At 41.6% G+C, this 283,736-nt stretch overlaps 17 protein-coding genes and 6 long non-coding RNA genes across 31 annotated transcripts; 1 reads left to right on the plus strand and 22 right to left on the minus strand.

Moving 5' to 3' along the window:
* Positions 1-2,453: 2,453 nt before the first annotated feature.
* On the minus strand, positions 2,454-47,276 carry dclk1a (doublecortin-like kinase 1a). 2 transcript variants are annotated; one of them, XM_084942527.1, is made up of 17 exons: positions 46,965-47,275; positions 45,996-46,391; positions 44,636-44,985; positions 31,620-31,719; positions 26,272-26,379; positions 16,195-16,289; positions 8,894-8,975; positions 8,073-8,245; positions 7,318-7,437; positions 5,785-5,931; positions 4,889-5,022; positions 4,633-4,710; positions 4,359-4,455; positions 4,177-4,257; positions 3,974-4,087; positions 3,772-3,845; positions 2,454-2,634 (listed from the first exon to the last, which is right to left on the minus strand). In XM_084942527.1, the coding sequence occupies exons 2-17, from the start codon at positions 46,354-46,356 to the stop codon at positions 2,577-2,579; spliced, it is 2,172 nt and encodes a 723-aa protein (XP_084798653.1). In that variant the 5' UTR covers positions 46,357-46,391; positions 46,965-47,275; the 3' UTR covers positions 2,454-2,576. The 2 variants fall into 2 exon arrangements, 1 of the variants encoding a protein (XP_084798653.1); XR_014801558.1 differs by lacking the exon at positions 2,454-2,634 and adding an exon at positions 2,641-2,958 and having other exon boundaries at positions 3,175-3,845; positions 46,965-47,276.
* A 3,366-nt stretch (positions 47,277-50,642) lies between these two features.
* On the minus strand, positions 50,643-58,701 carry ccdc169 (coiled-coil domain containing 169). Of its 3 annotated transcripts, none has more exons than XM_084942535.1 (8): positions 57,788-58,701; positions 57,607-57,689; positions 56,729-56,839; positions 56,283-56,323; positions 55,094-55,192; positions 54,618-54,671; positions 53,329-53,405; positions 50,643-52,945 (listed from the first exon to the last, which is right to left on the minus strand). In XM_084942535.1, the coding sequence occupies exons 1-8, from the start codon at positions 57,862-57,864 to the stop codon at positions 52,747-52,749; spliced, it is 741 nt and encodes a 246-aa protein (XP_084798661.1). In that variant the 5' UTR covers positions 57,865-58,701; the 3' UTR covers positions 50,643-52,746. The 3 variants fall into 3 exon arrangements, with proteins under 3 accessions (XP_084798661.1, XP_084798662.1, XP_084798663.1); XM_084942536.1 differs by having other exon boundaries at positions 57,607-57,702; positions 57,788-57,877; XM_084942537.1 differs by lacking the exon at positions 55,094-55,192.
* Positions 58,702-59,037: 336 nt separating this feature from the next.
* On the minus strand, positions 59,038-65,929 carry sparta (spartin a). Of its 4 annotated transcripts, none has more exons than XM_084942534.1 (8): positions 65,733-65,929; positions 64,692-65,523; positions 62,850-63,044; positions 61,989-62,145; positions 61,526-61,720; positions 61,262-61,423; positions 60,412-60,502; positions 59,038-59,404 (listed from the first exon to the last, which is right to left on the minus strand). In XM_084942534.1, the coding sequence occupies exons 2-8, from the start codon at positions 65,490-65,492 to the stop codon at positions 59,161-59,163; spliced, it is 1,845 nt and encodes a 614-aa protein (XP_084798660.1). In that variant the 5' UTR covers positions 65,493-65,523; positions 65,733-65,929; the 3' UTR covers positions 59,038-59,160. The 4 variants fall into 4 exon arrangements, with proteins under 4 accessions (XP_084798660.1, XP_084798656.1, XP_084798658.1 ...); XM_084942530.1 differs by lacking the exon at positions 59,038-59,404 and adding an exon at positions 59,560-60,201 and having other exon boundaries at positions 65,733-65,923; XM_084942532.1 differs by lacking the exon at positions 59,038-59,404 and adding an exon at positions 59,560-60,201 and having other exon boundaries at positions 65,877-65,894.
* Positions 65,930-68,276: 2,347 nt separating this feature from the next.
* On the plus strand, positions 68,277-72,388 carry LOC146379174 (uncharacterized). 3 transcript variants are annotated; one of them, XM_084942538.1, is made up of 11 exons: positions 68,277-68,519; positions 68,738-68,970; positions 69,068-69,246; positions 69,342-69,435; positions 69,821-70,177; positions 70,273-70,390; positions 70,465-70,556; positions 70,667-70,781; positions 71,452-71,619; positions 71,745-71,894; positions 72,127-72,388. In XM_084942538.1, the coding sequence occupies exons 1-8, from the start codon at positions 68,324-68,326 to the stop codon at positions 70,766-70,768; spliced, it is 1,371 nt and encodes a 456-aa protein (XP_084798664.1). In that variant the 5' UTR covers positions 68,277-68,323; the 3' UTR covers positions 70,769-70,781; positions 71,452-71,619; positions 71,745-71,894; positions 72,127-72,388. The 3 variants fall into 3 exon arrangements, with proteins under 3 accessions (XP_084798664.1, XP_084798665.1, XP_084798666.1); XM_084942539.1 differs by having other exon boundaries at positions 71,452-71,613; XM_084942540.1 differs by having other exon boundaries at positions 68,472-68,970.
* Positions 72,389-75,077: 2,689 nt separating this feature from the next.
* LOC146379175 (uncharacterized) lies at positions 75,078-79,856 on the minus strand. The gene is made up of 8 exons (XM_084942545.1): positions 79,674-79,856; positions 79,061-79,266; positions 78,445-78,610; positions 76,959-77,462; positions 76,701-76,808; positions 76,497-76,564; positions 75,943-75,986; positions 75,078-75,219 (listed from the first exon to the last, which is right to left on the minus strand). The coding sequence occupies exons 2-8, from the start codon at positions 79,262-79,264 to the stop codon at positions 75,168-75,170; spliced, it is 1,146 nt and encodes a 381-aa protein (XP_084798671.1). The 5' UTR covers positions 79,265-79,266; positions 79,674-79,856; the 3' UTR covers positions 75,078-75,167.
* Positions 79,857-87,654: 7,798 nt separating this feature from the next.
* LOC146379176 (lipocalin-like) lies at positions 87,655-89,132 on the minus strand. The gene is made up of 5 exons (XM_084941274.1): positions 88,922-89,132; positions 88,459-88,598; positions 88,294-88,370; positions 88,080-88,193; positions 87,655-87,995 (listed from the first exon to the last, which is right to left on the minus strand). The coding sequence occupies exons 1-5, from the start codon at positions 89,015-89,017 to the stop codon at positions 87,775-87,777; spliced, it is 648 nt and encodes a 215-aa protein (XP_084797400.1). The 5' UTR covers positions 89,018-89,132; the 3' UTR covers positions 87,655-87,774.
* A 10,685-nt stretch (positions 89,133-99,817) lies between these two features.
* LOC146379177 (lipocalin-like) lies at positions 99,818-101,326 on the minus strand. Its single transcript, XM_084942541.1, has 6 exons — positions 101,231-101,326; positions 100,622-100,761; positions 100,457-100,533; positions 100,243-100,356; positions 100,057-100,158; positions 99,818-99,957 (listed from the first exon to the last, which is right to left on the minus strand). The coding sequence occupies exons 1-6, from the start codon at positions 101,324-101,326 to the stop codon at positions 99,938-99,940; spliced, it is 549 nt and encodes a 182-aa protein (XP_084798667.1). The 3' UTR covers positions 99,818-99,937.
* A 10,675-nt stretch (positions 101,327-112,001) lies between these two features.
* On the minus strand, positions 112,002-113,495 carry LOC146379178 (lipocalin-like). The gene is made up of 5 exons (XM_084942542.1): positions 113,265-113,495; positions 112,806-112,945; positions 112,641-112,717; positions 112,241-112,540; positions 112,002-112,141 (listed from the first exon to the last, which is right to left on the minus strand). The coding sequence occupies exons 1-4, from the start codon at positions 113,358-113,360 to the stop codon at positions 112,398-112,400; spliced, it is 456 nt and encodes a 151-aa protein (XP_084798668.1). The 5' UTR covers positions 113,361-113,495; the 3' UTR covers positions 112,002-112,141; positions 112,241-112,397.
* A 10,564-nt stretch (positions 113,496-124,059) lies between these two features.
* On the minus strand, positions 124,060-125,529 carry LOC146379179 (lipocalin-like). The gene is made up of 5 exons (XM_084940440.1): positions 125,319-125,529; positions 124,864-125,003; positions 124,699-124,775; positions 124,299-124,598; positions 124,060-124,199 (listed from the first exon to the last, which is right to left on the minus strand). The coding sequence occupies exons 1-4, from the start codon at positions 125,412-125,414 to the stop codon at positions 124,456-124,458; spliced, it is 456 nt and encodes a 151-aa protein (XP_084796566.1). The 5' UTR covers positions 125,415-125,529; the 3' UTR covers positions 124,060-124,199; positions 124,299-124,455.
* A 10,565-nt stretch (positions 125,530-136,094) lies between these two features.
* LOC146379180 (lipocalin-like) lies at positions 136,095-137,475 on the minus strand. Its single transcript, XM_084941265.1, has 5 exons — positions 137,362-137,475; positions 136,899-137,038; positions 136,734-136,810; positions 136,334-136,633; positions 136,095-136,234 (listed from the first exon to the last, which is right to left on the minus strand). Exons 1-4 carry the CDS (start codon positions 137,455-137,457, stop codon positions 136,491-136,493), a joined length of 456 nt encoding a protein of 151 aa, XP_084797391.1. The 5' UTR covers positions 137,458-137,475; the 3' UTR covers positions 136,095-136,234; positions 136,334-136,490.
* Positions 137,476-148,055: 10,580 nt separating this feature from the next.
* LOC146379181 (uncharacterized) lies at positions 148,056-149,161 on the minus strand. Its single transcript, XR_014801424.1, has 4 exons — positions 148,860-149,161; positions 148,695-148,771; positions 148,295-148,594; positions 148,056-148,195 (listed from the first exon to the last, which is right to left on the minus strand). It is a non-coding gene; the product is annotated as an uncharacterized LOC146379181 (long non-coding RNA).
* Positions 149,162-160,106: 10,945 nt separating this feature from the next.
* Positions 160,107-161,493, minus strand: LOC146379182 (lipocalin-like). The gene is made up of 5 exons (XM_084942543.1): positions 161,380-161,493; positions 160,911-161,050; positions 160,746-160,822; positions 160,346-160,645; positions 160,107-160,246 (listed from the first exon to the last, which is right to left on the minus strand). The coding sequence occupies exons 1-4, from the start codon at positions 161,473-161,475 to the stop codon at positions 160,503-160,505; spliced, it is 456 nt and encodes a 151-aa protein (XP_084798669.1). The 5' UTR covers positions 161,476-161,493; the 3' UTR covers positions 160,107-160,246; positions 160,346-160,502.
* A 10,675-nt stretch (positions 161,494-172,168) lies between these two features.
* On the minus strand, positions 172,169-173,541 carry LOC146379183 (lipocalin-like). Its single transcript, XM_084941264.1, has 5 exons — positions 173,428-173,541; positions 172,973-173,112; positions 172,808-172,884; positions 172,408-172,707; positions 172,169-172,308 (listed from the first exon to the last, which is right to left on the minus strand). Exons 1-4 carry the CDS (start codon positions 173,521-173,523, stop codon positions 172,565-172,567), a joined length of 456 nt encoding a protein of 151 aa, XP_084797390.1. The 5' UTR covers positions 173,524-173,541; the 3' UTR covers positions 172,169-172,308; positions 172,408-172,564.
* Positions 173,542-175,880: 2,339 nt separating this feature from the next.
* LOC146379184 (uncharacterized) lies at positions 175,881-176,553 on the minus strand. Its single transcript, XR_014801466.1, has 3 exons — positions 176,495-176,553; positions 176,095-176,394; positions 175,881-175,995 (listed from the first exon to the last, which is right to left on the minus strand). It is a non-coding gene; the product is annotated as an uncharacterized LOC146379184 (long non-coding RNA).
* An 11,480-nt stretch (positions 176,554-188,033) lies between these two features.
* Positions 188,034-189,530, minus strand: LOC146379185 (lipocalin-like). Its single transcript, XM_084942544.1, has 5 exons — positions 189,300-189,530; positions 188,838-188,977; positions 188,673-188,749; positions 188,273-188,572; positions 188,034-188,173 (listed from the first exon to the last, which is right to left on the minus strand). Exons 1-4 carry the CDS (start codon positions 189,393-189,395, stop codon positions 188,430-188,432), a joined length of 456 nt encoding a protein of 151 aa, XP_084798670.1. The 5' UTR covers positions 189,396-189,530; the 3' UTR covers positions 188,034-188,173; positions 188,273-188,429.
* Positions 189,531-200,080: 10,550 nt separating this feature from the next.
* LOC146379186 (uncharacterized) lies at positions 200,081-201,186 on the minus strand. Its single transcript, XR_014801411.1, has 4 exons — positions 200,885-201,186; positions 200,720-200,796; positions 200,320-200,619; positions 200,081-200,220 (listed from the first exon to the last, which is right to left on the minus strand). It is a non-coding gene; the product is annotated as an uncharacterized LOC146379186 (long non-coding RNA).
* A 10,823-nt stretch (positions 201,187-212,009) lies between these two features.
* LOC146379187 (lipocalin-like) lies at positions 212,010-213,363 on the minus strand. The gene is made up of 5 exons (XM_084941280.1): positions 213,268-213,363; positions 212,814-212,953; positions 212,649-212,725; positions 212,435-212,548; positions 212,010-212,350 (listed from the first exon to the last, which is right to left on the minus strand). Exons 1-5 carry the CDS (start codon positions 213,361-213,363, stop codon positions 212,130-212,132), a joined length of 648 nt encoding a protein of 215 aa, XP_084797406.1. The 3' UTR covers positions 212,010-212,129.
* Positions 213,364-223,909: 10,546 nt separating this feature from the next.
* LOC146379188 (lipocalin-like) lies at positions 223,910-225,406 on the minus strand. The gene is made up of 5 exons (XM_084941269.1): positions 225,176-225,406; positions 224,714-224,853; positions 224,549-224,625; positions 224,149-224,448; positions 223,910-224,049 (listed from the first exon to the last, which is right to left on the minus strand). Exons 1-4 carry the CDS (start codon positions 225,269-225,271, stop codon positions 224,306-224,308), a joined length of 456 nt encoding a protein of 151 aa, XP_084797395.1. The 5' UTR covers positions 225,272-225,406; the 3' UTR covers positions 223,910-224,049; positions 224,149-224,305.
* Positions 225,407-235,978: 10,572 nt separating this feature from the next.
* On the minus strand, positions 235,979-237,449 carry LOC146379189 (lipocalin-like). Its single transcript, XM_084942547.1, has 5 exons — positions 237,239-237,449; positions 236,783-236,922; positions 236,618-236,694; positions 236,218-236,517; positions 235,979-236,118 (listed from the first exon to the last, which is right to left on the minus strand). Exons 1-4 carry the CDS (start codon positions 237,332-237,334, stop codon positions 236,375-236,377), a joined length of 456 nt encoding a protein of 151 aa, XP_084798673.1. The 5' UTR covers positions 237,335-237,449; the 3' UTR covers positions 235,979-236,118; positions 236,218-236,374.
* A 20,595-nt stretch (positions 237,450-258,044) lies between these two features.
* On the minus strand, positions 258,045-259,513 carry LOC146379190 (lipocalin-like). The gene is made up of 5 exons (XM_084941270.1): positions 259,303-259,513; positions 258,849-258,988; positions 258,684-258,760; positions 258,284-258,583; positions 258,045-258,184 (listed from the first exon to the last, which is right to left on the minus strand). Exons 1-4 carry the CDS (start codon positions 259,396-259,398, stop codon positions 258,441-258,443), a joined length of 456 nt encoding a protein of 151 aa, XP_084797396.1. The 5' UTR covers positions 259,399-259,513; the 3' UTR covers positions 258,045-258,184; positions 258,284-258,440.
* A 10,600-nt stretch (positions 259,514-270,113) lies between these two features.
* On the minus strand, positions 270,114-270,446 carry LOC146379191 (uncharacterized). Its single transcript, XR_014801464.1, has 2 exons — positions 270,353-270,446; positions 270,114-270,253 (listed from the first exon to the last, which is right to left on the minus strand). It is a non-coding gene; the product is annotated as an uncharacterized LOC146379191 (long non-coding RNA).
* Positions 270,447-270,476: 30 nt separating this feature from the next.
* On the minus strand, positions 270,477-271,219 carry LOC146379192 (uncharacterized). Its single transcript, XR_014801463.1, has 3 exons — positions 270,918-271,219; positions 270,753-270,829; positions 270,477-270,652 (listed from the first exon to the last, which is right to left on the minus strand). It is a non-coding gene; the product is annotated as an uncharacterized LOC146379192 (long non-coding RNA).
* Positions 271,220-282,010: 10,791 nt separating this feature from the next.
* LOC146379193 (uncharacterized) lies at positions 282,011-282,681 on the minus strand. The gene is made up of 3 exons (XR_014801462.1): positions 282,650-282,681; positions 282,250-282,549; positions 282,011-282,150 (listed from the first exon to the last, which is right to left on the minus strand). It is a non-coding gene; the product is annotated as an uncharacterized LOC146379193 (long non-coding RNA).
* Positions 282,682-283,736: the final 1,055 nt, after the last annotated feature.

A 283,736-nucleotide genomic window follows, 5' to 3' on the forward strand; every position in this document is an offset into this window, starting at 1 on the left:
CGCAGAAGGTTTTCAAATAACCTCTCTGCACACTTTCTACTCAAATCCAGACAGGATCCATAACAGAGCCAAGTACCACCAAGCATTCAAAAGTTAATAATAAGCAGAGGGCCTGTGTGGAATAAGTGTAATTATTTCACAGAAAACAAAACTGACATCTGTATGGATAAAAAGTTAAGCCAAGGACTGAATTGTGTATTTGGTACAGACCGGTAATGAAACAAAAGTCCTATAAACAGGAGCTAAACACAAAACAAAAGACTCAAACAGTTTGATTTTAAACATATTTTAATTATTACTATAGTCATAGACCATTGTTGAACAGAGGTACAGGTATTGGTATTGCAATGGACTGTAATACAGTGGGTCAGCTGTGAGAGCACTTTGGTAAACCACGTGTCCGTGCGCTGGAGAGCACAAGTTCATACTGATCTGGTCAATATGGCAGCACATTACCGCATATGTGCAATGATGAGAATAAATACAGAGAGTCTGACTGGTGTGACGACTGCAAGGAGATCATCTGCAAAAAACAAACAAAAAAAACTAACACTTCTCTGTATTTCTCTCACTCATCTGTCTTCTCATCTCTTATCTCACATCACTTTAAGGGAAACCATATTACTGGCTGCTTTTCTGAAGAAAAGAAGTGACATCATTCCCAGGAGGAGGCAAAGTTGATGATCTCTTCTTCATATCCACTACCGATCCATCCAACTCACCCATGCTTAATGCTTCACGTCAACCTGATGATCTCCTCTAGTTTATTATTTTTTTCTTCGCTGACTGACTGATACGCATGTATGACTGATTTTGTTGTATTTTTTTGTATTATTATTGTACAATTCTCATAGACTGACTACTAGTAAAGAAATATACTGTATTGTGAACTATCAAAATAAATAAAATTGTTATTTACACAACATATAAACAATACTTCATCACTAAACTGTTTCTTTTATAAGAATAGGCTACTGTATGTCTGTCATGCTTTCATCTGAAGAAATGAAGCCATGAATGAGGTTGTACAGAGCTGAAATAAATTCTCCTCCACCCTTTTTCGCTGTACTGCTGGTTCTCTGGCATCCATACTGTCATTCTCTCGATCATGTTTCACTGCATCTAGACTGCAGTGCAAATGTGCAAATAGGCACCTCTTGTGAACTGTTAACTGTGCGCCTTCTCCATCTGAAAACGTCTCTGATTAACCATATACTTGAGCTGCACCAACCATAGCTTGAACATGTTGATGAAACATGTGTCTAGTGTTCATAAAATATAAAAAGAATTAGCGTGATGATCACTGTGAAAATGTGTGGCTTGAGGACAAATGGGTTCAGATGTCGAGTTTGCTACACAAGCACCAGAATGCTGCTGAGTTTTGTGTATCAAGATGTCGTGAACCGAGCAGGTAACAAAACCAGAAGGAGCAGTCAAATGCACCATTGTCGTCTTAGAATAGCAGTCTGTGTAAAATGTAAACTGTATGACTGCGATCCAACGTTATGGGGGAAGGCAGCGCCGAAACTGTGTTGAGCACAGCGTCACAGCACAATTTCATCTTTTTTTTTTCATCAAAGCCATTTTTAAAACACATTTTGCAACTGAAAAAAAACCATAAAATCCTTCCCCAACGTGTTTTAGCTCGCTTTCCAACGTTGTGTTTTCATCACGTCTGCTGTCACCTACTTAAACGTTTCTGCACTCTACTTCTAAGTACTTTGCCATTATTTTAAATCCACCAAGCTCTAAGGAGAAGTCAATAAAAACATTGTTTTTTTTTCTATGAAAAAGAGAGATACATATCAAAAAATGCTGTGAATTAAAGTATGAATAAATAAGGTTCAATAAAACATGAACATTGGTCCATATTCTCATATTGCCTTGTAGAGCTGTTCCGCCTTGAGGAAGTTTCCATGTCGAGCCCGGATCATCACTGAAGGGTAAAGCCCTTTCTTGCTCCTTGAGCTCTACAACATGTGCTCAGATGAGAAAATGTTAAAAAGAAATCAACAAAAGTCTTTCACCTCACTCTGGCTTTTCCCTCTTCCTCTCGATCCCTGTTTCTTGTTGCCTCTTGAATCTTTCTCCCAACCTCTCTAACGTCTTCTTATCCACCCCTTGGTCCATCTTTCCTCCAGGTTTGGAAAGTTGGATTCAGGGAAGTGTGAAGTTCTCTGTTGATATTTTTATTTCTTTTTTTCAGAGATACTGGGAGAAAGGGGTTGACACCTCTTCCTCCTCCTCCTCCACATGCAGAGGGAGGAGCTGGATGAGGATTTTCCCTCGCCGCCTCCTCCTTTGCACACCTTCCTCCTCTTCCTCCCCCTACTCCCCTTCGCCTGCTCTCTAGAAGGGCGAGCTGGGGGAGCAGGCGGTGCTGGCTGAGCTGATGGAGATGTCATCAGAGTCGGATGGGAGTCTGGGGTCTGGGGAGGGGTCAGAGCAAGTGTCAGGGGTCAGAGAGGGAGGGGCCATGGGCAGGCCAGGGAGGCAACTGGGGGGCTCCGCCCGTAGTGTTTTTGTTGTTGCTGTTACTGAATTCACAGTTGGCATCATCTGCAGCGGCAGGGGTTTCACATCCGGGTGGCATCCTCGTCCGAGAACCTGCCTCTCCTTATCAAGAGGGGTGGCCTGAAAAAGAGAGGAGAAGGAGGAAAAGATGAGGATCAGATCTGTCTGCTGCACAGTGGATTATCCAGGAAGGAGGAGCAGAAGAACTTTGCACATGTTCATTAAGTTACTAATGAATATTTAATTGGACAGTAACAAGGAAGTGAAAAACCATGGACACTGACAATTGTTTCTTCTTTTCTGAAATGTTATGTTTAGCTGTGCATCTGAGGAACAGTCTATCTAAAAGTCCACTAATTTTCCACAATAAATCTCTCGGATGAAGGCAGGTTCAACATTCTTGTTTAATTTTTCAGGCACAGTAAATGTTATAAAGAGGAGATTCTGGATATCACTTTTTAATCACAACACAAATCAGAAACATCTGCACAAGTTCAGGTCCATCATGTTCAGAATTTCTAATCAGTCAAACTAAACTCTGTTGTGCTGGAAAACTGGGAATCTCAACCCAAATAATTCATAAATTAAGTCACTGTTAATTTTTTCCAGCCTATTTTTAATTCCTCTAGTCAGTGTCCATGTTACTTTAAGTTCTGTGACCTTTATAACAATGAACTTTGTGGTCCTCCATAAATCAGGGGACACAGTCACACAAGCGGAGTCAGGTAATGTGAGCTCAGTAACAAGCCCTGGTGTTTGAGGAGGTAACCAGGTGAGGGAGCATCACATCAGACAAAAACATCACAGCAAATCACTCAGACAAGCAACACCGCAGGGTTATTTCTTTAGAAAGGGTTCATTCACAAATGAACTGTGCAAACGAGATGTGCAGGAGAATCATCAGCAAGGGTGATTCTAATCGGGCACGTCGTTACTCACACACACTAAAGAAAAGCAGGGGACACCGATAAAAAGGTGACACAACACAGAGGACAAGGCTTTAACCGGTGACGCACAATAACGATGCAGGTAATGCAGGAATGAAATCTGTGTTTACAGCGAGGGATGAAAGGAGAGAAGCAAAAAGCCGAGCACAGAAAGTACAACATGAGGCTGTCAAAGCAGCACAGCAGCAGCCAGTCAGCGGGGCAGCACGCAAAGGAGGGGGAGACATCAATTTTAGAGACACTGTTTTGGTCTGTTTTGATTTCTCGCTGATTTGTGACCCAGTCGTGTCTCTACGGAAACCTGGCGTACCTTATCCAGTACATGGCCGGGTGCTGGTAGAAATCCAACGACCCAGATCTCTGCATAGAAAAGCTGTCATCCAACTGAACAACAAAAGAGAAATCGGCACAATCAATCTAAACGCCACGTGAAAAACTTGCTGATTTCTCTACAAACTGATGCAACTCAGTGTAACAGCTACATCTTTAGATGGTTGCTAATGGTTACTTACAGAAATGACTGACACTCCTGCAGTGGTGTCAGTGCCTTTTGGGCTGGTGTTGAAGTGCTTCTTTATCTTTCCTGCTACCGACAGCTGGTGTTCATTCTCACACAGACCCTCGTCCTGGATTAGACAAATGAGGAGAAAGGAAGTAAATTCAGTGTTTTGGTGAAAACAAAGCAAATGAACAGATTTACTGACACTGTACTTACAGTGACCCAGGGGTGCTCCAGCACCTGGAGGGCAGTGTATCTCTTATCGACCTCCACCTCCAGCATGGATCGAATCAGCTCCTACACCCCCCAAAAAAGCAAAAAGCGGTTAGTTTTTTACTCTGGATTTTCTATAACATGTGGATCCATCCACACCAATCAGACATACAGCAGATATTTACCATAGCGGTCTCTGACACATTGTCCCAGTAGGGCAGAGGAAATTCTAGCTGTCCCATTAGTATCTGATCAAAAAGCACTTCTTGATCGTCACTACTCCTGCAAAAAAAAAAAAAAGTTCAGATGAATGGGTGCATCAGCCAAATATTAATTAGCGAGTCAACGAATAAAGGTGCAATACTACTACTGACCAGTAGAGGGTCCTGCATAACACACTTTCAAGAAAGGCGCTAAAGCAGAGGGAGAAATGTAGGGTAGGGCTTGCCGTTAACTTACCCCCGAAAGGGTGGGAAACCACACAGGAGGATATAGGTGATGACTCCAGCTGCCCAGATGTCAACCTTAAGACCATACCTGAAAAAAAAAAAAGAGAGGTTAAATCAAAGCAAACATAGAGAAAACATGCAGAGCATGACCTTTAAGGCAAATATCTACTACTGTAAATGGATTAAGACACGACAGATATGTTGGCCGTCATAGTGATCATACTTTGATCTTAAAGGTGCCTGCTAAATGCAGCTGCAGCTCTCACCCTGTTTCTGCAATGATTTCAGGTGCTACATATGTTGGGGTCCCACAGACAGTGTAGAGGGGTCCGTCCACCACGGTCGCCAAACCAAAGTCTCCCAGTTTGAGGCTCTTGCTGCCATCTGCATGTTCGTACACCTAAACACACAGGAATGCAAAAATGTTTTTAAAAAAAGAAGCAGGATCATAATGTACAGCATTATTATGAGGGCAACAAACAACAAACAAACTTAAAACACATTATGTGATGGGGGTTGCTATTAATAATTTCACCACTCAGTGTGTTGTTTAACAGCTCACAGCTGTAGCTACTCTATCTGCCCTACGCCTACAGACACAGACGAAGCGAGCGACCAGCTTTTTAACGCAGCAAAGCATTTATGTGGCCAAAAATAAAACTAATGTTAGTGTTGCTGGGTGTCTGCTACATGGATGGGGTAATCTGCATGTCATTACCTTCAAAAAGTTACATGAATAGAAGGCCACTGATTTTTTTTTAACCATTCAAGGCGTTCTTATTTCGTTGGAGAGAAAAAGCAAAACAGGAAATCGGCTGACTAGGTTTAAATGTGGCCACTAAAAAGCTGAATTCTGAAGTCTGACTCCTGCCCAGACAATCTCTAGTAGGGGGGCAAAGAGCAGTATTTGAAGTTAAGCAAGGACGATGGGGAGTTTGACAGAAGGGAGAAGGAGGGAAGGAAAGAACAAACGAGGGAGGCTGGAGAAGGAGCGTGCAGAAGGTGTGAGGGCAGCAGGGATGAGTCATCTCTCTGCTCTGGGAGGGCCCCGTAGTGAGTGATATTACTTCACTGATCATTCAGAAAGGCGGCGGGAAAGGAGAGGAGGTGCACCAGTGCCGCACCAAGTTACATGTATGCAATCTGCATGACGTCCACTCACCAGCAGGTTTTCTGGTTTGATGTCTCTGTGGACAATGTTGAGGCTGTGGAGGTATTTGATGGCGCTGGCCAGATTGTGGAGCATGCCGCTGGCGTCTCTCTCTGTGTATCTATTGGCAGAGGTGATGGCATCGAACAGATCTCCCCCCTGTGGACAAGACATGATGGACAGGTCAGTATTAGGAGATGTCACAAGAGTTTGGTTGGTGTTTTTTGCACCAGCAGAACAGATTCACTTGCAAATTTTCACAGCTGCTTGTCTTTTTTTTTCTGAAAAGAAGCTAAAAACTTCATTTAACCACAAGACTTTTTTGTCTGCTCAGCAGCAGCAAGGAGGTGGGGGTAAATCCTAATTCTTCACCTTGCTTGAAAGACGACCCCCCCCCCGCATTAATATTTCTTTTCAGTTTTGTCATTTTTTTAGGCTTTTCTCAGTCTCTTTTCTCTGATTTTTCATTCTGTCTGAATCTCTCTGCGTTTCTCTCATTGAGTGGACTAAGTGGAACAGAGGCTTAAAATAGTGCTGAATCTCCCTCTATCCTCGAACAGCACAGCACACTGTAAGGCTTTGACCTGCTCGTTGGCAGCTGTTTAAATATGAGAGTTGTCAAATGCCAGCTCAGGCTTTAGCTAATACATTTCACTTATTTTTCTCTGCCTCCGCTATCGGAGGCCCAAAAGTACATGAACATGAATATACTGCTGTAAATTTGGGGGCATTCTGCAAAGTTTTGGGACGTGGCTGCTGAAGTTAGTCAATGAGAAATTAAGCCAAAATATGGGATTTAAATCAGTCCTTTGTAAATCCTCTCTCACTGTTTTTTATGGGTATCATTTCCGCTTGTAAAAACAATTTTGTCTGATCACATTATTGCCTCTTAGGCTTTTCCACAGTTTAAACTAAAGGACTTGAACTGAGCAGGACCAGGCAAAAGAACACTCATTTCTCTCTCTTTCGTTCTCTGCGCCTATCCTCTACTTTCAATTCATCTATCTCTCTCTTTCTCTCAGCCCCTGTCATTTTAGCAGCGACTCTTTTCACCCCATTCATCCACAGCCTCCTCTTGATCCTCCTACTTTGGACATGCTCACAAGTACACACACTTCTTCCACAGATTGCCTCTCATCTATATTCTGTAGTACTCCACATCACAGCACGAACAGATGGATCACATTCCTGGCTCCTGAATTATGCACAAACATTTCTTGACTCAGAGAGCAAGAGAGAATGAAGAACGCGAGCGCACGAGCACTCGGGGCCACTGGCGGATTCACTCTAGTCCCGAATTGTGTGACTGGTTGGAAAAATTCATCATTTGCTTCACAGGCTGAATGCCGCTCCTCTGTCTCTGTCACTATTACTGCCTCCCTGCTCCTCTAAGTCGTAGATTTGAGATAATGATGATCACCCTTGTATTGTAAGAGAATACACCCATCCGTTATCTCAGCTTGGCAAAATGTCCCTGCACGTTCCTAACTGGAGCAGATGGTGCACAAACTCATAAAGTAACAGTGTACAAACATGGCCACACACCTTGACCAACTCCATGACCAGGTAGAGCTCGTTGTAAGTATCAAACTCCTCGATGAGTAAGACGATATTTGGATGTTTGACCCGGCGAAGTATGGCCACCTCGTTCTGGATCATGTGCTCCTGGTAAAAAGAAGTTCAGGTGTTCAGCCAAGTGGAAGACATTCAGTAAAGGAACCAAGAGTAGCCTGACATTTAGAAGATTTTCATTTTATGTATGTCACACCTTTGTTGGTGCCTCTCTACAGCAACTCAGTAGCACCCTGGAGTACATTTCTACATCCTTCCCATAAAGGTTGCACATTAACCCGAAGATATCAGCGGGTCTTTAAGCGAAACAGGGATATTACTCTAAAAATGCAAAATATTCTTTTATGGGTGGAAAAAAAAAGAGCTATCAAAACTGAATTTCAATTCAATTCAGTTTTTTCAAATGATGCCAAATCACAACAATAGTTAAAGGCCCTTTTAACTGTAAGGTAAAGACTCCACAATAGTCCAAAGAAAATAGAGAAAACGCCAACAATCACATGACCTCCTTTGAGCAAACGTGTTGGTGACAGTGGGAAGGAAAAACTCCCTTTTAACAGGAAGAAAGTTCCAGGCTCAAGAAGGGGCGGCCATCTGCCTCACCCGGATGGGGTGAAGGGAGGAAGAATTTATCCTCTGAAGTTAGGATTATGTGGAGCTTTAGTCTTCTTGACGTGTCAGTACAATTTTTGCCTTTTTTGGGTCGTATTCGGTGGATGTTTGTTTACCTTGCCTCTGCATTTGCCCTTGTTGATGATCTTCAGAGCGTACTCTCGTCCTGTGGAGTGCTCCGTGCATTCCCGGACGACTGCAAAATTCCCGTCTCCTAACATTCGCCCCACCTTGTAACGGTCTGATATGTAGGACGGCACAGCTGGAACCTCACTGACTAGAACTTCAGCTGCGGGGAAGAAGCACTGGTTTTTAGAGGGAACATAAACTGGTTTACACAGTTTAGCACCCTAGAATATACACAGATATATGCTGAGGAAGCTATGATGTCTGATTATCAACTGTTGTCTAACCAGTCTCTTCAAGACATAAAGGTAGATTTAAAAACCTTCACAATTAAACAAACTGTAATATGATTGCAGACTTGAAACGTACAAACAAGCAAATAGCAGAAACCTTTTAAATCTAAAAGATTCATATTTTTACAGCCAGTGAGGTCTGCAATTACATCACACAGAAGACTTTTTTGTTTATAAATCAAGATGCAAATAGGCATGATTTGTCGATGCTCAGCTAAGTGTTAATGAGTCTCATGAATCTGTTTAAAAGATCTATAAGGGGGAAAAAAAGGTCCTCTGGATACTTTTTTAAAAAAATAAATAAAATCAAAGATGAAAATGTCACATATGAGACCAAAAATCCTCCAGCCTTTCAAAGCAGTGTCACAGAGAGGTGAGTAAGACAGCATAGGAGCAGAAAGTTGCCGAAAGCATCGTGTACTAATCATGCTATGCAGGCAAGGGACGCGTCAAAGGTCACGCGCATGATTCAGACATGCATGGTATTTGCAAGCACAAAGCAAGCTTTTTTTCCTCACCTTCAGGAACGAGTCCATCACCGTCTTCCACTGGGCTCGAACCTTTAGTGGAAGACAGAGAGGTGGAAGAACCCTGGGACCCCTGCAGAGAAAGGAACAGGGTAGAGAGCAGGATGGAAAGGGGTTTATTACTAATCTGCGGCATTACCCAAAATAGTTTGCAATCCATAATCACGATAAAAAAAAACCCAGACAAACACAATCACAGTCCCTTCTGCTACAGTCCTAGCCAAAACAAATATGTATGTTCAAAAATAGACAAAGGAACACTGTGTAACCCGCCTTATCCTCACAACATCCTTACTGCTGTGGCTGTGTTTGCGCATCTTTCTGATGTAATGCCCTGTGCTGTGTCTATACTGTGTCTAAAAAAAATCTGAAAACGAGTCCGAACAGATTTACTGCATATAAGCCAGCAACCCCCCTATGTGTGTCTATATCATAGAGATGATTGCATCCAAATAAGCTCCTTTCCATTCACCTCACAACTGGAAGTAATTCTTCCCTGTTTTCTCACTCCTTACGGTTACCTTTAATAAATCATAAAAACATGGGCTCCGGTGACACTAAATAAAGGCAGATGCCTTTCATCTGGATAGTAAGTGGGGGGTCATTAAAGTGAAAGAGAGAGGATGAGAAGAGGCGTCTCCATCTATCTATCTAAAGACAAAAACTCATTATGCCCTCCACCTTGTAACCTTCTGTCTGGTTGTCATGGAAGCAACAAGGATGGAGAGTATCTAGTCGGGACTGTAAATGAGAATCTACCCCTCTTGGATTTCTGTGTCTGTTCCACTCCTGTGCACCTTTCTCTTCTCCTCGCTGCCAAACTCTGTTGTTTTGCTTCAGTCTTTTACTGCACTAGAAGACTTTCATCCTGTTTTGTTTGGAAGGTGGCGTTTTTCACGTGTTCGGTGGATTTTACCACCTTCCTTACTCTTTACTAATCTCTCCTCTGCTCAAATCCGTTCTCATGGCTTACAGTCAGTCTTCGGGGTTGGGGCGTTTCCAGTGCTTCAATAAATCCACTAGCTGCAGCTGGAAGACACAGGCTGGCCAGTGATGGCAACACGCACCATTGCAGTTCCTCTAAAATATAAGTGGAGCAACGTTGCCACTGTGCATTATTAACAAGTGCAGTTTGCTCTGTATATGGTCTGTGTCTGTGAGCGTCATGCATGACTCAACTACATAATTATGGACGACCTCTCCAGGACATGACACATTTTTCCCATTACATGTGCAGCCAGATGTATTTTGATGCTTTCCGTTGTATAACAATCGCTCATCAATAATCCCTTTCACCGTAATAGACTGCTGCCTGCTAAGCTTCACATTTGCTCTTTCAAGTCACTGAGCTGGATCTGCTGTCTGTGATTTTGTTTGATAATTAATATTGGACTTGGACCCTATTGTTCAAACACAGTGACTTCTGGCTCCAAAAACTGACAACATGACGATATCCTTAAAATCAAAACTGAGTCTTAAAGATATGTTTAAACTCTGTGGGTGATGTCACGTGTTTAATTCCATCTTTTACATACAGTCTGTGATTAAAAGCTCAGAAAAGAACATTTGTGTGTGATCTTGAATGTCTTTTTTTTTTAAGTGAAAGAGAAATGTCCTAAACATTTGTAAAACCCGGGGAGCTTGCTGTCCTGGCAGACTGGGATAAAAGCCATGCCTGTAATGACTTGGATCTGAAAACTATTTGCAGAGCTGATCTGCCCTGTATCTCTGCCACAGTAGCTGTCTGCTCTTTTACTCATCTCAGCTGCTGTGACCTGAAAACCACGTAGGTAAATGTAGCTGTGAGTCAGGCTCAGTTTGGTTTATGTAATGTTGTTGTTGGCTGGGCACTCATCCCGGAACAAGAAAACCCACTTAATACCCATAAAGCCAATGACCCTCCTGTGCTTTATCTCAAAAAACATCCTTATTCTGTTCTTTTATTTTCTCATCCCAACTCGGATATTTACCTCTCTTGTGCTCTTATCGCACATCCAGTGCTGTCCTCAGCTCGCTTTCTCATTTTGAACTCCTTTCTCTCGCTCTCTCTCTCTCTCTTTCTCTCTCTCTCTCGCTTCCTGCCACTGAGGGAAACAAAATACTGTTGCTATGGAAACTGCTCACAGACAGGAGAACAGCAGCTTCCAGTGTAGAGACGGTAGCCTATATATGGGCACTTCCTGTCTGCGGGCTGAGCGATAGGTTCAGCCTTCTATGAAATTTGAGTCTCTCGTTTCTGTGTGGAAAACGATGAGACAGATGGGGTGACAGACAGAGTGGGAAACACAGAGAAAGACAGAGAGAGGGAGAGAGGTGGAGTGATGAAGCAGCAGAGAAATGTATGGAGTCTGGTCTGGCTGATATTGATCATGAGATTTGGCAGGAACTGTCTTGTTATTGTTAGACACTCCAGCTTTCTCCCTGTTGCACAATACACTATTCCTAGCTCTACATCTCTACACCTTTTCTGTAACTATGACTCACAACGACACTGACAAACCTTTTACATCATGACTGGAGCCACTGCTCTTCAGACCTGCGAGGGCAACACTCAGCAACTGCATACTGATCAGCTCATAAATAGGAATTAAACAGGATGTCCACAGTTGACCTTAAATGTGGAGCATCATCTCAGAAGTAGGTTTGCAGCAGAAAGAAAGAATCATTCATTCCGCGGCTGGAAAGGAAATCTGTCAACTGTAGAGCCGAGCATTAAAAATGCACCACACATTTACATAACCAACTTAAGCGTAATGCCAGCTTTGTCCTTCATGCCTCTGTTTGAATCTGATTACAGCACACATAGCGAGGCTTTCTTGGTCTCTGTCCCTCAGGCTGCCAGAGCCAGACCTCTTATTTTTGCTTGCCCTGTCAGGCAATATCCAGCAGAAGCAAGATTTATTAGTGTTTACTTTGGTGGTAAAAATCTAATAAGATTTGATGCTAATGGGACTTTTTTTTCTTCTTGTTGTTCCTCAAGAACACAGGGTACGGGAGACGGACAGAAAACATAATCTACTTGACTTTCATGAAAAGATCAAAACCATTTGGGGGATTCTGTCTTTCTGCTCTGCCAGTTGGACACAGTGAAGGTTCCTAATCACAATCCGTATGGACTCCAATCCCAGGAAATCACAGAAACGTGATTAAATACTTCAGGGAAAATTAAAGAAGGGAAGAAGGGGAGATTTAGGCTGCCCCGCCCATATATATATGAAATTGAGAGTAAAAGCAGTGAGCAATGAAAGATAACTGCTCCTCTGAGACTGTTTGTGTTGTAATAGCTGTTCTGCTCTGCTGAATGCCCACAGCAGGCAGGTTTAACAAAGGAGAAGCACTGATAAATGTGCTACAGAAGAAAATCGCCATCCCCACGGCTGTACTGATGGAACATGAGGAACATGAGTGACGGTGTCGAGTTAAGAGAATAAAGACCACGAAATGAAAATGAAATGACAATGAATTTAATGAGGATGTCAACAAATGAAAATGAACACATTTAGCAAACAAAAACAAAAATGAGCCAAAAAGAGAGAGCAGCATCGCACGATGGAACAACGACGACAACATGTCGATAATTGACATGTTTACAAAAATCCGCGTTAATGGAAAGAGCCAAAATTATCATCAAGCCTTTTTAGATGCGAGTGCTATTTGAATCATTAGTGAGTAATTTGGATAACTGATGTTTTTCTGTGGTTGTTGTTTTTGTGTGTGTGACAAACAAACAGAAAAGACAAAAAATTATTCTAAAAAAAAAAAAGGCAAAAAAACACTCTTCCGGGTCAGTCCACCGTGTGATGCGGCCGGTCTCTTTGACAGTCACAGAAACAAGCCAACTAATGACATCAAACACAACATATAATAAGAAATATATTACAACCAAAAATAACAAATACAATCTTCAGCAACAATACACTCGTGGGAATGAGATGAGACATTTATAAGAAGTTCACGATGCGCACTTTCTGCTTCAGTCGGCACTCTTCCTTTCACACATACTCGCACACAAATAATTTAAAAATGAATCACCTGACACATAACATGAACGCTGAGAATGAGAGACGGAGCATGCAATTCAACAGATTACGGATGTGAATGGATGAACGGTGAGAGGAGGATGAAGGTGATACTACAGATAACAATTAGCACTCTGTTTCTCTTAGACTCTCCTAAATGCATCACAGCTGCTGTGACACAGACCTTCTGTTAGTGTCGCCTTCGATCTGTCACTCTCTCCTCTTAATGCATTGTCTTTTTTTGTTTGTTTATTTGTTTTCACACCAAATGGAGCGGACAGACTGCGAAGAGCGCTGACCTCGGTGGCACATTGAATTATGCCTCAGAGCTGATATTGACCGAAAACACTGTTGTGGGTGCGTGCCTGTGTGGAATAATGTGTCTATAGATCTTATATGAAAATAAAACTAATATGGAAATTTAGGATGCTCTCAGTGCTTTCATTGAGGCAAGCGGCCTTGAAAAGCTCATAAGAAGTGCAAAGTGGAAGGGTGGGGGGACGGCGGGCAGGGGGACGATTTTGTGAATGTAGACCAGACTTTCATGAGTCACTTGACAATTAGTAAAAATGGGTCACAGAGAGCATCAAATTTGCAAAAAAAAAAAAAAAAACACCACACAAAATGTGTAAGTGTGCATGAAGCTGCTGTGCACAAATTTTCTGTACAAAAGTGTTCCACTGAAGTGCGCACGAACATGAAAGTTACTGTGCATGCACCTTCTTCTGAAGACGTGTGCATGCAATGGTGCAATGCTATGTTTGTAGTCTCTGCTTGGGGAAATAGGTTGTGATGGTCCTAGATGTGCTAGCAACCTACTTCAATCAGCAAAGTGCCTCTAAGTGTTTAAATGCATGGTCAAGCGAGGTGAACTGTTAAATACAGCACTCGCAGTAGGTCACTGAGCCTCTGTGGCTGCTTAGGAAATAGATTTTTCATTCTTTTATTTGTTATATTTAACTTGCATTTTACCACCTAAACCTCATATCTGTGTTATTTTAGCCACTCTAAGCCTCAGATTGCTCTTCAGGGTTGGTAATGTTACTTGCTAGTTTTAAAGGGGTGGAGAGTTGTAATTATTCGTGTGGGTTTACACGCAAATCACAAAGAAGGAGAGGAGAAAATGTGCAAATTAGGGTCTTGGACTTATTGCCTCCTTCTCAAAGAAGCTTAAATAACATCTATAAGAGAGATGATGGAATATAATTTCTCCCCATGAGGTTAATACCCTTTGATATGGGGAGGCGAGAGGGAGGGGGTGAGTGTGAGAATGACTGGGAGACGACTGTAAAAGAGAAATTAGAAGGTGTCGGGGAGGGAAGGGACAGGGACAGGGAGGAAATCTGTAACAGGGAAAATAGAAGAAGTAAGAAGTGGAGAGGAGAATTACATCGTAATATGGCTGAAGAGCGTGGAGCTGCAGAGTGGAAGGAAGAGATAATGGCCTGTGAGGCTTCTTCCCCTCCTTACAGCAGTCAAGCCATCGCGGGCTTGCTGTAGAGGCTGGAATAATCCCTCTTTGAGAAACAGACACTCAACTAGAATGTAACTGCTGCAACAGTGAGGTCTGAAATGGGCTAGAAAAGAAGGTTTAAGGAGGTTACGAAAACCAAAGGATAGGTGGTGTGTTTGCGTTTATAGCACTGGATTTTCATATTGTGGAAGAGGCAGAAAGTGAGCGGGGTCATTTTCTACAATGACTGCCCCACATTTATTTAACCAGAGCACAGAACATAGAAAGGGAGGTAGAGCTTATAAATGTGCGCACGAGCTAGAACATTTCCTCTCAACACTGTAAACTATAATGACCCAGTTCCATAATTCAGATGAATGTGGAAGCCCTGTTATAGCTACAGCTCATAGCTGATCTGTTATCCTGGGTTACCTTCAGATTGCGTCAATATAACTTCTCACTGATGGATTCAGACTCTCTGCCATTCATCTATGTTTCCGGATTCACGGAAAATAGCACAGGAAAACCCAAGGAATGGATTCTTTAACCTACGCTGACTGAGGATACGGTCATGCATGCACACACACGCACACACACACACACACACACATACTTATACCCCCTCTGCTTTCCTCCCATAAAATCCGCCTGTGTAAATAAATAGTTGCAACATACATCATAGCTGCATCCCTGCAGTCAGGCAGAACGTGCAGTGAGTTTCAATCAGTGCGCATTAGAAACACATGAAACCTGCGAGTAGAAGCCTATGTGGATACACATGTATCTGTATTTTGGTATTCTAGAGGCTGAGGTGAACTGAGCTAGCGAGTGTTTGTTTAGGAGGGAGAAGACACTAAAACAGCAGTCGGCTTAAGCGCAAATTTAAGAGATGCTGTCAGAAAGCTGAGTGATTGGGATTGGAGCTGTTCTTAAAAGCTCACCCACATCACTGTCAAGGACTGGATTAACAAATACTTTGATATAAGCATCTACACACACACGCGTGCGCACAGTGTACACGAAGTCGAGATATTTAATTCGAAGTTTTCCCTTTGAGTTGCATGCTCCTGCTTTGTACAGCAGTAATTTTATTTGTTAGCTACAGAAAACAGACTGCTATTAAGGTACTTTAACAGGCATACATGACAAAAAAGGGGAGGGGGGTGGCTTAAATAATCAAATAGACTAGTATAAAATGTATTTCTACATCATTTACACAACTCGACATATACAAAATAATGTGACTTGATTAAAAAAACAAAATAAATTCTATATCAGAAGTGTGTACTGATTGCATCTTTTTGCTGAAAGATGGTCAAATGCAATGCAATGCCCAGCAGGTGAAGAAGGATGCAATCCAATTTCTGGAAATTAAAAACACACTGCAGACTGGGGCAGACTGCCAATCAGCCAGTCTCATCTTTATATCAGATACTGCACAATTTACCGACTGACAGATCAGGTGATCTCAACAAGTCGGTGTTAACGTTATTCAGTGCTGAGCCACCAAAGGCAGACAGAGTTCTTTATGAGGGACAGAATATGTGCTATAATATCCAAATGAAATGAACATTTGCCTTGCTGGAAGCCCAGAGCAGCACTGGGTGAGGTCTGAAATACTAAAGATGCTGGGAAGTTGTGCTTTCTTCATAATCTAGTGATTCTAAGATGTAGTCGGCCTATGCTCAGTCCCGGCTTTGTCCTTTTCCTGAGAAAATAGAATAATTGTGTTATAAGTTTTGTGATTTGGAGTCACTAAATGCTACGGGCTGACTCTTAGTGCGTGCTTTGTGAACGTGCTCGTGTATTCCCATTCTTACCCTGCGTCGGCTGAGGCTGCCTGGACTGGTTGGGGATGGGCTGGGAGATTTTCCCGAATGAGGAGTTGACAGCTGACTGGCCGGCGTCCCGTTCACTGGAGGGAGAAAAGAAAGGAGAGAAAAAAACGGAGCAGGATGGATGAGAGTGGAGCGACCACTTTAAAAAAACAAACAAACAAAAAAAACCCACATAAATATTGTAATAGATGACTCCTTAAATGCAAATGCCTATTTTTTTTAGAACAGCTATATTAGTGTCTAGCAACAGCCTACACTTCCGCCCTCAGCATCTCTCCATTAACATGAATGAGGCAGAGGAAGAGGAGAGCAAGGGAGAGAGTGAGGGAGAAAGATAAAGAAGAGCACCGAAGTCCACACTAGTTTTTTTTCTTTTTCAGTCTAACAAAACAAACCCAGCAACAGCATCTCATTAAACAAGAACATACATTAATCAACCTCGCACACCAATCCTGTGTGCAGTTTGGCAGGGGGAGAAAAAGAAAAATCCAGGAGCATCATTAACTGGCAAAAAACCCCACCAGCCTGTATTTCATCTTACTGAAAACATGACTTATTGTTTCTTGGCAACAAGAGGCTGCTTGGAGAATACAAAAATGGTCAGAGAAGCAACTGAGTTCAGCTGAAGGCATATGTCAAATCTTCCTGAAGAGATTCAGAGCAGAATTCAGAAAACACTACAAGACTTAATACAAACACCCCTTTTTTAAAAATGCGGTTTAATTTCCTTTCTATGGCTTCCAGCACTGAGCTCTGTTTGTATTGGCATTGAGATATAAAGAATTCCAGCATGTAAAGAGTTCCTATTATTTGTAACGTTCACCTAAATACAATTTCAGCCCAGCTCACAAGTCTGTGTATTTCCTGCTGAGATCAAAGAACTTTCTGAATTATTCAAGACAAAGGAGGAAAGCACAAAAGAGACTAAGATATAACATCTGCCGCTGTATCACACGTATCATCGCCATCATCATCATCATCATTATCATCATTAAAACATAAAAAAATAAAGAAACCCTTCTCCTAAAGCTCTTCATTGATGAAATTCAACATCATGGCGTTACGCACACAGGCAGACACTCCTCCTGGTTACACAACAAAAGCATTAACATTTTACCGGCAGCTCTCACTGACCTCTTACCAGAAAAATCCCTACACGACACTTTACAAAGTCAGCAGCTTGGCGTGCGTTGCGGTGACACGGCGGACACAATCAGAGGTGTCCAAAAATGATCCGATCCAGGGACAATTAAAGTTTTACGTTACCCGGGGAAATGGTATTATAAAAGCTGCATGCATTACAGGGGTTTATTTCCTGGATGGGGCGGTTTCCTACCTTCCACTTCCAGCATGATGAAAAGCACAGTGATAATCCAAAATGGGATAAAGAGAGGAGGAGGAAGAACAGCACCTTTGTACTCGCTCCGTCCGAGTGTGATAATAAACTGTGGTGAATGGGAGAGACGGAGCAGGGCTGTAGTGTACTACACAGAGAGGCGGAGAGGCTGCTTGCGCAAACTCTGACGCGCACCAGTGAGCAGAGACAGAGAGAGAGAGCGAGAGAGAGGAGGAGGGGGGTGTAGTACAAAAAAATTACATCTATATTTTAAATATCTAGCCACTGGCCTCCTTGTTTATATGAGACAAGCTGAGAAAGGGGCGGATTAGAACTGATAATATAACTAATGCAGTAGATATAGATCCATCCAAGGAGGCTGTAATGCTCAGGAGCAACCTGTCCTACTTTAAGAGCTTTACACTTCCTCATGGAAACATCCTCAGGAAAGATCAAGAACAATAATTCTTCTATTTATTAGAAGTCTCACCCAAAGCAGCAGCCATTGCACCAGCGTCCTCTGCATGTCTTTAGGTTTTATCATTCCTCAAGTTACATGGCCAAACTAGAGGATACTGCAAACAAGATTCACCCAGACCTACTGGAGCTATTTTCTAATTTTGGCTGTAAATGAAAAAAATAAAATCTCATCCTTCAGGAACCATTTGAATTTTCTCTCTAGCCGAGACTGGTTGAGGAGTTACAGCAAGGTGACACACAGATGATGAAATCTCTTTCTATCAGTGTTCAGCTAGCAGTGCCTTATGAATGCCTTGTGCTACTATGATACATTAAATATCTCCGTAAAGCTCGTCTTATCTACTTTCAGTTTAAGTTTTGTCTCTGGCACAAACAATAACAGGATTATGGTCATTTAAAAAGTGCTTGTAAAATGGGCCCACCTTAGGCTTAATGCTGAAACAACTCCACCACAAAAGCTTTGGAAGACTTTCTGGTAAGACCAGTTAATGGAGAAGTTTGTGGTTGTGATACACAGGCAGGTTTTTTCTCCCAGTATGTGTCGCCAGGTTGTAAAGCAAACGGTTCCAAATGAATTCAGTGTAACTTGTTTTCTTTCTAGGTTCATTTTTCCAGCGTGACTCAACATTCACACATGAGGAGATCCACTGTTGGAGTAAGGATACCAATTTGGCCACAATGCAGCCACAAAAAGACGCTGTTTTTCAGCTTCTTTCACACCTACTGTGTTAAATGCAGCAAGTGTTATGCTTAGAAAAAAACAAAAAAAACAACAACAATAATAATCATATTAATGACAAGTGAGCTGGGCTAGTATCGAAGATTGAAAAGCACCTCGTGTGCTCCTGTCTCCTGCTGAGTGATGCCGTGATTGATGCACTGGCTGCATATTATGTAAGACTCTTGAAAAAAGAAATAAAAACACAGCTTCAGAGTGAATGTGAAGTATATCCAGGAGATCTGTCACTGCTATTGACGAGCAGTGTGACAGTACAATGTTCGTTGTTTAAATAACCCATTACACGGAGCCGACGTAAAGCCTGCCAGTTAATTAAAGTGTTTTCGGTTCCTAAGTAGAAAACAAGACAGCACCGTTCTTCATCTGGGAACTGTAAATTTCTGTGACAGAGCGGACCAAGTATAGACCAACACTGCCTTTCCTCAAGTCGAGACATTAATGTGTCTAAAAATTCAATTTAATCCACACATGCTTAAAATAATGCCTGCTCAATTATGGTACCCAGCAGCAACACATTCAGCTATTACAAGCTGTATGGGTAAACAAGCACAGTGGTTTAAAACTGTTATTTAATAATATCAGTATAAGAGAAAAATGTGTGATCTTGATTTTCTACAATGTCATCGGCTCACATCCTCCTCCATATGAGGAATTTGGAAGTTTGTGTGTATCCAGCCTTTATTCTTAGATCCAAATATGCACACTCTGTTCTAAAAATTGAACATTTTCAGCATATTTGAGCAAATTCTATAGATAAAATCATGCATGAAGGCAGGTTTTGGGACAACACAGTGAAACATTACAAATTCTCATATGACTCAATTCTCAATTCTCAAATGACATAACGAAGTCAATAAAAGCACCAGAGCAGCTCTGTTTCATAACACCAAAGCTGCCTGAAATGATGTGTCCTTATGCATTTAGTGCTGTTGTTTTGTATTTGTTACATCCCCTCTGCTCAAAGTACATTCGGGCCTTTCATGATTGGATTTTTCCGAGCAAGAGATGCGTTGAAGGCTGCAGACATCATGTGTTCACAGTTCAGAAGCTGCCACTGCCAGCAGGGAATCCTCTCGAGACACCCTGCATTTATTTTTGGGTCAGCTGCCCCAAACACTTCAGCGTGAAGTCTCTCCATTCACGAGGAGCCGCTTATGACGGAAAGCACGAGGTGAGACACCGAGGCAGCGAGAGAGCGATTCTTCCTGACTACATCTGCACTTCTCAGTTAATTTTAGCTGACATGAGGCATCCGAGGAGAGCCGGGGGACAGATGGTGAAATGGAGGGGAGGGGAAGGAGAAACTATGTATGAGTGCAAAATGCTTTCTCACTTTATTTTGGGTTTGTGTGTTTGTGACATCATCTCAGAGCGACGCTCGAGTGATGACAATGTCAGCCTGAGAAGCAACAACCTGCCCACACGCCGACACACAACCAAAAGACTAATGCTAAATACGACCACCGTCAATACGAAAGGGGAATGAGGCAGCATCCAAGCGATGCATTAAAATTGCAAGGTTGAATAATTTTAAATGGAATTTGTAACATAACATTTAATTTTCCTTCACTTTGATGCCTTCTCGTTAATTTCAAATTATTCTATTTCTGTGCAATTATGATTCATCGGCGAGACAGAGCATGATTCACCTAACAAACATTCAGCACACAAGTCTCTAAGCTTTGATGTTCTTCGGTACGTACAAGGACGGAGAGTTAAACTTCATCTGTGCTGGGAAGCGGGACGAGAAGTTGTTTGTTCTGCATTGATTCAGCATATTTCTCAGAAGGCTTTCTGTTCATGAAAGAGACCAAAGACAACGTGTTTTTCTAGTCTGATAAAGGAACGCAAAGGCTGCACCATCCTTTTTTTGCTCCATCACATATCCAACATAAATCCGATACTCGACAGAGATGCTTTTACATATATTCCATTCACTTTTGTGTGTTGCAGTTTATATGGAGTATAAGCTCACTGCGAGCAATACACAACTGTGACCGCTTTGTTGATCACTATACAACCGCTGTTTATCACAAATCCTTAGTGTGAACTTTTTAGATCTAATGCTTATTAAAAATAGAATGATTTTTTTTGAATAGCTGCTTTCTTCTGAAAACACAGTAAAATTGTTAAAAAGTTAGGGATTAGTTAAGAAAGCGTTTCTTCAGAGTGAACCAGACTCGTGGTAAATGGACCGATTCTTATATAGAGCTTCTCTACTCTACCGGAGCACTTAAAGTATTTTATACAACATGCCTCATTCACATAAACACTTTCTTCTATGCTTAAGTTCTTTCTATCTAACATTCACACACATTCATACTCATAGCAACTTGGGGTTAGTATCTTGCATATTTGGCATGCAGATTGGAGCAGCCAGGGATTCTTATCAGTAGATGACCTGCTCCACATACTGCACAGCAGGTCTGTAGAGTAGCTCTACCTAATCGTTTGCTGCCTATTCCCACCACACAAGTCACATAACTTCTCCATCCATCCATTACCTTCTGATTATCTAAAGTTGATAAGATGACAAGACAAACCAGATGAGGTACATAATCTCTCCAGTGAGTTTTGGGTGTCCTCCCAGTGAGGGGTGCCTGGAAAACCTCTAATGGGAATTGCCCAGGAGGCATCCTAACCACGTCCTTTCAGCGTGGAAGAGCTTTACTCTGTAGGGTGGCTACATAGTAAACTCATCTTGGCCTCTGAGAACCATGGCCTTAGACTTGGAGGTGCTTACTCTGAATTGGCTACATAAGTTATGAATAAAGGCATTTTCACACATATAGCTTGTTTACTGTGGTCCGAATAATTTGATGATTTGTAAACTTGGAGCTTTTCCCCGTGTTTTTTTTTGTTTGTTTGGTTCGGGGTTTTTTTTACACAGTCTCCTTAATGCCCAGATGTGTCTGGGATGCAAGGAACAAAAGTAAATACAGGAAAAAGGTGCTGTGTCCTGGACTATTGGAGTGCACTGAACATTTACATTTGTTTCACAGTTAGCTGTTAGCTGGTGTAGACTTTTGCACATCTATAGTATCTTGCCACGTCTCAGAATGCAAAGCACACGGGGTTATAGTTTTTTTTTAGCTATAACTTACAACATACACCTGGTAGCTGGTTGGGATCCTGATTGGATGAGGTTCACACCAAAAACTAACCACTCTGGAGTTCATTTAGAAACGCAACGAAACCAACTCCTCCAAAGGTCTTGCGATCACTGCGTCAACACACCTGCACAAGCGAACCGCACAAAGTCAGAAAACAAACCAGAGTTTGATTTAAACAGACTAAACACCACACCTGTGCCTTATGAAGGTGGTGGATACATTTTAAAAGCTCTGATTTCAGTTAGATTCTCCCGATCGCATTCTTTGTCTCCGTATGAGTGTGCGGTTGTCTATAGCTCGCTTGTTTTGCTTTTCTGTGCCTCTTTAGTGGTGTCCAGGTCTACACTGCAAACGTGCACAATGAGGAGCAGCCAGACACACACAAAGAACACCAGGTGGTGCTTAGCAGCACACGTGTTGTGTTACGTGCACTCACTATCTGGCTTTCACTACCTTGCAGATAATTCTCACCTCACATCTGCTCTGTGCAGCTCCTCAGGTCCAGCTTATTATATGTGATCAAGAATTTTATGTCTGTGTTGGCTGAAGGGAAAATTAATGTGGGAATTCAAGGCTGCTTTTTCAGCACACCCAAAGACCCGGAGCAAGGTTAAAAACTATAGGAGATCGTCATCATGCACTGACATCATGGATGAAAAATAACACTTCTACTGTCTGCCAAGAGTCTTTCTGATGTCGAAGTCTTATTTCCACTGAGAAGATGTCCATCCATAACTAACAGCAATATGATCACACAGTGATTTTTGAGTAATTTGTTGCATTTTAAATCTGAGGATTTATTCAACTTTAACTAATACGTTGGTGCACACAGGACTACAATGGAGAAAATTAGCTTTGGCTTTCAAGTGAATGTAACTGCCCAAAATGTGATGTATTTTGTGATGTTTATTTGAAAGACCTAACTCTAATTTGTGTCCTGATATCAGGAGGCTGTGAACTCAAAGCTCAGGAATAGCAGGTTACCGCTCAAAATGTCTCTATTTTGAGAAAATGCGTTGATGATGTAAGATCACATGCTCCCCAGATCTCAGTTTTTGTTATATTTATTCTGATTTAGGACTAAGAATAAGTTTCACGGCTAATTAATCTGTTAATTTCTCTCTTGATTTACTGATTAAATGCTTGTAGTCTATAATTACCCAAAATACTCAAAATTTCCAAAAATCCCAAGTTGACATCTGTAAATAGCAGTCCAATAACCATAACGTGTCCGATCAGAATGATATAAAACAGAGTAAAGAAACACTTGTGATCAAATATTTCAGCAGTAGTAATACTTAAACCTGCAAATTGCACATAGCAAGAGGAGACGGCACACACTGGGAAACTGCACCACTGAACTTGCCTTTAACGCAACACTTCTTTAGATGTAAATAAAGTTTGTAAATAAATACATTGTCTTTATTTTCATTACCAGTGATGAGACCTGATCACAGTAACGCCTATCAAATGTCATTGGACATTGACACAGTCCCCCATTTTCAGACGCTCAAAAGTAATTGAACAAAATAACATGATTTTAAATATAAAGACTGTTTTCAGTGCTTAGATGAAAATCTTGAGTGCCTGAAGTTTAGAAACCACAGATATCACCAAATGCTGTGTTTTCTTTAGACCTTTACGTCATCTTCAGATGTGTGTTTGTGGGTCTCTCTGTCTTCAGTTTTTCTTCAGTAACTGAAAAGCATGCTCTCAAGTCTGAGCAGAGTACAGCCCTGTACGCCTTATCACAGTCCATTCTGCTATCATTTCTACCAGCAGTCACATCATTGACACACACTAGTAAACTGGTTTCACTGGCAGACATCCATGCTCATGCCATAACACTGACTCCACCATGTTTGGCAGATACTGTGGATCAGATCACGAGCTATTGTTCTCCTTCTCTTACTTTTCTCCTCCCCACATTCTGGTAAAAGTTCATTTTGGTTTCATCTGTCCAAAGAATTTGCTTCAGAAGTGTGCAGGCTGTTTTGGATGTTTTCTGGCAAAGCCTAACGTGGATGGATGTCTTGCTCTTGAGCCAAACCAGTAGTTTGCACAAGTGTCTGTTTATATTTTTGAAGGTGTCTTTTGATTGTTGACCTTGACAATGATACTCCTATCTCCCCAAGAGTGTTGGTCTTGACTTGGCTTGATGTTATGAAGTTGTTTTTCTTTGGGAACATATTCTCTGATCATCCACTTTAGTTCTCCTCTGTGATCTTTCTGGTCTTTCGGTGTTGCTGAGCTGGCCAGTTCATTCCTTCTTTTTAAGAATGGATCTTTAGACCTCATATTGAGAGGTCCAGTGAACAGCTTCCAAATTCAAATTTTAACACTTGGAATGAGCTCAAGGAATAACAGCAGAACAGGCCTCACATGGCCATTAAACTGCTTGTTAGACGAATGTCCAATTACTTTAGAGCCTCTAAAAATTGGGGACTGTGTATAAAAAAAGTGATTCCTAAAGAGTTAATGGAATACATTTGCTGAGCCCCTTGAATTAAAGCTGGAAGTCTATGGTTCAGTCACACAGTGATTGTTTGATTTAAAATCCACAGAAAACTACAATAATTGTGTCTTTGTCCAAAGAAAATATGAGCCTAACTGTACATACACATTGATAAGTGAATGTGCTCCTGGTTCAGCAGTATCAGCTGTTGTTCACTACTATAACAGAACATGTCCTCAAGGGGAGGGAACACGATGTGCTTTTAACATTTGAATAAAAGAGCAGCAGAAGGTTAGTCAGGGTCAGACAGATTTCCACTGCTGTTTTGTTCCTGACCAACAATGTCTGAGGGAGTAAATACAAACAGAAAACAGTCAACACCAGTCAGGGAATATTTGATGATGTTAAGCAGCGGAAGCAACACCAGAAGGTGAACATTTTGGCGACGTGAAAAAAACGCAGGGACGTTCTGAGTCAGGGCGAGGGCCGAACGTCAGTCAGCTCCTCTCCCCTCTGCAGGCCATTTCACAGGAAGTCCCTGCCATATATGGTTGTCACAGGCCATTGTGTCTGTAGCTACATGCTCCTACTGTGCTATGTTCCCATGGCAACCAAGACGAATCAGTCCCTCCCTCCGCCAGTCTCTTGTTTTCTCTTTCTCTCTCTCTCTCTCACACACAGACACACACACACACCAGGATACACCTTTATTCCAGACTTTGCTGCAGCCAGCGAGATCAGATGGTGGTGTATGACTCACTCTCATAACCTTTCCCCAATTTTTTCAAGCCTTCAGCATCCAGAAGTTTCTCTCCTTACCCCAGCTGTTTACATCCTTCTTCCTATTCAGGTCAACAAAAAAATCCAGCAGCAAATGTTCACGTTCGTTCTGCGTGGTCACGTTACGGTTACGATTTAAGGTTAAAATAATAATAATAATAATAATAATAATAATAATAATAATAAAGAAATAAATGGTGCCTCTGGACTTCAGCAGCAGGTGGAACAAATTCTTCTTTAGTAGTTTCTGTGTGTTGCATCACCCACTCAATAACCCCCCTACCAAAAAAAAACTCCAATAGGTCTTTATACGCATACAAATCATAAAATGATTACAGTGTGGAGGAAAAGTTAAGTGCACTGTTGCATAACCAGGCATATTACACACAACCAAAGCTCAAGCTGTGCAATCAGACAAAGAATGGCCTGATTTTGTTCAAAGCTCTAAACTAATCATCAAGTTCTCGCCAGCTCTGAGACAGACTGAATGAATGTTTGGCCTCTTAAACACACTCAAACAGTTGTGGTGCATTAATGAAAGCTGCATTCATCTATCAGAATGATTGTTTTCACACACGTTTTGTCTGCTGTTATCTCAAAAGGACTTCTAGACAGACTCTCAGGCACAAACAATAAGAGCAGGCACCAGTGCAAGCTTATTACATTTCATTAGTATGTCAGGTGAAGCACGGCTTGTTGGGAGCTGCAGGATTGAGTCACCAGCCCCGTTCATCTTTCCCTCTCATCTTCACTCCTTCCACCCTCCCTCTCTCTCTCTCTTTTTTTTGTTGCTTTTTACCTCTCTCATCCCTGTTTGCCTTTTTCTCTCCTCCCTTGTGAAAACATTCTCATTTGAATTCACATTCAAGCAACAAGGCGCAGCTCACATATTTACGCCGCGAGACACTCCACAGAGCTCAGATTTCATCGTGTTCATTCATACTGCGCTGAGATGCCGATTAAGTGACGATCTAGAAAACACCAAGCAATCAGACGATGAGCTATTATTACACAAACAACTCCCGACCACGGCGAACGCATCTGAGGTGCTGCAGACATGCACAAGCTCAAAAAAAAAGGCAGGGGATGAGTTACAGGGTGTGTTAAACTACTTAAAGAGAGGACTAGAAGAAGACAGAAACTTTTGCTGTCTTACCAGATGCAGGCGACTTGCTGCGCAGCGATTGGACAACAGTTCTGGGGGAGCCTCGGTTCAAAGAGCCTGACATCCTCCCATAGATCAATGATTTCATCATACGACACTCTGCAAGCACAAAGAGAGGACAGATAGAGGTGTTCAGGGACTGTTTAGCAAATATTAATTCACTCACCTTTATGTATTCATCCAGTGCGCTGAAATCCAAAATGTGTAAGCTGTAGAAATTCAAATCCTAAGGAGGTAGCAGCTTTTTTACCTTCTTGCAGCACTCGGGATTTCATGCTCAAATAAACTGACATTAGGTGTGCGACACTGTAACATGACACTGTGGTTTGTGGCACAGAAACAGCCTTAATATCACACCATCAGAGCACTCGAACAACACGACAGCTCTGTTAGACTGAAATGAAAAGTTTATGGATTTTAAGCCAGCTACTGTTTTAATATTGTTTTTGAGTGAGTCTAACCTTTAGCCATGCAAGAGAACAGCAAACCACTAATGTATCGGCACACTTGTAATTGGTTTTACCTTCAGGTCCCCCTGCAAAAACGAGCCCTGACCTTCAGTGGGCTCATTTTCCAAACGCAATTATTGTGGTGCTTCAGAAGTGACAGCTATGACTCACGGAGGTCTTACAGACACACACACACACACACACACACACAGCGCTAGTAAATGAGCCATGTGATGGTATTAAAACACACGCTCCGTGTCGGCTCCATCCCCAAAACTTTACTCCTCCACTGTTCATTAACCCAGCCCCATTATAGCTCATTGCCATTATAGACCAGTGGGACAGAGAAATTGTACAGCTTGCCCTGCACATGTCTGTGTGCGTGTGTGTGTGTGTATGTGCTTTTGCCTGCGAGTGCATGCGTGCGTGCATATGAGAGCCTGGCTGTGTGTCTGTCTGTATCTGCATTTGCTTGTGTGGCAGACGTTTGTGGCCCAGTGATTAATGTACAATACCGAGTGTTAACATGATGACAGTGTGCCAGAGCTGAGGCAGAGGCGATAATTATAGCGATGCTGAGAGGAGGCGAAGTTGTCTGCAGCTCTGACTCCAGATGTCTCTCTGTTACGCTGTCTGTTTCGTTTGTCGCTCTCCGTTCCTGTCTGTCTATTTCTGCCTCTTGCTCTCTGTCTGCCAGCGCATGATGAGGTGTCAAATCATGCTCTGTGTCTATAAAACGTTAGATATGGCTGTGTTTTAATGACTGTTTTTGGGGGGGAAATGTGGTTCAGACGAATTCTCTGGATAAAAATCGACCTATGTAGAAGAATCTGTGTAACGTTTTTAACGGTGTTGATTGTGCCCAAACTTTCATAAAGGACATTTGGGATGTTTAGAGAACATTACCATACTGCCCCTCAATGGTCACATGAGAGCATTTAATTGAGAAACTAAACAAAGGATCCTACGTGGGTAAAAGCTGAATGTATACTCTCCATTCTCAGTAAGATTTTTAAAAAGATCATTTTCATTCCTTTATGGTCATGTTGCAGCATTTCATAGCAGACATTTGGTATCTTTGGGGTACATTTTCTTATGGTAATCTGTTATTCACAATATTTACATGAGGACCTTTCATACGAGACTAGTGGAAACATTTTGGATATGAAGAAGATGTTCCCTATAAATGTAAGAGATTGCACCCTTTTTCGTTTTAATAAAAGTTAAATGAAACTGAAGTTTAATAAATATTGGATATGGTTGGGGATGGAGCAAGGAGTAGTCTGATTACAACAATTATCACAACAATCAGATAATGTTACATCTGGCTATTTGCAACTAGAAGTGTTGCCTTTAAATGCATTTGGCACACATTCTTGGGAAATACTGGGAGTTATCAGGGGACAGTTGATATATGGTACCATGTATTGAGCCATTACTAATTTGGTTTAGTTTTCCAGGCTTTCTGAAGGTCTTTCAAAGTTTTTCTTTGGACATTGGCTGCTTTATCACTGCTCATTTTTGTACCGGACCATTCTCACAGGAATGTTTATTCATTAATTATTAAGCCACTTAACACTGACCCATGAATCATTCAGGCTTAAAAAATGCACATAACACAAGGAATGACCAGTGTTGTGTCCACACGTAACGGATAACACAGAATCTATTTTAAATAGTATCTTTAACCACTTTGTTACTAGGAGCCTGAACAAAACACATTATTTGTTCCAATTTCTTTAGATGAGTCTATGAAAAATAATACAGATAACACAGTTTGACAGACTTAAAATAGTATTTTTGTACCAACAACATCTGTCCCTTCAGTTAATAAATCTAATGTTCACTGAAGTCTCATCAGAAATGGTCTTAATGGAAGTGCACCTGTTAAGAAGCCATTCTCAAGGAAGATAAATAGAGAACAAAGACTTATGGATGCCAAATTACACAAGAACTGTACGGAAAATTAGTGACAACAGGTCTTATGCGAAAGATCCCAAACACACTCCCGCTGCCGTAAAGCACACCTGAATAGAAAAACACACAAACTCTATATCAGTCATGGATTGGCCTCTCCAGAGCCTGAACCTTAATATTACTGAAGCAGCGTGAGATCATCATTGAGACAAACTGGGAATACATGAAAAGAAACCGAAAACAGGCAGCTGAACTCCACAGATTTACAGTGTTTCGAAGAGGACTGGAGCTCTTTTCACAACAGCAGCTCAAAAACGAATTTGGAGGAAGCTTTGAGGTGGAAATGACCCTATTGTATTCTTCCAGCAAGAAAATACAGCAAATCCTGATGTAGTAGAAAATGTACTAATGTACTCTACGAACTCTAAGAGCAAGGACGACAGTGGGCATGCTTGCTGTGCTGTTAGTGTGTTTTTTGTTCACACACAGTTGTAGGAAGCGTGGGCAGATAATTAAATTTTCATCACACGGATAAGAGGTGCTTCTTAGCTATAAGTGATTGGTTTAAAATGCTTATGGAGACAATCGTCAGTAATTAATTAAACATAGTCGAATCACAGGCTTATAAACCTTGCCGCATGAAGGAGAAAGTTTTGTTGTTATCATTCTCAAGACAGAGGAAGGTTACCAAAGGAAGACATAGCTAATGAAAGCAGGAAGGCACAATGTGCTCCAAATGAAAGAACAGTGAGGAGGAGGAGTGAGGGGAAAAGGGAGACAAAAGAGGGTAGGGGGTGGAGGTTTGCAACCATGGTGGGATGCATACCTGGGAAACAAATAAATTGAATAAACCTTTCAACAAAACCCAGTGCACACTCATTCATGTAGGAGACAGGAAGAGAGATGAGAGGGTAAGAATACAGATGAGCACTAAATGGCAGGAGTGAAGGGAAGGGGGAGAGAGACAGGCAGCAGCACACACAGATGGGTAAAGTGAGGACAGAACACATCCTCAGTGGATAGCGGTGGGGAGACAGGCAGAAAAGAGGGAGAGGAACAATGGTAAAATAGGTTAGACGGTGGTTTAAGTGCAGTGGACCGAGAGGAGAGGATGAAGTAGACAGCCTACAGCTGGGGTGTCGAACATGAGGCCCGGTGGCCAGAATGGGCCTTTCAAAAACTCCAATTTGGCCCATGCAATGGCTTTGGAAAAAATGTATGAGGACATAAATTTTGGTTATTGAACTGCTTTTTAGTTTTACAGCCTTTGCTACATTTGTACAACACCAGTAAAAAAGTAATAGAAAAAACAATTAAATGACAGAAAAGATCTTGTTTTATTTTAGTGAGACAAATCGTGCTGTGAATTAGCAAAACTCTTCTGTGTTACAATTACAACACAGTCAGGGCAACAAGCTACCAAACCTTTTTTTTTATTGCAATTTTATACATTTATTTCTTGCAACTTTAGCCCAAAGTGTCAGCAGCATTTCTTCATCATGAAGAGAAACAGACAGTTTTTATATGAAGATATCTCCAGGGTGAAATGTGTACTTAAATTTCTTTTACACTGACAGAAATGGGACTTTCACTGGTCAAAGTGGGCTGTTTGTGGCCCAAAATGTAAAATGTGTTGGACATCAAGCAGAGGGTTGAACCAGGAAGATTACCGGTAATGTTTTTTTTTATTTTATTCACTGAAATGTTTTATGATGACGTGCATGTACTTAGCCCTTTATCACCCAAGTATCATACAGGACCCTGGACTTATTTTGTAATTTTGGCTGTAAAATGTCAAAATAATTGTTATCGTTCAGGAATCCTTTGAATTTTCTCTCTAGCCTAAAGTGGTTGAGGAGTTATGCTAATGAAGGAAGAGCTGTGTTCAGAAAGCAGTACCTTATGACAGCTCTGTGCTGCCATGATACACCAAATATCTTCTATTCTTTCCAAAAGTATTTTCCTTTTGTCTCTAGCACAAATAGTAACTGTCACACCCAGCAGGATCAGTGTCCAGCTGATCTGAGGTTTTTTCTATCTTTCTCTCCAACTTCCACTCTCTCTCTCTCCTCTTCCCATTGTGGGTTCACGCCCTCGGTGGGAGGAAACACCTGAGCCTAATCAGGGCGGTCAGCATTTAAGCCAGGAGGTGACTGCTGTTCTTCGCTGGATCGTTGTCTGCCACGCTGTGGCGGAGGTGTGGTCCCGGGCGCGGCTGCAGGGGAGGAGTGGTGCGGTGAGCTCAACGGGGCGGTGCTGGAGACGCAGGTGAAAACAGCTGATGGCGTTTTGGACTGATGATGGTTTCCTTCCCTTTTATAGTGAGATGGGAGAGGAGCGGAGGAGAGCGGGAAACCAGCTGAGACCGACAGCTGTCAGACTGTGGTCGGTCATAACACAGGAAACTATAAATAAATGTGGCATCTGGAGACAAAGACCTGTGCGTGTGTGTACCTGTGTGTAGTGCATTTCACACATGCGTTAGTGAAAGTCAAGTCTACAGCAAAGCTAAGTCAAATGTTTAAAAGTGAACTGTGTAACTATTCCTCGTCTCCCCGTCTCTCCTCCTGAATTCCCTCCCCGTGTGATTCTTTGTGTCGAGTGTGGATGAGTGAACCTGTGGCCGTGAGTGTGGAGAGTTGGAGAACGCGTGACTACCCCCTTGGATTTCCCCAGAGCCCCGTCCCTCACTTAATTGTATATAGCACTGTCCTGCACGTCCTGTAAATACACAAGGTGGATTCTATAAATAAATTATTGTGTACAGCTGATTCTGGAGTCCTGCGCTTGAGTTCTCCCCGTCAAACCGTAACAATAACAAAGTTGGGGTCATTTAAAGAGTGCTTATAAAATGACTAATGGTTTAAAAAAAAAAAGATTTGGTTAATTTGATAGAAAATAGAAAGTAAGGAAGGGAGGGAAGAATAAAATAGGAAACGTGAGGATAGAAATGTAAGAGAAGGTATTTCTCACCACTTTCATCCAGCATCAAGTCATCTTGATAGCGGAACTTCTCTGGTCCACAAGCCACAAAGATGTCCTCGTCACCAAAGAAGTCCTGCAGGCATGACACCTGAAAAGATGGAAGAGCTCAGTTTTTGTAAGGTTGGATAAATGCTCAGCGTTTTATTCAGGAAAATGAGATTTTCTGACAACAGCAATTTGCTAACATGTTGGCAAATTTAGTCACATAGTCTACTTTAGTTACTTCTAAGCTGCTGATAGTGTTTGTATGTATACATTGCAAACTGCGAGAGCCACTCACATACTCTGCATTGTGCATGCTCACAACACTGGCTTCCTCTGCCTGTGCTCGGGTGAAGGGGCACATTCACTGAGCCCCAAGACTGTGAAGAACACCAGAGGTGTGTGCGTGCTGGTTTTGTTTGGTTCATTTTGTGTGCTCGCCAAACCTCTTTATAGACAGTCCATGTTCCTGACAAGTCCCCAAGCAGCAGCGCTGTGCTGCTTCTGCACCTAATCAGTCTATCAGTAACTATAATGGGACCTTGCTGACTCACTAATTTGTTGATGCACCGTAGCTCATGCACCGGACATCCAGAGAAGCAAGTGGGGTTAAATGAAGGCCAGTATCTTATAAATGGTGGTGAATAACAAAGAGAAGGATGGATGAGGTAGACGGACCTACAGATAAAGGGACTCTGAAGGCGTCGCTGTCATTATTTGATGAGCTCCCTAATGTGCAGTTGAAACCAAAGCCACAGATTTGGTTAACACCACAGTTAGTGTTGGATTCTTTTTTAAGGCTGTCTACAGAATGGATACCATTTCATTAAGACATGCCTAATAAACACATTGTTCACAAATCTTCAGCTGCAGCACAAGACAAATGTTATGTGCCTTTTTAATTTGTAAGATCACTGGTTCTCTACCAGGAAGAAGCCTCAGCAATGGGCTGTTTATGATGACAAACAGGATGAAAAGCACACCACCGTTCATTTTTTTCCTATTTGATTTAGTCAACAGCTAATTCCATATCTGATCTAAACGCTGCGTGACTTGCTCAAATAACTTTAATTACACCCCACAGGTCAACCATCACATTTCAATTCCAAGACATCAATATTCCAAATGATATTTCTCCACTGGAAACGGTACAGTCAGAAAGGGATTTACTGGAAGACAATAGTTCATTCATCTAGTATGACAAATCTCCTACCAAAAACCTATTAGGAGCTATTATAGTTTAGGCTGCATGCAAGTGTAACACCGCCTGAAGTTAGCACACAAACACAAAGCTTCAGTTATTGCATTTTCATGGCAATTAGCATCCAAGAATCCATTTAGATTCCCATTAGCCACCAATCAGTGCCCCAAAAGAAAGTCACAAATGATGTAACAGCATTATCAGCAAAATGCCAAATAAACAGCAAAGAGGCCACTCTGTGTGTGCGTCTGTGTGTGTCAAGAAGGGAGTTGTCCTGCTTTACCCCCCGTAGACCCACAGATGAGCCAGCGGGGAGATAGAAAACAAGTTTAATCTCAGACACAGGCTCTCTGTGGAGTATGGATCACTTTCATTTAACTTTTTAAATTAAGGCTTGTGTGTGTCTGCGTATGTGTGCGTGTGTCTGCGTGTGTGTGTGTGTGTGTGTGTCTGCGTGTGGAAATGATATTACTCCAGTTTCATAACAGAGTGCATATTGCTTTGTTCCCTGATGTCCCCTGATAGTGCTGGTGATTATTTCAGGGGCGAGCGGCTCAACTTCCTAACAAGATGGCGTGATACAGATGCCGGAAACATTTCCCAAGTGCGTCAGTGCTGACGACTTGGCCACTTCTCTAAAGGTAAAGATTTTTAATTCGAGTATTTTTCACATTTTTTTCAAAGTGATATCAGATTTTGTGCTTACAGTACACTGAACACAACTTCTACTTTGAAAGCACAGCGATTACTGAAGGCAAACTTTGGTCTCACATACACTCGTGTTTAGTTGCAGCAAGCTGAATCTGTCACCTGTGATGCTCCAATGAACACATCTCTCTTTGTCTTTACACAGCCTACGTTACATCAGTCACTCTCTAATGACGCATGCTGCTTGGTCAATTAATTAATGAGCTGACTGAAAGAAAATGAATTGCCAATTGTTTAGATAATCAAACACAATTGTGACCTTGTTTTTGAGAGAGAGATGAGAGATGTTGAGCTCCTGAGTCCTGATGATATCTTTGCATTTTGAACTACTGATCTGACAGGGTGAAACAAATGTCAAAGATGCTTTGCTATAAGCTGAAGCAACTGGATGTAATGGCTTTCGTGTCATAATCAAGGACAGGTGGTGAGAGTGCTCACTTTCCTGGGAACCTTTCAGTAGGTGTGTCAAGGTTACCTGAGTGGTGAAGACAAGGTTAGGGTTTACCTGCAAGCTCTCATTAGTCATAGCCTTCTTGAGCCGCTCTCAGCTGCTGTGGCAGTGTCCCCTATCAGTTGTATGGGCTCAGTGGTTAACTTCTTGCAGCATGTGTGGTAGCAGCAAGCACTCTGACCACTGATGTCTGCAGGAGACCACAGGAGCCAGTTTCCCAAGTCAGCTGAGAGAAATAACTTCTCCAGAGTATCCTGGGTCTGCTCTGCATCCCCCTCCCAGCAGGACATGCCTGAAACATCTCATCTTGGAGGTGAAAAGGAGGTCTCCTAGCCAGATGCCCAAAGCACCTCATCTAACTCCAAGAGGCCCGCCAGGCACAGCCCAAAAGCACGACATGGACTTGCCATCCTATGGGCTCACCATATGTTATATTGTGTATTTCTCATTTACGTCCCTAAAAACAGGAAAAAAGTGCAACCACACAGATTTTGTCTCCAGGTGTATAACAGACAGCATAACATAAACCAGCACATGTTTATGTTTATGTTTTATATGTTTATGTTGTATACACTATATAAAAGAAAATGAGCCAACGATGCTCTCTGATTTGAGGAGCTACAACTGCAAAATGTTGAGTGCAAATATTGATCCACTAGTTGTTTCATCTCTAATGGAAAGATTTTTCTTTTGACATCTAAGACTCTTCGTTTGAGCCTCATCGATTTAAAGCTTGGGCTCTTTTGAAATCTGTGATCTTTATTGGCATGACGCACATCCTGTTGTTCCAATCAATTTGTGCAGGACTGGAGCAGAGGGCTCTATATATCTGTATACATCTGCTGCTCTGAAGCAGTTAGATTGAGTCCTTAAGCCAGGACTGCTGCTATTTAACAAAGACCCTTGTTTGAAATTAAGATATTTGAAGCATATCAACCTGAGAACAACAAAAATACTGGGCAAACACGGAGGGAAAAAAGCACGCAGAGTGTAATAAGATAAATAAGCGAAAGAATGAGGATTCAGGGAAGATAAGGACGGGAAGACAAGGACGAGTTTCATCTGGGGCAGCTAATGAGCAACACACAAACACAAACTGTCTACTGAGACTGGTGAGTAAAAGTATAGCTGCCATGGTGATGATGCCCTTAAGGCACTGTTGCGTGGTTGATGCATGCCACTGACTGCAACGATGCGTACATGGTGATAAGAGAGCTCCATTATTAATATTTTATCTACTATGAGTATGATTTGCTCATAGTATGATATGATCTGCTTCATTCACACAAATGCAGAAACACGCCCTTGTGGCACATGACCTGGTTAATGGTGAAAAAAAGACGTTGAGAGAGGAAGAAGTGCTTTTCTGAAACACTCAGGAAGATGGATCAACTGATGATGAAGAGATGAGTGAGCTGGTGAAGGTGAAGAGAACAAAAGGAAAAGAAAACAATCAAAAAGAAAATCAGAGAGAGATTAAACCAAATCATCAAATCCCCTGAGTTAGAGAGGAAGCAAACAGAGGGGGGGGGGGGGCTGCAGAGAAGATCTATTCCTGACTGCTGCTCCGAGCCCTTATCCGAGCCCAATGACAAAACAAGCCACTTTGATGTTTCTGATGCTCCCTTCTCCCAGAGAACCAGCACAGTTACACAACATCTACTGCTGCTAAAACAAGGCCAGGGTGAGAGAAACGGAGCACCGGAGGAAAAGACTCATCTAAATCTAATCTAATCTAAAACAGTGAGAGGAGAGCAGAGGAGTCTGGAGATTTCATAATCTTCCCATCAGCTCAGCACCAGTAAGGAAAAAAATGTCAGCTCATTCTTTGCTGGGCCTTATGGCCCTGACCCCGAACTTCTTCCTTTACTGTCCACTGCTATCACACTTAACAGGCCAGTTTAATAGGTATCACTGTGTTTTATATAACAATGGGGGGAAAGTTTTGTTTATTTTCCACAATGGAAAAAAAAAACAGTTAGAGAAATCCTTGCAGAATAAGCCTCCAGCTCCCGGTCAACGTGCATAAAACAACCAACAGTCCATTATGAAGCTGTTTTATGTCGCCACTACGCCATCTAGTGTAGAATTACCTAACTCCATGACGTGTCTGTTCCTCGCTCTTTCTTCTATTTGCTTTTCATTTTGTCTTTCAGCACAAATACAAATCATACTTGGGGAAACCTGCAGGTTTTGGTCTTACACGGCGTCGCAGCTAATGCAATGTCCAGAACATCACAGCAAAGGTGGATGAGAAACTGACGCAGGGAAAAAACTGCCACCACACGGTGGCGCTGTTTAATAATCACAGGAAGAGGACGCAGCCAATACAAAATCCCACAAATGAAAAAAGAAATTGACTCAATTTACCTTGAATCAAGAGAACTGAAGCACATAAATGTAATGACAAAAGAACAACCTACAATTGAAATTAAACATATGCAAATGTGTTCACCTAAATTCGCCTACCTAAAGCTTAAGTAGGAACATCTGGGACTCAAAAGAACTTTAAAAAACACATGAAAACAGTTTAAGTATGCAGATTAATCTACTGTGAGTCATAGCATTTATCCTGCTTTTTATAAGATCGCACATAACATATGGCATATACAGTGTTAATGCTTATTTGGCAAGGAAAAATGCACACACACACATTTAAATCATAGCATCTGTCTGGCTCTCACTTTCCATCCGCTCTCGTGAATCATATGCTGGTAGCAAATGATCAGTGACAACACTTCTCGCTCTGCTCATTTGGATCGCCTATTTATGTCCCTCTGTCTGATTTCAGGAGCTGACAGGTGGAAGACACACCTGTCAGCTCCTGTCACATTTTAGTGGGAATTTCTGACAGCCAATCATAGATAGAGACGATAATGTGTAACTACGTGAGGCTGCATGCAATTGTATTTACAACTAGGTAACAGGAGGTTGAATTCTGCTTAAATTTCACTTAGTTCGTACTCTTGATTTCACATCACTAGTCACTCAGTTTATATTGTTGGCTTTTGAACACATCAGCATAGGTGGGAGTTTGTGATTTTGATCATTCAATGACTTTTATGAACCAGAAATAATCCCAATTAATTAAAAAAGAAAACAAAAATACAAATGAGCCTGTACCCTTCCTGCACCTCATTTTTGGGTACTTTTTAAAATGTTTTTTCTTTCTCTGTTAACAAACTTAGTCAAACATATGGCTACAAATCCAGAATTTAAAAAAAGAAACAAGAGCAGAAGGAGAAGAAAAGAAGATTCAACCACTAATCTTTTGCACCACAATAGATGGTGAGGTCAACATAATCCAGCCCACGGAAATGCCACGTCTCAGACTGAGGAGGAGCTGTCTGTGGTGCTGAATCGACCGTAGCGAGCCAACAGGGCCTTTCACGCTGCTCTGAAAAAAAACTTTCCTTGTAAGGATACTGAAGATGGGAGGATAGACAGATGGAACTGACAGACACACAGACTGATGGATTAACAGACAGATGCTCTGACACAAATATGGATATACAGAAACAACAAAGGGTAAAGTGTTTGTTTCTATCATTCAGAGCCTCTGATGTGAAGAAAAAAACCATGACACTGACTGACAAAGCTTTAATATTTAAGCAGCAATACAGCATCACCAAAAACATTCTCACATGAAACAACTAAAGCTAATTTCCTTATTCTTCTAATCACCTCCTAATGTCCTCGTAGACCCAGAGGAGACACAGAGAAGTGCAGAGCCACCTGACTAAAGGACAGAGAGACAGTGATCTAACAGAGATCAGGACACTGTCCGTACCCTGACGGTGAATTTACACGTGACCTCCCGCTGATTTAATCAGCACAACGCAAAGAGCCCAGTTTCACCAGAAACTGAATGTGAACTGACAGAGAGGAGCGGGGAACAAGGGATGGCAGGAAGAACCGGGGGGGGAAGCAAACAGAAGAAACAAAAAGCAGCATTGATGTGGGGCCAATTAACTGTGCAGCAGGCTGAGTTGGCGCTGGTGTTACTGCGTTCACCTCAAACCAGAGCAGCAGACTGCTTGCCTGCCTGGCTGGATGCTTTGTTGCATAACAGCTTATGTAACTGCTTCTGGCCTCCACAGGGGGAAAGCAAACTTTGTGAAGCTGTTTGATGCACATCTTTCTAAATTTGACAGCATCTTCCTGTCATTCATTTGTGTAAAGATGTTTTTCCTCCTTCTTTCTCTTTCAAGCTACTGGTTTCAGCCAATAGTCGGAAACCGGTACGCATGCAGGAGCACGTGTGCATAAAATATGAGTGTATGCTGAATTAATGAGCTAAAACGGGTTTTTAGAGCCTAAGTAAGCGGGTGCCACGGGATCAATTAAGTGAGCAGCGAGGAAGCAGTCTAACTAACTGCTAAGCAGAACAAACTTGAGGGCTGAGATGGAATACTCTTTTCATGGTTGATTCACCTGCTGATCACGCTCTCAATTAATCCATAAAATGTAAATTCCATCATAATTTTTTCTGACAAATGCTTTGAAATGTCTTATTTTGCTCAACTAACAGAAGAAAATAAAACCTGTGGCAAGGATTCAAAATCAGGTTAATTATTATACAACACGAGGCTGGATAAGGATGCGGTCCCAATATGCTACTTGCAATAAACATAAACAAACATTTACCAATAAATCAAGAACAAATAAGTCGTCAGTCCAAGTCTGACTGACTCAACCACGGCTAAACAAATCTTCCAATATGGCTTCCAATTAAAATGTAACTTCAGCCTTTTTTAACTGCAATAATAGAGGAAAGACAAACATGCACTACTCTATAATGCATAACATGCAGATTAAACTCTGACCTTTTGAAGTTGATGCTGATAGACAGAAATAAAGAACAATGAGCAATAGTGCAGGCTCTGATGATGGTTTAAAAAACATTCATGACACCATTAAAAAAAATGCATAATAATAAGTGTAGTGAGTTGTGCTGACTACCCACTACTGCATTAAATACAACTCTTGGTCATAAAGGATGCAAAGATTTTGCTTCTGAAGGTTTGGTTCTGTTAGCCACACATTAACATTTATCTTTTGCGATTTTAAAACTTCTGAGGTGTTTATTAACAAAGCACGGCATTTTTGCCTTCCAGCTGGCCTGGATAAGCTTTGTTCAAATAAGATATATCTTCTGTCACATTAGACAAAATCTAATCTGACAGATGATATGTGTCAGTCCGACTCTTTAAGCAGCCAAAAGCATGAAGCTGGAATCCAATCTTTCAAATGCAGATTCATTTGAGGCAGATTAGAGAACGAGTGACTCAGGAAGTGAATGAGTCAGACTGTATATGTATATGCATGTGCGTGTGCGTGTGTGCGTGTGATAAAGTTGTGGTGTGACTAAGTCCTGAACAGTCTGCCAGGGCTGGAAACGTCTGCCATCGATCCTAATTTGGCAGCAGATCCTCTGACTACAATAGGCTCTCCAATCTGCTACAGTCACTCTTCACTGGTGGACCAAGACACACACACACACACACACACACACACACACACACACACACACACACACACACACACACACACACACACACACACACACAGACTGGTTTACCAAACCAGAAGGAAACAGACAGACAGACAGACAGCCTGACAAAACAGCCTTTTATATTGCCTGTTTACACACAAAAACAGCAGTATAGTCTTAGCATTTCTGCTTGGGAATGCAAAACTACACTCCACAGTAACAAATTGACTATGTACTAGCAACAAATACACATATCCACACTGTGCTGAGTAACTGTGACTCAGCAGAACAGCAGGAGCAGATGGGGGCTCTGCTTCCCACGATCCTCATATACAGAAAAGGTGACATCATCAACATTAAATACATCCCGCAGCGAATAACAAGATCTAATGCTTTGCATATGAGCATAACATAATCGCTGTCCTTGCGTTCTGTAAGTATCACTAATGTAGCAGCTTGTCTATAGTCACTGGAGAGCTGGATTCAGACTCAGAGGGAGAAAGGAGACAGGCACAATTAAAACAATGAAAAACAAAGCAAATATGGAGTAATGTGCAAAAAAAAAAAAGGAGGGTGGGTAAGGAGGGTGGGGGGGCAGAAAGAGCAATGCCATATGTTGCAGCCTCTTGGATTTGGGGATGCATGTCGAGTGTGCTAATTAAATGAAGACTAGACAGCCATGAAAAAAAGAAAACAGTGGAAGGCTGCCAGCAAAGTGACAGACATACTGAGAAAAGTTAGGAGAGAGGACATATAAGACCAGAGGACGTAAAGATGTGGGATTTGAAAACTGGGTGATGAGGATGAATAATATATGAAGATGCAAATAGAACAGATGCAGTCATGGGTGGAGAGAAAATTTTAAAAGGGGGCGTGGTGGAGAAAAAGGAGGTTGCAGAGGAAACAGAAGATGACGATAAAGGGATATAAGAGATTCTTTTGCCTTGCCAACAAGCAGAAGGACAAGCCAACAATGCAGTTAAAGAAGCGAGAGCTGCACTGCAGATAGTGAACAAGTAGTTCGTCACTCCTACAAATAACCTCTACCTCACCTTAAGAGACGTTATTATGTTGTTTTTTAATACCAAATGTAAAAGAGGGTTGACATAAAAATATAATGGAAAAGGAGATGAACAGTGCATAACCTCTTTAAATTAAATCAAATTTAATGGCAGCAAACAGCAACTTACATGTAACAGTGTTGTGTTTTTTTTTTCTTCTATAATTTAGCATAATTTCATCATTGAAGGGATGAACAAGTAGACATGCTGATGCCATTAATCCTACAGCAACATGGCCACCATGGCATTAAACTTAATGATATGATATGATGCTTTAGGAGAAGTGTGGACTCAAGTAATTTTCCACCTTGTTCAGTTTAGAGAACAAAAATAGCATATCAGCCTATGCTGCTTAATTTACCAATGATTTCAAATATTTCATGTTTTTTTTCTGTCTTCTAACTTTATGGAAGTTAATTGACTGTTTGCCAGCTCCTCTTCTTTAGCATTTTCTTCTCTTTGTTTTGCATATTTTTTCCATTTTAAAACCGTTTCTGTAAACATTTATACCACTTTGGGTAAGTGTCCCCTTTTTTATGCGTGTTTTAGCATTAGCATTAGCATTAGCGCTTAATGTGAGAATGTTACTATTTGCCTGTGCTCAACCCCCTGAGGTACAAACTACAGGGTCTGAGTAATGAGACTCTGAATAATAGAATGCAACCGACCTTAGAAATGAGTAATGAGCATCAAGTGCCTGCAGTTAATGGCCAGTGATGCATGAGCAGAAATCTAGATGAATCCATTCAAAAAAGGGTGTGTGTCACTATCCATGCTAAGTGGCCTCAGCAGGCTCAAGGCTGGCAGCTGGGGTCCTACATAATGTGTGTGTGTGTGTGTGTGTGTGTGTGTGTGTGTGTGTGTGTGTGTGTGTGTGTGTGTGTGTGTAAACACAGCTCAAAAGTATTAATAGGCCAGCCGTGTCTGTGTCCTAAGCCACTTATGGCTTGTCTCTGTTCTCCTAAGACCAACCAAGCTACACAATCCCACCGTGCTATGACATCACATCAGGTTTGCTGGTTCCTAAGCAACTAGATCAAATCTTCATAGAAACTGGCAGGGTTAAGAGTTTGCCGAGAAATAGGAGATTTGTGGTAACCCCAAAGGCGAAAGGATGGAGCTAAAAATAACAGCTATCAGATACTAAGAGACCAGCATGTTAGCATCAATGTAGCAGTATAGTGGGAAACTTGATCTAGATTCTTGCATTACAGTCGGAAATATGATATCCAAATGGACACGGTGGAATGAGCTCACGGAGAGAGTTCACAACTTGTCCACTCTCCATCGCATGCATTATTGCATACATGCATTACCATAGATAAACACGTAGGTATGCAGGATTTAGAACATCCTAATGCTTTATTATTACTGACTAAAATGTACTGGCGGCACTAAGTGCAGAAATGTGTTACTTAATGCCTGTTCAAACTAAGAATCAGATCTAATTTATAGCTGTCAATGTGTATTATATGTAGTATGTATTTCTTAATTGGGGTATGTTATTATAAGACTGTTTGAGATTACATAACATACTAACATAACAAGCACTGCAGAAATATCCCAGCGTTTCCCAAAGACCATTGCTTTCATTTCAACCAAAAGACCTGAAACACTGCACACAGTCAGGTACAGATTCATACATGCACCTGAACCTGCATATAGAAATGAACAGGTGTAACCAAATGACTGACAGCTAAACACATTCCCTCAGCAGCATCTAAATGCATGTTTTTCCTTGAACTGAACTTCTGAAGATCGTTTTTCGTGTACACGTAAACCCTTCTGCCCTGACTCTGTCCTCATTACAGGGGTTAATGAAGGAAAGAAGCCCAAGCTCTGGTTTTCACAAGCTCTCTCTCTCTCTCTCTCTCTAGGCTCTGCAGCTCTGTTGGGACTCGACGCTACTGCCAGCAAGGCCCAGAAACCTACTTCTGCCGTAGGCTCAATGACTGACGCGGCTCAGCTGACGGCAGCAGGCCACACAGGCAAAACCATGCAAGGACGCGAGCATGCACCTGCGCGCACACTCTACTTAAACCTTAAAGTCCCTTTATCCTTACACACACTCAGGAAATTACCTTTGGCACACTTCTGATATGTCAAAAGGTACATTAGGTAACCCCTGCCATTATTTATCCAAAATGTTACTCCTATGCTTATTCAGACATAATAGTTCATTCATTGGTACTTAAAAAAAACATGTTTGATTTTGTCACACTGCATCATGCTGAGGTTAAATTTCTTTAATGAGTTCCCCTTTTTGTAGCCATCAAGTTAAAATGGATTAACCACAGTTCACAGAGGGTTTAAATAAACAGGCTTGTCTAGTATTTAGCAGACCTATGAAATAGAAACAAATACTGACACGCAAAAATGTTCCGAACCCTTTTTCTCGCTGCTTATTCACCATTAATTCCCACCTTACAAGTCGAATCCCACGTTCTCCCCTTTTTCTCCTTTCTCTTAATAACATAATCGCAAACTCTCCCACAGGCATTAACCGACACCTACGTACAAAATCAGACATAAAAATGCGAAGGAGCTGGATCTGCACTCAGCCCAGCCCAGCTAATTTGGCAGTGTGCGTGTTACCATGCCTACAGGCCCGATCAATACTTTAACTAAAAATAGCATAGCCGTAATACGCTTACTTCAAATTGCAGAAGGCTGAACGTGGCAGGAGCAGAATTTATTCTGTAATTTCCAACATAAGTGTAACCAGTGGCAGAGGAAGTGGGCACTGGGCAAAAGTGTGAGTTTAATCCCCGACAGGAGGTTTCTTAAGGCGATCCTAGGATTTTATTGGCTGGGCCTGCGTTCAAACAGCAGGTCACTTCCTGCTGGGTTAGCAGTGGATCATTAAATAGACAGTGTGGCTTCAGAAATGGGATCATAAACCAGTGCGAACACATGCAGATCAATGTTTAGAGTTGGGATAGATGCTAGCGCAGTGTATCAAAATGCCTATTAAGCATGAAAATACCACAAGGCAAAGAGACGAGTTGTTAAGACGAGTCAAACAGCGCCCTATTAGGAGATAGCTGTATGACACGAAGTAGCCAGACACCCTTTACATCCAGTACAATCTGTTTAACTGATGCTCCTGCTGGCGGTGCATTCAATAACTTACGACATGACCTAGAGAGAGGCAGAGAGAGAGACAGGGGGGAGCACGGACAGATGCACAGACAGAAACGATGATGATGATGATGTGGGCTGGCGTGAGGGATGGAGTTGGGGACATGAAAGCAAACAGGAAGAGACTGGAGAGTTAAAGCATGTCAGAAGTATAAGCTAAAACCTGACACGCTGGCAGAGACGGCGTCTTTCTCTCTGCACCGTCCTCTTGTTGACACACAGGTGTGAGAAAGAGCGCTTGATCTCACACGGCTGCCACGCAGGTCAAGTCCAGTGCTGTTTCCACTCAGACATAAAGAGAGGAATATGTGTGATCCGCGTACACACACTACGTCTGCGTACACAACTGGTTTAAACCCTGTTCTTTTTATAGTGTCTGCCTCCCACCCACTGAGAGAGGAAGCGGGTTAAGTGGGTGGACTATCAAGGGGGGTATGACTCTTCTGGCACACATCGCTGCAGCGTGGGTGAGAACTCAGACTCCATTCATAGATTTCTTTTTTTTTTTACCTTCATTTGACCTCTTTCAGTCTCTGTGCCGCTCTTTCCCTACACAGCTCCGGCTGTGAACGGGGACAAAAATGTTTGTCATTCATAAAAGGCTCAGGATCGTGTTCATTAAATATTTACACCCTTTTTTTGATTCCTTTACCAGACCATGGATCTTCAGTTCCCTTCTCCAATCCAGTCTAAAACAGCCATATAATATCTCCCTCTTTTTCTGAGTGTGTCTCTCAGTGGAGACACTCATCATGTGTGACACATCTCCCACTGGCTCCATTGTGAGATTTAGTTCGAATTTAATACAGGCTAACAGCCAATGTCATCCACAATAAAACCATTTCAAAGCCACGTCTAATGTTCTTTGATACCATGCAAACACTAACAGGCTGCTTATCTTCTGCAAGCGCAATTCTATTTACTCCATACAACTACAAATCAGTGAACCGTGTAAGGAATTCTCACCCGTTTGCCATCCACCGTGTAGATCTTCTTCACCACTCCAGAGTCGAGCTTTATGGCATCTGTGATGTCGGTAAGGACCTGTTCATAGGAATGGGCTGTTTTCTTGTTCAGAAGAATCCTCACTGCTTTCCGGGGCTTCACTCCGCTCCGCACCACCGTCACGAGCTTCGGACGGATGAAGTCCTTGCTTTCGCGACCCTCTGAGGCGGTGGCCTTGGTGCTGCCCAGAGACGGAAGCCCGCGGGACGATGCTGCCGCAGCCTTGACGTTCACTGACCAGTTGGGGTTCACGTTCTTTGTGTAATCCAACTTTTTGTAGGCTTCAGTCGAACTGCAAACATAGCTTTCACCTGTTGGGATGGGGGGGTTGGAAAAAAGAGAGGGTATCAAAGATGGATTATTTAGAAAACAGCCGGACAAAAGAGATAATCTTTAGGCTTCTTTTGGCAAAAGAAATAGATTATAAAGAGTAAAAACTATATATTTGGGTGAGAATCTAAAGGTAAACTCTACTGAAGGGGTGAACACCATTCTTTAAAAAATATACACTCTTATTTGTTCTGCTATATTCAGATCTGTGCATATAAAGGATATGATTAACATTGGTTTCAGATCCCTCAAACCATTCAGTGACCCCTGGTGCCCTTTAAATCCTGGAGGAGGCCACTCCCGTCACAATAGAGATGTTTCATCACTGGACGAATGCGATTACTCAGATCAGCTTTGTATTGATCTGAAGCGACCTTTCCCTCTCAGGCGATAATTATGCCAGAGTCAGTGGACCCTATCAATGTTGAGGTCAAAGGTTTTTTTTTTCTTTACTGTTTGCACATAATCAACAGTCCATATCATCTAAACCTGCTGCCAACAGCTTAGAGCTCTTCCTCTTTCACCCCTCCTGACCTAATGATATTGGCTTGTAACTTTTAGAGAGTAAAACAGACCAAGATAACCTGAGCTGACACACCGGATATCTGGACCGCCATCTGGCCATCAAATGAGTTGCATAATCTTAAAGCAGTCATCTACAGTGTGCTCACTGGGTTAGGCTTTTTTATGTGAAGAAATGCCCCCTAAAAGTATCATGTACAGGCTGTTTCAAATTATCTATCATTGGGGCTTCTTACTTTACATTTACAGTCTTGTTAGTGACCTTACTCTATGCAGCAGGAGGGGGAGCAGGGGAAGATCACATAACACCTCAGCTCACAGGTCAGGAAGTGTTTACTCTTTTAGAGAGTAGAAGAGAGGCATCCTATTATGTTAGATAACCACAAACATGTTGATAAGGTCATAGATGAGAGGAAGTGTGTCTCAGTGCTTTGAATTGTCGCAGATATACATATGTATATATACTGACCTTCTACTAGCTGTTCAATATTGGTGATTTTCTTTGACCCATCCAGGGTGTATATGGTCCGGACGCCCTGAGGCAGGTTGACATTGTCGGATAGGGAACGGGTCAGGTCCGCCAGCAGGGCGTCAAAGGTCCGGAACCTGTCAGCAGAAATGGCGTACACAATCCCATTGAAGTACCGGTCTCCATTGCGGTAGAAGCGGACTTTCTTGGCTCTCTTCTCCGCACTCAGTGTCTTCAGGGTCCGGGTCCGGTACAGACTGCAGTGGGCGCTGTGTGTGGGACTCGGCACACCGTTCATCTTCGCACTAGAGCGGCTGTGCCTCTGACCTTTGTCCCGCTCGTCAAAATGCTCCATCTCCATTTCGCTACCGAGGCTCACAAGTATGGCAGTACTGTCTGGGAAACAACAAAGAGGAGGGGAGGTGAGGGAGAAGATAAAGTTTGAACTACCGAATAACAAACGAAAAGGAGGTGCCGAAAATGAATATCCGACCCAGGAGAGGTTCGGAAGGCTGATATAACAGCCAGCCGGTATCAGTCGCTGGCGCACTGTCTCAAAATACCCCACTAATGACAGATTAAGTGCTCTTAAGCCGAGCAGTGGACAGTGCGCTTCTTGACGACCCACGCTGTGTGTGACAGTGCGCCCGAGCTACTGTGACGCGCAGATGGCTGGAGAGCCTCAGTCACGAATCGATAATAACCTATTAATTTGGCCCTATAAATATTCAGAAGAGCCGCAGCTGGACCAACATCCCTCCTGGGCCGGAGTTAAAACACAACATCGCGGTCCCGTTATAGATGCCCATCATTCAAATATGCCAGGTTATATTCTGCAGTCCCAGAAAGGCTCGTTAAAAATATATAAAAGTGTGTTTCAAGACTTTGCAGCAAACCACAAATAAAACAGTTAATCACGCTGGTATGAGATGATAATAATAATTTTAAAAAGCAACTGCTCAGGCTTACCTACGCGAGCAATTAACGCTTCTGTGACGGTCACCTCCAGTCTGACTGACGCTTTAATTCCCAGCAGATGTGAGAAAGGAGTTCAGTGCGCTCGTCCCTGACACTGGACGCCGGTGATATGTGATGCTGTCCTGGCTGCAGTGTGTGAGCCCCCCTGTGCGTCTCTTTGTTGTCCGGTTGATGTGCCCCACCACCAAACACCAGTGAATACGTGCGTGTGTGTGCTTGTGTGCGCGTTGTGAGAAAGCAAGCAGCAGAGGCTGGACTGGAAATGGACTTGGTAGCAGCTGCTTCCCCTCCCATTCTCTTTTCTGTTTTTTTTTTTACACCCACCCTTTCTCTCTCCTCCTCCACGTCACTCTGTCGTGATTTTCATTCGGCGCCCCCACCCCTCATTAGGATGCAACCACACGCTTCCCACCCGTGCTGGGGAGGATGTTGGTCCTGCACCCCACCCAGCCCCTCAAAAGCACGTGTTAACTGAGGTGGGTGGATGGGGGTGTCAACCCTGCTTTATGGCATTTTAAATCATCACTGTGGTGCTCAGTAAAGAGAGAAAACAGATATTTTTCTGTGATTATTTTCCAGTTTAATTCCTTCCTCATATTTCACATAAATCATTATTTATAACTTAACTGATCGTAAATGCAGCATTGTGTTTAACCCACATTTGCACGTGGGTTGTTATGTAATACTTTAACTCTATACACAAACCCACGTGCTGGATTTCTTCTACAATGATGTACTGTTGTTGCTGTATGAAGACCTTTTTTTTCTTGGGAATTAAATGTATGGATGAGCTCAAAAGAGGTTCAGTTACACTGAATTCCTTATCAACGCAGAGAACTGAGAGATGTAAATGATGCTTCTGTCTCGTTTCTTCCTACGAGCTTTGAAATTTGAGGTTAAGACAGGAACCAGTCTCACAGTGCAGGAAGAGATAAAGACCGCTGACCTACATCATAGACTCCAGAGACTACAAAAATCCCACTCCACCACTCACTAATGAACCACACACATGCATGTGCGTATTATCTAACATTTATATGTGCCAGTGATGATGATAAAAAAAAGAACAAGAAGGTGCCGTCAATTTCTCACATCTTATGTTTTGATGATGTCACTTTCATCAGTAATAATACAGAGTCTGTCTCTGTGTCTTTGTGTGTGATAATGATCAAATCTGGCTTTAGTGTAGTGAGAAGTAATGGTGTTGGGGATCTTTTCTTGGTACACTTTGGGTCTCTTAGAACAAGCAATGTTGAAACACCACAGCCTACCATGCTAACCATGACCATCCCTTTATGACCACAGTGCTCCCATATTCTCATGGCTGCTTCCATCAGAAGATGGGTCCTTCCAGCAGAATAACATACCGTGTCCCAAAGCTCAGATCAACACAAACTGGTGTCTTGAACATGACAATGAGTTCAGTGCACTCAAATGTCCTCCACAGTCACCAGATTTCAGTCCACTAAAGTTCCTTTGGGATGTAGTTTAAGGAGGTTATGATGGATGTGCAACCAATAAATCTGCAGCAACTGTGTGACACTATCCTGTCAATATGGTACAAACTCTCAGAGGAACGTGTCCAGCACCTTGCTGAATTTGCGCCACAACAAAATAAGCATTGCTGAGAGCAATGTGTGTAAATGTGGGTCCAACCCAGTACTTGTACCTGATAAAGTGGCCTGTGAGTGCCCATGAATTCTTTACTGTGTGAGAGTGAAAGACAAATAAATACGTTTAAAATAAAATAATTTAAAAAAAACACACCCACAATTTTTTTTCTATTTTGGGGACTTGGTGTGCGTCACAAACAGAGAGGAGATGACACTCTCAGACATAATGTGATTTTCAAAAGAGAGTCAGATATGTCAGATTTATAAATTTCCACATTTTTTTCAAATAACAGATGAGAGCGCAGAGAAATGGATTTTGGTGTTGTGGTAGACTTAAAACAAACATATATGATGTTAGAACTGACAAAATGTGAGGTACACTGTGAAAGCAGCTCTGTATGTCTTAGGATCATACAGTATCTTGCAGTTAGCAAGCAGCATTTCACAGTAATCAAGCATTTCAAACATATATTGCTTCCATCTACATTTGTGTCACCATTGCCACTGACTAATTACAGACCGGGTGGAACAAAATCAGAATGAAATAGGCTTGGAAATACTGCATCCATACTAATTAGGTAAGTTCTTCATTTCTTCAATTCTTCATTGAGGCCAACTCTTGAAGCGTAACACAGCATGACTCGTAGCAGATATAAAGAGAAGTGTGTGTGGTTAAGACTTTTAAGCCTCCATGTGGGCATGTATGATTTTATTTGTAAATTATGTATGTAAGTGGACAGTTTTACAATCATAAAAACATATTTTTATGCCAAGCTCCTTTTCTCAGCAATGTGCATAACGGCCACGTTTTCATTCAAATGTTAGAAAAACACAAAAAGGCATGATGTAGAACACTGCAAATACGCCTCTGTGAGGTTATGATAAAGAAAGCTGAAGCTCAATTGGATGGATTTATGGACTGATAACTGATATTGAATTCTCATCTGGAGTAATTAAAACCTGCTTTCAATTTACAACCTGTGATTAATGTATTTTGATGCAATGCTTTCACACTACACAGAAGGGTGTGTGAACACGTGTACTACCACAAAAGTGTGCGAGCCAAATGAATTAGCATAGTAATGCAGCAGTATTGTGAATCATTGTGTTTTGAGAGTCGCTGTTGTGATTTGTCATTCTCTTTCACCTGTCAGGAGAAGACATTTGGGTAGTTCCTCTGTGGCTGTGTGATTCATCGGCAAGATGCATTGAGTTGTAATAAATAAAAAAAGCTTATACGTGAAATTGAGATGGCAGAAGACTAGAGACTAGTTAGAAGGAGAGAGTGGTACACTGCAAATGTGCTCAGTGTTTCATGAGGCGATGTGAACTGGCTATGTCTGAATGAAGTCATGACTCTAAGATAAACAAGCTGTTGTGGATCACACTTAGAAGCGTACACCAAGTCAGCCATATCAAAAAGTAAATACCAGCTCAATAAACAAATTCCTCCCGTGGAAATTGAAGCATTAGGACTCGAGCTGATCAGGCGATACTTTTCAGAGGATTTACAGGGACAGGACAAAAAAATTAAATTATACAATTTATGCCTATGGCACCATGTTGTCCGCTTTGTGATTTTGTTTTAATTCAGTGTAATTCAGCAAGGCTGAGAAGAACTGAAACCATCCTACACGTTTCACAAATACAACTGAAGCAGTACTCCTGGTGTTTGTTTTTTTTTCCTATTCACTACTTCATCTCATATCGATAGAGTTTTCTGACACCCACATTTGAAAAGGTGGTCAGTAGGTGGGACATGGGTGACTGTTTGCTCTGTGGAGAAACTACAAACAGCGAGAGCGGTGATGTGGTGCTGCATACGTAATGTGAATCGTAGGAGGTGTTAAAAAAAACTGCAGTGACACAAGAAATGTTCAACTTGGCAGGCTTGTAGCACACTAGACTCAAAGCCTTCAGCTTGTTTCCTGTCCTGAAATAAAGGCCTTAGCCACAAAAGTTTAAAAACCCATATTTGAAACATTTCTCTTTTTAAATAATTCATCTCCTTGTTCAAAGAAACACGTAAGAAAACACTAAGCCCACACTTTGTTGTGAATGTAGCCTTTTATAGCTTGACATCAGGTTTATACTGTGGTTACTTTATCAAATGAAAAAAAAAATACAAAAATAAAAACACAATAACAACTGCAGCAAATGGACAGAAAAAACGAAATACATTCACATTCATGTTATTAAGTATGCCAGCTGAACTGCTTGTTAACACAAATATTTAATCAGCCAATCACACGACAGCAATTCAAAGCATTTAGGCATGTGGACATGATCAAATTGATCTGCCAAAGTTCAAATTGAGCATCAGAATGGGGAATAAAGGTGGTTTCAGTGACTTTGAATGTGGCCTGGTTGTTTGTGCCAGAGAGTATTTCAGAAACTGCCGATCTACTGGGATCTTCCCACACAACCATCTTGAGAGTTTACAGAGAATGGTCAGAAAAAGAGAAAATATCCAATGAGTAGCAGTTCTCCGGTTGAAAATGTCTTGTTAATGTCAAAGGTCCGAGGAGAATGGACTTCTTCAAATTGAAGGCAACAGTAACTCAAATAACCAGAAGAGCATCTCTGAACACGCAACACGTTGAACCTTGAAGCAGACGAGCTACTGAAGTAGAATACCGCACCTCAGTATGGCATTACTTGCTATTTTTGGCCAGGATGTGTCCTTCAATACGCATATTAAACAAATATGTAGGACTGCTTCCTTGCATTTGCACAACATCTCTAAAATTAGAAACATCCTGTGTCAGAGTAATGCTGGAAAAACAAATTCTAGGCCAGACTACTGTAATTCATTATTATCAGGATGTTCTAAAAACTCCCTAAAAAGCCTTTGGCTGGTCTAAAATGCTGCATCAAGAGTCCTGACAAGAGAAAGACAGTATTTCTCCCATTTTAGGTCCTCTTAATTGGCTCCGTGTTAAATCCCGAATCAAATCTAAAGGTCCATCTCATATCAAAGACCTCATAGTACCATATAGAGCACTCAGACTGCTATCTTACTTGCGGTTCTGATTTTGTTTTGGTGACAGACACCCTCTCTGCTTTTAAGATCAGGCTTAAAACTTTTTGAGGTGACCCTGAATCCTCCGACTGCAGCACTGCAATAGGCTTAGGTTGCTGGGGGATTTCCATGATTCACTGAGCAATTCTCATTCATTCACCTGTTCTTGCTCATTATGTGTTTATCCACCACTTTACTTTTAATCATTAGTCATTATTAATCTCTGGCTCTTCTCCACACTGTGTCTTTTGTCCTGTCTCCCTCCCCTCACCCCCAACCAGCTGCTGCAGGTGGTTGCCCCTCCCTCAAAATTGGTTCTGGTGGGGGTTCCTTCTGATTGTTTGGGTTTTCTCTGTATTACTGTGGGCTCTCAACCTTACAATATAAAGTGCCTTGTGATGACTGAGCACTATATAAATAAAATTTAACTGAATTGAAAAAGGACTCCCAAAAATTGGATGACAGAAGATAGGAAAAATGTTGTCTGTCAAGACAAGTCTTGCCACTGAAACATTTAGCTGGCAGCGTCAGAATTTGGTATAAACAATTTGAAAGCATGGATCCATCATACCTTTTATCAGCAGTTCAGGCTGCTGGAGGTGGTGTAATGGTGTGGGAGATATTTTCTTGGCACACGTTGGGTCAATTAGTATCAGCGCTGTATTGCTTAAACACCACAGCCTGCCTGAGTGTTGTTGCTAATAATCTGTTCATGACCACTGTGTACCCATCTTCTGATGGCTGCTTGCAGCAGGACACTGCATCATGTCACAAAGCTCAAATCACCTCAAATTTTACTCAAATCTCTTCAACAATCACCAGATCTCAATCCAGTACAGCAACTTTGAGTTGTGGTGAAATGGGATATTTAGATCATGGATGTGCAGCCAACAAATGTACAGCCACTGCATGATGCAAAAAGGACCAAAATCTGTGAGGAATTATTCTAGCATGTTGTTGAATCAATACCATAAAGAATTATGGCAGCTCTTAAAGAAAAAGGAGGTCCAGCTGAGTACTGGACAGTACAAAGTGTACCTAATTAAGTGGCTGGTTAGTGTAGAAACTGCAGTATTTCAACATAATCAGTTGCAATGTGAACTAAAGCATAACCAAAAGCAACATGACTAAGTTTGGGTTACGGATCGTGCTTCGGGTTGTGCTTAAGCGTGGGTAACCAGCTTTTCCTTTGTAATTTCTTCTCTTCTTTTCTCTCTGCTATTCTTCCACCATCACCTCCTCCTCTTTCTTTCACAAAGACCTCGCCACCATCTTCTTCTCCTCCCTCTTTTCCTTTCTTAGAATCAGCCTCTGCCTTCCTGCCAGTCTGCTTCCCTCTAAGCAACAGGAGACGAAAGGGAGAAAAGGACAATTTATATCTACCAAAATTGCTTTGATTAAAATAACAATGTCAGTGGCTTTATATAACAGTCATTATGTCAATAATAGCCTTAGAAAATGTCAGAATTTATTTATTTATTTACAGCATGAATTGTTTGTCAAGCATGAATACACAGTTAAGGAGTCGTGGGAAAACTGATTTCAGTGACACATGTATTGCTTCCTCCCAAATTAATAAGTGAAATCAGAATTAAGCCAAACACCATAAAAATAAAAACCTTTGAGTGAAGCTCATTCTGTATTCATTCTATAAAGCATGTTATTGTGCTGCAGTTTATGTTATTTTGTCCATAATCTGTGGGCCTTGTGCTTCACAGACCTCATTTGTTTACTCTCTGGTGCCCTCTGTGGCTGTGCAAAGTACTGTCTTCTTTGAGCTTCATGGGTAGATGACAGCTGTAGGAGAAGATGACCGATTAGTAATTCAAGTCCACTCTAGACCAGGAGTGTCAAACAAAAGGTCCGTGGGCAGGAATTGGCCCAGTAAAGACTCAAATCTGGCTCACAGGAAGGCTTTGAAAAATGTGAAGAAGTGCATAGATTTTGAACTTTTAACTTTATTTTCATCAGTTTTACAGCTGGGCAGGCAATGAGCTACCAGAACCTTTTTCTGTAATTTTACACATTATTATGAAGAAAAACGTAAATGCACCATTACACTGACATTTTTGTACATTAAAGACATCTCAGTGATTAAATCTTCAGTTAAATGTACACAGCAAAATCTCCAGTGTTAAATTAACACTAGAGAGTGTCTATATGGGTCCACACCTCTGAGTGTTAAATACAACACTGTTGAGTGTTAAATTAACACTTTTGACAGTGTTATATGTTTAAAGTAACCTAGTCAGTTTTGAAGATTAACAATGGCTAACACTGAGCAGTGCTGATTTTCTAACACTGGAAAATAACTCAAAATGTTAGAAATAGTCCAGTGTTAGAAAATCAGCACTGCTCAGTGTTAGCCATTGCTAATCTTCAAAACTGACTAGGTTACTTTAAACATATAACACTGTCAAAAGTGTTAATTTAACACTCAACAGTGTTGTATTTAACACTCAGAGGTGTGGACCCATATAGACACTCTCTAGTGTTAATTTAACACTGGAGATTTTGCTGTGTACTTTTCTGGACTGGCCCACTTAAGATCAGAGTGTGCTATATGTGGCCCATGATGTAAAATGAGTTTGACATCCCTGCTGTAGACACATGATGTAAAGCTGCAGTAACTGTGACCTATGGTCTCTGTCATACCATGATCGGATATGGGTCGCATAGGGTCAAAAAAATCGGATTTGATGCGCTTTCGCCTGCAGTGTGAACGTAGCCTAAAACACAGTGAACTCAGTTTCACTTCAGCTTGCGCTCTGCAGAAACCTGTTTTGTTGCAACATACAGAGGAAAGTCCTTGACTCCCTTTTTTGCCTGAGCAGACTGACCTGTTATATAACAGGAGAATAAATGAGAGCTGCATGAAAAAAGCAGAAACACAGCATGCAGAGTATGTCATTAGAAGTATAACACTTACTGTAACACTTACCAGAGCATGTGTTTAGCAGTCAAGGATTAGTCGTTAACGGGTATTTGCTTAAGATCGTGACTGCTTACCTTAGCAATTTCTGACAGGTATGCCCGCCTCTCATCATTGGTTTTATGAAAAGTCTGAAATTTGGAAAAAACAGCGAGATATGCCGTCACAAATTTGTATTCATGAGCCACGCTTGTTCTATCAGGCAATAATCTATCTGCTCGTGGGTACAATGCGTGTATGTTTGTGTGTGCACTTTTCAAGTCTTCAATGTTAATTAGCAACAGGGATTACTGACTGCACATGCCGTTTGCTAAACCAGCATTCAGCGAATATCTCTCTCTTTGTTGAGCAGAACAATAAACAAAACTAAATCTTTCTCAATCCACTGCTAATGGTGGCTACTCACAAGTAAACTATTTATTACCTGGAAAAAACTAAAGCTGCTTGTCTAAGAAATTAAAAAAAAAAAAAACATAAGTAGAACAGCAGACGTTGTGGCCTCAAACAATCCCTCTCACTGTTCTATGTCAAAAGGGACAGCTAGGAGTCACACCTTTCCTTCTTGTTCAATTTGAAGATGACAATCCATTAGCTGACTCTGGAGGTCAGATTTCTCCCCGGTCAGGAGCTTCAGACGTTGTCTCAGTGTTTCCTGTGCCAAAGCGTTCCCGTTAATTACAAACAAATCACGACAAAGAGGCCACAGAGTACGAGGGTGTCACGCTGCTGAATTACCAATCAATTTGTTCTTGAATTGCACTGTGCTGCCTCGTGGGATCAAACAATAACAGCATCGTTAATGCAGAAAACACGAGTACAAAAATGGACTGAGCTCATACATATTTTAATAACCATATAAACACATTAGCCCTCTGAAATGGTAAGATTTATAGCCCAGAAAAGACCAGTAAGACCTTTGCAATTTTCTAGGTTTGGAACAGTCTGCTTCTTTTCATTGTGCACCTGAGAGCAGAGTGTTTTAGGTTGCAATACTTGAAATCTATGAGTACCACTCTCTGAATATCAGTCTGATGTCTTTGGATCAGCCAAGTGTTCTTTTCTGCTTGGTTAGATCACATTTCTTTCTTCCTAATCATTAATTGTGTTAGAGTTGTATGCCACTAAGAGGATGCATTTGAGGCACTGAGATCACTAATCAGAAATATTCTTAGCCTCATTCTTTAGAGCTTTAGACATGGTAGCATGCTCTTGTATTGCTTACTTTACCAGAACACTTTCATTTACCTCCATATTAACAGTATCATGATAACATTCCTCTCACATGCTCACTCTCTCATACTGTCATGCTCAGTTTGTCTAAAGACTTCCAGTATGCAATATTGTTTCCTTGGTTACACTAATAAGCATCTGTTAGCACTGCTCTAAGAAATACACACATATTTAGACTGTATTGTGCAACCTTTGGTGTGCCTTAAAGTATTGTAATTAGTGTGTATTACTCTCCCATGGTTTGTAATCCTGTGATTACAGCGCTGTGATTAAACTCTGGCTTATTCATCCTGCATCAGCGGGAGAATAGAGAGCAGCTGGCCAAACAGTCCTGCCTGTGCTGTCCACTCTCTTTAACCGATTCTGTATCTCTGGCTCTATCTTGTGGCGCGTGCTTCTGTCTTACACTTGCAGCTCCCTCTCGCTTTGTCAAACTGTCCTTGGAAAAAAATATCAAATTTAACAAAACTGATAAAGACAAACCCCCAGGGAAAATGAACATTTGCGCTCACCACTGGCATGTCCTCATACGACCGAATAGAAGCCAGTCGGTCTGCAAAAAAAACAAGAGCATTTGAGTATTATGTGTGCATGCATAATACTGAAAAAAAGAAACTTCTTGAGATGGGTGGAAGTATTCCATCTTGTCTTATTTATTGCACTAAATGGAAAAAGAGAGTTTATTTGAAAAATCATGCATTTTAATCATTTAAAAGATGCAAAAAAATATTTTCCTCCCAAGTTGCCTATTTTACACGAGCATCATCATCACAAATGCTTCATGTATTGGAAATGTTGAGCTCATGAGTTTTTGCAGATGACACTATTCTTGATCTGGAGAAAGATAACCACACTATACACAGAGGTATAGTGTGGTTACTTAGAAACACTTGTGAAAAAATTGCAACATAATGAACGTGCTTTCACAGTAAAGTTTTTTGAAAGCCTGAGAACTTACCCACAGGGTTTCCTCTTATGTCTTCCAGTCTCTCACGGATGAGTGAGATCTGCCGTTCCAGCTGCCCATTTAGCTCTACCTGTGTCTCATACCTTGTCCTCCACTCATTTCCTGATACATCAGCAGAAACATAGAAAACCATCATAATATAGTCCTTTTGAGGACTGAAGACATTACCGACAACAAAAAGAGAACCATGTCTGACCTTTTTTTTTTTTCTGGAGGTCCTAATGTAATGACATGTGGTAAACAGTACTCAAGCTAACATACATTTAAACACATACACTCACTAGACAGTTTATTACACCTGTTCAAGCACTCTTTAGCATGGATATTTAGTCAACCAATTGAACTCAATACATCAAGGCATGCAGACATGCTCAAACTTGCTGAAATTCAAACTGAACATGAAAGATGTTTTAAATGACTCTGAATGTTGGTTGTTGGTGCCAGACATGCTGGTCTGTATTTCAGAAACGGATGCTTTGCTGGGAATTGCCTACACGGCCATCTTTACACCTTACAGAGAATGGTGTGCAAAAGGTAAGATGCTGAACTGAACACACATCAGCAGCTGAGGCATAGCAGCAGGAGACCACACTGGGTGCCACTCCTGTCACCAGTGACTCTGGTGTCTAAATCCAGTAGAGGACCTTTGGGATGTAATGGAACGAGAGGTTCACGTCATGTAGCCCAAAAATCTGCAGCAACTGTGTGATCATATAATGTCAACGTGGAGCAAAATCTCCGAGGACGATGTTTCCAGCACCTTGTTGAATCTGTGCCATGAAGGCAAAGGGGAGCCGACGAGCTGTACCTAATAAACTGTCCTGTGACTGAAGAGTGTGTATTCTACCAATCACTTTAATTTTTCTTACCTTCCCCATCAACACTGTGCAGTCTTTCTTGTAGTTCACTCATGGTACTCCGCAGATCAGACACTGACTCTTCAAGCATTTCTCTACGACCAAGAACTAAATTATACTATTCTTGCAGTGTGTAAGTTAACATTTATTTAAACAAACAAAAAAGGTCTTTCTGTTGTTATTTCAGACTTACTTCATCCCCCTCTCCTTTTCCAGTTCTACCTGCAGCCGTGCCAAACCGTATTTACAGTCCTCGCTAGCTTTAGCCATGTTTCTGAAAAAAATCTAAGTTTTGTTTGGGTTTCTACGGAAACCGCCGTTTCCGGTGTTGTGCCAAAAAGTGATCGCGTGCCAAAAACTGATTTCCAGTGTTTTTTGTGTGTTTTTTATGTGGAATATCTTTACGTATCTTGGTAGAGAGACCTCCGTGAACAGGGTTTACAAAGGGGTTATATATCAAATTTTAAAATTAGATGGGTTTTTTTAAGTATCTTTATAACTCCCTCTATTGTACTTACATTATAACCAATCCGGTCCTTTTTGTCCACTTAAAGTATGTTTACAGAACTATTGTTATATTTGTTGCAATATCTGCTATCCTCTTGGCCAGATTACTCTTAAAAACACATTTTTAATATCAACCAGATTTTTATAACTGGAAAACTTAAGGATATATAGAAGTCACTGCCAAAAACTGACCGCGGCTTCTACCTTGTTACACGAATGTTGTTTGTGGCTCAAGATGACTTGATATCCTCCACGAGGGATACATGTGACATATGTTTCACATATTATAGACCAGGGGTGTCAAACTCAAATACACAGTGGGCCAAAATTCAAAACTGGAACAAAGTCGCGGGCTAACCTTAATATTTATTGAAAAAAAATCTTCCTCCAGATTTAAGAATGAATCTCTTCTTATGGACTCAAACAAGTTTTGCTGAAAAACTGAATATGGAACAAGCAAAGCTTAATACTAAACAATATATATATTAGCTGTATAATACCAGCAGGCCAGCTCTGATAATAATTTGGTATGGCTTCACGGGCCAAATGTAATTAGGCTGCGGGCCAAATTTGGCCCGCGGGCCAGAGTTTGACACCTATGCTATAGACCAACAAGTTATTCATAGTTTAAATACGAGCAGTTTTTGGCAGACGACATTTTTTTTTTTTTGGCACAGCTTATCAGGAAATGTCGACAAGGGCGCAGGAGTTTTTGGCATGTTGCATTTCTGTTTTCCTGACAGACATTTTATAAATTCATCTCATGCTTAAATGCGCCTAAAAATCATAAAAACTTTTAATCACATTAGTAAAAGAATACATACATTCAAGGCTGAAGACTATCTGTACATATAACATGAATATCTTAATATCTGTATATAAATGAAACACAGACTTAAACAACTTAAAATTAGAAGCAAAACTCCATTCAGTGTTAAATTAATTCTAGTATGTTCACATGGACATGACAAAATATAGCAAAGAACTGAAAGGTCTATTTTTCATAAGATCCCTATCAAAGATAAAACATGCAGGAAGGCATTAAGATGCACTGGAAATCTATTTTTTCTTCTCTTCTTCCTTGTTCTTCTGTACATCTTTTGCCTCAGCCTCATCCTCTTGTACTTCCTTCTGCAACTTTTTCTCTTCATTTGATTTTGCGGCCAATTCCTTGGCCGTGCACTTGCCGGCCTTCTTGAAAAAGGCTTTGATGCCTACATTATCGATGTTGTTTGCAGTCACGCCAATGTTGATCACCGACTGGAGACCAGTGTCTGTGGCTTCGCCTGCATTGTTGCCGTACCTTCACCACAATTAATGTGGTGAGGTTACAGAAATGGTGGTAGAGTTGTGTGATGGAAGAAAATTTAATGAGCATGTGAATTGAAATCTGGGGAAAGTTTGTTTACTACAGTCATTCACATAAAAAGACAAAAGAATTAGGAAAACACAGTCATATCATTATTTATAGCTGTTTATTAACAACAAACTATGGAAAATATCTACAGATAAATAGTATGAAGAGCATAAGCATCACCACCCAGCTGACATGTAACAGTAACATGGACAGACCCAGAAAGACACCTGATATTTATATTGTGTCTACACAGAAGCCACAGCTCAAACAGAACATTAGCCCAGTAGCACCAACTCCAGGGATGTATTTGTCTACACAGGAGGTGTTCAGGCATATCACTGAGTGTAGGTCACCTATGTTTTCAAAGCCATTAATGTTCTTTGCATAACATACAGAGGGAATTAGACACGAAGCATAAAAGCAGTGTTGCATTTATGGGGCTAGAGCAAAGGAAAAACCCAATCTGTTACGTATCCTGTTTAGGCAAGGTTTTAAATTACAAAGAGTAAAAACAGAAACCAAAACACATACTTTCTGTGTCTGACATGTATGACTAAGAAATGCCATTTTGATTAAGTTAGTTCCGCATTATGTTGTGTTGTATTTATCTTGTTGACAGTTTACTGCTGTGTGCATTAAAGGGTTGAGCAGGTACACGTGTTAGTTTACAAGCCTTTTCCTTTAGTCCGCTGTGCAGTCATATGTTTCTGGACAAGTTTAAAAGATTCTCTAAGCCCCTAAATCTGAAAAGAAATAGGTGTGAAAAGCAGGTCAGAGCACCACCATACCAAGAAGAAAGAGGCAAAGTAGGTAAGAATCAGACTGGTTTCTGATCCAGCTTGGTACTGATGTTTAAAATGACCAAACAGGTTCAGAAACAAGATGGAAACAAAAGATAACATTAATCCACTCATGATACTAAAGCATGAATTAATTAAAATATATGAACTTACTTGTAAGTGACAGTTGAGACCGTCTCTGCTGCCACACTTTTCCCAACAAGTTTTGCTCCAGTCTCCAGACTGGACCAAATGGTAGCCAAACCTAGTTCAAAATATCACCGATTTTAGAAACCTTATACTTTAGAACTTTAATGTGATAGAGTTAGTGCTAGTGATGACATGAGAATTATATCAGTTTATGCACAATTTTTTAACTGATTAACATTTAGCGTCTTGAAAAAACATCTGCCTTCTCCTTGAGTTTTTGCATATTTGTCACACAGGTGTTGTTTCAGATCATCAATCAAATTTTAATATTGGACAAAGATAAGTAAATGCCCTCTAAACCTAATAACTGGTTGTGTTAGCTTTAAGTTCAGACTTTCACTATGGCACTTCAAGACATTTATTTGGGGGGTTTTTAATCATTCAGACGTGGACTTGCTGGTGAGTTTCAGGTCACTGTCCTGCTGCATAACTCAAACACAGTTCTGCTTCAGGATGTGAACTGATGGCCTGATATTCTCCTTCAAGATTTTCTAATACAGAGCATAATTGATTTCCATCAAGTTCTCCAGGTCCTGAAGCATCAAACCAGTCTCCAGACCATCACACTACCACCACCATGTTTGACTAATAGTATGATCTTCTTTTTACTAATGCTATGTTAGCTTTATGGCAGAAGAGGGGATTCAAACCTTCCAAAAAATTGTCTTATCAATTCACAGAATATTTTTCCAAAAGTCTTGAGACTCATCAGCGTGGTTTTTTTTGGTAAATGTGAAACAAGTCTACTCATTTCAGTACTTTTTTTTTACTGCACTGTAACCTTGTTGTGAACATCCTGAAGTCTTGTACATACCATGCACAGTGCTGACCGCTACAAACTTGGCTCCATCCATTTTGGAAGCTTGGCCGTCTTCTTTCTTCTTCAAAGCTTCTGGAACCAGTTTTGCACCATGTTTCTTCACATGAGGTGCCATCTTTTCTGCCAGTTTTTCTGCTACTGTGCCTACACCATTCACTAAAGATACAGAAAGGTAATCATTATTATTTTGGAAGTAGAGTTCAGAGATTCCATGACTTAAAAACACGATGTCTTGGATTATTTCAAAGTAGTGCTCACCCAAGAACTGGCTGACTCGAACAGCACCCCCAGTGGCCTTTCTAGCCATCTCCAGACGTTTGGTGGTACTGGGGCTGACCTCTGAAGGAGTCTCTTCAGGTGTGAGTTGGTCTCGAATCTTGGCTGCTCCTTTGTGAATGGCCCTACCAGTAGCTTCTGCTCCTTTTATCAGTGAATCACTCAACCGAAGCGCTCCTATGGAGATATATTGGAGATAGTGAATGTACAACAGCAAAGAAACTGTCATTTAAAAAATTTCTAATAAAACTATATGAAAGCTATTTCAACAACATTTTCTTTGAAGCACTGAAGGGCATTACAAAGATAAACAACACCCACTAGTGGGCATTTTTTTTATACAGAGGGATGTCTAATGTATAAGCATTCAATACAACACTTTGAAGGGATATATACAAGTTGTTTTTTTTTCCCCCTTCATTAGGACCCTTGCTTATAAACTCACCTGTCAAGATTCCTTGACCCATCTTCTCACTCCATCCAGGAAGTGGTAGTTTTTCCTGCTCTCCTCCTGATGTAGTCGGTTCTACTTGCTCTTTTGTGGGATTAAGGGGGACTTTCGTACTCAAGTTGATTACCTCTGACTCTGTGCCCTCTGGACCCTGTTAAGTCAAGGGACAAAAACAGTGGGTGGGTTGCTTTAAAAAAAAAAAAAGTACGCCCAAACAGAGTTGGCATGGACTATTTTTTTACCTACAACATGACATAACCACTTCATTCCTCCTGTGTCAAAGAAGTGTCAAAGAAAAATGTGTTTCTAGTATATCTAGTGTAACAACTTAAACCAGCCACAACATGAGTTTTCAGTTTCCACAAAAAGGTTCAATTAATGCTTTTACTAAGACAACTCACTAAGACAGTGAGTTTGTTTTGCATCGTTTCCAGGTATTAAATCAGGGCTTGTTTAAATGCATGGACACAATATAACAAATTGCTTTGAATGTAGAGTTTCACAAGGCTTTTAATTCAGTTTGACAGTTTTGGGTAGTTTTACAGCTAACCTTTGTGATAGAGACAATAAGACAGGTAAAAATGGAGAGATAAAATCATTACACCCTCACATACCCAATGATCATTTTTGGGCACAAATAAATAGCAGGCCTCAAAAAGCTTCATCTTCCCTGTACTAGTTAGCAAATTGACAGTATATGTATGTATAATATTTCCAAGGCGCCATCAGGAGCTACTACCTACAAGGTCTTTCTGTTTTCAAACCAGGGGAAACATCCTATAAAAATTGCACCAAAGCTCTGCTCCAACACATACACACCCTTGCATTTGTTTCCTAAAGGAAGTAAAAGCTGACCTGGATCCTGAATTCAGCAAGCTGTGACAGGAGGTCCTGAAAAGTCTGCAGGTCTGCAGGAGGCAGTTCAGAAGACAACACTATACCCGCATAGCACCCTGGCATTTCTGCCAAGGAGTCAGGGAACATAAAGATCCCGGAGTTAGCCAGCAGCACTGGGGTGTCTTTTGTCAGTGGGTACATCCAATCGCATACCTGGAAAACACAATGACATTAAAATATGTAGGTGATGAATGTTAAGAGTCCTTGAAATTAGATCCACATCTGCTGTTTATAACAGAAACCTGAAATCTTTAATATGACACAGAGAGTGAGAAATGACAACATCTGCTGAGTGTTTGTTTCCATGAGGGGGAATATGTCCCATATGCAATTTATTTCATCAAATAACTTCACTGGAAGATATTATAAGATTTGGTTTGAAGGGTTTCCCGAGGATTTGTGCTTTCTTTTTCTCTTTTGAGCATAAAACTGTACTCTCATTTCCAAGTATTTACAATGTCCTCTAGTCTGTTTATAGACACGTTGTAGGATTTAAGGATCCAGGATTAATGTCACTTCTCAACTGAGGCAAAATACAGACACTTGCTGCATCGTACCACTGGTATGCTGGCTGATAACATGACCCCTGTGAGGGCACAGGACACTGAACAGCAATACAACAGAAGCGCAGAGTCATCTGTTAATGGGACCATTGTCTTGGCCCAAAACAAAGCAAGGACAGAATACAGGAGCAGCCTACCAGCCTGGTCGGGTGGGAAACAAGAGTCATGGGTTGCAGTGCAGTTTACAGCACAGCATAATACAGGCTTTGTAAAGGTGCCAGAATAGATTGGTATTTTATATAAACTCAATACAAAAGCCATCACACAGAAGGTTGCCAGAAAGCACAAAGTAAAAAGGATATGAATGGATATAAAGTAGATAAAGTCACACTGTCGCACAGGAAAGATTAAGCAACGAATATCTGTTCTATAGATGAACAAGCTATAATAAGTCTCAAATGAAACTGTTACAAACTAGCAACAGTAACATGCTATTCATTTAACAGTCTAATAAATAATAAGCATTTGTACTTCAGCAACCAATTTCATCTGCAACATTGCTGTTTTAGTGTAACAACAATGATGGGATTGCAAGCTGAGGGTGAAGCATTTGGGCAATCTATCAGTTGGTGGCATGATTAAAAATTAATATGTCACTATTTTAATATTTTTTTTAAAAAATGTTAAAGGCCTTTTTTCAGAAAATAAATACATCTAATCCCCCATTTGTTGCTAAAAAAAAAAAAAGGTGTAAGAAATCAGTTAACAACACTGCCTTTTTAGCACTCAGTTCCAACATTTTGTAGACACACATACTTATTGTTGAACTAAACATATCCATAAACTGCAGTCTACAAAAAACTTATGACTTAAGACTTTATAATACCATAATTTACTAATAAAAGTGGCACCTTTTAATTTTCTCATGCTACATTACTATAAAAAGTAAGTATAAATTACGTAAACCTTGCATATAGCATAAATTATAATATGAAACATGAGTCCCACACTGTCTTGTTCGACTTGTACATAAAAAAATACATTTAAAAGGTGTATTTATTATTGTAGGGAACTTCTCTTTTGTTTTAAGTGGTTAAGGAATGTGTCAAAAACACGTCATCATTTGTAAGAGGAACATTTCTTTGACTCAGAGTTATGAAAGGCTTCTCAAAGAGAAGAAACAATTCCCCTGGGGTCACACCTGCTTGCTCTTCAGGACACACGCCCAAAATAAAAATGCGTTTCTAAAATACACACTCTCACAGGTTAACATACACTTAACAACAAATATACTTACATGTAAAAACACTGCAGGTTTTTCAGCAGGGGAATCCTGCTGACTGTTCACCACAATGATGCGAAGGTAGCCTGGAGAGGAGAGTGAGCTGACTTGCCCGTTTGGTGCCACAAAAAACAGCTGCACCCCGGAAGGGATGCATAGCAGTTCAGTTCCATTTTCTCCTGCTACTGCTCCAGTCTGTCTTCCTGGACAAAAGCCACCTTCAACAGGAGCATAAGCCAGAATACGGTGCCCATCTGTGGGCTGTGGTGTGTATGCTGGAGGCTGCTCTGCTGGACTGGCCATGGCTATAGTTTTTGAAACCACTGCAGGGAGTGTGTCTGGAGCAGGAGGGGACGCAGGACTGACAGGGACTGTGTTGGGGGTTGGGACAATGTTGTGGGTGGTAGCAGGTATGGTGGGGTAGAGATGGTGGACAGAGCTTTGGGGAGGCTGGCCGTTAGGTGCCAGGTCTGGATAAAGATGGGGAGCAGAAAGATCCTTCAACAGCTGGTCTCTCTGGTTTGCTGCTATAATAAGCTGAGATGTTTCCAGGTCAGAAAGGTGGTTCTCAATCGTCTTTAAAGTATCCCTCATCTTCTGTTGAAGGTGCCGGGCTGTGTCCCAGTTCGCTCCCTGCTGCCGCTGCCCTCCAGTGGGAACCTCCAGTCCCTGAGTGAGGTGCAGCTGACCCTTCCTGTAATACTCGAGGGCCTCGGCTCTTTTCTCTGCCTCTTCAGCAGCCAGTCCACGACTCAAAGAATGAAACGCCAGCTCATACTGGTCCCTGATGAGCAGTAATTCAGCAGGTTCACCCATCGCCTACCACTGAGGAAAGGGCGCAAGAAAACTAGAGAGGAGATAATGAAAGCTTGTTAGCTCTCTTCTGTGTGTGTATAGTGTATAGTACCTGTTCTAGAAAGAAAATGTAGTCAGTGGCACTAATTCAGAGCTTACGTACTCTGACAGCAGTGTTTATGAGTTACGTGAGAAAAATCTCAGCAATGTAACTGTTATTGGCAGCTGTTGCCAGCAGAGAGGTTAAACGGCAGGTTTTACCTGAACAACAAGACCTGCGTGCGAGCTTTCTAAAGCTTTCCCACACATCACTGGGAGACTACTAGGAAACTGAACTTCAATTACTGCCAAAAAAAGAAAATGCTTCAAAGAGTCGTTATTTGAATCTTCAAGTGTTCTACTGACATTTAGGTTTGAAAATCCCCTCCTCATATCAGTTTTCTCTTAACTCTGCGGCGTCTTCTTGCGCTCCACCAGCCTCGCGCACAGTGTTGCCAACTCCTCAGTAGTGATGGGTCGTTCGCGAACGAAATGGCTCTTAGAGCCGTCTCTTTGACGTGAACGACGCGAGCCGGCTCCTTATCGCGAGCAGTCACGTGGGTTTTTTTTTTTTTCTTTCTCTCACCCTCTCTCTCGCACTTTTTTTCCGCTTCACTCTGCACTCTGCTTTACTGAATATTTCTTTTATGATTTTATATCATACACTTTTATGCTCATTTAAATTCTTGTTTGCTCTGTACCTGTTGCTTTCCTATGTATCAGTGACAGTTATCTTCTTGCATACTTAGTACTTGCTTTGGTCTTATTTCTATTATCCTCCTCCTATTCTCTATCTTACTTGTTAAGCACCTTGGCATACCCTTGGTTTTTAAGTGTGCTTTATAAATAAAGTTTATTATTATTATTATTATTTACGCTGGGCAGAGGGGGGAGGGGCGGTAGTTACACTCAGTAGCACAGGAACAGAACAGGAGGGAGAGAGAGAGAAAGAGAGCCAGGGACAACAACGTCACATTAGAAAGGTATAGTAATCATCCACAACTATTTTTGGTTGCAGATGATAAAGGATTCAGAAAGTTTATTCACGCAGGTCCATATGACAGAGAATATGCATGTTCTTTTTGTTTTCATATTATAATTTATATTTAATTGTGTTGTGGTTTGCAGTGTTTTGTGTTGTTTTCACTTTAAATTTGTAAAAGGAAAAAGCTGAAAATTTAAATAGTTAAAAGTTGAAATGTGAATAGTTGTTTTTTTGTATTATATGATTTATTTATTACATTTTATGTGGAGTGAATAAATAAAAGTATATTTACGGTGGCCCCTAGAGACAAAGCACATACAAACTTCAAATCACATACGAACTCTGAAGCATGTACAAACTCCAAAACACGTAAAAACACGTACAAACTCCAAAACATGTAAAAACTCCAAAACACGTAAAAACACGTACAAACTCCGAAGCACGTAAAAACTCAGAAGCACATAAAAACTCAAAACACGTACAAAAGACAACAGAAGTGCTCCAGGATGCTGGGCGCAGTGTTGCGCTTTTGTTATCTTGTGGCTACACAAGCCAGCAAGTACCAACGACCGGATTTGGTGTGTGGTAGTAACAGGTAAATGAACCTTTTTTTTTTTTAAATTATTTGAATATATATGAGTGCCTGTGTATAAATACACAAACAATACACACATGCTTTCAATTGTGTAATTTAAGTGATCTAGTAGCTCTGCTTTGGAAGTTCAGTTAAAGCTAGAAATGTGTTTTGGAGTTTGTATGTGTTTTGTCTCTAGGGGCCACCGCATATATTTATATATAAACATATATAAATAAAACCACTTTTTTTATGTTAGTAATTCCTTTTGTGCATAATTTTATATTATTGTTAATAATAAATTAATTAAAGCAACAAAACAACCTGAAGAGCCGGTTCGGAGCCGAAAGAGCCGGCTCTTTTTAGTGAGCCGAGCCGAAAGAGCCGGATCTCTAAAAAGAGCCGGAAATCCCATCACTAGCACAGAGTGAACCTCAGCCAAGACCAGCGCGCTGGAAAACACGTGACAGACAGGGAGATTTTATTCCTCAGACCATCAACCAGTCGAAGTACTAGTTGCATGCCACGTGGTCAGTGTTCACACAACCATTGATTTTATCTCACAACTTGTTTTCACCAAAGAATTTCAGTAAGTAAATATTCTTCAATCTCTTTTTTTCCCCCCAGTGTCCAGAGATCAGCATCAATGTCCACGTGAAGAACCTAGTTATGTTGCCAGTGTCAACCCAACAAAAGGTACTTTACCTTCTTGTATATATTGTGATTTCTGTTTACTTTTATATTTGTTGTTATAGTTGAGTTATGCAGGGCTTTTGTGCAGTCCTAAGAAACATACTGCCTAGAGTGTTTTTCACTTTGTGGAAGAGTTTCTTCCTTTCTTTATTTTTTTTCTGTTAGTGTATGGAACTGAGGTGCTTCGTCAGGAGCTCCTTCAGATGTTGGAGGATGGAGAAGAGGACGCAGCCATGGCTTGTGAGACGTCATCTGAATCAGCTGCTACTCACTGGGCGATCAGAAATATGGTGTCCTTGCAAAAGTGGAAAGAGGCCAGGCCTTGTCTTATAGACAATATGTTAGCTACTCTGGATCCACAGTCACACCGTGTGTGTCAGTGTGGCAAACAAGTAGTTGTGAGGTGTCTGGACTGCCTGCCTCTTCCATTCCTTTGTGCTGACTGTGATATTGCAGTTCACACACGCTTTGTCCTGCACAGCAGAGAAGCAGTAACAGGAGGGTTTTTGCAGCCTTCATCAGAGTTTAGGTACGGTTTTTAAGTCTTATGCATTTCTTGCTATGTACGAGTATGAGTGGGTGCTGTTATTGTATATTTATTGTGTATCAGTTAATTTCCAATTCTTTTTATATATATTGTGTGTTTTAATGTTAGTTCGGCTGTTGCCTGTGCAAAGGCCAGACCATGTGTGTGACTGCCCAACAGGTAACGTTGAGGTTTCACCCGGCGCAATTGTGGCTCTTGTAACCATAAATGGTAAGTTGCCCTTTTGTCACACACTACATACACAATAGATGTGTTTGGAGGTTTTATTGCAAATTGTGCATTGCTATCTTGGTTTGAATTACCCTCGGCCCGCAGTATATGTGGGCACCTGTCAAAGGTCATTTGGATTTACCAGACCGATTTGAAAACAACATGAAAAAAATGAATGCTTTGAGCCATGACTGAATTTATCCTTATCCTTTCTAAAGGCCGTTATAACCTTGCACTGCCAGTGGTGAGCTGCACCAGCTGTGGCCTAATGTGGTCCCCCTCAGTTAAGGACATCCTGGGTAGTGGATATTGGCCTGGCACCTTAAATTTCTGCACCCTGTTTTCAATGGATGTCTTTCAGTCTTTCTATGACATTAAGAAGGCTGCACCAGGGATGTCACTTAAGGCATTTGTCAAAATGCTGGATGAACGAACAGCCCATTTTGGAAGGGTGAGTTTCTAAATTTGCCAAGTTTAAGGAAATTGTGCAAATCAATGTTTATGATGACTGTCCTTGAATATTCTGTTGTATGTCCTCTATGTAAAAGACTGGCCGAATATCAGCTGATGCCTTCAGTAAAAGTTTCTTGGAGTGGAGTGCTGTAAAGGTTGAGGTGGACAGGATGTGCAAGGAGCCATGCTTTAGCTGCCCTGCCTGCACTCCAGACATGCTTGCCGTCTCAGTTGATGGAAACCGCAAGCTTTATCACTTTCAGTCTAATGCAAGGTACATTATGCATTGTGTACATAAGTCAAATATGGATTTGTAGAAAAATGTATTTTAATGTTTCTTTTCAAACAACTGTCACTGTGTTCGTTCAGCACTTCAGAGCAGGGGAACTTTGAAGGTGTCTTCATTGAAAAAGATGAGGAAGTTGCTGAGTTTGTGAAATACATCCAGAGACACACAAATCATGTAAGATACACACATATATTAGTGCTGTTAGCGTTAATCTTGTTAAAATGACGTTAATGCCATAACCATATACACATACGTGTGTGTGTGTGTGTGTATACATATATGGATGGGTGGATATTTATTTTATTTTTCTCTTGGTGTTGTCGTAATACTATTTACTTTACTTTATCTTAATGTGTACTTAATTTTCTCACCATGTGTATTTAAAAAAAACAACAACATGATTTTTATTTTGTGTTATCAGTGCTGTCCTGGGGAGATATGAGGTCTTGTGTGACTCAAGGCTAATTCAGCTAATTGTTATGCATTTGTTTTAAAAAGTTTGTCCCTGATAGGGCTTAATCATGTCATGTCTTTTATGTTAAAATCTTTGAGTGTATAGGTCCCGGGGAATGGGTTGTGCGGATCTTCATCTTGGACTGCAGCAAAGGAGTCGTCCAAAAAGTCCACTGGGAAGTTGGATGAAGAGGGCATGGAAATAGCTGTTTGTCGCCACGGAGTCCTCTTAGCTGCATTGAACATGTTTCGAGGGGAGATCTTTGCTTACCCCCTTTTTCTCCAGAGGAAGTTGGCAGCTAACGTCCCAGGACATATTACGTTCCTTTGCTCCGATGTGGCCTGTAAATATTTCCCCTATTTAACCAAGGTGGCTCAGCAGTGCCCTGAGCTGAGGAACCTCTTGTCAATGCTTCCTTTTCTCTCCGTCATGCATGCAAAGGCTCACACTTGGAAATGCGAGGTATACTGCAGCTTGTAGTTTTGGATTAGTTTGAGACATTTTGTTATAAGGTTGAATGAATTCAGCAGTCATGTATTGTGACCTCCTTTCTATAGATCAAATGGGGAGGTGCGTTTCAGGATGGGGCCGGTTCAACAGTTGGAGAAGAGGTGGAACAAGTAAACAGTTTCCTGTCTAGGGCGGCCATCACAACGAAGTACATGTCTAAAGCAGGTATGTGTCCGTGTCTGAGATTCCACTCAGTCTCCTGCTCATTAATTCTTATTTGTATACTAACTGAAATGCAGGGCGAACAGACATGCTGACCCTCCTGGCTTTGGGGTGGAACAAAAGGAAAGTGGAACAACTGGACCGCACTTTGAGCCAGAGATATCTAAAGGTGATTTTTTTTTTTTTTTTCAAAAACCATTTTAATGTGTGTGGTAATGGGGGAAAACACCAGTACTCTTTTAATGTCAATATGAATGACATTTATTAATGTATTCTTAGATCATAAGGATCCTTAGAGAACAAGTGGAGAGCCTGAATGCGACCAAAAATGAGCTGGGTGTGGATGACGACACACTGCAGCAATGGGTGGCCGATGTGTAGAAATGGGCTGAAGGTGAGTCTCAATATAATGCACTCGTGTATAACAATAGGACCCACCATGGCCTCATTAAAGAACTTAAGGTAGAATTAAGATCTTTCTGACAGTGTCAACAAACAATGAAAAATAAGCCTTGTAAAAGCAGAATTTATGGCAGAGTTGTTGCGTTTCATCAAATTGGATAGAACCTGGGTTGAAATGATGTCGTACTAATTGGTTTTATAAACCTGAACACCAACATACTTGTTATCTCATGATAATGCAGCACATGAAGGCTCCAGATGTCTTATAATGAATGTCATCAAGTCAGTGATTACAGAGTCCACTGTAGTTTGGTGACTGTTACTCATCCTGTATTCTGATTAATATTCCTCTCACTTAGAAAGTAATCAAACTGATGGCAGCCTTGGAGCGTTGCAGGCACGAATAGAGGAGCTTGTCGTCGTCATCAGAGTGCGAACACAAAGTCTTTACAGACAAAATGGTACGTCCCAGTTTCTTTGAAATGGACCGTTTGATACTTAGTTTGTACAGCTTGTACAGCTACTTTGTAAACAGAATAAAATCAGATCCAGGTTTGTTTAAGCTGGATGTGATTTGTTCTAGCAAACAAATTGATGAGTGTAGATTAAAATGTAACTATATACATTATGTGAAGGTGTGAATTTTTTATGATTATTTACAGATGGCAACAAGAGGCGACACAGAATTCGCAAGGTCATCTTAGTTGAGAAGAAACGCTTGGCGGCTGCTGTTGACGACTACAACAAGCTCGCTGAACCAACAAAGCAAATCGTATCCAGTGATGCCCTCATGCTGACCGACATTTGGCCCTGGCAGAGCACAAGTGAACGTAAGCTCTTGATTTCTAAATATCCTTTTTAAACAAGCTCCCAGTATCTGAGCAGTAGTTGAATGTTTTGTTCTTGAATCATAATATGCTACTATGTTTTCCCATCTGATGTTGTTAAACTGTAGCTGCTGCTGACCTCCGGACAAAGAGAAAGGTCTTGGTGATGGCTGTGAGGCGCCTGAGAGAGGAGGAGATGATCCTTTGCAGGGAGATGCGGCATCACTGGACAGTGTTGCGAATGTGATCTGTGGTGTTGGGGACAATCTCCTCAGACTGTAAGCACATCTTTTATTTATTAATTTTTTGATGAATCGATTGAAAATAAGAGCAGATGCTTAAGTCTTACTGGATCTTTTACCTATATCTAGATTGCTAGCTAACACTGCCTTCTCCCTTTAAAAAAAATGTTTAATTACAGGATCCTAATTCCTTGTGTTTATGAGGTGAGGTTTTTTTTGTTTGTTTGTTTTTTTTTACTTATATTTATTTGTTTTGTTCTTTTTACAGCCTCCTTTGTTGGCATGTCGGAGGATGCACAGAAGGGACTCTGTAGCCTGGTTTTTAAAAAAAAAGTGAACTGAAAGCTGAAATGCTCAAAGTAAAGGACGTGTACAAGAGAATCCTCAGCCACCAACCACTCCTGGAAATGGACTCGGAGGAGGAGGAGGACATTCCAGACGATGCCACTGAGAGCGATTTGAGCACTTCTGATGAAGACTGATTGTGTCATCATTGATGTTATGTTTGGTAAAATAAAAAGTTAATCACATCTCTGTTTAATGTGATTTTTCAACAGACATTTTACATTTTGAGAAGAAAAATGGAATTTCCTTGGTGCAGTTGTTTACCCTGAATCATTCTTTCCCATCTAATTTAATGACTAGTGTACATGTTCAGATACGATAACATAATTTAATTTATGGGATGCTTTCTGGGCTGCTCAAATTATCACAAAATTTAAAAGCACCAGGCAGCACACTCACAAGTAAATTTTTTGTTCAGTGTTTTGTCGAAGAAATCAACAAGTACAATTGAGATGTTTGCTGTAGTGGTGTGTTTGTTAAGAAGCATGCCAGCACACTGGTGAACTGACAGTCCCAGAATGCACCCAAGCCAGTGACTCGCCCCAGAGCAAATGAAATTGCTTATCTAGAAAGGCAACCGTCATCAAAGAAGAAGTAAAAGAGTAGGAAACGAATGGTAAGGGAAGGTACTGTGGGGTAGGAAAGAAAGGCCAGAGCTGTGCAAAACGACCTCCAGCAGGCCACAAATGTGCACGTCTGCTCAAACGGTCAGAAACGGACTCCATGAGGGTGTTATGAGGGCCCGACGTCCACAGGTGGGGGTTGTGCTTACAGCCCAACACCATGCCGGATGTTTGGCATTTGCCAGAGAACACAAAGATTGGCAACTTTGCTCCTCACAGATGAAGGCAGGTTCACACTGAGCACTTGTGACAGAGTCTGGAGACGGCGTGGAGAACCTTCTGCTGCCTGCAACATCCTCCAGCATGAGTTTGGCAGTGGGTCAGTTTTGGTGTGGGGTGGCATTTCTTTGGGGAGCTGCACAGCCCTCCATGTGTTCGGCAGAGGTAGCCTGACTGCCATTAGGTACTGAGATGAGATCCTCAGACCCCTTGTGAGACCATATGCTGGTGCGGTTGGCCCCGGGTTCCTCCTAATGCACAACAATCCTAGACCTCATGTGGCTGGAGTGTGTCAGCAGTTCCTGCAAGACGAAAGCATTGATGCTGTGGACTGGCCCGCCCATTCCCCAGACCTGAATCCAATTGAGGACATCTGGGACATCATGTCTCGCTCCATCCACCAACTGCACCACAAAATGTCCAGGAGTGGGCAGATGCTTTAGTCCTGGAGTCTGGGAGGACATCCATCAGGAGAGCATCTGCCACTTCATCAGGAGCATGCCCAGGTGTTGTAGGGAGGTCATACAGGCATATGGAGGCCACACAGACTAGTGAGCCTCATTTTGACATGTTTTAAGGACATTACATAAAACCAGATGAATGATTCTGTATTGCATTGATCAAGGAACCAACCCAATAGGAGCTAAAGGAATCCTCTTGACATTACTTCACTCAGTAAGTTTATGTTATGTTTAATGTGCATTTTCTTCATCAGTTTAGAACATAACATGTTAGCGCTCCCTGGTCCTTTTTGGAGACAGATCCTGAGACAGCAGGCAACTATGGAGAACTCGTGTCAGCTGTGGTAATTAAGGAATACTTTGATTTAATATTGAATTCATGACAACTATCCTCAGGCACATATTCCTGGATATATATAATGACATAAGTAAACTCCCATTTTAGAAACATTGCCTTCTTTGATCTGACTTATTGCCTCAGACTTTGGCTCTGTGTCCCCAAAACTACAGAAAATCCATGACACTGAGTAAGAGGCCTTTATCATGTTATAAGTGAGAGAGTTTGGTGTAACAGTGGCTGAACATGCCAAATCAATCCACAACATACTGCCATTCCCCAGCTGTAACCTGCATATGCATCAAACCAAAATCCAGTATCATAGCCACATGATAGACATACAGATGAGGTTAAAGGGCTGTGTCATTTTGCCAGATAGCTTCATCCCAAAAAAGATAAACATTCTTCAAAAACAAAAGTTTGTGAATATTTCCAGTATTGCCAGGCCTAAACCAACCTGTTAAACTTATCAAATTATTGTCATAGATACGAACCTATTGATTGAAACAGAATAATCCATTGAAGCCTCCATCATCATCCCAGATCACTGTTACTGTTCAGATTATTTTATCTGTTTTCCTCTAGAATGTTTTGAAAATCAGCATTTGATCAACAGACTTTTTAAAAGTTTATTTTGATCCTATTGTTTACGTGTGTAATTGCATTTGTATTGAAATTATGACAGGAAAACCCTTAATCAAATTGTATCTTTGATATCTAATAATAATATTAACAATAATGTTACATATGTAATATGGTAATATGTACACAATAATAATGTGCAAACAAACAAGAAAAATAGCAAAAAATGTCAATTTTTTTCTAATACCCTGTATATATATATATATATTTATATATATATATATAAACCACATATGACCACAACTCCAAATGTGCAATTGTCACTGCATCTAAACATGCCATATTACAAAAAGGTAGAAACATATAATATACAATATGTTCTGAAGCTGGTACTGGTGCAGTTAACTTTGCTTTAGGCTCCCATACACAGTCGGTGTTACTTACTATACGTGCAGTGCAGTATTACTTTAACTTGTAATATGTTATAATAAGCAAGTCACTTCTATATTTATGAGGATGTAGACAATAATGTTGGCTGATATGTAAAACTATGAGATATCGAGTGCAGGGAAGATATTATTGATCGATCAGATTCATGAACGTGTTAGGTACTTAAGCCACAATTAGAGAGTGAAACAGAGACTGACACTGGTTGAAATGTATAGTAAATATTTTATTTTGAACTTTTATGCTGAACTACAAACTGTGAACTGTGCGATCTCTGCGACCTGTGGTGCCTGGTTTACTGTGTGTAAAACTGCGCAGGTTCCCATGTGTCATCCCACACTTTGCCACTGTCAGGAGAAAAACATAACAAACAACAACGACAACCACACACAAAATAGGATAATTTAGGTTGTGACATATGACAATTTTTTAGGATGAAATATCTTCTATATTCATGTCATGCTTTATACACCTTCATTGTAATATAAATCAAGTCAGAGAGTAATAATATATGTAGTAGATGTCAAGCAGGACCACAGCAGCAGCCACGATCCATCGGAACCTGCTGGATGAGAGAGCACAGAAACTCCAGGGAAGAAGTTTAGTTAGTAACATGCATGAACTGCATTACTGAGACATGTATGTTTACAGATGGTGAGGGAGAGGGGGAGAGTTTTCAGTAAAAGGAGACGTGACTGCATCTGCAACCAATACTGAGCCTGCATAACCCTGAAAGAGACAGACAGAGAGAGAGGGGGGGGGACACTAACCCCCAGCAGTCTGGTCCTGTTACAGCATAACTAAGGGCTGAGCTGAACCAGCCCTAACTATAAGCTCTATAAAGAAGTAAAGTCTTATGCCTACTCTTAAAAGTGTTGACCATGTCCACCTCCAAAACTCATAATGGACTTTGGAGGTGGACAGCTATCAAGCTCCTCACAGAAGAGGAGCTCGATAGCTAAAAGCTCCCAATTTACTTTAGTCCAAATACATGAATTCAAATTGAGGTGATAACTATTTATCAACAATATGAATGTCTGTTCCCGTCCAACAAAGTTGTTACTACATACCATGTTGAGCAAGGCTTCCACTTGACTTTAACTTCTTCTTTTTCCTGAAAAACATGATATAAACAAACAATTAATTAAGAAAGACATGCAAGTTGCATACAAAAAGGAGCTTATAAACATTTGTGTACTATTGAATGGCTCAATATATTATACAATTAGTTTACAAAAACATAAGAACCACTACAATGCTTGTACTGCCAGCATCGAGTGCATGTCAGCAAAGCAACACTGCTTACATTGTGGCTCACAAGCAAAACTAACTGAAGCAGATGTTACTGAATGGGAAGGAGCACCTCCACATCAATCACTCCTTCTGAGCATGATGTCAGGAGGACTTTAAAGAACGTAAACATCAGGAAGGCAGCACGACCAGGTCGTATCAGGTGGTATGTTCTTATTTAATGTCCTGTTTGGAGCGAAATACAGACTCAGTGGCTGAATTAGTGTAGATTCATCAAATACAAAAGCTTATGGATAGTCAGTCAGGCACAGCTCAAATCCGGGAAGTCCAAAGACGCAAACAAATCTGCACAACAGCAGGCTAAATTACTTACATTTACAACTCTCCTGTCTACTATCTCTTCATATTTGAAAATCTTCTGTGTTCGGTGTTTTCGGCATTCTGAAAAATAACAAATGAAATATTTACATGAGGTCTGTAAAACTGGAGAAAATGCAAAAATTAAGAAAAAGAAATCTTAACAAACTTAACGAACCTGTCATGTGTTTCGTACATTTACAGTACCATAACATCTAACCTTTCCTTGTCCTTTTTTTGTTTGGGACATCCGAGGTGTACACCGTAGAAATTGAGGGAGATGCAGGATGTGGAGATGGAGAGGAGGATGCAGGAGGAAGCAGAGATGGAGAGGAGGATGCAGGAGGAAGCAGAGATGAAGAGGAGGATGCAGGAGAAAGCAGAGATGAAGAGGAGGATGCAGGAGGAAGCAGAGATGGAGAGGAGGATGCAGGAGGAAGCAGAGACGGAGAGGATGATGCAGGAGGAAGCAGAAATGAAGAGGAGGATGCAGGAGGAAGCAGAGATGGAGAGGAGGATGCAGGAGGAAGCAGAGATGAAGAGGAGGATGCAGGAGGAAGCAGAGACGGAGAGGAGGATGCAGGAGGAAGCAGAGATGAAGAGGAGGATGCAGGAGGAAGCAGAGACGGAGAGGAGGATGCAGGCGGAAGCAGAGACGAAGAGGAGGATGCAGGAGAAAGCAGAGATGAAGAGGAGGATGCAGGAGGAAGCAGAGACGGAGAGGAGGATGCAGGAGGAAGCAGAGATGGAGAGGAGGATGCAGGAGGAAGCAGAGACGGAGAAGAGGATGCAGGAGGAAGCAGAGATGAAGAGGAGGATGCAGGAGGCTGACAGAGGGAAGATGTTGGTACAGGCTCTAAATAAAGAATAAATTCCTCGTTTAGAGCCTCTGGGTCTGGGACTGGTCCAGCATCGACACTGTCAGAAGAGGATGGTCCAGCTGCTGGTATAGAACTTTTAGCAGGAGGTGAAGCTTGTAATTCTGCAAAATTTTAAATATTCAATATTCATTAAAATGGGTTGAAAAAATGTACAGTACACATAAACACATAATAAGTAGTGATTTGCATGTTTTCAGTTAAGTTTTTACTAAAGTTACAACTTGTAAATATTGGCATCAAATATGTCATCTCACACACTCACTGACCCAAATCATTCAGTACAAGTGCCCTCTAGGGTAGTGTGACATCTGTAGTGCTTTTCTACATTGTACATTAATAAATTAATGAGTGTGACTATAAATCCAGATAGCTAATGACTTTTTTCCTCTGATGACACTACTTTCCTGACTTTGTAGTGCATAACATTTGACACTTCAAGCTAGTACTGTGACTTAGGAGTTTTGTACAATGGTGATGCTAACTACCTCAGGGAGGTAATCAGGTAACCTCTTAAGAAGTATATAAGTTATTTAAGAATCTTGGTGTTCATATTGGTAACATTATAACATTTGTTATACTAGAAAGTCTCGAAGAGAATTATCAGGTCTGGTTTTCGTGAAGATTTTTAAAATTACATTTGTATATACATGAGTGTGAAAGACCATACTATACACACACACACATACAAAATTGTTCAGGTGGGTAACACCAGAGGTTCAGTATGGCTAGCTTTGGTGATGTGAACGCCACATGGGGAGGTAATAAGGCATATATAACACTATTTTCATGTTAGCAACAGGACATGTAGGGCAGCTGTCACCTCACAGCAAGAAGGTTACTGGTCTGAACCTTGGCTGAATAATAGAATAGAATAGAACAGAACAGAATAGAGCAGAGTAGAATAGAATAGAATAGCTGGTGACTGTTAACTATCCTCATCCTCACCATCTTGTTTGTCTCTGTGTACCCCGTGGTGATCTGCCTTCTTATCTAGGGTGTACCATGAGTATCACCCAAAGACAGCTAGGATAGGCTACCTGATAAGGACACTTGGTTACAGATAATGGACAAAGCATATCTTACTTCTCAGAAGGTGTTCATAAAGCTTCCTCATCTTCATGAGGATGTCACGTGCAGCACCTTCCGCTGGTTCGATCTGAGTGATCACGTCCCCTACTATACGGCCCTTACGGTCAAACTGTCCAAGAAACAGAATTGGCTGGTAGCCCAGGGCATGTAGTTTTGAAACCTGCAAGAACAACAAAGAAAAACATGCAGCCAGTCTTTCATGTAAGCAAATTGATGTATAACAAACCTTTAAGTTTCACATCTTTGTTGTTTTATTGTTGTAGATAGTTAAAAAGTATTTATGGTGACCAAACCTGTAAATGTATGATAAAATCCATCTTGAAATGTTTTGTCTCTCAGTTAATAGCCGATTAAATTAAAAATCAGAAGTAGCTTAAATAAAAATAGTTTTTAACAAGTTTTTTCTAGTTTGATGCCTTTAGTGTGATGATGTTATTCTGATGTGATTAACTTTTTTATTTATGCTCTTTTATAAATTAATATTTTATGTGTATATACATGTCTTGTTAGTTTCTTACTTCATGATATACAAGAAAACATTGACAACTGTGATTAATAAAGAATTGTCTAGCAGACCAACCACTTATTAGATCAGAACTTTTAAACTTACTGACAACTGGGCTGAATTAACCACCCTGCTCGCATTTCTGTTGTTTTTAACAGAGGCAGCCCAGTTACTGTTTTTAAACTGTTCTTGTTTTTTTTTCAATCCCTCCTTTACGTTCAGGCTGCCCAGGCATCCACTGCATGTCTTCCTGTTGCAGGTGTTTGGAGCCTGACAGGAAGGGCATGGTTTGGTTTTTGGCTTTGTCATTTCTGCAAATGAAAATAGAACATGTAAGGATTATTTCAGGTCTGTTTTGGTTAAATGATTACAAAAATAATTTATGACCAAAGAAATAACTTATATTACGAGGCAGTATTACACCATATTTAGAAAAAAATCAATTACGAGATTAAAGTCGTTAATATTGAGTTAATTACGTGAATAGGGTTAAAAAAAACTGAATTGATTACAGAAAAGATACATTGCTAAAATAGAGCAGTACTAACATTAGCTGGGTGGCCAAGCAAGTGTCTTACACATGAGAATACATCACCAAAAAAAAATTAAATAAACTTTTGCAGAAGTAGTTCTCTTGGTACACAGACTGCTCTGTGAAAACATTTTAAGTTTAATATCAGTTTAACATGCAAATTACCCACAGTTTATCACAACTTACTTAGCTAGGATCTGCCTCGTGTCGAGTCGAAAAATTCGCTGCAGGACCTGAGTTGAAAGATACATTTACTACGACTCCCAAGATGCATTGCAGTAAAAACCATCCAATCGCCTTGCTTAAGATCTGTTGACATGTCGCTAAAGGCGCGCTGTAGATAAATATTGCAATTTGTAAAAAATAAAAGAAAAAAATAAAATTTGCAATTTGTAATTACATAATTAAACACTGGGCCAGTTTATTTTCGTATTGTCGCTGGTTATTATTTTAGAGTAAATAAAGGAATAACGGGTAGCACCAAGCTGTTGTTATCTTCATTTCCATAGCAACGGCGGTTGAGGATTATGGGTAGTGTGCAGTTACGGGATTAGTGCGCCGTCTGCATAAATTGGTCTGATTGGTTGGAGCCGAAACTAACAGGAGTGGTGGATGAATCTATAAATGTGTTTTACGTGTGAAATGAAAATAATAAACCTAACAAAGGATTATGTATGTTAAATCTGCACTTTCAGCTCGTGAATCACTTTGGAAAACACTGTGTGATGGCCACAACATGAAGCGATTTTATTGTTGAATTATCAGTGATACTTTAATGTGTTTTTGTTGAGAAATGCTAACGATGTCATTAAAAGAAAGCATTAAATTAGGGTGAAAAACCGTTCGCAGAGAGGGTCCCCGGTTCTCCAGTTAGATTGTGCTTCACAGCGTCATGTTTCGCTGTGATGGGGTTATTATTGGAGTAAATGGACGGCTGGAGCCTCTGCTCGAAGCGTCTCTGATCGCCGCAAGCGGGTTCATATTGGAATGAATTGACAACCCACAGCGTCGCATAAAAACGTGGAAGGGTACCTTTAGCGTCAGCATGAGAAGTTAAGGGACGTGACAAATCGTCAGTATTTTACGTGTCGGGGGTGAGAACGGGTTGTCTTAGCAGTAGGATTTACATGAAAAGAGAAACAAATTAAGTTTGAGTGAAAATGTACATTTTTTGCACTCTCTGGTCGACTGACTCAGTGAATCAAATGACTCAACAAACACGATTCACTTTGGTGAGTGACTCATTAAAACTCGATTCAGTAAAAAGAATTAAATTTACCATCACTAGCCCTTTGTTTGGCCTGCTAAAATGGCGCCCCGGCGGCCACGCCCCCTGCCGTGACATCATGTTCCAAAGCCCCATAGAATAGACAATAGAACCAAATTTAAAAAAAAAGAAAAAAAAAGAATGTTGTTGTTACATTATGTTATGACATCATCATGATGTCATAACATGCCTTTGATCTGTGAATCCTTAAATCCGGGTAAGAAGCCCAAACTGTCATGCAGTTTACTTGTAACACTTGAGATTGCAGCATTCAAAGGTCCGCCTGAGAAAAATTTTAAAATAGTTGAATCTTTAAGACAGTCACTTCATCAACACTCTGACATGTCTCAGAGTAAAGACAGCAAAAGCCAACAAGCTTACGCTGGCTTTACTACAATGGACGACCAAAATCCAGAGCCAAACTCTGATGAAAGACATTTCCAGCTTCCACTCAAGAGGAAGCGAGGCCCGAATTCTGTTGCACAGAATTGCAGAAGTGACGACAGCTGCTCTCCACCAAGGAAAAAAAGACGTATTTGTGAAGAAAAGAAAAGAAAATACAGTCAGATTTCCAAAGGCAGCAAAAACAACTCTGAGAGCTACTCTCCAGAGAGAAAGAGGATGAGAGTAGACACTGAGAAAAAAGAAACAGCAGTGACTCGGACCATCCAAAAAAGTTCTTCTTCAAGGACTATCCAACTCCAAGTTCAGAAAAAGAACAATATGAACTTGAGTAATACCAAAAACTCTCAAAACACACCAAAAGACAACAAGAGACCAGGACAAGCACCAGTGACACAGAACATCCCAAAAAGTTCTTTGTCAAGGTCTATCCAGGACCAAGTTGAGAAAATGGATGTTACGACCTCAAGTGATACCAAAACCTCTGATAACACTCCAAAATACAACAAGAGGCCAGGACAAGCACCAGTGACACAGAACATCCAAAAAAGTTCTTTGTCAAGGTCTATCCAGGACCAAGTTGAGAAAATGGATGTTACGACCTCGAGTGATACCAAAACCTCTGATAACACTCCAAAATACAACAAGAGGCCAGGACAAGCACCAGTGACACAGAACATCCAAAAAAGTTCTTTGTCAAGGTCTATCCAGGACCAAGTTGAGAAAATGGATGTTACGACCTCAAGTGATACCAAAACCTCTGATAACACTCCAAAATACAACAAGAGGCCAGGACAAGCACCAGTGACACAGAACATCCAAAAAAGTTCTTTGTCAAGGTCTATCCAGGACCGAGTTGAGAAAATGGATGTTACGACCTCGAGTGATACCAAAACCTCTGATAACACTCCAAAATACAACAAGAGGCCAGGACAAGCACCAGTGACACAGAACATCCAAAAAAGTTCTTTGTCAAGGTCTATCCAGGACCGAGTTGAGAAAATGGATGTTACGACCTCGAGTGATACCAAAACCTCTGATAACACTCCAAAATACAACAAGAGGCCAGGACAAGCACCAGTGACACAGAACATCCAAAAAAGTTCTTTGTCAAGGTCTATCCAGGACCAAGTTGAGAAAATGGATGTTACGACCTCGAGTGATACCAAAACCTTCGAAAACACTCCAAAATACAACAAGAGGCCAGGACAAGCACCAGTGACACAGAGCAGCCAAAAAAGTTGGACGCCAAGCACTATCCGACTCCTAGTTAAGAAAATGAACAATCTGACCTTGAGTGAAACCTCTGAAAACACACCAAACGCACCAAAAGACAACAAGAGGCCAGAACCAGCAGCAGGGACACAGAGCAGCCAAAAAAGTTGTTCGCCAAGCACTATCCGACTGCTAGTTCAGAAAATGAACAATATGACCTTGAGTGAAACCTCTGAAAACACACCAAACACACCAAAAGACAACAAGAGGATAAAATAATAAGCAAGAAAAAGAGGAGGCCAGTACTACCAAACCAGAAAATCCAGAGGCCTGAGATGACAACATGCAGAGAGAAAAGCCAAAAAAGAAAAAGAAGCGCAACTGGTTTCTGAGACTGTTCACTTAAGCCACTTCAACTCTGTCTCCTATAAAATCAAAGTTATATACAACTAAATATTAACAGTTACTTCAACTCCCTAAACATAAATTTTAAAGCATATTTGCTTTAATATTTAGTTGTGTATACATTTGTCATCGGCTCCACCCCTCCCAACCGGTCGCGGCAGATGGCCGCCCCTCCCTGAGCCTGGTTCTGCCGGAGGTTTCTACCTTTTTAAAGGTAGTTTTTCCTCCCCACTGTCGCCAAGTGCTTGCTCATAGGGGATTGTTGGGTTTTTTCTTTAATTCAGTTCAGTTCAATTCATTTGTATGTAAATACTGTTGAATTGAATTGAACTGAATTAAAGAAGATTTATAGGAGACAAAGTAAGTCACAGAGTGAACCAGGGTATTATAACATCTTACCCATGAAAATAAAAAATTGCATTAACCAAAACATCTGTTGTCTGAACCTGTAATTTTGTCTCATTTAAAACATGTAAAAATGTCAAATTAGAACAATCTAACAGCAGAAATAAAAATGTTTACATGCTGCTTGAAAACATTGTTCTGTGAATGATATCTACTGTATCTGTGCTGTTGATGCCTTTTGAAAGCATTCCTAATAGCATCTATCAAGTAATATGCCTTGCTCAATGGTTCATGGAAGTATTAACAGTTTTGGTAACTGACTTTGTAAATTGAAATTCTACAGCCTTACACTAGTAAACGCTTGTGCTACACACGGAAGACAGGTATAGTCAGCTCAGTATCCAGTGGGAAGTTTTCTCTTTGGCATCCACAGATGCAACAGCTCATAACTAAATGGTGCAAACAGAGGTGAATCCACCTAAGCAGCACTTGTACGATTGCCCCCCAGCTCCAACTCCCGGTAAACTGAAGACAGATTCAACCATCTGTGTGTTGAAAAATATTAATGAGTCCACACCGCATTTTCTTCTTAGTAATAGCCATGTAACAATAGAAATATAGAAACAGTAATTAATCAGATTACTAGTTACTGAAAAAAGTAACGGCCGTTATTCCCATCACTGATAATGACACGATTATTTGCATTTCCACTACTTATAAACTAGTGTCAGTATTTAATGATCAATGTCCACAAATAAGAATTGGAAATAAATGGCACTGGATAAGCACAAATCTGACTGAGAACTTAAACTTCACCTTAATTTTTCTGTCTGTCCTGCTCACATCTCCAATGTTTGTACACGTTGTCATTAGCGTGTCTTCACTCAGCCACTCCACATCGGCCACACCGCTTTACTAACTAAAACACTGGTGTCGGCACATAAGGACGCCGTCATAACCCGTCAACGACACTGATTAGCGTTTATATGAATGTGAGTGGCATCGTTGGCTGGAGCAGCCAGTTACCGGTCACTCACTGACTCACACTCCAAAACAGCACAGAATCAATTGTTATGTATTTATTTTAATTCCAGGTTTGATTTTTTCTGTTTTGTTTTGGGGGGTTTTGTGCGCAGTGCAGATTTTGTGCGCAGTGCAGATTTTGTGTGCGCGGAGACCGTGTCAGCAGTGTGCAGTTTAGAGGGAAAAGTGCAGACAGATGCTTTATCCTTAACACTTTTTATTAGCCAGCTGTAATAAAGATCCGGTACATGGTAGGTGGCTATAATTGCAGGCAGATAGAAGCAAAGTGATGAATATTGTTTTGGGACATTTAATTAATTAATTCTTAATGTTTGAAAGACCACAGATAATGAATTAAAAGGAAAACTGTTGCAGGTTATGGATGCGAGTGGAAGTGGTCCTCTGTGACATGACCACTGGGACAGAAGACTGGGCAGCTGAGCACTCCTCTGAAGCAGTACAAAGTACAGAACTAACTGAACCTCCATCCGCTATATAAATGTGATATTAAAATAATATTAATACAAGAAATACAAACTTCTAATTCTAATGATTTCACAAAGCTCAAATAGCTCCATGTGCTTGCTGATTATATTGTAGATGGATGACTTTCCTTACACACTTGGAAAAATGAGACATTAAATTTAAATGAGATGTCTGTTCCCCCTGATGTAACCCAGCTCTGAAATAATTTGTCAAACAAAACAACAACAAAAAAAACGCGTTAGCTTGTGTAAATCTGAACACATCTTCTTCAAGAGTGCAGTGCAGTGTACAACAACAACAACAAATCATCAATCTGTCGATCCACTCGACATCTATCAATTAAAAAAAAAAATAAAGTAAGCTTTAAATTTCCAGTTGAACAGATCCCACCGGGCAGTCCTTTTCTTTTAAAAATAGTCCCTCCTCTTCTTCTCCTGTCCTGTGTTTCCTACATCCTTCTCCATCTCTGAGTGATGTTATCTCATAGTCTTTTCTCTCCCTCGGTAATACTACAAATGTACATTTAGCTAGCTGGCACACTGTGTGACCGTAACTGCACAGAAGCAGTCTGTTTGCTGATATTTGTTGGAGTGTTTAGAAGGTTACATGTGTATTACTGTTAAAGTATACAATCAAGAGAGGGTTTCACTTGTTTGTTTTTGGAACTTTGTTTAAAGTTGTAACTTTCACTGGTGTGATATCTCACCACTAGATGTCAGTAGAGTACAGACTGCAGTCAGCTGAGTTCTGTTGTCTTACCCCCTCTAAAGTGCATAATCCTAGCAATGGTGGCTGCAGGAGGACGAAAAACTGTGACTGGTTGATCCATATGGAGTGCAGGCTGTCAGTCTGCTCTTTACCTGAGCTCTGAATAGAGCTTTGTTAGTTACTGAAGGCCATTTCTGTCGAATGACAGCGATACTGAGCTGAGTTGCTGAGTTTGTCCTGAACTTCTTTTGTTGGTAAGTGCTGCTGTTTTTGTCACTGTAAGCCTCTGTTAGCTGGTGTTAGTAAAACTTTCATTGTTGGACGCTTAGAGAATAAATCCTCAAATGATGTGCGGGTATCACACTGTTTACCAGAGGGAAAGTGTGATTTTCTTAGGAGACTCAGTGATAATATTAGCTGGCAAAATGTTAGCTTATAACCAGCTGGTGTTGTTGTTATTAAGCCAGGTCGTTGTCAGCTGTCTGGAGGGTCACATGTCTAATCTTCTGACAATAAATAACTGCGAAAATGTCTGGAATCGTTAATAAAGACATTTGGGACAGTTGTTAAATTGTATAACTCTCTCAATGCTCTCTACCTGACCACCTAAAATTGAGCCTTCTGATAATATGATGTAACTGAGATTCATTATGGTCAGCAGAATTTCTTTTTATTGCTGAATGTTGGAGGCACTGCCTTTCAAAGCAGAGACGTCGCCCTGATAGGATGATCGCTCTGCTGCAAGGCTGACTCAGAGAGCAAGTTTAGAATAACCAGTTAACCTAACACATATGTCTGTGGATGTGAAAGGAAACCAGAGCACTGAGAGAAAACCTACATAAAGAAAAGGGAACAGATGGGCTGTGGATCTTTGTGCCCTTTACCACCATGCCAAGTACCAAATAATCATATAGCCCACTGTAGAGTAGCCAAATGTGGTAAAAGATATAAATTATTTTTCATGTATTAGTATTAGTAATGTTGAAAGACACATGTATATTTAACAGGCTGTATCACCTTTTTTTTTTTTTTTTAATAAAATTCAGATTTGTTTTGCAGCTCTATATAGATTCTTTTTGGCCACTAAAATGCTCAAAAATGATATTTTGGGAGCACAGGTTGCTCACCCCAGAAGTGGAATAGCTACTTCTGAGGAAAAACGTTCTGATTTGGCTTTCATGAAGACCAGAAAACAAAGAAACCCGAGTCTGACTACATGATTGTCCAACAATCATAATATTCTGGTTGTAAGGAAATGTACTCAAAGGAGAGTTCATGTATAAACCAAGAAGAATAGTGAAAAATATCTGATTTCAAATAGTGGGTTAATCAATGGAAGAAAAAAATGTAAAAAAAAAAAGGCACAGAAACAACTTGTTAAAATTGTGTGTGTGTGTGTGTGTGTGTGTGTGTGTGTGTGTGTGTGTGTGTGTGTGTGTGTGTTTGTATAAGCAACTGTTGTGCTATGAGGTACTCTGACGTCACCACTCGGTAGCATATTGCCTTTAGCGTGTTGACTAAAACCACAATATGGGCAGATAAAACAAGGAGTCATTCTGACCTTCATCTACAGGTGGATGATCTAAGATCATTTAATCACATAAAATAAAACTCAGTGAATTGTAAACGGATGTAAATAAAAGCTTGAATATGCATTTAACTTATAATGTGACCACTGTTTGTTTTTAACAATCGAATGCTCTCTGCTCTCTCGTCTTCAGCTTGTTCAGAATGCTGCAGCCCGACTCTTGACAGGCACTCGTAAACGTGACCATATTTCCCCAGTCTTGGCTCGTTTACACTGGTTTCCAGTATGTTCTAGAATTGATTTTAAGATTTTATTGCTTGTTTGTAAGTCTCTAAATGGATTAGCTGCCTCATAGCTCTCTGATCTTTTAACTAAAAACACTGCAAATAGAACTTTTCAGTCAGCTGTTACATTGCTTCTGATTGTTCCTAAAGCACAGAGGAGACCAAGCGTTTGCCTGACCCTTTGGAACAGTCTGCCTCTTCAAAGTAGGACGTCTCCACCACTTTAAATCCCGTCTGAAAGCACATTTCTACTCCCTAGCTTTTAATTGTGACTGAGTTTTTGTTTTGTTCTCTTTAGGTGTGTTTGTTTTACTTTTTGCTTTGTATAGCACTTTGGTCAACCTCTGTTGTTTTTAAATGTGCTTATAAATAAACTGATTGATTGATTGATTGATTGCTTGAATACTATAAAGTGTGTGAATGGGGGAAAAATACATTTTGGTTGTGTTGTTATGGGTGTTCTTCAGTTTATTTCATACAAAGGATGAATAATGAAGAAAAATATTCTCGATGTTTGCATTTTTATTGTTAAAAACATCTCAAGATGGTGCTCAGGCACATTTCCATAACAGATGGTGTAAGATCTTCATGCAGTACTGGTGAGACGATCGGTGGGACAGAAGGTTAGGCAAGTGGACACTCCTCTGTAGAAGGAAAAATGGAAAGTGTAAGGTGATCAGTGCACAACATCACTGTATTCCAAGCTGTTTTTATATAGAACTTCACCACCAATGTAAAAGTACCGCTTTTAGGAAGAAGGACAGTATTTTCAGGAAGGATGCCGGTCTGCAAGCAGAACTGCCTGAACTTCTCCTGCACCTCATCGCTGAGGTCCAAACTACGTCCTGTGAAACCACGTGATGTAAATCTGCTGCAGTGGGTGTAACTTTGCTAAACGGTTTACTGAACACAGCTAAATGCAACTTTACCAAATAGTCTGTTAATGACAAAGGTTTCATTCCCTGTGGTGTTGAAGGAATAGGTCAGGGCGTACTCATCATACTTCACATCAACTATAAGCATGTCACTCACATACCCCCAGTCTGACAAAAAGGAAAAAAGCAGAAGAGAATATGTGAAAAAACAGTACTGGATGATGATGATGGAAAATTATTCGTTTCCTCTCTTTGTGGGCGTACTCACGCCGACTCTTGTATGTGAATTTTCCAGGCACCTCGGTCTTGTTGGCTAAATTCTCCATTTTCTGACATGTATCATTACTGTCGCAAAGACATCACATTAATCTCCAGTGTAAATATTTTAATGCTATTCAAATGATATTTGCTCTGTCTGTCCTCTCGCACTCACGTAAGACTGAAGAACGACAACTCAAGACCTCCATCTTCAGTTGGCGTAATGATGGCCGTGCCGGTCTTCATATTGGCTTTGCGACTGACAAACCACTGGCCATTAGAGCAAATTCCAGTCCGGTACCACTTACCTGCCATCTGTGGACACACAAATGGAAAGCATTGAGAATTAGACAGAAGCACAAGAGCTGTTTGTTGTAACACAGAATATGTATTATCACACAAAATTCAGCGTGAAACATAACCACATAACATAAATGGTGAAGTCATTATAAAAGTAAATTGTGCAAAGGTTAGCCTCCCGTGTAGACTGCTAAACTGTCTTGGGGGGGGGGGGGGGGGGGTCCCTGCTTATCCCTGTTAGATAACCTCCAGTACCCCCTTTCCATGGCCCTAAGATAGAGACATGGTTATGAAAATAGATGGGTGGTAAAATAAAAATGATTATCAATGATTCTTACCGCCTGTAAATCAAAGTCTGCCTGAGGTAGGATTTCAGAGGAAGAAACCATGAGGGAGCACAGTACCACTCCCAGAAGGGTGCGAAGTGAAGCCATAGCTGCTGATAAGTGGAGAAATGATGATGGAGGAGATCGCAAATGAAGATCTGGAAGTTGCTGCCTGGTGACTCTTTATATAGAAGAGTGAGATTATCTCCCCACCAACAGCTGCACTTATACAAACCCCAGGTTCTGTGACGGCTTTGAACGTGTGACATTTTATGCAAACACTTGGTCAGTTTCATAACCACAAAGTTTATTCCTGCAGGGGCAGAATTGTATCCACTGTGTCCCTTGAACTTTTCCACATTTTGTCACATTACAGCCACAAACATGAATCAATTTTATTGGAATTCCACGTGAAAGACCAATACAAAGTGGTGTACACGTGAGAAGTGGAACGAAAATCATACATGATTTCAAACATTTTTTACAAATAAATAATTGAAAAGTGGGGTGTGCGTAATTATTCAGCCCCCTTTGGTCTGAGTGCAGTCAGTTGCCCATAGACATTGCCTGATGAGTGCTAATGACTTAATAGAGTGCACCTGTGTGTAATCTAATGTCAGTACAAATACAGCTGCTCTGTGACGGCCTCAGAGGTTGTCCAAGAGAATATTGGGAGCAACAACACCATGAAGTCCAAAGAACACACCAGACAGGTCAGGGATAAACTTATTGAGAAATTTAAAGCAGGCTTAGGCTACAAAAGAATTTCCCAAGCCTTGAACATCCCACGGAGCACTGTTCAAGCGATCATTCAGAAATGGAAGGAGTATGGCACAACTGTAAACCTACCAAGACAAGGCCGTCCAGCTAAACTCACAGGCCGAACAAGGAGAGCGCTGATCAGAAATGCAGCCAAGAGGCCCATGGTGACTCTGGACGAGCTGCAGAGATCTACAGCTCAGGTGGGGGAATCTGTCCAAAGGACAACTATTAGTTGTGCACTGCACAAAGTTGGCCTTTGTAGAAGAGTGGCAAGAAGAAAGCCATTGTTAACAGAAAACCACAAGAAGTCCCGTTTGCAGTTTGCCACAAGCCATGTGGGGGACACAGCAAACATGTGGAAGAAGGTGCTCTGGTCAGATGAGACCAAAATGGAACTTTTTGGCCAAAATGCAAAACGCTATGTGTGGTGGAAAACTAACACTGCACATCACTCTGAACACACCATCCCCACTGTCAAACATGGTGGTGGCAGCATCATGCTCTGGGGGTGCTTCTCTTCAGCAGGGACAGGGAAGCTGGTCAGAGTTGATGGGAAGCTGGATGGAGCCAAATACAGGGCAATCTTGGAAGAAAACCTCTTGGAGTCTGCAAAAGACTTGAGACTGGGGCGGAGGTTCACCTTCCAGCAGGACAACGACCCTAAACATAAAGCCAGGGCAACAATGGAATGGTTTAACACAAAACATATCCATGTGTTAGAATGGCCCAGTCCAAGTCCAGATCTAAATCCAATCGAGAGTCTGTGGCAAGATCTGAAAACTGCTGTTCACAAACGCTGTCCATCTAATCTGACTGAGCTGGAGCTGTTTTGCAAAGAAGAATGGGCAAAGATTTCAGTCTCTAGATGTGCAAAGCTGGTAGAGACATACCCTAAAAGACTGGCAGCTGTAATTGCAGCAAAAGGTGGTTCTACAAAGTATTGACTCGGGGGGCTGAATAATTATGCACACCCAACTTTGCAGTTATTTATTTGCAAAAAAATGTTTGGAATCATGTATGATTTTAATTCCACTTCTCACGTGTACATCACTTTGTATTGGTCTTTCACGTGGAATTCCAATAAAATTGATTCATGTTTGTGGCTGTAATGTGACAAAATGTGGAAAAGTTCAAGGGGGCCGAATACTTTTGCAAGCCACTGTAAACATGTTTCTTTCTTCACCCATATCACTGGAAAAATGCTTACCTGTTGACAGCGTAACCAGCCCACAATACAGCGTGTTATTCGGCTTATTTTACCCCGCTGTGCTTAGTTGGGAGCACCATTTTTTCCTGAAACTGAAAAGAAAATTACTGAGCTGCTCACATATGTGTAGAAGGGCTTTCTAAACACTAAAATAATAAATCTGAGGCCAGATCTTTAAAATATTTTTGTTATGTGGTTCAAATGCGGATTTTTCTGAGTTGAAGAAGGACTTCTTTTACTGTGACAGCATGACTTTTCACTTCTTTCCTTTTCAGATGTTGTATTAACAGGAATAGTGAAGTGCACTGAATATACCACTGGATAGCATCAGAGGAGTTTTCAGCACTCATATTTTAAGCTTAGTCAAGACCAGATATTTAAGGAGCGGCTGTGGCAGCAGTTTGTTGCCTGATTATTGTCTCCTCTACAGCATTAACTCATGCACGCATCCCTGCAGTATTTATAAGTTTGCAAGTCTGACACAGAAAGCAAATAATTTATTTTGTCCTGAGTGAATGCCCCTTAAAACTCACCTATTTCAGACTTGCAATTTAATACTATACAATATAGCAAATCTGCAACTTGATAGTGTTAAATAAAAGGATTTTCTTTTAAACTTGAAGCTTTGAAAATCGTTCCTTTTCCCATTAGGACAGAAATTAATATAAATCAAATTTGTTTAGGCGAATAGAAAATATTTTTAAAGATGTATATGGAAAACATGTTGATGCAGAAACATTTATTGAAGCTTCTGAGTTATTTGTGTAATCTTCTCCCGAAGTTCTCGGATAGATTTGGCCTTTAGATTGGGAATTTAACATCTCGTACAAAATTAAAGTTTTTAATTTAAGTTTGGTAGAATTCTATTTCAAAGAAAAACACGATTCTCTGCTAAGTTAATGACATCACATTCTACATTCTAAGCAGATGACATCACACTCAATTTGCTCTATCAGATCAAAGGAGCACGTGACATCTCAAAAGTCCTTAAATAGGACCACAGCGTGCTCTCAGTATGTCTCAGAACTGTGCGACTCTTTAGGAACACACCACGAGCCAACCTTTAGGAAAACGATTTGAAACGTTCAGTGTATGCAACGAAAACAAGTCCAAACCCTGATCAAATAGAAAAAATCTTCATTGTACATTGTAAGAGCAAAGACAAGAAGAATGCAGAGTATGCAGAAAAACGTTGATCCCCAGGAAGGAACCTCATCGGCCGCTGTTCGCCCTAACACAAAAGCGAAGCAGCCAAACCCAAAGCAAAGAGGGAAAAACCGGGCACCAAATGAGGTGACTTCATCTGCCAAACCAAAGGGTGAAAATAAGAATAAAAAGCAAAAAAATGCAAACCCCAGAGCCAGAAACCCTGGACCCAATCGAGGGCATGGGCCACATCAGCCCAATCCCCACTTTAACCCCAATAATGGGCCTGGGCAGCATTGCTACAATCCACACTTTTTACCGAACCGAGGGCCTGTGCCACATCAGCCCAATCCCCACTTTAACCCCAATAATGGGCCTGGGCAGCATTGGTACAAGCCACCGTTTTTACCGAACCGAGGGCCTGTGCCACATCAGCCCAATCCCCACTTTAACCCCAATAATGGGCCTGGGCAGCACTGGTACAAGCCACATTTTTTACCGAACCGAGGGCCTGTGCATCATCAGCCTGACTTTAGAACCAATGATGGACCATCTCAACCACAGCCTAATCCTCACTTAATGCCAAATGATGGCAAACGTCCACATAGTGAGACCGATGAAATGGCTGCACTGAGATTCCACCTGCAGGAGGCTCAGCACATGAGTAAAACCAATCTCTACAATATGACAGCCGCGAACCACAAAGCCTCTGCGGCTAAAACACAAAACGATTGGCTTCGCCTGAAGCTACAGTGCTGCAGAGGAAATGCTGAGAAAAAAATTATTGAGCTCAAAAAACAACTGGAACAGGCTCACAGAAGCAGACCCGAGGAGAATCTCACCCCTGATGTGCGTGAGGCTCCTGTTCAAAACAGCAACACAGCTGTCACAGCTGCAGAGCTGAGTGTGGACGCTTCAACACAAACTACAGAAGCTCCGCACACAGACTCTGCAGAGGTGAAAACTGTTCGGGAAGCTGAGTTGGAGGTCCAATGTAAAAAACAGCAGGAAGAGATCGAACAACTCCGCGAGCAGCTCCTCAAAACACAGAAAAACCTAGAAGAGGAAGTTGCAAAACGTAAAGAACAGGAAGAAAGAGCCCCCTGTCAGTTCGCTGAGCTCATAGTCAAACTCTGCCTCAGTGAGGCTGTTTGTGAGGCAAATAATTTGGAGGTCCAAAACTTAAAAGAAGAGCTGGAAAAAACCAGAGCTTTCTACCTGGAGATTGTAACGAGGAAAAACCAGGAGAACGCAACAATCCGCAAACAACTCAAGAAAACAGAAGATGAAAAGATCATTCTTCAGGAGTCTTTGCGGTCTCTGCAAGAGACAATAAAAAAGGAAGAACCCGAGTCCAACGTTGGCAATCAGGATCATTCTCCAGCCAAAAAAGAGACCATAGATCAAAAAGAGACCAGGGTTAACAAAGCAGAAAATTCTCCAGCCCAAGTCGAGACACTCCAGGAGAATAAGCAAGAAAAAGAGGAGGCCAGTACTACCAAACCAGAAAATCCAGAGGCCCGAGATGACAACATGCAGAGAGAAAAGCCAAAAAAGAAAAAGAAGCGCAACTGGTTTCTGAGACTGTTCACTTAAGTGACTTCAACTCTGTCTCCTATAAAATCAAAGTTATATACAACTAAATATTAACAGTTACTTCAACTCCCTAAACATAAATTTTAAAGCATATTTGCTTTAATATTTAGTTGTGTATACATTTGTCATCGGCTCCACCCCTCCCAACCGGTCGCGGCAGATGGCCGCCCCTCCCTGAGCCTGGTTCTGCCGGAGGTTTCTACCTTTTTAAAGGTAGTTTTTCCTCCCCACTGTCGCCAAGTGCTTGCTCATAGGGGATTGTTGGGTTTTTTCTTTAATTCAGTTCAGTTCAATTCATTTGTATGTAAATACTGTTGAATTGAATTGAACTGAATTAAAGAAGATTTATAGGAGACAAAGTAAGTCACAGAGTGAACCAGGGTATTATAACATCTTACCCATAAAAATAAAAAATTGGATTAACCAAAACGTCTGTTGTCTGAACCTGTAATTTTGTCTCATTTAAAACATGTAAAAATGTCAAATTAGAACAATCTAACAGCAGAAATAAAAATGTTTACATGCTGCTTGAAAACATTGTTCTGTGAATGATATCTACTGTATCTGTGCTGTTGATGCCTTTTGAAAGCATTCCTAATAGCATCTATCAAGTAATATGCCTTGCTCAATGGTTCATGGAAGTATTAACAGTTTTGGTAACTGACTTTGTAAATTGAAATTCTACAGCCTTACACTAGTAAACGCTTGTGCTACACACGGAAGACAGGTATAGTCAGCTCAGTATCCAGTGGGAAGTTTTCTCTTTGGCATCCACAGATGCAACAGCTCATAACTAAATGGTGCAAACAGAGGTGAATCCACCTAAGCAGCACTTGTACGATTGCCCCCCGGCTCCAACTCCCGGTAAACTGAAGACAGATTCAACCATCTGTGTGTTGAAAAATATTAATGAGTCCACACCGCATTTTCTTCTTAGTAATAGCCATGTAACAATAGAAATATAGAAACAGTAATTAATCAGATTACTAGTTACTGAAAAAAGTAACGGCCGTTATTCCCATCACTGATAATGACACGATTATTTGCATTTCCACTACTTATAAACTAGTGTCAGTATTTAATGATCAATATCCACAAATAAGAATTGGAAATAAATGGCACTGGATAAGCACAAATCTGACTGAGAACTTAAACTTCACCTTAATTTGTCTGTCTGTCCTGCTCACATCTCCAATGTTTGTACACGTTGTCATTAGCGTGTCTTCACTCAGCCACTCCACATCGGCCACACCGCTTTACTAACTAAAACACCGGGGTCGGCACATAAGGACGCCGTCATAACCCGTCAACGACACTGATTAACGTTTATATGAATGTGAGTGGCATCGTTGGCTGGAGCAGCCAGTTACCGGTCACTCACTGACTCACACTCCAAAACAGCACAGAATCAATTGTTATGTATTTATTTTAATTCCAGGTTTGATTTTTTCTGTTTTGTTTTGGGGGGGTTTGTGCGCAGTGCAGATTTTGTGTGCGCGGAGACCGTGTCAGCAGTGCGCAGCTTAGAGGGAAAAGTGCAGACAGATGCTTTATCCTTAACACTTTTTATTAGCCAGCTGTAATAAAGATCCGGTACATGGTAGGTGGCTATAATTGCAGGCAGATAGAAGCAAAGTGATGAATATTGTTTGGGACATTTAATTAATTAATTCTTAATGTTTGAAAGACCACAGATAATGAATTAAAAGGAAAACTGTTGCAGGTTATGGATGCGAGTGGAAGTGGTCCTCTGTGACATGACCACTGGGACAGAAGACTGGGCAGCTGAGCACTCCTCTGAAGCAGTACAAACTACAGAACTAACTGAACCTCCATCCGCTATATAAATGTGATATTAAAATAATATTAATACAAGAAATACAAACTTCTAATTCTAATGATTTCACAAAGCTTCAAATAGCTCCATGTGCTTGCTGATTATATTGTAGATGGATGACTTTCCTTACACACTTGGAAAAATGAGACATTAAATTTAAATGAGATGTCTGTTCCCCCTGATGTAACCCAGCTCTGAAATAATTTGTCCAAAAACAACAACAAAAAAAACGCGTTAGCTTGTGTAAATCTGAACACATCTTCTTCAAGAGTGCAGTGCAGTGTACAACAACAACAACAAATCATCAATCTGTCGATCCACTCGACATCTATCAATTTAAAAAAAAAAGAAAGTAAGCTTTAAATTTGTCATGGTTTGGCATGGCAGACCGTGGGGGGTGTAGGGAAGGAGGACCCAGGCGCGGTGCTCTGTGTGCGAACAGTGCGTTTATTTACAGTGTGTGGTACAAAACAACAATAAATCCCCGTGTTTTCCCCAGACTCCCGTGTCGTGTCCTCCTAGTGCTCTCTGCTCCCGTGTCTGCACTCCCGGTGCTCGCTGCTCTTCAGGCCTTCCACGCTCCTCCTGCGGGAAACAATAGCGGCAGCTGTCAGGACACTAAACAATGGCAGGCATGCACTTAACGACAAAACCTAAACTGGATGATTAACGTGAAGTCTCAAGCAATGATCACCAGGCCCGAAGGCGCCTGCAAACCAGTGTTCATACACACACACACACACACACACACACACACACACACACACACACACACACACACACACACACACAAGCACGGAGAAAGAGCAGCAGCAACACCAAAAATACATATAATGTCACCAGTCCATGACTGCCCAGGGATCCTGGGCCGCCCAGACCCAGGACCCTGACAAAATTTCCAGTTGAACAGATCCCACCGCGCAGTCCTTTTCTTTTAAAAATAGTCCCTCCTCTTCCCCTCCTGTCCTGTGTTTCCTACATCATTCTCCATCTCTGAGTGATGTTATCTCATAGTCTTTTCTCTCCCTCGGTAATACTACAAATGTACATTTAGAATCAGAATCAGAATCAGAATCAGAATCAGAATCAGAATCAGAAAGGGTTTTATTGCCAAATGTTGAGCAGGTTTACAACATTAGGAAATTGCTGCGGTGCTTAGTGCAAACATACTGTCATAAATAACGCTTAAATAGACATGAGAAAAAAAAAATAAGAATAAGAATTAAAAGTGCTAAGTAGATAGATATATACATGAGTGCAGGTGGTGATCAGTGCCAAACATGGAATGATGCAGTGAACATAGCGTAGGGTCATGTGTTAGTGGTGGGAACAGTCATACGGTTATTGTTCATGTGTCCAACAGCAGAGGGGAAGAAACTGTTCTTATGGCGAGAGGTTCTGGTGCGAATGGACCGGAGCCTCCTGCCTGAGGGGAGCAGGTCAAACAGACTGTGTCCAAGGTGAGAAGGGTCAGCTGAGATCCGAGCTGCACGCCCCAGTGTCCTGGAGGTGTACAGGTCCTGCAGAGATGGGAGTCTGCAGCCAATTACCTTCTCAGCAGAGCGCACAACACGCTGCAGTCTCTGTTTGTCCCTGATAGTGGCTCCAGCGTACCACACGGTGATGGAGAAGGTGAGGATGGACTCGATGATTGCAGTGCAGAATTGCATCATCGTCCGTGTTGGCAGGTTGAATTTCTTCAGCTGCCTCAGGAAGTACATCCTCTGCTGGGCTTTCTTAATGACGGAGGTGATGGTGGGCTCCCACTTCAGGTCCTGGGTGATGGTGGTACCCAGGAAGCGGAATGAGTCCACAGAGGTGATGAGGGTGTCAGTCAGGATGATTAGCTAGCTGGCACACTGTGTGACTGTAACTGCACAGAAGCAGTCTGTTTGCTGATATTTGTTGGACTGTTTAGAAGGTTACATGTGTATTACTGTTAAAGTATACAATCAAGAGAGGGTTTCACTTGTTTGTTTTTGGAACTTTGTTTAAAGTTGTAACTTTCACTGGTGTGATATCTCACCACTAGATGTCAGTAGAGTACAGACTGCAGTCAGCTGAGTTCTGTTGTCTTACCCCCTCTAAAGTGCATAATCCTAGCAATGGTGGCTGCAGGAGGACGAAAAACTGTGACTGGTTGATCCATATGGAGTGCAGGCTGTCAGTCTGCTCTTTACCTGAGCTCTGAATAGAGCTTTGTTAGTTACTGAAGGCCATTTCTGTCGAATGACAGTGATACTGAGCTGAGTTGCTGAGTTTGTCCTGAACTTCTTTTGTTGGTAAGTGCTGCTGTTTTTGTCACTGTAAGCCTCTGTTAGCTGGTGTTAGTAAAACTTTCATTGTTGGACGCTTAGAGAATAAATCCTCAAATGATGTGCGGGTATCACACTGTTTACCAGAGGGAAAGTGTGATTTTCTTAGGAGACTCAGTGATAATATTAGCTGGCAAAATGTTAGCTTATAACCAGCTGGTGTTGTTGTTATTAAGCCAGGTCGTTGTCAGCTGTCTGGAGGGTCACATGTCTAATCTTCTGACAATAAATAACTGCGAAAATGTCTGGAATCGTTAATAAAGACATTTGGGACAGTTGTTAAATTGTATAACTCTCTCAATGCTCTCTACCTGACCACCTAAAATTGAGCCTTCTGATAATATGATGTAACTGAGATTCATTATGGTCAGCAGAATTTCTTTTTATTGCTGAATGTTGGAGGCACTGCCTTTCAAAGCAGAGACGTCGCCCTGATAGGATGATCGCTCTGCTGCAAGGCTGACTCAGAGAGCAAGTTTAGAATAACCAGTTAACCTAACACATATGTCTGTGGATGTGGAAGGAAACCAGAGCACTGAGAGAAAACCTACATAAAGAAAAGGGAACAGATGGGCTGTGGATCTTTGTGCCCTTTACCACCATGCCAAGTACCAAATAATCATATAGCCCACTGTAGAGTAGCCAAATGTGGTAAAAGATATTAATTATTTTTCATGTATTAGTATTAGTAATGTTGAAAGACACATGTATATTTAACAGGCTGTATCACCTTTTTTTTTTTTTTTAATAAAATTCAGATTTGTTTTGCAGCTCTATATAGATTCTTTTTGGCCACTAAAATGCTCAAAAATGATATTTTGGGAGCACAGGTTGCTCACCCCAGAAGTGGAATAGCTACTTCTGAGGAAAAACGTTCTGATTTGGCTTTCATGAAGACCAGAAAACAAAGAAACCCGAGTCTGACTACATGATTGTCCAACAATCATAATATTCTGGTTGTAAGGAAATGTACTCAAAGTAGAGTTCATGTATAAACCAAGAAGAATAGTGAAAAATATCTGATTTCAAATAGTGGGTTAATCAATGGAAGAAAAAAATGTAAGAAATTTAAGCACAGAAACAACTTGTTAAAATTGTGTGTGTGTGTGTGTGTGTGTGTGTGTGTGTGTGTGTGTGTGTGTGTGTGTGTGTGTGTGTGTGTGTGTGTGTGTTTGTATAAGCAACTGTTGTGCTATGAGGTACTCTGACGTCACCACTCGGTAGCATATTGCCTTTAGTGTGTTGACTAAAACCACAATATGGGCAGATAAAACAAGGAATCATTCTGACCTTCATCTACAGGTGGATGATCTAAGATCATTTAATCACATAAAATAAAACTCAGTGAATTGTAAACGGATGTAAATAAAAGCTTGAATATGCATTTAACTTATAATGTGACCACTGTTTGTTTTTAACAATCGAATGCTCTCTGCTCTCTCGTCTTCAGCTTGTTCAGAATGCTGCAGCCCGACTCTTGACAGGCACTCGTAAACGTGACCATATTTCCCCAGTCTTGGCTCGTTTACACTGGTTTCCAGTATGTTCTAGAATTGATTTTAAGATTTTATTGCTTGTTTGTAAGTCTCTAAATGGATTAGCTGCCTCATAGCTCTCTGATCTTTTAACTAAAAACACTGCAAATAGAACTTTTCAGTCAGCTGTTACATTGCTTCTGATTGTTCCTAAAGCACAGAGGAGACCAAGCGTTTGCCTGACCCTTTGGAACAGTCTGCCTCTTCAAAGTAGGACGTCTCCACCACTTTAAATCCCGTCTGAAAGCACATTTCTACTCCCTAGCTTTTAATTGTGACTGAGTTTTTGTTTTGTTCTCTTTAGGTGTGTTTGTTTTACTTTTTGCTTTGTATAGCACTTTGGTCAACCTCTGTTGTTTTTAAATGTGCTTATAAATAAACTGATTGATTGATTGATTGATTGCTTGAATACTATAAAGTGTGTGAATGGGGGAAAAATACATTTTGGTTGTGTTGTTATGGGTGTTCTTCAGTTTATTTCATACAAAGGATGAATAATGAAGAAAAATATTCTCGATGTTTGCATTTTTATTGTTAAAAACATCTCAAGATGGTGCTCAGGCACATTTCCATAACAGATGGTGTAAGATCTTCATGCAGTACTGGTGAGACGATCGGTGGGACAGAAGGTTAGGCAAGTGGACACTCCTCTGTAGAAGGAAAAATGGAAAGTGTAAGGTGATCAGTGCACAACATCACTGTATTCCAAGCTGTTTTTATATAGAACTTCACCACCAATGTAAAAGTACCGCTTTTAGGAAGAAGGACAGTATTTTCAGGAAGGATGCCGGTCTGCAAGCAGAACTGCCTGAACTTCTCCTGCACCTCATCGCTGAGGTCCAAACTACGTCCTGTGAAGCCACGTGATGTAAATCTGCTGCAGTGGGTGTAACTTTGCTAAACGGTTTACTGAACACAGCTAAATGCAACTTTACCAAATAGTCTGTTAATGACAAAGGTTTCATTCCCTCTGGTGTTGAAGGAATAGGTCAGGGCGTACTCATCATACTTCACATCAACCATAAGCATGTCACTCACATACCCCCAGTCTGACAAAAAGGAAAAAAGCAGAAGAGAATATGTGAAAAAACAGTACTGGATGATGATGATGGAAAATTATTCGTTTCCTCTCTTTGTGGGCGTACTCACGCCGACTCTTGTATGTGAATTTTCCAGGCACCTCGGTCTTGTTGGCTAAATTCTCCATTTTCTGACATGTATCATTACTGTCGCAAAGACATCACATTAATCTCCAGTGTAAATATTTTAATGCTATTCAAATGATATTTGCTCTGTCTGTCCTCTCGCACTCACGTAAGACTGAAGAACGACAACTCAAGACCTCCATCTTCAGTTGGCGTAATGATGGCCGTGCCGGTCTTCATATTGGCTTTGCGACTGACAAACCACTGGCCATTAGAGCAAATTCCAGTCCGGTACCACTTACCTGCCATCTGTGGACACACAAATGGAAAGCATTGAGAATTAGACAGAAGCACAAGAGCTGTTTGTTGTAACACAGAATATGTATTATCACACAAAATCCAGCGTGAAACATAACCACATAACATAAATGGTGAAGTCATTATAAAAGTAAATTGTGCAAAGGTTAGCCTCCCGTGTAGACTGCTAAACTGTCTTGGGGGGGGGGTCCCTGCTTAAAAGGGAGTTTTTCCTTCCCACTGTCGCCAAAGTGCTTGCTCATAGGGGGTCATATGATTGTTGGGTTTTTCTCTGTATCTATGAAGCGCCTTGAGGCGACTTTTGTTGTGATTTGGCGCTATATAAATAAAATTGAATTGAATTGAATTGCTTATCCCTGTTAGATAACCTCCAGTACCCCCTTTCCATGGCCCTAAGATAGAGACATGGTTATGAAAATAGATGGGTGGTAAAATAAAAATGATTATCAATGATTCTTACCGCCTGTAAATCAAAGTCTGCCTGAGGTAGGATTTCAGAGGAAGAAACCATGAGGGAGCACAGTACCACTCCCAGAAGGGTGTGAAGTGAAGCCATAGCTGCTGATAAGTGGAGAAATGATGGATGAGATCGCAAATGAAGATCTGGAAGTTGCTGCCTGGTGACTCTTTATATAGAAGAGTGAGATTATCTCCCCACCAACAGCTGCACTTATACAAACCCCAGGTTCTGTGACGGCTTTGAACGTGTGACATTTTATGCAAACACTTGGTCAGTTTCATAACCACAAAGTTTATTCCTGCAGGGGCAGAATTGTATCCACTGTGTCCCTTGAACTTTTCCACATTTTGTCACATTACAGCCACAAACATGAATCAATTTTATTGGAATTCCACGTGAAAGACCAATACAAAGTGGTGTACACGTGAGAAGTGGAACGAAAATCATACATGATTTCAAACATTTTTTACAAATAAATAATTGAAAAGTGGGGTGTGCGTAATTATTCAGCCCCCTTTGGTCTGAGTGCAGTCAGTTGCCCATAGACATTGCCTGATGAGTGCTAATGACTTAATAGAGTGCACCTGTGTGTAATCTAATGTCAGTACAAATACAGCTGCTCTGTGACGGCCTCAGAGGTTGTCCAAGAGAATATTGGGAGCAACAACACCATGAAGTCCAAAGAACACACCAGACAGGTCAGGGATAAAGTTATTGAGAAATTTAAAGCAGGCTTAGGCTACAAAAGGATTTCCCAAGCCTTGAACATCCCACGGAGCACTGTTCAAGCGATCATTCAGAAATGGAAGGAGTATGGCACAACTGTAAACCTACCAAGACAAGGCCGTCCAGCTAAACTCACAGGCCGAACAAGGAGAGCGCTGATCAGAAATGCAGCCAAGAGGCCCATGGTGACTCTGGACGAGCTGCAGAGATCTACAGCTCAGGTGGGGGAATCTGTCCAAAGGACAACTATTAGTTGTGCACTGCACAAAGTTGGCCTTTGTAGAAGAGTGGCAAGAAGAAAGCCATTGTTAACAGAAAACCACAAGAAGTCCCGTTTGCAGTTTGCCACAAGCCATGTGGGGGACACAGCAAACATGTGGAAGAAGGTGCTCTGGTCAGATGAGACCAAAATGGAACTTTTTGGCCAAAATGCAAAACGCTATGTGTGGTGGAAAACTAACACTGCACATCACTCTGAACACACCATCCCCACTGTCAAACATGGTGGTGGCAGCATCATGCTCTGGGGGTGCTTCTCTTCAGCAGGGACAGGGAAGCTGGTCAGAGTTGATGGGAAGCTGGATGGAGCCAAATACAGGGCAATCTTGGAAGAAAACCTCTTGGAGTCTGCAAAAGACTTGAGACTGGGGCGGAGGTTCACCTTCCAGCAGGACAACGACCCTAAACATAAAGCCAGGGCAACAATGGAATGGTTTAACACAAAACATATCCATGTGTTAGAATGGCCCAGTCCAAGTCCAGATCTAAATCCAATCGAGAGTCTGTGGCAAGATCTGAAAACTGCTGTTCACAAACGCTGTCCATCTAATCTGACTGAGCTGGAGCTGTTTTGCAAAGAAGAATGGGCAAAGATTTCAGTCTCTAGATGTGCAAAGCTGGTAGAGACATACCCTAAAAGACTGGCAGCTGTAATTGCAGCAAAAGGTGGTTCTACAAAGTATTGACTCAGGGGGCTGAATAATTACGCACACCCAACTTTGCAGTTATTTATTTGCAAAAAAATGTTTGGAATCATGTGTGATTTTAATTCCACTTCTCACGTGTACATCACTTTGTATTGGTCTTTCACGTGGAATTCCAATAAAATTGATTCATGTTTGTGGCTGTAATGTGACAAAATGTGGAAAAGTTCAAGGGGGCCGAATACTTTTGCAAGCCACTGTAAACATGTTTCTTTCTTCACCCATATCACTGGAAAAATGCTTACCTGTTGACAGCGTAACCAGCCCACAATACAGCGTGTTATTCGGCTTATTTTACCCCGCTGTGCTTAGTTGGGAGCACCATTTTTTCCTGAAACTGAAAAGAAAATTACTGAGCTGCTCACATATGTGTAGAAGGGCTTTCTAAACACTAAAATAATAAATCTGAGGCCAGATCTTTAAAATATTTTTGTTATGTGGTTCAAATGCGGATTTTTCTGAGTTGAAGAAGGACTTCTTTTACTGTGACAGCATGACTTTTCACTTCTTTCCTTTTCAGATGTTGTATTAACAGGAATAGTGAAGTGCACTGAATATACCACTGGATAGCATCAGAGGAGTTTTCAGCACTCATATTTTAAGCTTAGTCAAGACCAGATATTTAAGGAGCGGCTGTGGCAGCAGTTTGTTGCCTGATTATTGTCTCCTCTACAGCATTAACTCATGCACGCATCCCTGCAGTATTTATAAGTTTGCAAGTCTGACACAGAAAGCAAATAATTTATTTTGTCCTGAGTGAATGCCCCTTAAAACTCACCTATTTCAGACTTGCAATTTAATACTATACAATATAGCAAATCTGCAACTTGATAGTGTTAAATAAAAGGATTTTCTTTTAAACTTGAAGCTTTGAAAATCGTTCCTTTTTCCATTAGGACAGAAATTAATATAAATCAAATTTGTTTAGGCGAATAGAAAATATTTTTAAAGATGTATATGGAAAACATGTTGATGCAGAAACATTTATTGAAGCTTCTGAGTTATTTGTGTAATCTTCTCCCGAAGTTCTCGGATAGATTTGGCCTTTAGATTGGGAATTTAACATCTTGTACAAAATTAAAGTTTTTAATTTAAGTTTGGTAGAATTCTATTTCAAAGAAAAACACGATTCTCTGCTAAGTTAATGACATCACATTCTACATTCTAAGCAGATGACATCACACTCAATTTGCTCTATCAGATCAAAGGAGCACGTGACATCTCAAAAGTCCTTAAATAGGACCACAGCGTGCTCTCAGTATGTCTCAGAACTGTGCGACTCTTTAGGAACACACCACGAGCCAACCTTTAGGAAAACGATTTGAAACGTTCAGTGTATGCAACGAAAACAAGTCCAAACCCTGATCAAATAGAAAAAAATCTTCATTGTACATTGTAAGAGCAAAGACAAGAAGAATGCAGAGTATGCAGCAAAACGTTGATCCCCAGGAAGGAACCTCATCGGCCGCTGTTCGCCCTAACACAAAAGCGAAGCAGCCAAACCCAAAGCAAAGAGGGAAAAACCGGGCACCAAATGAGGTGACTTCATCTGCCAAACCAAAGGGTGAAAATAAGAATAAAAAGCAAAAAAATGCAAACCCCAGAGCCAGAAACCCTGGACCCAATCGAGGGCATGGGCCACATCAGCCCAATCCCCACTTTAACCCCAATAATGGGCCTGGGCAGCATTGCTACAATCCACACTTTTTACCGAACCGAGGGCCTGTGCCACATCAGCCCAATCCCCACTTTAACCCCAATAATGGGCCTGGGCAGCATTGGTACAAGCCACACTTTTTACCGAACCGAGGGCCTGTGCCACATCAGCCCAATCCCCACTTTAACCCCAATAATGGGCCTGGGCAGCACTGGTACAAGCCACATTTTTTACCGAACCGAGGGCCTGTGCATCATCAGCCTGACTTTAGAACCAATGATGGACCATCTCAACCACAGCCTAATCCTCACTTAATGCCAAATGATGGCAAACGTCCACATAGTGAGACCGATGAAATGGCTGCACTGAGATTCCACCTGCAGGAGGCTCAGCACATGAGTAAAACCAATCTCTACAATATGACAGCCGCGAACCACAAAGCCTCTGCGGCTAAAACACAAAACGATTGGCTTCGCCTGAAGCTACAGTGCTGCAGAGGAAATGCTGAGAAAAAAATTCTTGAGCTCAAAAAACAACTGGAACAGGCTCACAGAAGCAGACCCGAGGAGAATCTCACCCCTGATGTGCCTGAGGCTCCTGTTCAAAACAGCAACACAGCTGTCACAGCTGCAGAGCTGAGTGTGGACGCTTCAACACAAACTACAGAAGCTCCGCACACAGACTCTGCAGAGGTGAAAACTGTTCGGGAAGCTGAGTTGGAGGTCCAATGTAAAAAACAGCAGGAAGAGATCGAACAACTCCGCGAGCAGCTCCTCAAAACACAGAAAAACCTAGAAGAGGAAGTTGCAAAACGTAAAGAACAGGAAGAAAGAGCCTCCTGTGAGTTCGCTGAGCTCATAGTCAAATTCTGCCTCAGTGAGGCTGTTTGTGAGGCAAATAATTTGGAGGTCCAAAACTTAAAAGAAGAGCTGGAAAAAACCAGAGCTTTCTACCTGGAGATTGTAACGAGGAAAAACCAGGAGAACGCAACAATCCGCAAACAACTCAAGAAAACAGAAGATGAAAAGATCATTCTTCAGGAGTCTTTGCGGTCTCTGCAAGAGACAATAAAAAAGGAAGAACCTGAGTCCAACGTTGGCAATCAGGATCATTCTCCAGCCAAAAAAGAGACCATAGATCAAAAAGAGACCAGGGTTAACAAAGCAGAAAATTCTCCAGCCCAAGTCGAGACACTCCAGGAGAATAAGCAAGAAAAAGAGGAGGCCAGTACTACCAAACCAGAAAATCCAGAGGCCCGAGATGACAACATGCAGAGAGAAAAGCCAAAAAAGAAAAAGAAGCGCAACTGGTTTCTGAGACTGTTCACTTAAGTGACTTCAACTCTGTCTCCTATAAAATCAAAGTTATATACAACTAAATATTAACAGTTACTTCAACTCCCTAAACATCAATTTTAAAGCATATTTGCTTTAATATTTAGTTGTGTATACATTTGTCATCGGCTCCACCCCTCCCAACCGGTCGCGGCAGATGGCCGCCCCTCCCTGAGCCTGGTTCTGCCGGAGGTTTCTACCTTTTTAAAGGTAGTTTTTCCTCCCCACTGTCGCCAAGTGCTTGCTCATAGGGGATTGTTGGGTTTTTTCTTTAATTCAGTTCAGTTCAATTCATTTGTATGTAAATACTGTTGAATTGAATTGAACTGAATTAAAGAAGATTTATAGGAGACAAAGTAAGTCACAGAGTGAACCAGGGTATTATAACATCTTACCCATGAAAATAAAAAATTGCATTAACCAAAACATCTGTTGTCTGAACCTGTAATTTTGTCTCATTTAAAACATGTAAAAATGTCAAATTAGAACAATCTAACAGCAGAAATAAAAATGTTTACATGCTGCTTGAAAACATTGTTCTGTGAATGATATCTACTGTATCTGTGCTGTTGATGCCTTTTGAAAGCATTCCTAATAGCATCTATCAAGTAATATGCCTTGCTCAATGGTTCATGGAAGTATTAACAGTTTTGGTAACTGACTTTGTAAATTGAAATTCTACAGCCTTACACTAGTAAACGCTTGTGCTACACACGGAAGACAGGTATAGTCAGCTCAGTATCCAGTGGGAAGTTTTCTCTTTGGCATCCACAGATGCAACAGCTCATAACTAAATGGTGCAAACAGAGGTGAATCCACCTAAGCAGCACTTGTACGATTGCCCCCCGGCTCCAACTCCCGGTAAACTGAAGACAGATTCAACCATCTGTGTGTTGAAAAATATTAATGAGTCCACACCGCATTTTCTTCTTAGTAATAGCCATGTAACAATAGAAATATAGAAACAGTAATTAATCAGATTACTAGTTACTGAAAAAAGTAACGGCCGTTATTCCCATCACTGATAATGACACGATTATTTGCATTTCCACTACTTATAAACTAGTGTCAGTATTTAATGATCAATATCCACAAATAAGAATTGGAAATAAATGGCACTGGATAAGCACAAATCTGACTGAGAACTTAAACTTCACCTTAATTTGTCTGTCTGTCCTGCTCACATCTCCAATGTTTGTACACGTTGTCATTAGCGTGTCTTCACTCAGCCACTCCACATCGGCCACACCGCTTTACTAACTAAAACACCGGGATCGGCACATAAGGACGCCGTCATAACCCGTCAACGACACTGATTAACGTTTATATGAATGTGAGTGGCATCGTTGGCTGGAGCAGCCAGTTACCGGTCACTCACTGACTCACACTCCAAAACAGCACAGAATCAATTGTTATGTATTTATTTTAATTCCAGGTTTGATTTTTTTCTGTTTTGTTTTGGGGGGTTTTGTGCGCAGTGCAGATTTTGTGTGCGCGGAGACCGTGTCAGCAGTGCGCAGCTTAGAGGGAAAAGTGCAGACAGATGCTTTATCCTTAACACTTTTTATTAGCCAGCTGTAATAAAGATCCGGTACATGGTAGGTGGCTATAATTGCAGGCAGATAGAAGCAAAGTGATGAATATTGTTTGGGACATTTAATTAATTAATTCTTAATGTTTGAAAGACCACAGATAATGAATTAAAAGGAAAACTGTTGCAGGTTATGGATGCGAGTGGAAGTGGTCCTCTGTGACATGACCACTGGGACAGAAGACTGGGCAGCTGAGCACTCCTCTGAAGCAGTACAAACTACAGAACTAACTGAACCTCCATCCGCTATATAAATGTGATATTAAAATAATATTAATACAAGAAATACAAACTTCTAATTCTAATGATTTCACAAAGCTTCAAATAGCTCCATGTGCTTGCTGATTATATTGTAGATGGATGACTTTCCTTACACACTTGGAAAAATGAGACATTACATTTAAATGAGATGTCTGTTCCCCCTGATGTAACCCAGCTCTGAAACAATTTGTCCAAAAACAACAACAAAAAAAACGCGTTAGCTTGTGTAAATCTGAACACATCTTCTTCAAGAGTGCAGTGCAGTGTACAACAACAACAACAAATCATCAATCTGTCGATCCACTCGACATCTATCAATTAAAAAAAAAAAAGAAAGTAAGCTTTAAATTTGTCACGGTTTGGCATGGCAGACCGTGGGGGGTGTAGGGAAGGAGGACCCAGGCGCGGTGCTCTGTGTGCGAACAGTACAAAACAACAATAAATCCCCGTGTTTTCCCCAGACTCCCGTGTCGTGTCCTCCTAGTGCTCTCTGCTCCCGTGTCTGCACTCCCGGTGCTCGCTGCTCTTCAGGCCTTCCACGCTCCTCCTGCGGGAAACAATAGCGGCAGCTGTCAGGACACTAAACAATGGCAGGCATGCACTTAACGACAAAACCTAAACTGGATGATTAACGTGAAGTCTCAAGCAATGATCACCAGGCCCGAAGGCGCCTGCAAACCAGTGTTCATACACACACACACACACACACACACAAGCACGGAGAAAGAGCAGCAGCAACACCAAAAATACATATAATGTCACCAGTCCATGACTGCCCAGGGATCCTGGGCCGCCCAGACCCAGGACCCTGACAAAATTTCCAGTTGAACAGATCCCACCGCGCAGTCCTTTTCTTTTAAAAATAGTCCCTCCTCTTCCGCTCCTGTCCTGTGTTTCCTACATCATTCTCCATCTCTGAGTGATGTTATCTCATAGTCTTTTCTCTCCCTCGGTAATACTACAAATGTACATTTAGAATCAGAATCAGAATCAGAAAGGGTTTTATTGCCAAATGTTGAGCAGGTTTACAACATTAGGAAATTGCTGCGGTGCTTAGTGCAAACATACTGTCATAAATAACGCTTAAATAGACATGAGAAAAAAAAAATAAGAATAAGAATTAAAAGTGCTAAGTAGATAGATATATACATGAGTGCAGGTGGTGATCAGTGCCAAACATGGAATGATGCAGTGAACATAGCGTAGGGTCATGTGTTAGTGGTGGGAACAGTCATACGGTTATTGTTCATGTGTCCAACAGCAGAGGGGAAGAAACTGTTCTTATGGCGAGAGGTTCTGGTGCGAATGGACCGGAGCCTCCTGCCTGAGGGGAGCAGGTCAAACAGACTGTGTCCAAGGTGAGAAGGGTCAGCTGAGATCCGAGCTGCACGCCCCAGTGTCCTGGAGGTGTACAGGTCCTGCAGAGATGGGAGTCTGCAGCCAATCACCTTCTCAGCAGAGCGCACAACACGCTGCAGTCTCTGTTTGTCCCTGATAGTGGCTCCAGCGTACCACACGGTGATGGAGAAGGTGAGGATGGACTCGGTGATTGCAGTGTAGAATTGCATCATCGTCCGTGTTGGCAGGTTGAATTTCTTCAGCTGCCTCAGGAAGTACATCCTCTGCTGGGCTTTCTTAATGACGGAGGTGATGGTGGGCTCCCACTTCAGGTCCTGGGTGATGGTGGTACCCAGGAAGCGGAATGAGTCCACAGAGGTGATGAGGGTGTCAGTCAGGATGATTAGCTAGCTGGCACACTGTGTGACTGTAACTGCACAGAAGCAGTCTGTTTGCTGATATTTGTTGGACTGTTTAGAAGGTTACATGTGTATTACTGTTAAAGTATACAATCAAGAGAGGGTTTCACTTGTTTGTTTTTGGAACTTTGTTTAAAGTTGTAACTTTCACTGGTGTGATATCTCACCACTAGATGTCAGTAGAGTACAGACTGCAGTCAGCTGAGTTCTGTTGTCTTACCCCCTCTAAAGTGCATAATCCTAGCAATGGTGGCTGCAGGAGGACGAAAAACTGTGACTGGTTGATCCATATGGAGTGCAGGCTGTCAGTCTGCTCTTTACCTGAGCTCTGAATAGAGCTTTGTTAGTTACTGAAGGCCATTTCTGTCGAATGACAGTGATACTGAGCTGAGTTGCTGAGTTTGTCCTGAACTTCTTTTGTTGGTAAGTGCTGCTGTTTTTGTCACTGTAAGCCTCTGTTAGCTGGTGTTAGTAAAACTTTCATTGTTGGACGCTTAGAGAATAAATCCTCAAATGATGTGCGGGTATCACACTGTTTACCAGAGGGAAAGTGTGATTTTCTTAGGAGACTCAGTGATAATATTAGCTGGCAAAATGTTAGCTTATAACCAGCTGGTGTTGTTGTTATTAAGCCAGGTCGTTGTCAGCTGTCTGGAGGGTCACATGTCTAATCTTCTGACAATAAATAACTGCGAAAATGTCTGGAATCGTTAATAAAGACATTTGGGACAGTTGTTAAATTGTATAACTCTCTCAATGCTCTCTACCTGACCACCTAAAATTGAGCCTTCTGATAATATGATGTAACTGAGATTCATTATGGTCAGCAGAATTTCTTTTTATTGCTGAATGTTGGAGGCACTGCCTTTCAAAGCAGAGACGTCGCCCTGATAGGATGATCGCTCTGCTGCAAGGCTGACTCAGAGAGCAAGTTTAGAATAACCAGTTAACCTAACACATATGTCTGTGGATGTGGAAGGAAACCAGAGCACTGAGAGAAAACCTACATAAAGAAAAGGGAACAGATGGGCTGTGGATCTTTGTGCCCTTTACCACCATTCCAAGTACCAAATAATCATATAGCCCACTGTAGAGTAGCCAAATGTGGTAAAAGATATTAATTATTTTTCATGTATTAGTATTAGTAATGTTGAAAGACACATGTATATTTAACAGGCTGTATCACCTTTTTTTTTTTTTTTTTTAATAAAATTCAGATTTGTTTTGCAGCTCTATATAGATTCTTTTTGGCCACTAAAATGCTCAAAAATGATATTTTGGGAGCACAGGTTGCTCACCCCAGAAGTGGAATAGCTACTTCTGAGGAAAAACGTTCTGATTTGGCTTTCATGAAGACCAGAAAACAAAGAAACCCGAGTCTGACTACATGATTGTCCAACAATCATAATATTCTGGTTGTAAGGAAATGTACTCAAAGGAGAGTTCATGTATAAACCAAGAAGAATAGTGAAAAATATCTGATTTCAAATAGTGGGTTAATCAATGGAAGAAAAAAATGTAAGAAATTTAAGCACAGAAACAACTTGTTAAAATTGTGTGTGTGTGTGTGTGTGTGTGTGTGTGTGTGTTTGTATAAGCAACTGTTGTGCTATGAGGTACTCTGACGTCACCACTCGGTAGCATATTGCCTTTAGTGTGTTGACTAAAACCACAATATGGGCAGATAAAACAAGGAGTCATTCTGACCTTCATCTACAGGTGGATGATCTAAGATCATTTAATCACATAAAATAAAACTCAGTGAATTGTAAACGGATGTAAATAAAAGCTTGAATATGCATTTAACTTATAATGTGACCACTGTTTGTTTTTAACAATCGAATGCTCTCTGCTCTCTCGTCTTCAGCTTGTTCAGAATGCTGCAGCCCGACTCTTGACAGGCACTCGTAAACGTGACCATATTTCCCCAGTCTTGGCTCGTTTACACTGGTTTCCAGTATGTTCTAGAATTGATTTTAAGATTTTATTGCTTGTTTGTAAGTCTCTAAATGGATTAGCTGCCTCATAGCTCTCTGATCTTTTAACTAAAAACACTGCAAATAGAACTTTTCAGTCAGCTGTTACATTGCTTCTGATTGTTCCTAAAGCACAGAGGAGACCAAGCGTTTGCCTGACCCTTTGGAACAGTCTGCCTCTTCAAAGTAGGACGTCTCCACCACTTTAAATCCCGTCTGAAAGCACATTTCTACTCCCTAGCTTTTAATTGTGACTGAGTTTTTGTTTTGTTCTCTTTAGGTGTGTTTGTTTTACTTTTTGCTTTGTATAGCACTTTGGTCAACCTCTGTTGTTTTTAAATGTGCTTATAAATAAACTGATTGATTGATTGATTGATTGCTTGAATACTATAAAGTGTGTGAATGGGGGAAAAATACATTTTGGTTGTGTTGTTATGGGTGTTCTTCAGTTTATTTCATACAAAGGATGAATAATGAAGAAAAATATTCTCGATGTTTGCATTTTTATTGTTAAAAACATCTCAAGATGGTGCTCAGGCACATTTCCATAACAGATGGTGTAAGATCTTCATGCAGTACTGGTGAGACGATCGGTGGGACAGAAGGTTAGGCAAGTGGACACTCCTCTGTAGAAGGAAAAATGGAAAGTGTAAGGTGATCAGTGCACAACATCACTGTATTCCAAGCTGTTTTTATATAGAACTTCACCACCAATGTAAAAGTACCGCTTTTAGGAAGAAGGACAGTATTTTCAGGAAGGATGCCGGTCTGCAAGCAGAACTGCCTGAACTTCTCCTGCACCTCATCGCTGAGATCCAAACTACGTCCTGTGAAGCCACGTGATGTAAATCTGCTGCAGTGGGTGTAACTTTGCTAAACGGTTTACTGAACACAGCTAAATGCAACTTTACCAAATAGTCTGTTAATGACAAAGGTTTCATTCCCTCTGGTGTTGAAGGAATAGGTCAGGGCGTACTCATCATACTTCACATCAACCATAAGCATGTCACTCACATACCCCCAGTCTGACAAAAAGGAAAAAAGCAGAAGAGAATATGTGAAAAAACAATACTGGATGATGATGATGGGAAATTATTCGTTTCCTCTCTTTGTGGGCGTACTCACGCCGACTCTTGTATGTGAATTTTCCAGGCACCTCGGTCTTGTTGGCTAAATTCTCCATTTTCTGACATGTATCATTACTGTCGCAAAGACATCACATTAATCTCCAGTGTAAATATTTTAATGCTATTCAAATGATATTTGCTCTGTCTGTCCTCTCGCACTCACGTAAGACTGAAGAACGACAACTCAAGACCTCCATCTTCAGTTGGCGTAATGATGGCCGTGCCGGTCTTCATATTGGCTTTGCGACTGACAAACCACTGGCCATTAGAGCAAATTCCAGTCCGGTACCACTTACCTGCCATCTGTGGACACACAAATGGAAAGCATTGAGAATTAGACAGAAGCACAAGAGCTGTTTGTTGTAACACAGAATATGTATTATCACACAAAATCCAGCGTGAAACATAACCACATAACATAAATGGTGAAGTCATTATAAAAGTAAATTGTGCAAAGGTTAGCCTCCCGTGTAGACTGCTAAACTGTCTTGGGGGGGGGGGGGGGTCCCTGCTTATCCCTGTTAGATAACCTCCAGTACCCCCTTTCCATGGCCCTAAGATAGAGACATGGTTATGAAAATAGATGGGTGGTAAAATAAAAATGATTATCAATGATTCTTACCGCCTGTAAATCAAAGTCTGCCTGAGGTAGGATTTCAGAGGAAGAAACCATGAGGGAGCACAGTACCACTCCCAGAAGGGTGCGAAGTGAAGCCATAGCTGCTGATAAGTGGAGAAATGATGATGGAGGAGATCACAAATGAAGATCTGGAAGTTGCTGCCTGGTGACTCTTTATATAGAAGAGTGAGATTATCTCCCCACCAACAGCTGCACTTATACAAACCCCAGGTTCTGTGACAGCTTTGAACGTGTGACATTTTATGCAAACACTTGGTCAGTTTCATAACCACAAAGTTTATTCCTGCAGGGGCAGAATTGTATCCACTGTGTCCCTTGAACTTTTCCAAATTTTGTCACATTACAGCCACAAACATGAATCAATTTTATTGGAATTCCACGTGAAAGACCAATACAAAGTGGTGTACACGTGAGAAGTGGAACGAAAATCATACATGATTTCAAACATTTTTTACAAATAAATAATTGGAAAGTGGGGTGTGCGTAATTATTCAGCCCCCTTTGGTCTGAGTGCAGTCAGTTGCCCATAGACATTGCCTGATGAGTGCTAATGACTTAATAGAGTGCACCTGTGTGTAATCTAATGTCAGTACAAATACAGCTGCTCTGTGACGGCCTCAGAGGTTGTCCAAGAGAATATTGGGAGCAACAACACCATGAAGTCCAAAGAACACACCAGACAGGTCAGGGATAAAGTTATTGAGAAATTTAAAGCAGGCTTAGGCTACAAAAGGATTTCCCAAGCCTTGAACATCCCACGGAGCACTGTTCAAGCGATCATTCAGAAATGGAAGGAGTATGGCACAACTGTAAACCTACCAAGACAAGGCCGTCCAGCTAAACTCACAGGCCGAACAAGGAGAGCGCTGATCAGAAATGCAGCCAAGAGGCCCATGGTGACTCTGGACGAGCTGCAGAGATCTACAGCTCAGGTGGGGGAATCTGTCCAAAGGACAACTATTAGTTGTGCACTGCACAAAGTTGGCCTTTGTAGAAGAGTGGCAAGAAGAAAGCCATTGTTAACAGAAAACCACAAGAAGTCCCGTTTGCAGTTTGCCACAAGCCATGTGGGGGACACAGCAAACATGTGGAAGAAGGTGCTCTGGTCAGATGAGACCAAAATGGAACTTTTTGGCCAAAATGCAAAACGCTATGTGTGGTGGAAAACTAACACTGCACATCACTCTGAACACACCATCCCCACTGCCAAACATGGTGGTGGCAGCATCATGCTCTGGGGGTGCTTCTCTTCAGCAGGGACAGGGAAGCTGGTCAGAGTTGATGGGAAGCTGGATGGAGCCAAATACATGGCAATCTTGGAAGAAAACCTCTTGGAGTCTGCAAAAGACTTGAGACTGGGGCGGAGGTTCACCTTCCAGCAGGACAACGACCCTAAACATAAAGCCAGGGCAACAATGGAATGGTTTAACACAAAACATATCCATGTGTTAGAATGGCCCAGTCCAAGTCCAGATCTAAATCCAATCGAGAGTCTGTGGCAAGATCTGAAAACTGCTGTTCACAAACGCTGTCCATCTAATCTGACTGAGCTGGAGCTGTTTTGCAAAGAAGAATGGGCAAAGATTTCAGTCTCTAGATGTGCAAAGCTGGTAGAGACATACCCTAAAAGACTGGCAGCTGTAATTGCAGCAAAAGGTGGTTCTACAAAGTATTGACTCAGGGGGCTGAATAATTACGCACACCCAACTTTGCAGTTATTTATTTGCAAAAAAATGTTTGGAATCATGTGTGATTTTAATTCCACTTCTCACGTGTACATCACTTTGTATTGGTCTTTCACGTGGAATTCCAATAAAATTGATTCATGTTTGTGGCTGTAATGTGACAAAATGTGGAAAAGTTCAAGGGGGCCGAATACTTTTGCAAGCCACTGTAAACATGTTTCTTTCTTCACCCATATCACTGGAAAAATGCTTACCTGTTGACAGCGTAACCAGCCCACAATACAGCGTGTTATTCGGCTTATTTTACCCCGCTGTGCTTAGTTGGGAGCACCATTTTTTCCTGAAACTGAAAAGAAAATTACTGAGCTGCTCACATATGTGTAGAAGGGCTTTCTAAACACTAAAATAATAAATCTGAGGCCAGATCTTTAAAATATTTTTGTTATGTGGTTCAAATGCGGATTTTTCTGAGTTGAAGAAGGACTTCTTTTACTGTGACAGCATGACTTTTCACTTCTTTCCTTTTCAGATGTTGTATTAACAGGAATAGTGAAGTGCACTGAATATACCACTGGATAGCATCAGAGGAGTTTTCAGCACTCATATTTTAAGCTTAGTCAAGACCAGATATTTAAGGAGCGGCTGTGGCAGCAGTTTGTTGCCTGATTATTGTCTCCTCTACAGCATTAACTCATGCACGCATCCCTGCAGTATTTATAAGTTTGCAAGTCTGACACAGAAAGCAAATAATTTATTTTGTCCTGAGTGAATGCCCCTTAAAACTCACCTATTTCAGACTTGCAATTTAATACTATACAATATAGCAAATCTGCAACTTGATAGTGTTAAATAAAAGGATTTTCTTTTAAACTTGAAGCTTTGAAAATCGTTCCTTTTTCCATTAGGACAGAAATTAATATAAATCAAATTTGTTTAGGCGAATAGAAAATATTTTTAAAGATGTATATGGAAAACATGTTGATGCAGAAACATTTATTGAAGCTTCTGAGTTATTTGTGTAATCTTCTCCCGAAGTTCTCGGATAGATTTGGCCTTTAGATTGGGAATTTAACATCTTGTACAAAATTAAAGTTTTTAATTTAAGTTTGGTAGAATTCTATTTCAAAGAAAAACACGATTCTCTGCTAAGTTAATGACATCACATTCTACATTCTAAGCAGATGACATCACACTCAATTTGCTCTATCAGATCAAAGGAGCACGTGACATCTCAAAAGTCCTTAAATAGGACCACAGCGTGCTCTCAGTATGTCTCAGAACTGTGCGACTCTTTAGGAACACACCACGAGCCAACCTTTAGGAAAACGATTTGAAACGTTCAGTGTATGCAACGAAAACAAGTCCAAACCCTGATCAAATAGAAAAAAATCTTCATTGTACATTGTAAGAGCAAAGACAAGAAGAATGCAGAGTATGCAGCAAAACGTTGATCCCCAGGAAGGAACCTCATCGGCCGCTGTTCGCCCTAACACAAAAGCGAAGCAGCCAAACCCAAAGCAAAGAGGGAAAAACCGGGCACCAAATGAGGTGACTTCATCTGCCAAACCAAAGGGTGAAAATAAGAATAAAAAGCAAAAAAATGCAAACCCCAGAGCCAGAAACCCTGGACCCAATCGAGGGCATGGGCCACATCAGCCCAATCCCCACTTTAACCCCAATAATGGGCCTGGGCAGCATTGCTACAATCCACACTTTTTACCGAACCGAGGGCCTGTGCCACATCAGCCCAATCCCCACTTTAACCCCAATAATGGGCCTGGGCAGCATTGGTACAAGCCACACTTTTTACCGAACCGAGGGCCTGTGCCACATCAGCCCAATCCCCACTTTAACCCCAATAATGGGCCTGGGCAGCACTGGTACAAGCCACATTTTTTACCGAACCGAGGGCCTGTGCATCATCAGCCTGACTTTAGAACCAATGATGGACCATCTCAACCACAGCCTAATCCTCACTTAATGCCAAATGATGGCAAACGTCCACATAGTGAGACCGATGAAATGGCTGCACTGAGATTCCACCTGCAGGAGGCTCAGCACATGAGTAAAACCAATCTCTACAATATGACAGCCGCGAACCACAAAGCCTCTGCGGCTAAAACACAAAACAATTGGCTTCGCCTGAAGCTACAGTGCTGCAGAGGAAATGCTGAGAAAAAAATTCTTGAGCTCAAAAAACAACTGGAACAGGCTCACAGAAGCAGACCCGAGGAGAATCTCACCCCTGATGTGCCTGAGGCTCCTGTTCAAAACAGCAACACAGCTGTCACAGCTGCAGAGCTGAGTGTGGACGCTTCAACACAAACTACAGAAGCTCCGCACACAGACTCTGCAGAGGTGAAAACTGTTCGGGAAGCTGAGTTGGAGGTCCAATGTAAAAAACAGCAGGAAGAGATCGAACAACTCCGCGAGCAGCTCCTCAAAACACAGAAAAACCTAGAAGAGGAAGTTGCAAAACGTAAAGAACAGGAAGAAAGAGCCTCCTGTGAGTTCGCTGAGCTCATAGTCAAATTCTGCCTCAGTGAGGCTGTTTGTGAGGCAAATAATTTGGAGGTCCAAAACTTAAAAGAAGAGCTGGAAAAAACCAGAGCTTTCTACCTGGAGATTGTAACGAGGAAAAACCAGGAGAACGCAACAATCCGCAAACAACTCAAGAAAACAGAAGATGAAAAGATCATTCTTCAGGAGTCTTTGCGGTCTCTGCAAGAGACAATAAAAAAGGAAGAACCTGAGTCCAACGTTGGCAATCAGGATCATTCTCCAGCCAAAAAAGAGACCATAGATCAAAAAGAGACCAGGGTTAACAAAGCAGAAAATTCTCCAGCCCAAGTCGAGACACTCCAGGAGAATAAGCAAGAAAAAGAGGAGGCCAGTACTACCAAACCAGAAAATCCAGAGGCCCGAGATGACAACATGCAGAGAGAAAAGCCAAAAAAGAAAAAGAAGCGCAACTGGTTTCTGAGACTGTTCACTTAAGTGACTTCAACTCTGTCTCCTATAAAATCAAAGTTATATACAACTAAATATTAACAGTTACTTCAACTCCCTAAACATAAATTTTAAAGCATATTTGCTTTAATATTTAGTTGTGTATACATTTGTCATCGGCTCCACCCCTCCCAACCGGTCGCGGCAGATGGCCGCCCCTCCCTGAGCCTGGTTCTGCCGGAGGTTTCTACCTTTTTAAAGGTAGTTTTTCCTCCCCACTGTCGCCAAGTGCTTGCTCATAGGGGATTGTTGGGTTTTTTCTTTAATTCAGTTCAGTTCAATTCATTTGTATGTAAATACTGTTGAATTGAATTGAACTGAATTAAAGAAGATTTATAGGAGACAAAGTAAGTCACAGAGTGAACCAGGGTATTATAACATCTTACCCATAAAAATAAAAAATTGGATTAACCAAAACATCTGTTGTCTGAACCTGTAATTTTGTCTCATTTAAAACATGTAAAAATGTCAAATTAGAACAATCTAACAGCAGAAATAAAAATGTTTACATGCTGCTTGAAAACATTGTTCTGTGAATGATATCTACTGTATCTGTGCTGTTGATGCCTTTTGAAAGCATTCCTAATAGCATCTATCAAGTAATATGCCTTGCTCAATGGTTCATGGAAGTATTAACAGTTTTGGTAACTGACTTTGTAAATTGAAATTCTACAGCCTTACACTAGTAAACGTTTGTGCTACACACGGAAGACAGGTATAGTCAGCTCAGTATCCAGTGGGAAGTTTTCTCTTTGGCATCCACAGATGCAACAGCTCATAACTAAATGGTGCAAACAGAGGTGAATCCACCTAAGCAGCACTTGTACGATTGCCCCCCGGCTCCAACTCCCGGTAAACTGAAGACAGATTCAACCATCTGTGTGTTGAAAAATATTAATGAGTCCACACCGCATTTTCTTCTTAGTAATAGCCATGTAACAATAGAAATATAGAAACAGTAATTAATCAGATTACTAGTTACTGAAAAAAGTAACGGCCGTTATTCCCATCACTGATAATGACACGATTATTTGCATTTCCACTACTTATAAACTAGTGTCAGTATTTAATGATCAATATCCACAAATAAGAATTGGAAATAAATGGCACTGGATAAGCACAAATCTGACTGAGAACTTAAACTTCACCTTAATTTGTCTGTCTGTCCTGCTCACATCTCCAATGTTTGTACACGTTGTCATTAGCGTGTCTTCACTCAGCCACTCCACATCAGCCACACCGCTTTACTAACTAAAACACCGGGATCGGCACATAAGGACGCCGTCATAACCCGTCAACGACACTGATTAACGTTTATATGAATGTGAGTGGCATCGTTGGCTGGAGCAGCCAGTTACCGGTCACTCACTGACTCACACTCCAAAACAGCACAGAATCAATTGTTATGTATTTATTTTAATTCCAGGTTTGATTTTTTTCTGTTTTGTTTTGGGGGGTTTTGTGCGCAGTGCAGATTTTGTGTGCGCGGAGACCGTGTCAGCAGTGCGCAGCTTAGAGGGAAAAGTGCAGACAGATGCTTTATCCTTAACACTTTTTATTAGCCAGCTGTAATAAAGATCCGGTACATGGTAGGTGGCTATAATTGCAGGCAGATAGAAGCAAAGTGATGAATATTGTTTGGGACATTTAATTAATTAATTCTTAATGTTTGAAAGACCACAGATAATGAATTAAAAGGAAAACTGTTGCAGGTTATGGATGCGAGTGGAAGTGGTCCTCTGTGACATGACCACTGGGACAGAAGACTGGGCAGCTGAGCACTCCTCTGAAGCAGTACAAACTACAGAACTAACTGAACCTCCATCCGCTATATAAATGTGATATTAAAATAATATTAATACAAGAAATACAAACTTCTAATTCTAATGATTTCACAAAGCTTCAAATAGCTCCATGTGCTTGCTGATTATATTGTAGATGGATGACTTTCCTTACACACTTGGAAAAATGAGACATTACATTTAAATGAGATGTCTGTTCCCCCTGATGTAACCCAGCTCTGAAACAATTTGTCCAAAAACAACAACAAAAAAAACGCGTTAGCTTGTGTAAATCTGAACACATCTTCTTCAAGAGTGCAGTGCAGTGTACAACAACAACAACAAATCATCAATCTGTCGATCCACTCGACATCTATCAATTAAAAAAAAAAAAGAAAGTAAGCTTTAAATTTGTCACGGTTTGGCATGGCAGACCGTGGGGGGTGTAGGGAAGGAGGACCCAGGCGCGGTACTCTGTGTGCGAACAGTACAAAACAACAATAAATCCCCGTGTTTTCCCCAGACTCCCGTGTCGTGTCCTCCTAGTGCTCTCTGCTCCCGTGTCTGCACTCCCGGTGCTCGCTGCTCTTCAGGCCTTCCACGCTCCTCCTGCGGGAAACAATAGCGGCAGCTGTCAGGACACTAAACAATGGCAGGCATGCACTTAACGACAAAACCTAAACTGGATGATTAACGTGAAGTCTCAAGCAATGATCACCAGGCCCGAAGGCGCCTGCAAACCAGTGTTCATACACACACACACACACACACACACAAGCACGGAGAAAGAGCAGCAGCAACACCAAAAATACATATAATGTCACCAGTCCATGACTGCCCAGGGATCCTGGGCCGCCCAGACCCAGGACCCTGACAAAATTTCCAGTTGAACAGATCCCACCGCGCAGTCCTTTTCTTTTAAAAATAGTCCCTCCTCTTCCGCTCCTGTCCTGTGTTTCCTACATCATTCTCCATCTCTGAGTGATGTTATCTCATAGTCTTTTCTCTCCCTCGGTAATACTACAAATGTACATTTAGAATCAGAATCAGAATCAGAAAGGGTTTTATTGCCAAATGTTGAGCAGGTTTACAACATTAGGAAATTGCTGCGGTGCTTAGTGCAAACATACTGTCATAAATAACGCTTAAATAGACATGAGAAAAAAAAAATAAGAATAAGAATTAAAAGTGCTAAGTAGATAGATATATACATGAGTGCAGGTGGTGATCAGTGCCAAACATGGAATGATGCAGTGAACATAGCGTAGGGTCATGTGTTAGTGGTGGGAACAGTCATACGGTTATTGTTCATGTGTCCAACAGCAGAGGGGAAGAAACTGTTCTTATGGCGAGAGGTTCTGGTGCGAATGGACCGGAGCCTCCTGCCTGAGGGGAGCAGGTCAAACAGACTGTGTCCAAGGTGAGAAGGGTCAGCTGAGATCCGAGCTGCACGCCCCAGTGTCCTGGAGGTGTACAGGTCCTGCAGAGATGGGAGTCTGCAGCCAATCACCTTCTCAGCAGAGCGCACAACACGCTGCAGTCTCTGTTTGTCCCTGATAGTGGCTCCAGCGTACCACACGGTGATGGAGAAGGTGAGGATGGACTCGGTGATTGCAGTGTAGAATTGCATCATCGTCCGTGTTGGCAGGTTGAATTTCTTCAGCTGCCTCAGGAAGTACATCCTCTGCTGGGCTTTCTTAATGACGGAGGTGATGGTGGGCTCCCACTTCAGGTCCTGGGTGATGGTGGTACCCAGGAAGCGGAATGAGTCCACAGAGGTGATGAGGGTGTCAGTCAGGATGATTAGCTAGCTGGCACACTGTGTGACTGTAACTGCACAGAAGCAGTCTGTTTGCTGATATTTGTTGGACTGTTTAGAAGGTTACATGTGTATTACTGTTAAAGTATACAATCAAGAGAGGGTTTCACTTGTTTGTTTTTGGAACTTTGTTTAAAGTTGTAACTTTCACTGGTGTGATATCTCACCACTAGATGTCAGTAGAGTACAGACTGCAGTCAGCTGAGTTCTGTTGTCTTACCCCCTCTAAAGTGCATAATCCTAGCAATGGTGGCTGCAGGAGGACGAAAAACTGTGACTGGTTGATCCATATGGAGTGCAGGCTGTCAGTCTGCTCTTTACCTGAGCTCTGAATAGAGCTTTGTTAGTTACTGAAGGCCATTTCTGTCGAATGACAGTGATACTGAGCTGAGTTGCTGAGTTTGTCCTGAACTTCTTTTGTTGGTAAGTGCTGCTGTTTTTGTCACTGTAAGCCTCTGTTAGCTGGTGTTAGTAAAACTTTCATTGTTGGACGCTTAGAGAATAAATCCTCAAATGATGTGCGGGTATCACACTGTTTACCAGAGGGAAAGTGTGATTTTCTTAGGAGACTCAGTGATAATATTAGCTGGCAAAATGTTAGCTTATAACCAGCTGGTGTTGTTGTTATTAAGCCAGGTCGTTGTCAGCTGTCTGGAGGGTCACATGTCTAATCTTCTGACAATAAATAACTGCGAAAATGTCTGGAATCGTTAATAAAGACATTTGGGACAGTTGTTAAATTGTATAACTCTCTCAATGCTCTCTACCTGACCACCTAAAATTGAGCCTTCTGATAATATGATGTAACTGAGATTCATTATGGTCAGCAGAATTTCTTTTTATTGCTGAATGTTGGAGGCACTGCCTTTCAAAGCAGAGACGTCGCCCTGATAGGATGATCGCTCTGCTGCAAGGCTGACTCAGAGAGCAAGTTTAGAATAACCAGTTAACCTAACACATATGTCTGTGGATGTGGAAGGAAACCAGAGCACTGAGAGAAAACCTACATAAAGAAAAGGGAACAGATGGGCTGTGGATCTTTGTGCCCTTTACCACCATGCCAAGTACCAAATAATCATATAGCCCACTGTAGAGTAGCCAAATGTGGTAAAAGATATTAATTATTTTTCATGTATTAGTATTAGTAATGTTGAAAGACACATGTATATTTAACAGGCTGTATCACCTTTTTTTTTTTTTTTTTTAATAAAATTCAGATTTGTTTTGCAGCTCTATATAGATTCTTTTTGGCCACTAAAATGCTCAAAAATGATATTTTGGGAGCACAGGTTGCTCACCCCAGAAGTGGAATAGCTACTTCTGAGGAAAAACGTTCTGATTTGGCTTTCATGAAGACCAGAAAACAAAGAAACCCGAGTCTGACTACATGATTGTCCAACAATCATAATATTCTGGTTGTAAGGAAATGTACTCAAAGGAGAGTTCATGTATAAACCAAGAAGAATAGTGAAAAATATCTGATTTCAAATAGTGGGTTAATCAATGGAAGAAAAAAATGTAAGAAATTTAAGCACAGAAACAACTTGTTAAAATTGTGTGTGTGTGTGTGTGTGTGTGTGTGTGTGTGTGTGTGTGTGTGTGTGTGTGTTGTGTATAAGCAACTGTTGTGCTATGAGGTACTCTGACGTCAGCACTCGGTAGCATATTGCCTTTAGTGTGTTGACTAAAACCACAATATGGGCAGATAAAACAAGGAGTCATTCTGACCTTCATCTACAGGTGGATGATCTAAGATCATTTAATCACATAAAATAAAACTCAGTGAATTGTAAACGGATGTAAATAAAAGCTTGAATATGCATTTAACTTATAATGTGACCACTGTTTGTTTTTAACAATCGAATGCTCTCTGCTCTCTCGTCTTCAGCTTGTTCAGAATGCTGCAGCCCGACTCTTGACAGGCACTCGTAAACGTGACCATATTTCCCCAGTCTTGGCTCGTTTACACTGGTTTCCAGTATGTTCTAGAATTGATTTTAAGATTTTATTGCTTGTTTGTAAGTCTCTAAATGGATTAGCTGCCTCATAGCTCTCTGATCTTTTAACTAAAAACACTGCAAATAGAACTTTTCAGTCAGCTGTTACATTGCTTCTGATTGTTCCTAAAGCACAGAGGAGACCAAGCGTTTGCCTGACCCTTTGGAACAGTCTGCCTCTTCAAAGTAGGACGTCTCCACCACTTTAAATCCCGTCTGAAAGCACATTTCTACTCCCTAGCTTTTAATTGTGACTGAGTTTTTGTTTTGTTCTCTTTAGGTGTGTTTGTTTTACTTTTTGCTTTGTATAGCACTTTGGTCAACCTCTGTTGTTTTTAAATGTGCTTATAAATAAACTGATTGATTGATTGATTGATTGCTTGAATACTATAAAGTGTGTGAATGGGGGAAAAATACATTTTGGTTGTGTTGTTATGGGTGTTCTTCAGTTTATTTCATACAAAGGATGAATAATGAAGAAAAATATTCTCGATGTTTGCATTTTTATTGTTAAAAACATCTCAAGATGGTGCTCAGGCACATTTCCATAACAGATGGTGTAAGATCTTCATGCAGTACTGGTGAGACGATCGGTGGGACAGAAGGTTAGGCAAGTGGACACTCCTCTGTAGAAGGAAAAATGGAAAGTGTAAGGTGATCAGTGCACAACATCACTGTATTCCAAGCTGTTTTTATATAGAACTTCACCACCAATGTAAAAGTACCGCTTTTAGGAAGAAGGACAGTATTTTCAGGAAGGATGCCGGTCTGCAAGCAGAACTGCCTGAACTTCTCCTGCACCTCATCGCTGAGATCCAAACTACGTCCTGTGAAGCCACGTGATGTAAATCTGCTGCAGTGGGTGTAACTTTGCTAAACGGTTTACTGAACACAGCTAAATGCAACTTTACCAAATAGTCTGTTAATGACAAAGGTTTCATTCCCTCTGGTGTTGAAGGAATAGGTCAGGGCGTACTCATCATACTTCACATCAACCATAAGCATGTCACTCACATACCCCCAGTCTGACAAAAAGGAAAAAAGCAGAAGAGAATATGTGAAAAAACAATACTGGATGATGATGATGGGAAATTATTCGTTTCCTCTCTTTGTGGGCGTACTCACGCCGACTCTTGTATGTGAATTTTCCAGGCACCTCGGTCTTGTTGGCTAAATTCTCCATTTTCTGACATGTATCATTACTGTCGCAAAGACATCACATTAATCTCCAGTGTAAATATTTTAATGCTATTCAAATGATATTTGCTCTGTCTGTCCTCTCGCACTCACGTAAGACTGAAGAACGACAACTCAAGACCTCCATCTTCAGTTGGCGTAATGATGGCCGTGCCGGTCTTCATATTGGCTTTGCGACTGACAAACCACTGGCCATTAGAGCAAATTCCAGTCCGGTACCACTTACCTGCCATCTGTGGACACACAAATGGAAAGCATTGAGAATTAGACAGAAGCACAAGAGCTGTTTGTTGTAACACAGAATATGTATTATCACACAAAATCCAGCGTGAAACATAACCACATAACATAAATGGTGAAGTCATTATAAAAGTAAATTGTGCAAAGGTTAGCCTCCCGTGTAGACTGCTAAACTGTCTTGGGGGGGGGGGTCCCTGCTTATCCCTGTTAGATAACCTCCAGTACCCCCTTTCCATGGCCCTAAGATAGAGACATGGTTATGAAAATAGATGGGTGGTAAAATAAAAATGATTATCAATGATTCTTACCGCCTGTAAATCAAAGTCTGCCTGAGGTAGGATTTCAGAGGAAGAAACCATGAGGGAGCACAGTACCACTCCCAGAAGGGTGCGAAGTGAAGCCATAGCTGCTGATAAGTGGAGAAATGATGATGGAGGAGATCGCAAATGAAGATCTGGAAGTTGCTGCCTGGTGACTCTTTATATAGAAGAGTGAGATTATCTCCCCACCAACAGCTGCACTTATACAAACCCCAGGTTCTGTGACGGCTTTGAACGTGTGACATTTTATGCAAACACTTGGTCAGTTTCATAACCACAAAGTTTATTCCTGCAGGGGCAGAATTGTATCCACTGTGTCCCTTGAACTTTTCCAAATTTTGTCACATTACAGCCACAAACATGAATCAATTTTATTGGAATTCCACGTGAAAGACCAATACAAAGTGGTGTACACGTGAGAAGTGGAACGAAAATCATACATGATTTCAAACATTTTTTACAAATAAATAATTGGAAAGTGGGGTGTGCGTAATTATTCAGCCCCCTTTGGTCTGAGTGCAGTCAGTTGCCCATAGACATTGCCTGATGAGTGCTAATGACTTAATAGAGTGCACCTGTGTGTAATCTAATGTCAGTACAAATACAGCTGCTCTGTGACGGCCTCAGAGGTTGTCCAAGAGAATATTGGGAGCAACAACACCATGAAGTCCAAAGAACACACCAGACAGGTCAGGGATAAAGTTATTGAGAAATTTAAAGCAGGCTTAGGCTACAAAAGGATTTCCCAAGCCTTGAACATCCCACGGAGCACTGTTCAAGCGATCATTCAGAAATGGAAGGAGTATGGCACAACTGTAAACCTACCAAGACAAGGCCGTCCAGCTAAACTCACAGGCCGAACAAGGAGAGCGCTGATCAGAAATGCAGCCAAGAGGCCCATGGTGACTCTGGACGAGCTGCAGAGATCTACAGCTCAGGTGGGGGAATCTGTCCAAAGGACAACTATTAGTTGTGCACTGCACAAAGTTGGCCTTTGTAGAAGAGTGGCAAGAAGAAAGCCATTGTTAACAGAAAACCACAAGAAGTCCCGTTTGCAGTTTGCCACAAGCCATGTGGGGGACACAGCAAACATGTGGAAGAAGGTGCTCTGGTCAGATGAGACCAAAATGGAACTTTTTGGCCAAAATGCAAAACGCTATGTGTGGTGGAAAACTAACACTGCACATCACTCTGAACACACCATCCCCACTGCCAAACACGGTGGTGGCAGCATCATGCTCTGGGGGTGCTTCTCTTCAGCAGGGACAGGGAAGCTGGTCAGAGTTGATGGGAAGCTGGATGGAGCCAAATACATGGCAATCTTGGAAGAAAACCTCTTGGAGTCTGCAAAAGACTTGAGACTGGGGCGGAGGTTCACCTTCCAGCAGGACAACGACCCTAAACATAAAGCCAGGGCAACAATGGAATGGTTTAACACAAAACATATCCATGTGTTAGAATGGCCCAGTCCAAGTCCAGATCTAAATCCAATCGAGAGTCTGTGGCAAGATCTGAAAACTGCTGTTCACAAACGCTGTCCATCTAATCTGACTGAGCTGGAGCTGTTTTGCAAAGAAGAATGGGCAAAGATTTCAGTCTCTAGATGTGCAAAGCTGGTAGAGACATACCCTAAAAGACTGGCAGCTGTAATTGCAGCAAAAGGTGGTTCTACAAAGTATTGACTCAGGGGGCTGAATAATTACGCACACCCAACTTTGCAGTTATTTATTTGCAAAAAAATGTTTGGAATCATGTATGATTTTAATTCCACTTCTCACGTGTACATCACTTTGTATTGGTCTTTCACGTGGAATTCCAATAAAATTGATTCATGTTTGTGGCTGTAATGTGACAAAATGTGGAAAAGTTCAAGGGGGCCGAATACTTTTGCAAGCCACTGTAAACATGTTTCTTTCTTCACCCATATCACTGGAAAAATGCTTACCTGTTGACAGCGTAACCAGCCCACAATACAGCGTGTTATTCGGCTTATTTTACCCCGCTGTGCTTAGTTGGGAGCACCATTTTTTCCTGAAACTGAAAAGAAAATTACTGAGCTGCTCACATATGTGTAGAAGGGCTTTCTAAACACTAAAATAATAAATCTGAGGCCAGATCTTTAAAATATTTTTGTTATGTGGTTCAAATGCGGATTTTTCTGAGTTGAAGAAGGACTTCTTTTACTGTGACAGCATGACTTTTCACTTCTTTCCTTTTCAGATGTTGTATTAACAGGAATAGTGAAGTGCACTGAATATACCACTGGATAGCATCAGAGGAGTTTTCAGCACTCATATTTTAAGCTTAGTCAAGACCAGATATTTAAGGAGCGGCTGTGGCAGCAGTTTGTTGCCTGATTATTGTCTCCTCTACAGCATTAACTCATGCACGCATCCCTGCAGTATTTATAAGTTTGCAAGTCTGACACAGAAAGCAAATAATTTATTTTGTCCTGAGTGAATGCCCCTTAAAACTCACCTATTTCAGACTTGCAATTTAATACTATACAATATAGCAAATCTGCAACTTGATAGTGTTAAATAAAAGGATTTTCTTTTAAACTTGAAGCTTTGAAAATCGTTCCTTTTTCCATTAGGACAGAAATTAATATAAATCAAATTTGTTTAGGCGAATAGAAAATATTTTTAAAGATGTATATGGAAAACATGTTGATGCAGAAACATTTATTGAAGCTTCTGAGTTATTTGTGTAATCTTCTCCCGAAGTTCTCGGATAGATTTGGCCTTTAGATTGGGAATTTAACATCTTGTACAAAATTAAAGTTTTTAATTTAAGTTTGGTAGAATTCTATTTCAAAGAAAAACACGATTCTCTGCTAAGTTAATGACATCACATTCTACATTCTAAGCAGATGACATCACACTCAATTTGCTCTATCAGATCAAAGGAGCACGTGACATCTCAAAAGTCCTTAAATAGGACCACAGCGTGCTCTCAGTATGTCTCAGAACTGTGCGACTCTTTAGGAACACACCACGAGCCAACCTTTAGGAAAACGATTTGAAACGTTCAGTGTATGCAACGAAAACAAGTCCAAACCCTGATCAAATAGAAAAAAATCTTCATTGTACATTGTAAGAGCAAAGACAAGAAGAATGCAGAGTATGCAGCAAAACGTTGATCCCCAGGAAGGAACCTCATCGGCCGCTGTTCGCCCTAACACAAAAGCGAAGCAGCCAAACCCAAAGCAAAGAGGGAAAAACCGGGCACCAAATGAGGTGACTTCATCTGCCAAACCAAAGGGTGAAAATAAGAATAAAAAGCAAAAAAATGCAAACCCCAGAGCCAGAAACCCTGGACCCAATCGAGGGCATGGGCCACATCAGCCCAATCCCCACTTTAACCCCAATAATGGGCCTGGGCAGCATTGCTACAATCCACACTTTTTACCGAACCGAGGGCCTGTGCCACATCAGCCCAATCCCCACTTTAACCCCAATAATGGGCCTGGGCAGCATTGGTACAAGCCACCGTTTTTACCGAACCGAGGGCCTGTGCCACATCAGCCTAATCCCCACTTTAATCCCAATAATGGGCCTGGGCAGCACTGGTACAAGCCACATTTTTTACCGAACCGAGGGCCTGTGCATCATCAGCCTGACTTTAGAACCAATGATGGACCATCTCAACCACAGCCTAATCCTCACTTAATGCCAAATGATGGCAAACGTCCACATAGTGAGACCGATGAAATGGCTGCACTGAGATTCCACCTGCAGGAGGCTCAGCACATGAGTAAAACCAATCTCTACAATATGACAGCCGCGAACCACAAAGCCTCTGCGGCTAAAACACAAAACGATTGGCTTCGCCTGAAGCTACAGTGCTGCAGAGGAAATGCTGAGAAAAAAATTCTTGAACTCAAAAAACAACTGGAACAGGCTCACAGAAGCAGACCCGAGGAGAATCTCACCCCTGATGTGCCTGAGGCTCCTGTTCAAAACAGCAACACAGCTGTCACAGCTGCAGAGCTGAGTGTGGACGCTTCAACACAAACTACAGAAGCTCCGCACACAGACTCTGCAGAGGTGAAAACTGTTCGGGAAGCTGAGTTGGAGGTCCAATGTAAAAAACAGCAGGAAGAGATCGAACAACTCCGCGAGCAGCTCCTCAAAACACAGAAAAACCTAGAAGAGGAAGTTGCAAAACGTAAAGAACAGGAAGAAAGAGCCTCCTGTGAGTTCGCTGAGCTCATAGTCAAATTCTGCCTCAGTGAGGCTGTTTGTGAGGCAAATAATTTGGAGGTCCAAAACTTAAAAGAAGAGCTGGAAAAAACCAGAGCTTTCTACCTGGAGATTGTAACGAGGAAAAACCAGGAGAACGCAACAATCCGCAAACAACTCAAGAAAACAGAAGATGAAAAGATCATTCTTCAGGAGTCTTTGCGGTCTCTGCAAGAGACAATAAAAAAGGAAGAACCCGAGTCCAACGTTGGCAATCAGGATCATTCTCCAGCCAAAAAAGAGACCATAGATCAAAAAGAGACCAGGGTTAACAAAGCAGAAAATTCTCCAGCCCAAGTCGAGACACTCCAGGAGAATAAGCAAGAAAAAGAGGAGGCCAGTACTACCAAACCAGAAAATCCAGAGGCCCGAGATGACAACATGCAGAGAGAAAAGCCAAAAAAGAAAAAGAAGCGCAACTGGTTTCTGAGACTGTTCACTTAAGTGACTTCAACTCTGTCTCCTATAAAATCAAAGTTATATACAACTAAATATTAACAGTTACTTCAACTCCCTAAACATAAATTTTAAAGCATATTTGCTTTAATATTTAGTTGTGTATACATTTGTCATCGGCTCCACCCCTCCCAACCGGTCGCGGCAGATGGCCGCCCCTCCCTGAGCCTGGTTCTGCCGGAGGTTTCTACCTTTTTAAAGGTAGTTTTTCCTCCCCACTGTCGCCAAGTGCTTGCTCATAGGGGATTGTTGGGTTTTTTCTTTAATTCAGTTCAGTTCAATTCATTTGTATGTAAATACTGTTGAATTGAATTGAACTGAATTAAAGAAGATTTATAGGAGACAAAGTAAGTCACAGAGTGAACCAGGGTATTATAACATCTTACCCATAAAAATAAAAAATTGGATTAACCAAAACATCTGTTGTCTGAACCTGTAATTTTGTCTCATTTAAAACATGTAAAAATGTCAAATTAGAACAATCTAACAGCAGAAATAAAAATGTTTACATGCTGCTTGAAAACATTGTTCTGTGAATGATATCTACTGTATCTGTGCTGTTGATGCCTTTTGAAAGCATTCCTAATAGCATCTATCAAGTAATATGCCTTGCTCAATGGTTCATGGAAGTATTAACAGTTTTGGTAACTGACTTTGTAAATTGAAATTCTACAGCCTTACACTAGTAAACGCTTGTGCTACACACGGAAGACAGGTATAGTCAGCTCAGTATCCAGTGGGAAGTTTTCTCTTTGGCATCCACAGATGCAACAGCTCATAACTAAATGGTGCAAACAGAGGTGAATCCACCTAAGCAGCACTTGTACAATTGCCCCCCGGCTCCAACTCCCGGTAAACTGAAGACAGATTCAACCATCTGTGTGTTGAAAAATATTAATGAGTCCACACCGCATTTTCTTCTTAGTAATAGCCATGTAACAATAGAAATATAGAAACAGTAATTAATCAGATTACTAGTTACTGAAAAAAGTAACGGCCGTTATTCCCATCACTGATAATGACACGATTATTTGCATTTCCACTACTTATAAACTAGTGTCAGTATTTAATGATCAATATCCACAAATAAGAATTGGAAATAAATGGCACTGGATAAGCACAAATCTGACTGAGAACTTAAACTTCACCTTAATTTGTCTGTCTGTCCTGCTCACATCTCCAATGTTTGTACACGTTGTCATTAGCGTGTCTTCACTCAGCCACTCCACATCGGCCACACCGCTTTACTAACTAAAACACCGGGATCGGCACATAAGGACGCCGTCATAACCCGTCAACGACACTGATTAACGTTTATATGAATGTGAGTGGCATCGTTGGCTGGAGCAGCCAGTTACCGGTCACTCACTGACTCACACTCCAAAACAGCACAGAATCAATTGTTATGTATTTATTTTAATTCCAGGTTTGATTTTTTTCTGTTTTGTTTTGGGGGGTTTTGTGCGCAGTGCAGATTTTGTGTGCGCGGAGACCGTGTCAGCAGTGCGCAGCTTAGAGGGAAAAGTGCAGACAGATGCTTTATCCTTAACACTTTTTATTAGCCAGCTGTAATAAAGATCCGGTACATGGTAGGTGGCTATAATTGCAGGCAGATAGAAGCAAAGTGATGAATATTGTTTGGGACATTTAATTAATTAATTCTTAATGTTTGAAAGACCACAGATAATGAATTAAAAGGAAAACTGTTGCAGGTTATGGATGCGAGTGGAAGTGGTCCTCTGTGACATGACCACTGGGACAGAAGACTGGGCAGCTGAGCACTCCTCTGAAGCAGTACAAACTACAGAACTAACTGAACCTCCATCCGCTATATAAATGTGATATTAAAATAATATTAATACAAGAAATACAAACTTCTAATTCTAATGATTTCACAAAGCTTCAAATAGCTCCATGTGCTTGCTGATTATATTGTAGATGGATGACTTTCCTTACACACTTGGAAAAATGAGACATTACATTTAAATGAGATGTCTGTTCCCCCTGATGTAACCCAGCTCTGAAATAATTTGTCCAAAAACAACAACAAAAAAAACGCGTTAGCTTGTGTAAATCTGAACACATCTTCTTCAAGAGTGCAGTGCAGTGTACAACAACAACAACAAATCATCAATCTGTCGATCCACTCGACATCTATCAATTAAAAAAAAAAAAGAAAGTAAGCTTTAAATTTGTCACGGTTTGGCATGGCAGACCGTGGGGGGTGTAGGGAAGGAGGACCCAGGCGCGGTGCTCTGTGTGCGAACAGTACAAAACAACAATAAATCCCCGTGTTTTCCCCAGACTCCCGTGTCGTGTCCTCCTAGTGCTCTCTGCTCCCGTGTCTGCACTCCCGGTGCTCGCTGCTCTTCAGGCCTTCCACGCTCCTCCTGCGGGAAACAATAGCGGCAGCTGTCAGGACACTAAACAATGGCAGGCATGCACTTAACGACAAAACCTAAACTGGATGATTAACGTGAAGTCTCAAGCAATGATCACCAGGCCCGAAGGCGCCTGCAAACCAGTGTTCATACACACACACACACACACACACACAAGCACGGAGAAAGAGCAGCAGCAACACCAAAAATACATATAATGTCACCAGTCCATGACTGCCCAGGGATCCTGGGCCGCCCAGACCCAGGACCCTGACAAAATTTCCAGTTGAACAGATCCCACCGCGCAGTCCTTTTCTTTTAAAAATAGTCCCTCCTCTTCCGCTCCTGTCCTGTGTTTCCTACATCATTCTCCATCTCTGAGTGATGTTATCTCATAGTCTTTTCTCTCCCTCGGTAATACTACAAATGTACATTTAGAATCAGAATCAGAAAGGGTTTTATTGCCAAATGTTGAGCAGGTTTACAACATTAGGAAATTGCTGCGGTGCTTAGTGCAAACATACTGTCATAAATAACGCTTAAATAGACATGAGAAAAAAAAAATAAGAATAAGAATTAAAAGTGCTAAGTAGATAGATATATACATGAGTGCAGGTGGTGATCAGTGCCAAACATGGAATGATGCAGTGAACATAGCGTAGGGTCATGTGTTAGTGGTGGGAACAGTCATACGGTTATTGTTCATGTGTCCAACAGCAGAGGGGAAGAAACTGTTCTTATGGCGAGAGGTTCTGGTGCGAATGGACCGGAGCCTCCTGCCTGAGGGGAGCAGGTCAAACAGACTGTGTCCAAGGTGAGAAGGGTCAGCTGAGATCCGAGCTGCACGCCCCAGTGTCCTGGAGGTGTACAGGTCCTGCAGAGATGGGAGTCTGCAGCCAATCACCTTCTCAGCAGAGCGCACAACACGCTGCAGTCTCTGTTTGTCCCTGATAGTGGCTCCAGCGTACCACACGGTGATGGAGAAGGTGAGGATGGACTCGGTGATTGCAGTGTAGAATTGCATCATCGTCCGTGTTGGCAGGTTGAATTTCTTCAGCTGCCTCAGGAAGTACATCCTCTGCTGGGCTTTCTTAATGACGGAGGTGATGGTGGGCTCCCACTTCAGGTCCTGGGTGATGGTGGTACCCAGGAAGCGGAATGAGTCCACAGAGGTGATGAGGGTGTCAGTCAGGATGATTAGCTAGCTGGCACACTGTGTGACTGTAACTGCACAGAAGCAGTCTGTTTGCTGATATTTGTTGGACTGTTTAGAAGGTTACATGTGTATTACTGTTAAAGTATACAATCAAGAGAGGGTTTCACTTGTTTGTTTTTGGAACTTTGTTTAAAGTTGTAACTTTCACTGGTGTGATATCTCACCACTAGATGTCAGTAGAGTACAGACTGCAGTCAGCTGAGTTCTGTTGTCTTACCCCCTCTAAAGTGCATAATCCTAGCAATGGTGGCTGCAGGAGGACGAAAAACTGTGACTGGTTGATCCATATGGAGTGCAGGCTGTCAGTCTGCTCTTTACCTGAGCTCTGAATAGAGCTTTGTTAGTTACTGAAGGCCATTTCTGTCGAATGACAGTGATACTGAGCTGAGTTGCTGAGTTTGTCCTGAACTTCTTTTGTTGGTAAGTGCTGCTGTTTTTGTCACTGTAAGCCTCTGTTAGCTGGTGTTAGTAAAACTTTCATTGTTGGACGCTTAGAGAATAAATCCTCAAATGATGTGCGGGTATCACACTGTTTACCAGAGGGAAAGTGTGATTTTCTTAGGAGACTCAGTGATAATATTAGCTGGCAAAATGTTAGCTTATAACCAGCTGGTGTTGTTGTTATTAAGCCAGGTCGTTGTCAGCTGTCTGGAGGGTCACATGTCTAATCTTCTGACAATAAATAACTGCGAAAATGTCTGGAATCGTTAATAAAGACATTTGGGACAGTTGTTAAATTGTATAACTCTCTCAATGCTCTCTACCTGACCACCTAAAATTGAGCCTTCTGATAATATGATGTAACTGAGATTCATTATGGTCAGCAGAATTTCTTTTTATTGCTGAATGTTGGAGGCACTGCCTTTCAAAGCAGAGACGTCGCCCTGATAGGATGATCGCTCTGCTGCAAGGCTGACTCAGAGAGCAAGTTTAGAATAACCAGTTAACCTAACACATATGTCTGTGGATGTGGAAGGAAACCAGAGCACTGAGAGAAAACCTACATAAAGAAAAGGGAACAGATGGGCTGTGGATCTTTGTGCCCTTTACCACCATGCCAAGTACCAAATAATCATATAGCCCACTGTAGAGTAGCCAAATGTGGTAAAAGATATTAATTATTTTTCATGTATTAGTATTAGTAATGTTGAAAGACACATGTATATTTAACAGGCTGTATCACCTTTTTTTTTTTTTTTTTTAATAAAATTCAGATTTGTTTTGCAGCTCTATATAGATTCTTTTTGGCCACTAAAATGCTCAAAAATGATATTTTGGGAGCACAGGTTGCTCACCCCAGAAGTGGAATAGCTACTTCTGAGGAAAAACGTTCTGATTTGGCTTTCATGAAGACCAGAAAACAAAGAAACCCGAGTCTGACTACATGATTGTCCAACAATCATAATATTCTGGTTGTAAGGAAATGTACTCAAAGGAGAGTTCATGTATAAACCAAGAAGAATAGTGAAAAATATCTGATTTCAAATAGTGGGTTAATCAATGGAAGAAAAAAATGTAAGAAATTTAAGCACAGAAACAACTTGTTAAAATTGTGTGTGTGTGTGTGTGTGTGTGTGTGTGTGTGTGTGTGTGTTTGTATAAGCAACTGTTGTGCTATGAGGTACTCTGACGTCACCACTCGGTAGCATATTGCCTTTAGCGTGTTGACTAAAACCACAATATGGGCAGATAAAACAAGGAGTCATTCTGACCTTCATCTACAGGTGGATGATCTAAGATCATTTAATCACATAAAATAAAACTCAGTGAATTGTAAACGGATGTAAATAAAAGCTTGAATATGCATTTAACTTATAATGTGACCACTGTTTGTTTTTAACAATCGAATGCTCTCTGCTCTCTCGTCTTCAGCTTGTTCAGAATGCTGCAGCCCGACTCTTGACAGGCACTCGTAAACGTGACCATATTTCCCCAGTCTTGGCTCGTTTACACTGGTTTCCAGTATGTTCTAGAATTGATTTTAAGATTTTATTGCTTGTTTGTAAGTCTCTAAATGGATTAGCTGCCTCATAGCTCTCTGATCTTTTAACTAAAAACACTGCAAATAGAACTTTTCAGTCAGCTGTTACATTGCTTCTGATTGTTCCTAAAGCACAGAGGAGACCAAGCGTTTGCCTGACCCTTTGGAACAGTCTGCCTCTTCAAAGTAGGACGTCTCCACCACTTTAAATCCCGTCTGAAAGCACATTTCTACTCCCTAGCTTTTAATTGTGACTGAGTTTTTGTTTTGTTCTCTTTAGGTGTGTTTGTTTTACTTTTTGCTTTGTATAGCACTTTGGTCAACCTCTGTTGTTTTTAAATGTGCTTATAAATAAACTGATTGATTGATTGATTGATTGCTTGAATACTATAAAGTGTGTGAATGGGGGAAAAATACATTTTGGTTGTGTTGTTATGGGTGTTCTTCAGTTTATTTCATACAAAGGATGAATAATGAAGAAAAATATTCTCGATGTTTGCATTTTTATTGTTAAAAACATCTCAAGATGGTGCTCAGGCACATTTCCATAACAGATGGTGTAAGATCTTCATGCAGTACTGGTGAGACGATCGGTGGGACAGAAGGTTAGGCAAGTGGACACTCCTCTGTAGAAGGAAAAATGGAAAGTGTAAGGTGATCAGTGCACAACATCACTGTATTCCAAGCTGTTTTTATATAGAACTTCACCACCAATGTAAAAGTACCGCTTTTAGGAAGAAGGACAGTATTTTCAGGAAGGATGCCGGTCTGCAAGCAGAACTGCCTGAACTTCTCCTGCACCTCATCGCTGAGATCCAAACTACGTCCTGTGAAGCCACGTGATGTAAATCTGCTGCAGTGGGTGTAACTTTGCTAAACGGTTTACTGAACACAGCTAAATGCAACTTTACCAAATAGTCTGTTAATGACAAAGGTTTCATTCCCTCTGGTGTTGAAGGAATAGGTCAGGGCGTACTCATCATACTTCACATCAACCATAAGCATGTCACTCACATACCCCCAGTCTGACAAAAAGGAAAAAAGCAGAAGAGAATATGTGAAAAAACAATACTGGATGATGATGATGGGAAATTATTCGTTTCCTCTCTTTGTGGGCGTACTCACGCCGACTCTTGTATGTGAATTTTCCAGGCACCTCGGTCTTGTTGGCTAAATTCTCCATTTTCTGACATGTATCATTACTGTCGCAAAGACATCACATTAATCTCCAGTGTAAATATTTTAATGCTATTCAAATGATATTTGCTCTGTCTGTCCTCTCGCACTCACGTAAGACTGAAGAACGACAACTCAAGACCTCCATCTTCAGTTGGCGTAATGATGGCCGTGCCGGTCTTCATATTGGCTTTGCGACTGACAAACCACTGGCCATTAGAGCAAATTCCAGTCCGGTACCACTTACCTGCCATCTGTGGACACACAAATGGAAAGCATTGAGAATTAGACAGAAGCACAAGAGCTGTTTGTTGTAACACAGAATATGTATTATCACACAAAATCCAGCGTGAAACATAACCACATAACATAAATGGTGAAGTCATTATAAAAGTAAATTGTGCAAAGGTTAGCCTCCCGTGTAGACTGCTAAACTGTCTTGGGGGGGGGGGGGGGGGGGTCCCTGCTTATCCCTGTTAGATAACCTCCAGTACCCCCTTTCCATGGCCCTAAGATAGAGACATGGTTATGAAAATAGATGGGTGGTAAAATAAAAATGATTATCAATGATTCTTACCGCCTGTAAATCAAAGTCTGCCTGAGGTAGGATTTCAGAGGAAGAAACCATGAGGGAGCACAGTACCACTCCCAGAAGGGTGCGAAGTGAAGCCATAGCTGCTGATAAGTGGAGAAATGATGATGGATGAGATCGCAAATGAAGATCTGGAAGTTGCTGCCTGGTGACTCTTTATATAGAAGAGTGAGATTATCTCCCCACCAACAGCTGCACTTATACAAACCCCAGGTTCTGTGACGGCTTTGAACGTGTGACATTTTATGCAAACACTTGGTCAGTTTCATAACCACAAAGTTTATTCCTGCAGGGGCAGAATTGTATCCACTGTGTCCCTTGAACTTTTCCACATTTTGTCACATTACAGCCACAAACATGAATCAATTTTATTGGAATTCCACGTGAAAGACCAATACAAAGTGGTGTACACGTGAGAAGTGGAACGAAAATCATACATGATTTCAAACATTTTTTACAAATAAATAATTGAAAAGTGGGGTGTGCGTAATTATTCAGCCCCCTTTGGTCTGAGTGCAGTCAGTTGCCCATAGACATTGCCTGATGAGTGCTAATGACTTAATAGAGTGCACCTGTGTGTAATCTAATGTCAGTACAAATACAGCTGCTCTGTGACGGCCTCAGAGGTTGTCCAAGAGAATATTGGGAGCAACAACACCATGAAGTCCAAAGAACACACCAGACAGGTCAGGGATAAAGTTATTGAGAAATTTAAAGCAGGCTTAGGCTACAAAAGAATTTCCCAAGCCTTGAACATCCCACGGAGCACTGTTCAAGCGATCATTCAGAAATGGAAGGAGTATGGCACAACTGTAAACCTACCAAGACAAGGCCGTCCAGCTAAACTCACAGGCCGAACAAGGAGAGCGCTGATCAGAAATGCAGCCAAGAGGCCCATGGTGACTCTGGACGAGCTGCAGAGATCTACAGCTCAGGTGGGGGAATCTGTCCAAAGGACAACTATTAGTTGTGCACTGCACAAAGTTGGCCTTTGTAGAAGAGTGGCAAGAAGAAAGCCATTGTTAACAGAAAACCACAAGAAGTCCCGTTTGCAGTTTGCCACAAGCCATGTGGGGGACACAGCAAACATGTGGAAGAAGGTGCTCTGGTCAGATGAGACCAAAATGGAACTTTTTGGCCAAAATGCAAAACGCTATGTGTGGTGGAAAACTAACACTGCACATCACTCTGAACACACCATCCCCACTGTCAAACATGGTGGTGGCAGCATCATGCTCTGGGGGTGCTTCTCTTCAGCAGGGACAGGGAAGCTGGTCAGAGTTGATGGGAAGCTGGATGGAGCCAAATACAGGGCAATCTTGGAAGAAAACCTCTTGGAGTCTGCAAAAGACTTGAGACTGGGGCGGAGGTTCACCTTCCAGCAGGACAACGACCCTAAACATAAAGCCAGGGCAACAATGGAATGGTTTAACACAAAACATATCCATGTGTTAGAATGGCCCAGTCCAAGTCCAGATCTAAATCCAATCGAGAGTCTGTGGCAAGATCTGAAAACTGCTGTTCACAAACGCTGTCCATCTAATCTGACTGAGCTGGAGCTGTTTTGCAAAGAAGAATGGGCAAAGATTTCAGTCTCTAGATGTGCAAAGCTGGTAGAGACATACCCTAAAAGACTGGCAGCTGTAATTGCAGCAAAAGGTGGTTCTACAAAGTATTGACTCGGGGGGCTGAATAATTATGCACACCCAACTTTGCAGTTATTTATTTGCAAAAAAATGTTTGGAATCATGTATGATTTTAATTCCACTTCTCACGTGTACATCACTTTGTATTGGTCTTTCACGTGGAATTCCAATAAAATTGATTCATGTTTGTGGCTGTAATGTGACAAAATGTGGAAAAGTTCAAGGGGGCCGAATACTTTTGCAAGCCACTGTAAACATGTTTCTTTCTTCACCCATATCACTGGAAAAATGCTTACCTGTTGACAGCGTAACCAGCCCACAATACAGCGTGTTATTCGGCTTATTTTACCCCACTGTGCTTAGTTGGGAGCACCATTTTTTCCTGAAACTGAAAAGAAAATTACTGAGCTGCTCACATATGTGTAGAAGGGCTTTCTAAACACTAAAATAATAAATCTGAGGCCAGATCTTTAAAATATTTTTGTTATGTGGTTCAAATGCGGATTTTTCTGAGTTGAAGAAGGACTTCTTTTACTGTGACAGCATGACTTTTCACTTCTTTCCTTTTCAGATGTTGTATTAACAGGAATAGTGAAGTGCACTGAATATACCACTGGATAGCATCAGAGGAGTTTTCAGCACTCATATTTTAAGCTTAGTCAAGACCAGATATTTAAGGAGCGGCTGTGGCAGCAGTTTGTTGCCTGATTATTGTCTCCTCTACAGCATTAACTCATGCACGCATCCCTGCAGTATTTATAAGTTTGCAAGTCTGACACAGAAAGCAAATAATTTATTTTGTCCTGAGTGAATGCCCCTTAAAACTCACCTATTTCAGACTTGCAATTTAATACTATACAATATAGCAAATCTGCAACTTGATAGTGTTAAATAAAAGGATTTTCTTTTAAACTTGAAGCTTTGAAAATCGTTCCTTTTCCCATTAGGACAGAAATTAATATAAATCAAATTTGTTTAGGCGAATAGAAAATATTTTTAAAGATGTATATGGAAAACATGTTGATGCAGAAACATTTATTGAAGCTTCTGAGTTATTTGTGTAATCTTCTCCCGAAGTTCTCGGATAGATTTGGCCTTTAGATTGGGAATTTAACATCTCGTACAAAATTAAAGTTTTTAATTTAAGTTTGGTAGAATTCTATTTCAAAGAAAAACACGATTCTCTGCTAAGTTAATGACATCACATTCTACATTCTAAGCAGATGACATCACACTCAATTTGCGCTATCAGATCAAAGGAGCACGTGACATCTCAAAAGTCCTTAAATAGGACCACAGCGTGCTCTCAGTATGTCTCAGAACTGTGCGACTCTTTAGGAACACACCACGAGCCAACCTTTAGGAAAACGATTTGAAACGTTCAGTGTATGCAACGAAAACAAGTCCAAACCCTGATCAAATAGAAAAAATCTTCATTGTACATTGTAAGAGCAAAGACAAGAAGAATGCAGAGTATGCAGCAAAACGTTGATCCCCAGGAAGGAACCTCATCGGCCGCTGTTCGCCCTAACACAAAAGCGAAGCAGCCAAACCCAAAGCAAAGAGGGAAAAACCGGGCACCAAATGAGGTGACTTCATCTGCCAAACCAAAGGGTGAAAATAAGAATAAAAAGCAAAAAAATGCAAACCCAAACCCCAGAGCCAGAAACCCTGGACCCAATCGAGGGCATGGGCCACATCAGCCCAATCCCCACTTTAACCCCAATAATGGGCCTGGGCAGCATTGGTACAAGCCACACTTTTTACCGAACCGAGGGCCTGTGCCACATCAGCCCAATCCCCACTTTAACCCCAATAATGGGCCTGGGCAGCACTGGTACAAGCCACATTTTTTACCGAACCGAGGGCCTGTGCATCATCAGCCTGACTTTAGAACCAATGATGGACCATCTCAACCACAGCCTAATCCTCACTTAATGCCAAATGATGGCAAACGTCCACATAGTGAGACCGATGAAATGGCTGCACTGAGATTCCACCTGCAGGAGGCTCAGCACATGAGTAAAACCAATCTCTACAATATGACAGCCGCGAACCACAAAGCCTCTGCGGCTAAAACACAAAACGATTGGCTTCGCCTGAAGCTACAGTGCTGCAGAGGAAATGCTGAGAAAAAAATTATTGAGCTCAAAAAACAACTGGAACAGGCTCACAGAAGCAGACCCGAGGAGAATCTCACCCCTGATGTGCGTGAGGCTCCTGTTCAAAACAGCAACACAGCTGTCACAGCTGCAGAGCTGAGTGTGGACGCTTCAACACAAACTACAGAAGCTCCGCACACAGACTCTGCAGAGGTGAAAACTGTTCGGGAAGCTGAGTTGGAGGTCCAATGTAAAAAACAGCAGGAAGAGATCGAACAACTCCGCGAGCAGCTCCTCAAAACACAGAAAAACCTAGAAGAGGAAGTTGCAAAACGTAAAGAACAGGAAGAAAGAGCCCCCTGTCAGTTCGCTGAGCTCATAGTCAAACTCTGCCTCAGTGAGGCTGTTTGTGAGGCAAATAATTTGGAGGTCCAAAACTTAAAAGAAGAGCTGGAAAAAACCAGAGCTTTCTACCTGGAGATTGTAACGAGGAAAAACCAGGAAAACGCAACAATCCGCAAACAACTCAAGAAAACAGAAGATGAAAAGATCATTCTTCAGGAGTCTTTGCGGTCTCTGCAAGAGACAATAAAAAAGGAAGAACCCGAGTCCAACGTTGGCAATCAGGATCATTCTCCAGCCAAAAAAGAGACCATAGATCAAAAAGAGACCAGGGTTAACAAAGCAGAAAATTCTCCAGCCCAAGTCGAGACACTCCAGGAGAATAAGCAAGAAAAAGAGGAGGCCAGTACTACCAAACCAGAAAATCCAGAGGCCCGAGATGACAACATGCAGAGAGAAAAGCCAAAAAAGAAAAAGAAGCGCAACTGGTTTCTGAGACTGTTCACTTAAGTGACTTCAACTCTGTCTCCTATAAAATCAAAGTTATATACAACTAAATATTAACAGTTACTTCAACTCCCTAAACATCAATTTTAAAGCATATTTGCTTTAATATTTAGTTGTGTATACATTTGTCATCGGCTCCACCCCTCCCAACCGGTCGCGGCAGATGGCCGCCCCTCCCTGAGCCTGGTTCTGCCGGAGGTTTCTACCTTTTTAAAGGTAGTTTTTCCTCCCCACTGTCGCCAAGTGCTTGCTCATAGGGGATTGTTGGGTTTTTTCTTTAATTCAGTTCAGTTCAATTCATTTGTATGTAAATACTGTTGAATTGAATTGAACTGAATTAAAGAAGATTTATAGGAGACAAAGTAAGTCACAGAGTGAACCAGGGTATTATAACATCTTACCCATAAAAATAAAAAATTGGATTAACCAAAACATCTGTTGTCTGAACCTGTAATTTTGTCTCATTTAAAACATGTAAAAATGTCAAATTAGAACAATCTAACAGCAGAAATAAAAATGTTTACATGCTGCTTGAAAACATTGTTCTGTGAATGATATCTACTGTATCTGTGCTGTTGATGCCTTTTGAAAGCATTCCTAATAGCATCTATCAAGTAATATGCCTTGCTCAATGGTTCATGGAAGTATTAACAGTTTTGGTAACTGACTTTGTAAATTGAAATTCTACAGCCTTACACTAGTAAACGCTTGTGCTACACACGGAAGACAGGTATAGTCAGCTCAGTATCCAGTGGGAAGTTTTCTCTTTGGCATCCACAGATGCAACAGCTCATAACTAAATGGTGCAAACAGAGGTGAATCCACCTAAGCAGCACTTGTACGATTGCCCCCCGGCTCCAACTCCCGGTAAACTGAAGACAGATTCAACCATCTGTGTGTTGAAAAATATTAATGAGTCCACACCGCATTTTCTTCTTAGTAATAGCCATGTAACAATAGAAATATAGAAACAGTAATTAATCAGATTACTAGTTACTGAAAAAAGTAACGGCCGTTATTCCCATCACTGATAATGACACGATTATTTGCATTTCCACTACTTATAAACTAGTGTCAGTATTTAATGATCAATATCCACAAATAAGAATTGGAAATAAATGGCACTGGATAAGCACAAATCTGACTGAGAACTTAAACTTCACCTTTTGTCTGTCTGTCCTGCTCACATCTCCAATGTTTGTACACGTTGTCATTAGCGTGTCTTCACTCAGCCACTCCACATCGGCCACACCGCTTTACTAACTAAAACACCGGGATCGGCACATAAGGACGCCGTCATAACCCGTCAACGACACTGATTAACGTTTATATGAATGTGAGTGGCATCGTTGGCTGGAGCAGCCAGTTACCGGTCACTCACTGACTCACACTCCAAAACAGCACAGAATCAATTGTTATGTATTTATTTTAATTCCAGGTTTGATTTTTTTCTGTTTTGTTTTGGGGGGTTTTGTGCGCAGTGCAGATTTTGTGTGCGCGGAGACCGTGTCAGCAGTGCGCAGCTTAGAGGGAAAAGTGCAGACAGATGCTTTATCCTTAACACTTTTTATTAGCCAGCTGTAATAAAGATCCGGTACATGGTAGGTGGCTATAATTGCAGGCAGATAGAAGCAAAGTGATGAATATTGTTTGGGACATTTAATTAATTAATTCTTAATGTTTGAAAGACCACAGATAATGAATTAAAAGGAAAACTGTTGCAGGTTATGGATGCGAGTGGAAGTGGTCCTCTGTGACATGACCACTGGGACAGAAGACTGGGCAGCTGAGCACTCCTCTGAAGCAGTACAAACTACAGAACTAACTGAACCTCCATCCGCTATATAAATGTGATATTAAAATAATATTAATACAAGAAATACAAACTTCTAATTCTAATGATTTCACAAAGCTTCAAATAGCTCCATGTGCTTGCTGATTATATTGTAGATGGATGACTTTCCTTACACACTTGGAAAAATGAGACATTACATTTAAATGAGATGTCTGTTCCCCCTGATGTAACCCAGCTCTGAAACAATTTGTCCAAAAACAACAACAAAAAAAACGCGTTAGCTTGTGTAAATCTGAACACATCTTCTTCAAGAGTGCAGTGCAGTGTACAACAACAACAACAAATCATCAATCTGTCGATCCACTCGACATCTATCAATTAAAAAAAAAAAAGAAAGTAAGCTTTAAATTTGTCACGGTTTGGCATGGCAGACCGTGGGGGGTGTAGGGAAGGAGGACCCAGGCGCGGTGCTCTGTGTGCGAACAGTACAAAACAACAATAAATCCCCGTGTTTTCCCCAGACTCCCGTGTCGTGTCCTCCTAGTGCTCTCTGCTCCCGTGTCTGCACTCCCGGTGCTCGCTGCTCTTCAGGCCTTCCACGCTCCTCCTGCGGGAAACAATAGCGGCAGCTGTCAGGACACTAAACAATGGCAGGCATGCACTTAACGACAAAACCTAAACTGGATGATTAACGTGAAGTCTCAAGCAATGATCACCAGGCCCGAAGGCGCCTGCAAACCAGTGTTCATACACACACACACACACACACACACAAGCACGGAGAAAGAGCAGCAGCAACACCAAAAATACATATAATGTCACCAGTCCATGACTGCCCAGGGATCCTGGGCCGCCCAGACCCAGGACCCTGACAAAATTTCCAGTTGAACAGATCCCACCGCGCAGTCCTTTTCTTTTAAAAATAGTCCCTCCTCTTCCGCTCCTGTCCTGTGTTTCCTACATCATTCTCCATCTCTGAGTGATGTTATCTCATAGTCTTTTCTCTCCCTCGGTAATACTACAAATGTACATTTAGAATCAGAATCAGAAAGGGTTTTATTGCCAAATGTTGAGCAGGTTTACAACATTAGGAAATTGCTGCGGTGCTTAGTGCAAACATACTGTCATAAATAACGCTTAAATAGACATGAGAAAAAAAAAATAAGAATAAGAATTAAAAGTGCTAAGTAGATAGATATATACATGAGTGCAGGTGGTGATCAGTGCCAAACATGGAATGATGCAGTGAACATAGCGTAGGGTCATGTGTTAGTGGTGGGAACAGTCATACGGTTATTGTTCATGTGTCCAACAGCAGAGGGGAAGAAACTGTTCTTATGGCGAGAGGTTCTGGTGCGAATGGACCGGAGCCTCCTGCCTGAGGGGAGCAGGTCAAACAGACTGTGTCCAAGGTGAGAAGGGTCAGCTGAGATCCGAGCTGCACGCCCCAGTGTCCTGGAGGTGTACAGGTCCTGCAGAGATGGGAGTCTGCAGCCAATCACCTTCTCAGCAGAGCGCACAACACGCTGCAGTCTCTGTTTGTCCCTGATAGTGGCTCCAGCGTACCACACGGTGATGGAGAAGGTGAGGATGGACTCGGTGATTGCAGTGTAGAATTGCATCATCGTCCGTGTTGGCAGGTTGAATTTCTTCAGCTGCCTCAGGAAGTACATCCTCTGCTGGGCTTTCTTAATGACGGAGGTGATGGTGGGCTCCCACTTCAGGTCCTGGGTGATGGTGGTACCCAGGAAGCGGAATGAGTCCACAGAGGTGATGAGGGTGTCAGTCAGGATGATTAGCTAGCTGGCACACTGTGTGACTGTAACTGCACAGAAGCAGTCTGTTTGCTGATATTTGTTGGACTGTTTAGAAGGTTACATGTGTATTACTGTTAAAGTATACAATCAAGAGAGGGTTTCACTTGTTTGTTTTTGGAACTTTGTTTAAAGTTGTAACTTTCACTGGTGTGATATCTCACCACTAGATGTCAGTAGAGTACAGACTGCAGTCAGCTGAGTTCTGTTGTCTTACCCCCTCTAAAGTGCATAATCCTAGCAATGGTGGCTGCAGGAGGACGAAAAACTGTGACTGGTTGATCCATATGGAGTGCAGGCTGTCAGTCTGCTCTTTACCTGAGCTCTGAATAGAGCTTTGTTAGTTACTGAAGGCCATTTCTGTCGAATGACAGTGATACTGAGCTGAGTTGCTGAGTTTGTCCTGAACTTCTTTTGTTGGTAAGTGCTGCTGTTTTTGTCACTGTAAGCCTCTGTTAGCTGGTGTTAGTAAAACTTTCATTGTTGGACGCTTAGAGAATAAATCCTCAAATGATGTGCGGGTATCACACTGTTTACCAGAGGGAAAGTGTGATTTTCTTAGGAGACTCAGTGATAATATTAGCTGGCAAAATGTTAGCTTATAACCAGCTGGTGTTGTTGTTATTAAGCCAGGTCGTTGTCAGCTGTCTGGAGGGTCACATGTCTAATCTTCTGACAATAAATAACTGCGAAAATGTCTGGAATCGTTAATAAAGACATTTGGGACAGTTGTTAAATTGTATAACTCTCTCAATGCTCTCTACCTGACCACCTAAAATTGAGCCTTCTGATAATATGATGTAACTGAGATTCATTATGGTCAGCAGAATTTCTTTTTATTGCTGAATGTTGGAGGCACTGCCTTTCAAAGCAGAGACGTCGCCCTGATAGGATGATCGCTCTGCTGCAAGGCTGACTCAGAGAGCAAGTTTAGAATAACCAGTTAACCTAACACATATGTCTGTGGATGTGGAAGGAAACCAGAGCACTGAGAGAAAACCTACATAAAGAAAAGGGAACAGATGGGCTGTGGATCTTTGTGCCCTTTACCACCATGCCAAGTACCAAATAATCATATAGCCCACTGTAGAGTAGCCAAATGTGGTAAAAGATATTAATTATTTTTCATGTATTAGTATTAGTAATGTTGAAAGACACATGTATATTTAACAGGCTGTATCACCTTTTTTTTTTTTTTTTTTAATAAAATTCAGATTTGTTTTGCAGCTCTATATAGATTCTTTTTGGCCACTAAAATGCTCAAAAATGATATTTTGGGAGCACAGGTTGCTCACCCCAGAAGTGGAATAGCTACTTCTGAGGAAAAACGTTCTGATTTGGCTTTCATGAAGACCAGAAAACAAAGAAACCCGAGTCTGACTACATGATTGTCCAACAATCATAATATTCTGGTTGTAAGGAAATGTACTCAAAGGAGAGTTCATGTATAAACCAAGAAGAATAGTGAAAAATATCTGATTTCAAATAGTGGGTTAATCAATGGAAGAAAAAAATGTAAGAAATTTAAGCACAGAAACAACTTGTTAAAATTGTGTGTGTGTGTGTGTGTGTGTGTGTGTGTGTGTGTGTGTGTGTGTGTTTGTATAAGCAACTGTTGTGCTATGAGGTACTCTGACGTCACCACTCGGTAGCATATTGCCTTTAGCGTGTTGACTAAAACCACAATATGGGCAGATAAAACAAGGAGTCATTCTGACCTTCATCTACAGGTGGATGATCTAAGATCATTTAATCACATAAAATAAAACTCAGTGAATTGTAAACGGATGTAAATAAAAGCTTGAATATGCATTTAACTTATAATGTGACCACTGTTTGTTTTTAACAATCGAATGCTCTCTGCTCTCTCGTCTTCAGCTTGTTCAGAATGCTGCAGCCCGACTCTTGACAGGCACTCGTAAACGTGACCATATTTCCCCAGTCTTGGCTCGTTTACACTGGTTTCCAGTATGTTCTAGAATTGATTTTAAGATTTTATTGCTTGTTTGTAAGTCTCTAAATGGATTAGCTGCCTCATAGCTCTCTGATCTTTTAACTAAAAACACTGCAAATAGAACTTTTCAGTCAGCTGTTACATTGCTTCTGATTGTTCCTAAAGCACAGAGGAGACCAAGCGTTTGCCTGACCCTTTGGAACAGTCTGCCTCTTCAAAGTAGGACGTCTCCACCACTTTAAATCCCGTCTGAAAGCACATTTCTACTCCCTAGCTTTTAATTGTGACTGAGTTTTTGTTTTGTTCTCTTTAGGTGTGTTTGTTTTACTTTTTGCTTTGTATAGCACTTTGGTCAACCTCTGTTGTTTTTAAATGTGCTTATAAATAAACTGATTGATTGATTGATTGATTGCTTGAATACTATAAAGTGTGTGAATGGGGGAAAAATACATTTTGGTTGTGTTGTTATGGGTGTTCTTCAGTTTATTTCATACAAAGGATGAATAATGAAGAAAAATATTCTCGATGTTTGCATTTTTATTGTTAAAAACATCTCAAGATGGTGCTCAGGCACATTTCCATAACAGATGGTGTAAGATCTTCATGCAGTACTGGTGAGACGATCGGTGGGACAGAAGGTTAGGCAAGTGGACACTCCTCTGTAGAAGGAAAAATGGAAAGTGTAAGGTGATCAGTGCACAACATCACTGTATTCCAAGCTGTTTTTATATAGAACTTCACCACCAATGTAAAAGTACCGCTTTTAGGAAGAAGGACAGTATTTTCAGGAAGGATGCCGGTCTGCAAGCAGAACTGCCTGAACTTCTCCTGCACCTCATCGCTGAGATCCAAACTACGTCCTGTGAAGCCACGTGATGTAAATCTGCTGCAGTGGGTGTAACTTTGCTAAACGGTTTACTGAACACAGCTAAATGCAACTTTACCAAATAGTCTGTTAATGACAAAGGTTTCATTCCCTCTGGTGTTGAAGGAATAGGTCAGGGCGTACTCATCATACTTCACATCAACCATAAGCATGTCACTCACATACCCCCAGTCTGACAAAAAGGAAAAAAGCAGAAGAGAATATGTGAAAAAACAATACTGGATGATGATGATGGGAAATTATTCGTTTCCTCTCTTTGTGGGCGTACTCACGCCGACTCTTGTATGTGAATTTTCCAGGCACCTCGGTCTTGTTGGCTAAATTCTCCATTTTCTGACATGTATCATTACTGTCGCAAAGACATCACATTAATCTCCAGTGTAAATATTTTAATGCTATTCAAATGATATTTGCTCTGTCTGTCCTCTCGCACTCACGTAAGACTGAAGAACGACAACTCAAGACCTCCATCTTCAGTTGGCGTAATGATGGCCGTGCCGGTCTTCATATTGGCTTTGCGACTGACAAACCACTGGCCATTAGAGCAAATTCCAGTCCGGTACCACTTACCTGCCATCTGTGGACACACAAATGGAAAGCATTGAGAATTAGACAGAAGCACAAGAGCTGTTTGTTGTAACACAGAATATGTATTATCACACAAAATCCAGCGTGAAACATAACCACATAACATAAATGGTGAAGTCATTATAAAAGTAAATTGTGCAAAGGTTAGCCTCCCGTGTAGACTGCTAAACTGTCTTGGGGGGTCCCTGCTTATCCCTGTTAGATAACCTCCAGTACCCCCTTTCCATGGCCCTAAGATAGAGACATGGTTATGAAAATAGATGGGTGGTAAAATAAAAATGATTATCAATGATTCTTACCGCCTGTAAATCAAAGTCTGGATTTATCAAAGTAGGATTTCAGAGGAAGAAACCATGAGGGAGCACAGTACCACTCCCAGAAGGGTGCGAAGTGAAGCCATAGCTGCTGATAAGTGGAGAAATGATGATGGATGAGATCGCAAATGAAGATCTGGAAGTTGCTGCCTGGTGACTCTTTATATAGAAGAGTGAGATTATCTCCCCACCAACAGCTGCACTTATACAAACCCCAGGTTCTGTGACGGCTTTGAACGTGTGACATTTTATGCAAACACTTGGTCAGTTTCATAACCACAAAGTTTATTCCTGCAGGGGCAGAATTGTATCCACTGTGTCCCTTGAACTTTTCCACATTTTGTCACATTACAGCCACAAACATGAATCAATTTTATTGGAATTCCACGTGAAAGACCAATACAAAGTGGTGTACACGTGAGAAGTGGAACGAAAATCATACATGATTTCAAACATTTTTTACAAATAAATAATTGGAAAGTGGGGTGTGCGTAATTATTCAGCCCCCTTTGGTCTGAGTGCAGTCAGTTGCCCATAGACATTGCCTGATGAGTGCTAATGACTTAATAGAGTGCACCTGTGTGTAATCTAATGTCAGTACAAATACAGCTGCTCTGTGACGGCCTCAGAGGTTGTCCAAGAGAATATTGGGAGCAACAACACCATGAAGTCCAAAGAACACACCAGACAGGTCAGGGATAAACTTATTGAGAAATTTAAAGCAGGCTTAGGCTACAAAAGGATTTCCCAAGCCTTGAACATCCCACGGAGCACTGTTCAAGCGATCATTCAGAAATGGAAGGAGTATGGCACAACTGTAAACCTACCAAGACAAGGCCGTCCAGCTAAACTCACAGGCCGAACAAGGAGAGCGCTGATCAGAAATGCAGCCAAGAGGCCCATGGTGACTCTGGACGAGCTGCAGAGATCTACAGCTCAGGTGGGGGAATCTGTCCAAAGGACAACTATTAGTTGTGCACTGCACAAAGTTGGCCTTTGTAGAAGAGTGGCAAGAAGAAAGCCATTGTTAACAGAAAACCACAAGAAGTCCCGTTTGCAGTTTGCCACAAGCCATGTGGGGGACACAGCAAACATGTGGAAGAAGGTGCTCTGGTCAGATGAGACCAAAATGGAACTTTTTGGCCAAAATGCAAAACGCTATGTGTGGTGGAAAACTAACACTGCACATCACTCTGAACACACCATCCCCACTGCCAAACATGGTGGTGGCAGCATCATGCTCTGGGGGTGCTTCTCTTCAGCAGGGACAGGGAAGCTGGTCAGAGTTGATGGGAAGCTGGATGGAGCCAAATACATGGCAATCTTGGAAGAAAACCTCTTGGAGTCTGCAAAAGACTTGAGACTGGGGCGGAGGTTCACCTTCCAGCAGGACAACGACCCTAAACATAAAGCCAGGGCAACAATGGAATGGTTTAACACAAAACATATCCATGTGTTAGAATGGCCCAGTCCAAGTCCAGATCTAAATCCAATCGAGAGTCTGTGGCAAGATCTGAAAACTGCTGTTCACAAACGCTGTCCATCTAATCTGACTGAGCTGGAGCTGTTTTGCAAAGAAGAATGGGCAAAGATTTCAGTCTCTAGATGTGCAAAGCTGGTAGAGACATACCCTAAAAGACTGGCAGCTGTAATTGCAGCAAAAGGTGGTTCTACAAAGTATTGACTCAGGGGGCTGAATAATTACGCACACCCAACTTTGCAGTTATTTATTTGCAAAAAAATGTTTGGAATCATGTATGATTTTAATTCCACTTCTCACGTGTACATCACTTTGTATTGGTCTTTCACGTGGAATTCCAATAAAATTGATTCATGTTTGTGGCTGTAATGTGACAAAATGTGGAAAAGTTCAAGGGGGCCGAATACTTTTGCAAGCCACTGTAAACATGTTTCTTTCTTCACCCATATCACTGGAAAAATGCTTACCTGTTGACAGCGTAACCAGCCCACAATACAGCGTGTTATTCGGCTTATTTTACCCCGCTGTGCTTAGTTGGGAGCACCATTTTTTCCTGAAACTGAAAAGAAAATTACTGAGCTGCTCACATATGTGTAGAAGGGCTTTCTAAACACTAAAATAATAAATCTGAGGCCAGATCTTTAAAATATTTTTGTTATGTGGTTCAAATGCGGATTTTTCTGAGTTGAAGAAGGACTTCTTTTACTGTGACAGCATGACTTTTCACTTCTTTCCTTTTCAGATGTTGTATTAACAGGAATAGTGAAGTGCACTGAATATACCACTGGATAGCATCAGAGGAGTTTTCAGCACTCATATTTTAAGCTTAGTCAAGACCAGATATTTAAGGAGCGGCTGTGGCAGCAGTTTGTTGCCTGATTATTGTCTCCTCTACAGCATTAACTCATGCACGCATCCCTGCAGTATTTATAAGTTTGCAAGTCTGACACAGAAAGCAAATAATTTATTTTGTCCTGAGTGAATGCCCCTTAAAACTCACCTATTTCAGACTTGCAATTTAATACTATACAATATAGCAAATCTGCAACTTGATAGTGTTAAATAAAAGGATTTTCTTTTAAACTTGAAGCTTTGAAAATCGTTCCTTTTTCCATTAGGACAGAAATTAATATAAATCAAATTTGTTTAGGCGAATAGAAAATATTTTTAAAGATGTATATGGAAAACATGTTGATGCAGAAACATTTATTGAAGCTTCTGAGTTATTTGTGTAATCTTCTCCCGAAGTTCTCGGATAGATTTGGCCTTTAGATTGGGAATTTAACATCTTGTACAAAATTAAAGTTTTTAATTTAAGTTTGGTAGAATTCTATTTCAAAGAAAAACACGATTCTCTGCTAAGTTAATGACATCACATTCTACATTCTAAGCAGATGACATCACACTCAATTTGCTCTATCAGATCAAAGGAGCACGTGACATCTCAAAAGTCCTTAAATAGGACCACAGCGTGCTCTCAGTATGTCTCAGAACTGTGCGACTCTTTAGGAACACACCACGAGCCAACCTTTAGGAAAACGATTTGAAACGTTCAGTGTATGCAACGAAAACAAGTCCAAACCCTGATCAAATAGAAAAAAATCTTCATTGTACATTGTAAGAGCAAAGACAAGAAGAATGCAGAGTATGCAGCAAAACGTTGATCCCCAGGAAGGAACCTCATCGGCCGCTGTTCGCCCTAACACAAAAGCGAAGCAGCCAAACCCAAAGCAAAGAGGGAAAAACCGGGCACCAAATGAGGTGACTTCATCTGCCAAACCAAAGGGTGAAAATAAGAATAAAAAGCAAAAAAATGCAAACCCCAGAGCCAGAAACCCTGGACCCAATCGAGGGCATGGGCCACATCAGCCCAATCCCCACTTTAACCCCAATAATGGGCCTGGGCAGCATTGCTACAATCCACACTTTTTACCGAACCGAGGGCCTGTGCCACATCAGCCCAATCCCCACTTTAACCCCAATAATGGGCCTGGGCAGCATTGGTACAATCCACACTTTTTACCGAACCGAGGGCCTGTGCCACATCAGCCCAATCCCCACTTTAACCCCAATAATGGGCCTGGGCAGCACTGGTACAAGCCACATTTTTTACCGAACCGAGGGCCTGTGCATCATCAGCCTGACTTTAGAACCAATGATGGACCATCTCAACCACAGCCTAATCCTCACTTAATGCCAAATGATGGCAAACGTCCACATAGTGAGACCGATGAAATGGCTGCACTGAGATTCCACCTGCAGGAGGCTCAGCACATGAGTAAAACCAATCTCTACAATATGACAGCCGCGAACCACAAAGCCTCTGCGGCTAAAACACAAAACGATTGGCTTCGCCTGAAGCTACAGTGCTGCAGAGGAAATGCTGAGAAAAAAATTCTTGAGCTCAAAAAACAACTGGAACAGGCTCACAGAAGCAGACCCGAGGAGAATCTCACCCCTGATGTGCCTGAGGCTCCTGTTCAAAACAGCAACACAGCTGTCACAGCTGCAGAGCTGAGTGTGGACGCTTCAACACAAACTACAGAAGCTCCGCACACAGACTCTGCAGAGGTGAAAACTGTTCGGGAAGCTGAGTTGGAGGTCCAATGTAAAAAACAGCAGGAAGAGATCGAACAACTCCGCGAGCAGCTCCTCAAAACACAGAAAAACCTAGAAGAGGAAGTTGCAAAACGTAAAGAACAGGAAGAAAGAGCCTCCTGTGAGTTCGCTGAGCTCATAGTCAAATTCTGCCTCAGTGAGGCTGTTTGTGAGGCAAATAATTTGGAGGTCCAAAACTTAAAAGAAGAGCTGGAAAAAACCAGAGCTTTCTACCTGGAGATTGTAACGAGGAAAAACCAGGAGAACGCAACAATCCGCAAACAACTCAAGAAAACAGAAGATGAAAAGATCATTCTTCAGGAGTCTTTGCGGTCTCTGCAAGAGACAATAAAAAAGGAAGAACCCGAGTCCAACGTTGGCAATCAGGATCATTCTCCAGCCAAAAAAGAGACCATAGATCAAAAAGAGACCAGGGTTAACAAAGCAGAAAATTCTCCAGCCCAAGTCGAGACACTCCAGGAGAATAAGCAAGAAAAAGAGGAGGCCAGTACTACCAAACCAGAAAATCCAGAGGCCCGAGATGACAACATGCAGAGAGAAAAGCCAAAAAAGAAAAAGAAGCGCAACTGGTTTCTGAGACTGTTCACTTAAGTGACTTCAACTCTGTCTCCTATAAAATCAAAGTTATATACAACTAAATATTAACAGTTACTTCAACTCCCTAAACATCAATTTTAAAGCATATTTGCTTTAATATTTAGTTGTGTATACATTTGTCATCGGCTCCACCCCTCCCAACCGGTCGCGGCAGATGGCCGCCCCTCCCTGAGCCTGGTTCTGCCGGAGGTTTCTACCTTTTTAAAGGTAGTTTTTCCTCCCCACTGTCGCCAAGTGCTTGCTCATAGGGGATTGTTGGGTTTTTTCTTTAATTCAGTTCAGTTCAATTCATTTGTATGTAAATACTGTTGAATTGAATTGAACTGAATTAAAGAAGATTTATAGGAGACAAAGTAAGTCACAGAGTGAACCAGGGTATTATAACATCTTACCCATAAAAATAAAAAATTGGATTAACCAAAACATCTGTTGTCTGAACCTGTAATTTTGTCTCATTTAAAACATGTAAAAATGTCAAATTAGAACAATCTAACAGCAGAAATAAAAATGTTTACATGCTGCTTGAAAACATTGTTCTGTGAATGATATCTACTGTATCTGTGCTGTTGATGCCTTTTGAAAGCATTCCTAATAGCATCTATCAAGTAATATGCCTTGCTCAATGGTTCATGGAAGTATTAACAGTTTTGGTAACTGACTTTGTAAATTGAAATTCTACAGCCTTACACTAGTAAACGCTTGTGCTACACACGGAAGACAGGTATAGTCAGCTCAGTATCCAGTGGGAAGTTTTCTCTTTGGCATCCACAGATGCAACAGCTCATAACTAAATGGTGCAAACAGAGGTGAATCCACCTAAGCAGCACTTGTACGATTGCCCCCCGGCTCCAACTCCCGGTAAACTGAAGACAGATTCAACCATCTGTGTGTTGAAAAATATTAATGAGTCCACACCGCATTTTCTTCTTAGTAATAGCCATGTAACAATAGAAATATAGAAACAGTAATTAATCAGATTACTAGTTACTGAAAAAAGTAACGGCCGTTATTCCCATCACTGATAATGACACGATTATTTGCATTTCCACTACTTATAAACTAGTGTCAGTATTTAATGATCAATATCCACAAATAAGAATTGGAAATAAATGGCACTGGATAAGCACAAATCTGACTGAGAACTTAAACTTCACCTTAATTTGTCTGTCTGTCCTGCTCACATCTCCAATGTTTGTACACGTTGTCATTAGCGTGTCTTCACTCAGCCACTCCACATCGGCCACACCGCTTTACTAACTAAAACACCGGGATCGGCACATAAGGACGCCGTCATAACCCGTCAACGACACTGATTAACGTTTATATGAATGTGAGTGGCATCGTTGGCTGGAGCAGCCAGTTACCGGTCACTCACTGACTCACACTCCAAAACAGCACAGAATCAATTGTTATGTATTTATTTTAATTCCAGGTTTGATTTTTTTCTGTTTTGTTTTGGGGGGTTTTGTGCGCAGTGCAGATTTTGTGTGCGCGGAGACCGTGTCAGCAGTGCGCAGCTTAGAGGGAAAAGTGCAGACAGATGCTTTATCCTTAACACTTTTTATTAGCCAGCTGTAATAAAGATCCGGTACATGGTAGGTGGCTATAATTGCAGGCAGATAGAAGCAAAGTGATGAATATTGTTTGGGACATTTAATTAATTAATTCTTAATGTTTGAAAGACCACAGATAATGAATTAAAAGGAAAACTGTTGCAGGTTATGGATGCGAGTGGAAGTGGTCCTCTGTGACATGACCACTGGGACAGAAGACTGGGCAGCTGAGCACTCCTCTGAAGCAGTACAAACTACAGAACTAACTGAACCTCCATCCGCTATATAAATGTGATATTAAAATAATATTAATACAAGAAATACAAACTTCTAATTCTAATGATTTCACAAAGCTTCAAATAGCTCCATGTGCTTGCTGATTATATTGTAGATGGATGACTTTCCTTACACACTTGGAAAAATGAGACATTACATTTAAATGAGATGTCTGTTCCCCCTGATGTAACCCAGCTCTGAAACAATTTGTCCAAAAACAACAACAAAAAAAACGCGTTAGCTTGTGTAAATCTGAACACATCTTCTTCAAGAGTGCAGTGCAGTGTACAACAACAACAACAAATCATCAATCTGTCGATCCACTCGACATCTATCAATTAAAAAAAAAAAAGAAAGTAAGCTTTAAATTTGTCACGGTTTGGCATGGCAGACCGTGGGGGGTGTAGGGAAGGAGGACCCAGGCGCGGTGCTCTGTGTGCGAACAGTACAAAACAACAATAAATCCCCGTGTTTTCCCCAGACTCCCGTGTCGTGTCCTCCTAGTGCTCTCTGCTCCCGTGTCTGCACTCCCGGTGCTCGCTGCTCTTCAGGCCTTCCACGCTCCTCCTGCGGGAAACAATAGCGGCAGCTGTCAGGACACTAAACAATGGCAGGCATGCACTTAACGACAAAACCTAAACTGGATGATTAACGTGAAGTCTCAAGCAATGATCACCAGGCCCGAAGGCGCCTGCAAACCAGTGTTCATACACACACACACACACACACACACAAGCACGGAGAAAGAGCAGCAGCAACACCAAAAATACATATAATGTCACCAGTCCATGACTGCCCAGGGATCCTGGGCCGCCCAGACCCAGGACCCTGACAAAATTTCCAGTTGAACAGATCCCACCGCGCAGTCCTTTTCTTTTAAAAATAGTCCCTCCTCTTCCGCTCCTGTCCTGTGTTTCCTACATCATTCTCCATCTCTGAGTGATGTTATCTCATAGTCTTTTCTCTCCCTCGGTAATACTACAAATGTACATTTAGAATCAGAATCAGAATCAGAAAGGGTTTTATTGCCAAATGTTGAGCAGGTTTACAACATTAGGAAATTGCTGCGGTGCTTAGTGCAAACATACTGTCATAAATAACGCTTAAATAGACATGAGAAAAAAAAAATAAGAATAAGAATTAAAAGTGCTAAGTAGATAGATATATACATGAGTGCAGGTGGTGATCAGTGCCAAACATGGAATGATGCAGTGAACATAGCGTAGGGTCATGTGTTAGTGGTGGGAACAGTCATACGGTTATTGTTCATGTGTCCAACAGCAGAGGGGAAGAAACTGTTCTTATGGCGAGAGGTTCTGGTGCGAATGGACCGGAGCCTCCTGCCTGAGGGGAGCAGGTCAAACAGACTGTGTCCAAGGTGAGAAGGGTCAGCTGAGATCCGAGCTGCACGCCCCAGTGTCCTGGAGGTGTACAGGTCCTGCAGAGATGGGAGTCTGCAGCCAATCACCTTCTCAGCAGAGCGCACAACACGCTGCAGTCTCTGTTTGTCCCTGATAGTGGCTCCAGCGTACCACACGGTGATGGAGAAGGTGAGGATGGACTCGGTGATTGCAGTGTAGAATTGCATCATCGTCCGTGTTGGCAGGTTGAATTTCTTCAGCTGCCTCAGGAAGTACATCCTCTGCTGGGCTTTCTTAATGACGGAGGTGATGGTGGGCTCCCACTTCAGGTCCTGGGTGATGGTGGTACCCAGGAAGCGGAATGAGTCCACAGAGGTGATGAGGGTGTCAGTCAGGATGATTAGCTAGCTGGCACACTGTGTGACTGTAACTGCACAGAAGCAGTCTGTTTGCTGATATTTGTTGGACTGTTTAGAAGGTTACATGTGTATTACTGTTAAAGTATACAATCAAGAGAGGGTTTCACTTGTTTGTTTTTGGAACTTTGTTTAAAGTTGTAACTTTCACTGGTGTGATATCTCACCACTAGATGTCAGTAGAGTACAGACTGCAGTCAGCTGAGTTCTGTTGTCTTACCCCCTCTAAAGTGCATAATCCTAGCAATGGTGGCTGCAGGAGGACGAAAAACTGTGACTGGTTGATCCATATGGAGTGCAGGCTGTCAGTCTGCTCTTTACCTGAGCTCTGAATAGAGCTTTGTTAGTTACTGAAGGCCATTTCTGTCGAATGACAGTGATACTGAGCTGAGTTGCTGAGTTTGTCCTGAACTTCTTTTGTTGGTAAGTGCTGCTGTTTTTGTCACTGTAAGCCTCTGTTAGCTGGTGTTAGTAAAACTTTCATTGTTGGACGCTTAGAGAATAAATCCTCAAATGATGTGCGGGTATCACACTGTTTACCAGAGGGAAAGTGTGATTTTCTTAGGAGACTCAGTGATAATATTAGCTGGCAAAATGTTAGCTTATAACCAGCTGGTGTTGTTGTTATTAAGCCAGGTCGTTGTCAGCTGTCTGGAGGGTCACATGTCTAATCTTCTGACAATAAATAACTGCGAAAATGTCTGGAATCGTTAATAAAGACATTTGGGACAGTTGTTAAATTGTATAACTCTCTCAATGCTCTCTACCTGACCACCTAAAATTGAGCCTTCTGATAATATGATGTAACTGAGATTCATTATGGTCAGCAGAATTTCTTTTTATTGCTGAATGTTGGAGGCACTGCCTTTCAAAGCAGAGACGTCGCCCTGATAGGATGATCGCTCTGCTGCAAGGCTGACTCAGAGAGCAAGTTTAGAATAACCAGTTAACCTAACACATATGTCTGTGGATGTGGAAGGAAACCAGAGCACTGAGAGAAAACCTACATAAAGAAAAGGGAACAGATGGGCTGTGGATCTTTGTGCCCTTTACCACCATGCCAAGTACCAAATAATCATATAGCCCACTGTAGAGTAGCCAAATGTGGTAAAAGATATTAATTATTTTTCATGTATTTGTATTAGTATTAGTAATGTTGAAAGACACATGTATATTTAACAGGCTGTATCACTTTTTTTTTTTTATATATAAAATTCAGATTTGTTTTGCAGCTCTATATAGATTCTTTTTGGCCACTAAAATGCTCAAAAATGATATTTTGGGAGCACAGGTTGCTCACCCCAGAAGTGGAATAGCTACTTCTGAGGAAAAACGTTCTGATTTGGCTTTCATGAAGACCAGAAAACAAAGAAACCCGAGTCTGACTACATGATTGTCCAACAATCATAATATTCTGGTTGTAAGGAAATGTACTCAAAGGAGAGTTCATGTATAAACCAAGAAGAATAGTGAAAAATATCTGATTTCAAATAGTGGGTTAATCAATGGAAGAAAAAAATGTAAGAAATTTAAGCACAGAAACAACTTGTTAAAATTGTGTGTGTGTGTGTGTGTGTGTGTGTGTGTGTGTGTGTGTGTGTGTGTGTTTGTATAAGCAACTGTTGTGCTATGAGGTACTCTGACGTCACCACTCGGTAGCATATTGCCTTTAGCGTGTTGACTAAAACCACAATATGGGCAGATAAAACAAGGAGTCATTCTGACCTTCATCTACAGGTGGATGATCTAAGATCATTTAATCACATAAAATAAAACTCAGTGAATTGTAAACGGATGTAAATAAAAGCTTGAATATGCATTTAACTTATAATGTGACCACTGTTTGTTTTTAACAATCGAATGCTCTCTGCTCTCTCGTCTTCAGCTTGTTCAGAATGCTGCAGCCCGACTCTTGACAGGCACTCGTAAACGTGACCATATTTCCCCAGTCTTGGCTCGTTTACACTGGTTTCCAGTATGTTCTAGAATTGATTTTAAGATTTTATTGCTTGTTTGTAAGTCTCTAAATGGATTAGCTGCCTCATAGCTCTCTGATCTTTTAACTAAAAACACTGCAAATAGAACTTTTCAGTCAGCTGTTACATTGCTTCTGATTGTTCCTAAAGCACAGAGGAGACCAAGCGTTTGCCTGACCCTTTGGAACAGTCTGCCTCTTCAAAGTAGGACGTCTCCACCACTTTAAATCCCGTCTGAAAGCACATTTCTACTCCCTAGCTTTTAATTGTGACTGAGTTTTTGTTTTGTTCTCTTTAGGTGTGTTTGTTTTACTTTTTGCTTTGTATAGCACTTTGGTCAACCTCTGTTGTTTTTAAATGTGCTTATAAATAAACTGATTGATTGATTGATTGATTGCTTGAATACTATAAAGTGTGTGAATGGGGGAAAAATACATTTTGGTTGTGTTGTTATGGGTGTTCTTCAGTTTATTTCATACAAAGGATGAATAATGAAGAAAAATATTCTCGATGTTTGCATTTTTATTGTTAAAAACATCTCAAGATGGTGCTCAGGCACATTTCCATAACAGATGGTGTAAGATCTTCATGCAGTACTGGTGAGACGATCGGTGGGACAGAAGGTTAGGCAAGTGGACACTCCTCTGTAGAAGGAAAAATGGAAAGTGTAAGGTGATCAGTGCACAACATCACTGTATTCCAAGCTGTTTTTATATAGAACTTCACCACCAATGTAAAAGTACCGCTTTTAGGAAGAAGGACAGTATTTTCAGGAAGGATGCCGGTCTGCAAGCAGAACTGCCTGAACTTCTCCTGCACCTCATCGCTGAGATCCAAACTACGTCCTGTGAAGCCACGTGATGTAAATCTGCTGCAGTGGGTGTAACTTTGCTAAACGGTTTACTGAACACAGCTAAATGCAACTTTACCAAATAGTCTGTTAATGACAAAGGTTTCATTCCCTCTGGTGTTGAAGGAATAGGTCAGGGCGTACTCATCATACTTCACATCAACCATAAGCATGTCACTCACATACCCCCAGTCTGACAAAAAGGAAAAAAGCAGAAGAGAATATGTGAAAAAACAATACTGGATGATGATGATGGGAAATTATTCGTTTCCTCTCTTTGTGGGCGTACTCACGCCGACTCTTGTATGTGAATTTTCCAGGCACCTCGGTCTTGTTGGCTAAATTCTCCATTTTCTGACATGTATCATTACTGTCGCAAAGACATCACATTAATCTCCAGTGTAAATATTTTAATGCTATTCAAATGATATTTGCTCTGTCTGTCCTCTCGCACTCACGTAAGACTGAAGAACGACAACTCAAGACCTCCATCTTCAGTTGGCGTAATGATGGCCGTGCCGGTCTTCATATTGGCTTTGCGACTGACAAACCACTGGCCATTAGAGCAAATTCCAGTCCGGTACCACTTACCTGCCATCTGTGGACACACAAATGGAAAGCATTGAGAATTAGACAGAAGCACAAGAGCTGTTTGTTGTAACACAGAATATGTATTATCACACAAAATCCAGCGTGAAACATAACCACATAACATAAATGGTGAAGTCATTATAAAAGTAAATTGTGCAAAGGTTAGCCTCCCGTGTAGACTGCTAAACTGTCTTGGGGGGGGGGGGGGGGGGGGGGGGGTCCCTGCTTATCCCTGTTAGATAACCTCCAGTACCCCCTTTCCATGGCCCTAAGATAGAGACATGGTTATGAAAATAGATGGGTGGTAAAATAAAAATGATTATCAATGATTCTTACCGCCTGTAAATCAAAGTCTGCCTGAGGTAGGATTTCAGAGGAAGAAACCATGAGGGAGCACAGTACCACTCCCAGAAGGGTGCGAAGTGAAGCCATAGCTGCTGATAAGTGGAGAAATGATGATGGATGAGATCGCAAATGAAGATCTGGAAGTTGCTGCCTGGTGACTCTTTATATAGAAGAGTGAGATTATCTCCCCACCAACAGCTGCACTTATACAAACCCCAGGTTCTGTGACGGCTTTGAACGTGTGACATTTTATGCAAACACTTGGTCAGTTTCATAACCACAAAGTTTATTCCTGCAGGGGCAGAATTGTATCCACTGTGTCCCTTGAACTTTTCCACATTTTGTCACATTACAGCCACAAACATGAATCAATTTTATTGGAATTCCACGTGAAAGACCAATACAAAGTGGTGTACACGTGAGAAGTGGAACGAAAATCATACATGATTTCAAACATTTTTTACAAATAAATAATTGGAAAGTGGGGTGTGCGTAATTATTCAGCCCCCTTTGGTCTGAGTGCAGTCAGTTGCCCATAGACATTGCCTGATGAGTGCTAATGACTTAATAGAGTGCACCTGTGTGTAATCTAATGTCAGTACAAATACAGCTGCTCTGTGACGGCCTCAGAGGTTGTCCAAGAGAATATTGGGAGCAACAACACCATGAAGTCCAAAGAACACACCAGACAGGTCAGGGATAAACTTATTGAGAAATTTAAAGCAGGCTTAGGCTACAAAAGGATTTCCCAAGCCTTGAACATCCCACGGAGCACTGTTCAAGCGATCATTCAGAAATGGAAGGAGTATGGCACAACTGTAAACCTACCAAGACAAGGCCGTCCAGCTAAACTCACAGGCCGAACAAGGAGAGCGCTGATCAGAAATGCAGCCAAGAGGCCCATGGTGACTCTGGACGAGCTGCAGAGATCTACAGCTCAGGTGGGGGAATCTGTCCAAAGGACAACTATTAGTTGTGCACTGCACAAAGTTGGCCTTTGTAGAAGAGTGGCAAGAAGAAAGCCATTGTTAACAGAAAACCACAAGAAGTCCCGTTTGCAGTTTGCCACAAGCCATGTGGGGGACACAGCAAACATGTGGAAGAAGGTGCTCTGGTCAGATGAGACCAAAATGGAACTTTTTGGCCAAAATGCAAAACGCTATGTGTGGTGGAAAACTAACACTGCACATCACTCTGAACACACCATCCCCACTGCCAAACACGGTGGTGGCAGCATCATGCTCTGGGGGTGCTTCTCTTCAGCAGGGACAGGGAAGCTGGTCAGAGTTGATGGGAAGCTGGATGGAGCCAAATACATGGCAATCTTGGAAGAAAACCTCTTGGAGTCTGCAAAAGACTTGAGACTGGGGCGGAGGTTCACCTTCCAGCAGGACAACGACCCTAAACATAAAGCCAGGGCAACAATGGAATGGTTTAACACAAAACATATCCATGTGTTAGAATGGCCCAGTCCAAGTCCAGATCTAAATCCAATCGAGAGTCTGTGGCAAGATCTGAAAACTGCTGTTCACAAACGCTGTCCATCTAATCTGACTGAGCTGGAGCTGTTTTGCAAAGAAGAATGGGCAAAGATTTCAGTCTCTAGATGTGCAAAGCTGGTAGAGACATACCCTAAAAGACTGGCAGCTGTAATTGCAGCAAAAGGTAGTTCTACAAAGTATTGACTCAGGGGGCTGAATAATTACGCACACCCAACTTTGCAGTTATTTATTTGCAAAAAAATGTTTGGAATCATGTATGATTTTAATTCCACTTCTCACGTGTACATCACTTTGTATTGGTCTTTCACGTGGAATTCCAATAAAATTGATTCATGTTTGTGGCTGTAATGTGACAAAATGTGGAAAAGTTCAAGGGGGCCGAATACTTTTGCAAGCCACTGTAAACATGTTTCTTTCTTCACCCATATCACTGGAAAAATGCTTACCTGTTGACAGCGTAACCAGCCCACAATACAGCGTGTTATTCGGCTTATTTTACCCCGCTGTGCTTAGTTGGGAGCACCATTTTTTCCTGAAACTGAAAAGAAAATTACTGAGCTGCTCACATATGTGTAGAAGGGCTTTCTAAACACTAAAATAATAAATCTGAGGCCAGATCTTTAAAATATTTTTGTTATGTGGTTCAAATGCGGATTTTTCTGAGTTGAAGAAGGACTTCTTTTACTGTGACAGCATGACTTTTCACTTCTTTCCTTTTCAGATGTTGTATTAACAGGAATAGTGAAGTGCACTGAATATACCACTGGATAGCATCAGAGGAGTTTTCAGCACTCATATTTTAAGCTTAGTCAAGACCAGATATTTAAGGAGCGGCTGTGGCAGCAGTTTGTTGCCTGATTATTGTCTCCTCTACAGCATTAACTCATGCACACATCCCTGCAGTATTTATAAGTTTGCAAGTCTGACACAGAAAGCAAATAATTTATTTTGTCCTGAGTGAATGCCCCTTAAAACTCACCTATTTCAGACTTGCAATTTAATACTATACAATATAGCAAATCTGCAACTTGATAGTGTTAAATAAAAGGATTTTCTTTTAAACTTGAAGCTTTGAAAATCGTTCCTTTTTCCATTAGGACAGAAATTAATATAAATCAAATTTGTTTAGGCGAATAGAAAATATTTTTAAAGATGTATATGGAAAACATGTTGATGCAGAAACATTTATTGAAGCTTCTGAGTTATTTGTGTAATCTTCTCCCGAAGTTCTCGGATAGATTTGGCCTTTAGATTGGGAATTTAACATCTTGTACAAAATTAAAGTTTTTAATTTAAGTTTGGTAGAATTCTATTTCAAAGAAAAACACGATTCTCTGCTAAGTTAATGACATCACATTCTACATTCTAAGCAGATGACATCACACTCAATTTGCTCTATCAGATCAAAGGAGCACGTGACATCTCAAAAGTCCTTAAATAGGACCACAGCGTGCTCTCAGTATGTCTCAGAACTGTGCGACTCTTTAGGAACACACCACGAGCCAACCTTTAGGAAAACGATTTGAAACGTTCAGTGTATGCAACGAAAACAAGTCCAAACCCTGATCAAATAGAAAAAATCTTCATTGTACATTGTAAGAGCAAAGACAAGAAGAATGCAGAGTATGCAGCAAAACGTTGATCCCCAGGAAGGAACCTCATCGGCCGCTGTTCGCCCTAACACAAAAGCGAAGCAGCCAAACCCAAAGCAAAGAGGGAAAAACCGGGCACCAAATGAGGTGACTTCATCTGCCAAACCAAAGGGTGAAAATAAGAATAAAAAGCAAAAAAATGCAAACCCCAGAGCCAGAAACCCTGGACCCAATCGAGGGCATGGGCCACATCAGCCCAATCCCCACTTTAACCCCAATAATGGGCCTGGGCAGCATTGCTACAATCCACACTTTTTACCGAACCGAGGGCCTGTGCCACATCAGCCCAATCCCCACTTTAACCCCAATAATGGGCCTGGGCAGCATTGGTACAAGCCACCGTTTTTACCGAACCGAGGGCCTGTGCCACATCAGCCCAATCCCCACTTTAACCCCAATAATGGGCCTGGGCAGCACTGGTACAAGCCACATTTTTTACCGAACCGAGGGCCTGTGCATCATCAGCCTGACTTTAGAACCAATGATGGACCATCTCAACCACAGCCTAATCCTCACTTAATGCCAAATGATGGCAAATGTCCACATAGTGAGACCGATGAAATGGCTGCACTGAGATTCCACCTGCAGGAGGCTCAGCACATGAGTAAAACCAATCTCTACAATATGACAGCCGCGAACCACAAAGCCTCTGCGGCTAAAACACAAAACGATTGGCTTCGCCTGAAGCTACAGTGCTGCAGAGGAAATGCTGAGAAAAAAATTCTTGAGCTCAAAAAACAACTGGAACAGGCTCACAGAAGCAGACCCGAGGAGAATCTCACCCCTGATGTGCCTGAGGCTCCTGTTCAAAACAGCAACACAGCTGTCACAGCTGCAGAGCTGAGTGTGGACGCTTCAACACAAACTACAGAAGCTCCGCACACAGACTCTGCAGAGGTGAAAACTGTTCGGGAAGCTGAGTTGGAGGTCCAATGTAAAAAACAGCAGGAAGAGATCGAACAACTCCGCGAGCAGCTCCTCAAAACACAGAAAAACCTAGAAGAGGAAGTTGCAAAACGTAAAGAACAGGAAGAAAGAGCCCCCTGTGAGTTCGCTGAGCTCATAGTCAAATTCTGCCTCAGTGAGGCTGTTTGTGAGGCAAATAATTTGGAGGTCCAAAACTTAAAAGAAGAGCTGGAAAAAACCAGAGCTTTCTACCTGGAGATTGTAACGAGGAAAAACCAGGAGAACGCAACAATCCGCAAACAACTCAAGAAAACAGAAGATGAAAAGATCATTCTTCAGGAGTCTTTGCGGTCTCTGCAAGAGACAGTAAAAAAGGAAGAACCCGAGTCCAACGTTGGCAATCAGGATCATTCTCCAGCCAAAAAAGAGACCATAGATCAAAAAGAGACCAGGGTTAACAAAGCAGAAAATTCTCCAGCCCAAGTCGAGACACTCCAGGAGAATAAGCAAGAAAAAGAGGAGGCCAGTACTACCAAACCAGAAAATCCAGAGGCCCGAGATGACAACATGCAGAGAGAAAAGCCAAAAAAGAAAAAGAAGCGCAACTGGTTTCTGAGACTGTTCACTTAAGTGACTTCAACTCTGTCTCCTATAAAATCAAAGTTATATACAACTAAATATTAACAGTTACTTCAACTCCCTAAACATAAATTTTAAAGCATATTTGCTTTAATATTTAGTTGTGTATACATTTGTCATCGGCTCCACCCCTCCCAACCGGTCGCGGCAGATGGCCGCCCCTCCCTGAGCCTGGTTCTGCCGGAGGTTTCTACCTTTTTAAAGGTAGTTTTTCCTCCCCACTGTCGCCAAGTGCTTGCTCATAGGGGATTGTTGGGTTTTTTCTTTAATTCAGTTCAGTTCAATTCATTTGTATGTAAATACTGTTGAATTGAATTGAACTGAATTAAAGAAGATTTATAGGAGACAAAGTAAGTCACAGAGTGAACCAGGGTATTATAACATCTTACCCATAAAAATAAAAAATTGGATTAACCAAAACATCTGTTGTCTGAACCTGTAATTTTGTCTCATTTAAAACATGTAAAAATGTCAAATTAGAACAATCTAACAGCAGAAATAAAAATGTTTACATGCTGCTTGAAAACATTGTTCTGTGAATGATATCTACTGTATCTGTGCTGTTGATGCCTTTTGAAAGCATTCCTAATAGCATCTATCAAGTAATATGCCTTGCTCAATGGTTCATGGAAGTATTAACAGTTTTGGTAACTGACTTTGTAAATTGAAATTCTACAGCCTTACACTAGTAAACGCTTGTGCTACACACGGAAGACAGGTATAGTCAGCTCAGTATCCAGTGGGAAGTTTTCTCTTTGGCATCCACAGATGCAACAGCTCATAACTAAATGGTGCAAACAGAGGTGAATCCACCTAAGCAGCACTTGTACGATTGCCCCCCGGCTCCAACTCCCGGTAAACTGAAGACAGATTCAACCATCTGTGTGTTGAAAAATATTAATGAGTCCACACCGCATTTTCTTCTTAGTAATAGCCATGTAACAATAGAAATATAGAAACAGTAATTAATCAGATTACTAGTTACTGAAAAAAGTAACGGCCGTTATTCCCATCACTGATAATGACACGATTATTTGCATTTCCACTACTTATAAACTAGTGTCAGTATTTAATGATCAATATCCACAAATAAGAATTGGAAATAAATGGCACTGGATAAGCACAAATCTGACTGAGAACTTAAACTTCACCTTAATTTGTCTGTCTGTCCTGCTCACATCTCCAATGTTTGTACATGTTGTCATTAGCGTGTCTTCACTCAGCCACTCCACATCGGCCACACCGCTTTACTAACTAAAACACCGGGATCGGCACATAAGGACGCCGTCATAACCCGTCAACGACACTGATTAACGTTTATATGAATGTGAGTGGCATCGTTGGCTGGAGCAGCCAGTTACCGGTCACTCACTGACTCACACTCCAAAACAGCACAGAATCAATTGTTATGTATTTATTTTAATTCCAGGTTTGATTTTTTTCTGTTTTGTTTTGGGGGGTTTTGTGCGCAGTGCAGATTTTGTGTGCGCGGAGACCGTGTCAGCAGTGCGCAGCTTAGAGGGAAAAGTGCAGACAGATGCTTTATCCTTAACACTTTTTATTAGCCAGCTGTAATAAAGATCCGGTACATGGTAGGTGGCTATAATTGCAGGCAGATAGAAGCAAAGTGATGAATATTGTTTGGGACATTTAATTAATTAATTCTTAATGTTTGAAAGACCACAGATAATGAATTAAAAGGAAAACTGTTGCAGGTTATGGATGCGAGTGGAAGTGGTCCTCTGTGACATGACCACTGGGACAGAAGACTGGGCAGCTGAGCACTCCTCTGAAGCAGTACAAACTACAGAACTAACTGAACCTCCATCCGCTATATAAATGTGATATTAAAATAATATTAATACAAGAAATACAAACTTCTAATTCTAATGATTTCACAAAGCTTCAAATAGCTCCATGTGCTTGCTGATTATATTGTAGATGGATGACTTTCCTTACACACTTGGAAAAATGAGACATTACATTTAAATGAGATGTCTGTTCCCCCTGATGTAACCCAGCTCTGAAACAATTTGTCCAAAAACAACAACAAAAAAAACGCGTTAGCTTGTGTAAATCTGAACACATCTTCTTCAAGAGTGCAGTGCAGTGTACAACAACAACAACAAATCATCAATCTGTCGATCCACTCGACATCTATCAATTAAAAAAAAAAAAGAAAGTAAGCTTTAAATTTGTCACGGTTTGGCATGGCAGACCGTGGGGGGTGTAGGGAAGGAGGACCCAGGCGCGGTGCTCTGTGTGCGAACAGTACAAAACAACAATAAATCCCCGTGTTTTCCCCAGACTCCCGTGTCGTGTCCTCCTAGTGCTCTCTGCTCCCGTGTCTGCACTCCCGGTGCTCGCTGCTCTTCAGGCCTTCCACGCTCCTCCTGCGGGAAACAATAGCGGCAGCTGTCAGGACACTAAACAATGGCAGGCATGCACTTAACGACAAAACCTAAACTGGATGATTAACGTGAAGTCTCAAGCAATGATCACCAGGCCCGAAGGCGCCTGCAAACCAGTGTTCATACACACACACACACACACACACACAAGCACGGAGAAAGAGCAGCAGCAACACCAAAAATACATATAATGTCACCAGTCCATGACTGCCCAGGGATCCTGGGCCGCCCAGACCCAGGACCCTGACAAAATTTCCAGTTGAACAGATCCCACCGCGCAGTCCTTTTCTTTTAAAAATAGTCCCTCCTCTTCCGCTCCTGTCCTGTGTTTCCTACATCATTCTCCATCTCTGAGTGATGTTATCTCATAGTCTTTTCTCTCCCTCGGTAATACTACAAATGTACATTTAGAATCAGAATCAGAATCAGAAAGGGTTTTATTGCCAAATGTTGAGCAGGTTTACAACATTAGGAAATTGCTGCGGTGCTTAGTGCAAACATACTGTCATAAATAACGCTTAAATAGACATGAGAAAAAAAAAATAAGAATAAGAATTAAAAGTGCTAAGTAGATAGATATATACATGAGTGCAGGTGGTGATCAGTGCCAAACATGGAATGATGCAGTGAACATAGCGTAGGGTCATGTGTTAGTGGTGGGAACAGTCATACGGTTATTGTTCATGTGTCCAACAGCAGAGGGGAAGAAACTGTTCTTATGGCGAGAGGTTCTGGTGCGAATGGACCGGAGCCTCCTGCCTGAGGGGAGCAGGTCAAACAGACTGTGTCCAAGGTGAGAAGGGTCAGCTGAGATCCGAGCTGCACGCCCCAGTGTCCTGGAGGTGTACAGGTCCTGCAGAGATGGGAGTCTGCAGCCAATCACCTTCTCAGCAGAGCGCACAACACGCTGCAGTCTCTGTTTGTCCCTGATAGTGGCTCCAGCGTACCACACGGTGATGGAGAAGGTGAGGATGGACTCGGTGATTGCAGTGTAGAATTGCATCATCGTCCGTGTTGGCAGGTTGAATTTCTTCAGCTGCCTCAGGAAGTACATCCTCTGCTGGGCTTTCTTAATGACGGAGGTGATGGTGGGCTCCCACTTCAGGTCCTGGGTGATGGTGGTACCCAGGAAGCGGAATGAGTCCACAGAGGTGATGAGGGTGTCAGTCAGGATGATTAGCTAGCTGGCACACTGTGTGACTGTAACTGCACAGAAGCAGTCTGTTTGCTGATATTTGTTGGACTGTTTAGAAGGTTACATGTGTATTACTGTTAAAGTATACAATCAAGAGAGGGTTTCACTTGTTTGTTTTTGGAACTTTGTTTAAAGTTGTAACTTTCACTGGTGTGATATCTCACCACTAGATGTCAGTAGAGTACAGACTGCAGTCAGCTGAGTTCTGTTGTCTTACCCCCTCTAAAGTGCATAATCCTAGCAATGGTGGCTGCAGGAGGACGAAAAACTGTGACTGGTTGATCCATATGGAGTGCAGGCTGTCAGTCTGCTCTTTACCTGAGCTCTGAATAGAGCTTTGTTAGTTACTGAAGGCCATTTCTGTCGAATGACAGTGATACTGAGCTGAGTTGCTGAGTTTGTCCTGAACTTCTTTTGTTGGTAAGTGCTGCTGTTTTTGTCACTGTAAGCCTCTGTTAGCTGGTGTTAGTAAAACTTTCATTGTTGGACGCTTAGAGAATAAATCCTCAAATGATGTGCGGGTATCACACTGTTTACCAGAGGGAAAGTGTGATTTTCTTAGGAGACTCAGTGATAATATTAGCTGGCAAAATGTTAGCTTATAACCAGCTGGTGTTGTTGTTATTAAGCCAGGTCGTTGTCAGCTGTCTGGAGGGTCACATGTCTAATCTTCTGACAATAAATAACTGCGAAAATGTCTGGAATCGTTAATAAAGACATTTGGGACAGTTGTTAAATTGTATAACTCTCTCAATGCTCTCTACCTGACCACCTAAAATTGAGCCTTCTGATAATATGATGTAACTGAGATTCATTATGGTCAGCAGAATTTCTTTTTATTGCTGAATGTTGGAGGCACTGCCTTTCAAAGCAGAGACGTCGCCCTGATAGGATGATCGCTCTGCTGCAAGGCTGACTCAGAGAGCAAGTTTAGAATAACCAGTTAACCTAACACATATGTCTGTGGATGTGGAAGGAAACCAGAGCACTGAGAGAAAACCTACATAAAGAAAAGGGAACAGATGGGCTGTGGATCTTTGTGCCCTTTACCACCATGCCAAGTACCAAATAATCATATAGCCCACTGTAGAGTAGCCAAATGTGGTAAAAGATATTAATTATTTTTCATGTATTAGTATTAGTAATGTTGAAAGACACATGTATATTTAACAGGCTGTATCACCTTTTTTTTTTTTTTTTTTAATAAAATTCAGATTTGTTTTGCAGCTCTATATAGATTCTTTTTGGCCACTAAAATGCTCAAAAATGATATTTTGGGAGCACAGGTTGCTCACCCCAGAAGTGGAATAGCTACTTCTGAGGAAAAACGTTCTGATTTGGCTTTCATGAAGACCAGAAAACAAAGAAACCCGAGTCTGACTACATGATTGTCCAACAATCATAATATTCTGGTTGTAAGGAAATGTACTCAAAGGAGAGTTCATGTATAAACCAAGAAGAATAGTGAAAAATATCTGATTTCACATAGTGGGTTAATCAATGGAAGAAAAAAATGTAAGAAATTTAAGCACAGAAACAACTTGTTAAAATTGTGTGTGTGTGTGTGTGTGTGTGTGTGTGTGTGTGTGTGTGTGTGTGTGTTTGTATAAGCAACTGTTGTGCTATGAGGTACTCTGACGTCACCACTCGGTAGCATATTGCCTTTAGTGTGTTGACTAAAACCACAATATGGGCAGATAAAACAAGGAATCATTCTGACCTTCATCTACAGGTGGATGATCTAAGATCATTTAATCACATAAAATAAAACTCAGTGAATTGTAAACGGATGTAAATAAAAGCTTGAATATGCATTTAACTTATAATGTGACCACTGTTTGTTTTTAACAATCGAATGCTCTCTGCTCTCTCGTCTTCAGCTTGTTCAGAATGCTGCAGCCCGACTCTTGACAGGCACTCGTAAACGTGACCATATTTCCCCAGTCTTGGCTCGTTTACACTGGTTTCCAGTATGTTCTAGAATTGATTTTAAGATTTTATTGCTTGTTTGTAAGTCTCTAAATGGATTAGCTGCCTCATAGCTCTCTGATCTTTTAACTAAAAACACTGCAAATAGAACTTTTCAGTCAGCTGTTACATTGCTTCTGATTGTTCCTAAAGCACAGAGGAGACCAAGCGTTTGCCTGACCCTTTGGAACAGTCTGCCTCTTCAAAGTAGGACGTCTCCACCACTTTAAATCCCGTCTGAAAGCACATTTCTACTCCCTAGCTTTTAATTGTGACTGAGTTTTTGTTTTGTTCTCTTTAGGTGTGTTTGTTTTACTTTTTGCTTTGTATAGCACTTTGGTCAACCTCTGTTGTTTTTAAATGTGCTTATAAATAAACTGATTGATTGATTGATTGATTGCTTGAATACTATAAAGTGTGTGAATGGGGGAAAAATACATTTTGGTTGTGTTGTTATGGGTGTTCTTCAGTTTATTTCATACAAAGGATGAATAATGAAGAAAAATATTCTCGATGTTTGCATTTTTATTGTTAAAAACATCTCAAGATGGTGCTCAGGCACATTTCCATAACAGATGGTGTAAGATCTTCATGCAGTACTGGTGAGACGATCGGTGGGACAGAAGGTTAGGCAAGTGGACACTCCTCTGTAGAAGGAAAAATGGAAAGTGTAAGGTGATCAGTGCACAACATCACTGTATTCCAAGCTGTTTTTATATAGAACTTCACCACCAATGTAAAAGTACCGCTTTTAGGAAGAAGGACAGTATTTTCAGGAAGGATGCCGGTCTGCAAGCAGAACTGCCTGAACTTCTCCTGCACCTCATCGCTGAGATCCAAACTACGTCCTGTGAAGCCACGTGATGTAAATCTGCTGCAGTGGGTGTAACTTTGCTAAACGGTTTACTGAACACAGCTAAATGCAACTTTACCAAATAGTCTGTTAATGACAAAGGTTTCATTCCCTCTGGTGTTGAAGGAATAGGTCAGGGCGTACTCATCATACTTCACATCAACCATAAGCATGTCACTCACATACCCCCAGTCTGACAAAAAGGAAAAAAGCAGAAGAGAATATGTGAAAAAACAATACTGGATGATGATGATGGGAAATTATTCGTTTCCTCTCTTTGTGGGCGTACTCACGCCGACTCTTGTATGTGAATTTTCCAGGCACCTCGGTCTTGTTGGCTAAATTCTCCATTTTCTGACATGTATCATTACTGTCGCAAAGACATCACATTAATCTCCAGTGTAAATATTTTAATGCTATTCAAATGATATTTGCTCTGTCTGTCCTCTCGCACTCACGTAAGACTGAAGAACGACAACTCAAGACCTCCATCTTCAGTTGGCGTAATGATGGCCGTGCCGGTCTTCATATTGGCTTTGCGACTGACAAACCACTGGCCATTAGAGCAAATTCCAGTCCGGTACCACTTACCTGCCATCTGTGGACACACAAATGGAAAGCATTGAGAATTAGACAGAAGCACAAGAGCTGTTTGTTGTAACACAGAATATGTATTATCACACAAAATCCAGCGTGAAACATAACCACATAACATAAATGGTGAAGTCATTATAAAAGTAAATTGTGCAAAGGTTAGCCTCCCGTGTAGACTGCTAAACTGTCTTGGGGGGGGGGGTCCCTGCTTATCCCTGTTAGATAACCTCCAGTACCCCCTTTCCATGGCCCTAAGATAGAGACATGGTTATGAAAATAGATGGGTGGTAAAATAAAAATGATTATCAATGATTCTTACCGCCTGTAAATCAAAGTCTGCCTGAGGTAGGATTTCAGAGGAAGAAACCATGAGGGAGCACAGTACCACTCCCAGAAGGGTGCGAAGTGAAGCCATAGCTGCTGATAAGTGGAGAAATGATGATGGATGAGATCGCAAATGAAGATCTGGAAGTTGCTGCCTGGTGACTCTTTATATAGAAGAGTGAGATTATCTCCCCACCAACAGCTGCACTTATACAAACCCCAGGTTCTGTGACGGCTTTGAACGTGTGACATTTTATGCAAACACTTGGTCAGTTTCATAACCACAAAGTTTATTCCTGCAGGGGCAGAATTGTATCCACTGTGTCCCTTGAACTTTTCCACATTTTGTCACATTACAGCCACAAACATGAATCAATTTTATTGGAATTCCACGTGAAAGACCAATACAAAGTGGTGTACACGTGAGAAGTGGAACGAAAATCATACATGATTTCAAACATTTTTTACAAATAAATAATTGAAAAGTGGGGTGTGTGTAATTATTCAGCCCCCTTTGGTCTGAGTGCAGTCAGTTGCCCATAGACATTGCCTGATGAGTGCTAATGACTTAATAGAGTGCACCTGTGTGTAATCTAATGTCAGTACAAATACAGCTGCTCTGTGATGGCCTCAGAGGTTGTCCAAGAGAATATTGGGAGCAACAACACCATGAAGTCCAAAGAACACACCAGACAGGTCAGGGATAAAGTTATTGAGAAATTTAAAGCAGGCTTAGGCTACAAAAGGATTTCCCAAGCCTTGAACATCCCACGGAGCACTGTTCAAGCGATCATTCAGAAATGGAAGGAGTATGGCACAACTGTAAACCTACCAAGACAAGGCCGTCCAGCTAAACTCACAGGCCGAACAAGGAGAGCGCTGATCAGAAATGCAGCCAAGAGGCCCATGGTGACTCTGGACGAGCTGCAGAGATCTACAGCTCAGGTGGGGGAATCTGTCCAAAGGACAACTATTAGTTGTGCACTGCACAAAGTTGGCCTTTGTAGAAGAGTGGCAAGAAGAAAGCCATTGTTAACAGAAAACCACAAGAAGTCCCGTTTGCAGTTTGCCACAAGCCATGTGGGGGACACAGCAAACATGTGGAAGAAGGTGCTCTGGTCAGATGAGACCAAAATGGAACTTTTTGGCCAAAATGCAAAACGCTATGTGTGGTGGAAAACTAACACTGCACATCACTCTGAACACACCATCCCCACTGTCAAACATGGTGGTGGCAGCATCATGCTCTGGGGGTGCTTCTCTTCAGCAGGGACAGGGAAGCTGGTCAGAGTTGATGGGAAGCTGGATGGAGCCAAATACATGGCAATCTTGGAAGAAAACCTCTTGGAGTCTGCAAAAGACTTGAGACTGGGGCGGAGGTTCACCTTCCAGCAGGACAACGACCCTAAACATAAAGCCAGGGCAACAATGGAATGGTTTAACACAAAACATATCCATGTGTTAGAATGGCCCAGTCCAAGTCCAGATCTAAATCCAATCGAGAGTCTGTGGCAAGATCTGAAAACTGCTGTTCACAAACGCTGTCCATCTAATCTGACTGAGCTGGAGCTGTTTTGCAAAGAAGAATGGGCAAAGATTTCAGTCTCTAGATGTGCAAAGCTGGTAGAGACATACCCTAAAAGACTGGCAGCTGTAATTGCAGCAAAAGGTGGTTCTACAAAGTATTGACTCAGGGGGCTGAATAATTACGCACACCCAACTTTGCAGTTATTTATTTGCAAAAAAATGTTTGGAATCATGTATGATTTTAATTCCACTTCTCACGTGTACATCACTTTGTATTGGTCTTTCACGTGGAATTCCAATAAAATTGATTCATGTTTGTGGCTGTAATGTGACAAAATGTGGAAAAGTTCAAGGGGGCCGAATACTTTTGCAAGCCACTGTAAACATGTTTCTTTCTTCACCCATATCACTGGAAAAATGCTTACCTGTTGACAGCGTAACCAGCCCACAATACAGCGTGTTATTCGGCTTATTTTACCCCGCTGTGCTTAGTTGGGAGCACCATTTTTTCCTGAAACTGAAAAGAAAATTACTGAGCTGCTCACATATGTGTAGAAGGGCTTTCTAAACACTAAAATAATAAATCTGAGGCCAGATCTTTAAAATATTTTTGTTATGTGGTTCAAATGCGGATTTTTCTGAGTTGAAGAAGGACTTCTTTTACTATGACAGCATGACTTTTCACTTCTTTCCTTTTCAGATGTTGTATTAACAGGAATAGTGAAGTTCACTGAATATACCACTGGATAGCATCAGAGGAGTTTTCAGCACTCATATTTTAAGCTTAGTCAAGACCAGATATTTAAGGAGCGGCTGTGGCAGCAGTTTGTTGCCTGATTATTGTCTCCTCTACAGCATTAACTCATGCACGCATCCCTGCAGTATTTATAAGTTTGCAAGTCTGACACAGAAAGCAAATAATAAAAACATCTCAAGATGGTGCTCAGGCACATTTCCATAACAGATGGTGTAAGATCTTCATGCAGTACTGGTGAGACGATCGGTGGGACAGAAGGTTAGGCAAGTGGACACTCCTCTGTAGAAGGAAAAATGGAAAGTGTAAGGTGATCAGTGCACAACATCACTGTATTCCAAGCTGTTTTTATATAGAACTTCACCACCAATGTAAAAGTACCGCTTTTAGGAAGAAGGACAGTATTTTCAGGAAGGATGCCGGTCTGCAAGCAGAACTGCCTGAACTTCTCCTGCACCTCATCGCTGAGATCCAAACTACGTCCTGTGAAGCCACGTGATGTAAATCTGCTGCAGTGGGTGTAACTTTGCTAAACGGTTTACTGAACACAGCTAAATGCAACTTTACCAAATAGTCTGTTAATGACAAAGGTTTCATTCCCTCTGGTGTTGAAGGAATAGGTCAGGGCGTACTCATCATACTTCACATCAACCATAAGCATGTCACTCACATACCCCCAGTCTGACAAAAAGGAAAAAAGCAGAAGAGAATATGTGAAAAAACAGTACTGGATGATGATGATGGAAAATTATTCGTTTCCTCTCTTTGTGGGCGTACTCACGCCGACTCTTGTATGTGAATTTTCCAGGCACCTCGGTCTTGTTGGCTAAATTCTCCATTTTCTGACAAGTATCATTACTGTCGCAAAGACATCACATTAATCTCCAGTGTAAATATTTTAATGCTATTCAAATGATATTTGCTCTGTCTGTCCTCTCGCACTCACGTAAGACTGAAGAACGACAACTCAAGACCTCCATCTTCAGTTGGCGTAATGATGGCCGTGCCGGTCTTCATATTGGCTTTGCGACTGACAAACCACTGGCCATTAGAGCAAATTCCAGTCCGGTACCACTTACCTGCCATCTGTGGACACACAAATGGAAAGCATTGAGAATTAGACAGAAGCACAAGAGCTGTTTGTTGTAACACAGAATATGTATTATCACACAAAATCCAGCGTGAAACATAACCACATAACATAAATGGTGAAGTCATTATAAAAGTAAATTGTGCAAAGGTTAGCCTCCCGTGTAGACTGCTAAACTGTCTTGGGGGTGGGGTCCCTGCTTAAAAGGGAGTTTTTCCTTCCCACTGTCGCCAAAGTGCTTGCTCATAGGGGGTCATATGATTGTTGGGTTTTTCTCTGTATCTATGAAGCGCCTTGAGGCGACTTTTGTTGTGATTTGGCGCTATATAAATAAAATTGAATTGAATTGAATTGCTTATCCCTGTTAGATAACCTCCAGTACCCCCTTTCCATGGCCCTAAGATAGAGACATGGTTATGAAAATAGATGGGTGGTAAAATAAAAATGATTATCAATGATTCTTACCGCCTGTAAATCAAAGTCTGCCTGAGGTAGGATTTCAGAGGAAGAAACCATGAGGGAGCACAGTACCACTCCCAGAAGGGTGCGAAGTGAAGCCATAGCTGCTGATAAGTGGAGAAATGATGATGGATGAGATCGCAAATGAAGATCTGGAAGTTGCTGCCTGGTGACTCTTTATATAGAAGAGTGAGATTATCTCCCCACCAACAGCTGCACTTATACAAACCCCAGGTTCTGTGACGGCTTTGAACGTGTGACATTTTATGCAAACACTTGGTCAGTTTCATAACCACAAAGTTTATTCCTGCAGGGGCAGAATTGTATCCACTGTGTCCCTTGAACTTTTCCACATTTTGTCACATTACAGCCACAAACATGAATCAATTTTATTGGAATTCCACGTGAAAGACCAATACAAAGTGGTGTACACGTGAGAAGTGGAACGAAAATCATACATGATTTCAAACATTTTTTACAAATAAATAATTGAAAAGTGGGGTGTGCGTAATTATTCAGCCCCCTTTGGTCTGAGTGCAGTCAGTTGCCCATAGACATTGCCTGATGAGTGCTAATGACTTAATAGAGTGCACCTGTGTGTAATCTAATGTCAGTACAAATACAGCTGCTCTGTGACGGCCTCAGAGGTTGTCCAAGAGAATATTGGGAGCAACAACACCATGAAGTCCAAAGAACACACCAGACAGGTCAGGGATAAAGTTATTGAGAAATTTAAAGCAGGCTTAGGCTACAAAAGGATTTCCCAAGCCTTGAACATCCCACGGAGCACTGTTCAAGCGATCATTCAGAAATGGAAGGAGTATGGCACAACTGTAAACCTACCAAGACAAGGCCGTCCAGCTAAACTCACAGGCCGAACAAGGAGAGCGCTGATCAGAAATGCAGCCAAGAGGCCCATGGTGACTCTGGACGAGCTGCAGAGATCTACAGCTCAGGTGGGGGAATCTGTCCAAAGGACAACTATTAGTTGTGCACTGCACAAAGTTGGCCTTTGTAGAAGAGTGGCAAGAAGAAAGCCATTGTTAACAGAAAACCACAAGAAGTCCCGTTTGCAGTTTGCCACAAGCCATGTGGGGGACACAGCAAACATGTGGAAGAAGGTGCTCTGGTCAGATGAGACCAAAATGGAACTTTTTGGCCAAAATGCAAAACGCTATGTGTGGTGGAAAACTAACACTGCACATCACTCTGAACACACCATCCCCACTGTCAAACATGGTGGTGGCAGCATCATGCTCTGGGGGTGCTTCTCTTCAGCAGGGACAGGGAAGCTGGTCAGAGTTGATGGGAAGCTGGATGGAGCCAAATACATGGCAATCTTGGAAGAAAACCTCTTGGAGTCTGCAAAAGACTTGAGACTGGGGCGGAGGTTCACCTTCCAGCAGGACAACGACCCTAAACATAAAGCCAGGGCAACAATGGAATGGTTTAACACAAAACATATCCATGTGTTAGAATGGCCCAGTCCAAGTCCAGATCTAAATCCAATCGAGAGTCTGTGGCAAGATCTGAAAACTGCTGTTCACAAACGCTGTCCATCTAATCTGACTGAGCTGGAGCTGTTTTGCAAAGAAGAATGGGCAAAGATTTCAGTCTCTAGATGTGCAAAGCTGGTAGAGACATACCCTAAAAGACTGGCAGCTGTAATTGCAGCAAAAGGTGGTTCTACAAAGTATTGACTCAGGGGGCTGAATAATTACGCACACCCAACTTTGCAGTTATTTATTTGCAAAAAAATGTTTGGAATCATGTATGATTTTAATTCCACTTCTCACGTGTACATCACTTTGTATTGGTCTTTCACGTGGAATTCCAATAAAATTGATTCATGTTTGTGGCTGTAATGTGACAAAATGTGGAAAAGTTCAAGGGGGCCGAATACTTTTGCAAGCCACTGTAAACATGTTTCTTTCTTCACCCATATCACTGGAAAAATGCTTACCTGTTGACAGCGTAACCAGCCCACAATACAGCGTGTTATTCGGCTTATTTTACCCCGCTGTGCTTAGTTGGGAGCACCATTTTTTCCTGAAACTGAAAAGAAAATTACTGAGCTGCTCACATATGTGTAGAAGGGCTTTCTAAACACTAAAATAAATCTGAGGCCAGATCTTTAAAATATTTTTGTTATGTGGTTCAAATGCGGATTTTTCTGAGTTGAAGAAGGACTTCTTTTACTATGACAGCATGACTTTTCACTTCTTTCCTTTTCAGATGTTGTATTAACAGGAATAGTGAAGTGCACTGAATATACCACTGGATAGCATCAGAGGAGTTTTCAGCACTCATATTTTAAGCTTAGTCAAGACCAGATATTTAAGGAGCGGCTGTGGCAGCAGTTTGTTGCCTGATTATTGTCTCCTCTACAGCATTAACTCATGCACGCATCCCTGCAGTATTTATAAGTTTGCAAGTCTGACACAGAAAGCAAATAATTTATTTTGTCCTGAGTGAATGCCCCTTAAAACTCACCTATTTCAGACTTGCAATTTAATACTATACAATATAGCAAATCTGCAACTTGATAGTGTTAAATAAAAGGATTTTCTTTTAAACTTGAAGCTTTGAAAATCGTTCCTTTTCCCATTAGGACAGAAATTAATATAAATCAAATTTGTTTAGGCGAATAGAAAATATTTTTAAAGATGTATATGGAAAACATGTTGATGCAGAAACATTTATTGAAGCTTCTGAGTTATTTGTGTAATCTTCTCCCGAAGTTCTCGGATAGATTTGGCCTTTAGATTGGGAATTTAACATCTCGTACAAAATTAAAGTTTTTAATTTAAGTTTGGTAGAATTCTATTTCAAAGAAAAACACGATTCTCTGCTAAGTTAATGACATCACATTCTACATTCTAAGCAGATGACATCACACTCAATTTGCGCTATCAGATCAAAGGAGCACGTGACATCTCAAAAGTCCTTAAATAGGACCACAGCGTGCTCTCAGTATGTCTCAGAACTGTGCGACTCTTTAGGAACACACCACGAGCCAACCTTTAGGAAAACGATTTGAAACGTTCAGTGTATGCAACGAAAACAAGTCCAAACCCTGATCAAATAGAAAAAATCTTCATTGTACATTGTAAGAGCAAAGACAAGAAGAATGCAGAGTATGCAGCAAAACGTTGATCCCCAGGAAGGAACCTCATCGGCCGCTGTTCGCCCTAACACAAAAGCGAAGCAGCCAAACCCAAAGCAAAGAGGGAAAAACCGGGCACCAAATGAGGTGACTTCATCTGCCAAACCAAAGGGTGAAAATAAGAATAAAAAGCAAAAAAATGCAAACCCAAACCCCAGAGCCAGAAACCCTGGACCCAATCGAGGGCATGGGCCACATCAGCCCAATCCCCACTTTAACCCCAATAATGGGCCTGGGCAGCATTGCTACAATCCACACTTTTTACCGAACCGAGGGCCTGTGCCACATCAGCCCAATCCCCACTTTAACCCCAATAATGGGCCTGGGCAGCATTGGTACAAGCCACACTTTTTACCGAACCGAGGGCCTGTGCCACATCAGCCCAATCCCCACTTTAACCCCAATAATGGGCCTGGGCAGCACTGGTACAAGCCACATTTTTTACCGAACCGAGGGCCTGTGCATCATCAGCCTGACTTTAGAACCAATGATGGACCATCTCAACCACAGCCTAATCCTCACTTAATGCCAAATGATGGCAAACGTCCACATAGTGAGACCGATGAAATGGCTGCACTGAGATTCCACCTGCAGGAGGCTCAGCACATGAGTAAAACCAATCTCTACAATATGACAGCCGCGAACCACAAAGCCTCTGCGGCTAAAACCCAAAACGATTGGCTTCGCCTGAAGCTACAGTGCTGCAGAGGAAATGCTGAGAAAAAAATTATTGAGCTCAAAAAACAACTGGAACAGGCTCACAGAAGCAGACCCGAGGAGAATCTCACCCCTGATGTGCGTGAGGCTCCTGTTCAAAACAGCAACACAGCTGTCACAGCTGCAGAGCTGAGTGTGGACGCTTCAACACAAACTACAGAAGCTCCGCACACAGACTCTGCAGAGGTGAAAACTGTTCGGGAAGCTGAGTTGGAGGTCCAATGTAAAAAACAGCAGGAAGAGATCGAACAACTCCGCGAGCAGCTCCTCAAAACACAGAAAAACCTAGAAGAGGAAGTTGCAAAACGTAAAGAACAGGAAGAAAGAGCCCCCTGTCAGTTCGCTGAGCTCATAGTCAAACTCTGCCTCAGTGAGGCTGTTTGTGAGGCAAATAATTTGGAGGTCCAAAACTTAAAAGAAGAGCTGGAAAAAACCAGAGCTTTCTACCTGGAGATTGTAACGAGGAAAAACCAGGAGAACGCAACAATCCGCAAACAACTCAAGAAAACAGAAGATGAAAAGATCATTCTTCAGGAGTCTTTGCGGTCTCTGCAAGAGACAATAAAAAAGGAAGAACCCGAGTCCAACGTTGGCAATCAGGATCATTCTCCAGCCAAAAAAGAGACCATAGATCAAAAAGAGACCAGGGTTAACAAAGCAGAAAATTCTCCAGCCCAAGTCGAGACACTCCAGGAGAATAAGCAAGAAAAAGAGGAGGCCAGTACTACCAAACCAGAAAATCCAGAGGCCCGAGATGACAACATGCAGAGAGAAAAGCCAAAAAAGAAAAAGAAGCGCAACTGGTTTCTGAGACTGTTCACTTAAGTGACTTCAACTCTGTCTCCTATAAAATCAAAGTTATATACAACTAAATATTAACAGTTACTTCAACTCCCTAAACATCAATTTTAAAGCATATTTGCTTTAATATTTAGTTGTGTATACATTTGTCATCGGCTCCACCCCTCCCAACCGGTCGCGGCAGATGGCCGCCCCTCCCTGAGCCTGGTTCTGCCGGAGGTTTCTACCTTTTTAAAGGTAGTTTTTCCTCCCCACTGTCGCCAAGTGCTTGCTCATAGGGGATTGTTGGGTTTTTTCTTTAATTCAGTTCAGTTCAATTCATTTGTATGTAAATACTGTTGAATTGAATTGAACTGAATTAAAGAAGATTTATAGGAGACAAAGTAAGTCACAGAGTGAACCAGGGTATTATAACATCTTACCCATAAAAATAAAAAATTGGATTAACCAAAACATCTGTTGTCTGAACCTGTAATTTTGTCTCATTTAAAACATGTAAAAATGTCAAATTAGAACAATCTAACAGCAGAAATAAAAATGTTTACATGCTGCTTGAAAACATTGTTCTGTGAATGATATCTACTGTATCTGTGCTGTTGATGCCTTTTGAAAGCATTCCTAATAGCATCTATCAAGTAATATGCCTTGCTCAATGGTTCATGGAAGTATTAACAGTTTTGGTAACTGACTTTGTAAATTGAAATTCTACAGCCTTACACTAGTAAACGCTTGTGCTACACACGGAAGACAGGTATAGTCAGCTCAGTATCCAGTGGGAAGTTTTCTCTTTGGCATCCACAGATGCAACAGCTCATAACTAAATGGTGCAAACAGAGGTGAATCCACCTAAGCAGCACTTGTACGATTGCCCCCCGGCTCCAACTCCCGGTAAACTGAAGACAGATTCAACCATCTGTGTGTTGAAAAATATTAATGAGTCCACACCGCATTTTCTTCTTAGTAATAGCCATGTAACAATAGAAATATAGAAACAGTAATTAATCAGATTACTAGTTACTGAAAAAAGTAACGGCCGTTATTCCCATCACTGATAATGACACGATTATTTGCATTTCCACTACTTATAAACTAGTGTCAGTATTTAATGATCAATATCCACAAATAAGAATTGGAAATAAATGGCACTGGATAAGCACAAATCTGACTGAGAACTTAAACTTCACCTTTTGTCTGTCTGTCCTGCTCACATCTCCAATGTTTGTACACGTTGTCATTAGCGTGTCTTCACTCAGCCACTCCACATCGGCCACACCGCTTTACTAACTAAAACACCGGGATCGGCACATAAGGACGCCGTCATAACCCGTCAACGACACTGATTAACGTTTATATGAATGTGAGTGGCATCGTTGGCTGGAGCAGCCAGTTACCGGTCACTCACTGACTCACACTCCAAAACAGCACAGAATCAATTGTTATGTATTTATTTTAATTCCAGGTTTGATTTTTTTCTGTTTTGTTTTGGGGGGTTTTGTGCGCAGTGCAGATTTTGTGTGCGCGGAGACCGTGTCAGCAGTGTGCAGCTTAGAGGGAAAAGTGCAGACAGATGCTTTATCCTTAACACTTTTTATTAGCCAGCTGTAATAAAGATCCGGTACATGGTAGGTGGCTATAATTGCAGGCAGATAGAAGCAAAGTGATGAATATTGTTTGGGACATTTAATTAATTAATTCTTAATGTTTGAAAGACCACAGATAATGAATTAAAAGGAAAACTGTTGCAGGTTATGGATGCGAGTGGAAGTGGTCCTCTGTGACATGACCACTGGGACAGAAGACTGGGCAGCTGAGCACTCCTCTGAAGCAGTACAAACTACAGAACTAACTGAACCTCCATCCGCTATATAAATGTGATATTAAAATAATATTAATACAAGAAATACAAACTTCTAATTCTAATGATTTCACAAAGCTTCAAATAGCTCCATGTGCTTGCTGATTATATTGTAGATGGATGACTTTCCTTACACACTTGGAAAAATGAGACATTACATTTAAATGAGATGTCTGTTCCCCCTGATGTAACCCAGCTCTGAAACAATTTGTCCAAAAACAACAACAAAAAAAACGCGTTAGCTTGTGTAAATCTGAACACATCTTCTTCAAGAGTGCAGTGCAGTGTACAACAACAACAACAAATCATCAATCTGTCGATCCACTCGACATCTATCAATTAAAAAAAAAAAAAAAGTAAGCTTTAAATTTGTCACGGTTTGGCATGGCAGACCGTGGGGGGTGTAGGGAAGGAGGACCCAGGCGCGGTGCTCTGTGTGCGAACAGTACCAAACAACAATAAATCCCCGTGTTTTCCCCAGACTCCCGTGTCGTGTCCTCCTAGTGCTCTCTGCTCCCGTGTCTGCACTCCCGGTGCTCGCTGCTCTTCAGGCCTTCCACGCTCCTCCTGCGGGAAACAATAGCGGCAGCTGTCAGGACACTAAACAATGGCAGGCATGCACTTAACGACAAAACCTAAACTGGATGATTAACGTGAAGTCTCAAGCAATGATCACCAGGCCCGAAGGCGCCTGCAAACCAGTGTTCATACACACACACACACACACACACACAAGCACGGAGAAAGAGCAGCAGCAACACCAAAAATACATATAATGTCACCAGTCCATGACTGCCCAGGGATCCTGGGCCGCCCAGACCCAGGACCCTGACAAAATTTCCAGTTGAACAGATCCCACCGCGCAGTCCTTTTCTTTTAAAAATAGTCCCTCCTCTTCCGCTCCTGTCCTGTGTTTCCTACATCATTCTCCATCTCTGAGTGATGTTATCTCATAGTCTTTTCTCTCCCTCGGTAATACTACAAATGTACATTTAGAATCAGAATCAGAAAGGGTTTTATTGCCAAATGTTGAGCAGGTTTACAACATTAGGAAATTGCTGCGGTGCTTAGTGCAAACATACTGTCATAAATAACGCTTAAATAGACATGAGAAAAAAAAATAAGAATAAGAATTAAAAGTGCTAAGTAGATAGATATATACATGAGTGCAGGTGGTGATCAGTGCCAAACATGGAATGATGCAGTGAACATAGCGTAGGGTCATGTGTTAGTGGTGGGAACAGTCATACGGTTATTGTTCATGTGTCCAACAGCAGAGGGGAAGAAACTGTTCTTATGGCGAGAGGTTCTGGTGCGAATGGACCGGAGCCTCCTGCCTGAGGGGAGCAGGTCAAACAGACTGTGTCCAAGGTGAGAAGGGTCAGCTGAGATCCGAGCTGCACGCCCCAGTGTCCTGGAGGTGTACAGGTCCTGCAGAGATGGGAGTCTGCAGCCAATCACCTTCTCAGCAGAGCGCACAACACGCTGCAGTCTCTGTTTGTCCCTGATAGTGGCTCCAGCGTACCACACGGTGATGGAGAAGGTGAGGATGGACTCGGTGATTGCAGTGTAGAATTGCATCATCGTCCGTGTTGGCAGGTTGAATTTCTTCAGCTGCCTCAGGAAGTACATCCTCTGCTGGGCTTTCTTAATGACGGAGGTGATGGTGGGCTCCCACTTCAGGTCCTGGGTGATGGTGGTACCCAGGAAGCGGAATGAGTCCACAGAGGTGATGAGGGTGTCAGTCAGGATGATTAGCTAGCTGGCACACTGTGTGACTGTAACTGCACAGAAGCAGTCTGTTTGCTGATATTTGTTGGACTGTTTAGAAGGTTACATGTGTATTACTGTTAAAGTATACAATCAAGAGAGGGTTTCACTTGTTTGTTTTTGGAACTTTGTTTAAAGTTGTAACTTTCACTGGTGTGATATCTCACCACTAGATGTCAGTAGAGTACAGACTGCAGTCAGCTGAGTTCTGTTGTCTTACCCCCTCTAAAGTGCATAATCCTAGCAATGGTGGCTGCAGGAGGACGAAAAACTGTGACTGGTTGATCCATATGGAGTGCAGGCTGTCAGTCTGCTCTTTACCTGAGCTCTGAATAGAGCTTTGTTAGTTACTGAAGGCCATTTCTGTCGAATGACAGTGATACTGAGCTGAGTTGCTGAGTTTGTCCTGAACTTCTTTTGTTGGTAAGTGCTGCTGTTTTTGTCACTGTAAGCCTCTGTTAGCTGGTGTTAGTAAAACTTTCATTGTTGGACGCTTAGAGAATAAATCCTCAAATGATGTGCGGGTATCACACTGTTTACCAGAGGGAAAGTGTGATTTTCTTAGGAGACTCAGTGATAATATTAGCTGGCAAAATGTTAGCTTATAACCAGCTGGTGTTGTTGTTATTAAGCCAGGTCGTTGTCAGCTGTCTGGAGGGTCACATGTCTAATCTTCTGACAATAAATAACTGCGAAAATGTCTGGAATCGTTAATAAAGACATTTGGGACAGTTGTTAAATTGTATAACTCTCTCAATGCTCTCTACCTGACCACCTAAAATTGAGCCTTCTGATAATATGATGTAACTGAGATTCATTATGGTCAGCAGAATTTCTTTTTATTGCTGAATGTTGGAGGCACTGCCTTTCAAAGCAGAGACGTCGCCCTGATAGGATGATCGCTCTGCTGCAAGGCTGACTCAGAGAGCAAGTTTAGAATAACCAGTTAACCTAACACATATGTCTGTGGATGTGGAAGGAAACCAGAGCACTGAGAGAAAACCTACATAAAGAAAAGGGAACAGATGGGCTGTGGATCTTTGTGCCCTTTACCACCATGCCAAGTACCAAATAATCATATAGCCCACTGTAGAGTAGCCAAATGTGGTAAAAGATATTAATTATTTTTCATGTATTAGTATTAGTAATGTTGAAAGACACATGTATATTTAACAGGCTGTATCACCTTTTTTTTTTTTTTTTTTAATAAAATTCAGATTTGTTTTGCAGCTCTATATAGATTCTTTTTGGCCACTAAAATGCTCAAAAATGATATTTTGGGAGCACAGGTTGCTCACCCCAGAAGTGGAATAGCTACTTCTGAGGAAAAACGTTCTGATTTGGCTTTCATGAAGACCAGAAAACAAAGAAACCCGAGTCTGACTACATGATTGTCCAACAATCATAATATTCTGGTTGTAAGGAAATGTACTCAAAGGAGAGTTCATGTATAAACCAAGAAGAATAGTGAAAAATATCTGATTTCAAATAGTGGGTTAATCAATGGAAGAAAAAAATGTAAGAAATTTAAGCACAGAAACAACTTGTTAAAATTGTGTGTGTGTGTGTGTGTGTGTGTGTGTGTGTGTTTGTATAAGCAACTGTTGTGCTATGAGGTACTCTGACGTCACCACTCGGTAGCATATTGCCTTTAGTGTGTTGACTAAAACCACAATATGGGCAGATAAAACAAGGAGTCATTCTGACCTTCATCTACAGGTGGATGATCTAAGATCATTTAATCACATAAAATAAAACTCAGTGAATTGTAAACGGATGTAAATAAAAGCTTGAATATGCATTTAACTTATAATGTGACCACTGTTTGTTTTTAACAATCGAATGCTCTCTGCTCTCTCGTCTTCAGCTTGTTCAGAATGCTGCAGCCCGACTCTTGACAGGCACTCGTAAACGTGACCATATTTCCCCAGTCTTGGCTCGTTTACACTGGTTTCCAGTATGTTCTAGAATTGATTTTAAGATTTTATTGCTTGTTTGTAAGTCTCTAAATGGATTAGCTGCCTCATAGCTCTCTGATCTTTTAACTAAAAACACTGCAAATAGAACTTTTCAGTCAGCTGTTACATTGCTTCTGATTGTTCCTAAAGCACAGAGGAGACCAAGCATTTGCCTGACCCTTTGGAACAGTCTGCCTCTTCAAAGTAGGACGTCTCCACCACTTTAAATCCCGTCTGAAAGCACATTTCTACTCCCTAGCTTTTAATTGTGACTGAGTTTTTGTTTTGTTCTCTTTAGGTGTGTTTGTTTTACTTTTTGCTTTGTATAGCACTTTGGTCAACCTCTGTTGTTTTTAAATGTGCTTATAAATAAACTGATTGATTGATTGATTGATTGCTTGAATACTATAAAGTGTGTGAATGGGGGAAAAATACATTTTGGTTGTGTTGTTATGGGTGTTCTTCAGTTTATTTCATACAAAGGATGAATAATGAAGAAAAATATTCTCGATGTTTGCATTTTTATTGTTAAAAACATCTCAAGATGGTGCTCAGGCACATTTCCATAACAGATGGTGTAAGATCTTCATGCAGTACTGGTGAGACGATCGGTGGGACAGAAGGTTAGGCAAGTGGACACTCCTCTGTAGAAGGAAAAATGGAAAGTGTAAGGTGATCAGTGCACAACATCACTGTATTCCAAGCTGTTTTTATATAGAACTTCACCACCAATGTAAAAGTACCGCTTTTAGGAAGAAGGACAGTATTTTCAGGAAGGATGCCGGTCTGCAAGCAGAACTGCCTGAACTTCTCCTGCACCTCATCGCTGAGATCCAAACTACGTCCTGTGAAGCCACGTGATGTAAATCTGCTGCAGTGGGTGTAACTTTGCTAAACGGTTTACTGAACACAGCTAAATGCAACTTTACCAAATAGTCTGTTAATGACAAAGGTTTCATTCCCTCTGGTGTTGAAGGAATAGGTCAGGGCGTACTCATCATACTTCACATCAACCATAAGCATGTCACTCACATACCCCCAGTCTGACAAAAAGGAAAAAAGCAGAAGAGAATATGTGAAAAAACAATACTGGATGATGATGATGGAAAATTATTCGTTTCCTCTCTTTGTGGGCGTACTCACGCCGACTCTTGTATGTGAATTTTCCAGGCACCTCGGTCTTGTTGGCTAAATTCTCCATTTTCTGACATGTATCATTACTGTCGCAAAGACATCACATTAATCTCCAGTGTAAATATTTTAATGCTATTCAAATGATATTTGCTCTGTCTGTCCTCTCGCACTCACGTAAGACTGAAGAACGACAACTCAAGACCTCCATCTTCAGTTGGCGTAATGATGGCCGTGCCGGTCTTCATATTGGCTTTGCGACTGACAAACCACTGGCCATTAGAGCAAATTCCAGTCCGGTACCACTTACCTGCCATCTGTGGACACACAAATGGAAAGCATTGAGAATTAGACAGAAGCACAAGAGCTGTTTGTTGTAACACAGAATATGTATTATCACACAAAATCCAGCGTGAAACATAACCACATAACATAAATGGTGAAGTCATTATAAAAGTAAATTGTGCAAAGGTTAGCCTCCCGTGTAGACTGCTAAACTGTCTTGGGGGGGGGGGGGGGGGGTCCCTGCTTATCCCTGTTAGATAACCTCCAGTACCCCCTTTCCATGGCCCTAAGATAGAGACATGGTTATGAAAATAGATGGGTGGTAAAATAAAAATGATTATCAATGATTCTTACCGCCTGTAAATCAAAGTCTGCCTGAGGTAGGATTTCAGAGGAAGAAACCATGAGGGAGCACAGTACCACTCCCAGAAGGGTGCGAAGTGAAGCCATAGCTGCTGATAAGTGGAGAAATGATGATGGAGGAGATCACAAATGAAGATCTGGAAGTTGCTGCCTGGTGACTCTTTATATAGAAGAGTGAGATTATCTCCCCACCAACAGCTGCACTTATACAAACCCCAGGTTCTGTGACAGCTTTGAACGTGTGACATTTTATGCAAACACTTGGTCAGTTTCATAACCACAAAGTTTATTCCTGCAGGGGCAGAATTGTATCCACTGTGTCCCTTGAACTTTTCCAAATTTTGTCACATTACAGCCACAAACATGAATCAATTTTATTGGAATTCCACGTGAAAGACCAATACAAAGTGGTGTACACGTGAGAAGTGGAACGAAAATCATACATGATTTCAAACATTTTTTACAAATAAATAATTGGAAAGTGGGGTGTGCGTAATTATTCAGCCCCCTTTGGTCTGAGTGCAGTCAGTTGCCCATAGACATTGCCTGATGAGTGCTAATGACTTAATAGAGTGCACCTGTGTGTAATCTAATGTCAGTACAAATACAGCTGCTCTGTGACGGCCTCAGAGGTTGTCCAAGAGAATATTGGGAGCAACAACACCATGAAGTCCAAAGAACACACCAGACAGGTCAGGGATAAAGTTATTGAGAAATTTAAAGCAGGCTTAGGCTACAAAAGGATTTCCCAAGCCTTGAACATCCCACGGAGCACTGTTCAAGCGATCATTCAGAAATGGAAGGAGTATGGCACAACTGTAAACCTACCAAGACAAGGCCGTCCAGCTAAACTCACAGGCCGAACAAGGAGAGCGCTGATCAGAAATGCAGCCAAGAGGCCCATGGTGACTCTGGACGAGCTGCAGAGATCTACAGCTCAGGTGGGGGAATCTGTCCAAAGGACAACTATTAGTTGTGCACTGCACAAAGTTGGCCTTTGTAGAAGAGTGGCAAGAAGAAAGCCATTGTTAACAGAAAACCACAAGAAGTCCCGTTTGCAGTTTGCCACAAGCCATGTGGGGGACACAGCAAACATGTGGAAGAAGGTGCTCTGGTCAGATGAGACCAAAATGGAACTTTTTGGCCAAAATGCAAAACGCTATGTGTGGTGGAAAACTAACACTGCACATCACTCTGAACACACCATCCCCACTGCCAAACATGGTGGTGGCAGCATCATGCTCTGGGGGTGCTTCTCTTCAGCAGGGACAGGGAAGCTGGTCAGAGTTGATGGGAAGCTGGATGGAGCCAAATACATGGCAATCTTGGAAGAAAACCTCTTGGAGTCTGCAAAAGACTTGAGACTGGGGCGGAGGTTCACCTTCCAGCAGGACAACGACCCTAAACATAAAGCCAGGGCAACAATGGAATGGTTTAACACAAAACATATCCATGTGTTAGAATGGCCCAGTCCAAGTCCAGATCTAAATCCAATCGAGAGTCTGTGGCAAGATCTGAAAACTGCTGTTCACAAACGCTGTCCATCTAATCTGACTGAGCTGGAGCTGTTTTGCAAAGAAGAATGGGCAAAGATTTCAGTCTCTAGATGTGCAAAGCTGGTAGAGACATACCCTAAAAGACTGGCAGCTGTAATTGCAGCAAAAGGTGGTTCTACAAAGTATTGACTCAGGGGGCTGAATAATTACGCACACCCAACTTTGCAGTTATTTATTTGCAAAAAAATGTTTGGAATCATGTGTGATTTTAATTCCACTTCTCACGTGTACATCACTTTGTATTGGTCTTTCACGTGGAATTCCAATAAAATTGATTCATGTTTGTGGCTGTAATGTGACAAAATGTGGAAAAGTTCAAGGGGGCCGAATACTTTTGCAAGCCACTGTAAACATGTTTCTTTCTTCACCCATATCACTGGAAAAATGCTTACCTGTTGACAGCGTAACCAGCCCACAATACAGCGTGTTATTCGGCTTATTTTACCCCGCTGTGCTTAGTTGGGAGCACCATTTTTTCCTGAAACTGAAAAGAAAATTACTGAGCTGCTCACATATGTGTAGAAGGGCTTTCTAAACACTAAAATAATAAATCTGAGGCCAGATCTTTAAAATATTTTTGTTATGTGGTTCAAATGCGGATTTTTCTGAGTTGAAGAAGGACTTCTTTTACTGTGACAGCATGACTTTTCACTTCTTTCCTTTTCAGATGTTGTATTAACAGGAATAGTGAAGTGCACTGAATATACCACTGGATAGCATCAGAGGAGTTTTCAGCACTCATATTTTAAGCTTAGTCAAGACCAGATATTTAAGGAGCGGCTGTGGCAGCAGTTTGTTGCCTGATTATTGTCTCCTCTACAGCATTAACTCATGCACGCATCCCTGCAGTATTTATAAGTTTGCAAGTCTGACACAGAAAGCAAATAATTTATTTTGTCCTGAGTGAATGCCCCTTAAAACTCACCTATTTCAGACTTGCAATTTAATACTATACAATATAGCAAATCTGCAACTTGATAGTGTTAAATAAAAGGATTTTCTTTTAAACTTGAAGCTTTGAAAATCGTTCCTTTTTCCATTAGGACAGAAATTAATATAAATCAAATTTGTTTAGGCGAATAGAAAATATTTTTAAAGATGTATATGGAAAACATGTTGATGCAGAAACATTTATTGAAGCTTCTGAGTTATTTGTGTAATCTTCTCCCGAAGTTCTCAGATAGATTTGGCCTTTAGATTGGGAATTTAACATCTTGTACAAAATTAAAGTTTTTAATTTAAGTTTGGTAGAATTCTATTTCAAAGAAAAACACGATTCTCTGCTAAGTTAATGACATCACATTCTACATTCTAAGCAGATGACATCACACTCAATTTGCTCTATCAGATCAAAGGAGCACGTGACATCTCAAAAGTCCTTAAATAGGACCACAGCGTGCTCTCAGTATGTCTCAGAACTGTGCGACTCTTTAGGAACACACCACGAGCCAACCTTTAGGAAAACGATTTGAAACGTTCAGTGTATGCAACGAAAACAAGTCCAAACCCTGATCAAATAGAAAAAAATCTTCATTGTACATTGTAAGAGCAAAGACAAGAAGAATGCAGAGTATGCAGCAAAACGTTGATCCCCAGGAAGGAACCTCATCGGCCGCTGTTCGCCCTAACACAAAAGCGAAGCAGCCAAACCCAAAGCAAAGAGGGAAAAACCGGGCACCAAATGAGGTGACTTCATCTGCCAAACCAAAGGGTGAAAATAAGAATAAAAAGCAAAAAAATGCAAACCCCAGAGCCAGAAACCCTGGACCCAATCGAGGGCATGGGCCACATCAGCCCAATCCCCACTTTAACCCCAATAATGGGCCTGGGCAGCATTGCTACAATCCACACTTTTTACCGAACCGAGGGCCTGTGCCACATCAGCCCAATCCCCACTTTAACCCCAATAATGGGCCTGGGCAGCATTGGTACAAGCCACACTTTTTACCGAACCGAGGGCCTGTGCCACATCAGCCCAATCCCCACTTTAACCCCAATAATGGGCCTGGGCAGCACTGGTACAAGCCACATTTTTTACCGAACCGAGGGCCTGTGCATCATCAGCCTGACTTTAGAACCAATGATGGACCATCTCAACCACAGCCTAATCCTCACTTAATGCCAAATGATGGCAAACGTCCACATAGTGAGACCGATGAAATGGCTGCACTGAGATTCCACCTGCAGGAGGCTCAGCACATGAGTAAAACCAATCTCTACAATATGACAGCCGCGAACCACAAAGCCTCTGCGGCTAAAACACAAAACGATTGGCTTCGCCTGAAGCTACAGTGCTGCAGAGGAAATGCTGAGAAAAAAATTCTTGAGCTCAAAAAACAACTGGAACAGGCTCACAGAAGCAGACCCGAGGAGAATCTCACCCCTGATGTGCCTGAGGCTCCTGTTCAAAACAGCAACACAGCTGTCACAGCTGCAGAGCTGAGTGTGGACGCTTCAACACAAACTACAGAAGCTCCGCACACAGACTCTGCAGAGGTGAAAACTGTTCGGGAAGCTGAGTTGGAGGTCCAATGTAAAAAACAGCAGGAAGAGATCGAACAACTCCGCGAGCAGCTCCTCAAAACACAGAAAAACCTAGAAGAGGAAGTTGCAAAACGTAAAGAACAGGAAGAAAGAGCCTCCTGTGAGTTCGCTGAGCTCATAGTCAAATTCTGCCTCAGTGAGGCTGTTTGTGAGGCAAATAATTTGGAGGTCCAAAACTTAAAAGAAGAGCTGGAAAAAACCAGAGCTTTCTACCTGGAGATTGTAACGAGGAAAAACCAGGAGAACGCAACAATCCGCAAACAACTCAAGAAAACAGAAGATGAAAAGATCATTCTTCAGGAGTCTTTGCGGTCTCTGCAAGAGACAATAAAAAAGGAAGAACCTGAGTCCAACGTTGGCAATCAGGATCATTCTCCAGCCAAAAAAGAGACCATAGATCAAAAAGAGACCAGGGTTAACAAAGCAGAAAATTCTCCAGCCCAAGTCGAGACACTCCAGGAGAATAAGCAAGAAAAAGAGGAGGCCAGTACTACCAAACCAGAAAATCCAGAGGCCCGAGATGACAACATGCAGAGAGAAAAGCCAAAAAAGAAAAAGAAGCGCAACTGGTTTCTGAGACTGTTCACTTAAGTGACTTCAACTCTGTCTCCTATAAAATCAAAGTTATATACAACTAAATATTAACAGTTACTTCAACTCCCTAAACATAAATTTTAAAGCATATTTGCTTTAATATTTAGTTGTGTATACATTTGTCATCGGCTCCACCCCTCCCAACCGGTCGCGGCAGATGGCCGCCCCTCCCTGAGCCTGGTTCTGCCGGAGGTTTCTACCTTTTTAAAGGTAGTTTTTCCTCCCCACTGTCGCCAAGTGCTTGCTCATAGGGGATTGTTGGGTTTTTTCTTTAATTCAGTTCAGTTCAATTCATTTGTATGTAAATACTGTTGAATTGAATTGAACTGAATTAAAGAAGATTTATAGGAGACAAAGTAAGTCACAGAGTGAACCAGGGTATTATAACATCTTACCCATAAAAATAAAAAATTGGATTAACCAAAACATCTGTTGTCTGAACCTGTAATTTTGTCTCATTTAAAACATGTAAAAATGTCAAATTAGAACAATCTAACAGCAGAAATAAAAATGTTTACATGCTGCTTGAAAACATTGTTCTGTGAATGATATCTACTGTATCTGTGCTGTTGATGCCTTTTGAAAGCATTCCTAATAGCATCTATCAAGTAATATGCCTTGCTCAATGGTTCATGGAAGTATTAACAGTTTTGGTAACTGACTTTGTAAATTGAAATTCTACAGCCTTACACTAGTAAACGCTTGTGCTACACACGGAAGACAGGTATAGTCAGCTCAGTATCCAGTGGGAAGTTTTCTCTTTGGCATCCACAGATGCAACAGCTCATAACTAAATGGTGCAAACAGAGGTGAATCCACCTAAGCAGCACTTGTACGATTGCCCCCCGGCTCCAACTCCCGGTAAACTGAAGACAGATTCAACCATCTGTGTGTTGAAAAATATTAATGAGTCCACACCGCATTTTCTTCTTAGTAATAGCCATGTAACAATAGAAATATAGAAACAGTAATTAATCAGATTACTAGTTACTGAAAAAAGTAACGGCCGTTATTCCCATCACTGATAATGACACGATTATTTGCATTTCCACTACTTATAAACTAGTGTCAGTATTTAATGATCAATATCCACAAATAAGAATTGGAAATAAATGGCACTGGATAAGCACAAATCTGACTGAGAACTTAAACTTCACCTTAATTTGTCTGTCTGTCCTGCTCACATCTCCAATGTTTGTACACGTTGTCATTAGCGTGTCTTCACTCAGCCACTCCACATCGGCCACACCGCTTTACTAACTAAAACACCGGGATCGGCACATAAGGACGCCGTCATAACCCGTCAACGACACTGATTAACGTTTATATGAATGTGAGTGGCATCGTTGGCTGGAGCAGCCAGTTACCGGTCACTCACTGACTCACACTCCAAAACAGCACAGAATCAATTGTTATGTATTTATTTTAATTCCAGGTTTGATTTTTTTCTGTTTTGTTTTGGGGGGTTTTGTGCGCAGTGCAGATTTTGTGTGCGCGGAGACCGTGTCAGCAGTGCGCAGCTTAGAGGGAAAAGTGCAGACAGATGCTTTATCCTTAACACTTTTTATTAGCCAGCTGTAATAAAGATCCGGTACATGGTAGGTGGCTATAATTGCAGGCAGATAGAAGCAAAGTGATGAATATTGTTTGGGACATTTAATTAATTAATTCTTAATGTTTGAAAGACCACAGATAATGAATTAAAAGGAAAACTGTTGCAGGTTATGGATGCGAGTGGAAGTGGTCCTCTGTGACATGACCACTGGGACAGAAGACTGGGCAGCTGAGCACTCCTCTGAAGCAGTACAAACTACAGAACTAACTGAACCTCCATCCGCTATATAAATGTGATATTAAAATAATATTAATACAAGAAATACAAACTTCTAATTCTAATGATTTCACAAAGCTTCAAATAGCTCCATGTGCTTGCTGATTATATTGTAGATGGATGACTTTCCTTACACACTTGGAAAAATGAGACATTACATTTAAATGAGATGTCTGTTCCCCCTGATGTAACCCAGCTCTGAAACAATTTGTCCAAAAACAACAACAAAAAAAACGCGTTAGCTTGTGTAAATCTGAACACATCTTCTTCAAGAGTGCAGTGCAGTGTACAACAACAACAACAAATCATCAATCTGTCGATCCACTCGACATCTATCAATTAAAAAAAAAAAAAGAAAGTAAGCTTTAAATTTGTCACGGTTTGGCATGGCAGACCGTGGGGGGTGTAGGGAAGGAGGACCCAGGCGCGGTGCTCTGTGTGCGAACAGTACAAAACAACAATAAATCCCCGTGTTTTCCCCAGACTCCCGTGTCGTGTCCTCCTAGTGCTCTCTGCTCCCGTGTCTGCACTCCCGGTGCTCGCTGCTCTTCAGGCCTTCCACGCTCCTCCTGCGGGAAACAATAGCGGCAGCTGTCAGGACACTAAACAATGGCAGGCATGCACTTAACGACAAAACCTAAACTGGATGATTAACGTGAAGTCTCAAGCAATGATCACCAGGCCCGAAGGCGCCTGCAAACCAGTGTTCATACACACACACACACACACACACACAAGCACGGAGAAAGAGCAGCAGCAACACCAAAAATACATATAATGTCACCAGTCCATGACTGCCCAGGGATCCTGGGCCGCCCAGACCCAGGACCCTGACAAAATTTCCAGTTGAACAGATCCCACCGCGCAGTCCTTTTCTTTTAAAAATAGTCCCTCCTCTTCCGCTCCTGTCCTGTGTTTCCTACATCATTCTCCATCTCTGAGTGATGTTATCTCATAGTCTTTTCTCTCCCTCGGTAATACTACAAATGTACATTTAGAATCAGAATCAGAATCAGAAAGGGTTTTATTGCCAAATGTTGAGCAGGTTTACAACATTAGGAAATTGCTGCGGTGCTTAGTGCAAACATACTGTCATAAATAACGCTTAAATAGACATGAGAAAAAAAAAATAAGAATAAGAATTAAAAGTGCTAAGTAGATAGATATATACATGAGTGCAGGTGGTGATCAGTGCCAAACATGGAATGATGCAGTGAACATAGCGTAGGGTCATGTGTTAGTGGTGGGAACAGTCATACGGTTATTGTTCATGTGTCCAACAGCAGAGGGGAAGAAACTGTTCTTATGGCGAGAGGTTCTGGTGCGAATGGACCGGAGCCTCCTGCCTGAGGGGAGCAGGTCAAACAGACTGTGTCCAAGGTGAGAAGGGTCAGCTGAGATCCGAGCTGCACGCCCCAGTGTCCTGGAGGTGTACAGGTCCTGCAGAGATGGGAGTCTGCAGCCAATCACCTTCTCAGCAGAGCGCACAACACGCTGCAGTCTCTGTTTGTCCCTGATAGTGGCTCCAGCGTACCACACGGTGATGGAGAAGGTGAGGATGGACTCGGTGATTGCAGTGTAGAATTGCATCATCGTCCGTGTTGGCAGGTTGAATTTCTTCAGCTGCCTCAGGAAGTACATCCTCTGCTGGGCTTTCTTAATGACGGAGGTGATGGTGGGCTCCCACTTCAGGTCCTGGGTGATGGTGGTACCCAGGAAGCGGAATGAGTCCACAGAGGTGATGAGGGTGTCAGTCAGGATGATTAGCTAGCTGGCACACTGTGTGACTGTAACTGCACAGAAGCAGTCTGTTTGCTGATATTTGTTGGACTGTTTAGAAGGTTACATGTGTATTACTGTTAAAGTATACAATCAAGAGAGGGTTTCACTTGTTTGTTTTTGGAACTTTGTTTAAAGTTGTAACTTTCACTGGTGTGATATCTCACCACTAGATGTCAGTAGAGTACAGACTGCAGTCAGCTGAGTTCTGTTGTCTTACCCCCTCTAAAGTGCATAATCCTAGCAATGGTGGCTGCAGGAGGACGAAAAACTGTGACTGGTTGATCCATATGGAGTGCAGGCTGTCAGTCTGCTCTTTACCTGAGCTCTGAATAGAGCTTTGTTAGTTACTGAAGGCCATTTCTGTCGAATGACAGTGATACTGAGCTGAGTTGCTGAGTTTGTCCTGAACTTCTTTTGTTGGTAAGTGCTGCTGTTTTTGTCACTGTAAGCCTCTGTTAGCTGGTGTTAGTAAAACTTTCATTGTTGGACGCTTAGAGAATAAATCCTCAAATGATGTGCGGGTATCACACTGTTTACCAGAGGGAAAGTGTGATTTTCTTAGGAGACTCAGTGATAATATTAGCTGGCAAAATGTTAGCTTATAACCAGCTGGTGTTGTTGTTATTAAGCCAGGTCGTTGTCAGCTGTCTGGAGGGTCACATGTCTAATCTTCTGACAATAAATAACTGCGAAAATGTCTGGAATCGTTAATAAAGACATTTGGGACAGTTGTTAAATTGTATAACTCTCTCAATGCTCTCTACCTGACCACCTAAAATTGAGCCTTCTGATAATATGATGTAACTGAGATTCATTATGGTCAGCAGAATTTCTTTTTATTGCTGAATGTTGGAGGCACTGCCTTTCAAAGCAGAGACGTCGCCCTGATAGGATGATCGCTCTGCTGCAAGGCTGACTCAGAGAGCAAGTTTAGAATAACCAGTTAACCTAACACATATGTCTGTGGATGTGGAAGGAAACCAGAGCACTGAGAGAAAACCTACATAAAGAAAAGGGAACAGATGGGCTGTGGATCTTTGTGCCCTTTACCACCATGCCAAGTACCAAATAATCATATAGCCCACTGTAGAGTAGCCAAATGTGGTAAAAGATATTAATTATTTTTCATGTATTAGTATTAGTAATGTTGAAAGACACATGTATATTTAACAGGCTGTATCACCTTTTTTTTTTTTTTTTTTAATAAAATTCAGATTTGTTTTGCAGCTCTATATAGATTCTTTTTGGCCACTAAAATGCTCAAAAATGATATTTTGGGAGCACAGGTTGCTCACCCCAGAAGTGGAATAGCTACTTCTGAGGAAAAACGTTCTGATTTGGCTTTCATGAAGACCAGAAAACAAAGAAACCCGAGTCTGACTACATGATTGTCCAACAATCATAATATTCTGGTTGTAAGGAAATGTACTCAAAGGAGAGTTCATGTATAAACCAAGAAGAATAGTGAAAAATATCTGATTTCAAATAGTGGGTTAATCAATGGAAGAAAAAAATGTAAGAAATTTAAGCACAGAAACAACTTGTTAAAATTGTGTGTGTGTGTGTGTGTGTGTGTGTGTGTGTGTGTGTGTTTGTATAAGCAACTGTTGTGCTATGAGGTACTCTGACGTCACCACTCGGTAGCATATTGCCTTTAGCGTGTTGACTAAAACCACAATATGGGCAGATAAAACAAGGAGTCATTCTGACCTTCATCTACAGGTGGATGATCTAAGATCATTTAATCACATAAAATAAAACTCAGTGAATTGTAAACGGATGTAAATAAAAGCTTGAATATGCATTTAACTTATAATGTGACCACTGTTTGTTTTTAACAATCGAATGCTCTCTGCTCTCTCGTCTTCAGCTTGTTCAGAATGCTGCAGCCCGACTCTTGACAGGCACTCGTAAACGTGACCATATTTCCCCAGTCTTGGCTCGTTTACACTGGTTTCCAGTATGTTCTAGAATTGATTTTAAGATTTTATTGCTTGTTTGTAAGTCTCTAAATGGATTAGCTGCCTCATAGCTCTCTGATCTTTTAACTAAAAACACTGCAAATAGAACTTTTCAGTCAGCTGTTACATTGCTTCTGATTGTTCCTAAAGCACAGAGGAGACCAAGCGTTTGCCTGACCCTTTGGAACAGTCTGCCTCTTCAAAGTAGGACGTCTCCACCACTTTAAATCCCGTCTGAAAGCACATTTCTACTCCCTAGCTTTTAATTGTGACTGAGTTTTTGTTTTGTTCTCTTTAGGTGTGTTTGTTTTACTTTTTGCTTTGTATAGCACTTTGGTCAACCTCTGTTGTTTTTAAATGTGCTTATAAATAAACTGATTGATTGATTGATTGATTGCTTGAATACTATAAAGTGTGTGAATGGGGGAAAAATACATTTTGGTTGTGTTGTTATGGGTGTTCTTCAGTTTATTTCATACAAAGGATGAATAATGAAGAAAAATATTCTCGATGTTTGCATTTTTATTGTTAAAAACATCTCAAGATGGTGCTCAGGCACATTTCCATAACAGATGGTGTAAGATCTTCATGCAGTACTGGTGAGACGATCGGTGGGACAGAAGGTTAGGCAAGTGGACACTCCTCTGTAGAAGGAAAAATGGAAAGTGTAAGGTGATCAGTGCACAACATCACTGTATTCCAAGCTGTTTTTATATAGAACTTCACCACCAATGTAAAAGTACCGCTTTTAGGAAGAAGGACAGTATTTTCAGGAAGGATGCCGGTCTGCAAGCAGAACTGCCTGAACTTCTCCTGCACCTCATCGCTGAGATCCAAACTACGTCCTGTGAAGCCACGTGATGTAAATCTGCTGCAGTGGGTGTAACTTTGCTAAACGGTTTACTGAACACAGCTAAATGCAACTTTACCAAATAGTCTGTTAATGACAAAGGTTTCATTCCCTCTGGTGTTGAAGGAATAGGTCAGGGCGTACTCATCATACTTCACATCAACCATAAGCATGTCACTCACATACCCCCAGTCTGACAAAAAGGAAAAAAGCAGAAGAGAATATGTGAAAAAACAATACTGGATGATGATGATGGGAAATTATTCGTTTCCTCTCTTTGTGGGCGTACTCACGCCGACTCTTGTATGTGAATTTTCCAGGCACCTCGGTCTTGTTGGCTAAATTCTCCATTTTCTGACATGTATCATTACTGTCGCAAAGACATCACATTAATCTCCAGTGTAAATATTTTAATGCTATTCAAATGATATTTGCTCTGTCTGTCCTCTCGCACTCACGTAAGACTGAAGAACGACAACTCAAGACCTCCATCTTCAGTTGGCGTAATGATGGCCGTGCCGGTCTTCATATTGGCTTTGCGACTGACAAACCACTGGCCATTAGAGCAAATTCCAGTCCGGTACCACTTACCTGCCATCTGTGGACACACAAATGGAAAGCATTGAGAATTAGACAGAAGCACAAGAGCTGTTTGTTGTAACACAGAATATGTATTATCACACAAAATCCAGCGTGAAACATAACCACATAACATAAATGGTGAAGTCATTATAAAAGTAAATTGTGCAAAGGTTAGCCTCCCGTGTAGACTGCTAAACTGTCTTGGGGGGGGGGGGGGGGGGGGGGGGAAGAAACCATGAGGGAGCACAGTACCACTCCCAGAAGGGTGCGAAGTGAAGCCATAGCTGCTGATAAGTGGAGAAATGATGATGGATGAGATCGCAAATGAAGATCTGGAAGTTGCTGCCTGGTGACTCTTTATATAGAAGAGTGAGATTATCTCCCCACCAACAGCTGCACTTATACAAACCCCAGGTTCTGTGACGGCTTTGAACGTGTGACATTTTATGCAAACACTTGGTCAGTTTCATAACCACAAAGTTTATTCCTGCAGGGGCAGAATTGTATCCACTGTGTCCCTTGAACTTTTCCACATTTTGTCACATTACAGCCACAAACATGAATCAATTTTATTGGAATTCCACGTGAAAGACCAATACAAAGTGGTGTACACGTGAGAAGTGGAACGAAAATCATACATGATTTCAAACATTTTTTACAAATAAATAATTGGAAAGTGGGGTGTGCGTAATTATTCAGCCCCCTTTGGTCTGAGTGCAGTCAGTTGCCCATAGACATTGCCTGATGAGTGCTAATGACTTAATAGAGTGCACCTGTGTGTAATCTAATGTCAGTACAAATACAACTGCTCTGTGACGGCCTCAGAGGTTGTCCAAGAGAATATTGGGAGCAACAACACCATGAAGTCCAAAGAACACACCAGACAGGTCAGGGATAAACTTATTGAGAAATTTAAAGCAGGCTTAGGCTACAAAAGGATTTCCCAAGCCTTGAACATCCCACGGAGCACTGTTCAAGCGATCATTCAGAAATGGAAGGAGTATGGCACAACTGTAAACCTACCAAGACAAGGCCGTCCAGCTAAACTCACAGGCCGAACAAGGAGAGCGCTGATCAGAAATGCAGCCAAGAGGCCCATGGTGACTCTGGACGAGCTGCAGAGATCTACAGCTCAGGTGGGGGAATCTGTCCAAAGGACAACTATTAGTTGTGCACTGCACAAAGTTGGCCTTTGTAGAAGAGTGGCAAGAAGAAAGCCATTGTTAACAGAAAACCACAAGAAGTCCCGTTTGCAGTTTGCCACAAGCCATGTGGGGGACACAGCAAACATGTGGAAGAAGGTGCTCTGGTCAGATGAGACCAAAATGGAACTTTTTGGCCAAAATGCAAAACGCTATGTGTGGTGGAAAACTAACACTGCACATCACTCTGAACACACCATCCCCACTGCCAAACATGGTGGTGGCAGCATCATGCTCTGGGGGTGCTTCTCTTCAGCAGGGACAGGGAAGCTGGTCAGAGTTGATGGGAAGCTGGATGGAGCCAAATACATGGCAATCTTGGAAGAAAACCTCTTGGAGTCTGCAAAAGACTTGAGACTGGGGCGGAGGTTCACCTTCCAGCAGGACAACGACCCTAAACATAAAGCCAGGGCAACAATGGAATGGTTTAACACAAAACATATCCATGTGTTAGAATGGCCCAGTCCAAGTCCAGATCTAAATCCAATCGAGAGTCTGTGGCAAGATCTGAAAACTGCTGTTCACAAACGCTGTCCATCTAATCTGACTGAGCTGGAGCTGTTTTGCAAAGAAGAATGGGCAAAGATTTCAGTCTCTAGATGTGCAAAGCTGGTAGAGACATACCCTAAAAGACTGGCAGCTGTAATTGCAGCAAAAGGTGGTTCTACAAAGTATTGACTCAGGGGGCTGAATAATTACGCACACCCAACTTTGCAGTTATTTATTTGCAAAAAAATGTTTGGAATCATGTATGATTTTAATTCCACTTCTCACGTGTACATCACTTTGTATTGGTCTTTCACGTGGAATTCCAATAAAATTGATTCATGTTTGTGGCTGTAATGTGACAAAATGTGGAAAAGTTCAAGGGGGCCGAATACTTTTGCAAGCCACTGTAAACATGTTTCTTTCTTCACCCATATCACTGGAAAAATGCTTACCTGTTGACAGCGTAACCAGCCCACAATACAGCGTGTTATTCGGCTTATTTTACCCCGCTGTGCTTAGTTGGGAGCACCATTTTTTCCTGAAACTGAAAAGAAAATTACTGAGCTGCTCACATATGTGTAGAAGGGCTTTCTAAACACTAAAATAATAAATCTGAGGCCAGATCTTTAAAATATTTTTGTTATGTGGTTCAAATGCGGATTTTTCTGAGTTGAAGAAGGACTTCTTTTACTGTGACAGCATGACTTTTCACTTCTTTCCTTTTCAGATGTTGTATTAACAGGAATAGTGAAGTGCACTGAATATACCACTGGATAGCATCAGAGGAGTTTTCAGCACTCATATTTTAAGCTTAGTCAAGACCAGATATTTAAGGAGCGGCTGTGGCAGCAGTTTGTTGCCTGATTATTGTCTCCTCTACAGCATTAACTCATGCACGCATCCCTGCAGTATTTATAAGTTTGCAAGTCTGACACAGAAAGCAAATAATTTATTTTGTCCTGAGTGAATGCCCCTTAAAACTCACCTATTTCAGACTTGCAATTTAATACTATACAATATAGCAAATCTGCAACTTGATAGTGTTAAATAAAAGGATTTTCTTTTAAACTTGAAGCTTTGAAAATCGTTCCTTTTTCCATTAGGACAGAAATTAATATAAATCAAATTTGTTTAGGCGAATAGAAAATATTTTTAAAGATGTATATGGAAAACATGTTGATGCAGAAACATTTATTGAAGCTTCTGAGTTATTTGTGTAATCTTCTCCCGAAGTTCTCGGATAGATTTGGCCTTTAGATTGGGAATTTAACATCTTGTACAAAATTAAAGTTTTTAATTTAAGTTTGGTAGAATTCTATTTCAAAGAAAAACACGATTCTCTGCTAAGTTAATGACATCACATTCTACATTCTAAGCAGATGACATCACACTCAATTTGCTCTATCAGATCAAAGGAGCACGTGACATCTCAAAAGTCCTTAAATAGGACCACAGCGTGCTCTCAGTATGTCTCAGAACTGTGCGACTCTTTAGGAACACACCACGAGCCAACCTTTAGGAAAACGATTTGAAACGTTCAGTGTATGCAACGAAAACAAGTCCAAACCCTGATCAAATAGAAAAAATCTTCATTGTACATTGTAAGAGCAAAGACAAGAAGAATGCAGAGTATGCAGCAAAACGTTGATCCCCAGGAAGGAACCTCATCGGCCGCTGTTCGCCCTAACACAAAAGCGAAGCAGCCAAACCCAAAGCAAAGAGGGAAAAACCGGGCACCAAATGAGGTGACTTCATCTGCCAAACCAAAGGGTGAAAATAAGAATAAAAAGCAAAAAAATGCAAACCCCAGAGCCAGAAACCCTGGACCCAATCGAGGGCATGGGCCACATCAGCCCAATCCCCACTTTAACCCCAATAATGGGCCTGGGCAGCATTGCTACAATCCACACTTTTTACCGAACCGAGGGCCTGTGCCACATCAGCCCAATCCCCACTTTAACCCCAATAATGGGCCTGGGCAGCATTGGTACAAGCCACCGTTTTTACCGAACCGAGGGCCTGTGCCACATCAGCCCAATCCCCACTTTAACCCCAATAATGGGCCTGGGCAGCACTGGTACAAGCCACATTTTTTACCGAACCGAGGGCCTGTGCATCATCAGCCTGACTTTAGAACCAATGATGGACCATCTCAACCACAGCCTAATCCTCACTTAATGCCAAATGATGGCAAACGTCCACATAGTGAGACCGATGAAATGGCTGCACTGAGATTCCACCTGCAGGAGGCTCAGCACATGAGTAAAACCAATCTCTACAATATGACAGCCGCGAACCACAAAGCCTCTGCGGCTAAAACACAAAACGATTGGCTTCGCCTGAAGCTACAGTGCTGCAGAGGAAATGCTGAGAAAAAAATTCTTGAGCTCAAAAAACAACTGGAACAGGCTCACAGAAGCAGACCCGAGGAGAATCTCACCCCTGATGTGCCTGAGGCTCCTGTTCAAAACAGCAACACAGCTGTCACAGCTGCAGAGCTGAGTGTGGACGCTTCAACACAAACTACAGAAGCTCCGCACACAGACTCTGCAGAGGTGAAAACTGTTCGGGAAGCTGAGTTGGAGGTCCAATGTAAAAAACAGCAGGAAGAGATCGAACAACTCCGCGAGCAGCTCCTCAAAACACAGAAAAACCTAGAAGAGGAAGTTGCAAAACGTAAAGAACAGGAAGAAAGAGCCCCCTGTCAGTTCGCTGAGCTCATAGTCAAACTCTGCCTCAGTGAGGCTGTTTGTGAGGCAAATAATTTGGAGGTCCAAAACTTAAAAGAAGAGCTGGAAAAAACCAGAGCTTTCTACCTGGAGATTGTAACGAGGAAAAACCAGGAGAACGCAACAATCCGCAAACAACTCAAGAAAACAGAAGATGAAAAGATCATTCTTCAGGAGTCTTTGCGGTCTCTGCAAGAGACAATAAAAAAGGAAGAACCCGAGTCCAACGTTGGCAATCAGGATCATTCTCCAGCCAAAAAAGAGACCATAGATCAAAAAGAGACCAGGGTTAACAAAGCAGAAAATTCTCCAGCCCAAGTCGAGACACTCCAGGAGAATAAGCAAGAAAAAGAGGAGGCCAGTACTACCAAACCAGAAAATCCAGAGGCCCGAGATGACAACATGCAGAGAGAAAAGCCAAAAAAGAAAAAGAAGCGCAACTGGTTTCTGAGACTGTTCACTTAAGTGACTTCAACTCTGTCTCCTATAAAATCAAAGTTATATACAACTAAATATTAACAGTTACTTCAACTCCCTAAACATAAATTTTAAAGCATATTTGCTTTAATATTTAGTTGTGTATACATTTGTCATCGGCTCCACCCCTCCCAACCGGTCGCGGCAGATGGCCGCCCCTCCCTGAGCCTGGTTCTGCCGGAGGTTTCTACCTTTTTAAAGGTAGTTTTTCCTCCCCACTGTCGCCAAGTGCTTGCTCATAGGGGATTGTTGGGTTTTTTCTTTAATTCAGTTCAGTTCAATTCATTTGTATGTAAATACTGTTGAATTGAATTGAACTGAATTAAAGAAGATTTATAGGAGACAAAGTAAGTCACAGAGTGAACCAGGGTATTATAACATCTTACCCATAAAAATAAAAAATTGGATTAACCAAAACATCTGTTGTCTGAACCTGTAATTTTGTCTCATTTAAAACATGTAAAAATGTCAAATTAGAACAATCTAACAGCAGAAATAAAAATGTTTACATGCTGCTTGAAAACATTGTTCTGTGAATGATATCTACTGTATCTGTGCTGTTGATGCCTTTTGAAAGCATTCCTAATAGCATCTATCAAGTAATATGCCTTGCTCAATGGTTCATGGAAGTATTAACAGTTTTGGTAACTGACTTTGTAAATTGAAATTCTACAGCCTTACACTAGTAAACGCTTGTGCTACACACGGAAGACAGGTATAGTCAGCTCAGTATCCAGTGGGAAGTTTTCTCTTTGGCATCCACAGATGCAACAGCTCATAACTAAATGGTGCAAACAGAGGTGAATCCACCTAAGCAGCACTTGTACGATTGCCCCCCGGCTCCAACTCCCGGTAAACTGAAGACAGATTCAACCATCTGTGTGTTGAAAAATATTAATGAGTCCACACCGCATTTTCTTCTTAGTAATAGCCATGTAACAATAGAAATATAGAAACAGTAATTAATCAGATTACTAGTTACTGAAAAAAGTAACGGCCGTTATTCCCATCACTGATAATGACACGATTATTTGCATTTCCACTACTTATAAACTAGTGTCAGTATTTAATGATCAATATCCACAAATAAGAATTGGAAATAAATGGCACTGGATAAGCACAAATCTGACTGAGAACTTAAACTTCACCTTAATTTGTCTGTCTGTCCTGCTCACATCTCCAATGTTTGTACACGTTGTCATTAGCGTGTCTTCACTCAGCCACTCCACATCGGCCACACCGCTTTACTAACTAAAACACCGGGATCGGCACATAAGGACGCCGTCATAACCCGTCAACGACACTGATTAACGTTTATATGAATGTGAGTGGCATCGTTGGCTGGAGCAGCCAGTTACCGGTCACTCACTGACTCACACTCCAAAACAGCACAGAATCAATTGTTATGTATTTATTTTAATTCCAGGTTTGATTTTTTTCTGTTTTCTTTTGGGGGGTTTTGTGCGCAGTGCAGATTTTGTGTGCGCGGAGACCGTGTCAGCAGTGCGCAGCTTAGAGGGAAAAGTGCAGACAGATGCTTTATCCTTAACACTTTTTATTAGCCAGCTGTAATAAAGATCCGGTACATGGTAGGTGGCTATAATTGCAGGCAGATAGAAGCAAAGTGATGAATATTGTTTGGGACATTTAATTAATTAATTCTTAATGTTTGAAAGACCACAGATAATGAATTAAAAGGAAAACTGTTGCAGGTTATGGATGCGAGTGGAAGTGGTCCTCTGTGACATGACCACTGGGACAGAAGACTGGGCAGCTGAGCACTCCTCTGAAGCAGTACAAACTACAGAACTAACTGAACCTCCATCCGCTATATAAATGTGATATTAAAATAATATTAATACAAGAAATACAAACTTCTAATTCTAATGATTTCACAAAGCTTCAAATAGCTCCATGTGCTTGCTGATTATATTGTAGATGGATGACTTTCCTTACACACTTGGAAAAATGAGACATTACATTTAAATGAGATGTCTGTTCCCCCTGATGTAACCCAGCTCTGAAACAATTTGTCCAAAAACAACAACAAAAAAAACGCGTTAGCTTGTGTAAATCTGAACACATCTTCTTCAAGAGTGCAGTGCAGTGTACAACAACAACAACAAATCATCAATCTGTCGATCCACTCGACATCTATCAATTAAAAAAAAAAAAGAAAGTAAGCTTTAAATTTGTCACGGTTTGGCATGGCAGACCGTGGGGGGTGTAGGGAAGGAGGACCCAGGCGCGGTGCTCTGTGTGCGAACAGTACAAAACAACAATAAATCCCCGTGTTTTCCCCAGACTCCCGTGTCGTGTCCTCCTAGTGCTCTCTGCTCCCGTGTCTGCACTCCCGGTGCTCGCTGCTCTTCAGGCCTTCCACGCTCCTCCTGCGGGAAACAATAGCGGCAGCTGTCAGGACACTAAACAATGGCAGGCATGCACTTAACGACAAAACCTAAACTGGATGATTAACGTGAAGTCTCAAGCAATGATCACCAGGCCCGAAGGCGCCTGCAAACCAGTGTTCATACACACACACACACACACACACACAAGCACGGAGAAAGAGCAGCAGCAACACCAAAAATACATATAATGTCACCAGTCCATGACTGCCCAGGGATCCTGGGCCGCCCAGACCCAGGACCCTGACAAAATTTCCAGTTGAACAGATCCCACCGCGCAGTCCTTTTCTTTTAAAAATAGTCCCTCCTCTTCCGCTCCTGTCCTGTGTTTCCTACATCATTCTCCATCTCTGAGTGATGTTATCTCATAGTCTTTTCTCTCCCTCGGTAATACTACAAATGTACATTTAGAATCAGAATCAGAATCAGAAAGGGTTTTATTGCCAAATGTTGAGCAGGTTTACAACATTAGGAAATTGCTGCGGTGCTTAGTGCAAACATACTGTCATAAATAACGCTTAAATAGACATGAGAAAAAAAAAATAAGAATAAGAATTAAAAGTGCTAAGTAGATAGATATATACATGAGTGCAGGTGGTGATCAGTGCCAAACATGGAATGATGCAGTGAACATAGCGTAGGGTCATGTGTTAGTGGTGGGAACAGTCATACGGTTATTGTTCATGTGTCCAACAGCAGAGGGGAAGAAACTGTTCTTATGGCGAGAGGTTCTGGTGCGAATGGACCGGAGCCTCCTGCCTGAGGGGAGCAGGTCAAACAGACTGTGTCCAAGGTGAGAAGGGTCAGCTGAGATCCGAGCTGCACGCCCCAGTGTCCTGGAGGTGTACAGGTCCTGCAGAGATGGGAGTCTGCAGCCAATCACCTTCTCAGCAGAGCGCACAACACGCTGCAGTCTCTGTTTGTCCCTGATAGTGGCTCCAGCGTACCACACGGTGATGGAGAAGGTGAGGATGGACTCGGTGATTGCAGTGTAGAATTGCATCATCGTCCGTGTTGGCAGGTTGAATTTCTTCAGCTGCCTCAGGAAGTACATCCTCTGCTGGGCTTTCTTAATGACGGAGGTGATGGTGGGCTCCCACTTCAGGTCCTGGGTGATGGTGGTACCCAGGAAGCGGAATGAGTCCACAGAGGTGATGAGGGTGTCAGTCAGGATGATTAGCTAGCTGCTGGCACACTGTGTGACTGTAACTGCACAGAAGCAGTCTGTTTGCTGATATTTGTTGGACTGTTTAGAAGGTTACATGTGTATTACTGTTAAAGTATACAATCAAGAGAGGGTTTCACTTGTTTGTTTTTGGAACTTTGTTTAAAGTTGTAACTTTCACTGGTGTGATATCTCACCACTAGATGTCAGTAGAGTACAGACTGCAGTCAGCTGAGTTCTGTTGTCTTACCCCCTCTAAAGTGCATAATCCTAGCAATGGTGGCTGCAGGAGGACGAAAAACTGTGACTGGTTGATCCATATGGAGTGCAGGCTGTCAGTCTGCTCTTTACCTGAGCTCTGAATAGAGCTTTGTTAGTTACTGAAGGCCATTTCTGTCGAATGACAGCGATACTGAGCTGAGTTGCTGAGTTTGTCCTGAACTTCTTTTGTTGGTAAGTGCTGCTGTTTTTGTCACTGTAAGCCTCTGTTAGCTGGTGTTAGTAAAACTTTCATTGTTGGACGCTTAGAGAATAAATCCTCAAATGATGTGCGGGTATCACACTGTTTACCAGAGGGAAAGTGTGATTTTCTTAGGAGACTCAGTGATAATATTAGCTGGCAAAATGTTAGCTTATAACCAGCTGGTGTTGTTGTTATTAAGCCAGGTCGTTGTCAGCTGTCTGGAGGGTCACATGTCTAATCTTCTGACAATAAATAACTGCGAAAATGTCTGGAATCGTTAATAAAGACATTTGGGACAGTTGTTAAATTGTATAACTCTCTCAATGCTCTCTACCTGACCACCTAAAATTGAGCCTTCTGATAATATGATGTAACTGAGATTCATTATGGTCAGCAGAATTTCTTTTTATTGCTGAATGTTGGAGGCACTGCCTTTCAAAGCAGAGACGTCGCCCTGATTGGATGATCGCTCTGCTGCAAGGCTGACTCAGAGAGCAAGTTTAGAATAACCAGTTAACCTAACACATATGTCTGTGGATGTGGAAGGAAACCAGAGCACTGAGAGAAAACCTACATAAAGAAAAGGGAACAGATGGGCTGTGGATCTTTGTGCCCTTTACCACCATGCCAAGTACCAAACAATCATATAGCCCACTGTAGAGTAGCCAAATGTGGTAAAAGATATTAATTATTTTTCATGTATTAGTATTAGTAATGTTGAAAGACACATGTATATTTAACAGGCTGTATCACTTTTTTTTTTTTTATATATATAAAATTCAGATTTGTTTTGCAGCTCTATATAGATTCTTTTTGGCCACTAAAATGCTCAAAAATGATATTTTGGGAGCACAGGTTGCTCACCCCAGAAGTGGAATAGCTACTTCTGAGGAAAAACGTTCTGATTTGGCTTTCATGAAGACCAGAAAACAAAGAAACCCGAGTCTGACTACATGATTGTCCAACAATCATAATATTCTGGTTGTAAGGAAATGTACTCAAAGGAGAGTTCATGTATAAACCAAGAAGAATAGTGAAAAATATCTGATTTCAAATAGTGGGTTAATCAATGGAAGAAAAAAATGTAAGAAATTTAAGCACAGAAACAACTTGTTAAAATTGTGTGTGTGTGTGTGTGTGTGTGTGTGTGTGTGTGTGTGTGTGTGTGTGTGTGTGTGTGTGTTTGTATAAGCAACTGTTGTGCTATGAGGTACTCTGACGTCAGCACTCGGTAGCATATTGCCTTTAGTGTGTTGACTAAAACCACAATATGGGCAGATAAAACAAGGAATCATTCTGACCTTCATCTACAGGTGGATGATCTAAGATCATTTAATCACATAAAATAAAACTCAGTGAATTGTAAACGGATGTAAATAAAAGCTTGAATATGCATTTAACTTATAATGTGACCACTGTTTGTTTTTAACAATCGAATGCTCTCTGCTCTCTCGTCTTCAGCTTGTTCAGAATGCTGCAGCCCGACTCTTGACAGGCACTCGTAAACGTGACCATATTTCCCCAGTCTTGGCTCGTTTACACTGGTTTCCAGTATGTTCTAGAATTGATTTTAAGATTTTATTGCTTGTTTGTAAGTCTCTAAATGGATTAGCTGCCTCGTAGCTCTCTGATCTTTTAACTAAAAACACTGCAAATACAACTTTTCAGTCAGCTGTTACATTGCTTCTGATTGTTCCTAAAGCACAGAGGAGACCAAGCGTTTGCCTGACCCTTTGGAACAGTCTGCCTCTTCAAATTAGGACGTCTCCACCACTTTAAATCCCGTCTGAAAGCACATTTCTACTCCCTAGCTTTTAATTGTGACTGAGTTTTTGTTTTGTTCTCTTTAGGTGTGTTTGTTTTACTTTTTGCTTTGTATAGCACTTTGGTCAACCTCTGTTGTTTTTAAATGTGCTTATAAATAAACTGATTGATTGATTGATTGATTGATTGATTGGTTGCTGGAATACTATAAAGTGTGTAAATGGGGGAAAAATACATTTTGGTTGTGTTGTTATGGGTGTTCTTCAGTTTATTTCATACAAAGGATGAATAATGAAGAAAAATATTCTCGATGTTTGCATTTTTATTGTTAAAAACATCTCAAGATGGTGCTCAGGCACATTTCCATAACAGATGGTGTAAGATCTTCATGCAGTACTGGTGAGACGATCGGTGGGACAGAAGGTTAGGCAAGTGGACACTCCTCTGTAGAAGGAAAAATGGAAAGTGTAAGGTGATCAGTGCACAACATCACTGTATTCCAAGCTGTTTTTATATAGAACTTCACCACCAATGTAAAAGTACCGCTTTTAGGAAGAAGGACAGTATTTTCAGGAAGGATGCCGGTCTGCAAGCAGAACTGCCTGAACTTCTCCTGCACCTCATCGCTGAGGTCCAAACTACGTCCTGTGAAGCCACGTGATGTAAATCTGCTGCAGTGGGTGTAACTTTGCTAAACGGTTTACTGAACACAGCTAAATGCAACTTTACCAAATAGTCTGTTAATGACAAAGGTTTCATTCCCTCTGGTGTTGAAGGAATAGGTCAGGGCGTACTCATCATACTTCACATCAACCATAAGCATGTCACTCACATACCCCCAGTCTGACAAAAAGGAAAAAAGCAGAAGAGAATATGTGAAAAAACAGTACTGGATGATGATGATGGAAAATTATTCGTTTCCTCTCTTTGTGGGCGTACTCACGCCGACTCTTGTATGTGAATTTTCCAGGCACCTCGGTCTTGTTGGCTAAATTCTCCATTTTCTGACATGTATCATTACTGTCGCAAAGACATCACATTAATCTCCAGTGTAAATATTTTAATGCTATTCAAATGATATTTGCTCTGTCTGTCCTCTCGCACTCACGTAAGACTGAAGAACGACAACTCAAGACCTCCATCTTCAGTTGGCGTAATGATGGCCGTGCCGGTCTTCATATTGGCTTTGCGACTGACAAACCACTGGCCATTAGAGCAAATTCCAGTCCGGTACCACTTACCTGCCATCTGTGGACACACAAATGGAAAGCATTGAGAATTAGACAGAAGCACAAGAGCTGTTTGTTGTAACACAGAATATGTATTATCACACAAAATCCAGCGTGAAACATAACCACATAACATAAATGGTGAAGTCATTATAAAAGTAAATTGTGCAAAGGTTAGCCTCCCGTGTAGACTGCTAAACTGTCTTGGGGGGGGGGTCCCTGCTTATCCCTGTTAGATAACCTCCAGTACCCCCTTTCCATGGCCCTAAGATAGAGACATGGTTATGAAAATAGATGGGTGGTAAAATAAAAATGATTATCAATGATTCTTACCGCCTGTAAATCAAAGTCTGCCTGAGGTAGGATTTCAGAGGAAGAAACCATGAGGGAGCACAGTACCGCTCCCAGAAGGGTGCGAAGTGAAGCCATAGCTGCTGATAAGTGGAGAAATGATGATGGATGAGATCGCAAATGAAGATCTGGAAGTTGCTGCCTGGTGACTCTTTATATAGAAGAGTGAGATTATCTCCCCACCAACAGCTGCACTTATACAAACCCCAGGTTCTGTGACGGCTTTGAACGTGTGACATTTTATGCAAACACTTGGTCAGTTTCATAACCACAAAGTTTATTCCTGCAGGGGCAGAATTGTATCCACTGTGTCCCTTGAACTTTTCCACATTTTGTCACATTACAGCCACAAACATGAATCAATTTTATTGGAATTCCACGTGAAAGACCAATACAAAGTGGTGTACACGTGAGAAGTGGAACGAAAATCATACATGATTTCAAACATTTTTTACAAATAAATAATTGAAAAGTGGGGTGTGCGTAATTATTCAGCCCCCTTTGGTCTGAGTGCAGTCAGTTGCCCATAGACATTGCCTGATGAGTGCTAATGACTTAATAGAGTGCACCTGTGTGTAATCTAATGTCAGTACAAATACAGCTGCTCTGTGACGGCCTCAGAGGTTGTCCAAGAGAATATTGGGAGCAACAACACCATGAAGTCCAAAGAACACACCAGACAGGTCAGGGATAAAGTTATTGAGAAATTTAAAGCAGGCTTAGGCTACAAAAGGATTTCCCAAGCCTTGAACATCCCACGGAGCACTGTTCAAGCGATCATTCAGAAATGGAAGGAGTATGGCACAACTGTAAACCTACCAAGACAAGGCCGTCCAGCTAAACTCACAGGCCGAACAAGGAGAGCGCTGATCAGAAATGCAGCCAAGAGGCCCATGGTGACTCTGGACGAGCTGCAGAGATCTACAGCTCAGGTGGGGGAATCTGTCCAAAGGACAACTATTAGTTGTGCACTGCACAAAGTTGGCCTTTGTAGAAGAGTGGCAAGAAGAAAGCCATTGTTAATAGAAAACCACAAGAAGTCCCGTTTGCAGTTTGCCACAAGCCATGTGGGGGACACAGCAAACATGTGGAAGAAGGTGCTCTGGTCAGATGAGACCAAAATGGAACTTTTTGGCCAAAATGCAAAACGCTATGTGTGGTGGAAAACTAACACTGCACATCACTCTGAACACACCATCCCCACTGTCAAACACGGTGGTGGCAGCATCATGCTCTGGGGGTGCTTCTCTTCAGCAGGGACAGGGAAGCTGGTCAGAGTTGATGGGAAGCTGGATGGAGCCAAATACATGGCAATCTTGGAAGAAAACCTCTTGGAGTCTGCAAAAGACTTGAGACTGGGGCGGAGGTTCACCTTCCAGCAGGACAACGACCCTAAACATAAAGCCAGGGCAACAATGGAATGGTTTAACACAAAACATATCCATGTGTTAGAATGGCCCAGTCCAAGTCCAGATCTAAATCCAATCGAGAGTCTGTGGCAAGATCTGAAAACTGCTGTTCACAAACGCTGTCCATCTAATCTGACTGAGCTGGAGCTGTTTTGCAAAGAAGAATGGGCAAAGATTTCAGTCTCTAGATGTGCAAAGCTGGTAGAGACATACCCTAAAAGACTGGCAGCTGTAATTGCAGCAAAAGGTGGTTCTACAAAGTATTGACTCAGGGGGCTGAATAATTACGCACACCCAACTTTGCAGTTATTTATTTGCAAAAAAATGTTTGGAATCATGTATGATTTTAATTCCACTTCTCACGTGTACATCACTTTGTATTGGTCTTTCACGTGGAATTCCAATAAAATTGATTCATGTTTGTGGCTGTAATGTGACAAAATGTGGAAAAGTTCAAGGGGGCCGAATACTTTTGCAAGCCACTGTAAATATGTTTCTTTCTTCACCCATATCACTGGAAAAATGCTTACCTGTTGACAGCGTAACCAGCCCACAATACAGCGTGTTATTCGGCTTATTTTACCCCGCTGTGCTTAGTTGGGAGCACCATTTTTTCCTGAAACTGAAAAGAAAATTACTGAGCTGCTCACATATGTGTAGAAGGGCTTTCTAAACACTAAAATAATAAATCTGAGGCCAGATCTTTAAAATATTTTTGTTATGTGGTTCAAATGCGGATTGTACTGAGTTGAAGAAGGACTTCTTTTACTATGACAGCATGACTTTTCACTTCTTTCCTTTTCAGATGTTGTATTAACAGGAATAGTGAAGTGCACTGAATATACCACTGGATAGCATCAGAGGAGTTTTCAGCACTCATATTTTAAGCTTAGTCAAGACCAGATATTTAAGGAGCGGCTGTGGCAGCAGTTTGTTGCCTGATTATTGTCTCCTCTACAGCATTAACTCATGCACGCATCCCTGCAGTATTTATAAGTTTGCAAGTCTGACACAGAAAGCAAATAATTTATTTTGTCCTGAGTGAATGCCCCTTAAAACTCACCTATTTCAGACTTGCAATTTAATACTATACAATATAGCAAATCTGCAACTTGATAGTGTTAAATAAAAGGATTTTCTTTTAAACTTGAAGCTTTGAAAATCGTTCCTTTTCCCATTAGGACAGAAATTAATATAAATCAAATTTGTTTAGGCGAATAGAAAATATTTTTAAAGATGTATATGGAAAACATGTTGATGCAGAAACATTTATTGAAGCTTCTGAGTTATTTGTGTAATCTTCTCCCGAAGTTCTCGGATAGATTTGGCCTTTAGATTGGGAATTTAACATCTCGTACAAAATTAAAGTTTTTAATTTAAGTTTGGTAGAATTCTATTTCAAAGAAAAACACGATTCTCTGCTAAGTTAATGACATCACATTCTACATTCTAAGCAGATGACATCACACTCAATTTGCTCTATCAGATCAAAGGAGCACGTGACATCTCAAAAGTCCTTAAATAGGACCACAGCGTGCTCTCAGTATGTCTCAGAACTGTGCGACTCTTTAGGAACACACCACGAGCCAACCTTTAGGAAAACGATTTGAAACGTTCAGTGTATGCAACGAAAACAAGTCCAAACCCTGATCAAATAGAAAAAATCTTCATTGTACATTGTAAGAGCAAAGACAAGAAGAATGCAGAGTATGCAGCAAAACGTTGATCCCCAGGAAGGAACCTCATCGGCCGCTGTTCGCCCTAACACAAAAGCGAAGCAGCCAAACCCAAAGCAAAGAGGGAAAAACCGGGCACCAAATGAGGTGACTTCATCTGCCAAACCAAAGGGTGAAAATAAGAATAAAAAGCAAAAAAATGCAAACCCCAGAGCCAGAAACCCTGGACCCAATCGAGGGCATGGGCCACATCAGCCCAATCCCCACTTTAACCCCAATAATGGGCCTGGGCAGCATTGCTACAATCCACACTTTTTACCGAACCGAGGGCCTGTGCCACATCAGCCCAATCCCCACTTTAACCCCAATAATGGGCCTGGGCAGCATTGGTACAAGCCACCGTTTTTACCGAACCGAGGGCCTGTGCCACATCAGCCCAATCCCCACTTTAACCCCAATAATGGGCCTGGGCAGCACTGGTACAAGCCACATTTTTTACCGAACCGAGGGCCTGTGCATCATCAGCCTGACTTTAGAACCAATGATGGACCATCTCAACCACAGCCTAATCCTCACTTAATGCCAAATGATGGCAAACGTCCACATAGTGAGACCGATGAAATGGCTGCACTGAGATTCCACCTGCAGGAGGCTCAGCACATGAGTAAAACCAATCTCTACAATATGACAGCCGCGAACCACAAAGCCTCTGCGGCTAAAACCCAAAACGATTGGCTTCGCCTGAAGCTACAGTGCTGCAGAGGAAATGCTGAGAAAAAAATTATTGAGCTCAAAAAACAACTGGAACAGGCTCACAGAAGCAGACCCGAGGAGAATCTCACCCCTGATGTGCGTGAGGCTCCTGTTCAAAACAGCAACACAGCTGTCACAGCTGCAGAGCTGAGTGTGGACGCTTCAACACAAACTACAGAAGCTCCGCACACAGACTCTGCAGAGGTGAAAACTGTTCGGGAAGCTGAGTTGGAGGTCCAATGTAAAAAACAGCAGGAAGAGATCGAACAACTCCGCGAGCAGCTCCTCAAAACACAGAAAAACCTAGAAGAGGAAGTTGCAAAACGTAAAGAACAGGAAGAAAGAGCCCCCTGTCAGTTCGCTGAGCTCATAGTCAAACTCTGCCTCAGTGAGGCTGTTTGTGAGGCAAATAATTTGGAGGTCCAAAACTTAAAAGAAGAGCTGGAAAAAACCAGAGCTTTCTACCTGGAGATTGTAACGAGGAAAAACCAGGAGAACGCAACAATCCGCAAACAACTCAAGAAAACAGAAGATGAAAAGATCATTCTTCAGGAGTCTTTGCGGTCTCTGCAAGAGACAATAAAAAAGGAAGAACCCGAGTCCAACGTTGGCAATCAGGATCATTCTCCAGCCAAAAAAGAGACCATAGATCAAAAAGAGACCAGGGTTAACAAAGCAGAAAATTCTCCAGCCCAAGTCGAGACACTCCAGGAGAATAAGCAAGAAAAAGAGGAGGCCAGTACTACCAAACCAGAAAATCCAGAGGCCCGAGATGACAACATGCAGAGAGAAAAGCCAAAAAAGAAAAAGAAGCGCAACTGGTTTCTGAGACTGTTCACTTAAGTGACTTCAACTCTGTCTCCTATAAAATCAAAGTTATATACAACTAAATATTAACAGTTACTTCAACTCCCTAAACATAAATTTTAAAGCATATTTGCTTTAATATTTAGTTGTGTATACATTTGTCATCGGCTCCACCCCTCCCAACCGGTCGCGGCAGATGGCCGCCCCTCCCTGAGCCTGGTTCTGCCGGAGGTTTCTACCTTTTTAAAGGTAGTTTTTCCTCCCCACTGTCGCCAAGTGCTTGCTCATAGGGGATTGTTGGGTTTTTTCTTTAATTCAGTTCAGTTCAATTCATTTGTATGTAAATACTGTTGAATTGAATTGAACTGAATTAAAGAAGATTTATAGGAGACAAAGTAAGTCACAGAGTGAACCAGGGTATTATAACATCTTACCCATAAAAATAAAAAATTGGATTAACCAAAACGTCTGTTGTCTGAACCTGTAATTTTGTCTCATTTAAAACATGTAAAAATGTCAAATTAGAACAATCTAACAGCAGAAATAAAAATGTTTACATGCTGCTTGAAAACATTGTTCTGTGAATGATATCTACTGTATCTGTGCTGTTGATGCCTTTTGAAAGCATTCCTAATAGCATCTATCAAGTAATATGCCTTGCTCAATGGTTCATGGAAGTATTAACAGTTTTGGTAACTGACTTTGTAAATTGAAATTCTACAGCCTTACACTAGTAAACGCTTGTGCTACACACGGAAGACAGGTATAGTCAGCTCAGTATCCAGTGGGAAGTTTTCTCTTTGGCATCCACAGATGCAACAGCTCATAACTAAATGGTGCAAACAGAGGTGAATCCACCTAAGCAGCACTTGTACGATTGCCCCCCGGCTCCAACTCCCGGTAAACTGAAGACAGATTCAACCATCTGTGTGTTGAAAAATATTAATGAGTCCACACCGCATTTTCTTCTTAGTAATAGCCATGTAACAATAGAAATATAGAAACAGTAATTAATCAGATTACTAGTTACTGAAAAAAGTAACGGCCGTTATTCCCATCACTGATAATGACACGATTATTTGCATTTCCACTACTTATAAACTAGTGTCAGTATTTAATGATCAATATCCACAAATAAGAATTGGAAATAAATGGCACTGGATAAGCACAAATCTGACTGAGAACTTAAACTTCACCTTAATTTGTCTGTCTGTCCTGCTCACATCTCCAATGTTTGTACACGTTGTCATTAGCGTGTCTTCACTCAGCCACTCCACATCGGCCACACCGCTTTACTAACTAAAACACCGGGATCGGCACATAAGGACGCCGTCATAACCCGTCAACGACACTGATTAACGTTTATATGAATGTGAGTGGCATCGTTGGCTGGAGCAGCCAGTTACCGGTCACTCACTGACTCACACTCCAAAACAGCACAGAATCAATTGTTATGTATTTATTTTAATTCCAGGTTTGATTTTTTCTGTTTTCTTTTGGGGGGGTTTGTGCGCAGTGCAGATTTTGTGTGCGCGGAGACCGTGTCAGCAGTGCGCAGCTTAGAGGGAAAAGTGCAGACAGATGCTTTATCCTTAACACTTTTTATTAGCCAGCTGTAATAAAGATCCGGTACATGGTAGGTGGCTATAATTGCAGGCAGATAGAAGCAAAGTGATGAATATTGTTTTGGGACATTTAATTAAATATAATTACAATTATATTGTAGATGGATGACTTTCCTTACACACTTGGAAAAATGAGACATTAAATTTAAATGAGATGTCTGTTCCCCCTGTTGTAACCCAGCTCTGAAATAATTTGTCCAAAAACAACAACAAAAAAAACGCGTTAGCTTGTGTAAATCTGAACACATCTTCTTCAAGAGTGCAGTGCAGTGTACAACAACAACAACAAATCATCAATCTGTCGATCCACTCGACATCTATCAATTAAAAAAAAAAAAGAAAGTAAGCTTTAAATTTGTCACGGTTTGGCATGGCAGACCGTGGGGGGTGTAGGGAAGGAGGACCCAGGCGCGGTGCTCTGTGTGCGAACAGTGCGTTTATTTACAGTGTGTGGTACAAAACAACAATAAATCCCCGTGTTTTCCCCCAGACTCCCGTGTCGTGTCCTCCTAGTGCTCTCTGCTCCCGTGTCTGCACTCCCGGTGCTCGCTGCACTTCAGGCCTTCCACGCTCCTCCTGCGGGAAACAATAGCGGCAGCTGTCAGGACACTAAACAATGGCAGGCATGCACTTAACGACAAAACCTAAACTGGATGATTAACGTGAAGTCTCAAGTAATGATCCCGCGCCGGTGGGAGCTCCAAGACTCTCTTAAGTAGCTCCCCCGACGAGGCCTGATCAGCAGCAGGTGCGTGGCTTCGGGTGTGGCCAGTCCCCCAGCAGGGCCACACCCACCAGGCCCGAAGGCGCCTGCAAACCAGTGTTCATACACACACACACACACACACACACACAAGCACGGAGAAAGAGCAGCAGCAACACCAAAAATACATATAATGTCACCAGTCTATGACTGCCCAGGGATCCTGGGCCGCCCAGACCCAGGACCCTGACAAAATTTCCAGTTAAACAGATCCCACCGCGCAGTCCTTTTCTTTTAAAAATAGTCCCTCCTCTTCCGCTCCTGTCCTGTGTTTCCTACATCATTCTCCATCTCTGAGTGATGTTATCTCATAGTCTTTTCTCTCCCTCGGTAATACTACAAATGTACATTTAGAATCAGAATCAGAATCAGAAAGGGTTTTATTGCCAAATGTTGAGCAGGTTTACAACATTAGGAAATTGCTGCGGTGCTTAGTGCAAACATACTGTCATAAATAACGCTTAAATACCCTTTGAGAAAAAAAAAATAAGAATAAGAATTAAAAGTGCTAAGTAGATAGATATATACATGAGTGCAGGTGGTGATCAGTGCCAAACATGGAATGATGCAGTGAACATAGCGTAGGGTCATGTGTTAGTGGTGGGAACAGTCATACGGTTATTGTTCATGTGTCCAACAGCAGAGGGGAAGAAACTGTTCTTATGGCGAGAGGTTCTGGTGCGAATGGACCGGAGCCTCCTGCCTGAGGGGAGCAGGTCAAACAGACTGTGTCCAAGGTGAGAAGGGTCAGCTGAGATCCGAGCTGCACGCCCCAGTGTCCTGGAGGTGTACAGGTCCTGCAGAGATGGGAGTCTGCAGCCAATCACCTTCTCAGCAGAGCGCACAACATGCTGCAGTCTCTGTTTGTCCCTGATAGTGGCTCCAGCGTACCACACGGTGATGGAGAAGGTGAGGATGGACTCGATGATTGCAGTGTAGAATTGCATCATCGTCCGTGTTGGCAGGTTGAATTTCTTCAGCTGCCTCAGGAAGTACATCCTCTGCTGGGCTTTCTTAATGACGGAGGTGATGGTGGGCTCCCACTTCAGGTCCTGGGTGATGGTGGTACCCAGGAAGCGGAATGAGTCCACAGAGGTGATGAGGGTGTCAGTCAGGATGATTAGCTAGCTGCTGGCACACTGTGTGACTGTAACTGCACAGAAGCAGTCTGTTTGCTGATATTTGTTGGACTGTTTAGAAGGTTACATGTGTATTACTGTTAAAGTATACAATCAAGAGAGGGTTTCACTTGTTTGTTTTTGGAACTTTGTTTAAAGTTGTAACTTTCACTGGTGTGATATCTCACCACTAGATGTCAGTAGAGTACAGACTGCAGTCAGCTGAGTTCTGTTGTCTTACCCCCTCTAAAGTGCATAATCCTAGCAATGGTGGCTGCAGGAGGACGAAAAACTGTGACTGGTTGATCCATATGGAGTGCAGGCTGTCAGTCTGCTCTTTACCTGAGCTCTGAATAGAGCTTTGTTAGTTACTGAAGGCCATTTCTGTCGAATGACAGTGATACTGAGCTGAGTTGCTGAGTTTGTCCTGAACTTCTTTTGTTGGTAAGTGCTGCTGTTTTTGTCACTGTAAGCCTCTGTTAGCTGGTGTTAGTAAAACTTTCATTGTTGGACGCTTAGAGAATAAATCCTCAAATGATGTGCGGGTATCACACTGTTTACCAGAGGGAAAGTGTGATTTTCTTAGGAGACTCAGTGATAATATTAGCTGGCAAAATGTTAGCTTATAACCAGCTGGTGTTGTTGTTATTAAGCCAGGTCGTTGTCAGCTGTCTGGAGGGTCACATGTCTAATCTTCTGACAATAAATAACTGCGAAAATGTCTGGAATCGTTAATAAAGACATTTGGGACAGTTGTTAAATTGTATAACTCTCTCAATGCTCTCTACCTGACCACCTAAAATTGAGCCTTCTGATAATATGATGTAACTGAGATTCATTATGGTCAGCAGAATTTCTTTTTATTGCTGAATGTTGGAGGCACTGCCTTTCAAAGCAGAGACGTCGCCCTGATAGGATGATCGCTCTGCTGCAAGGCTGACTCAGAGAGCAAGTTTAGAATAACCAGTTAACCTAACACATATGTCTGTGGATGTGGAAGGAAACCAGAGCACTGAGAGAAAACCTACATAAAGAAAAGGGAACAGATGGGCTGTGGATCTTTGTGCCCTTTACCACCATGCCAAGTACCAAATAATCATATAGCCCACTGTAGAGTAGCCAAATGTGGTAAAAGATATTAATTATTTTTCATGTATTAGTATTAGTAATGTTGAAAGACACATGTATATTTAACAGGCTGTATCACCTTTTTTTTTTTTTTTTTTAATAAAATTCAGATTTGTTTTGCAGCTCTATATAGATTCTTTTTGGCCACTAAAATGCTCAAAAATGATATTTTGGGAGCACAGGTTGCTCACCCCAGAAGTGGAATAGCTACTTCTGAGGAAAAACGTTCTGATTTGGCTTTCATGAAGACCAGAAAACAAAGAAACCCGAGTCTGACTACATGATTGTCCAACAATCATAATATTCTGGTTGTAAGGAAATGTACTCAAAGGAGAGTTCATGTATAAACCAAGAAGAATAGTGAAAAATATCTGATTTCAAATAGTGGGTTAATCAATGGAAGAAAAAAATGTAAGAAATTTAAGCACAGAAACAACTTGTTAAAATTGTGTGTGTGTGTGTGTGTGTGTGTTTGTATAAGCAACTGTTGTGCTATGAGGTACCCTGACGTCAGCACTCGGTAGCATATTGCCTTTAGTGTGTTGACTAAAACCACAATATGGGCAGATAAAACAAGGAGTCATTCTGACCTTCATCTACAGGTGGATGATCTAAGATCATTTAATCACATAAAATAAAACTCAGTGAATTGTAAACGGATGTAAATAAAAGCTTGAATATGCATTTAACTTATAATGTGACCACTGTTTGTTTTTAACAATCGAATGCTCTCTGCTCTCTCGTCTTCAGCTTGTTCAGAATGCTGCAGCCCGACTCTTGACAGGCACTCGTAAACGTGACCATATTTCCCCAGTCTTGGCTCGTTTACACTGGTTTCCAGTATGTTCTAGAATTGATTTTAAGATTTTATTGCTTGTTTGTAAGTCTCTAAATGGATTAGCTGCCTCGTAGCTCTCTGATCTTTTAACTAAAAACACTGCAAATACAACTTTTCAGTCAGCTGTTACATTGCTTCTGATTGTTCCTAAAGCACAGAGGAGACCAAGCGTTTGCCTGACCCTTTGGAACAGTCTGCCTCTTCAAATTAGGACGTCTCCACCACTTTAAATCCCGTCTGAAAGCACATTTCTACTCCCTAGCTTTTAATTGTGACTGAGTTTTTGTTTTGTTCTCTTTAGGTGTGTTTGTTTTACTTTTTGCTTTGTATAGCACTTTGGTCAACCTCTGTTGTTTTTAAATGTGCTTATAAATAAACTGATTGATTGATTGATTGATTGCTTGAATACTATAAAGTGTGTGAATGGGGGAAAAATACATTTTGGTTGTGTTGTTATGGGTGTTCTTCAGTTTATTTCATACAAAGGATGAATAATGAAGAAAAATATTCTCGATGTTTGCATTTTTATTGTTAAAAACATCTCAAGATGGTGCTCAGGCACATTTCCATAACAGATGGTGTAAGATCTTCATGCAGTACTGGTGAGACGATCGGTGGGACAGAAGGTTAGGCAAGTGGACACTCCTCTGTAGAAGGAAAAATGGAAAGTGTAAGGTGATCAGTGCACAACATCACTGTATTCCAAGCTGTTTTTATATAGAACTTCACCACCAATGTAAAAGTACCGCTTTTAGGAAGAAGGACAGTATTTTCAGGAAGGATGCCGGTCTGCAAGCAGAACTGCCTGAACTTCTCCTGCACCTCATCGCTGAGATCCAAACTACGTCCTGTGAAGCCACGTGATGTAAATCTGCTGCAGTGGGTGTAACTTTGCTAAACGGTTTACTGAACACAGCTAAATGCAACTTTACCAAATAGTCTGTTAATGACAAAGGTTTCATTCCCTCTGGTGTTGAAGGAATAGGTCAGGGCGTACTCATCATACTTCACATCAACCATAAGCATGTCACTCACATACCCCCAGTCTGACAAAAAGGAAAAAAGCAGAAGAGAATATGTGAAAAAACAATACTGGATGATGATGATGGGAAATTATTCGTTTCCTCTCTTTGTGGGCGTACTCACGCCGACTCTTGTATGTGAATTTTCCAGGCACCTCGGTCTTGTTGGCTAAATTCTCCATTTTCTGACATGTATCATTACTGTCGCAAAGACATCACATTAATCTCCAGTGTAAATATTTTAATGCTATTCAAATGATATTTGCTCTGTCTGTCCTCTCGCACTCACGTAAGACTGAAGAACGACAACTCAAGACCTCCATCTTCAGTTGGCGTAATGATGGCCGTGCCGGTCTTCATATTGGCTTTGCGACTGACAAACCACTGGCCATTAGAGCAAATTCCAGTCCGGTACCACTTACCTGCCATCTGTGGACACACAAATGGAAAGCATTGAGAATTAGACAGAAGCACAAGAGCTGTTTGTTGTAACACAGAATATGTATTATCACACAAAATCCAGCGTGAAACATAACCACATAACATAAATGGTGAAGTCATTATAAAAGTAAATTGTGCAAAGGTTAGCCTCCCGTGTAGACTGCTAAACTGTCTTGGGGGGGGGGGGGGGGGGTCCCTGCTTATCCCTGTTAGATAACCTCCAGTACCCCCTTTCCATGGCCCTAAGATAGAGACATGGTTATGAAAATAGATGGGTGGTAAAATAAAAATGATTATCAATGATTCTTACCGCCTGTAAATCAAAGTCTGCCTGAGGTAGGATTTCAGAGGAAGAAACCATGAGGGAGCACAGTACCACTCCCAGAAGGGTGCGAAGTGAAGCCATAGCTGCTGATAAGTGGAGAAATGATGATGGAGGAGATCACAAATGAAGATCTGGAAGTTGCTGCCTGGTGACTCTTTATATAGAAGAGTGAGATTATCTCCCCACCAACAGCTGCACTTATACAAACCCCAGGTTCTGTGACAGCTTTGAACGTGTGACATTTTATGCAAACACTTGGTCAGTTTCATAACCACAAAGTTTATTCCTGCAGGGGCAGAATTGTATCCACTGTGTCCCTTGAACTTTTCCAAATTTTGTCACATTACAGCCACAAACATGAATCAATTTTATTGGAATTCCACGTGAAAGACCAATACAAAGTGGTGTACACGTGAGAAGTGGAACGAAAATCATACATGATTTCAAACATTTTTTACAAATAAATAATTGGAAAGTGGGGTGTGCGTAATTATTCAGCCCCCTTTGGTCTGAGTGCAGTCAGTTGCCCATAGACATTGCCTGATGAGTGCTAATGACTTAATAGAGTGCACCTGTGTGTAATCTAATGTCAGTACAAATACAGCTGCTCTGTGACGGCCTCAGAGGTTGTCCAAGAGAATATTGGGAGCAACAACACCATGAAGTCCAAAGAACACACCAGACAGGTCAGGGATAAAGTTATTGAGAAATTTAAAGCAGGCTTAGGCTACAAAAGGATTTCCCAAGCCTTGAACATCCCACGGAGCACTGTTCAAGCGATCATTCAGAAATGGAAGGAGTATGGCACAACTGTAAACCTACCAAGACAAGGCCGTCCAGCTAAACTCACAGGCCGAACAAGGAGAGCGCTGATCAGAAATGCAGCCAAGAGGCCCATGGTGACTCTGGACGAGCTGCAGAGATCTACAGCTCAGGTGGGGGAATCTGTCCAAAGGACAACTATTAGTTGTGCACTGCACAAAGTTGGCCTTTGTAGAAGAGTGGCAAGAAGAAAGCCATTGTTAACAGAAAACCACAAGAAGTCCCGTTTGCAGTTTGCCACAAGCCATGTGGGGGACACAGCAAACATGTGGAAGAAGGTGCTCTGGTCAGATGAGACCAAAATGGAACTTTTTGGCCAAAATGCAAAACGCTATGTGTGGTGGAAAACTAACACTGCACATCACTCTGAACACACCATCCCCACTGCCAAACATGGTGGTGGCAGCATCATGCTCTGGGGGTGCTTCTCTTCAGCAGGGACAGGGAAGCTGGTCAGAGTTGATGGGAAGCTGGATGGAGCCAAATACATGGCAATCTTGGAAGAAAACCTCTTGGAGTCTGCAAAAGACTTGAGACTGGGGCGGAGGTTCACCTTCCAGCAGGACAACGACCCTAAACATAAAGCCAGGGCAACAATGGAATGGTTTAACACAAAACATATCCATGTGTTAGAATGGCCCAGTCCAAGTCCAGATCTAAATCCAATCGAGAGTCTGTGGCAAGATCTGAAAACTGCTGTTCACAAACGCTGTCCATCTAATCTGACTGAGCTGGAGCTGTTTTGCAAAGAAGAATGGGCAAAGATTTCAGTCTCTAGATGTGCAAAGCTGGTAGAGACATACCCTAAAAGACTGGCAGCTGTAATTGCAGCAAAAGGTGGTTCTACAAAGTATTGACTCAGGGGGCTGAATAATTACGCACACCCAACTTTGCAGTTATTTATTTGCAAAAAAATGTTTGGAATCATGTGTGATTTTAATTCCACTTCTCACGTGTACATCACTTTGTATTGGTCTTTCACGTGGAATTCCAATAAAATTGATTCATGTTTGTGGCTGTAATGTGACAAAATGTGGAAAAGTTCAAGGGGGCCGAATACTTTTGCAAGCCACTGTAAACATGTTTCTTTCTTCACCCATATCACTGGAAAAATGCTTACCTGTTGACAGCGTAACCAGCCCACAATACAGCGTGTTATTCGGCTTATTTTACCCCGCTGTGCTTAGTTGGGAGCACCATTTTTTCCTGAAACTGAAAAGAAAATTACTGAGCTGCTCACATATGTGTAGAAGGGCTTTCTAAACACTAAAATAATAAATCTGAGGCCAGATCTTTAAAATATTTTTGTTATGTGGTTCAAATGCGGATTTTTCTGAGTTGAAGAAGGACTTCTTTTACTGTGACAGCATGACTTTTCACTTCTTTCCTTTTCAGATGTTGTATTAACAGGAATAGTGAAGTGCACTGAATATACCACTGGATAGCATCAGAGGAGTTTTCAGCACTCATATTTTAAGCTTAGTCAAGACCAGATATTTAAGGAGCGGCTGTGGCAGCAGTTTGTTGCCTGATTATTGTCTCCTCTACAGCATTAACTCATGCACGCATCCCTGCAGTATTTATAAGTTTGCAAGTCTGACACAGAAAGCAAATAATTTATTTTGTCCTGAGTGAATGCCCCTTAAAACTCACCTATTTCAGACTTGCAATTTAATACTATACAATATAGCAAATCTGCAACTTGATAGTGTTAAATAAAAGGATTTTCTTTTAAACTTGAAGCTTTGAAAATCGTTCCTTTTTCCATTAGGACAGAAATTAATATAAATCAAATTTGTTTAGGCGAATAGAAAATATTTTTAAAGATGTATATGGAAAACATGTTGATGCAGAAACATTTATTGAAGCTTCTGAGTTATTTGTGTAATCTTCTCCCGAAGTTCTCGGATAGATTTGGCCTTTAGATTGGGAATTTAACATCTTGTACAAAATTAAAGTTTTTAATTTAAGTTTGGTAGAATTCTATTTCAAAGAAAAACACGATTCTCTGCTAAGTTAATGACATCACATTCTACATTCTAAGCAGATGACATCACACTCAATTTGCTCTATCAGATCAAAGGAGCACGTGACATCTCAAAAGTCCTTAAATAGGACCACAGCGTGCTCTCAGTATGTCTCAGAACTGTGCGACTCTTTAGGAACACACCACGAGCCAACCTTTAGGAAAACGATTTGAAACGTTCAGTGTATGCAACGAAAACAAGTCCAAACCCTGATCAAATAGAAAAAAATCTTCATTGTACATTGTAAGAGCAAAGACAAGAAGAATGCAGAGTATGCAGCAAAACGTTGATCCCCAGGAAGGAACCTCATCGGCCGCTGTTCGCCCTAACACAAAAGCGAAGCAGCCAAACCCAAAGCAAAGAGGGAAAAACCGGGCACCAAATGAGGTGACTTCATCTGCCAAACCAAAGGGTGAAAATAAGAATAAAAAGCAAAAAAATGCAAACCCCAGAGCCAGAAACCCTGGACCCAATCGAGGGCATGGGCCACATCAGCCCAATCCCCACTTTAACCCCAATAATGGGCCTGGGCAGCATTGCTACAATCCACACTTTTTACCGAACCGAGGGCCTGTGCCACATCAGCCCAATCCCCACTTTAACCCCAATAATGGGCCTGGGCAGCATTGGTACAAGCCACCGTTTTTACCGAACCGAGGGCCTGTGCCACATCAGCCCAATCCCCACTTTAACCCCAATAATGGGCCTGGGCAGCACTGGTACAAGCCACATTTTTTACCGAACCGAGGGCCTGTGCATCATCAGCCTGACTTTAGAACCAATGATGGACCATCTCAACCACAGCCTAATCCTCACTTAATGCCAAATGATGGCAAACGTCCACATAGTGAGACCGATGAAATGGCTGCACTGAGATTCCACCTGCAGGAGGCTCAGCACATGAGTAAAACCAATCTCTACAATATGACAGCCGCGAACCACAAAGCCTCTGCGGCTAAAACACAAAACGATTGGCTTCGCCTGAAGCTACAGTGCTGCAGAGGAAATGCTGAGAAAAAAATTCTTGAGCTCAAAAAACAACTGGAACAGGCTCACAGAAGCAGACCCGAGGAGAATCTCACCCCTGATGTGCCTGAGGCTCCTGTTCAAAACAGCAACACAGCTGTCACAGCTGCAGAGCTGAGTGTGGACGCTTCAACACAAACTACAGAAGCTCCGCACACAGACTCTGCAGAGGTGAAAACTGTTCGGGAAGCTGAGTTGGAGGTCCAATGTAAAAAACAGCAGAAAGAGATCGAACAACTCCGCGAGCAGCTCCTCAAAACACAGAAAAACCTAGAAGAGGAAGTTGCAAAACGTAAAGAACAGGAAGAAAGAGCCTCCTGTGAGTTCGCTGAGCTCATAGTCAAATTCTGCCTCAGTGAGGCTGTTTGTGAGGCAAATAATTTGGAGGTCCAAAACTTAAAAGAAGAGCTGGAAAAAACCAGAGCTTTCTACCTGGAGATTGTAACGAGGAAAAACCAGGAGAACGCAACAATCCGCAAACAACTCAAGAAAACAGAAGATGAAAAGATCATTCTTCAGGAGTCTTTGCGGTCTCTGCAAGAGACAATAAAAAAGGAAGAACCTGAGTCCAACGTTGGCAATCAGGATCATTCTCCAGCCAAAAAAGAGACCATAGATCAAAAAGAGACCAGGGTTAACAAAGCAGAAAATTCTCCAGCCCAAGTCGAGACACTCCAGGAGAATAAGCAAGAAAAAGAGGAGGCCAGTACTACCAAACCAGAAAATCCAGAGGCCCGAGATGACAACATGCAGAGAGAAAAGCCAAAAAAGAAAAAGAAGCGCAACTGGTTTCTGAGACTGTTCACTTAAGTGACTTCAACTCTGTCTCCTATAAAATCAAAGTTATATACAACTAAATATTAACAGTTACTTCAACTCCCTAAACATAAATTTTAAAGCATATTTGCTTTAATATTTAGTTGTGTATACATTTGTCATCGGCTCCACCCCTCCCAACCGGTCGCGGCAGATGGCCGCCCCTCCCTGAGCCTGGTTCTGCCGGAGGTTTCTACCTTTTTAAAGGTAGTTTTTCCTCCCCACTGTCGCCAAGTGCTTGCTCATAGGGGATTGTTGGGTTTTTTCTTTAATTCAGTTCAGTTCAATTCATTTGTATGTAAATACTGTTGAATTGAATTGAACTGAATTAAAGAAGATTTATAGGAGACAAAGTAAGTCACAGAGTGAACCAGGGTATTATAACATCTTACCCATAAAAATAAAAAATTGGATTAACCAAAACATCTGTTGTCTGAACCTGTAATTTTGTCTCATTTAAAACATGTAAAAATGTCAAATTAGAACAATCTAACAGCAGAAATAAAAATGTTTACATGCTGCTTGAAAACATTGTTCTGTGAATGATATCTACTGTATCTGTGCTGTTGATGCCTTTTGAAAGCATTCCTAATAGCATCTATCAAGTAATATGCCTTGCTCAATGGTTCATGGAAGTATTAACAGTTTTGGTAACTGACTTTGTAAATTGAAATTCTACAGCCTTACACTAGTAAACGCTTGTGCTACACACGGAAGACAGGTATAGTCAGCTCAGTATCCAGTGGGAAGTTTTCTCTTTGGCATCCACAGATGCAACAGCTCATAACTAAATGGTGCAAACAGAGGTGAATCCACCTAAGCAGCACTTGTACGATTGCCCCCCGGCTCCAACTCCCGGTAAACTGAAGACAGATTCAACCATCTGTGTGTTGAAAAATATTAATGAGTCCACACCGCATTTTCTTCTTAGTAATAGCCATGTAACAATAGAAATATAGAAACAGTAATTAATCAGATTACTAGTTACTGAAAAAAGTAACGGCCGTTATTCCCATCACTGATAATGACACGATTATTTGCATTTCCACTACTTATAAACTAGTGTCAGTATTTAATGATCAATATCCACAAATAAGAATTGGAAATAAATGGCACTGGATAAGCACAAATCTGACTGAGAACTTAAACTTCACCTTAATTTGTCTGTCTGTCCTGCTCACATCTCCAATGTTTGTACACGTTGTCATTAGCGTGTCTTCACTCAGCCACTCCACATCGGCCACACCGCTTTACTAACTAAAACACCGGGATCGGCACATAAGGACGCCGTCATAACCCGTCAACGACACTGATTAACGTTTATATGAATGTGAGTGGCATCGTTGGCTGGAGCAGCCAGTTACCGGTCACTCACTGACTCACACTCCAAAACAGCACAGAATCAATTGTTATGTATTTATTTTAATTCCAGGTTTGATTTTTTTCTGTTTTGTTTTGGGGGGTTTTGTGCGCAGTGCAGATTTTGTGTGCGCGGAGACCGTGTCAGCAGTGCGCAGCTTAGAGGGAAAAGTGCAGACAGATGCTTTATCCTTAACACTTTTTATTAGCCAGCTGTAATAAAGATCCGGTACATGGTAGGTGGCTATAATTGCAGGCAGATAGAAGCAAAGTGATGAATATTGTTTGGGACATTTAATTAATTAATTCTTAATGTTTGAAAGACCACAGATAATGAATTAAAAGGAAAACTGTTGCAGGTTATGGATGCGAGTGGAAGTGGTCCTCTGTGACATGACCACTGGGACAGAAGACTGGGCAGCTGAGCACTCCTCTGAAGCAGTACAAACTACAGAACTAACTGAACCTCCATCCGCTATATAAATGTGATATTAAAATAATATTAATACAAGAAATACAAACTTCTAATTCTAATGATTTCACAAAGCTTCAAATAGCTCCATGTGCTTGCTGATTATATTGTAGATGGATGACTTTCCTTACACACTTGGAAAAATGAGACATTACATTTAAATGAGATGTCTGTTCCCCCTGATGTAACCCAGCTCTGAAACAATTTGTCCAAAAACAACAACAAAAAAAACGCGTTAGCTTGTGTAAATCTGAACACATCTTCTTCAAGAGTGCAGTGCAGTGTACAACAACAACAACAAATCATCAATCTGTCGATCCACTCGACATCTATCAATTAAAAAAAAAAAAGAAAGTAAGCTTTAAATTTGTCACGGTTTGGCATGGCAGACCGTGGGGGGTGTAGGGAAGGAGGACCCAGGCGCGGTGCTCTGTGTGCGAACAGTACAAAACAACAATAAATCCCCGTGTTTTCCCCAGACTCCCGTGTCGTGTCCTCCTAGTGCTCTCTGCTCCCGTGTCTGCACTCCCGGTGCTCGCTGCTCTTCAGGCCTTCCACGCTCCTCCTGCGGGAAACAATAGCGGCAGCTGTCAGGACACTAAACAATGGCAGGCATGCACTTAACGACAAAACCTAAACTGGATGATTAACGTGAAGTCTCAAGCAATGATCACCAGGCCCGAAGGCGCCTGCAAACCAGTGTTCATACACACACACACACACACACACACAAGCACGGAGAAAGAGCAGCAGCAACACCAAAAATACATATAATGTCACCAGTCCATGACTGCCCAGGGATCCTGGGCCGCCCAGACCCAGGACCCTGACAAAATTTCCAGTTGAACAGATCCCACCGCGCAGTCCTTTTCTTTTAAAAATAGTCCCTCCTCTTCCGCTCCTGTCCTGTGTTTCCTACATCATTCTCCATCTCTGAGTGATGTTATCTCATAGTCTTTTCTCTCCCTCGGTAATACTACAAATGTACATTTAGAATCAGAATCAGAATCAGAAAGGGTTTTATTGCCAAATGTTGAGCAGGTTTACAACATTAGGAAATTGCTGCGGTGCTTAGTGCAAACATACTGTCATAAATAACGCTTAAATAGACATGAGAAAAAAAAAATAAGAATAAGAATTAAAAGTGCTAAGTAGATAGATATATACATGAGTGCAGGTGGTGATCAGTGCCAAACATGGAATGATGCAGTGAACATAGCGTAGGGTCATGTGTTAGTGGTGGGAACAGTCATACGGTTATTGTTCATGTGTCCAACAGCAGAGGGGAAGAAACTGTTCTTATGGCGAGAGGTTCTGGTGCGAATGGACCGGAGCCTCCTGCCTGAGGGGAGCAGGTCAAACAGACTGTGTCCAAGGTGAGAAGGGTCAGCTGAGATCCGAGCTGCACGCCCCAGTGTCCTGGAGGTGTACAGGTCCTGCAGAGATGGGAGTCTGCAGCCAATCACCTTCTCAGCAGAGCGCACAACACGCTGCAGTCTCTGTTTGTCCCTGATAGTGGCTCCAGCGTACCACACGGTGATGGAGAAGGTGAGGATGGACTCGGTGATTGCAGTGTAGAATTGCATCATCGTCCGTGTTGGCAGGTTGAATTTCTTCAGCTGCCTCAGGAAGTACATCCTCTGCTGGGCTTTCTTAATGACGGAGGTGATGGTGGGCTCCCACTTCAGGTCCTGGGTGATGGTGGTACCCAGGAAGCGGAATGAGTCCACAGAGGTGATGAGGGTGTCAGTCAGGATGATTAGCTAGCTGCTGGCACACTGTGTGACTGTAACTGCACAGAAGCAGTCTGTTTGCTGATATTTGTTGGACTGTTTAGAAGGTTACATGTGTATTACTGTTAAAGTATACAATCAAGAGAGGGTTTCACTTGTTTGTTTTTGGAACTTTGTTTAAAGTTGTAACTTTCACTGGTGTGATATCTCACCACTAGATGTCAGTAGAGTACAGACTGCAGTCAGCTGAGTTCTGTTGTCTTACCCCCTCTAAAGTGCATAATCCTAGCAATGGTGGCTGCAGGAGGACGAAAAACTGTGACTGGTTGATCCATATGGAGTGCAGGCTGTCAGTCTGCTCTTTACCTGAGCTCTGAATAGAGCTTTGTTAGTTACTGAAGGCCATTTCTGTCGAATGACAGTGATACTGAGCTGAGTTGCTGAGTTTGTCCTGAACTTCTTTTGTTGGTAAGTGCTGCTGTTTTTGTCACTGTAAGCCTCTGTTAGCTGGTGTTAGTAAAACTTTCATTGTTGGACGCTTAGAGAATAAATCCTCAAATGATGTGCGGGTATCACACTGTTTACCAGAGGGAAAGTGTGATTTTCTTAGGAGACTCAGTGATAATATTAGCTGGCAAAATGTTAGCTTATAACCAGCTGGTGTTGTTGTTATTAAGCCAGGTCGTTGTCAGCTGTCTGGAGGGTCACATGTCTAATCTTCTGACAATAAATAACTGCGAAAATGTCTGGAATCGTTAATAAAGACATTTGGGACAGTTGTTAAATTGTATAACTCTCTCAATGCTCTCTACCTGACCACCTAAAATTGAGCCTTCTGATAATATGATGTAACTGAGATTCATTATGGTCAGCAGAATTTCTTTTTATTGCTGAATGTTGGAGGCACTGCCTTTCAAAGCAGAGACGTCGCCCTGATAGGATGATCGCTCTGCTGCAAGGCTGACTCAGAGAGCAAGTTTAGAATAACCAGTTAACCTAACACATATGTCTGTGGATGTGGAAGGAAACCAGAGCACTGAGAGAAAACCTACATAAAGAAAAGGGAACAGATGGGCTGTGGATCTTTGTGCCCTTTACCACCATGCCAAGTACCAAATAATCATATAGCCCACTGTAGAGTAGCCAAATGTGGTAAAAGATATTAATTATTTTTCATGTATTAGTATTAGTAATGTTGAAAGACACATGTATATTTAACAGGCTGTATCACCTTTTTTTTTTTTTTTTTTAATAAAATTCAGATTTGTTTTGCAGCTCTATATAGATTCTTTTTGGCCACTAAAATGCTCAAAAATGATATTTTGGGAGCACAGGTTGCTCACCCCAGAAGTGGAATAGCTACTTCTGAGGAAAAACGTTCTGATTTGGCTTTCATGAAGACCAGAAAACAAAGAAACCCGAGTCTGACTACATGATTGTCCAACAATCATAATATTCTGGTTGTAAGGAAATGTACTCAAAGGAGAGTTCATGTATAAACCAAGAAGAATAGTGAAAAATATCTGATTTCAAATAGTGGGTTAATCAATGGAAGAAAAAAATGTAAGAAATTTAAGCACAGAAACAACTTGTTAAAATTGTGTGTGTGTGTGTGTGTGTGTGTGTGTGTGTGTGTGTGTGTGTGTGTGTGTGTGTGTGTTTGTATAAGCAACTGTTGTGCTATGAGGTACTCTGACGTCAGCACTCGGTAGCATATTGCCTTTAGTGTGTTGACTAAAACCACAATATGGGCAGATAAAACAAGGAGTCATTCTGACCTTCATCTACAGGTGGATGATCTAAGATCATTTAATCACATAAAATAAAACTCAGTGAATTGTAAACGGATGTAAATAAAAGCTTGAATATGCATTTAACTTATAATGTGACCACTGTTTGTTTTTAACAATCGAATGCTCTCTGCTCTCTCGTCTTCAGCTTGTTCAGAATGCTGCAGCCCGACTCTTGACAGGCACTCGTAAACGTGACCATATTTCCCCAGTCTTGGCTCGTTTACACTGGTTTCCAGTATGTTCTAGAATTGATTTTAAGATTTTATTGCTTGTTTGTAAGTCTCTAAATGGATTAGCTGCCTCATAGCTCTCTGATCTTTTAACTAAAAACACTGCAAATAGAACTTTTCAGTCAGCTGTTACATTGCTTCTGATTGTTCCTAAAGCACAGAGGAGACCAAGCGTTTGCCTGACCCTTTGGAACAGTCTGCCTCTTCAAAGTAGGACGTCTCCACCACTTTAAATCCCGTCTGAAAGCACATTTCTACTCCCTAGCTTTTAATTGTGACTGAGTTTTTGTTTTGTTCTCTTTAGGTGTGTTTGTTTTACTTTTTGCTTTGTATAGCACTTTGGTCAACCTCTGTTGTTTTTAAATGTGCTTATAAATAAACTGATTGATTGATTGATTGATTGCTTGAATACTATAAAGTGTGTGAATGGGGGAAAAATACATTTTGGTTGTGTTGTTATGGGTGTTCTTCAGTTTATTTCATACAAAGGATGAATAATGAAGAAAAATATTCTCGATGTTTGCATTTTTATTGTTAAAAACATCTCAAGATGGTGCTCAGGCACATTTCCATAACAGATGGTGTAAGATCTTCATGCAGTACTGGTGAGACGATCGGTGGGACAGAAGGTTAGGCAAGTGGACACTCCTCTGTAGAAGGAAAAATGGAAAGTGTAAGGTGATCAGTGCACAACATCACTGTATTCCAAGCTGTTTTTATATAGAACTTCACCACCAATGTAAAAGTACCGCTTTTAGGAAGAAGGACAGTATTTTCAGGAAGGATGCCGGTCTGCAAGCAGAACTGCCTGAACTTCTCCTGCACCTCATCGCTGAGATCCAAACTACGTCCTGTGAAGCCACGTGATGTAAATCTGCTGCAGTGGGTGTAACTTTGCTAAACGGTTTACTGAACACAGCTAAATGCAACTTTACCAAATAGTCTGTTAATGACAAAGGTTTCATTCCCTCTGGTGTTGAAGGAATAGGTCAGGGCGTACTCATCATACTTCACATCAACCATAAGCATGTCACTCACATACCCCCAGTCTGACAAAAAGGAAAAAAGCAGAAGAGAATATGTGAAAAAACAATACTGGATGATGATGATGGGAAATTATTCGTTTCCTCTCTTTGTGGGCGTACTCACGCCGACTCTTGTATGTGAATTTTCCAGGCACCTCGGTCTTGTTGGCTAAATTCTCCATTTTCTGACATGTATCATTACTGTCGCAAAGACATCACATTAATCTCCAGTGTAAATATTTTAATGCTATTCAAATGATATTTGCTCTGTCTGTCCTCTCGCACTCACGTAAGACTGAAGAACGACAACTCAAGACCTCCATCTTCAGTTGGCGTAATGATGGCCGTGCCGGTCTTCATATTGGCTTTGCGACTGACAAACCACTGGCCATTAGAGCAAATTCCAGTCCGGTACCACTTACCTGCCATCTGTGGACACACAAATGGAAAGCATTGAGAATTAGACAGAAGCACAAGAGCTGTTTGTTGTAACACAGAATATGTATTATCACACAAAATCCAGCGTGAAACATAACCACATAACATAAATGGTGAAGTCATTATAAAAGTAAATTGTGCAAAGGTTAGCCTCCCGTGTAGACTGCTAAACTGTCTTGGGGGGGGGGGGTCCCTGCTTATCCCTGTTAGATAACCTCCAGTACCCCCTTTCCATGGCCCTAAGATAGAGACATGGTTATGAAAATAGATGGGTGGTAAAATAAAAATGATTATCAATGATTCTTACCGCCTGTAAATCAAAGTCTGCCTGAGGTAGGATTTCAGAGGAAGAAACCATGAGGGAGCACAGTACCACTCCCAGAAGGGTGCGAAGTGAAGCCATAGCTGCTGATAAGTGGAGAAATGATGATGGAGGAGATCGCAAATGAAGATCTGGAAGTTGCTGCCTGGTGACTCTTTATATAGAAGAGTGAGATTATCTCCCCACCAACAGCTGCACTTATACAAACCCCAGGTTCTGTGACGGCTTTGAACGTGTGACATTTTATGCAAACACTTGGTCAGTTTCATAACCACAAAGTTTATTCCTGCAGGGGCAGAATTGTATCCACTGTGTCCCTTGAACTTTTCCAAATTTTGTCACATTACAGCCACAAACATGAATCAATTTTATTGGAATTCCACGTGAAAGACCAATACAAAGTGGTGTACACGTGAGAAGTGGAACGAAAATCATACATGATTTCAAACATTTTTTACAAATAAATAATTGGAAAGTGGGGTGTGCGTAATTATTCAGCCCCCTTTGGTCTGAGTGCAGTCAGTTGCCCATAGACATTGCCTGATGAGTGCTAATGACTTAATAGAGTGCACCTGTGTGTAATCTAATGTCAGTACAAATACAGCTGCTCTGTGACGGCCTCAGAGGTTGTCCAAGAGAATATTGGGAGCAACAACACCATGAAGTCCAAAGAACACACCAGACAGGTCAGGGATAAAGTTATTGAGAAATTTAAAGCAGGCTTAGGCTACAAAAGGATTTCCCAAGCCTTGAACATCCCACGGAGCACTGTTCAAGCGATCATTCAGAAATGGAAGGAGTATGGCACAACTGTAAACCTACCAAGACAAGGCCGTCCAGCTAAACTCACAGGCCGAACAAGGAGAGCGCTGATCAGAAATGCAGCCAAGAGGCCCATGGTGACTCTGGACGAGCTGCAGAGATCTACAGCTCAGGTGGGGGAATCTGTCCAAAGGACAACTATTAGTTGTGCACTGCACAAAGTTGGCCTTTGTAGAAGAGTGGCAAGAAGAAAGCCATTGTTAACAGAAAACCACAAGAAGTCCCGTTTGCAGTTTGCCACAAGCCATGTGGGGGACACAGCAAACATGTGGAAGAAGGTGCTCTGGTCAGATGAGACCAAAATGGAACTTTTTGGCCAAAATGCAAAACGCTATGTGTGGTGGAAAACTAACACTGCACATCACTCTGAACACACCATCCCCACTGCCAAACACGGTGGTGGCAGCATCATGCTCTGGGGGTGCTTCTCTTCAGCAGGGACAGGGAAGCTGGTCAGAGTTGATGGGAAGCTGGATGGAGCCAAATACATGGCAATCTTGGAAGAAAACCTCTTGGAGTCTGCAAAAGACTTGAGACTGGGGCGGAGGTTCACCTTCCAGCAGGACAACGACCCTAAACATAAAGCCAGGGCAACAATGGAATGGTTTAACACAAAACATATCCATGTGTTAGAATGGCCCAGTCCAAGTCCAGATCTAAATCCAATCGAGAGTCTGTGGCAAGATCTGAAAACTGCTGTTCACAAACGCTGTCCATCTAATCTGACTGAGCTGGAGCTGTTTTGCAAAGAAGAATGGGCAAAGATTTCAGTCTCTAGATGTGCAAAGCTGGTAGAGACATACCCTAAAAGACTGGCAGCTGTAATTGCAGCAAAAGGTGGTTCTACAAAGTATTGACTCAGGGGGCTGAATAATTACGCACACCCAACTTTGCAGTTATTTATTTGCAAAAAAATGTTTGGAATCATGTGTGATTTTAATTCCACTTCTCACGTGTACATCACTTTGTATTGGTCTTTCACGTGGAATTCCAATAAAATTGATTCATGTTTGTGGCTGTAATGTGACAAAATGTGGAAAAGTTCAAGGGGGCCGAATACTTTTGCAAGCCACTGTAAACATGTTTCTTTCTTCACCCATATCACTGGAAAAATGCTTACCTGTTGACAGCGTAACCAGCCCACAATACAGCGTGTTATTCGGCTTATTTTACCCCGCTGTGCTTAGTTGGGAGCACCATTTTTTCCTGAAACTGAAAAGAAAATTACTGAGCTGCTCACATATGTGTAGAAGGGCTTTCTAAACACTAAAATAATAAATCTGAGGCCAGATCTTTAAAATATTTTTGTTATGTGGTTCAAATGCGGATTTTTCTGAGTTGAAGAAGGACTTCTTTTACTGTGACAGCATGACTTTTCACTTCTTTCCTTTTCAGATGTTGTATTAACAGGAATAGTGAAGTGCACTGAATATACCACTGGATAGCATCAGAGGAGTTTTCAGCACTCATATTTTAAGCTTAGTCAAGACCAGATATTTAAGGAGCGGCTGTGGCAGCAGTTTGTTGCCTGATTATTGTCTCCTCTACAGCATTAACTCATGCACGCATCCCTGCAGTATTTATAAGTTTGCAAGTCTGACACAGAAAGCAAATAATTTATTTTGTCCTGAGTGAATGCCCCTTAAAACTCACCTATTTCAGACTTGCAATTTAATACTATACAATATAGCAAATCTGCAACTTGATAGTGTTAAATAAAAGGATTTTCTTTTAAACTTGAAGCTTTGAAAATCGTTCCTTTTTCCATTAGGACAGAAATTAATATAAATCAAATTTGTTTAGGCGAATAGAAAATATTTTTAAAGATGTATATGGAAAACATGTTGATGCAGAAACATTTATTGAAGCTTCTGAGTTATTTGTGTAATCTTCTCCCGAAGTTCTCGGATAGATTTGGCCTTTAGATTGGGAATTTAACATCTTGTACAAAATTAAAGTTTTTAATTTAAGTTTGGTAGAATTCTATTTCAAAGAAAAACACGATTCTCTGCTAAGTTAATGACATCACATTCTACATTCTAAGCAGATGACATCACACTCAATTTGCTCTATCAGATCAAAGGAGCACGTGACATCTCAAAAGTCCTTAAATAGGACCACAGCGTGCTCTCAGTATGTCTCAGAACTGTGCGACTCTTTAGGAACACACCACGAGCCAACCTTTAGGAAAACGATTTGAAACGTTCAGTGTATGCAACGAAAACAAGTCCAAACCCTGATCAAATAGAAAAAAATCTTCATTGTACATTGTAAGAGCAAAGACAAGAAGAATGCAGAGTATGCAGCAAAACGTTGATCCCCAGGAAGGAACCTCATCGGCCGCTGTTCGCCCTAACACAAAAGCGAAGCAGCCAAACCCAAAGCAAAGAGGGAAAAACCGGGCACCAAATGAGGTGACTTCATCTGCCAAACCAAAGGGTGAAAATAAGAATAAAAAGCAAAAAAATGCAAACCCCAGAGCCAGAAACCCTGGACCCAATCGAGGGCATGGGCCACATCAGCCCAATCCCCACTTTAACCCCAATAATGGGCCTGGGCAGCATTGCTACAATCCACACTTTTTACCGAACCGAGGGCCTGTGCCACATCAGCCCAATCCCCACTTTAACCCCAATAATGGGCCTGGGCAGCATTGGTACAAGCCACACTTTTTACCGAACCGAGGGCCTGTGCCACATCAGCCCAATCCCCACTTTAACCCCAATAATGGGCCTGGGCAGCACTGGTACAAGCCACATTTTTTACCGAACCGAGGGCCTGTGCATCATCAGCCTGACTTTAGAACCAATGATGGACCATCTCAACCACAGCCTAATCCTCACTTAATGCCAAATGATGGCAAACGTCCACATAGTGAGACCGATGAAATGGCTGCACTGAGATTCCACCTGCAGGAGGCTCAGCACATGAGTAAAACCAATCTCTACAATATGACAGCCGCGAACCACAAAGCCTCTGCGGCTAAAACACAAAACGATTGGCTTCGCCTGAAGCTACAGTGCTGCAGAGGAAATGCTGAGAAAAAAATTCTTGAGCTCAAAAAACAACTGGAACAGGCTCACAGAAGCAGACCCGAGGAGAATCTCACCCCTGATGTGCCTGAGGCTCCTGTTCAAAACAGCAACACAGCTGTCACAGCTGCAGAGCTGAGTGTGGACGCTTCAACACAAACTACAGAAGCTCCGCACACAGACTCTGCAGAGGTGAAAACTGTTCGGGAAGCTGAGTTGGAGGTCCAATGTAAAAAACAGCAGGAAGAGATCGAACAACTCCGCGAGCAGCTCCTCAAAACACAGAAAAACCTAGAAGAGGAAGTTGCAAAACGTAAAGAACAGGAAGAAAGAGCCTCCTGTGAGTTCGCTGAGCTCATAGTCAAATTCTGCCTCAGTGAGGCTGTTTGTGAGGCAAATAATTTGGAGGTCCAAAACTTAAAAGAAGAGCTGGAAAAAACCAGAGCTTTCTACCTGGAGATTGTAACGAGGAAAAACCAGGAGAACGCAACAATCCGCAAACAACTCAAGAAAACAGAAGATGAAAAGATCATTCTTCAGGAGTCTTTGCGGTCTCTGCAAGAGACAATAAAAAAGGAAGAACCTGAGTCCAACGTTGGCAATCAGGATCATTCTCCAGCCAAAAAAGAGACCATAGATCAAAAAGAGACCAGGGTTAACAAAGCAGAAAATTCTCCAGCCCAAGTCGAGACACTCCAGGAGAATAAGCAAGAAAAAGAGGAGGCCAGTACTACCAAACCAGAAAATCCAGAGGCCCGAGATGACAACATGCAGAGAGAAAAGCCAAAAAAGAAAAAGAAGCGCAACTGGTTTCTGAGACTGTTCACTTAAGTGACTTCAACTCTGTCTCCTATAAAATCAAAGTTATATACAACTAAATATTAACAGTTACTTCAACTCCCTAAACATAAATTTTAAAGCATATTTGCTTTAATATTTAGTTGTGTATACATTTGTCATCGGCTCCACCCCTCCCAACCGGTCGCGGCAGATGGCCGCCCCTCCCTGAGCCTGGTTCTGCCGGAGGTTTCTACCTTTTTAAAGGTAGTTTTTCCTCCCCACTGTCGCCAAGTGCTTGCTCATAGGGGATTGTTGGGTTTTTTCTTTAATTCAGTTCAGTTCAATTCATTTGTATGTAAATACTGTTGAATTGAATTGAACTGAATTAAAGAAGATTTATAGGAGACAAAGTAAGTCACAGAGTGAACCAGGGTATTATAACATCTTACCCATAAAAATAAAAAATTGGATTAACCAAAACATCTGTTGTCTGAACCTGTAATTTTGTCTCATTTAAAACATGTAAAAATGTCAAATTAGAACAATCTAACAGCAGAAATAAAAATGTTTACATGCTGCTTGAAAACATTGTTCTGTGAATGATATCTACTGTATCTGTGCTGTTGATGCCTTTTGAAAGCATTCCTAATAGCATCTATCAAGTAATATGCCTTGCTCAATGGTTCATGGAAGTATTAACAGTTTTGGTAACTGACTTTGTAAATTGAAATTCTACAGCCTTACACTAGTAAACGCTTGTGCTACACACGGAAGACAGGTATAGTCAGCTCAGTATCCAGTGGGAAGTTTTCTCTTTGGCATCCACAGATGCAACAGCTCATAACTAAATGGTGCAAACAGAGGTGAATCCACCTAAGCAGCACTTGTACGATTGCCCCCCGGCTCCAACTCCCGGTAAACTGAAGACAGATTCAACCATCTGTGTGTTGAAAAATATTAATGAGTCCACACCGCATTTTCTTCTTAGTAATAGCCATGTAACAATAGAAATATAGAAACAGTAATTAATCAGATTACTAGTTACTGAAAAAAGTAACGGCCGTTATTCCCATCACTGATAATGACACGATTATTTGCATTTCCACTACTTATAAACTAGTGTCAGTATTTAATGATCAATATCCACAAATAAGAATTGGAAATAAATGGCACTGGATAAGCACAAATCTGACTGAGAACTTAAACTTCACCTTAATTTGTCTGTCTGTCCTGCTCACATCTCCAATGTTTGTACACGTTGTCATTAGCGTGTCTTCACTCAGCCACTCCACATCGGCCACACCGCTTTACTAACTAAAACACCGGGATCGGCACATAAGGACGCCGTCATAACCCGTCAACGACACTGATTAACGTTTATATGAATGTGAGTGGCATCGTTGGCTGGAGCAGCCAGTTACCGGTCACTCACTGACTCACACTCCAAAACAGCACAGAATCAATTGTTATGTATTTATTTTAATTCCAGGTTTGATTTTTTTCTGTTTTGTTTTGGGGGGTTTTGTGCGCAGTGCAGATTTTGTGTGCGCGGAGACCGTGTCAGCAGTGCGCAGCTTAGAGGGAAAAGTGCAGACAGATGCTTTATCCTTAACACTTTTTATTAGCCAGCTGTAATAAAGATCCGGTACATGGTAGGTGGCTATAATTGCAGGCAGATAGAAGCAAAGTGATGAATATTGTTTGGGACATTTAATTAATTAATTCTTAATGTTTGAAAGACCACAGATAATGAATTAAAAGGAAAACTGTTGCAGGTTATGGATGCGAGTGGAAGTGGTCCTCTGTGACATGACCACTGGGACAGAAGACTGGGCAGCTGAGCACTCCTCTGAAGCAGTACAAACTACAGAACTAACTGAACCTCCATCCGCTATATAAATGTGATATTAAAATAATATTAATACAAGAAATACAAACTTCTAATTCTAATGATTTCACAAAGCTTCAAATAGCTCCATGTGCTTGCTGATTATATTGTAGATGGATGACTTTCCTTACACACTTGGAAAAATGAGACATTACATTTAAATGAGATGTCTGTTCCCCCTGATGTAACCCAGCTCTGAAACAATTTGTCCAAAAACAACAACAAAAAAAACGCGTTAGCTTGTGTAAATCTGAACACATCTTCTTCAAGAGTGCAGTGCAGTGTACAACAACAACAACAAATCATCAATCTGTCGATCCACTCGACATCTATCAATTAAAAAAAAAAAAGAAAGTAAGCTTTAAATTTGTCACGGTTTGGCATGGCAGACCGTGGGGGGTGTAGGGAAGGAGGACCCAGGCGCGGTGCTCTGTGTGCGAACAGTACAAAACAACAATAAATCCCCGTGTTTTCCCCAGACTCCCGTGTCGTGTCCTCCTAGTGCTCTCTGCTCCCGTGTCTGCACTCCCGGTGCTCGCTGCTCTTCAGGCCTTCCACGCTCCTCCTGCGGGAAACAATAGCGGCAGCTGTCAGGACACTAAACAATGGCAGGCATGCACTTAACGACAAAACCTAAACTGGATGATTAACGTGAAGTCTCAAGCAATGATCACCAGGCCCGAAGGCGCCTGCAAACCAGTGTTCATACACACACACACACACACACACACACAAGCACGGAGAAAGAGCAGCAGCAACACCAAAAATACATATAATGTCACCAGTCCATGACTGCCCAGGGATCCTGGGCCGCCCAGACCCAGGACCCTGACAAAATTTCCAGTTGAACAGATCCCACCGCGCAGTCCTTTTCTTTTAAAAATAGTCCCTCCTCTTCCGCTCCTGTCCTGTGTTTCCTACATCATTCTCCATCTCTGAGTGATGTTATCTCATAGTCTTTTCTCTCCCTCGGTAATACTACAAATGTACATTTAGAATCAGAATCAGAATCAGAAAGGGTTTTATTGCCAAATGTTGAGCAGGTTTACAACATTAGGAAATTGCTGCGGTGCTTAGTGCAAACATACTGTCATAAATAACGCTTAAATAGACATGAGAAAAAAAAAATAAGAATAAGAATTAAAAGTGCTAAGTAGATAGATATATACATGAGTGCAGGTGGTGATCAGTGCCAAACATGGAATGATGCAGTGAACATAGCGTAGGGTCATGTGTTAGTGGTGGGAACAGTCATACGGTTATTGTTCATGTGTCCAACAGCAGAGGGGAAGAAACTGTTCTTATGGCGAGAGGTTCTGGTGCGAATGGACCGGAGCCTCCTGCCTGAGGGGAGCAGGTCAAACAGACTGTGTCCAAGGTGAGAAGGGTCAGCTGAGATCCGAGCTGCACGCCCCAGTGTCCTGGAGGTGTACAGGTCCTGCAGAGATGGGAGTCTGCAGCCAATCACCTTCTCAGCAGAGCGCACAACACGCTGCAGTCTCTGTTTGTCCCTGATAGTGGCTCCAGCGTACCACACGGTGATGGAGAAGGTGAGGATGGACTCGGTGATTGCAGTGTAGAATTGCATCATCGTCCGTGTTGGCAGGTTGAATTTCTTCAGCTGCCTCAGGAAGTACATCCTCTGCTGGGCTTTCTTAATGACGGAGGTGATGGTGGGCTCCCACTTCAGGTCCTGGGTGATGGTGGTACCCAGGAAGCGGAATGAGTCCACAGAGGTGATGAGGGTGTCAGTCAGGATGATTAGCTAGCTGCTGGCACACTGTGTGACTGTAACTGCACAGAAGCAGTCTGTTTGCTGATATTTGTTGGACTGTTTAGAAGGTTACATGTGTATTACTGTTAAAGTATACAATCAAGAGAGGGTTTCACTTGTTTGTTTTTGGAACTTTGTTTAAAGTTGTAACTTTCACTGGTGTGATATCTCACCACTAGATGTCAGTAGAGTACAGACTGCAGTCAGCTGAGTTCTGTTGTCTTACCCCCTCTAAAGTGCATAATCCTAGCAATGGTGGCTGCAGGAGGACGAAAAACTGTGACTGGTTGATCCATATGGAGTGCAGGCTGTCAGTCTGCTCTTTACCTGAGCTCTGAATAGAGCTTTGTTAGTTACTGAAGGCCATTTCTGTCGAATGACAGTGATACTGAGCTGAGTTGCTGAGTTTGTCCTGAACTTCTTTTGTTGGTAAGTGCTGCTGTTTTTGTCACTGTAAGCCTCTGTTAGCTGGTGTTAGTAAAACTTTCATTGTTGGACGCTTAGAGAATAAATCCTCAAATGATGTGCGGGTATCACACTGTTTACCAGAGGGAAAGTGTGATTTTCTTAGGAGACTCAGTGATAATATTAGCTGGCAAAATGTTAGCTTATAACCAGCTGGTGTTGTTGTTATTAAGCCAGGTCGTTGTCAGCTGTCTGGAGGGTCACATGTCTAATCTTCTGACAATAAATAACTGCGAAAATGTCTGGAATCGTTAATAAAGACATTTGGGACAGTTGTTAAATTGTATAACTCTCTCAATGCTCTCTACCTGACCACCTAAAATTGAGCCTTCTGATAATATGATGTAACTGAGATTCATTATGGTCAGCAGAATTTCTTTTTATTGCTGAATGTTGGAGGCACTGCCTTTCAAAGCAGAGACGTCGCCCTGATAGGATGATCGCTCTGCTGCAAGGCTGACTCAGAGAGCAAGTTTAGAATAACCAGTTAACCTAACACATATGTCTGTGGATGTGGAAGGAAACCAGAGCACTGAGAGAAAACCTACATAAAGAAAAGGGAACAGATGGGCTGTGGATCTTTGTGCCCTTTACCACCATGCCAAGTACCAAATAATCATATAGCCCACTGTAGAGTAGCCAAATGTGGTAAAAGATATTAATTATTTTTCATGTATTAGTATTAGTAATGTTGAAAGACACATGTATATTTAACAGGCTGTATCACCTTTTTTTTTTTTTTTTTTAATAAAATTCAGATTTGTTTTGCAGCTCTATATAGATTCTTTTTGGCCACTAAAATGCTCAAAAATGATATTTTGGGAGCACAGGTTGCTCACCCCAGAAGTGGAATAGCTACTTCTGAGGAAAAACGTTCTGATTTGGCTTTCATGAAGACCAGAAAACAAAGAAACCCGAGTCTGACTACATGATTGTCCAACAATCATAATATTCTGGTTGTAAGGAAATGTACTCAAAGGAGAGTTCATGTATAAACCAAGAAGAATAGTGAAAAATATCTGATTTCAAATAGTGGGTTAATCAATGGAAGAAAAAAATGTAAGAAATTTAAGCACAGAAACAACTTGTTAAAATTGTGTGTGTGTGTGTGTGTGTGTGTGTGTGTCCCTGTTAGATAACCTCCAGTACCCCCTTTCCATGGCCCTAAGATAGAGACATGGTTATGAAAATAGATGGGTGGTAAAATAAAAATGATTATCAATGATTCTTACCGCCTGTAAATCAAAGTCTGCCTGAGGTAGGATTTCAGAGGAAGAAACCATGAGGGAGCACAGTACCACTCCCAGAAGGGTGCGAAGTGAAGCCATAGCTGCTGATAAGTGGAGAAATGATGATGGATGAGATCGCAAATGAAGATCTGGAAGTTGCTGCCTGGTGACTCTTTATATAGAAGAGTGAGATTATCTCCCCACCAACAGCTGCACTTATACAAACCCCAGGTTCTGTGACGGCTTTGAACGTGTGACATTTTATGCAAACACTTGGTCAGTTTCATAACCACAAAGTTTATTCCTGCAGGGGCAGAATTGTATCCACTGTGTCCCTTGAACTTTTCCACATTTTGTCACATTACAGCCACAAACATGAATCAATTTTATTGGAATTCCACGTGAAAGACCAATACAAAGTGGTGTACACGTGAGAAGTGGAACGAAAATCATACATGATTTCAAACATTTTTTACAAATAAATAATTGGAAAGTGGGGTGTGCGTAATTATTCAGCCCCCTTTGGTCTGAGTGCAGTCAGTTGCCCATAGACATTGCCTGATGAGTGCTAATGACTTAATAGAGTGCACCTGTGTGTAATCTAATGTCAGTACAAATACAACTGCTCTGTGACGGCCTCAGAGGTTGTCCAAGAGAATATTGGGAGCAACAACACCATGAAGTCCAAAGAACACACCAGACAGGTCAGGGATAAACTTATTGAGAAATTTAAAGCAGGCTTAGGCTACAAAAGGATTTCCCAAGCCTTGAACATCCCACGGAGCACTGTTCAAGCGATCATTCAGAAATGGAAGGAGTATGGCACAACTGTAAACCTACCAAGACAAGGCCGTCCAGCTAAACTCACAGGCCGAACAAGGAGAGCGCTGATCAGAAATGCAGCCAAGAGGCCCATGGTGACTCTGGACGAGCTGCAGAGATCTACAGCTCAGGTGGGGGAATCTGTCCAAAGGACAACTATTAGTTGTGCACTGCACAAAGTTGGCCTTTGTAGAAGAGTGGCAAGAAGAAAGCCATTGTTAACAGAAAACCACAAGAAGTCCCGTTTGCAGTTTGCCACAAGCCATGTGGGGGACACAGCAAACATGTGGAAGAAGGTGCTCTGGTCAGATGAGACCAAAATGGAACTTTTTGGCCAAAATGCAAAACGCTATGTGTGGTGGAAAACTAACACTGCACATCACTCTGAACACACCATCCCCACTGCCAAACATGGTGGTGGCAGCATCATGCTCTGGGGGTGCTTCTCTTCAGCAGGGACAGGGAAGCTGGTCAGAGTTGATGGGAAGCTGGATGGAGCCAAATACATGGCAATCTTGGAAGAAAACCTCTTGGAGTCTGCAAAAGACTTGAGACTGGGGCGGAGGTTCACCTTCCAGCAGGACAACGACCCTAAACATAAAGCCAGGGCAACAATGGAATGGTTTAACACAAAACATATCCATGTGTTAGAATGGCCCAGTCCAAGTCCAGATCTAAATCCAATCGAGAGTCTGTGGCAAGATCTGAAAACTGCTGTTCACAAACGCTGTCCATCTAATCTGACTGAGCTGGAGCTGTTTTGCAAAGAAGAATGGGCAAAGATTTCAGTCTCTAGATGTGCAAAGCTGGTAGAGACATACCCTAAAAGACTGGCAGCTGTAATTGCAGCAAAAGGTGGTTCTACAAAGTATTGACTCAGGGGGCTGAATAATTACGCACACCCAACTTTGCAGTTATTTATTTGCAAAAAAATGTTTGGAATCATGTATGATTTTAATTCCACTTCTCACGTGTACATCACTTTGTATTGGTCTTTCACGTGGAATTCCAATAAAATTGATTCATGTTTGTGGCTGTAATGTGACAAAATGTGGAAAAGTTCAAGGGGGCCGAATACTTTTGCAAGCCACTGTAAACATGTTTCTTTCTTCACCCATATCACTGGAAAAATGCTTACCTGTTGACAGCGTAACCAGCCCACAATACAGCGTGTTATTCGGCTTATTTTACCCCGCTGTGCTTAGTTGGGAGCACCATTTTTTCCTGAAACTGAAAAGAAAATTACTGAGCTGCTCACATATGTGTAGAAGGGCTTTCTAAACACTAAAATAATAAATCTGAGGCCAGATCTTTAAAATATTTTTGTTATGTGGTTCAAATGCGGATTTTTCTGAGTTGAAGAAGGACTTCTTTTACTGTGACAGCATGACTTTTCACTTCTTTCCTTTTCAGATGTTGTATTAACAGGAATAGTGAAGTGCACTGAATATACCACTGGATAGCATCAGAGGAGTTTTCAGCACTCATATTTTAAGCTTAGTCAAGACCAGATATTTAAGGAGCGGCTGTGGCAGCAGTTTGTTGCCTGATTATTGTCTCCTCTACAGCATTAACTCATGCACGCATCCCTGCAGTATTTATAAGTTTGCAAGTCTGACACAGAAAGCAAATAATTTATTTTGTCCTGAGTGAATGCCCCTTAAAACTCACCTATTTCAGACTTGCAATTTAATACTATACAATATAGCAAATCTGCAACTTGATAGTGTTAAATAAAAGGATTTTCTTTTAAACTTGAAGCTTTGAAAATCGTTCCTTTTTCCATTAGGACAGAAATTAATATAAATCAAATTTGTTTAGGCGAATAGAAAATATTTTTAAAGATGTATATGGAAAACATGTTGATGCAGAAACATTTATTGAAGCTTCTGAGTTATTTGTGTAATCTTCTCCCGAAGTTCTCGGATAGATTTGGCCTTTAGATTGGGAATTTAACATCTTGTACAAAATTAAAGTTTTTAATTTAAGTTTGGTAGAATTCTATTTCAAAGAAAAACACGATTCTCTGCTAAGTTAATGACATCACATTCTACATTCTAAGCAGATGACATCACACTCAATTTGCTCTATCAGATCAAAGGAGCACGTGACATCTCAAAAGTCCTTAAATAGGACCACAGCGTGCTCTCAGTATGTCTCAGAACTGTGCGACTCTTTAGGAACACACCACGAGCCAACCTTTAGGAAAACGATTTGAAACGTTCAGTGTATGCAACGAAAACAAGTCCAAACCCTGATCAAATAGAAAAAATCTTCATTGTACATTGTAAGAGCAAAGACAAGAAGAATGCAGAGTATGCAGCAAAACGTTGATCCCCAGGAAGGAACCTCATCGGCCGCTGTTCGCCCTAACACAAAAGCGAAGCAGCCAAACCCAAAGCAAAGAGGGAAAAACCGGGCACCAAATGAGGTGACTTCATCTGCCAAACCAAAGGGTGAAAATAAGAATAAAAAGCAAAAAAATGCAAACCCCAGAGCCAGAAACCCTGGACCCAATCGAGGGCATGGGCCACATCAGCCCAATCCCCACTTTAACCCCAATAATGGGCCTGGGCAGCATTGCTACAATCCACACTTTTTACCGAACCGAGGGCCTGTGCCACATCAGCCCAATCCCCACTTTAACCCCAATAATGGGCCTGGGCAGCATTGGTACAAGCCACCGTTTTTACCGAACCGAGGGCCTGTGCCACATCAGCCCAATCCCCACTTTAACCCCAATAATGGGCCTGGGCAGCACTGGTACAAGCCACATTTTTTACCGAACCGAGGGCCTGTGCATCATCAGCCTGACTTTAGAACCAATGATGGACCATCTCAACCACAGCCTAATCCTCACTTAATGCCAAATGATGGCAAACGTCCACATAGTGAGACCGATGAAATGGCTGCACTGAGATTCCACCTGCAGGAGGCTCAGCACATGAGTAAAACCAATCTCTACAATATGACAGCCGCGAACCACAAAGCCTCTGCGGCTAAAACACAAAACGATTGGCTTCGCCTGAAGCTACAGTGCTGCAGAGGAAATGCTGAGAAAAAAATTCTTGAGCTCAAAAAACAACTGGAACAGGCTCACAGAAGCAGACCCGAGGAGAATCTCACCCCTGATGTGCCTGAGGCTCCTGTTCAAAACAGCAACACAGCTGTCACAGCTGCAGAGCTGAGTGTGGACGCTTCAACACAAACTACAGAAGCTCCGCACACAGACTCTGCAGAGGTGAAAACTGTTCGGGAAGCTGAGTTGGAGGTCCAATGTAAAAAACAGCAGGAAGAGATCGAACAACTCCGCGAGCAGCTCCTCAAAACACAGAAAAACCTAGAAGAGGAAGTTGCAAAACGTAAAGAACAGGAAGAAAGAGCCTCCTGTGAGTTCGCTGAGCTCATAGTCAAATTCTGCCTCAGTGAGGCTGTTTGTGAGGCAAATAATTTGGAGGTCCAAAACTTAAAAGAAGAGCTGGAAAAAACCAGAGCTTTCTACCTGGAGATTGTAACGAGGAAAAACCAGGAGAACGCAACAATCCGCAAACAACTCAAGAAAACAGAAGATGAAAAGATCATTCTTCAGGAGTCTTTGCGGTCTCTGCAAGAGACAATAAAAAAGGAAGAACCCGAGTCCAACGTTGGCAATCAGGATCATTCTCCAGCCAAAAAAGAGACCATAGATCAAAAAGAGACCAGGGTTAACAAAGCAGAAAATTCTCCAGCCCAAGTCGAGACACTCCAGGAGAATAAGCAAGAAAAAGAGGAGGCCAGTACTACCAAACCAGAAAATCCAGAGGCCCGAGATGACAACATGCAGAGAGAAAAGCCAAAAAAGAAAAAGAAGCGCAACTGGTTTCTGAGACTGTTCACTTAAGTGACTTCAACTCTGTCTCCTATAAAATCAAAGTTATATACAACTAAATATTAACAGTTACTTCAACTCCCTAAACATAAATTTTAAAGCATATTTGCTTTAATATTTAGTTGTGTATACATTTGTCATCGGCTCCACCCCTCCCAACCGGTCGCGGCAGATGGCCGCCCCTCCCTGAGCCTGGTTCTGCCGGAGGTTTCTACCTTTTTAAAGGTAGTTTTTCCTCCCCACTGTCGCCAAGTGCTTGCTCATAGGGGATTGTTGGGTTTTTTCTTTAATTCAGTTCAGTTCAATTCATTTGTATGTAAATACTGTTGAATTGAATTGAACTGAATTAAAGAAGATTTATAGGAGACAAAGTAAGTCACAGAGTGAACCAGGGTATTATAACATCTTACCCATAAAAATAAAAAATTGGATTAACCAAAACATCTGTTGTCTGAACCTGTAATTTTGTCTCATTTAAAACATGTAAAAATGTCAAATTAGAACAATCTAACAGCAGAAATAAAAATGTTTACATGCTGCTTGAAAACATTGTTCTGTGAATGATATCTACTGTATCTGTGCTGTTGATGCCTTTTGAAAGCATTCCTAACAGCATCTATCAAGTAATATGCCTTGCTCAATGGTTCATGGAAGTATTAACAGTTTTGGTAACTGACTTTGTAAATTGAAATTCTACAGCCTTACACTAGTAAACGCTTGTGCTACACACGGAAGACAGGTATAGTCAGCTCAGTATCCAGTGGGAAGTTTTCTCTTTGGCATCCACAGATGCAACAGCTCATAACTAAATGGTGCAAACAGAGGTGAATCCACCTAAGCAGCACTTGTACGATTGCCCCCCGGCTCCAACTCCCGGTAAACTGAAGACAGATTCAACCATCTGTGTGTTGAAAAATATTAATGAGTCCACACCGCATTTTCTTCTTAGTAATAGCCATGTAACAATAGAAATATAGAAACAGTAATTAATCAGATTACTAGTTACTGAAAAAAGTAACGGCCGTTATTCCCATCACTGATAATGACACGATTATTTGCATTTCCACTACTTATAAACTAGTGTCAGTATTTAATGATCAATATCCACAAATAAGAATTGGAAATAAATGGCACTGGATAAGCACAAATCTGACTGAGAACTTAAACTTCACCTTAATTTGTCTGTCTGTCCTGCTCACATCTCCAATGTTTGTACATGTTGTCATTAGCGTGTCTTCACTCAGCCACTCCACATCGGCCACACCGCTTTACTAACTAAAACACCGGGATCGGCACATAAGGACGCCGTCATAACCCGTCAACGACACTGATTAACGTTTATATGAATGTGAGTGGCATCGTTGGCTGGAGCAGCCAGTTACCGGTCACTCACTGACTCACACTCCAAAACAGCACAGAATCAATTGTTATGTATTTATTTTAATTCCAGGTTTGATTTTTTTCTGTTTTGTTTTGGGGGATTTTGTGCGCAGTGCAGATTTTGTGTGCGCGGAGACCGTGTCAGCAGTGTGCAGCTTAGAGGGAAAAGTGCAGACAGATGCTTTATCCTTAACACTTTTTATTAGCCAGCTGTAATAAAGATCCGGTACATGGTAGGTGGCTATAATTGCAGGCAGATAGAAGCAAAGTGATGAATATTGTTTGGGACATTTAATTAATTAATTCTTAATGTTTGAAAGACCACAGATAATGAATTAAAAGGAAAACTGTTGCAGGTTATGGATGCGAGTGGAAGTGGTCCTCTGTGACATGACCACTGGGACAGAAGACTGGGCAGCTGAGCACTCCTCTGAAGCAGTACAAACTACAGAACTAACTGAACCTCCATCCGCTATATAAATGTGATATTAAAATAATATTAATACAAGAAATACAAACTTCTAATTCTAATGATTTCACAAAGCTTCAAATAGCTCCATGTGCTTGCTGATTATATTGTAGATGGATGACTTTCCTTACACACTTGGAAAAATGAGACATTACATTTAAATGAGATGTCTGTTCCCCCTGATGTAACCCAGCTCTGAAACAATTTGTCCAAAAACAACAACAAAAAAAACGCGTTAGCTTGTGTAAATCTGAACACATCTTCTTCAAGAGTGCAGTGCAGTGTACAACAACAACAACAAATCATCAATCTGTCGATCCACTCGACATCTATCAATTAAAAAAAAAAAGAAAGTAAGCTTTAAATTTGTCACGGTTTGGCATGGCAGACCGTGGGGGGTGTAGGGAAGGAGGACCCAGGCGCGGTGCTCTGTGTGCGAACAGTACAAAACAACAATAAATCCCCGTGTTTTCCCCAGACTCCCGTGTCGTGTCCTCCTAGTGCTCTCTGCTCCCGTGTCTGCACTCCCGGTGCTCGCTGCTCTTCAGGCCTTCCACGCTCCTCCTGCGGGAAACAATAGCGGCAGCTGTCAGGACACTAAACAATGGCAGGCATGCACTTAACGACAAAACCTAAACTGGATGATTAACGTGAAGTCTCAAGCAATGATCACCAGGCCCGAAGGCGCCTGCAAACCAGTGTTCATACACACACACACACACACACACACAAGCACGGAGAAAGAGCAGCAGCAACACCAAAAATACATATAATGTCACCAGTCCATGACTGCCCAGGGATCCTGGGCCGCCCAGACCCAGGACCCTGACAAAATTTCCAGTTGAACAGATCCCACCGCGCAGTCCTTTTCTTTTAAAAATAGTCCCTCCTCTTCCGCTCCTGTCCTGTGTTTCCTACATCATTCTCCATCTCTGAGTGATGTTATCTCATAGTCTTTTCTCTCCCTCGGTAATACTACAAATGTACATTTAGAATCAGAATCAGAATCAGAAAGGGTTTTATTGCCAAATGTTGAGCAGGTTTACAACATTAGGAAATTGCTGCGGTGCTTAGTGCAAACATACTGTCATAAATAACGCTTAAATAGACATGAGAAAAAAAAAATAAGAATAAGAATTAAAAGTGCTAAGTAGATAGATATATACATGAGTGCAGGTGGTGATCAGTGCCAAACATGGAATGATGCAGTGAACATAGCGTAGGGTCATGTGTTAGTGGTGGGAACAGTCATACGGTTATTGTTCATGTGTCCAACAGCAGAGGGGAAGAAACTGTTCTTATGGCGAGAGGTTCTGGTGCGAATGGACCGGAGCCTCCTGCCTGAGGGGAGCAGGTCAAACAGACTGTGTCCAAGGTGAGAAGGGTCAGCTGAGATCCGAGCTGCACGCCCCAGTGTCCTGGAGGTGTACAGGTCCTGCAGAGATGGGAGTCTGCAGCCAATCACCTTCTCAGCAGAGCGCACAACACGCTGCAGTCTCTGTTTGTCCCTGATAGTGGCTCCAGCGTACCACACGGTGATGGAGAAGGTGAGGATGGACTCGGTGATTGCAGTGTAGAATTGCATCATCGTCCGTGTTGGCAGGTTGAATTTCTTCAGCTGCCTCAGGAAGTACATCCTCTGCTGGGCTTTCTTAATGACGGAGGTGATGGTGGGCTCCCACTTCAGGTCCTGGGTGATGGTGGTACCCAGGAAGCGGAATGAGTCCACAGAGGTGATGAGGGTGTCAGTCAGGATGATTAGCTAGCTGGCACACTGTGTGACTGTAACTGCACAGAAGCAGTCTGTTTGCTGATATTTGTTGGACTGTTTAGAAGGTTACATGTGTATTACTGTTAAAGTATACAATCAAGAGAGGGTTTCACTTGTTTGTTTTTGGAACTTTGTTTAAAGTTGTAACTTTCACTGGTGTGATATCTCACCACTAGATGTCAGTAGAGTACAGACTGCAGTCAGCTGAGTTCTGTTGTCTTACCCCCTCTAAAGTGCATAATCCTAGCAATGGTGGCTGCAGGAGGACGAAAAACTGTGACTGGTTGATCCATATGGAGTGCAGGCTGTCAGTCTGCTCTTTACCTGAGCTCTGAATAGAGCTTTGTTAGTTACTGAAGGCCATTTCTGTCGAATGACAGTGATACTGAGCTGAGTTGCTGAGTTTGTCCTGAACTTCTTTTGTTGGTAAGTGCTGCTGTTTTTGTCACTGTAAGCCTCTGTTAGCTGGTGTTAGTAAAACTTTCATTGTTGGACGCTTAGAGAATAAATCCTCAAATGATGTGCGGGTATCACACTGTTTACCAGAGGGAAAGTGTGATTTTCTTAGGAGACTCAGTGATAATATTAGCTGGCAAAATGTTAGCTTATAACCAGCTGGTGTTGTTGTTATTAAGCCAGGTCGTTGTCAGCTGTCTGGAGGGTCACATGTCTAATCTTCTGACAATAAATAACTGCGAAAATGTCTGGAATCGTTAATAAAGACATTTGGGACAGTTGTTAAATTGTATAACTCTCTCAATGCTCTCTACCTGACCACCTAAAATTGAGCCTTCTGATAATATGATGTAACTGAGATTCATTATGGTCAGCAGAATTTCTTTTTATTGCTGAATGTTGGAGGCACTGCCTTTCAAAGCAGAGACGTCGCCCTGATAGGATGATCGCTCTGCTGCAAGGCTGACTCAGAGAGCAAGTTTAGAATAACCAGTTAACCTAACACATATGTCTGTGGATGTGGAAGGAAACCAGAGCACTGAGAGAAAACCTACATAAAGAAAAGGGAACAGATGGGCTGTGGATCTTTGTGCCCTTTACCACCATGCCAAGTACCAAATAATCATATAGCCCACTGTAGAGTAGCCAAATGTGGTAAAAGATATTAATTATTTTTCATGTATTAGTATTAGTAATGTTGAAAGACACATGTATATTTAACAGGCTGTATCACCTTTTTTTTTTTTTTTTTTAATAAAATTCAGATTTGTTTTGCAGCTCTATATAGATTCTTTTTGGCCACTAAAATGCTCAAAAATGATATTTTGGGAGCACAGGTTGCTCACCCCAGAAGTGGAATAGCTACTTCTGAGGAAAAACGTTCTGATTTGGCTTTCATGAAGACCAGAAAACAAAGAAACCCGAGTCTGACTACATGATTGTCCAACAATCATAATATTCTGGTTGTAAGGAAATGTACTCAAAGGAGAGTTCATGTATAAACCAAGAAGAATAGTGAAAAATATCTGATTTCAAATAGTGGGTTAATCAATGGAAGAAAAAAATGTAAGAAATTTAAGCACAGAAACAACTTGTTAAAATTGTGTGTGTGTGTGTGTGTGTGTGTGTGTGTGTGTGTGTGTGTGTGTGTGTGTGTGTGTGTTTGTATAAGCAACTGTTGTGCTATGAGGTACTCTGACGTCACCACTCGGTAGCATATTGCCTTTAGTGTGTTGACTAAAACCACAATATGGGCAGATAAAACAAGGAGTCATTCTGACCTTCATCTACAGGTGGATGATCTAAGATCATTTAATCACATAAAATAAAACTCAGTGAATTGTAAACGGATGTAAATAAAAGCTTGAATATGCATTTAACTTATAATGTGACCACTGTTTGTTTTTAACAATCGAATGCTCTCTGCTCTCTCGTCTTCAGCTTGTTCAGAATGCTGCAGCCCGACTCTTGACAGGCACTCGTAAACGTGACCATATTTCCCCAGTCTTGGCTCGTTTACACTGGTTTCCAGTATGTTCTAGAATTGATTTTAAGATTTTATTGCTTGTTTGTAAGTCTCTAAATAGATTAGCTGCCTCATAGCTCTCTGATCTTTTAACTAAAAACACTGCAAATAGAACTTTTCAGTCAGCTGTTACATTGCTTCTGATTGTTCCTAAAGCACAGAGGAGACCAAGCGTTTGCCTAACCCTTTGGAACAGTCTGCCTCTTCAAAGTAGGACGTCTCCACCACTTTAAATCCCGTCTGAAAGCACATTTCTACTCCCTAGCTTTTAATTGTGACTGAGTTTTTGTTTTGTTCTCTTTAGGTGTGTTTGTTTTACTTTTTGCTTTGTATAGCACTTTGGTCAACCTCTGTTGTTTTTAAATGTGCTTATAAATAAACTGATTGATTGATTGATTGATTGCTTGAATACTATAAAGTGTGTGAATGGGGGAAAAATACATTTTGGTTGTGTTGTTATGGGTGTTCTTCAGTTTATTTCATACAAAGGATGAATAATGAAGAAAAATATTCTCGATGTTTGCATTTTTATTGTTAAAAACATCTCAAGATGGTGCTCAGGCACATTTCCATAACAGATGGTGTAAGATCTTCATGCAGTACTGGTGAGACGATCGGTGGGACAGAAGGTTAGGCAAGTGGACACTCCTCTGTAGAAGGAAAAATGGAAAGTGTAAGGTGATCAGTGCACAACATCACTGTATTCCAAGCTGTTTTTATATAGAACTTCACCACCAATGTAAAAGTACCGCTTTTAGGAAGAAGGACAGTATTTTCAGGAAGGATGCCGGTCTGCAAGCAGAACTGCCTGAACTTCTCCTGCACCTCATCGCTGAGATCCAAACTACGTCCTGTGAAGCCACGTGATGTAAATCTGCTGCAGTGGGTGTAACTTTGCTAAACGGTTTACTGAACACAGCTAAATGCAACTTTACCAAATAGTCTGTTAATGACAAAGGTTTCATTCCCTCTGGTGTTGAAGGAATAGGTCAGGGCGTACTCATCATACTTCACATCAACCATAAGCATGTCACTCACATACCCCCAGTCTGACAAAAAGGAAAAAAGCAGAAGAGAATATGTGAAAAAACAATACTGGATGATGATGATGGGAAATTATTCGTTTCCTCTCTTTGTGGGCGTACTCACGCCGACTCTTGTATGTGAATTTTCCAGGCACCTCGGTCTTGTTGGCTAAATTCTCCATTTTCTGACATGTATCATTACTGTCGCAAAGACATCACATTAATCTCCAGTGTAAATATTTTAATGCTATTCAAATGATATTTGCTCTGTCTGTCCTCTCGCACTCACGTAAGACTGAAGAACGACAACTCAAGACCTCCATCTTCAGTTGGCGTAATGATGGCCGTGCCGGTCTTCATATTGGCTTTGCGACTGACAAACCACTGGCCATTAGAGCAAATTCCAGTCCGGTACCACTTACCTGCCATCTGTGGACACACAAATGGAAAGCATTGAGAATTAGACAGAAGCACAAGAGCTGTTTGTTGTAACACAGAATATGTATTATCACACAAAATCCAGCGTGAAACATAACCACATAACATAAATGGTGAAGTCATTATAAAAGTAAATTGTGCAAAGGTTAGCCTCCCGTGTAGACTGCTAAACTGTCTTGGGGGGGGGGTCCCTGCTTATCCCTGTTAGATAACCTCCAGTACCCCCTTTCCATGGCCCTAAGATAGAGACATGGTTATGAAAATAGATGGGTGGTAAAATAAAAATGATTATCAATGATTCTTACCGCCTGTAAATCAAAGTCTGCCTGAGGTAGGATTTCAGAGGAAGAAACCATGAGGGAGCACAGTACCACTCCCAGAAGGGTGCGAAGTGAAGCCATAGCTGCTGATAAGTGGAGAAATGATGATGGAGGAGATCGCAAATGAAGATCTGGAAGTTGCTGCCTGGTGACTCTTTATATAGAAGAGTGAGATTATCTCCCCACCAACAGCTGCACTTATACAAACCCCAGGTTCTGTGACGGCTTTGAACGTGTGACATTTTATGCAAACACTTGGTCAGTTTCATAACCACAAAGTTTATTCCTGCAGGGGCAGAATTGTATCCACTGTGTCCCTTGAACTTTTCCAAATTTTGTCACATTACAGCCACAAACATGAATCAATTTTATTGGAATTCCACGTGAAAGACCAATACAAAGTGGTGTACACGTGAGAAGTGGAACGAAAATCATACATGATTTCAAACATTTTTTACAAATAAATAATTGGAAAGTGGGGTGTGCGTAATTATTCAGCCCCCTTTGGTCTGAGTGCAGTCAGTTGCCCATAGACATTGCCTGATGAGTGCTAATGACTTAATAGAGTGCACCTGTGTGTAATCTAATGTCAGTACAAATACAGCTGCTCTGTGACGGCCTCAGAGGTTGTCCAAGAGAATATTGGGAGCAACAACACCATGAAGTCCAAAGAACACACCAGACAGGTCAGGGATAAAGTTATTGAGAAATTTAAAGCAGGCTTAGGCTACAAAAGGATTTCCCAAGCCTTGAACATCCCACGGAGCACTGTTCAAGCGATCATTCAGAAATGGAAGGAGTATGGCACAACTGTAAACCTACCAAGACAAGGCCGTCCAGCTAAACTCACAGGCCGAACAAGGAGAGCGCTGATCAGAAATGCAGCCAAGAGGCCCATGGTGACTCTGGACGAGCTGCAGAGATCTACAGCTCAGGTGGGGGAATCTGTCCAAAGGACAACTATTAGTTGTGCACTGCACAAAGTTGGCCTTTGTAGAAGAGTGGCAAGAAGAAAGCCATTGTTAACAGAAAACCACAAGAAGTCCCGTTTGCAGTTTGCCACAAGCCATGTGGGGGACACAGCAAACATGTGGAAGAAGGTGCTCTGGTCAGATGAGACCAAAATGGAACTTTTTGGCCAAAATGCAAAACGCTATGTGTGGTGGAAAACTAACACTGCACATCACTCTGAACACACCATCCCCACTGCCAAACATGGTGGTGGCAGCATCATGCTCTGGGGGTGCTTCTCTTCAGCAGGGACAGGGAAGCTGGTCAGAGTTGATGGGAAGCTGGATGGAGCCAAATACATGGCAATCTTGGAAGAAAACCTCTTGGAGTCTGCAAAAGACTTGAGACTGGGGCGGAGGTTCACCTTCCAGCAGGACAACGACCCTAAACATAAAGCCAGGGCAACAATGGAATGGTTTAACACAAAACATATCCATGTGTTAGAATGGCCCAGTCCAAGTCCAGATCTAAATCCAATCGAGAGTCTGTGGCAAGATCTGAAAACTGCTGTTCACAAACGCTGTCCATCTAATCTGACTGAGCTGGAGCTGTTTTGCAAAGAAGAATGGGCAAAGATTTCAGTCTCTAGATGTGCAAAGCTGGTAGAGACATACCCTAAAAGACTGGCAGCTGTAATTGCAGCAAAAGGTGGTTCTACAAAGTATTGACTCAGGGGGCTGAATAATTACGCACACCCAACTTTGCAGTTATTTATTTGCAAAAAAATGTTTGGAATCATGTATGATTTTAATTCCACTTCTCACGTGTACATCACTTTGTATTGGTCTTTCACGTGGAATTCCAATAAAATTGATTCATGTTTGTGGCTGTAATGTGACAAAATGTGGAAAAGTTCAAGGGGGCCGAATACTTTTGCAAGCCACTGTAAACATGTTTCTTTCTTCACCCATATCACTGGAAAAATGCTTACCTGTTGACAGCGTAACCAGCCCACAATACAGCGTGTTATTCGGCTTATTTTACCCCGCTGTGCTTAGTTGGGAGCACCATTTTTTCCTGAAACTGAAAAGAAAATTACTGAGCTGCTCACATATGTGTAGAAGGGCTTTCTAAACACTAAAATAATAAATCTGAGGCCAGATCTTTAAAATATTTTTGTTATGTGGTTCAAATGCGGATTTTTCTGAGTTGAAGAAGGACTTCTTTTACTGTGACAGCATGACTTTTCACTTCTTTCCTTTTCAGATGTTGTATTAACAGGAATAGTGAAGTGCACTGAATATACCACTGGATAGCATCAGAGGAGTTTTCAGCACTCATATTTTAAGCTTAGTCAAGACCAGATATTTAAGGAGCGGCTGTGGCAGCAGTTTGTTGCCTGATTATTGTCTCCTCTACAGCATTAACTCATGCACGCATCCCTGCAGTATTTATAAGTTTGCAAGTCTGACACAGAAAGCAAATAATTTATTTTGTCCTGAGTGAATGCCCCTTAAAACTCACCTATTTCAGACTTGCAATTTAATACTATACAATATAGCAAATCTGCAACTTGATAGTGTTAAATAAAAGGATTTTCTTTTAAACTTGAAGCTTTGAAAATCGTTCCTTTTTCCATTAGGACAGAAATTAATATAAATCAAATTTGTTTAGGCGAATAGAAAATATTTTTAAAGATGTATATGGAAAACATGTTGATGCAGAAACATTTATTGAAGCTTCTGAGTTATTTGTGTAATCTTCTCCCGAAGTTCTCGGATAGATTTGGCCTTTAGATTGGGAATTTAACATCTTGTACAAAATTAAAGTTTTTAATTTAAGTTTGGTAGAATTCTATTTCAAAGAAAAACACGATTCTCTGCTAAGTTAATGACATCACATTCTACATTCTAAGCAGATGACATCACACTCAATTTGCTCTATCAGATCAAAGGAGCACGTGACATCTCAAAAGTCCTTAAATAGGACCACAGCGTGCTCTCAGTATGTCTCAGAACTGTGCGACTCTTTAGGAACACACCACGAGCCAACCTTTAGGAAAACGATTTGAAACGTTCAGTGTATGCAACGAAAACAAGTCCAAACCCTGATCAAATAGAAAAAATCTTCATTGTACATTGTAAGAGCAAAGACAAGAAGAATGCAGAGTATGCAGCAAAACGTTGATCCCCAGGAAGGAACCTCATCGGCCGCTGTTCGCCCTAACACAAAAGCGAAGCAGCCAAACCCAAAGCAAAGAGGGAAAAACCGGGCACCAAATGAGGTGACTTCATCTGCCAAACCAAAGGGTGAAAATAAGAATAAAAAGCAAAAAAATGCAAACCCCAGAGCCAGAAACCCTGGACCCAATCGAGGGCATGGGCCACATCAGCCCAATCCCCACTTTAACCCCAATAATGGGCCTGGGCAGCATTGCTACAATCCACACTTTTTACCGAACCGAGGGCCTGTGCCACATCAGCCCAATCCCCACTTTAACCCCAATAATGGGCCTGGGCAGCATTGGTACAAGCCACCGTTTTTACCGAACCGAGGGCCTGTGCCACATCAGCCCAATCCCCACTTTAACCCCAATAATGGGCCTGGGCAGCACTGGTACAAGCCACATTTTTTACCGAACCGAGGGCCTGTGCATCATCAGCCTGACTTTAGAACCAATGATGGACCATCTCAACCACAGCCTAATCCTCACTTAATGCCAAATGATGGCAAACGTCCACATAGTGAGACCGATGAAATAGCTGCACTGAGATTCCACCTGCAGGAGGCTCAGCACATGAGTAAAACCAATCTCTACAATATGACAGCCGCGAACCACAAAGCCTCTGCGGCTAAAACACAAAACGATTGGCTTCGCCTGAAGCTACAGTGCTGCAGAGGAAATGCTGAGAAAAAAATTCTTGAGCTCAAAAAACAACTGGAACAGGCTCACAGAAGCAGACCCGAGGAGAATCTCACCCCTGATGTGCCTGAGGCTCCTGTTCAAAACAGCAACACAGCTGTCACAGCTGCAGAGCTGAGTGTGGACGCTTCAACACAAACTACAGAAGCTCCGCACACAGACTCTGCAGAGGTGAAAACTGTTCGGGAAGCTGAGTTGGAGGTCCAATGTAAAAAACAGCAGGAAGAGATCGAACAACTCCGCGAGCAGCTCCTCAAAACACAGAAAAACCTAGAAGAGGAAGTTGCAAAACGTAAAGAACAGGAAGAAAGAGCCCCCTGTCAGTTCGCTGAGCTCATAGTCAAACTCTGCCTCAGTGAGGCTGTTTGTGAGGCAAATAATTTGGAGGTCCAAAACTTAAAAGAAGAGCTGGAAAAAACCAGAGCTTTCTACCTGGAGATTGTAACGAGGAAAAACCAGGAGAACGCAACAATCCGCAAACAACTCAAGAAAACAGAAGATGAAAAGATCATTCTTCAGGAGTCTTTGCGGTCTCTGCAAGAGACAATAAAAAAGGAAGAACCCGAGTCCAACGTTGGCAATCAGGATCATTCTCCAGCCAAAAAAGAGACCATAGATCAAAAAGAGACCAGGGTTAACAAAGCAGAAAATTCTCCAGCCCAAGTCGAGACACTCCAGGAGAATAAGCAAGAAAAAGAGGAGGCCAGTACTACCAAACCAGAAAATCCAGAGGCCCGAGATGACAACATGCAGAGAGAAAAGCCAAAAAAGAAAAAGAAGCGCAACTGGTTTCTGAGACTGTTCACTTAAGTGACTTCAACTCTGTCTCCTATAAAATCAAAGTTATATACAACTAAATATTAACAGTTACTTCAACTCCCTAAACATAAATTTTAAAGCATATTTGCTTTAATATTTAGTTGTGTATACATTTGTCATCGGCTCCACCCCTCCCAACCGGTCGCGGCAGATGGCCGCCCCTCCCTGAGCCTGGTTCTGCCGGAGGTTTCTACCTTTTTAAAGGTAGTTTTTCCTCCCCACTGTCGCCAAGTGCTTGCTCATAGGGGATTGTTGGGTTTTTTCTTTAATTCAGTTCAGTTCAATTCATTTGTATGTAAATACTGTTGAATTGAATTGAACTGAATTAAAGAAGATTTATAGGAGACAAAGTAAGTCACAGAGTGAACCAGGGTATTATAACATCTTACCCATAAAAATAAAAAATTGGATTAACCAAAACATCTGTTGTCTGAACCTGTAATTTTGTCTCATTTAAAACATGTAAAAATGTCAAATTAGAACAATCTAACAGCAGAAATAAAAATGTTTACATGCTGCTTGAAAACATTGTTCTGTGAATGATATCTACTGTATCTGTGCTGTTGATGCCTTTTGAAAGCATTCCTAATAGCATCTATCAAGTAATATGCCTTGCTCAATGGTTCATGGAAGTATTAACAGTTTTGGTAACTGACTTTGTAAATTGAAATTCTACAGCCTTACACTAGTAAACGCTTGTGCTACACACGGAAGACAGGTATAGTCAGCTCAGTATCCAGTGGGAAGTTTTCTCTTTGGCATCCACAGATGCAACAGCTCATAACTAAATGGTGCAAACAGAGGTGAATCCACCTAAGCAGCACTTGTACGATTGCCCCCCGGCTCCAACTCCCGGTAAACTGAAGACAGATTCAACCATCTGTGTGTTGAAAAATATTAATGAGTCCACACCGCATTTTCTTCTTAGTAATAGCCATGTAACAATAGAAATATAGAAACAGTAATTAATCAGATTACTAGTTACTGAAAAAAGTAACGGCCGTTATTCCCATCACTGATAATGACACGATTATTTGCATTTCCACTACTTATAAACTAGTGTCAGTATTTAATGATCAATATCCACAAATAAGAATTGGAAATAAATGGCACTGGATAAGCACAAATCTGACTGAGAACTTAAACTTCACCTTAATTTGTCTGTCTGTCCTGCTCACATCTCCAATGTTTGTACACGTTGTCATTAGCGTGTCTTCACTCAGCCACTCCACATCGGCCACACCGCTTTACTAACTAAAACACCGGGATCGGCACATAAGGACGCCGTCATAACCCGTCAACGACACTGATTAACGTTTATATGAATGTGAGTGGCATCGTTGGCTGGAGCAGCCAGTTACCGGTCACTCACTGACTCACACTCCAAAACAGCACAGAATCAATTGTTATGTATTTATTTTAATTCCAGGTTTGATTTTTTTCTGTTTTGTTTTGGGGGGTTTTGTGCGCAGTGCAGATTTTGTGTGCGCGGAGACCGTGTCAGCAGTGCGCAGCTTAGAGGGAAAAGTGCAGACAGATGCTTTATCCTTAACACTTTTTATTAGCCAGCTGTAATAAAGATCCGGTACATGGTAGGTGGCTATAATTGCAGGCAGATAGAAGCAAAGTGATGAATATTGTTTGGGACATTTAATTAATTAATTCTTAATGTTTGAAAGACCACAGATAATGAATTAAAAGGAAAACTGTTGCAGGTTATGGATGCGAGTGGAAGTGGTCCTCTGTGACATGACCACTGGGACAGAAGACTGGGCAGCTGAGCACTCCTCTGAAGCAGTACAAACTACAGAACTAACTGAACCTCCATCCGCTATATAAATGTGATATTAAAATAATATTAATACAAGAAATACAAACTTCTAATTCTAATGATTTCACAAAGCTTCAAATAGCTCCATGTGCTTGCTGATTATATTGTAGATGGATGACTTTCCTTACACACTTGGAAAAATGAGACATTACATTTAAATGAGATGTCTGTTCCCCCTGATGTAACCCAGCTCTGAAACAATTTGTCCAAAAACAACAACAAAAAAAACGCGTTAGCTTGTGTAAATCTGAACACATCTTCTTCAAGAGTGCAGTGCAGTGTACAACAACAACAACAAATCATCAATCTGTCGATCCACTCGACATCTATCAATTAAAAAAAAAAAAGAAAGTAAGCTTTAAATTTGTCACGGTTTGGCATGGCAGACCGTGGGGGGTGTAGGGAAGGAGGACCCAGGCGCGGTGCTCTGTGTGCGAACAGTACAAAACAACAATAAATCCCCGTGTTTTCCCCAGACTCCCGTGTCGTGTCCTCCTAGTGCTCTCTGCTCCCGTGTCTGCACTCCCGGTGCTCGCTGCTCTTCAGGCCTTCCACGCTCCTCCTGCGGGAAACAATAGCGGCAGCTGTCAGGACACTAAACAATGGCAGGCATGCACTTAACGACAAAACCTAAACTGGATGATTAACGTGAAGTCTCAAGCAATGATCACCAGGCCCGAAGGCGCCTGCAAACCAGTGTTCATACACACACACACACACACACACACAAGCACGGAGAAAGAGCAGCAGCAACACCAAAAATACATATAATGTCACCAGTCCATGACTGCCCAGGGATCCTGGGCCGCCCAGACCCAGGACCCTGACAAAATTTCCAGTTGAACAGATCCCACCGCGCAGTCCTTTTCTTTTAAAAATAGTCCCTCCTCTTCCGCTCCTGTCCTGTGTTTCCTACATCATTCTCCATCTCTGAGTGATGTTATCTCATAGTCTTTTCTCTCCCTCGGTAATACTACAAATGTACATTTAGAATCAGAATCAGAATCAGAAAGGGTTTTATTGCCAAATGTTGAGCAGGTTTACAACATTAGGAAATTGCTGCGGTGCTTAGTGCAAACATACTGTCATAAATAACGCTTAAATAGACATGAGAAAAAAAAAATAAGAATAAGAATTAAAAGTGCTAAGTAGATAGATATATACATGAGTGCAGGTGGTGATCAGTGCCAAACATGGAATGATGCAGTGAACATAGCGTAGGGTCATGTGTTAGTGGTGGGAACAGTCATACGGTTATTGTTCATGTGTCCAACAGCAGAGGGGAAGAAACTGTTCTTATGGCGAGAGGTTCTGGTGCGAATGGACCGGAGCCTCCTGCCTGAGGGGAGCAGGTCAAACAGACTGTGTCCAAGGTGAGAAGGGTCAGCTGAGATCCGAGCTGCACGCCCCAGTGTCCTGGAGGTGTACAGGTCCTGCAGAGATGGGAGTCTGCAGCCAATCACCTTCTCAGCAGAGCGCACAACACGCTGCAGTCTCTGTTTGTCCCTGATAGTGGCTCCAGCGTACCACACGGTGATGGAGAAGGTGAGGATGGACTCGGTGATTGCAGTGTAGAATTGCATCATCGTCCGTGTTGGCAGGTTGAATTTCTTCAGCTGCCTCAGGAAGTACATCCTCTGCTGGGCTTTCTTAATGACGGAGGTGATGGTGGGCTCCCACTTCAGGTCCTGGGTGATGGTGGTACCCAGGAAGCGGAATGAGTCCACAGAGGTGATGAGGGTGTCAGTCAGGATGATTAGCTAGCTGCTGGCACACTGTGTGACTGTAACTGCACAGAAGCAGTCTGTTTGCTGATATTTGTTGGACTGTTTAGAAGGTTACATGTGTATTACTGTTAAAGTATACAATCAAGAGAGGGTTTCACTTGTTTGTTTTTGGAACTTTGTTTAAAGTTGTAACTTTCACTGGTGTGATATCTCACCACTAGATGTCAGTAGAGTACAGACTGCAGTCAGCTGAGTTCTGTTGTCTTACCCCCTCTAAAGTGCATAATCCTAGCAATGGTGGCTGCAGGAGGACGAAAAACTGTGACTGGTTGATCCATATGGAGTGCAGGCTGTCAGTCTGCTCTTTACCTGAGCTCTGAATAGAGCTTTGTTAGTTACTGAAGGCCATTTCTGTCGAATGACAGCGATACTGAGCTGAGTTGCTGAGTTTGTCCTGAACTTCTTTTGTTGGTAAGTGCTGCTGTTTTTGTCACTGTAAGCCTCTGTTAGCTGGTGTTAGTAAAACTTTCATTGTTGGACGCTTAGAGAATAAATCCTCAAATGATGTGCGGGTATCACACTGTTTACCAGAGGGAAAGTGTGATTTTCTTAGGAGACTCAGTGATAATATTAGCTGGCAAAATGTTAGCTTATAACCAGCTGGTGTTGTTGTTATTAAGCCAGGTCGTTGTCAGCTGTCTGGAGGGTCACATGTCTAATCTTCTGACAATAAATAACTGCGAAAATGTCTGGAATCGTTAATAAAGACATTTGGGACAGTTGTTAAATTGTATAACTCTCTCAATGCTCTCTACCTGACCACCTAAAATTGAGCCTTCTGATAATATGATGTAACTGAGATTCATTATGGTCAGCAGAATTTCTTTTTATTGCTGAATGTTGGAGGCACTGCCTTTCAAAGCAGAGACGTCGCCCTGATTGGATGATCGCTCTGCTGCAAGGCTGACTCAGAGAGCAAGTTTAGAATAACCAGTTAACCTAACACATATGTCTGTGGATGTGGAAGGAAACCAGAGCACTGAGAGAAAACCTACATAAAGAAAAGGGAACAGATGGGCTGTGGATCTTTGTGCCCTTTACCACCATGCCAAGTACCAAACAATCATATAGCCCACTGTAGAGTAGCCAAATGTGGTAAAAGATATTAATTATTTTTCATGTATTAGTATTAGTAATGTTGAAAGACACATGTATATTTAACAGGCTGTATCACTTTTTTTTTTTTTATATATATAAAATTCAGATTTGTTTTGCAGCTCTATATAGATTCTTTTTGGCCACTAAAATGCTCAAAAATGATATTTTGGGAGCACAGGTTGCTCACCCCAGAAGTGGAATAGCTACTTCTGAGGAAAAACGTTTTGATTTGGCTTTCATGAAGACCAGAAAACAAAGAAACCCGAGTCTGACTACATGATTGTCCAACAATCATAATATTCTGGTTGTAAGGAAATGTACTCAAAGGAGAGTTCATGTATAAACCAAGAAGAATAGTGAAAAATATCTGATTTCAAATAGTGGGTTAATCAATGGAAGAAAAAAATGTAAGAAATTTAAGCACAGAAACAACTTGTTAAAATTGTGTGTGTGTGTGTGTGTGTGTGTGTGTGTGTGTGTGTGTGTGTGTGTGTGTGTGTGTTTGTATAAGCAACTGTTGTGCTATGAGGTACTCTGACGTCAGCACTCGGTAGCATATTGCCTTTAGTGTGTTGACTAAAACCACAATATGGGCAGATAAAACAAGGAATCATTCTGACCTTCATCTACAGGTGGATGATCTAAGATCATTTAATCACATAAAATAAAACTCAGTGAATTGTAAACGGATGTAAATAAAAGCTTGAATATGCATTTAACTTATAATGTGACCACTGTTTGTTTTTAACAATCGAATGCTCTCTGCTCTCTCGTCTTCAGCTTGTTCAGAATGCTGCAGCCCGACTCTTGACAGGCACTCGTAAACGTGACCATATTTCCCCAGTCTTGGCTCGTTTACACTGGTTTCCAGTATGTTCTAGAATTGATTTTAAGATTTTATTGCTTGTTTGTAAGTCTCTAAATGGATTAGCTGCCTCGTAGCTCTCTGATCTTTTAACTAAAAACACTGCAAATACAACTTTTCAGTCAGCTGTTACATTGCTTCTGATTGTTCCTAAAGCACAGAGGAGACCAAGCGTTTGCCTGACCCTTTGGAACAGTCTGCCTCTTCAAATTAGGACGTCTCCACCACTTTAAATCCCGTCTGAAAGCACATTTCTACTCCCTAGCTTTTAATTGTGACTGAGTTTTTGTTTTGTTCTCTTTAGGTGTGTTTGTTTTACTTTTTGCTTTGTATAGCACTTTGGTCAACCTCTGTTGTTTTTAAATGTGCTTATAAATAAACTGATTGATTGATTGATTGATTGATTGATTGGTTGCTGGAATACTATAAAGTGTGTAAATGGGGGAAAAATACATTTTGGTTGTGTTGTTATGGGTGTTCTTCAGTTTATTTCATACAAAGGATGAATAATGAAGAAAAATATTCTCGATGTTTGCATTTTTATTGTTAAAAACATCTCAAGATGGTGCTCAGGCACATTTCCATAACAGATGGTGTAAGATCTTCATGCAGTACTGGTGAGACGATCGGTGGGACAGAAGGTTAGGCAAGTGGACACTCCTCTGTAGAAGGAAAAATGGAAAGTGTAAGGTGATCAGTGCACAACATCACTGTATTCCAAGCTGTTTTTATATAGAACTTCACCACCAATGTAAAAGTACCGCTTTTAGGAAGAAGGACAGTATTTTCAGGAAGGATGCCGGTCTGCAAGCAGAACTGCCTGAACTTCTCCTGCACCTCATCGCTGAGGTCCAAACTACGTCCTGTGAAGCCACGTGATGTAAATCTGCTGCAGTGGGTGTAACTTTGCTAAACGGTTTACTGAACACAGCTAAATGCAACTTTACCAAATAGTCTGTTAATGACAAAGGTTTCATTCCCTCTGGTGTTGAAGGAATAGGTCAGGGCGTACTCATCATACTTCACATCAACCATAAGCATGTCACTCACATACCCCCAGTCTGACAAAAAGGAAAAAAGCAGAAGAGAATATGTGAAAAAACAGTACTGGATGATGATGATGGAAAATTATTCGTTTCCTCTCTTTGTGGGCGTACTCACGCCGACTCTTGTATGTGAATTTTCCAGGCACCTCGGTCTTGTTGGCTAAATTCTCCATTTTCTGACATGTATCATTACTGTCGCAAAGACATCACATTAATCTCCAGTGTAAATATTTTAATGCTATTCAAATGATATTTGCTCTGTCTGTCCTCTCGCACTCACGTAAGACTGAAGAACGACAACTCAAGACCTCCATCTTCAGTTGGCGTAATGATGGCCGTGCCGGTCTTCATATTGGCTTTGCGACTGACAAACCACTGGCCATTAGAGCAAATTCCAGTCCGGTACCACTTACCTGCCATCTGTGGACACACAAATGGAAAGCATTGAGAATTAGACAGAAGCACAAGAGCTGTTTGTTGTAACACAGAATATGTATTATCACACAAAATCCAGCGTGAAACATAACCACATAACATAAATGGTGAAGTCATTATAAAAGTAAATTGTGCAAAGGTTAGCCTCCCGTGTAGACTGCTAAACTGTCTTGGGGGGGGGGGTCCCTGCTTATCCCTGTTAGATAACCTCCAGTACCCCCTTTCCATGGCCCTAAGATAGAGACATGGTTATGAAAATAGATGGGTGGTAAAATAAAAATGATTATCAATGATTCTTACCGCCTGTAAATCAAAGTCTGCCTGAGGTAGGATTTCAGAGGAAGAAACCATGAGGGAGCACAGTACCGCTCCCAGAAGGGTGCGAAGTGAAGCCATAGCTGCTGATAAGTGGAGAAATGATGATGGATGAGATCGCAAATGAAGATCTGGAAGTTGCTGCCTGGTGACTCTTTATATAGAAGAGTGAGATTATCTCCCCACCAACAGCTGCACTTATACAAACCCCAGGTTCTGTGACGGCTTTGAACGTGTGACATTTTATGCAAACACTTGGTCAGTTTCATAACCACAAAGTTTATTCCTGCAGGGGCAGAATTGTATCCACTGTGTCCCTTGAACTTTTCCACATTTTGTCACATTACAGCCACAAACATGAATCAATTTTATTGGAATTCCACGTGAAAGACCAATACAAAGTGGTGTACACGTGAGAAGTGGAACGAAAATCATACATGATTTCAAACATTTTTTACAAATAAATAATTGAAAAGTGGGGTGTGCGTAATTATTCAGCCCCCTTTGGTCTGAGTGCAGTCAGTTGCCCATAGACATTGCCTGATGAGTGCTAATGACTTAATAGAGTGCACCTGTGTGTAATCTAATGTCAGTACAAATACAGCTGCTCTGTGACGGCCTCAGAGGTTGTCCAAGAGAATATTGGGAGCAACAACACCATGAAGTCCAAAGAACACACCAGACAGGTCAGGGATAAAGTTATTGAGAAATTTAAAGCAGGCTTAGGCTACAAAAGGATTTCCCAAGCCTTGAACATCCCACGGAGCACTGTTCAAGCGATCATTCAGAAATGGAAGGAGTATGGCACAACTGTAAACCTACCAAGACAAGGCCGTCCAGCTAAACTCACAGGCCGAACAAGGAGAGCGCTGATCAGAAATGCAGCCAAGAGGCCCATGGTGACTCTGGACGAGCTGCAGAGATCTACAGCTCAGGTGGGGGAATCTGTCCAAAGGACAACTATTAGTTGTGCACTGCACAAAGTTGGCCTTTGTAGAAGAGTGGCAAGAAGAAAGCCATTGTTAATAGAAAACCACAAGAAGTCCCGTTTGCAGTTTGCCACAAGCCATGTGGGGGACACAGCAAACATGTGGAAGAAGGTGCTCTGGTCAGATGAGACCAAAATGGAACTTTTTGGCCAAAATGCAAAACGCTATGTGTGGTGGAAAACTAACACTGCACATCACTCTGAACACACCATCCCCACTGTCAAACACGGTGGTGGCAGCATCATGCTCTGGGGGTGCTTCTCTTCAGCAGGGACAGGGAAGCTGGTCAGAGTTGATGGGAAGCTGGATGGAGCCAAATACATGGCAATCTTGGAAGAAAACCTCTTGGAGTCTGCAAAAGACTTGAGACTGGGGCGGAGGTTCACCTTCCAGCAGGACAACGACCCTAAACATAAAGCCAGGGCAACAATGGAATGGTTTAACACAAAACATATCCATGTGTTAGAATGGCCCAGTCCAAGTCCAGATCTAAATCCAATCGAGAGTCTGTGGCAAGATCTGAAAACTGCTGTTCACAAACGCTGTCCATCTAATCTGACTGAGCTGGAGCTGTTTTGCAAAGAAGAATGGGCAAAGATTTCAGTCTCTAGATGTGCAAAGCTGGTAGAGACATACCCTAAAAGACTGGCAGCTGTAATTGCAGCAAAAGGTGGTTCTACAAAGTATTGACTCAGGGGGCTGAATAATTACGCACACCCAACTTTGCAGTTATTTATTTGCAAAAAAATGTTTGGAATCATGTATGATTTTAATTCCACTTCTCACGTGTACATCACTTTGTATTGGTCTTTCACGTGGAATTCCAATAAAATTGATTCATGTTTGTGGCTGTAATGTGACAAAATGTGGAAAAGTTCAAGGGGGCCGAATACTTTTGCAAGCCACTGTAAATATGTTTCTTTCTTCACCCATATCACTGGAAAAATGCTTACCTGTTGACAGCGTAACCAGCCCACAATACAGCGTGTTATTCGGCTTATTTTACCCCGCTGTGCTTAGTTGGGAGCACCATTTTTTCCTGAAACTGAAAAGAAAATTACTGAGCTGCTCACATATGTGTAGAAGGGCTTTCTAAACACTAAAATAATAAATCTGAGGCCAGATCTTTAAAATATTTTTGTTATGTGGTTCAAATGCGGATTGTACTGAGTTGAAGAAGGACTTCTTTTACTATGACAGCATGACTTTTCACTTCTTTCCTTTTCAGATGTTGTATTAACAGGAATAGTGAAGTGCACTGAATATACCACTGGATAGCATCAGAGGAGTTTTCAGCACTCATATTTTAAGCTTAGTCAAGACCAGATATTTAAGGAGCGGCTGTGGCAGCAGTTTGTTGCCTGATTATTGTCTCCTCTACAGCATTAACTCATGCACGCATCCCTGCAGTATTTATAAGTTTGCAAGTCTGACACAGAAAGCAAATAATTTATTTTGTCCTGAGTGAATGCCCCTTAAAACTCACCTATTTCAGACTTGCAATTTAATACTATACAATATAGCAAATCTGCAACTTGATAGTGTTAAATAAAAGGATTTTCTTTTAAACTTGAAGCTTTGAAAATCGTTCCTTTTCCCATTAGGACAGAAATTAATATAAATCAAATTTGTTTAGGCGAATAGAAAATATTTTTAAAGATGTATATGGAAAACATGTTGATGCAGAAACATTTATTGAAGCTTCTGAGTTATTTGTGTAATCTTCTCCCGAAGTTCTCGGATAGATTTGGCCTTTAGATTGGGAATTTAACATCTCGTACAAAATTAAAGTTTTTAATTTAAGTTTGGTAGAATTCTATTTCAAAGAAAAACACGATTCTCTGCTAAGTTAATGACATCACATTCTACATTCTAAGCAGATGACATCACACTCAATTTGCTCTATCAGATCAAAGGAGCACGTGACATCTCAAAAGTCCTTAAATAGGACCACAGCGTGCTCTCAGTATGTCTCAGAACTGTGCGACTCTTTAGGAACACACCACGAGCCAACCTTTAGGAAAACGATTTGAAACGTTCAGTGTATGCAACGAAAACAAGTCCAAACCCTGATCAAATAGAAAAAATCTTCATTGTACATTGTAAGAGCAAAGACAAGAAGAATGCAGAGTATGCAGCAAAACGTTGATCCCCAGGAAGGAACCTCATCGGCCGCTGTTCGCCCTAACACAAAAGCGAAGCAGCCAAACCCAAAGCAAAGAGGGAAAAACCGGGCACCAAATGAGGTGACTTCATCTGCCAAACCAAAGGGTGAAAATAAGAATAAAAAGCAAAAAAATGCAAACCCCAGAGCCAGAAACCCTGGACCCAATCGAGGGCATGGGCCACATCAGCCCAATCCCCACTTTAACCCCAATAATGGGCCTGGGCAGCATTGCTACAATCCACACTTTTTACCGAACCGAGGGCCTGTGCCACATCAGCCCAATCCCCACTTTAACCCCAATAATGGGCCTGGGCAGCATTGGTACAAGCCACCGTTTTTACCGAACCGAGGGCCTGTGCCACATCAGCCCAATCCCCACTTTAACCCCAATAATGGGCCTGGGCAGCACTGGTACAAGCCACATTTTTTACCGAACCGAGGGCCTGTGCATCATCAGCCTGACTTTAGAACCAATGATGGACCATCTCAACCACAGCCTAATCCTCACTTAATGCCAAATGATGGCAAACGTCCACATAGTGAGACCGATGAAATGGCTGCACTGAGATTCCACCTGCAGGAGGCTCAGCACATGAGTAAAACCAATCTCTACAATATGACAGCCGCGAACCACAAAGCCTCTGCGGCTAAAACCCAAAACGATTGGCTTCGCCTGAAGCTACAGTGCTGCAGAGGAAATGCTGAGAAAAAAATTATTGAGCTCAAAAAACAACTGGAACAGGCTCACAGAAGCAGACCCGAGGAGAATCTCACCCCTGATGTGCGTGAGGCTCCTGTTCAAAACAGCAACACAGCTGTCACAGCTGCAGAGCTGAGTGTGGACGCTTCAACACAAACTACAGAAGCTCCGCACACAGACTCTGCAGAGGTGAAAACTGTTCGGGAAGCTGAGTTGGAGGTCCAATGTAAAAAACAGCAGGAAGAGATCGAACAACTCCGCGAGCAGCTCCTCAAAACACAGAAAAACCTAGAAGAGGAAGTTGCAAAACGTAAAGAACAGGAAGAAAGAGCCCCCTGTCAGTTCGCTGAGCTCATAGTCAAACTCTGCCTCAGTGAGGCTGTTTGTGAGGCAAATAATTTGGAGGTCCAAAACTTAAAAGAAGAGCTGGAAAAAACCAGAGCTTTCTACCTGGAGATTGTAACGAGGAAAAACCAGGAGAACGCAACAATCCGCAAACAACTCAAGAAAACAGAAGATGAAAAGATCATTCTTCAGGAGTCTTTGCGGTCTCTGCAAGAGACAATAAAAAAGGAAGAACCCGAGTCCAACGTTGGCAATCAGGATCATTCTCCAGCCAAAAAAGAGACCATAGATCAAAAAGAGACCAGGGTTAACAAAGCAGAAAATTCTCCAGCCCAAGTCGAGACACTCCAGGAGAATAAGCAAGAAAAAGAGGAGGCCAGTACTACCAAACCAGAAAATCCAGAGGCCCGAGATGACAACATGCAGAGAGAAAAGCCAAAAAAGAAAAAGAAGCGCAACTGGTTTCTGAGACTGTTCACTTAAGTGACTTCAACTCTGTCTCCTATAAAATCAAAGTTATATACAACTAAATATTAACAGTTACTTCAACTCCCTAAACATCAATTTTAAAGCATATTTGCTTTAATATTTAGTTGTGTATACATTTGTCATCGGCTCCACCCCTCCCAACCGGTCGCGGCAGATGGCCGCCCCTCCCTGAGCCTGGTTCTGCCGGAGGTTTCTACCTTTTTAAAGGTAGTTTTTCCTCCCCACTGTCGCCAAGTGCTTGCTCATAGGGGATTGTTGGGTTTTTTCTTTAATTCAGTTCAGTTCAATTCATTTGTATGTAAATACTGTTGAATTGAATTGAACTGAATTAAAGAAGATTTATAGGAGACAAAGTAAGTCACAGAGTGAACCAGGGTATTATAACATCTTACCCATAAAAATAAAAAATTGGATTAACCAAAACGTCTGTTGTCTGAACCTGTAATTTTGTCTCATTTAAAACATGTAAAAATGTCAAATTAGAACAATCTAACAGCAGAAATAAAAATGTTTACATGCTGCTTGAAAACATTGTTCTGTGAATGATATCTACTGTATCTGTGCTGTTGATGCCTTTTGAAAGCATTCCTAATAGCATCTATCAAGTAATATGCCTTGCTCAATGGTTCATGGAAGTATTAACAGTTTTGGTAACTGACTTTGTAAATTGAAATTCTACAGCCTTACACTAGTAAACGCTTGTGCTACACACGGAAGACAGGTATAGTCAGCTCAGTATCCAGTGGGAAGTTTTCTCTTTGGCATCCACAGATGCAACAGCTCATAACTAAATGGTGCAAACAGAGGTGAATCCACCTAAGCAGCACTTGTACGATTGCCCCCCGGCTCCAACTCCCGGTAAACTGAAGACAGATTCAACCATCTGTGTGTTGAAAAATATTAATGAGTCCACACCGCATTTTCTTCTTAGTAATAGCCATGTAACAATAGAAATATAGAAACAGTAATTAATCAGATTACTAGTTACTGAAAAAAGTAACGGCCGTTATTCCCATCACTGATAATGACACGATTATTTGCATTTCCACTACTTATAAACTAGTGTCAGTATTTAATGATCAATATCCACAAATAAGAATTGGAAATAAATGGCACTGGATAAGCACAAATCTGACTGAGAACTTAAACTTCACCTTAATTTGTCTGTCTGTCCTGCTCACATCTCCAATGTTTGTACACGTTGTCATTAGCGTGTCTTCACTCAGCCACTCCACATCGGCCACACCGCTTTACTAACTAAAACACCGGGATCGGCACATAAGGACGCCGTCATAACCCGTCAACGACACTGATTAACGTTTATATGAATGTGAGTGGCATCGTTGGCTGGAGCAGCCAGTTACCGGTCACTCACTGACTCACACTCCAAAACAGCACAGAATCAATTGTTATGTATTTATTTTAATTCCAGGTTTGATTTTTTCTGTTTTCTTTTGGGGGGGTTTGTGCGCAGTGCAGATTTTGTGTGCGCGGAGACCGTGTCAGCAGTGCGCAGCTTAGAGGGAAAAGTGCAGACAGATGCTTTATCCTTAACACTTTTTATTAGCCAGCTGTAATAAAGATCCGGTACATGGTAGGTGGCTATAATTGCAGGCAGATAGAAGCAAAGTGATGAATATTGTTTTGGGACATTTAATTAAATATAATTACAATTATATTGTAGATGGATGACTTTCCTTACACACTTGGAAAAATGAGACATTAAATTTAAATGAGATGTCTGTTCCCCCTGTTGTAACCCAGCTCTGAAATAATTTGTCCAAAAACAACAACAAAAAAAACGCGTTAGCTTGTGTAAATCTGAACACATCTTCTTCAAGAGTGCAGTGCAGTGTACAACAACAACAACAAATCATCAATCTGTCGATCCACTCGACATCTATCAATTAAAAAAAAAAAAGAAAGTAAGCTTTAAATTTGTCACGGTTTGGCATGGCAGACCGTGGGGGGTGTAGGGAAGGAGGACCCAGGCGCGGTGCTCTGTGTGCGAACAGTGCGTTTATTTACAGTGTGTGGTACAAAACAACAATAAATCCCCGTGTTTTCCCCCAGACTCCCGTGTCGTGTCCTCCTAGTGCTCTCTGCTCCCGTGTCTGCACTCCCGGTGCTCGCTGCACTTCAGGCCTTCCACGCTCCTCCTGCGGGAAACAATAGCGGCAGCTGTCAGGACACTAAACAATGGCAGGCATGCACTTAACGACAAAACCTAAACTGGATGATTAACGTGAAGTCTCAAGTAATGATCCCGCGCCGGTGGGAGCTCCAAGACTCTCTTAAGTAGCTCCCCCGACGAGGCCTGATCAGCAGCAGGTGCGTGGCTTCGGGTGTGGCCAGTCCCCCAGCAGGGCCACACCCACCAGGCCCGAAGGCGCCTGCAAACCAGTGTTCATACACACACACACACACACACACACACAAGCACGGAGAAAGAGCAGCAGCAACACCAAAAATACATATAATGTCACCAGTCTATGACTGCCCAGGGATCCTGGGCCGCCCAGACCCAGGACCCTGACAAAATTTCCAGTTAAACAGATCCCACCGCGCAGTCCTTTTCTTTTAAAAATAGTCCCTCCTCTTCCGCTCCTGTCCTGTGTTTCCTACATCATTCTCCATCTCTGAGTGATGTTATCTCATAGTCTTTTCTCTCCCTCGGTAATACTACAAATGTACATTTAGAATCAGAATCAGAATCAGAAAGGGTTTTATTGCCAAATGTTGAGCAGGTTTACAACATTAGGAAATTGCTGCGGTGCTTAGTGCAAACATACTGTCATAAATAACGCTTAAATACCCTTTGAGAAAAAAAAAATAAGAATAAGAATTAAAAGTGCTAAGTAGATAGATATATACATGAGTGCAGGTGGTGATCAGTGCCAAACATGGAATGATGCAGTGAACATAGCGTAGGGTCATGTGTTAGTGGTGGGAACAGTCATACGGTTATTGTTCATGTGTCCAACAGCAGAGGGGAAGAAACTGTTCTTATGGCGAGAGGTTCTGGTGCGAATGGACCGGAGCCTCCTGCCTGAGGGGAGCAGGTCAAACACTGTGTCCAAGGTGAGAAGGGTCAGCTGAGATCCGAGCTGCACGCCCCAGTGTCCTGGAGGTGTACAGGTCCTGCAGAGATGGGAGTCTGCAGCCAATCACCTTCTCAGCAGAGCGCACAACATGCTGCAGTCTCTGTTTGTCCCTGATAGTGGCTCCAGCGTACCACACGGTGATGGAGAAGGTGAGGATGGACTCGATGATTGCAGTGTAGAATTGCATCATCGTCCGTGTTGGCAGGTTGAATTTCTTCAGCTGCCTCAGGAAGTACATCCTCTGCTGGGCTTTCTTAATGACGGAGGTGATGGTGGGCTCCCACTTCAGGTCCTGGGTGATGGTGGTACCCAGGAAGCGGAATGAGTCCACAGAGGTGATGAGGGTGTCAGTCAGGATGATTAGCTAGCTGCTGGCACACTGTGTGACTGTAACTGCACAGAAGCAGTCTGTTTGCTGATATTTGTTGGACTGTTTAGAAGGTTACATGTGTATTACTGTTAAAGTATACAATCAAGAGAGGGTTTCACTTGTTTGTTTTTGGAACTTTGTTTAAAGTTGTAACTTTCACTGGTGTGATATCTCACCACTAGATGTCAGTAGAGTACAGACTGCAGTCAGCTGAGTTCTGTTGTCTTACCCCCTCTAAAGTGCATAATCCTAGCAATGGTGGCTGCAGGAGGACGAAAAACTGTGACTGGTTGATCCATATGGAGTGCAGGCTGTCAGTCTGCTCTTTACCTGAGCTCTGAATAGAGCTTTGTTAGTTACTGAAGGCCATTTCTGTCGAATGACAGTGATACTGAGCTGAGTTTCTGAGTTTGTCCTGAACTTCTTTTGTTGGTAAGTGCTGCTGTTTTTGTCACTGTAAGCCTCTGTTAGCTGGTGTTAGTAAAACTTTCATTGTTGGACGCTTAGAGAATAAATCCTCAAATGATGTGCGGGTATCACACTGTTTACCAGAGGGAAAGTGTGATTTTCTTAGGAGACTCAGTGATAATATTAGCTGGCAAAATGTTAGCTTATAACCAGCTGGTGTTGTTGTTATTAAGCCAGGTCGTTGTCAGCTGTCTGGAGGGTCACATGTCTAATCTTCTGACAATAAATAACTGCGAAAATGTCTGGAATCGTTAATAAAGACATTTGGGACAGTTGTTAAATTGTATAACTCTCTCAATGCTCTCTACCTGACCACCTAAAATTGAGCCTTCTGATAATATGATGTAACTGAGATTCATTATGGTCAGCAGAATTTCTTTTTATTGCTGAATGTTGGAGGCACTGCCTTTCAAAGCAGAGACGTCGCCCTGATAGGATGATCGCTCTGCTGCAAGGCTGACTCAGAGAGCAAGTTTAGAATAACCAGTTAACCTAACACATATGTCTGTGGATGTGGAAGGAAACCAGAGCACTGAGAGAAAACCTACATAAAGAAAAGGGAACAGATGGGCTGTGGATCTTTGTGCCCTTTACCACCATGCCAAGTACCAAATAATCATATAGCCCACTGTAGAGTAGCCAAATGTGGTAAAAGATATTAATTATTTTTCATGTATTAGTATTAGTAATGTTGAAAGACACATGTATATTTAACAGGCTGTATCACCTTTTTTTTTTTTTTTTAATAAAATTCAGATTTGTTTTGCAGCTCTATATAGATTCTTTTTGGCCACTAAAATGCTCAAAAATGATATTTTGGGAGCACAGGTTGCTCACCCCAGAAGTGGAATAGCTACTTCTGAGGAAAAACGTTCTGATTTGGCTTTCATGAAGACCAGAAAACAAAGAAACCCGAGTCTGACTACATGATTGTCCAACAATCATAATATTCTGGTTGTAAGGAAATGTACTCAAAGGAGAGTTCATGTATAAACCAAGAAGAATAGTGAAAAATATCTGATTTCAAATAGTGGGTTAATCAATGGAAGAAAAAAATGTAAGAAATTTAAGCACAGAAACAACTTGTTAAAATTGTGTGTGTGTGTGTGTGTGTGTGTTTGTATAAGCAACTGTTGTGCTATGAGGTACCCTGACGTCAGCACTCGGTAGCATATTGCCTTTAGTGTGTTGACTAAAACCACAATATGGGCAGATAAAACAAGGAGTCATTCTGACCTTCATCTACAGGTGGATGATCTAAGATCATTTAATCACATAAAATAAAACTCAGTGAATTGTAAACGGATGTAAATAAAAGCTTGAATATGCATTTAACTTATAATGTGACCACTGTTTGTTTTTAACAATCGAATGCTCTCTGCTCTCTCGTCTTCAGCTTGTTCAGAATGCTGCAGCCCGACTCTTGACAGGCACTCGTAAACGTGACCATATTTCCCCAGTCTTGGCTCGTTTACACTGGTTTCCAGTATGTTCTAGAATTGATTTTAAGATTTTATTGCTTGTTTGTAAGTCTCTAAATGGATTAGCTGCCTCGTAGCTCTCTGATCTTTTAACTAAAAACACTGCAAATACAACTTTTCAGTCAGCTGTTACATTGCTTCTGATTGTTCCTAAAGCACAGAGGAGACCAAGCGTTTGCCTGACCCTTTGGAACAGTCTGCCTCTTCAAATTAGGACGTCTCCACCACTTTAAATCCCGTCTGAAAGCACATTTCTACTCCCTAGCTTTTAATTGTGACTGAGTTTTTGTTTTGTTCTCTTTAGGTGTGTTTGTTTTACTTTTTGCTTTGTATAGCACTTTGGTCAACCTCTGTTGTTTTTAAATGTGCTTATAAATAAACTGATTGATTGATTGATTGATTGCTTGAATACTATAAAGTGTGTGAATGGGGGAAAAATACATTTTGGTTGTGTTGTTATGGGTGTTCTTCAGTTTATTTCATACAAAGGATGAATAATGAAGAAAAATATTCTCGATGTTTGCATTTTTATTGTTAAAAACATCTCAAGATGGTGCTCAGGCACATTTCCATAACAGATGGTGTAAGATCTTCATGCAGTACTGGTGAGACGATCGGTGGGACAGAAGGTTAGGCAAGTGGACACTCCTCTGTAGAAGGAAAAATGGAAAGTGTAAGGTGATCAGTGCACAACATCACTGTATTCCAAGCTGTTTTTATATAGAACTTCACCACCAATGTAAAAGTACCGCTTTTAGGAAGAAGGACAGTATTTTCAGGAAGGATGCCGGTCTGCAAGCAGAACTGCCTGAACTTCTCCTGCACCTCATCGCTGAGATCCAAACTACGTCCTGTGAAGCCACGTGATGTAAATCTGCTGCAGTGGGTGTAACTTTGCTAAACGGTTTACTGAACACAGCTAAATGCAACTTTACCAAATAGTCTGTTAATGACAAAGGTTTCATTCCCTCTGGTGTTGAAGGAATAGGTCAGGGCGTACTCATCATACTTCACATCAACCATAAGCATGTCACTCACATACCCCCAGTCTGACAAAAAGGAAAAAAGCAGAAGAGAATATGTGAAAAAACAATACTGGATGATGATGATGGGAAATTATTCGTTTCCTCTCTTTGTGGGCGTACTCACGCCGACTCTTGTATGTGAATTTTCCAGGCACCTCAGTCTTGTTGGCTAAATTCTCCATTTTCTGACATGTATCATTACTGTCGCAAAGACATCACATTAATCTCCAGTGTAAATATTTTAATGCTATTCAAATGATATTTGCTCTGTCTGTCCTCTCGCACTCACGTAAGACTGAAGAACGACAACTCAAGACCTCCATCTTCAGTTGGCGTAATGATGGCCGTGCCGGTCTTCATATTGGCTTTGCGACTGACAAACCACTGGCCATTAGAGCAAATTCCAGTCCGGTACCACTTACCTGCCATCTGTGGACACACAAATGGAAAGCATTGAGAATTAGACAGAAGCACAAGAGCTGTTTGTTGTAACACAGAATATGTATTATCACACAAAATCCAGCGTGAAACATAACCACATAACATAAATGGTGAAGTCATTATAAAAGTAAATTGTGCAAAGGTTAGCCTCCCGTGTAGACTGCTAAACTGTCTTGGGGGGGGGGGGGGGGGGTCCCTGCTTATCCCTGTTAGATAACCTCCAGTACCCCCTTTCCATGGCCCTAAGATAGAGACATGGTTATGAAAATAGATGGGTGGTAAAATAAAAATGATTATCAATGATTCTTACCGCCTGTAAATCAAAGTCTGCCTGAGGTAGGATTTCAGAGGAAGAAACCATGAGGGAGCACAGTACCACTCCCAGAAGGGTGCGAAGTGAAGCCATAGCTGCTGATAAGTGGAGAAATGATGATGGAGGAGATCACAAATGAAGATCTGGAAGTTGCTGCCTGGTGACTCTTTATATAGAAGAGTGAGATTATCTCCCCACCAACAGCTGCACTTATACAAACCCCAGGTTCTGTGACAGCTTTGAACGTGTGACATTTTATGCAAACACTTGGTCAGTTTCATAACCACAAAGTTTATTCCTGCAGGGGCAGAATTGTATCCACTGTGTCCCTTGAACTTTTCCAAATTTTGTCACATTACAGCCACAAACATGAATCAATTTTATTGGAATTCCACGTGAAAGACCAATACAAAGTGGTGTACACGTGAGAAGTGGAACGAAAATCATACATGATTTC

Source organism: Perissodus microlepis, chromosome 10 (genome assembly GCF_051167445.1).
Source record: "Perissodus microlepis isolate ML-2025 ecotype Zambia chromosome 10, ASM5116744v1, whole genome shotgun sequence".
NCBI lineage: Eukaryota > Metazoa > Chordata > Actinopteri > Cichliformes > Cichlidae > Perissodus > Perissodus microlepis.

Bases quoted from the DNA above. Each gene is read 5' to 3' on its own strand.
- dclk1a (XM_084942527.1), bottom strand. From the start codon at position 46,356: ATGGAGATGGAGCATTTTGACGAGCGGGACAAAGGTCAGAGGCACAGC. The intron at 26,380-31,619 runs GTGAGAAATACC...TTGTGCTTGCAG, and splicing joins CTTGATGCTGGATGAAAGTG to AGTGTCGTATGATGAAATCA. The intron at 3,846-3,973 runs GTAAGTAACCAT...TTTGTTGTTCAG, and splicing joins CAGGAGTGTCAGTCATTTCT to TTGGATGACAGCTTTTCTAT.
- ccdc169 (XM_084942535.1), bottom strand. From the start codon at position 57,864: ATGGCTAAAGCTAGCGAGGACTGTAAATACGGTTTGGCACGGCTGCAG. The intron at 54,672-55,093 runs GTGTGACTCCTA...TCCAAATTTCAG, and splicing joins AAATTGAACAAGAAGGAAAG to ACTTTTCATAAAACCAATGA. The intron at 53,406-54,617 runs GTAAGCAGTCAC...CTTCTCCTACAG, and splicing joins ACCTGTCAGAAATTGCTAAG to CTGTCATCTACCCATGAAGC.
- sparta (XM_084942534.1), bottom strand. From the start codon at position 65,492: ATGGGTGAACCTGCTGAATTACTGCTCATCAGGGACCAGTATGAGCTG. The intron at 63,045-64,691 runs GTAAGTATATTT...TGTGTTTTCCAG, and splicing joins AACCTGCAGTGTTTTTACAT to GTATGCGATTGGATGTACCC. The intron at 61,721-61,988 runs GTGAGTTTATAA...ATATCTCCATAG, and splicing joins GGGTCAAGGAATCTTGACAG to GAGCGCTTCGGTTGAGTGAT.
- LOC146379174 (XM_084942538.1), top strand. From the start codon at position 68,324: ATGTACGAGTATGAGTGGGTGCTGTTATTGTATATTTATTGTGTATCA. The intron at 69,247-69,341 runs GTACATTATGCA...GTGTTCGTTCAG, and splicing joins CACTTTCAGTCTAATGCAAG to CACTTCAGAGCAGGGGAACT. The intron at 70,178-70,272 runs GTATACTGCAGC...TCCTTTCTATAG, and splicing joins CTCACACTTGGAAATGCGAG to ATCAAATGGGGAGGTGCGTT.
- LOC146379175 (XM_084942545.1), bottom strand. From the start codon at position 79,264: ATGACAAAGCCAAAAACCAAACCATGCCCTTCCTGTCAGGCTCCAAAC. The intron at 76,809-76,958 runs CATTTCTGCTTC...CATCCTCCTCTC, and splicing joins TCCTCCTGCATCCTCCTCTT to CATCTCTGCTTCCTCCTGCA. The intron at 75,220-75,942 runs GTATGTAGTAAC...TTCTCCTGACAG, and splicing joins TGGAAGCCTTGCTCAACATG to TGGCAAAGTGTGGGATGACA.
- LOC146379176 (XM_084941274.1), bottom strand. From the start codon at position 89,017: ATGGCTTCACTTCGCACCCTTCTGGGAGTGGTACTGTGCTCCCTCATG. The intron at 88,371-88,458 runs GTGAGTGCGAGA...TCTTTGCGACAG, and splicing joins TTGTCGTTCTTCAGTCTTAC to TAATGATACATGTCAGAAAA. The intron at 88,194-88,293 runs GTGAGTACGCCC...CCTTTTTGTCAG, and splicing joins ATTCACATACAAGAGTCGGC to ACTGGGGGTATGTGAGTGAC.
- LOC146379177 (XM_084942541.1), bottom strand. From the start codon at position 101,326: ATGGCTTCACTTCACACCCTTCTGGGAGTGGTACTGTGCTCCCTCATG. The intron at 100,762-101,230 runs GTAAGAATCATT...GTGTGTCCACAG, and splicing joins CAGACTTTGATTTACAGGCG to ATGGCAGGTAAGTGGTACCG. The intron at 100,159-100,242 runs GTAAAGTTGCAT...GTGGCTTCACAG, and splicing joins TGTCATTAACAGACTATTTG to GACGTAGTTTGGACCTCAGC.
- LOC146379178 (XM_084942542.1), bottom strand. From the start codon at position 113,360: ATGGCTTCACTTCGCACCCTTCTGGGAGTGGTACTGTGCTCCCTCATG. The intron at 112,946-113,264 runs GTAAGAATCATT...GTGTGTCCACAG, and splicing joins CAGACTTTGATTTACAGGCG to ATGGCAGGTAAGTGGTACCG. The intron at 112,541-112,640 runs GTGAGTACGCCC...CCTTTTTGTCAG, and splicing joins ATTCACATACAAGAGTCGGC to ACTGGGGGTATGTGAGTGAC.
- LOC146379179 (XM_084940440.1), bottom strand. From the start codon at position 125,414: ATGGCTTCACTTCGCACCCTTCTGGGAGTGGTACTGTGCTCCCTCATG. The intron at 124,776-124,863 runs GTGAGTGCGAGA...TCTTTGCGACAG, and splicing joins TTGTCGTTCTTCAGTCTTAC to TAATGATACATGTCAGAAAA. The intron at 124,599-124,698 runs GTGAGTACGCCC...CCTTTTTGTCAG, and splicing joins ATTCACATACAAGAGTCGGC to ACTGGGGGTATGTGAGTGAC.
- LOC146379180 (XM_084941265.1), bottom strand. From the start codon at position 137,457: ATGGCTTCACTTCGCACCCTTCTGGGAGTGGTACTGTGCTCCCTCATG. The intron at 137,039-137,361 runs GTAAGAATCATT...GTGTGTCCACAG, and splicing joins CAGACTTTGATTTACAGGCG to ATGGCAGGTAAGTGGTACCG. The intron at 136,811-136,898 runs GTGAGTGCGAGA...TCTTTGCGACAG, and splicing joins TTGTCGTTCTTCAGTCTTAC to TAATGATACATGTCAGAAAA.
- LOC146379182 (XM_084942543.1), bottom strand. From the start codon at position 161,475: ATGGCTTCACTTCGCACCCTTCTGGGAGTGGTACTGTGCTCCCTCATG. The intron at 161,051-161,379 runs GTAAGAATCATT...GTGTGTCCACAG, and splicing joins CAGACTTTGATTTACAGGCG to ATGGCAGGTAAGTGGTACCG. The intron at 160,823-160,910 runs GTGAGTGCGAGA...TCTTTGCGACAG, and splicing joins TTGTCGTTCTTCAGTCTTAC to TAATGATACATGTCAGAAAA.
- LOC146379183 (XM_084941264.1), bottom strand. From the start codon at position 173,523: ATGGCTTCACTTCGCACCCTTCTGGGAGTGGTACTGTGCTCCCTCATG. The intron at 173,113-173,427 runs GTAAGAATCATT...GTGTGTCCACAG, and splicing joins CAGACTTTGATTTACAGGCG to ATGGCAGGTAAGTGGTACCG. The intron at 172,708-172,807 runs GTGAGTACGCCC...CCTTTTTGTCAG, and splicing joins ATTCACATACAAGAGTCGGC to ACTGGGGGTATGTGAGTGAC.
- LOC146379185 (XM_084942544.1), bottom strand. From the start codon at position 189,395: ATGGCTTCACTTCGCACCCTTCTGGGAGTGGTACTGTGCTCCCTCATG. The intron at 188,750-188,837 runs GTGAGTGCGAGA...TCTTTGCGACAG, and splicing joins TTGTCGTTCTTCAGTCTTAC to TAATGATACATGTCAGAAAA. The intron at 188,573-188,672 runs GTGAGTACGCCC...CCTTTTTGTCAG, and splicing joins ATTCACATACAAGAGTCGGC to ACTGGGGGTATGTGAGTGAC.
- LOC146379187 (XM_084941280.1), bottom strand. From the start codon at position 213,363: ATGGCTTCACTTCGCACCCTTCTGGGAGCGGTACTGTGCTCCCTCATG. The intron at 212,726-212,813 runs GTGAGTGCGAGA...TCTTTGCGACAG, and splicing joins TTGTCGTTCTTCAGTCTTAC to TAATGATACATGTCAGAAAA. The intron at 212,549-212,648 runs GTGAGTACGCCC...CCTTTTTGTCAG, and splicing joins ATTCACATACAAGAGTCGGC to ACTGGGGGTATGTGAGTGAC.
- LOC146379188 (XM_084941269.1), bottom strand. From the start codon at position 225,271: ATGGCTTCACTTCGCACCCTTCTGGGAGTGGTACTGTGCTCCCTCATG. The intron at 224,854-225,175 runs GTAAGAATCATT...GTGTGTCCACAG, and splicing joins CAGACTTTGATTTACAGGCG to ATGGCAGGTAAGTGGTACCG. The intron at 224,449-224,548 runs GTGAGTACGCCC...CCTTTTTGTCAG, and splicing joins ATTCACATACAAGAGTCGGC to ACTGGGGGTATGTGAGTGAC.
- LOC146379189 (XM_084942547.1), bottom strand. From the start codon at position 237,334: ATGGCTTCACTTCGCACCCTTCTGGGAGTGGTACTGTGCTCCCTCATG. The intron at 236,923-237,238 runs GTAAGAATCATT...GTGTGTCCACAG, and splicing joins CAGACTTTGATTTACAGGCG to ATGGCAGGTAAGTGGTACCG. The intron at 236,695-236,782 runs GTGAGTGCGAGA...TCTTTGCGACAG, and splicing joins TTGTCGTTCTTCAGTCTTAC to TAATGATACATGTCAGAAAA.
- LOC146379190 (XM_084941270.1), bottom strand. From the start codon at position 259,398: ATGGCTTCACTTCGCACCCTTCTGGGAGTGGTACTGTGCTCCCTCATG. The intron at 258,761-258,848 runs GTGAGTGCGAGA...TCTTTGCGACAG, and splicing joins TTGTCGTTCTTCAGTCTTAC to TAATGATACATGTCAGAAAA. The intron at 258,584-258,683 runs GTGAGTACGCCC...CCTTTTTGTCAG, and splicing joins ATTCACATACAAGAGTCGGC to ACTGGGGGTATGTGAGTGAC.